The sequence below is a fragment of the Columba livia genome, chromosome 5 (assembly GCF_036013475.1).
Source record: "Columba livia isolate bColLiv1 breed racing homer chromosome 5, bColLiv1.pat.W.v2, whole genome shotgun sequence".
Taxonomy (NCBI): domain Eukaryota; kingdom Metazoa; phylum Chordata; class Aves; order Columbiformes; family Columbidae; genus Columba; species Columba livia.
In genome coordinates this window covers 11,657,101-11,927,340 of record NC_088606.1, presented here as the reverse complement: position 1 = coordinate 11,927,340, position 270,240 = coordinate 11,657,101, and the positions used below count along the sequence as shown (strand labels likewise).

The window sequence follows — 270,240 nt, the reverse complement described above, 5'->3', positions numbered from 1 at the left end:
TGGCTGTGATCTGCGTTGCTGCCTGTGGGGTGGGATAAATGGCTTTGGGACAGGGGGACACCAAGAGACATGCCCTTGGCCAAGTGGTGTTGTGGCAATTTGCTCTGCATTTTGCATGTGCTATTGTGGGTATAGAAGCTGGTTTGAAGAAGCCTTGAGTTGCTCCAGCTGCCTTGGACTGCAGCAGTTGGGCCACTTGCCCCTGGGCTGTGGTAACTCCTCATTCTGGAACACAAACTGGAACACAGGAGGTTCCACTTAAATTTGAAAAGAAACTTCTTCTCAGTGAGGGTAACAGACACTGGAACAGGCTGACCAGGGAGGTTGTGGAGTCTCCTGCTCTGGAGACATTCAAAACCCGCCTGGACACCTTCCTCTGTAACCTCATCTGGGTGTTCCTGCTCCAGCAGAAGGATTGGACTGGATGATTTTTTGAGGTCCCTTCCAATCCCTGGCATTCTGTGATTGGTTCTCCCAGTGCCAGACCCAGCACCTTGCTGGGGGTGCGGGGAGGATTGGGAAGAGCTCTCAGGGAGCACCTGCGTGGCCTCTCCGTGTTCCCAGGGATTCCTGCTGGGGTGGATTGGGGATTTTGTGTCGGTTTTTCCTTTTCCGCATGTAAGATGAAGTGGGTTCCTTATTGCTTATTCCTTCTTTCTTCCTTCAAGACTGGGTTGAAGGATTCTCTTTGTTTTAATTTCAGTAGCTACTGAATGTTGAGTTTCTCCAAACTGCAGAATGGCACATCCTGTAGATTTGTCTATTTTCATCATTAATAATTGAATTTCTTGTCCTGCTTTCTTGTAGGAAGGGTCCCTACTCCTGTCCTGTGCTCCTTCCTTGTGAAGGAGGATTAGATCTACTTCCTTGCCAAAAGAGATATAGCAGGAAATCTGGGACAGAGCTGGAAACTTCTGGAGCTTCTAAACAAGCATGTCCTCCTAAAGGTCCCAAATTTTGCTTGTTGAAACGTGCCTCTGATAACAGAACTGGCTCCCCCATGCTTTGGTGCCTTTTCAGTACTCTCGAAATGTACCTGTGTTGGGCAGGGGCAATCTCATTGAACCCATTTTCCATTCATTTGGGCCCTGTGTCCCACCTCTCTCGAAGTGACAGCTCAGGCCAGAACTGTCATCATTCACGAAAGCCAAAAATGTTATTTATTTCCTACAGTTTTTGGCCTTTCCAGTACAACTTCAGGGAGAGCTTTTCTGATGCCAAAAGTAGCTTTGTACCTCTGATCAGCAGCTTTTGCTTTTAATGTTCTCCCTTAAAACAAAATAAATAAATAAATAAATAAACTATTAAAAAAACAAAATACAACACCAAAGTCAGCTAATTGGATGTTCTGTTTAAGCTAATTCCCTTTTGCTGCATGGCTGGTTCTCTCCTCCTTGCATGGTCAAGTCTCACTGGTACAAATATTCTGAGAAGATAACTTTTAGGCTTAATCAAATTCTCCTTTGAAAGTATTTGTATAAAGATTCCAGGTTTGGCAATTAGTCACGGGGGGCCCTGGGTTCAGTGCCATGCTGTACTTAGGAAGTAAACAATACCCTATGTCTGTGCTCCATCGCAAGCAGCCTCTTGCTTTGACTTTCAATGAGTGACCCAGAACCACAGTGGGATTTAGCAGCAGAAAAAATAATTTAAGAGAATTATGCTATGCACACAAGGAAGATAAACTAGTCAAGTAATTTGTTACGAACAATGCTTTTAGCCCTAGGCATGGATGGATAACTTCTCTTCCTCCTGGTTTTATTTTTGTTCATTGTTAGCAATGAGTAGTGGGATCTGTGCAGGGCTCCAGATTTGCCATTCAGAATCCAGTGTCGAAAAAATAGATCCATAACGAATAACTGTGAACTGACTTGCATCTCCACTGCCCTCAAATGTGCGCTGCCTGCAGCCTCCATAATGTGAAATGCATTCGGTCCTCTTCTGCCAGCCTGTCTCTCAAGGAGCAGAGAAAATCTCTTACAATAAGAGGAGAATACACATATACCTATATATATATATATATATATATGTATATATATATATATATATATATATATATATATAAAAATTTACTTGTGACTCCCTGACTTCTGCTGGATTTCCCAAGATATTTTTGTATTAATGCTTTAAATTGCAAGTGCCACATGCGAGGATGCCCCTGCTTTTGGCATTAAATAAATAGCAGGGAGCCTAATCCTAGCCTTGTTAGGTGTTTTTCCATAGTCTGCAGTAAGACTTGGACAAGGTGGATGGTAAATAACTTTATAACGTTAGGGCAAATGCAGTTTTAAATGATTACCTGTCAGCTTCTCATTAGTGTCTGGGGCCAAGCAGAAACTTGACAAAGAAAGATGTGCCTTGCTAACAAAGGAACGTGTCAGCATGCTGGGAGAATCAGCAAGATTTTGGCAGTACTTTATCGACTTGAGAGAACATCCAGCACCTCAGAATTGCTTCCTTGTTGGTTGGTGAACCTGTTTTAAGGACTTGGATGAGGGAATTATTTTGCATTCAGGAAACTCTTTTCTTCTTGCTTTGCCTGCTGGAGACGGCTGTTTCCTGCATCAAACTGGTTAATCTCAAGAATTTCACTAGTAGCGCATGTTAACAATAGGGCAGCCCCTTCAGACCTGGATGTGGTCCAGTTTTATGTCCATCTGCCATGTTTTGCTTTTGCTCTGGTACAAAAAGAAAAATTAATCTGTAAAATGAAGCAAAGAGACTTCATATCATTTTTTTTGTTGCTGTTTTTGCATTTGAAGGTTGCCAAAAGGCAGTGGAGTCATCTCTGTTTTTCTTGTAAAGGTGTGCTTTTTTCATTTAGTAAGTCTGTCTTGTTTCTACAGCCTCTTGAGACAGAGAGGTCATGGTGCTGTATAAATGAAAGCTGAATAATTGAGATAGTTTTCAATCTTCTTACATTTTACTAAAAAGTTTAATGTTTACTTAATGCCATGAAAACACCCAGGAGAATACATCTTTGTTTAAAAATTCAGAACCTACTAAAGGCTTCAAACAACTGCTGGTCACTTGGGGGGACTCACAGCACTGCTGGGAGTCATTAACATGCTCACAGAGGGGGAGCAAAGCTGTAATTTCTGCTAATTTCTGCCAAAACTGCATTGACATTAGCTCACCTGTGAGCTCAGGGTAGAGAGCAGTAATGTCAGTGTGAAGGTGTTGATGTCTGCAGATGGGAAGCATTAGGATGTGTTCTTCCTATGAATAAGTCCTAGAATAATGCCTGGTTAGGGCTTGTATTGCCAACCTGGACCAACTTGGGAGGTAAAACCCTTAGTTAATATTGCACAGGAGCAATTGTATACATAAGGAAGAAGGTATTTTCTAATCATTGTGATACATGGCTACTAAAGGCCCCAGAATCTCATTTTTAGACAGTGCACTCCAATAAGGTGTTGTACAAGAAGTTTGTGGTAGGTGTTATCTAGTAGCAAAGGGTTATTTTTGCCTTATAAAAAACAAGCCCTGTGAAAATTCGATGCCGGTGGGAAGGGGGCTGACCTGAGGAGCTGTGTGTGGTTGTGAGTGTGACCTTATTGAAGGGACATTGCAGAGGGTAAGCTTATGTGTTTGAGTAGCAGACTGGAGGGTTGGGTCCTTGGTTGGATACAAGAAGCTTCTGGAGAGAGATGCCGATGAGGACTTGCTTTCTGAAGGCCAAAGTTCTCTGATGCTAGAAGGATATTGTCCCTGGTTGTTGGGCTTGCTCCTTGGCAATTACAGTATTTATAGCAGATTTTTCTGGAAACTCTTAACCAGGGATAATCGAAGTACAGAGGGAAGTTGGAGAGTATAAGAAGAATGTCTTGATATTATACACATCAAAAAGATTGCTGAGCTGTGGTCCAGCTGCAGAACAGTGTGGGCATCTGGAATTCAACAAAAGGCACCTTGAACCTATATTGGGAATAGTGGGAGCACCATTGCAGTCTGTGGGGTAGGTGGGGCTTGGAACCTCTGCCATGGTCCCACAACCAAGAGCGTTCCTGAGTAACGGATGAACAGTTTGGTTTGTTTTCCACATTGGGTCTGGCTGTACATCACAAGATCCATTTTTCATGACAGCCTTTTATAGCAGGTTGTTTTCCTAGAACAGCTGAAGCTTTGGAGAGCACTGTCCAAATTTCTTCAGTGTGCAACTATTCTGATTCTAAATAGGTTGTTTGTAGGAAGACCCCAAGGGCCACTTGCTTGGGTGACTCTAGCTCGGCTTGGTTTATTTTTCCTGTACTAATTATTCCTATGAGATTCACTTTGTGATTTCTGTTCAGCTGTTTAGGTGTCTCTGTTGTGAAGATAAAGTAGCATGTCGTTTAAGTAAATTAGTATGTGAAAACTGCGTGTCCTGAGGTGTTTGATTAATTCCTGCAGAAGCCTCTGGAAGCCATGTGTTTGTGTCTGGAGCTGGGCAGTGCGTACGTGCTGCTGTCTTAAATATTGCCTACAGCAGAAGCTTGGGAAGAATCTGTGGAGCCTACAGGAGGAAGGGGAATGGATATGTCCTGGTGTTTCTTTTTCTCCTATCCTCCTTGTAAGCAAAAAGATCTCTTGTGTGGGAAGCTTGGTGTAAGTCCAGATTGCTCCAGCCATGTGAAGGTACGGAAATCTACTGTTAGGAAATCCAGCTCTTGTCTGGCGGTGAAGCTGAGGCTGCAGAGGGGTGACGGCAGGAGGAACGAGGGGCCAGAGGGACACGGGGCAGGTCCTCAGGGAAGGAGGCACTGGGTGCAGGCTACACCGTGGGCACACGGAGCAGCTCGGATCCCTGAACCGACAGCATTTATTTCTGCAGGAGATGGTGAACAGGTGGATGCTTCAGCCAGGCTGTGTGGTAGGGCTAGAAATTAGCTCCTGATGAAGTCCTGGAAACGGCGCGGCAAAGGGAATTAATAATTAGCAGAGCTGAGTGACAGATGTGCCGCGTTCTTTATTGCTGTGAAACTTTGAGTTTGGTTGTCTTTCTACACAAACTGTTTCTTGACAGCCTGCTTTCAGTGCAGGAGTGCCAGGTGGCACCTCCAGCCGGCCCTTTGCCAGAGCTGGTAAAGCTCTGAGGAGGAGAGGACAGGGAAGGTGTTCCCAGTGACTCTGAAAAGTGATTAATCTTGCCAAATGACAACCTGAGCAATACCTAGTCCAAAGGACTGGGAGCTGCTTGAATAAATCATGAATCACAAATGATTCATTTGGGGGTTTTCTCTGAAGAGAAGTCTAGATGAGTATAATTTGAGGGGGAGGCACAAGCTGTGCTAGAAGGCACGATGGACCCATGTGTCCCATGAGAAATGATCAAGTGGGATGAATTCCTGTGGGTTTTGAAGGCCAGAAAGGCCCACGATCGTGTTTTGTGTGGCTTATCCCACCACTCAGACTTTAATAGCCCTAAACCATCTCACAACCTGCCTGATGATCTCTGCATTGAGACCCCATTTAGACCCTAAGGCTGGCCATACTTGCAGCTCTTATGTGGCTCCTCAGGGACTTCTCTAGGTTTTCTGGTGTCTCTGTGCCACACTCATGTCTCTCCAGGGATGGATATTAAACCCACAGCGGCATTCTGATCTACTGTGGTGATTTCCATGTGTTGGATGTCAGCTGATCTCCCTCCAGCTTTGCTTAGGGCAATAGGGACAGAGGGTCCCACAAAGCAAGTCCAAATGTGGTCAGGTCAGCAGGTGGGAGCAAGTGGTGCACGTGGGGCACATGTTCAGCATTTTGTACTGGAGAGAGATGGTTCCTCCGAGCCTGGCAGCATTGGTCCAACCTTCTGAGCCAAGTGGTGCTTTTTTCTTTGGGAGGTGACATCTCAAAGGACAAGCCACCTATGCAGGCAATTGTGGGAGCTTGCCCTAATGATCCCTTCCTCCCCTTCTCTCTCCCCCACACCTCAGCAGTTCCCATCAGGTATGGAATACCAATTTATTCATAATGACTTCTGCTTGATGTGGCTGTTTCAACGGCCTTTATCATATCTCTGTGCTTCCAGAACATCAGCTCTGTCACACCTGTAATTTATTCTTGAGCTGTAACATAGCTCTTGGAAAGATGCCCAGGTCTGACTTCAAGCAATAATGAATTTGCAAGGTCCCAAAGCAAGTAGATTCAATAGTAAGTTACCTTTGTTGCCTTAATTTGCCAAGCACTTTCCCCACCCCCCTCAATTTGGTGTATCTCATCGCATCTCCTCCTGCTAGGTTAAAGACTATTATCAGACACTTCTTCCCAATGTGGTACTTGTAGATGAAGAGTTGCCTATATCATAGTCTCATTTTGGATAAACTGAGTAGTATGAGTTTTCTGCTGTTCTCATGAAAAGGCAAAGTTTATAGAGCTGAAATAATTCCTGTTACCCTCCCAAAACCATGGTGTTTGGCACTGGTAACACCTAGAGGTGAATCTCCCTTACCATTTGTTTCCTGGCATAAATTGTCTGATAGGTACAATGTTAGATAGATTCCTGTTTTATGGTTTCACTGAAGATGCTCTGGAAGTCAGGGAGCCTGCTTAACCTGATCCCATTTACAAGGTTTCTCTCTTACAAAAGGCAATTTTCTCTCTTTGTGCCTGTCCTTGTGTGTTGGCCACAACTTGCATGGGAAATAAATGTATGCGTGTGGCGGTTTTGCCTGTTTGAGGAGCCTGGCAAGAGCCCATCTCCCAGCATGGCAGAGGATGCTGAGTGCAGAAAGTGATTAAATGTTTGTCTAGCAAGCAGAGAAGTGTGTTTGGCTGCCTGGAGGAACAGCAGGCTTGTGGGAATCGAGCTAAGCTCATTCATTTTCTGATACCTGAACTAAGCTAACTGAAAAAATGAAATACAAAATGAGAGCAATTCTGCAGCCTCTGCAACTCTGTCCCTAATTGGCAAAGTCCGGACATGAGGCCCCAGGTGTTAAAAGAAGTCCGTGAGAGAAAAAATAAAGTGTGTTTTCCTATCGAGGCCTGTGGGTCACCAGCACTTCGAGGCAAAATTGATCCGTGGGGCAGGGAGCTGGGATCAGGCTCCTCCGGGAAGGGCATGGGGATGGGGGAGGCTCCAATCCCCGTGTCCCTTCCTGAGGATGCTGGGGGGGACAGTGTGGCTGGGGTGCTGCCTCCATCCTGCAGCCAGGAGCTTCCCAGCTGTTCCCTATAACTAGAGGCTAAGGGGTTTGGTTTGCCTCCTTGCAGGGCTTGACCTTGTCGCCTCTCCACTGCCATGGGGAGTTGGTTTGCTGTCGGTGAGTGCGGCAGCACATCAAAGAGCCTCATCAATATGCCGAGCATGTCGGCTTCGCCGTTTGATTTGTGCTCCTCCTCCCCTGTTTATCTCTGGTACACACCTGTTGCAAGTTTGATCAAAAAAAAATAGTGGGGGGGGGTGTGTGTGTGGAGATGAGGTTCTCTGTGCCCAGGAAAAGGGAGTGAGAATCCCAGCAAATATTGAGCATGATGTGGGATTAATTAATAAGACCCCCCCGCCATGTAGATTTCCTGGGCAGGCAATGCCAGCTGCAGAAGAGAGTTTAGTGTCACCTTAAGGACAGTTGTCTGTGTAGTAACTGTAGTAACGGACTGCACAAACGTAAACATGTTGCTAAATTGCTTGTAAATCTTACCCTGACCATGGGAGGGTGTTGGGTTCCAGCTTAAGCCAAGTGCCATCGGCCCAAGTGGGGAAAAAGCAGCGGGATGCTCGTTTCCCATTGGGAGCAGATGATAGTTCTGGGATTAGTGTTCCTAAAGGTGGCTTTCTACCCAAAGGTGACAGCATTCAAATCTCTCCTCCTGGAGCAATTGCTTTGTACCCAAGTGGAGGAAAGCATCTCCAGCATAAGAAACAATGGAAAAGCTCTGGGATCTGTGGAAGAGGCTAAAGGAAGGATAAATGCAAGTACTGAAATTGCCTCCTGCTAACGCAGTGCCGGCAGTGCTTCAGCCAGTCAGTTAGGAGGAATGATTATGTAGATATTCGATTCTGACCAAGTGGGATTTATCGGAGTCCGTTTGCTGCTGTTCGTCAGCAACCGAGAAAAATTATGTTCTGCACCGGGAGAGGAATTTGCAAACCCTGGTACAAAATGAGTAATAAGAATAAATCAATGGGAGATGTACTGTGCTTATTCTGGGGATAGCGGAGCGAGCAGCACAGCATTTGCTTCAGTTGGTAGTCTTAGATAAAATGCTACATTTCATATGTATGCATTTACTGGTATTTATTTTTAGAAATACTCTTGGCTTTTGTAATCAGGCTTCATTCCAGTGTTGCAACAGTACTACTGTTGGGAAGAGAAATAGCAGTATGGATTCTGGGTTTCTTCTCGAGCACTGTCCCCATGTTTCTCCAGGTCTTGGTGGTAATTAGGGCCCAAAGACCTGCCTGATTCGCTGCAGTCTGGTTGGGCTGCTCAGGGGTGAGGTGTCTGCGTGCAGCGTTCCTCACCACGGCTGCTGCAGCAGTGTCAGGAGCCTCCTGCACACGCTTTTGAACCGCCCCTTTGGGAATGTGCCCCTCTCACCATGGGAGCCCCTGGACCTCTACTTTCTGCAGGGAAAGCTAGGAGCCACCTTTTTCCCAAGCCTGTCTCTTCACCTCCAGCATATTATTTCTCCCCTCAACTCCTCAAAGAAGCCCAGAAGTGTTGGACCCTCTTGCAGGCAGGTGCAACCAGCAGGTGCCCACGGAGGCACCGGGGGTTTTCTCAAAGTGGGACAATGTGTCTGAGTGCTGTATCACAAGCACCTTTATATTGGGTTGAAAAAGTTGAGTCTTCCACTTTTCTTCTCTGGGTACCGCTGTCGCAGGAGCTGCTGTTGGCCCACGGGTTGGTGTCACCCCACCACCCCTCCGCTTTGGTTGTCAGCAGTACAGAAAGAAGACTTAAATGCCATGGGGAAGATGCTCTTGCTTTTCCACGCTTGTTGGAGATGGATTAAAATGATTATTGCTGCTTTTTTTTTTTCCCCTCTAACAAAGAACTGTAATTAAATGTCCGTTTCCTTAATGTCTTCTATGGTAATTTGAGAAAACTTATTAAAGGCTCAATGACGGTTGCTGCTGCATAGCACTGCCTCCTCATGCCCAGCACCCCAAGCAAGGTCAGGGGTCTGCTGTGTGAGTTGCTGCACTAATATACAGCAAGATCTGACTCTTGCTTTAATGACCTAATTCTCTGTAGTTAGCTGGGATCTGTGAACCCCCAAAGGAGGCCGTTTTTTTTTCCCCAGAGATGTTCCCTGAAAATTAAGAACAAGAAGAACTCCATATTTCTCTGTGATTATTTTTAAAGAGGAAGGATAAACCATTGAAAATATTACATGTGCCTTTGCCAATCTGTGCTTGTAGCATGATGATGTGATGGGCCAAAAGAGAAGCAGCTTTGTTCGGTGACATAGTGTTGCTCAGTAGGAAAGTTCCTATATGAAAATCATCCCAAGTAAGGGCAGCAGCACAGAGATGAAGTGTCAACATGAAGCTTCAGCTGTGGAAAGGAAAATATATTACAGCTCTGAGAAGAAAATGAAAAGAAATCCAGCATGCTTTAACATGCATACTTTGCTAGGACTTCCACACCTCAGTCAGACTTCATCTCATTTAAAAAAATAGAAAATTGCAGTCAATTAAAAATGAAACTGTCCCATGGGTATGAGTTCAAGTGACTGGGCTGTTTTTTTTAATGTTTACTTCGTGCACTTACACTAATTGAAATGCTAGTTATATTGAATGAGTCTTTAAAAATGCCCTGGCCTCACCATATCCCAGCAAATGTCACGGGAAAAGGACATTTAATTATAGCCTGCTTCAGGGAAAAAAAAAATTAAATTAATACTAATGTCTGTTTGAAAAATATAATAAATGTTAGACTAGGTGAGGAAGCATGAACAATCATCTGCAGCTTTGCAGGATACTGTTTTTGCACATTCATGGAATATTAAAACCCATTAGCATCTGGAGTACTTTGCAGAGGAGTTTTAGCAGAAGTTGTAGCTATTCCCCTGCCCTGCTGGAGAGCCCTGGGTGGCTCAGCCCATGCTGTGAGCTCTGGGCGATGCTGCCCTGGGCTGGGTTAGCTGGAGCCTTCCTCCTGACGGAGCCCGGTTGGGTAAGCGGTGGGTTGGCTGCAGTGTGGTGTCCTCTGCGGGGAAGCTGGGCCTTGGTGGAGCTGCTGTGAAGGTGGGTGCTGGGCTGGGGGCCTGGGACAGCACTGGTGGGATGTAGGGGGATACAGGGGGTGTTAAACCAGTTGAGAGGTGAGGCTGCAGGTTACACGTGGCTCTCAGCCACCAGGGACACAAATTTTATTCCTTCAGCACTTGTGAAGGGAACAAACATACTGAAACAACCAATCCAGCCAACCTGTCAGCCTTTGGATAAGTTTATACAGGAGCTGATACGCAGCCAAGGTAGGAGGACTTTTACTGCCATTAGCAGATGTTGGTGGCTGCCACTCTAAAAATGAGCTCGGCTGTAAATCAGCTTTTCTACCTCTGCAGGATTATTTTTTCCTTTCTCTACTTTTCACTGCGCTAAGAACAGCATCAAATTCTTCTCCATCCCCCTCTCCCTCCTCCATTCAGTCCTGTGCCTCTGCCAAGGGCTAAAAATTCCCAGTTTCTGAATGTGAAGGTCAAGCTTGCAGCAAGCCCCAGAGGTTGCAGAACTCGGGATGCAGAGGAACCCCCGGTGACCCAGAGGTGGCTATAGCTCTGGCAGTGCTGATCCCACCAGACCAGTCGCTCGGTCACAGAGGTACAGCCAGAGCGCTGGGTGGAGATGTCCAGGTGTTGGTAACAGCTTCTTCACGCAGGCATGCATGTAGGTGGTAGTGGTGGTGGGGCAGTTGCCTGGCTGGGGTCATGACTTGGGTGCATCTCAGTGTGAGAGATAAATTAAGAAATATTCCTGCCAGCTGAACAACAGCATTGCCTGCTGGTGTCTGGCTGCAAACTCTCTTACTCTTCCCAACACTGCTCTGACTGGGTTACTCTGGGACACTGTGTTTCAGCCCCACTGTCTTAAAGGAGGTCTTGCAGACCATAAAAAGGCAACTCAACTGGACCTGGTCATGTTCGGCCCTGGTCTTCTCACTCCTCTGCATCCCGAGTGTCTCTGTGCTGACCCCACAGTCCCCTCCCCGGTGTGATGAGCCCAGTCCCAGCCAGACCTGCTCTGCAGCTTGGGGAGCTGGAGCTGCCATCTCTTCTTTCTCTGGATGAACCTCATGAAGGGTTTGTCATTTCTCTCCTAGGTCTGGTCTCCTCTAATAACCCATTCAGAGGCACTGGGAAGGTGGAATCACCCCCCAGCACCCAGAATAATATGTTATTATACATTTGTGTGATGGGCTGGGACTGTGAGCATCACTTCCCACGAGGTGGATAAGCTGGAGATCCCAGACAGAGCCAAATCGCTTTGGGCTCACAGGAGTTTCTTCACAATAATTTCATTTTTCCCTTGAACTGCTTAAATTCCTAACACTCAGGCTGTGGTTTGTTATCTGTTGTTTCCATAGTTGTTGTGCTATGACTGGCAGATGGAGTTTTAGACAGGAGACCACATGGTTACTGGTCTGTAATCTTTAATAATGCTATTTTTGGATTCTAAGGACAATGATCCAAAATCAATATATATTTTCCCAGCATAAGCAAGCCTGTGCCAGCCTTGGCCTGTGAATCTGTTTTCCTTCAGAATGTTCAGAAACATTAGCTTAGTAGTTTTTTTAAATTATTATTATTATTTTTTTCATTTGAATTTATGGGTATTCCTTTCTGCATTGCCTTCACCTACTACTGCAAACTGGAGTTTCATTTGGGGTTTTCTCCATTCTTTAGTTCTGCCTCTCTTTTTTTTCCTCTGCAAGTTCCTGTTCAATTATATGAATTTTCATTCAATAAGGAAAAATGAATCCCACTCTGGTTTAAGACGATGTTGACCAACCAGCTCATGTATAGGCATTAGTGTTGTAAAGCCTCCCTTCCTATCTGATGGAAAAAAATACCCACTCCTAAGATGTGACTCATCTCCTCCTAAGATAGATCTAAGCTAGATCTCTAAACTAGCTGAGATGACCTGTATCCCAGAGGTGCCCATTCTCCTCCCTTGACCCATGAGGGACTCTGGACAGGCAGTGCAGATGCAGGTTTCCATACTGGACATCCTGAAAGCTGGGGGAGATGAGCTCCAGTGTTGAAGCGCAAGATGTTTTCAGCCCTGGAATAGGAACTGGTTGCTTGAACCAGATATCTTCAATATTTTGTTTTCCTCTAACATCTAGCCTGCTTCTGTCTATGACAGAAATTACTTTCCTACTGCAATAGCAGAGTTCAACAATGAGCACAATTACATTTTCTTTTCAACCCTTTTCTTGAAACCCTATTTACATACTCACAGAAATGTTCAGTTTATAAGAGACCTTCATGCTCATGCTGATATTTCACTCACTGGGTGCCTCGGCTTCTTGAGAAATCCCCGTGAGCGGTTCTTCTCCTCATCTTTGTGCTGAGGCCATCTGCTCCTGCAGGGATGGACCTTTGGGGTTTCTTTCAAGGTATGTTCACATTATCACAGTATGTTAGGGATTGGAAGGGACCTCAGAAGATCATCTAGTCCAATCCCCCTGCCAGAGCAGGAACACCTAGATGAGGTCACACAGGAACATGTCCAGGTGGGTTTTGAATGTCTCCAGGGAAGGAGACTCCACAACCTCCCTGGGCAGCCTGTTCCAGTGTCTGTCACCCTCACTGAGAAGAAGTTTCTTCTCAAATTTAAGTGGAACCTCTTGTGTTCTGTGGGTCCTCACCATGTTCTTGTAAATTCAGCAGATTTGCTCACAGGACAAGCTGCCACAGAGGCCAGCGTGTACCTCCACATTGTATGGAAAACTCTTTGTGCCCCTTCTGCAAATTGGCTTTGCAAATCTTTTCTTGGGTCTTGCAATTCTGGCTCTGCATCTCTGGTCCCTGGGGCTGGGATTTGCTCATCCAGTCCGCTGTGGCTTTCTGGCCAGGGTTTGCAGTTGTGATCTACAGCAGCGGTGAATCCTTCCTGTGCTCTTTCAGCGGGCACTTTTCCATCTTTGTGTCTCTGACAGCCCTTACAATCTAGCCTTAAACTACACATTTCGCTGGGCTGTGGGTTTGATGTAAGCCTCCCATCTCAGACCTCAGAAACCTCTGTCTTTACATGAAAGTGATATCCCTCTTTTTTTTTTTTTTTTTTTTGAAAGACTGCAGTGTTCTTCTATTTTTCTAGTGTCGCCTAATAACCAGCTCTTCCCACTTAGCTGTAGACTATTGAGCAAGACTAATCTTTTTGACTGTGAAAAATTGTATTTGTTTTAGAGTCATGCTTTGCTTGTCTTCCTTTTGAACATGTCTTCATAAAAATAAAACCTTGCATGAGCCTTTTTTGATGGTATTTCTGGTGTTAGGCACCTTCCTGTCTCTTAATTTCCAAATTCTCGCAGGCAAGAGAAAAGTGTTATAATCAATTATTTAATTTCGTATCTCGTTTCTCCTTTACTCACCTGCCTGTTTTATCCACTTGATGCCCTGTGCTCTCAAAGCTCCGTGCGTCAGTGGGTAACTTTCCTGCGATAAAGGCAAGATTTTTTTTGAGGAAAAGTAGTGATTTCAGTAAGTCCTATTGCCTTGGTCTTGCCTAAGGCACTGAGCCTTGCAGCCATAATACATCAGTGATACAAATCCTGCTTGCCACATCTGATGTGGCTTTCTTGCGTCTGACCCCAAACTGCAGCACAGGGCTTACAAAGGCAATGCTGTGGCTGGAAAGAGATGAGCCTGTGGCACCTTCAGATATTTAGGTGCTTGAGAGGGCCAGGAGATTGCTCTTGACTCAGGAACCTCAGACCTGATTCTGCATTTCCAGAACTACAGGCACACTGTTGTTTTGAAAAGCCCCCTTTTATGGCAACCCCCTTCTTACCTGTCCTACTGAAAACAATATACTTGCAATACTGGTATATGGTTTACCTCCTAGATTATTTCTGTGAGCTGTCCTGATGGGAATGCAACGATTCAAGCCTGCAGCTGGATACTCTGGTATACAAAATCCTGAAATGACAAATTAAGCTCTCAGAAACAGGCAGAGTGTAATTCCAGAGCCGCTACAGAGCATTTTGTGTACACGCTGTTCCCCTGCCTGATCACCCATCATGGTTTATGATGCTTTTTCTTCCCCTCCCCTATTATGTGCAGTGAAAAAAATGGATTGTTCTGAGCATTTGAACAGACAGTTGCAGCCCTCCTAATCCACAGGAAAGAGATGCTGTAATATTTATTAGTCTGTCAATAAGGATGCCTGGAGAGGAAAAAAAGGAGGTCTGAAATACCAACAGGGAAAACAAACAAACATATATATATCTGATATATATTCCTCACAAACTAGCAAAGAGGAAGCAAACCAGTGTGTCCATGGGATGCTACAGTGAAAGTGCTATCACCTAAACCCTCACAAAAACTGCAAATCAACATTTTCTGAGCTGAGCCACTATAAAAGAGGCACCTCTGCATTCCATTTCTAAATTAATTTATGTAAAAGCAAAAAACCCCAACCAGCCCCAACCCACACATGCCAAAACCCTGACAAATATCCAGCCAGCTCCAGCTAGTGTTGCAGTTGCTAATTTTTCTGTAGAATGACTTGGTGCCAGACTGTTATCCTGATGCTTTTTACTTGGCTAGAAATGTCCTGCAGCTCCTTTCTTCCCCTCTCCCAGAGCAGGGAGGAGCACTTTCACCCCCTTCCATGATAATTGTTTCACATCCTGGAAATTCCAGCCACTCCAGCCAGTAAGTCAGCTCCACTGGGGGCTCAATTTAGATGCCTCAATGCAAATGCACATAGCACAGCAGGGCTGTGATCTTATTGGCGTTATGGAGATGTGGTGGGATGTCTCCTATGCCTGGAATGCTGGAATGGAAGGATACAGGCTCTTTAGGAAGGACAGGCAGGGGAGGCAAAGAGAGGGTGTTGTCCTTCATGTCAATGACCACCTGGAGTGCAGGGAGCTCTGCCTGGGGATGGATGAGAAGCTGTGGCTTCACTAAGGGCAAACTGTGCCTGACAAATTTGGTGGCCTTCTATGACAGGGTTACAGCATTTGTGGAAAAGGGAAGAGCCACTGACATCAGCTACCCGGACTTGTGCAAAGCATTTGACGCCGTCCCACACAACATCCTTGTCTCTAAATTTGAGATACATGGATTTGATGAATGGACCACTTGGTAGATAACGAGTTGACCACACTCAAACTGTTGCGGTCAATAGCTTGATGTTTAATTGGAGACCAGTGATGAGTGGCGCTCCTTGGGGGTTGGTGTTGGGACCGGCCCTGTTTAATGTCTTTATCAGTGACATGGATGAGTGCACCCTCAGCAAGTTTGCTGATGACACCAGGTTGTCTGGTACAGTTGACAACATGCTGGAGGGAAGGGATGCCACCCAGAGGGATCCTGACAGGCTTGAGAGGTAGACCCATGCAAACATCATGAAGTTCAACAAGGCCAAGTGCAGGGTCCTGCACATGGGGCAGGGCAATCCCAAGCATAGATACAGGCTGGGTAGAGAATGGATTGAGAGTAGCCCTGAGAAGGACTTGTGGGTGTTGGTTGATGAGAAGCTCAACATGACCTGCTAATGTGCACTTGCAGTCCAGAAGGCTGACCAGATCCTGGACTGCATCAAAAGGAGTGTGGCCAGCAGGTCAAGGGAAGTGATTCTCTCCCTCTGCTCCACTCTGGTGAGACACCATCTGGTGTACTGCATCCAGCTCCGGGACCTCCAACATAAGAAGGACATGCCACTGTTGGAGCAAGTCCAGAGGAGGCCACAGAGATGATCAGAGGGCTGGAGCACCTCTCGTGTGAACACAGGCTGAGACAGTTGGGGTTGTTTAGCCTGGAGAAGAGAAGGCTCCAGGGAGACCTTATAGCAGCCTTGTAGTACCTAAAGTGGACCTACAAGAAACCTGGAGAGGGAGTTTTTACAAGGGCATGTAGTGGTGGGACTGGGCTAACAGCTTTAAACTGAAAGAAGTAGATTGAGATTAGCTACAAGGAAGACATTCTTCCCCATGAGGGTGGTGGGGCACCACAGCCTGCTCAGAGAAGTTGTGGATGCCCCATCCCTGCAAGTGTTCAAGGCCAGGCTGGATGGGGCTTTGAGCAACTTGGTCTAGTGGAAGATGTCCATGTCCATGGCAGGGGGATTGGACTAGATTATATTTAGGGACCCTTCCAACCCAAACCATTCTATGAGAATGGAAGAGAAGATGGCAGGTAAGGGGAAAACAGTAAATCTTTGTGATGCAGGAGACAAGGTAACAGATGCACCAGTGGCCAAGCACTTCCTCTTGTTTGTTAGCAACAAATCTGAATTTGTTGGTGGCTGCATGTTGGATTAATGCTGAGTCTTATGCTGTGTTAGCAGCATGGATAATGTGAGGGGTTTCTGGCAAGGACTTAATGAAAGAAATTATTGCGGTAAACTGAATCTGAAGAGCTCACTGTTGCATGGTGAAATGCTGCGAATGAAGGATATAGGCACCTCCAATTGAATCACTGTGAATGCCATGTGATTTTGAGCAAGCACTGGGGGCAGAGCACATGGTGATGATGTGAGCAGAGATGCTGGCTTGGCAGGGGAGAACTGAGGGTGCAGACATAAGTGGGTACAGGGACACTCTGTGCCCATGTGCACCCACAAGCGACTCGGGGATTTGGCATTGAAGCTCAGGCACCCACAGTGCTCTGCTCCAGTGACCCAACAAAAGGCTGTCCTCTGCCACTGTGGGTGTCCGCTCCCAGTTTCCAAACCAAACCTCACCCAGAGAGCTCATACCCTCTGGGACTGGTGGAGAAAAAGCTGTGGAGAGAAATGGGTGTACAGAGATTAGGGACCAGTTTTGGTATGGGAGCTGATGTCCCTTCTCTGAAATAAAGCACAGCTTAGTTCAGTGCTGGGGCTGCAAATGTCAGAGGCTGAACCCACCTGGCTTTGGTGGGAACCAAGGTAGGATTCATGACCAAGGAGAGAGGAGGAAGAAAGCAGCAGAAAAAGGTAAAGCAGGAAGGAAAGTGATAAAAGGTGAAAAGACAGAACAGAGAGCAAAGCAAAAGAAAGAGCCTCTCTCCTGCCTCTCCTGTGGTCCCCCTGGTTCAGCCCTTTCCCCTGACTGTGGGGTCATGTTCTGTAGCTGGTCTTGTGCTGCAGATGGCAGGGTGGACATGGCTGTAGAACTGCCTTCTCTCAGTGGTGACAGCTGAGCACAATGAGTCACATGAGCAAACACAGCAGTTCAGAGTGGTAAAAAAGAAAATGAGAACATCACATGGGGCTTGGGGTTTTTATTTGGGGTCAAGCTGCAGCTCCAGCCTGGAGACCTTGGGCCTGGCAGGTGGCCGGTTCCTGGTGACAGCATGGTGCTTGAAAGAGCATCTCAGGCCATGGCAAGCACAGAGCTCTGTGTCTAACTCAGTAAATTGACCTATTACTTGGAATTTTAACATCCCAAGTTGTGATCCCCTAGGGCAGAAAACCCTCCACTGCTACTAACAGGACACTTGCCGGGGCAGGCAGGATCCAGCCAGCTGACCGGTGGCATTAGCCTCCACCCTGCTTGCTTGCCCTTTGTAAGGAAGCCCACGGGGGACTGTGCAGAACAACCCCAGCCAAGAGGCTTTCAGCTGTGACTTGAGATGCAGCCAGATGCACCGGCCACTGCTGCCAATGAGAGTGACTTCATGACCTGGATTGAGCAGTGCTCACTTCATGGGGGAGAGTGGTGCACAGTGGTCCACAGGTCCCAAGCACACCAGGGTTAGCAAGAGGCAGCCGGGTCTCTTGTTACGAGCTCCTGGACAGCTTGGCAGCCTGTGGGTGAGTCTTCTGCCAAGCAATGATCTACAGCTTATTGCAATGCATACGGTGCAGAGTGCTATTGGCTGGCTCTGGCCTTCACAGGGAGTGCAAAGTGGGTATTTTAAAGGAACTTCTCTCCTCGTTCATCCAGCACATCCTTTAAATAGAGGGAACGAGTGCACCTATTCTACCTAAAGAATCAGTAGAGTTCTATAGATACACCTATAGTAAGTGTACCTACTCTAGTGGAACGGGGTCTCAGACTTGTTTTATAAGAGGACAATGTCAGTTTTACACAGTTAATACAATTCTCTGCAAATAGCAAGTGTCACCACTGTATCTGCAGCTGCGCATCATCAGGTACTCTTTGTTATTTGGGTTCTCCAAACATCGCCTACAGTGGAAGAGAATGCAGGTAGCAGGCAGGAAAGGAAAATAAAATTCTTATTATCTGTGAGCCTGGAATGCATAATAGACATACTGGATTTTTCCCCCTCCTGTATCTTAGGTAAGCCGCTGTTTATTTTTGTGCAACTGTAGAATATCTTTAACTTCTAGAGTGCTCTTAACTTCTGCATGTGTAACAGAAGTTGTGATTTTAAGCGAGGCAGCCCGTTATTGAAATGCTCAAGCAGTGCTTGAGCTGGCTACATTTCATTTGGTTGTCTTTTGTTTCTCAGTTCTGGACCACCAGCCAACTGTGACCTGGGTTCCAGATAAGCAGCTAGAGACAACAAGCTGGTACAGGCAGCTTCCCCAGCCCTCATGCTGCAGCTCTCGGATCTGATGGTCCCAATAAATGCATCTAATAATTTCACACGTTAGGGCGCAGTGATCCAAGGAGCTCTGCTCTTTGGACAGGGCAGGAACCCCTGGCCTGCCATTACTGTCTAGAACCCTGGAAATTATTTCACACGTTTTTAACCTGGGTGGCTGTGCTGTGTGCAGTCCTGTATAACTCACAAGTAGGAATCAACCTGAGCAGCCTAATTCATAGGCATGATTAGCTGAGGTCGTTAAAGTTTCCTTGGGTTTGAAGCTACTATACAGTGAGCTTTTAGAGGGAAGTTTCAACTCTGCACTATCTAACCAGGCAATGCTCTGTTTTTTTCACACTGAGGTTGGGGTATGATTTTTGTTTTCTTTCATATAAACTTAATCTCCTCATTTTTAGTGATAGTAACTGGAAATAAAACCCGAGCATAACTAAAGGTGGCAGACCTGTTTTCCTCTGAGATTTGGGTAGTGATGGGAACTGGTGAGGGATGCAGATGCCAAGAAATGCAAGGGCGAGTTTGAGGAGGCCCTTGAGTGATGGGGCAGAGCTGGGAAGGGGCCTGGGTGGGAGAAGGTGGCAAAGGAGCGAAGCAACATTTCCTAGGAGGTCACTGTGAGATATTTAGAAAACAAAGAATGTATTGAAGCAGTTCCCAGGGTAAAAAGGAGGCAGGTAAAGCTGCCTGAGGACAGAAAAACAGCCATCCTACTCCCCTATTTTTGATGAAGGGAAACAATACGTGTGCTGAAGCCTTGCAGGCTGGAAGGCGGCGTGTTATGTTTAAGACCAGAGGTAACTTCATTAGAGCTGTTATATTTAGCCTGTCCTATAAAGACTCTTATTTCTGTGCAATATTACATAGAAACTGTTACTATGTACAACACACTAGAAAAATGTGGTTTCTGTCCCACAGAGCTCACAATCTGCCTCTGCAAATTAACTTTGCTGACAAAGGTTAAATGGCAAAAGGTAGAATATTTGAATATCTGAATTATCAAATACATGGATGGTGAACTCAGAGGGGTGAGCAGGTCTAGCTGAGAGACCGAGTCTCCTGTGCTGATGTGTTCATACTTCTGGGGTGGTGAAGGCTCCCATAGGCATCAAGGAGCAAAACTGGACCATGGGCCCTGTGAAAGATAGCAGTTTTACACAGAAAAGGAGGAGACCTGGACTGAGGGTGAAGGTCACGAGCTCTGCTCAAGCTTTGATGACAATTTCAGATGTAGACTGAGATTAAATCCCAGCCTGTCTGGATGTTACCAGTCATCAAACATGGGAAGAGGTTACCCAGAGAGGATATAGCATCTCCACTCATGGAGATATACAAAGCCAAGCTGCCCCTCACCCTGGGCAGCAAGTGGACAGTCTCCAGAGGTCCCTGCCACCCTCAGCCATCCTGATACCACAAATCACTCAGTCTCATTGTTCCTTTTGCTCCCTCCTCTTGCTTGGAGACACAATTAGTGCATTGTAACTCTGTTGTAGAGCTCAAGGAGGATGTCCTGAGCTCCTGAAACACCAAGGAGAGAAGCACCAGGTTGGCCCAGGGTGTGCTGAGAAGCCAGAGGGTTAATTGTGAGAAGCATGTGCCTTTGAAACTGGCACTGAAACTCATCTCTCACACTCTCTGCTCCCCAGGGAAGGCGTGCAGCTGCACTTCCCCTTGCACCCCAGCCCTGTGCCCTGGGGATGCCCCAGAGCCCGCTCCCACCAGCTTGGCCTGCACCCAGACCTCAGATCCTGTTTGCCTGAAGATGGTCCAAACATGTTGGAGGCACCCATGAGATGAGCTCCAGGCTCAGGCTGGGGCAGTCAGCCTTCAGTGACCTGTGCATCCTTGAGGAGGTGGAAGCACTGAAGCATCCATCCATGCATCCAAACAGGTGCAAAATGCATGCTCTGGGACAGAGGGAAGAGCCTTTTTCCCACCCCAGGGAAAACGTTTTTTGGGAGAAAACACAAGCTCTTTGGAGGCCTCCTGCAGGGAAGATGCTCTGGGGAAGGTCCATGTCCAGGGGTGAAGTAACCACTTTCTATCCACTAGTGCTTCTGGACCGTGATGTACCTCCAGGCTGTGTGCAGAAAGCAAGAGCTGGGTGACCACCTTCAGTGAGGGCTCAGTGGATGCTGTTGCACATCCCACCTTTCCGGTGAGAGGGCTGTGGGTGGGCTTGCTTTTAAAAAAGCAAGCAAGCATCACCTGGAGAAGTGCCAGACAGCTGCGAGCTGAAGCAGCACCCCAGTCTGCTCACTGGAGGAAGGCTGGGTGGGTTGGCAGTCTGCCTCACATCCCATTGGAGCCATGCAGGGGTCCCCCCAGCCTCTGTGCAGAGGGGATGCATGCTGCTCTAGTGTCTCTCAGGGGGGATTTTGGGAAGCCTTCAGCACTGATGGGGTTGAGGAGGGAGATGTGTGACTCGGAGACTGATTTCTGGGAACTGGGGCCTAAATAAAAGCTAGGTATAAGTTGCTCCCATTGCTTGTCTGAGACAGGAGCACACCGAAGGAGGCATCACTGCCGTCCGTTTTGGCAGCATATTGCTGCTCTGTCCGTGCAGTGAGTGGGGAGGAGCCATTCAAGGTGTCAAATAATAGCAAGGACCTAAGAAAAACTGCAGGGAAATTATTAACCTTGGCTATAAATACCCTGTTAAATTGCCATAAACTGCATGCAGTCATAGCTTAAGATGCTGCAAACAAATGGTCATTCATTCAACTACTGAGCAGGGCTCCTAGACCACAATTAACATTAAAAGGCTCTACCTCAAGAAGCCAGAGTTTTATCCTGCTGTTTTTCTATTCAGAGCAATATTACAAGACTGGAATGTACCTCAGCAACTTTTTAGCCTTTGCCCATAATAAAGAGCAGGTATTTTCACCCTGTGTAAGAAAGAGAAGCTGCCTGGTTGTGTGTCCCCACCAGAATCTGAACACTGGGGAGGGAAACTCCTCTGCTAGCAGCATACATATAAATGAATGCAATCTACTCCAGGTGAACCTGCGTTAGCAGGTGGGTTGGACTAGATGATCTCCAGAGGTCCCTTCCAACCCCAACCATTCTGTGATTCTGTGAAGTGGTTTTTGATTTCACTTGCTGAAAGGAAGAGGTTTGGAGAACTAGTTGCACTTTGTTTTCTGTCTGGCACATCTTTGTATTGTGACCCCTAATGAAGGGTAAGCCAGAGGAGGAAAGCCTGGTTAAGAGGGGCTCAGGGCTTTGTTCCTTGTGGAAGCAGAGCAGCAGCACATTAAGCTGTCACCACTGATATGCGTATGCAGCAGTGGGAGGTGTCAGGTATTTCTTAGCTGGTAACCTCAACTCTGGATGACTGATTTTGTTACCCCTCTCAAAAAAATCTGTCTTTTTTCAAGTCTTCCCTACAATCAGTCAGGTTTTGGTCATTGGTACCTGGAACATGCTACAGATCACTACAGTTCTCTGCTTGTTCTAGCTTAATACTCTGAGTTTTCTGCTTCCCTGCTGCAGACTGTGGTCACTTACTGATAATTAGAAGGTGAAGCATGGACATTAAACAGAAACCTCCACAGATTCAGTTTCCTACAGTATGTTTATCCAGTCTACAACTAGATCTGCACAATGAGTGGGATGCCCACTTGGCTTATTTTATACCAAGAAGCACCTTTTCTGAGAGGAACCTTCTTTGACTGACGTCCAGCAAGTATCCAAACGCACCCAGATTTGAGGAGGTCTTGATTTATGTGTATTGACATGTGGTTAGCTGGCAGCTTGGGGCTTTGTGCAGAGAAGCACCTCATCCTAAAAATGATTGCTTTAATTTCACTCTCATGCTAAAGGTAGAGGATATTAGAAACCGAAGTCTTAATGGCTTACGATAAAATATGGAATAGCAACTACCCATTACATTTGTTATTGTCTCTTTCTTCTGTAAATCAATGTAATTGGATTTCTCCTAACTTCTCCAGTATTGTATGCAGCCGTGTGCAATCACAGGGACATTGCACAAAGATGAATAAGCACAACGCTGTTTTAAACGAGCAAAGCACCCAGTAGCCTCTCCGTAAGATTTGTTTTGTAGCACAGTCACGTTCTCCTCAGCAGGCCTGGCTCTGTCCTAGGGGGAGGACGCCTTTTCCTGCAGTGTCTGGGACTTTCTGCAATATTTAGAAGCAGCACATGGACTTCCCACTGCCAGGATTGTCCCTGTCTCAGAAGTGGATAAGACCCTCTGCTGAAGATGGTTTTCAGTGTTAGTGAATTAATTCCCAACTGAAGCTTGTCTCTGCCTCAGTTTCCCCAGCTGTGTGACTTTGCCAGCTACCTGGCCTCTCACTAGACTTTATTAATTCTTTTTCTTTGCCCAGGATTCTTGGTTTTTTAATCTGAGAAAAATCTGGTGCTAAGGCCAGCTACACAGCTGGGACATCTACCTGCCCCCTTCCCCTTCTCTCCAGGACAGTGCCCGTGGGATAGCACTCACAGGGCTTCCCCCCCTTGCCTGTCAGAGAGCTTACCAGCAGGGTGGCTGCAAGCCCATTTTACAGAGGGGGAAACTGAGGCACAGAGCCAGATGTCTAGTACAGGATCATTGGCAGGCCAAGGTGGTGCTGGAAGAAGAGTCTGTGTTTCCTGAGCTGCAGGTCTGTGCTCTCACCTCTGTTGTGTCTCTCTTGGGTGCCTTTTACCCATGTTAGTGCCGGCCAGAGGCAGGGGAGGCGCAGAGGCTCCCGGTGAGTGCGGCTCCTCCGGGCTGCTGAAAGCCCTTGGTGCAGGACCAGGCTGCCTCGTCTGTCCCAGGGAGAAGCCAGGATTTGTGCTCTGCTGCAGGCATTTGTAATTGCCCAGAAGCTCCTGAGGGACCCCAGGAGAAAGCAAACAGTGTCTGGCATGCTGGGAATTCCCCAAGTGGTGTCCAAAGCTATGAGCTAAAATGCTGGTGTTTCACTTTCCTCACTGTCTTCACAGCAAGGCTGCTGGTCTTCGCCTGTCCCTCCTGCTCCTGCCAGCAGACAGCTCATTTCTTCCTATTGGGACAGTGAACATGTCCTTCAAATAACGGCAGCTAGAGACCGAACCAGCTTTCCATCCAGAGCTAGTCTTTACTAAGGTGCATGGCAAATCTGTTCGGATCTGGAGCACCGGTCCATGCTCCAGCACTGTGAACCTCTCAAACCAGCTCTGACATGGAGCCTGTAGCTGAGCTCCATCTTTAATCACAGCAGTGGCAAAGATGGGACATCTGCGCTTGGCAAACATGGCTGGAGACTGCAGGAACCTACCCCTGGCTGTAGGGTTAGCCTTGCAGGGCAGTCAGGGGCAGGAGAGGCAGCTATTGCACCTGGGACATGACAGCTAAAGCTCAGCTTTGCAGCGTCGCAACAGTGAATGCAGCCCTGAATTTCGCTGGGCTGCAGTTATGCTAGCTTTTTTTGGGGAGTTAACCATGCTCCTAGGGTATGCACAGTAAAAGTCCTGCATGCATAGCCAGCGACGCTGCTGCCTCCAGATGTCACTGAAACAGGCACATCCTCCAGCTGGGGTGGGTTACAGACAGTGCCTGTGGAGATGACTTCCCGGGGACCTGACCCTACCCGCTGCTGAAAGGCTTTTCTCACTTAGCACACACAGGGAGAGGGCACGAACTCTCCTCCTGGCTCGCTGTGAAGCAGGCTAGTATGCTTATCAGTCATTAACCTCCTCCCTCACCACCAAGAAACCCCCTAAAAATCCAAAACCACCATAAAAATGTGTTGGCAGAATAGGAGCGAGTCATGCAGTGATATTTGGAAAACACGATCCTGTTTTCAAAATAGATTAATGATGGGTTTGGTGCCGAGGAGTCTGCCCTCCCCAGCCTTCCCCTCCCCCCACCCCCAAAAAGCGTTACGGGCAGGTCTGCAGTCCAGCACTACAACTTCCTAAAAAATAAATAAAAGACTAGCTAATAATAACAGCGCCACTACTATTACTACTAATAGCGCGCTTCTGGCTGGCAGCGTCTGCTCTTTTATGAGCCTGCTGTGAATGAGAGGAGCTGGGGAACGGGGAGGTCACCAGCCCCATATACTGGGCTCCACCCTGGCAGGGGACTGGCGTTGCTTGATGGAAGCTTAATGGCGAGGTTAAACATCTGTCCCCTCGGATCCTGATGCAGTCCACACCACTCTGAGCTGGAGCTAATTTTGACAAATCCGAGGCTTTTGCCTCACATCTTGCTTGAGACCAGGCTGCATGGGCTGGAGGTGTGATGGGGTGCAGTAGGTGCTTGAGAGAGTCATGTTGGAAAAAGCCCCTTGGATATGCCTTCAGCAGCTTTTTCTCTACTAGGGCTAGTTTGGGGCAAGGGGAGCAGAGGAGAGGTTGGGTACATTTATCTGTCAGTAATTCAGTTTTGCAGGCGACCAGTGCCTGCACCCAGACCACTTTGCTGGGGGCTGCTCTGGTCAGTTACCCTGGTAAAACCCCACCAAGCACAACTCCAGCGCCTCCCCAGAATTTTTCTGGCTGCCCCCACAATGTTTTGCTCTGCGGCACAATCTGACTGGTCTGAGCACAACCGCTACTTGGAGGGATTGATGCTGTGTCTTGCCGTGAAGGATTTCAGCGGCGGTTCCTGGGGACGCAGGGCAGAGCAGGGCTGTCGGCGGCAGCGCGGGGCCAGGGGATTGCAGTCACATGCTGCTACTGCAGGGCTGGAGGAGAATTAGTAAAATTTGCTGCAGGATTCCCACACCCTTGCAGCAGAGACTGGCACTGCATCCCGGGGGCCTCTGATTCAGCTCTTTCTCTCCTTGGTCTCGAGTGCCAGCACTACGGTTTTATCAGATACTATGGACTATAAAGTGATTTTCCTAAAAGCCGCTATTCAGAGCAATTGCCCCCACCCAATGCTATTATTTAATGAAGTCAATATACAGCATTGTTACATGATATGTTGTTTGTAAGCTATAAGCTTTCAAGCTAGGAATTGGATCAACATTATTCAAAGCCTTTTCAATTTGCTGTGCCTGCCAACTTATATGTTGATTGTGGTATTTTGCCCAAACAGCATCAACTTGCTAAACTGTTGGAAGAAATCTATGTACATTAACAAGAAGGATTAGAGTCTGTCATCAGGATTTACCTGCTTGTCAGCAGAGATGTGGCTGCATGCACTCTGTTTTTCCTATCTGTTGCTCAGTTTGCTTGCATGCAAGAGTAGCTACGTCACAGCCTCCTTCAGGCACTGTCAGACTGCACCACACACCATTTGCTAAAATGGAAGCAAAGGTGGGAGCCTGCAGGGGCACTGGAAGTTGCATTTGGGCTGTGCCAAGTCTCTCTGAGCTCTCTGCTGCACCGAAGCATCATGATTGAAGCTGTAAAGCTCTCAGTGTTGCCCTTGCCCAGGGAAACCCACCTGGGCCACTGCAGCAAGGCTGGACTACGGCTGCTGCAGCTTCCCCTTTTTGAGCTCTTTTTTAAACCATAATTTTGCAGTTGCGTTAGCACAGAGTTGGGTATTGAACTTCTATTTTCAGAGGTGGAAGGTGGGAGGGCAAATGAGCTTTGCTTAATAACGCTATTGATGAAACGGTCCCAACTCACCCATGAAGTTCACTGCTCATCACACTGAATGGGCCGCAGCTTCGCTGCTGGCTGTTTGCTCCTTCCAGCAGTGCTCTGCAGACCGAGCGGCAGTGCTGCAGCTCTCATCACTGACACGGTGTCTTCTTTTGTACAAGATCATTCAAACCATTTTCCTTTGAAACAAAAGCTTTGTAGTTAGCAAGGAGATCTGAGGAGACGCTGTCAGGTTAGGGGCTCAATGAGGTGATGAGTGACTGAGTGAATGAATTGATTTGCAGCATATGGTCTGCACCTCCCACAGGCACTTCGGACTTCTTTATGCCAAACACTTTGGCTTTATCTGCGTGAGGACATAGCAATACAACCCTTCACTTATCAGGCAGACCCAAAACTGGGTGTGTGGAGACCTTTGTGGTGGGAGAAAGTGATGCTGAAGAAGGGGGACAGAGGAGACAGGTGCTATTACAGATGCAACGGCCTGTGCTTCTGTTTTGCCAGCTTTGTTCTGCTGGTCAGAGCAGTGGCTTTTTTACCCTTCTCTTGCCAAAAACTAGCTGTGCTGGCAAATGTCCCAGTGCTGATGCAGTCGTATCACTTGAAAAGGACTCTGCTGGCATTATTTGCTCTCTCTCCAGAGCCAGTCTGAGGTATTCCAGGCAAAGGACATTGCAATAAAGCTTCTGGGAGATGTGACCTGTAGCTGGGGAAGATGGGGTTGCTCAGGAGGGAAAAGATATCCTTTAAAAAATGTGAATCCATCACTTGTAATTTTATATGCATATTTGTTACAAAAAAAAAATCAGAACAAAAACAAACAAACAAACAAAAAAAACCCACCAGGCTTTTGGGGTGCTCCCCTGCATGCTTTTGGAACCTATACAGTTACTGAGAGAGCCAGATAAGCACAAGCAGGAGAAAGGGAGTAGTTTTATCCACATGACAACTGCTATGCCATAAAACCCAAAGGCTTGGTCAGAGAAGCTCCAGGAGGTCCCATGTTGGCTGCTTGAAGCCTGATTGTCTCCATCTGACCACCCCAGCCTTTGCAGAATGTTACTACTCCTGTAGCAGTCCATATCTTGGTTGTGAACAGTCCCCTCGCATTAGTGGTTCATCAGGGAAAAAAATAGTGATGGTTATGTGCCCATGTAGAGGTGTCCCATTCAAGGTGTGTGGCACAAACACATTTTGCTGTGCTGTGCTCTTGTTCAACACAAAGGAAGATTTCCCACAGTAAGAAGGTCCAGGTGGCACATGTCCTTCTGCTGTCCTGCCCTCAGTTCCTGCACAGGCCTGGGGAGCTGCAGGAAAGGAAGATGGGATGTGGGCTAAATGGTTACTATGAAAGTGAGTTTATGTGCTCACTCTGTGTGTGTGTATGTGTGTCCCTCTCCCCCGTCCTCCGATTTTGAACTTATTTGACCAAATGGGGCAAAATTTCAGGGACCTCAGAAGTATCAATCTCTTTTAGATCCATGAATATTTAGACAGGTAAGGACAGGTAAGGGGCAGCAACACATCTTTCCCTGGGTATCTCGGAAGAATCCAGCATCACCTTCAAGAAGTTGTTTGTAGAAAACAAAACATCATTTATTTTGCTATGTACAGTATTACTTGTTTCTTTGATTGATTGCACTTGTCTGTTGTACAGTATAAAGATCCCAGGTAGGGCTCCGTGATGCTGAGACTCAGGGTTTGTTTAAAGCAGGATGTCTCAATGACGTCTGTGTTGGACACATGGCATTGCACGTTGGAAGATGAGGGGTGAACGGTGCAACAGCTGCTCTTCAGATGTCCCTTATGGTAAGTCTTTCAAGAGAGCCCCTGGTGTAACCTGAAGATGCTGAGCAGCACTGATGGTTTGCAGCATGAACAATCAGAGGATAAAGATGATGTCCCTGGTAGCCATCAGGTTTGGTTTGGCTTCCTAGGCCAAAATCCAGTGCTGCCACTTTCAGTGAGACCCCTGCCTGGACCTGGACCTGCCGATTTGCTTGGTGAGTAAGTCTGTTGAGCAGAAACGTAACAACAACCTGGATGTACCTGGGAAAAGACACTAATGAAGTCAAATTTCAATGATGACAGGGTGGTAGAAGTGGGGGTGGTGTCAGACTGTAATTTCCTTCTTGTATTTCAGAAGGAGGTTGGGTGCAGGAGCTTGAGACATGGTTCATGCCAAGTTAGCGAGATACCTCAGGACCTCCATGAGCTGGCACAGTCCAGAGCATGCATACACTGCATGGGTGGAGCATAACCACATGTACCTGAGTGCTCTTCTGTAGGCTCTGAAGGTAAAACTTGTTTCTTTCCTTGCTTCAGGATACAGACAAAGGAGAGAGGGGCCAAGTCCGTGTCCTCTGGATCTTGTAGGAATCGCTTGTCAGATGAGCAATAGGTGAGGTACTCACATGGGAGCATCAGCTCTCAGCTCCTGGCAACAGAGAGAAGGGGAACCAAAGGGAAGGGCTCACCCTGAGGATGCTGGTAAGGGCAAAAGGGATGACTTCCTCTCTAGATGCTGAAATTACAGAAGAAAAAAAAATTCTTTCTACACAGCAGTTTTAAAGTAAGGAAAGAAAACCCCTCTGTTCGAAAAAAACAGATCCAGACACAAGCCCCAAGGTGGGAGTTACAATACAAATGGTTTTCCTTTAGTAACATTCATGGCAGAATTCACTTTACTCACAGCATACTGTACATTGGCACAAATGACATTTTAGACAGAAATAAGATTTGTAGTTTGAATGTCTTTTAAATTACTCCTTTGTTTTCATGCCAGGGGGTTTCTAATTTTTTATGTCAACTCCTGCAATCCCTAACAGAAGTAGAAAAAACCCAGCTCAATGGCAGAGGGAGGTGTATTTACCTTCATTAAATGAGAAAACCCCATTACATAAAGAACTTTCTGACCCCCGGTGCAAACTGTCAGCCTTTGCTAATGCAGAAAGTATCACAGTATGTTTGGGATTGGAAGGGACCTCAAAAGATCATCTAGTCCAATCCCCCTGCTGGAGCAGGAACGCCCAGGTGAGGTCGCACAGGAACATGTCCAGGTGGGTTTTGAATGTCTCCAGAGCAGGAGACTCCACAACCTCCCTGGGCAGCCTGTTCCAGTGTTCTGTCACATTCACTGAGAAGAAGCTTCTTCTCAAATTTAAGTGGAACCTCTTGTGTTCCAGCTTGATCCCATTACCCCTCATCCTATCATTGTTTGCCGCCGAGAAGTATGCCGACAACTTTAGTATCACACTGCTTTTACCCCAAATAATTCAGATGTTTCTATCTTTCTAGTGTGTTCACAGGGTAGATTTGAGGATATGCTCTGTATAATCGATTTTGCCGCTAATTTCATGTAAAATCAGCTATTTTGTTTCCGTTGTGGTTCTGGGTGGCTCTTTTCTAGAATAAGAAGGAATCTCAAAAGGAAAGGAAAAAATATAGCCAGAAAAGCATTCAGTGGAGAGAAAAAGGTCAGGTGTGGGATATGATATTGTCTTTTTTTTTCTAATAGTTTCCCAACATCAGGCTGAAAGTATCCCATGGAATTCACAAGCATCTTAAAATGAAAGGGGAAGAAAAACCCATCCCAAACAAACCAACAGCACAACATGATTTTCTTGCCTGTGTTCAGACTCTGGTCAGGTTCTAGAACTGCCTGTTTGCACTATTCGTGTTTATTATTTTCCCTGAAAGAAAACCAGCACAGAACAATGTTGGGATTTTTTCTTCCCTTTTGGGCTGGCTTTTGTGGTGAACACCGTGTTTCCTCTATAGCACATTTTTTCCGTTTGTTTTCATGTATTATACTTTCATAACTCCTACAAGAAAACCCCAAACTTTTGAAGGATAACTTTGAAAAAGCCTCACTTACTGTAACAGTATTTTTCATGGCACAAGTAATATGCACAGATCATCCACTGATGCAGTCATGTGGCTTGAAAGGTATTTGTTGTATTATCTCACTTAGATAATTATGTAGGCACTGGTGAACACCACTTCGAAATAGTCAATAAAGTAAGGTGAAAACCTGAACTGTCTTTGTTTTCACACATTTTGGAATGCCGATAGGAAACTCAATTAGCAACCCAAGGAGAAGTATTGTTTGTGTGCATTTAGCCCTAAAGAGTCCTCTCAGTCCAGCTCAATAGATCCCATAGAAGCAGTTATGAGACCAGATGTTTTCCTCATTCATGGCCAGCATATATTTCTGTACAGAAAAACAGTTGGGATTGATGTAGATACAAGACCACTTTGTGATCTGAGCTCTGATCTTACACCTGACACTGCTGTCCGTGTATGCTGCAGGGCTGCGGAACAGACACTCGAGGTGCGAGCTGTGAAGAAGCCACAAAGCCAAGCGGCACGACTGCTTGTACCCATTAGCCACCAGGAGAAAGACGAGTTCCTCATCCTACTGAAGTTGGTAGGAGTTTTCTCATCGACTTCGGTGTGTTTTACTCTGACTGTCTGGTTCTTTGGCTCCAAAACACACATTTTTATCTCCTGAGCAAAATGAGAGTTCCTGCAGCTGTTGCTAGTAATAAGTCTCTTCAAATCAGTCACTGGGGAGGAACTTCACTCATCTGTACACACAAAGCTGGTGTAATGCAGGAATGTCGAAAAGCGACTGTAGCCAGCACCTGCAGGCAGGCGCAAAAAGTCACTTTTCATCGACTTCAGAGTGGTAGTTCTGTTTTGACTTCCAAAGAGTTTTTCTTGCATGAGAACGGTGGGGTTTAGCCTGGAAAATGCTGGAGCCAGCTGAAGGAAAGTGCAATTATAGCTGCTGATTAGAGATGAGTGTCTGCTGGGATCCCCCTTCCTTCCCTTTCCAGCCCAGAGGACCAGAGGAGTTGCTTGGACTGGAAAGCAACCAGCATGTGGAGTGTGACATGGGCTTGAACTTCAAGTGTCTTTTAAAGGTGGTCAGTTGTAATACTTCATAGAGAGGTGCCACAAGATCTGTTTGTGGGGCTTTTTTCCTTGTTTGGTTGGTTGTTTGTTTTATTTTAAGGAAAAAAAGGTGAACTTTACTTTTCTTGGAACAATTGAGTGTGGTAGCTTTTTAAAGGAAATTAAAACCAGGACTTTTTTCTGCATTTTTGAATAATAAGTAAACTAGTGTTGCTGGCAGCGAGAGGGCTACTGCTGAGTCAAAAGATGGCAAAGGTTCCTGTGCTTGCCAGCAAACCTCCTCCAGGCTGAGTCTGCCTTGGCAAAAAGAGTTCCATATGGTCCTGTATGTATGTGTGTATATGTATTTTCTCGTGTGCGTATACCTATATGAAGACAGGAGTTTTTAAAAACTAAACTAAAATCAGGGAAATAAACTACCTATCAGATCCCAAAGGGCTCTGCTCATTTTAAAATATTCTTATTTTAAAATACCTACATAGTTTAAAAAGCTATTTTCCATGAGGCCAAGATTCAGAAGCATTGTCCCAATAAACTGTGAATTCATCAGGAATGTGGAGGATATGGAGGGCGAGGCTGAGTTATCAGAAATATCAGCAATAGGCTTCACGAGCATCACAGCAAATATCTGAAGAGTGAACTGAATTTTATGCTGAGTTCCTGTTCTGGTGAAGGGTTGGACCAGTACATCTTCACTGGTGCTATGATAGAAATCTGCCCCTCTGCCCATACTTTGAATGTGGGACAGAAAGAGCTCTATGAGCGCTTCTTGTCAATAGGGATAAATTCTGGTCTGAGAATAGAGATTTTTTCCTAGCACATGCTGTAGAAGGGATGGAGAGATAAGTCTACTAGCTTTGTGCACTTTGGCCCTCTTACACATACTTGATAATAGTTTGAGGATAGTATTAGGATCATCTGTTAGTCAGACTTCGAGTTAATTAACCAGCCAACCCGCTCACACTGGAAGGGGCTCACGTATGATTATGAGTCACCCACTTGGGTAACTGATATTTGTCTATTTTTAGGTAGACTATGAGGCACCCAGACACTACAGCAATGGGTTCCAGATCAGTACTTTAAATATAAGAAATATACTGGTGATTTGGACCTTGTGGATGAGAGGAGTGTCTACTTGCTCACAAACTCTCCCTTTGTAGATGATGAGGTCAGGCTCATCACATGAAGATAAATTCCTTATCCTAAGTATAGTTAAGGCTCATTCCTGAAATATACAGAAAGCATTATTTTGGGATGGATCTGTATGTGCTCTTGCAGCCCTTAATTGGCCCTAAGTGAAAAAGTTGATCTTATCCATGTAAGAGTATAAATATGTATGGTGCTACATTAGCAACTTCTAAATCTGTTTTGTGCCTTTGTCCTTTATTCTCGAAGCCTGGTGCTGCTGGGTCCATGGGAGCAAGCCGAGGCACAGAAGGAACGGTGGGATTTGGGAACAGCGGTGGGGGTCTTTGGGACTGTTGAAATAAGTTGCCTTTCTTTGCAGGTGATCACACTGTATAATCCCTTTAGTTAATGCATCAAACTCAGTTTCATACTGACTTAAGCTCCTGCCCTTTGCCATCCCAGAGCCACATTTTCCCTGCCACCTTAAACACATTCGTGGGCAGCTCAGACCCATTTGTTTTTGTGCCAGTGTTGACTTTGCGTCAGTAGCTTTTGCTATAAGGCATGTCCCAGTTTGTTCCATCAGGAGCAGAAGGAAAATATTTCTTGTCCATATAAGGGGAATTTGGAAACGGGAGGAGGGCTTTGTCTAACTGGGAGTCTTCCAGGGGTCAGGGCCCCCTCCTCAAGTGGAGTAAGTACTTTTCTTAGTTCCCCCTTCCTTTCCTCAATTTTTGACTCCTCCATGCTTTTTTCTTTCATACATTTCTCCCACCATCTTCCTGTTTTGTCTCCTGTGGCACCTGGTACATGCATTCCCTGTCACTTCTGTCTCCATTTTGCTCCCTTTCATCTCCACTCTCACTTTGATGCTCAGGCCTCCTGGAGACTGGCTCCTTCACCCATGGCGGTTTGGGTTCCCTTTCCAGCTCAGGTCAGGCTCCTTTGCCTCCCAGCCAGGCACTGCTCTATCAAGGGCCAGGCACAGCTTTTACAGTGGTGACTGAGAACTTCTATTGCTGGTAGCTCAGGTCAGTGTTCAACCCTTCAACAAGGGTGAGATATCACCCATTGTGGCTCTTCAACTCCGTCTGTGTGAAACCATGGTGCTTGGGGTCCTTGGCTCATCCCTTCTCACTTGTTTCTCTCTTCAGGGTCTCCCATGGTGCTGTCATGGTGCATCTCCCATGGGTGGCCTTGCAGAGGGACCAGTGTCCATGTGGCTTTCTAGCTCAACCATGAACCTTTGCTGTGAGTGGGCAATGAGGAGCCCCTGAGGTAAGGCAGCCACCTGGAGAGAAAGGCATTTCCATTGCTTGCTGTTTGCTTTTGGTTTTGCGGAAAACATGGGGTAGCGGGACATAATTGTCACTGATTCCCCTGTGGAAGTGACTTTGGACCATGGTGTTGATGGGAAGAGAGACAGCTTCAGTGAAATGCAGTCCTGGTAGCATTGCTGGGTGCCTTGAGCCTCACACATTTATCTGTGAATGTGAGATTTGGAGCGTTACTCAAACTGTGTAAGTAATAGTTTATTCATTCTTACTCTATGGCCTAATATACTGAAAAAAAATAAGCTGAGAATAAGGGATCTTTCTGGAAAAGTGTCATTTTAAAAATAATTACATTAGGCAAGGAGCTGACAATTTAGAATTCCCCTTTTTTGGATTTATGTCTTAGTATTATAATTTTAACATTGTTTTTGTTTAGTGTACTTTGTGTAAGCAGTCACTTAATTTGCAGTGACTTTATTTCATTATTACAAAGCTGATTTCCTTGTTTTCTGGTATTTGTTTTAGCATTGAAACTACCTAAGCACAGTCCTCCCTTCCGTTTCTAGATAGAAACCCCTGCATTTTCATTTTCCTGAAATGGGATCTTTCAAGATTTTTCCTTGAAATTGTTTTGCTGTATACATTTCATGTTTGGTCGCTTCTGCAATGAAATGTAATGAGCTTTCCTTATCGTAGTTTCAAGTGCGATAGTACTATAGCACAAGTCCTATGATTTTGGTAAAGGCAGCAAAATGGTTTTTACACGGAATCTTTCTACATTGTGATTACGATAGGATTTGGAAAACAATTTTCGGCGATTATGGTTAAAATAAAGAGGGATCCTTTGTGCGTGAGTTCAGACTCTGAGACAACTTCTCGCAGCAGTTTTACCCCAGTTGGTGCTTGGGGGAGTGACATTGAGGAGGTTTAGCACTGGGTGATCGGAAAGGGATTTTCTGCAAGCCATGGAGGCCTGGCAGAGGCAGCGTGGCGGGGAGGGTTTTTCTGTGTGCCTTCTGGCTCTTGGCTCAAGCCAATGGCACAGTTCTCATGCTATTACAAACACTCAATTAAATCACCAGTGTATTTAATAAACAATTTAAAAATATCCGACGTAGCAAAACAAACATGGAGATGACAGGATCAGTTTTGTTTTTAGAGGTGGCGGAGAACAGAACGTCCTTTTCTTGGAAATGCTACGTGTCCAGGAGGGAAGCTGCTCCTTTGCAGCGTGTGTCTCAGCTTCTCCAGACGTTGTTTACAAAATCTCAGGCAATACTGGACCATGGAAACATATGTGCCAATGTTTGAGGTAGCATGGGGTTCTCTAGCTCTCCTGGGGATATTCGTTCTATCACTTAAATCAAAATCACTCTTGCAATTCTTGCATATGAGGGCTAAAAAGATTTGGTAAGAACCTAGGAAATAAGTAATTTGGGCAGAGAAAAAGAAGCGCTTTTACTGACCCAGAAGCAGCTGTCTGGTTTGAAAATAGTGGCAAAAATCATACCTGGGCTTTGTCTTGAAAGCCGTTATTTCAGCTGATGACCAAGGAGGTAGCTCTCATGCATTCCACCTAGACAACTGCAGCTAAGGGCTGGGTTTGGTTGGCTGATGTGTGAGAAAGACAGACCAACCTCCCACTTTATGTCACAAGTTGTATTCCTGCTTGAGTAGTTTGAAAACATATTAATGGCCCCTTTTTAAATAAAGCAACAGATGGAACTTCACTTCAACATCCCAAATATCCCAAATACAACACAGTATTAAATAGTTTCTCCGAAGCAACCTTCTGAAGTTAAGCTGAAGATGAGTCTTCCTTTGTGTCAGTGTCCTAATACACCTGAAGTTCTCAGAATGTTGCCCGATTTTTGTTCTTTTTGGGTTGAAAGATGCATTTCCGAGCAGATTGGAGGTTTTAATGCAGGTTGCCCTGTTGCTCACATTTCACGCTCATCTATCAGGTCTTGAGGAGCCACCGTGCTCCTGTCAGTCCCCATTTGTTGGTGTGCTGGTAGAAAGGCTGGTGCAAGGTGAGAAGCTTACAACTGAGATCCTGAGGGTTCATTTAGCATGCAGACTGGATGCAGCAGCTCTGCAAAGCTGCCTTAGCTTGCACAGGTGTTATATCCCTAATGGGTGTTGCAGCAGCAGAGAAGTTACAGGATGCCTCACAGTGGTTTTGCTCCTTATTATTTCTGTGTCTGGCTCTATCAGGTCTCTTTGGGTACAGATTTTCTCTGCTGGAGTCATCCTCTCGGAAAGCTTTATGTTCCTCCCACCCTGGCTTAGCAACTAAATGTCTTGCAGTACAGGAGAGTCCTGAGGTTTTCACATTTATAGAGTAGGGCTGTTCCTCCTGAATGGACTAGATAAGCAGATGGATTAGATAACCTCTCAAGGGACCTTCAATCCCTTTCTTCTGTCATCACACTCCTCAAAGAGATCCTCCAAGTGCTGGGAATGGGACTAAGGGCTGCCTGAGGGGTCAGAAGCAAAGGGACTTGAAATGGGTATTTCCACAGAAGGGTAAAAAATGACCCTGAGGACTAAAATAGACTGGTGTCCTTCTGTGAGTGTTTGCAGTTAAACTCCCAGTAACGTGTTGGCTCTGGGACTTGGGGAGAATCTAGAGAGACCAGTACATTTTAACTTCTAGATAACACTCAGTTCTTGGGCTGTATACCTTAAAAAAATTACATTTAAAAAATCTATTAAGATTAGGTTCTACTTCAGTAATGGTTTATTTTTGTCAAGGACTACTAGTTTAATTCTTGGGTCGGTGTGCTCTTTGGATACCTGTGTTCCTTACTTTTAACAATCCTTCAGCTCTAGTTTCTCTTGAAGCAACACCTGGGTTATTAAAAAAAATAATGGTCCTAAACTGATCCAGCTTGTGAAAATTTACCAGGAGTGAGGGGAAATATCTGTTTAGCTCTGTTTCAGTTTTGTTGGCATAAATTTAAGATGTATAAAATGTCGTGGAGTTTAAGATGTCCATCCTTCAGGTGACTTCATGCTGGTGGGTCACTGCGTGATGTGAAAAGCCTGTAGGGCTTGATTTGCTCCTGTCGCTTCTCCCCACCAGACCCAGCAGCATCCGCTGTTGTCAGCTCCCTCAGCTGGACCCTGGTATGAACAGGACCCTCCTGCCAAACTGGGGAGGTGTTTTATCCCCCTTCCTTTATGGGGAAGTAAAGGGAGCAGCGGGAAGAGAAAAATAAAAATCAAAACTCTTCACTGGGGCCTGGACAAACAGTTGACTCTCCTATATCTCCAAGTTATTTTTGTTTAATAAAATGCAGCAGAGCGGCTTTCTCAGGAGACTGTCTTTATTTCACTCTGCACTTCAGGGTCAGTATTTTAAAAACTTCTTTTTTTCTCATGTTTGTACTTTCACAGCAAATATTTCTGCTGGCATGGCTGAGGTGGGACTGGCCCCATTCAAGTGCAGGGAGAAGAAAATTAACAGCCTGTCACACTGTGACAGAATGAACAAAATGACATAAATACAGGCACCAGGCACAGGCAGCGGGATCTTTCTTGGGTGCTGCTACAATCACTGTGCAGAGAGAGCACACAGGCAGTGAGGGGCAAATTTGTACAAGGGTAAGTGGAAAACTATGACCTTGAAAATCCCTCCTAAGCTAAAGCATGACCAAAAGAAGCACCTTGGCTTTCAAAATGAAAATTCACTGCATACCTGAAATTTGTGTGCGTGAGTGAAGGCACTCCAGCCTGAAAGCCAAAAGACTGTGCCCATGTGTCTTCCCACGGGGACAGCAGACAGAGGCGTCCAGCCCACCCTCAACATATCAGCAGACGTGCTCTCTTGCAAATCAAGGTGATGGGACCCCCTTGCTCTCCAACATCTTTCTGGTCCACCCTTCTGCTGGGCCAAAGCTCTGTTCCGGCGCAGCCACAGCAGCCTTGTGAGCAGCCCTGTGGCTCAGACCGTCTCCAGGGCTGGGAGAGATGGGGCTGATTTCTCTCCTGCCTTAGTGCCTGGGCCACTGTGCTGCAGGAGACAGAGGGGAGCTGAGCTGCAGAGGGACCGTCTGTCTGCCTGCCCTATTGCTGTGCGGGGCAGCTGGCAACAGGAGCCTGCTTTATTTCCTGGGGCCCTGCAACCCCTTCCTTGCTGTTTCTAGGGTAGGTGTTCGCTCGTGCACAGAGCACAGGGCTTCTCCCTCCACATATGGGGGAGAACAGTGGCTGGGGATGGCCATGGTGCCAGCCAGAGCAGTAACTCTGTGGAGTCCCTGGCTGAGCCCCTGCGAAAGTGGGAAGTGGGATATATGCAGTGTATACTCCTGCCCTGCACAGGGGCTCTGCCACAGCCCAGACTGGCACAAGGAGAGCTTGTCCCATGAGAGGTGACGGCTCTCTGGGAGCTCGCATGCTGCAGCTGATTAGAGTGTGACGGCTGAATCAGCTTGCCAGCAGCGCTGTGCCCACCCTCTCTTGCATCCCTACAGTGGAGCTCCTGAACTGCAGCACTTGTGATGGTCCGCTGCGCTAAACTAAATCAGGACTGATTTTGGTTTAATAAAGCAGGGTGAAAATGTGGAAATCAACACCTTTAAGGTACTTGGGGTTATACAGGGTTGAACCCAGTCCCTCACACAAGATTTTTTGTAAAACTAAAAGTAATGAAAGTATTAAAAATACATGGAATTGATCAGAGAAAAAGGCCTATTGTCACAGGCTCAGGGTTCTGTGGAGTTCATGTGGCAAACTAGAAGGTCATTAGTAAAGGATAAAATGATGAGTGAGTGGGTTTTCTGCCCTTTTGAGGTCTGCAGTGGACACTAGGTGAGGAGGACAGACCTCTGAGGAAGCTGTTACTATTGTAGCTGCCCTGCCCAGGCTCTTCTCAAATCCCAGAAATCACTAAGTTATAAGATGGGTATCTTCTACTTGATCTTGGAAAAATTATGTAATCAGGGAAACTGAAGGAAAGGATCAGGCAGAAATCTTCATTTCCACCCAGCTGGGCTTTCTACTTATTTTCTTTCTTCCCTCTCACTGTTTCCCCTTCTCTGTCTGCTCGTGCCCCCATTTCAAAGTCTGGATTAGGCAGCCAAGATTGCATTTTTGTGAGAGTACTGCGAGGGTGCTCAGAAAAGCTGAGCAGTGCCCTGAACAGCTGAATGCTGGTACAAATAATCTCGGAGGAAATGATGAGAGCGTGTGCTGTGCCCTTTCTTTCACAATGAGACAGAGAGGAACAGTCAGCACCACAACAGCCGCTGTGTTTTCTGTCTCCACGGCTCTTCCCTCTCGCTCTCCATTTGCGTGCTCTTGTCTTTTTTTTCCTCTGAAGGAACAAAAGAAAACAACATCTGCTCTGGTCCATTTAAAATAACCTTTTCCCTTCTTGCCGAAATGGACAGTAGTTGTCTCCTCCAGTGCCTTACAAGAGCCAGCTGAAGAGTGGCTTTCCCTGATAGCAGGTCATTCTGCAAGCAGGAAAAAAAATGAAGCCTGTTTCTCTGCAGATCTATGTTCCTATCAGGTAAAGGGCAGTATTGACTTTTAAGTTAATTATACTCAGATCTGCTGTTATCTCTGCATAAAGCATAAACGATATCGTGCTTTGCGGCTTCCACGTTCTTCAGCCACTCTGCCTCCCTCGCCTCCCCACAGCTGCTCCGCTGCCGTTAGCTGCCTGGCTTTCCTCCTCCTTTCCATCTTCCCTGCACGTTACAGCTGCTGTGTTTTTCTGCTGCTCCAGGTTTCTCTTGAGATCATCTTGTCATTTCCTCCTTCTTTCTAATCCATTCCTTCCCCTGATTGAACTGTTCTTCTCTTTGCAGGGCCGTGTGAGCTATCATTGTGGCTCTGAATAACAGGGAGGCTGTGGCCAAGCAGTAAAGGCTCCAAATATGTGAGCTGCTCCAGGGAAGTTGGGGTGACACCTGACCCTGCTCCCCCACAGCCAGTGATCTCTCAAAGTCTCTCACATCCCTGTTAACCACAACAGACCCTCCAGAACTAGCTGTGCTCCAGAGGTGGGACCCATCAATGGTCCTTCTCCACTGTTGACCACTAGCCATAATCCAGCTGGGGAATCTCTTTTTCCTGCTGTCCACCATTGCATTACAGGGACTACAGCTCTTTAATGCAGCTCAGGACAGCACAGGGTTCATTCCAGCACTTGGTATAGGGGTGGGACAGTAGTTGTCTTGCTGGTACCAGGGCCTATATGTCACAGAAAACGAAGGTGGAAGAATGGAGCTACAGCTACTCCTCCCTGGTACTCAATCGGCCCTTTGCACTGTGCACCGTACTTCCTCAGTAGCTGCTATCTCCTGTTATACATTTTTAATTGGTCAATTTTTCATCCTTATCCCCAGGTCGCACGTTCATGGCAGTCATTGTCAGCACCCCGTGTTCATTTCATGTAAAGCTATATTTAGACATTTCCCGGATGACATATCCCTAATGTACAATATCCTTTTACAGCTCATGTTAAGTCAGGCTTCAGACCTTTAAACTAGGATTTGTTTAGTCCTTGTCTGGACCATAAGCTGTGCTGCTCTGGAGCAGCTTGTCAGTCGCTCTGGTGTGACTGCAGTTACACAGTTACATGAAGTTTCTTTTTTTTTTTCATGATTTTTTTGGCATTGCGTTAGCCTGCCCACCTGCCCTCAGCATGCTCCGCGTCTGGCCAGGAGGGCTCCCATGTTTTGCCTTTACCACAATGGCACTGCAGTGGCTGTTGTGCACAGCGTGAGTTGGAGCATCGCATGTGCTCACCAGCACACAACACTGCCCTTTTCCCTTACAACATTGCCTGAGTATTTTAAGGCCAAGTGATATTCTAGAAATTGGGTAACAGTAGCAAAATCATCTGAGGTCAATTTGGGAAGGTCCAAACCATGGTTTCTGCTTTCTGGCCACTGTTTTTTATAAATTCCTTGAGGATTTAATTAACTCTGAAGAACTTTACTTTCTCTATTACATTCTGTTGCGATTGCCTAATGGGGGAAAGAAAATAGGGGAGAGAAATGTGCATTAAAAGCTGATCTCATAAGCCTTATTTCTATAGAAAATTAGGGTAAAAGCTAATGGGAAAGGGAATAAGGAGTGTTAAAAATAACAGCCTTACTCAATCCTTTGCATACCCAATGCTTTTAATATTTTCTCTGTCTTTCAGTACGTTAAAGAGGATACACAGGGCTGAGATGCCTCTGTCTGGAGCCTCAGACTTCATTTACCAAGCTGAAGTTGAGTTAGCACCTCAGAGGCTCTGGGGCTGTGTCTTGCATCAGAAACAACACAGCTTGTTATCATCCCTGAACTCTGCTCCTGTCAGTCGCCGTGCCAGGTGATGCTAGGTGACATGCAGAGGAAAACAGGATCTCTTACAGAATATGTGAAAAGGTAGGTTTGACATAAGATTAAATCAATAAGAGGAAGATGGATGAGTATTCATTGCCTGTATTTACCAAGGAAACTGTTTTAAAAGAAGGGGAAGTTTATCTTAGGACATTTGTTCACCTCCCTTTTGTTGTACAGCTGCTTGTCTGTCAGCTCTTTGGCTGCCACAGCTGGGAGTATGTGTTTCAAGGTGAACTGTTGCTTTTTTCAGTTTGCCTTAAAACGTTGATTGGAAAACCAAGGTAGTTCGGGATGTGATTGATGAGCAATGAGACAAGCACGCAGCAGGGACAGGCTGGACAGCTGGCATGACTTCAGTCACAGTCCAGAGCTGATCCTATCGTGTAAAGGGCAGGATTGGGTGGAAAGGAAAAGGGATGCTAAGAGAGAAAGGATGAATAAGGGAGAGAGAATTTCAAAGCCTGGGAGACAGGCTGTGATACGGTAGTCACCATAGTGATGATGAGGGAGAAAGACAGGAGACAGGGCAAAACCAAAGTCGGTCGATAGTAAAAACATTCAAGACTCCAAAGGCAGCCTGCTGGATCTGTGCATGCCTGGGGATCCTGAATATGGGGCAGGGACCAGCTGTCTTCTCTCTGCCTTTCTGCCAGTGTTGGTTTTATTTTGCTAAAATTTTGCTAAAGGTATCTTTGAAGTTATTCTTTGGACCATCACATAACAGTGACAAGAATGTTTCAGCTAAAGGATATTCTCTTTCGATACAAGTGATTCTTGGCTAAGCTGGACTAACTTTGTGGTAAGATTGATAAGGGAAAAAATTCCTATCGGTTATTGTAAAAATGATATTTGTACACTTCTTTTTGTGGCATCCTTCCTTTTACTAGTGCCTTTGAATTGTTAGTGCATTTATTTGCTGTGAAGGGAGGATTGCCCTACAGATGGGGTAATCAGAACACAGCTACACAGCAGGATCTGTATATCTGTGGCAGACCCCTTGGTCTCCCAGTGCATGAAGATGACAAGGTAACATCAAAAAAGGATCCACAAAAGCTGCTATGCTGAAATGCCAGTTACCAAAAGTAGTCCAAAGGAAGCACCAAAAAGAGGAGACATCCTTGGATATACACTACCACTTTAGAAGAGGCTGCAGGAATTTAAGATGATTGTCCTTTCAGATGTTTGAGTTCATTGTGTCTCTGCCTGAGGTTACCATTGTTCCAGCAGAACAGTTCACCTGAGTGCTCTTCACCTGCTCCAGTGCAATGTCTGACCAGTTAGTTCTCGCACTGAAGCCAATGAGTTCAGTCATGAGCAACTCTGCCAGCCTTGCTAAGGAAAAGAGCAACAGTTTTCAGCCCAGGAGTTGTAGCTGAAGGACAAGGAGCCAATTCCTTATGCTGCCACAGTTACATTTGCAAGAGCACATCTGACCAAAGCTTTAAATCCGTCCCTTCCCGTGACACAGACATCTTACTGCACACCACCAGGCAGTGCCTTTCTCCTTTCAAAATTGAGACTAGAGCTAGATGCCTGAAACTTTGCCTTATTGTGTTAGTCAGTTGTTGTTTTTGTTGTTTCTGTGTCAGCTGCCGGAGATGACACAAGAGGCAGGGGTTGGAGCACTTGACAAAGAGATCCATTCACCTCCCATCTATCAGCAGAGCACCCAGGCATAGCTGGAACTGTGCTGGAAGAGAAGACCCTGCAGACCTTTTGAAGCTTTTCTCTGCTGCCTGAAATAATTAGAGATTCTTTAGTGAGTAGAAAGGGGGAGAATAACTCTGTTTCAGATATAACAGCACCTGTCTCTGAGTCTCACCATCCCAGGCCATCCCTAAGAATTTAGCTAGTCATGCCTAGTCTTGTTCTGTCTTTGTCCCCTCAAAACTTTACTCCAGACAGCAGGGTTTCTCTGACCTGTGGGAAGAGAGACATACAAGTTTAAAGACAAAAATCAGTCTTATTCCAGTTATTACTGTAATACACCAAGGACATTAAAAATTGACACTGCTATATTAAATGTGTTATTGCTATCACTTTGAAGGCTTCAGGATATGCCATATTTACTCTGACCCTTTTACTTTCAAGTGTGTTTCTTCTTAATGCTTCACAGTAAAATCATCTGTGTGGGGGTTTTTTCTTTCTTTCTTCAGAAATTAGGTGAATTTTAGATTTCCAAACCTGTTCTCCTTGACCTTCAATGAAGAAAGGCCTTTCACTATGCTGTGAGAAATGTAGTGATTTTGTGATTTTTGCCTAGTTTTTTTTAAGGGTGTAGGATGGACTGAGTCTCTGGATTTACTAAACATTCAATAAGTATCCTCCCCAGATCGCTCCTCCCATTCCATTTGGGTTGTAGGAAAAAGTCTAGCCTTGCAGGAAAGAGGGTGTCAAGCCTAATTAGCCCCCTTCCTTTGATCTCTTAAGCAGGTTGGAGCACAAATTCAAGTTCTCGATTCTGGGACTCTGCAGTTCTAGACAGTTTTCAGGTTTCCTGGGCCCTCCTATAACTGTTTAAAAATGTGCACGTAGCGTGCAGTGTACTGCGTGATGTACTACAGAATTTGTGAACCTGAATTACAGACAAACACACTGACCCTTACTTCTGCATGTGCTTTTATGGTATTTCAATACTTTGTGTATATGGCCCTTGTAGCGTTCAACTGCATGGCAGTTTTCAATGACCTGCCTATGGGGCTTTGTTTGGCAACGGTTTCACAATGGTACCCTGGTGTATGACACAGGCCTAGAGGTGAAAGGGAAACTGTATAAGCAACAAGGAAGAGAAATAGGAATTAGCATGATTAAAAGATGGCTGGTCCTTGGTGCAAAGGCATGACAGTGTAGAAAGATAACAGTACTTGGTTGGAGAACCCAGAGATGGAGGTTACAGCGGGGCCATCAGAGAGGCAGGGATGAGATCCCTGAGCAACAGAGAGTGAAGTTCAAACAATGGGAGAAGTGAACAGAGTGAGAGGAAGCAGGGATGTAGAGGGAGGAAGACTGAGATGTAGAAAGGTCTGTTTTAGGGGAATGCCAATCGAGATGTGCGATACCCCCCGTCAGTGCATGGAAAAGCAACCAGGCTGCTGAGCCTCCCTGCTCTGCTGCCAATAAGCAGCAATGGAGCTGTGATCGCAGGAGAGATGCTCTCCCCTCCACAGTACACAGCATCGTAGTATTCTGAGCAGATACTTCTTTAGATCAAAGTGGTAGAAGTCTGTGGAGTGGATCTAAAGAGTCTCCTCGTTCTGAGCACAACGATATGAATGTTTCCAGATGACACATTAAAAAAAAAATAAGTCTTCGCTCTTCTTTCCCTCACCCCAAACTAGAAATCTACTTGTACAAGAGACAGTGAGGTTGAAGTTCAGGTGATTCAGAAATTCAGATGACTCAGAACAGTGACAGAATAGAAGACTGCATTATGATGCAGTCCTTAGTGGGATACTATTCTTTCCAAAGGAATTGAATTTCTTTGGTACACAAGATGGATAGAAGATCCATTAGTCATTTTGTTTTACCTGCAGTATTTAATGTGTGGTCCTCTACATATTTTATTGTGTGTTATTCGGGCTTGTTTAAAAAGCCATCTGTTTCCTCCTAAATAAGGACTGCCATATAATTGTTTTTCTCTGGTACATGCTTCTTTTCTGCCCTTTGAATTCCATCTGAGTGATTTTTTTTAAGAGGTAATCAGGATTTTAAAAGAGAGTTTGAGGGATAGGTGTTCTTGGATTTGAAGAGTTTGAGAGTTACTGTGCAAGACCTCTACCGCCTCACTTTTTGTGAACTACATAATAAGTCAAGTCCTAAAATTTTCCCAAGTGCTCATTACTGCTGTTCCTGAGGGCTTCACAAATACTTAATTCATCTTCATATAAGCCTGGTGAGGGTTTTAATTTTGCTCTGTTGTTTTGGGGAAAAGACCTGTCAACAGCAAGCTAGTAACACAATGCATAACACCATCTGGTTATAGCTAGATGACTGCTAGCATAACTCCTGGACCACTTTTCTTTTGTAGGCCATGTCTTTTTCCCTTCTCATGCAAGGTGTTTGAAGCAGAGCATGGTAAACTCTCTTTGCAATCTGGAATTCCTTACCAGCTGAGTGCGCAAATATCTCATTTTCACCTACTTTTTATAGGACTTGGTTTATGTAGTGTCAAGTCCCTCTTTAAGGTTAAACCGACAGAGCTCTGAAAGGCAGAAGTCTCTCCTACTGCACACTTCATATTTAAACTCCAACAGAGTGATCCATTACTCAGAGAGGTAGAGGATCCTGTGGAAAAAATTAGATCCCATCATTAAAGGTTTCAGAATTAATATTCAGAAGCATGGCAGAAGGGATATCAGTTACACTGGAGTTGCAGACACTGGCTTAATTTTAGTACTTCCTCAATTCCCCTGTCACATTGCTCTTACTAGATTTTGATATAAATGCTGGAACTGAAAATCAAATGGCAAATGCGCTTAGCAGAACTGATATCAATTCACTGCAAAATATATTACTTGTGACCAATAAAGGCAGATTATTTCACTGGATTTACTCTGGGTTTACCCTAGTGTAACCCAGAACAGACTGTGGTCCAGTGGGTATGGGAAAAGTGACACTTTAAAGAAACAAATCTCACCTATTTCAAGTTTTATTAGCTTCTGTTTCTGTTGTGGCTTCCAATTTTTATATTTGTTGTGTACTGGGGCTTGGCTGGATGAAAGCTTTAGTCTTCATTGTGTTACAGAGTTTTTGTAAAGAGTAGATGATGTTTTTAAAAAGACAAGAATAGACAATATGTGTAACTGTTGATAGTGAACTTACTCTTGGCTCAGTTTAGCCTTTAGTGTGACCAAGAATTTTATCCAAGAGCATAGTTTCTATACGGTATTGCCAAATTGAGTAATTTAAAAATAATTAGTCAGATCTTAAAAAAATATACTATGACATGGACAATGTTTAGGACTGAATATATGTTCAATTCATTGTACTTTGCTACCTGATTCCTGAGCTTTTGCAGTGTGCTCAGGTTATATTTTTAAGCTTTCTCGCTACAACTATGAAAGCAAGAAAATTACTGCCTTTTTGTTTAAATGAAAGAAAAATGAGACTTTCTCACATACAAGAGCTCATACATTGAGGAAAAAGCCTCAAATATCACTAAACTTATGATAAAAAGTGGTGAGAATTGGCAATTTGTAGCTCCTCAAAGGTGTCCAAGTTTTAGATATGCCCTTCTTACAAATAAAGAACTTCCTCAAGTATATAAAAGATGCAAAGCTATACTTCTGTGGCAATACCATTAGAAATAACTTCTCTTTCTCCAGGGAAAGACACAGGTTGCCACCTTCTCTCCACAACTAGTGAAACAGGGGGCCAAGCTAAAGAGAAAGAAGTTCTGATCTTAGCTGAGTTGACAAACTGTTACCACAGTATGGACTGGGATTGACTCCAGGAAAGTTAGTGCAAATACCACAGCTTTCCACTTCGGATCTAAGATCAGAATGTTTCCTGATACCTCTGTGAAACAGGGGGAGGGAGGGATGCTGGTTTGGGGGTTTTGTGACTATTATCTCGAGCAGCCCAGAAGAGGCTTGGGGCCTCCTTCTGCTCTGGATTGTGTTGGTTCAATTCTGCAGCAATTGCAAAAAGACAAATTAGCATACCTCAGATAAGACTGAGGTTAAAGAAGAATTTAGCTTTTTGCAACTTTTAGCTCAGTACAAAGACGACATGTTTTGTGCATTTTAAACCACATCTGTCTGCAACAGGGGAAAATTTAATTCAGGACATGGAAGCACTTTTCTCAATGGCTAAAGCAGACACTGGAGATTGACCTCATGGAAATGATACAGGATCAGATATGGGTTCTTATCTCTCTGGGATATAATCTACGAAGAATGAAAAAGTGAAGAACTCAGGAACTGCTGTGGTGTGACCTAGTGAATGGTGAAGTCTCATTTTCCCGTCTCCCTAGAGATCCTGAGAATTCAGCTATTCCATTTGAGAAAGGACATGTCAGCCCCTTGTTCTCAACCCCCGATATGACATTTGTCTGCTATTATTAAAGTGAGAGAGTTTCACTCAGGATATTCTAGGGCTTCTTTAGCTACATCTGCTAAAATTACAAGAGAGCCTGGGCCTGCCTGCAGTTTGCCAGCAGGTTCTGTTCCATTATTATCTGTTTTTATGAACCAATACTTGCTCATCTCTTTTTGCTTTGCAAAGAATCCTTGTTTTCCACACTGGCAGCAGATTACTACATGTGTCCTGTAAGGTGACCAGATGACTTCTCTGTACATCTGCCATTGCTCCAAGGGTTCTTTACAGAGTTGCAGCCTAAGCATCTCTCCTGAATTTCTAAGGAGCTGTTTTTTGTTGTTTTGTTTTTTTTTTTTTTTTTCTCATGAGGGCAGCTACCGCAAAGTGTTGTCACCCTCTGTCCACTTTTCTGCAGGAGGATGCCTGTGACTGATATACCATCCCATGGCTACAGGAGATGACCACTGCTGATAGCAGTAGCTTTCTCGTTTCTTGTAGAAAATCTTCAAGCCAGTTTTATCAGACACACTCCTTCCCAGTCATCTGGAGGCTCCAAAGAATTTTTTTAATACTTCTACAACAGACCTTTCAGCATTTGGAAGAGCAGGAGGGGCTTCTCTGGTGGACGTGGTTCTTGTGTAGGTTGGTGCCAACAGAACTTGTCTGTTGTCCCCTCAATATCAAAACAGCAGCCTCTACAGTGGAATAGTTGAAGACTATATCCAATAGTTGAAGATCCCATGTCCAACAGGTCTGTTTGGCTTCCTCTTGCTGCTTGGGCCTCAGCGTGAGTCAGCACCAGAAGTCTGAACAGTCCTGCATGAATAAGAAGCTCAAGGCAGTTACCCTGTCAGGGCACCTCTCTTCCAAATGCCATACATGAAAGACCCACAGCTTGTTACAACTATCTGGCAGCTGGCCACAGACCAGGAGGCCTCCTTCCTCCTCATCCCTACATCTCTCAGGTCCATTGGAAGCCTTATCCTGGACAGCCAACTTGCCTTTTTCCTTCTCGGCTTTTCTCCCCAGTCTATGTGCTCTTGAGTAATTACTCCTTTATGCTAATCATCATAGCTGTGTTCTTTCTAGCTCTCTTTAATTACTGTCTAGCTTATATATAACCCCCTCATACTGTAATCATAGAGATAGTAAAGATTATGCAAATGCTGATTAAGGTGTAATGTGGCTTGCAGAACATTCATCATAACTGGTGAGACGGGAGAAGAAAGGAAGCTTGATTCTTAGGGGCTAGGCTAAAGTTGTCCTGAGAGCGTTTATATTTTACATTTTTCTAGTTGAAAAGTGAACATATTCGATACTGAGAGTACTGAAACTCAGCAAGAAAAATATTTGAATAGAATCGTGCTTCCCTAGAGATAAATTTAAATTAGATACTTGTTCTTGAGTCTCACCTATGCAATATGTGAGGGTTGCTAAGACAGTTGTTTGCATCCTGAAACAGCCATTATCACCCTGATACCACTTGGAGCACTTTTTGTCACTTTCTTCATATGCAGAGGGCAGAGATCTCCCAAATCCTGTGATGAAAATTATAGGTAAAGTGGAATTATCCTAAATATGTCAGTGAATGTGCCGATCTTCTTTCCTCTCCTAACTCTGAAGTGGATAAGTAGAATCCAGCTAAGAGATATCTTCAGACAAACAGCTGGCTAATCATTTTTTCTCTAGAGTTACCACATTTTTATACATATTATCATGAGGCAGGATGAATGGTGCCTGGAAAACTGTAAATCTGAATTTTCATTTACTATATAAGGTGAGAAAATTGCCAAGAATAACAGGAAAAACTGTTGAGTAACAAGAGGCAGACCAACAAGGAATACAAGCTCTATAGTAAAAGCCAGAGAGACACAAGGATATTATACCTTCACATAGGTGTGCATATGTCTTGGATCCAACACTTGTGGATCCACTAGAGGGCTGGATATACCTTAGACAAAGGCCAGCAGGGAATTGTTAATCCCACGAAGCAAGTCCCAAAACTGTGTCTGTCAGAACTGGATCTGGAGTGGAACATCCCTCAGTAGGACAATAGTATCTCTGTCATAAACACATGGCAAAATCCATGGGATTTAACAAAGGGAATCGGGGTTAGCTGTGTCAGCTATAGCTCCCAAGGGAACAGTGTTGACAACAGCAGCGTTGTTTTCCTCTAGACTTCTAGAACAAGTGTTCTTTAGACGATGATTGCTCCTGACTGGATTGTCTCCAGGAATCTGCTGCCATTACTGTGTAGCAAACACAGAGGTTCCATCTCACGGTGATCTCCTTGGAAGGTCTGCCTGGGTCAAGCTGCCTGTGAAGTCAGGACAGAGTACTTCAGGGTTCAGAAATACATCTTTTGCAGGCAGTTTACTTATAACAAAAAACACCCAGAGGCTCAAAGAACCTTAAAGAATCCTCTGAAATCTCCCTTTAGAACCTGGTAGAGCAGTGTCAACAAAAGGGAGAGAAAAAAGCCTCACAGCTGGCACAACTGAAAATAAATCTGTTCTGCTACTCTGGTGGCACTGGAAGCAAGGTACATAGATAACCTGGAAGCCAGGAAAGTGATAAGACTTGACGACCACTTCCCAGTCACCTCAAATGCTCAAATTGTTCCTAAGCCTGATCTCACAGGTTGGTTTGTGTGCCCATGACTACATGCAGAAAAGGGGAAAGTAAAAATAGTTGTGTCACCCTGAAGAAACAGCTACTATTGATTACTGCAAAGAGCCAATAACAATTTCTACAATAATGAACAATTTTCAGCATTGAAAGTACATTTATCTGGTCTTTCTGCCAAAACTAGGTGAGAATTTTCCTCTGATATGATTAGATTCTGAGATTCTTGATAGAGAAAAGATCCTGAGGATATTTTCAGAGACAGAGATATTATCCAGAAAATGAGGGCATCTGGATAAATCAATACAGCTGTTATATATATTCATGTCAACCTTTTACTTTGCCAGGTGTTCAACAGAATCCTTGTGGTTGTTTGTTACAAACTAGTATAATAACTGATGTTCTATGTCTGGGGAAAACTTTTGGACCAAATCCTCATTCGCGATAAAGCTGCTTTATGCCACTCAAAAAGCACAAAGCAGCCTTTAAGATGCTTTTACTGGTTATATTCAGACTCAGCTGTCACAGGGGAATCTCCATATGGTGGAGAGCTGGTCTTGCTGAGTCTGCACTCTTCCCATCACAGCTCTGATTTTGGAGCCATGCTGAGAGACAGACGTACAGCTGAAGCATTGCTGTGCTCTAATAATTCCCTGCTGTGGAACTGTATCTTGTCTCTTTCTCCAGGTACAGCTTAGAGTTCATGTGAACCACTTTATGGGCCTCTTTGGAAATCCACTGACATGCACTCAAAAATTTCATTTGACTCTGAAGTCAGTTTGGCATGGGCACAATGGCAGTCTTGGTGGGAGGGGAGCCTGGGGACCTCAATATATTTTTAATAGTCTCAACGAGAGAGTAAGAAGGCCCTAAGATTACTGAGACACAGTTGCGACATGGCATATTAATATTTCTTGTCAATTGTGAAGCAGGATCTATAAGCTGACTTGGGAATTACAATTAGTTTGAATGAAAGGAAAAATGTCACATAGCATACTCATGAAAGCATGTATAACTAACTTCTGAAAGAGTTGGGGAATGTTTCACTTCAAATGCATGTCATTTAGAAAGTCATCACTTTCTAGGAATTTCAAGTAGAAAAACACGGCTTGGGCAGGGGAATTTTTTTTTCCTTAAGCAAATGGTCTATCACATCAGACATTATTGCTTAGTAGCTGACAAAATAAACCCCAGGGAATCTTTATCTCATGTATAGGATGCAGTAAATGAATGTGTATTTCCACAATCCAGGTCCTCTTGGGCTGTGCTTCAGCAATAAAAAGCAAAATGAATGTAATGATTTTATTGTTCTCTTAATAAGCATCTTCAACCCAAAGCATAGCATGAGGAAACTGCAAGTCAAGAAGCTTCCTCAGTGCCAGAAACGCAGAAAGTGGTTCCTACTAAGTCTTGCTCAAATACACAATAGGTATCGATTAGGAACATGACATAACCATCTTCTGCAGAAACTGTAGAGAGGGCACGCATGATGCACAGGAATTACAGCACTTAAAGTTAGCATTATGTACAGAACAAAGGCCAAACTACACCTGAAACAGTAGGGCTAATGCAGACATACTGTATCATAACTAATTACAAGCATTCAGCTGAATGACTGTTAATTGCAGTAAGTCAATTTACACAAGAAACAATGGTTTGCTGCCCTCTCCTCCTCTCAGGTTTACTTCCAGCATTAAAAATAACCTGTTGATGCTGCTTTTGGGGAGTGAGGACTGTCAATGATCCCTCTGTACAACTACACAATGGCTGTTTCGTGTAGGAGGTCTCACAGAACACCTTTCCTGCAGCCCTCACTCATCCAGGGTCACAAAATGCCTTTCAGTATCAGGTGATAAGCTTAAGAGCTTCAATAAAAGACCAAACATCTCAAGCACAGTATCACAGAAGACTATAACCAGTACCCCTGCAACAAGTATTTACCAAATAAATCTCCTAGAAGATTCTGAGAAAGTGGCGAGGGGTAGATGGAAGGCAAACCAGGACTTTGCCAGGCTCACCTGAGGTAAAAGGTTTCGTTGTGACCCAAATCTGGCAATCAATTCAACCGTACGCCTGTGAGAAAGATGTACCACAAACCACCTGACGAATTAATGTCACCAGTGTCCTTTCTACATCCTGTCTCTGACTAATCTCCAGTGCTTCAGAGACAGTTGAAAAAATGCTCAGCAGCCAAATTCAGGTGGGGTGGAGGACCAGAAGAAGCTGTGAAGCTTGGGAATGGTCAAAGTACAACGCCAAAGGTCAGCAGCTCAGTCCCCTTCAAATCCCCCTTGGACACACTGCAGTATCATGCCAAGATTTAAGATCATTCAGGTGCTTGTACTTAGAGTATTGATTGCTCCTGGAATGGTTAGAATGCTTTCCAGTCCGTGTCCTGATGACCAACTTAACAACCATATATTCTTGTGCTAGTATAATTCTGTAATTTAAATAGTTCTCCTTCCTTGATACTTACTGTTTGAATGTATTTACAGGGAATCATCACACGGTTTCAGCTTGCTTTGGGTAACCAAGGGAGCAATGCTTGCTCACTTGCACCTCCTGTTCAAGGGGATCTCTGCTCCCCGCTACCCCAGTATTCCTCTTCTGCACCTGTGGTGACCTGAGTCAATCTTTTCTGATCATAAGTCACCAGAACTGGACAACTTTCCAAACAAGGGTCCTGAGCTGTGCTGTGTAAAGCCATTTTAATACTTCCCTCTCTCTACTAAAAATACTCTGCTTCATGCATCATACACTCGCATAAGCCTTTTCCACAGCTATTCCCTCTGGCAGCTCTCAGCCATGGAGGAATTCACTCACATTGTAGGTCAGACAAGTAGGCCTAAGGTCACCAGCATCACCACCTTTCTTCTTCCACTCCAGTGTTCCAGACATGGTGTACCACTTCTAACCTTGGACAAATCTTTGCTTTGGCCACTGTGATTTCCTTTGTCAGCTCCTTTCAATAGTTTTGGCTAAAAATTATCTTTGGCTTCCTCTGTCCTGTCAACCTCACGAATTTCCTCTATTTCTCTAAGTTTGCTGTTCTGCTATCACAAGCCTTAGACGAAGACCTACATTTGTCCCTCTTGCACTTTAATGTAAACTGGATTAGCCCGCGATCACTCATTTTAAGATTAGTTTCAACATAAGGTCCTTGCTGCTTATTAATCCTAGGCCTAAAACATCTTCTTTCATGGACTCAGTCCCTGTTTGCTTGAGAAATGGAGTTTCTATGACACTTGAGAACATTTAAGCCCTATCATCTCCCAGTGGTATTTTCCAATCTGTATCTGAGAAATTATCGTTTCCCATAATCACATGATATTTGCTCTTCTATGTCTTCCCCATAGCTTCTAGAGGTGAGTATTCCTGTCCAAGTTTGTAATGGATTACCCCCCTTCTCTTGGTGGATTTTAAAAAAAATTATTTGTTCTTGTGTAATTTTGCAATGTAATGCCCTATTATTTTATTTCTTCAAACCACTTTACTAGAATATACAGTAACTCCATGGTCTTTGCCATTATTTCTGTCATCCTAAGTAGTTACCCCTGCAACAACTACGTTCTGAATACCACTGCTAAGCCGAGGTGTGCAGCATGTAACACCAGCATTGAGACACAAGGTTCCAGGGCTCGGTGAAAGCACATTGCTTATACCATGAAATTCCAAAACCAGTTAAAGACAAGGCTTTAGAGACATATCTTGCTGTAATAATTGTATCAGAAATCTTAAAAATCTTGTAGTCATGATATGAAAAAAGAAAAAACCACCAAATCACTTGAACAGCAGATATTGCATTAGATTAATGCTTTATCCCTTTGGCTACAGATATTTTTAAATGTGGAAAAGCTTCTGACATCTTTTAGATGGTATAAGAATTTGTTTTCTCTTTTGGGGGAATAATACATTAGTATAGCTGCTAGAGCTACAGGCACTGGAAACCTATTATGTTTTTCCTTCCTTTTCTTTTTTTTTCCTTTTTTTCTTTAAAGGCAAAACAAGAGGACATAAAAAGAGTGGCAAAGAAGGAAATTGCAGGTTTGTCTCTGATGGAAACTTATTTGCAGTGCTGCTGCTGGAGAAATCCAGGCTGGGTGCACAGTCCTATCAGCTGGTCCAGAGCTAAGCAATCTTGAACAAGCGATAGGAACATTTAAGACATTGGTCTTAGATTGTCTTTCTGATCGCAGGTTCAAGGCATCATCTCAAAAGGCGCAGTTGTCTTGACAGCTAAGCCAGCCTCTTACTGGGGACAGCAGCAAAAGGCGGGAGAGATAGAGAGGGGGGGAGAGAGAAAGCAGAGAAGTGGGATGAGGAAAAAAACAGCACACAAGGAGGGAATTAGCAGTGCGAGCCAAGCTTCGTATTTTTGGGGCTGGTGAGGACACAGCCCGAGCTAGAGATCTTCGGGTTTGCGGGGCAGGTTGGTGTGGGCGTTACAGAGATCCGGGGGATGAGGACCGAAGAGGGTCAGGATGGATTTCGGGACGTGAGGAGATGCTGTAAGCGGCAACTATGACGCAAAGCTTGTCCGTTCAGGATCACGCATCCAACTGTTCCTCCCTAGTGATCCCTCGATAAACAACGTCCAAAAAGGACGGTGACCTCATCCCACTGAAATTAGCCAAACACCACACATTTCTCCGTGTTCAGCTCCGCACATTCCTCACAGCTCCGGCTCTCCCGGCTTCCTGACCTACCAGCCCTACCGCTGCATCCGGAGCTTCGAAGCCCCCGGTGCGGCAATACCTCCCACAGACCCTGGCCCATGCCGCCGCCGGCTGGGACCCGCGGTCTGCGGCTGAACCCTCTTGGTCCCGGCTGAGCCCCCTTGGCTCCAGCTGAGCCCCCTTGGCTCCGGCTGAGCTCCCGCCGGCTCCGGCTGAGCCCCCTTGGCTCCGGCTGAGCCCCCTTGGCTCCGGCTGAGCTCCCGCCGGCTCCGGCTGAGCCCCCCCGGCTCCGGCTGAGCCCCCCGCGCCGCTTCTGCGCCAGAGCCGCCTCTCCTCCTCCCCTCCCGGCAGCCCGGTGGGTCGGCGGGGAGACGGCAAACCGCACAGCGGTGCCGGCCGGTCATCTGCCCTTATCGGGATATGCCGCGATACAAGCGGAGCCCGACGCAGGCATTCGTTTAACCTGGCCGCTCAGAGCGACAGGTTCTATCGGGTGCCAGCGTCGCCATCCTACCCCCGCTGCCGGGAGAGCCGCCTGACGGGGGAGGACGGGTCCCTCTCGCACCTCCAGGAAAGGGAACACACCCCCCGCTCCGCCGGCCGGTGACTCGGGGTTGCCACCTACGGTCGGCTGCTCCCCGCCTGCAGCCGGCCCGAGCCCGCCTGAAGCGATCGGCCCCTCCGGGGGGCGAGCGGCCCTGGCTTGCTGCTCTTTTCTGATCTTTTCCAGACTCTTCTCCCCCTCCCCCCTCCCCTTTTTTCCTAGTGACATTTTTTTTATTTTTAATAAAGGCTATTGTGTCCAACGCGACCCGTTGTGCGGGGTTGCTCGCACGTCCCTGGGGGCAGAGAGGGGAAACAGGCGGCTCTTCACCGCGCCGATCCTTCTCTCCCGGCGCCCCGCGTCCCGCCGCCATCCCCGGAGCCCTTCTCCCAGTGCCCCAACGGCCGGGCCGGTGCAGCAACGCCCGCCCTCAGGCCGAGCCCCCGCAGCGGCGGGGCGAGCCTCGGCACGGCTCCCGCAGCGCCAAAACCCGCCCCGAGCGGGACGCTCCGTCTCCCCACAGCCCACCCCGCGCTCTCTTCGCTGCTGGCGGAGGGCCGGCAAGCGCCGGGCGGGACGGGCTCCGTCTGCCCGGCGGGGAACGCGGGGCCCCTTCTCCTCGGGTTGTGCCCGAAGGTGTGGGGGGGTAACGGCGGCATCAGGTGCAGCCGGGACAGGCGGGCAGGGCAGGCCCGGCCCCCCGCTGCCGCCTGCGCGCTGAGCGGCTGGGCCGGGCCCGCCCCTCAGTGTGTGAGGAGGAGCCGGGAGAGCAGCGGGCTTCGCCGGGGATTTCCAGCCTGAGCGGGCGGGAGAGGAAGTGCGGGGCGGGGGGAGACGGTGCTGAGCGGCAGGGACTTTCCGTCGGGCTGGCGGTCGCCTTCGCCGGGCTCCAGCTGCCGCCCGCCGCCCCGCTCCTCTCACACGCTCGCAGGTAGGGCGCCGTGGGGCTTGGCGAGCCCCGGGGAGGGATGAGGTGCGGCGGCGAAGGTGGTTGGTGGGGGCGCGGGTGCTTCACCGCCGCCGTGGCGGCGGCTCCTGCCCAGGGCTCCAGCACCGACCGGGCTCGCCTGCCCGCACTTGGGCTCTCTAGCCAGAGGGACGGGGCCGGGCGGGCGGCGAGAGCCTGGGGGGTGCTCCGGCGGAGCCGGCGGGCGGCAAGGCGGCGGCGGGGCGCTGATACCAGGCATCTGCTACCAGGCAGGGGCCGAGCGCGCTTCACTCGCAGCCTGTTGCCGGGACCTTGGCAGCGGCTGGTGCCCGGGGATAGATCAGCCTCCGGCGGGGGCGGCGTGGACTCTGCCTGCCCGGACGCACTCGCACTCCAGGGCTCTGCAGGTGCCCCCTTTTCACTTACTTATTTCTGCCTCCCCTCTTCCCTTTCCCCCGTCCTCTCCACCCCGTGGTGTGTGTGTGCCTGTGTCGGGGAGGGACGGAGAGGCCAGGCGGGCCGGCAGGCCGGAGCGGAGCCGAGCCGTGCGGCAAGCGGGCGGCGCGGCGGCGCTTGCGGCGTTTTGATGTGTCGTTTGAATGCAGAAGCCTCGCTCCGCTCCTGGCTCCCTCCATATGCAGTGCTGGGGGCGGGCCGACGGCCTTTAAAGGGGCACTGCCGGCAGCCGCCGCGTCTGGCCGCCGAGCGCCGGGCCCCCCGCAGCCCTGCCCCTCCCGAGCTGCCCTCTGCGGCGGCGCCGCTGCCTGCGCCGGCGGCCGCTCGGCTGCCGTGCCATGGGCACCTCGGCGGTGGGGAAAATCCTCTGCTGCTGGCTCGGAGCTGGCCCTCATCGGTGCGGAAGGAGTTATATTTTTATAAAGTCTGTCCGCCTCCAACGGCCCTGCGCTATAAGGCTGTCTGCCTGGCGTGAGCGGAAAGAAAAGTGCTTTGTTTTCACGCCATTCATTTGATACAGCGTTTTGCAGTGCCGGGTTTTGATATATTAAATTAATTACTGTGTTGTAGGTTAGAAAAATTAACGAGTGTTTAAAAGTTTATACTGAGTCATTCCTCTGCAGATGAACCTATGACTGACTCATAATCTGAGAACTGCAGTGGCTTGTAAAATAGGAAGGTAAGGCATTTATGTCTTGATTTATTTGTATCTTCAAGTGTCTAAGATCTGAATTATCTATGGAAAAACAAGAGAAATGGTATTAATGCTAAGAGGTGTAATCTCATGTTCTGCCAATCTGAGCTTGTGTGTGACGTGAGAGGCTGTATGTGCACCTCTGTCTGGATCTTTGCCGCACGTTAGTATTTTTTTCATCTTTTTCTGTTTCTGTAGTAGTAAAATGTGGGAAGTTCCAGTGATACAATTTGAAATTTTCTGTCTCCTTGGGTCAGCGACTTCTCTAGCTTGTTGAGATCTAACCGAGCCTTGTAGATTGTAATTTGTGCGGTTTTTTCCTTCAGTAGGACTGTGTATTTTTCCTTGTAGGTTTGTCCTGTAGAATGCACGTAGCATTATTGTGCGCTAATCTGAACTTGCATTCATAGACTGTGTTTAGTGTATGTGTGAAGGCATATTAAAAATACTTAGCCGAGACAAATGAAATAGTATAATTTGAAATAGTTAGTGAAAATACTTACTTGAAATAGCTACCAACTTGTGTCGAAGCCTGGATTTAAAGGCTGCGCTTATTGTTAGAGTTGTAACTAAAGAGATCATAACATACGCTGCGTGTTGTCCTTTACAATGAGCCATTTGGCTAAAAGTGTCTATAAATGATAATCCATACATTGTGTATGGAGTAGCGTAGATGTAAATGTTGTTTATTGTTATTTATTGTTGTTATTAGGGACAGGGATTTTGTTTTAAGATGGGAAATACTTGAACATTTGGATGGAATCAGAGGTTTTCTTAAGGCTGGACTGGGAAACCCCTTGTCACAAAGCTTGAGAGCAGAAACATTGATGTATCATGAGTTTGGGCACTGCAAGTGGGCAGCACTATGAGGTTATAAAAGTTGCTTTCTTCCAACATGAAAACGGTAGGTGTTTTACTGAAATATGACTTGATGAGAAGCTTCCAATAATAGCTGGACATAGAAGGTAAAGTGCATTCAGTAGCAAATAAGATTAATTCTAGTCAAAAGAGGATGCTAAATGACTCAGTCTTTAGGCTTTCCTGAACTCCTCCTGCAATTAAATTTGATGATACCAGTTTTTAGAAGCTGTTCTAGTATGGATTCAGAGAATTTGACAATTGTATAAGCATATTTACTGTTGGTACATTGGAAAACTGTGTAAGATGGCAGTAGTTACCATCAGTGACAAAAATTCTTTTTGAAGTCTTACTAGTCCATGCTGCTACGGTTTGTCTTCTAAATTATATGAAGATATGATATTTTAGATCTTTACGTTGTTCTTGTCCATAATGAAAAGTTTAAGTGAGAGAAGAGGAACATGTTTTTTCAATACTGAAGTTCAGCTATTGTATTGGTAGATACGGCAATGTTGAAAATAAGAAAAACCAGAAATCTTAATTTTTAACTTTTGTTGTTAAACCACTGGAACATAAGTGCATTGATAAGTAGATGATCATAATTCTTATGTAGATGAAAAGGCAGTTTAAAAATAGAAATGACTTGAATCAACTCCAGTATCCTAAACTGGCTTTGTATGATTAGATATTGCAAGAATAACATGTTTTGATCTCTGGTATCTTAGATGATGCAATAACTGGATTTCATTAGTTTTTGTAATTATAATAGTGTTTCTTAATTGAAGGTGCTGAATCTTATGATGTCTGAAGACTACTCATTACACATTGGTTTCAGATGTCTGTGCTCTTGTGTACAGTTCCTTTAAAGAATTGCCAAGACTTTTTTTTGCCTGTGGGCGGGTACTTTCTGAATATGATGCTTGTATTTGAAACCTCCTGGCATTTTTGGCGTATGGCTCAGGAACACCAGAAGTGGTGGGAGATGGTGAAATTGGAGATTTCATGATGTGGTAAGGGTGAAGAAGCCAAAGGAGGGAGAGTTGTATATTTTTGTGCAACAGAATAAGGGTGTGATTGTAGCACAAAAGATAATGCTCTAGTCACTCTGAGATTTATCTTATACTTTTTAACCTGTGGTGAGCTAGAATCTAGAGCATTGAAGAGCTGGCAAAGGTTGCTGCAAACCCATACCTTCATAAATGGATAGTTTAAAATCAGTGTATGTGTTTGACAAATCATAAACACATTTCAATTTTATGTACCCTTTTTTAAGCTAGAAGGAGAAAGGACTAGAGGATTGGGAGGAAATGGGGGCAACTTGCAATGAAAGATCATTAGGTGTCTGCAAAGTAGGAAGAGGTGATCTCTTCTTCGGTACTAGTGGCAAATAAGAGAAGAGGAAATAAAGAAAAAAGCCCCTAGAAAATGAGTAAGGAAGGTATACAGTAGAAGATCTTAGAACTTACGGAGAAAATAAGGCAAAATGTTATTGGGAATAATTATGTGTGTGTGTATATATATATATTTACGTTGTCTTTTAGGGTGCTTTTCTTCTTGGAGATCTTTTCTACTGGAGCACTGAGAGCACGATACTGTTGCCACTGTGATTTCAATTGCTACTGACTGTTGGCTTTGTAACTAGGTTAACAAGGTGTCTCTAAAATTATATACCACAGCTGTAGGTCACTAATCCTCTCCACCCCCTAAAACATGTTAAGCCTTTGATTTCCATGCTGTTGTTCTTCCCTGCTGCTTTGCTCTGCATGTGTAAAATGTGATTTTTAGTAGAATTCTATGTTCTGCAGTTTATCTAGACAAGGGCAGCATGGCATGCGAAATCCCAATGTGTTTGTGGATGCAGAAGTTCAGTACAGGAGTTGCATGATGGCCTCCGTTCATGGCTCCCTCCTTGTACTGAAAATTGGGGTGTTGTGTACTTTGAATTTTTACAAATTGCAGATATTAGAACATCAGTGGGCCTGTCAGCAATACTTTAAATTCCAGCACTATTTTACATAGTGTCATTAAATGATCATTTATGAAATAGAGGTCTCTGATGTATAGAGGAAACATACTGTAGATTACTTAAAATGCTAAAAATTGCTAATAATTCTGAAGTATAGCTTAAATGCTCTGAAGTGAACATGTCCTTTCACATACAGTATGCATAGCAAATGCTTAAGTCTAAAACATTAGTGAAAGAAGTAATGAAACTTGTATTTTATGTGCTTTGATGACTGTGTGGAAGCTTATAATTAGAAATATTTAACATTTGGAGTAATATGGAACTTTTGTCTGACTTTGTGGTTTCTGCATTAACATGAAAAACATATTTTTGTAAATAAAGTAAGAAATGCCTACTCAAGACAAACTTGAAATGCCACAAGTCTTTACAGCTTTCTTGGGTGTCTAGCAAAAAGAGTTATTTTGATTTGGTCTGACTTGAAAAGCATGTTGCAGATGCTACTGTAAGATAAGAAGTGCCTTCCTGGCTGCCGATTCATTCCCGCAAGCTTTGACGTCTATCAAGAAACAGAAGATGGTCTATTGAAGATGCCTGCATAAAATCTAGGAGACCTGGAGCCCGCATTTCTCTTTTGTTGTTCCTGTAGCTGTATGTACTGTAAGTCATTCCGTTAGGGCCAAACGGACAAGGGGCTTTGATGTTGCAGTGCTGAGTGATGTGACATCGTGCCCAAGTCCCCAGGGCAGAAGGGGGATTCCAGTCCAAGTTTCTCACTTCCCTGGGGAGTATTCTCATCAGCGAGCCACAGGCCAGTCAAGAGTGGTGTCACTTCCTTCTCTTGAAACTGTTCTGCTATGCCAGGAATAATCAAAACCCGGTGTGTCTAAGAACCAGAGCAAGAGGAAGCATGATGTCTCAGTCAAGTGGTTGGGACAATCGCCGGGATGAGGAAAGACGGTCTGCTGATGCTTCTTCCACTGCTGTTTTGTTTATTGTTTTCTGGTGCGGTTGAACTTGATGTTGAGATGCTTGGAGAGGTGATCAGCCTTGTCAAGACAGACATTTCCTTAAGCATGGAAGATGTCTTTAAGATGCTGGGGAAGAAAAAGGTTCTGATCCTTGGCTTCCTCTTAGGTTAGGTAGTAGCTGACTGGGAGTTCTGAGAATAACTTTGATGCAGCTAGTGGCTTATGTGTCTCTGGCTTCTGGCTCTGTGGTGATGCTTTTCCTGGCCTGTAAAATGAGAATAGTGGCACTTTCCTACCATCTGAGGACCTCAAAAAGGATGAAGTGCTGAGACCCAGCAGGGCAGTACAAGTGTCATCTGTCGATAAATGAAATGAATTGCAGGTGCTGTGTAGAGGCATCCTGTTGTGTGTCCTCTGCAGGGCTGCACCGTTCTGCACCGTCAGCATCGTGGGACAGGAAGCTGTGTTTGTTTCACACTCTTCCATTGTTGCATGCAGCAAACATGCAGGGCTATGGGAAGCTGAGCGTACGTGGCAGAATTTGTCAGCGGTAGCTGTTCTGGTGCTTGTTCCCAACTTTTTGCTTCAGACATTCTAGAAAAGTAAACAAGTTTTTCATATTCTATGGAACCAGCTTACTCACACAATAAATGTGCTTAAAGTAACTTTCTAAGCCCAGCTCATAAACCAAATTTTGGCAATGTGAATGGATTTTGTTTTGTAAGCTTGTCCATGTACTTGATAGAGGGAGGTAATTAGAACAACGATTAGAGGTTTTTTTTAATGGAGATGTCTACTGTACCAGTTTGACTGCAGCTTCTCTCTGTCTTTCCAGAGAGGAACCTTCTGAGAGTAGGTAATCTTGGCATTAGGTCTTGAATTTGCATAGAAAGTATAGCCTTACAATTTTCATTGAACTTGTTTTAATCTCCTTTAAACCATCCCAAGTGACTCCTCTTTTGGCATTTTATGTTCTTCTACTAATGCAATGCTGTTGTCCATGCTGTGCTTCTCTTCTATCTTAAGTTGTTTGACCAAACAGTATAAATGCTCTTAATTTCTGAAGCTGGTTCCTCTGATTCTTAGAAGTGACTTGTTTTGAGCTGCTTTCAGTCAGATCTCTTGTCATTTTAGAGTTGTTAAGGGATGACTTTTATTGCAAGGTAGTTTCATCCTTGCACTTGAGCGAAGTGACTGTATTTTCCCCTTTGCTTGCATTTACATCACTTTTCTCTTGAAATACTTGTTTCCAGGCTTGCACTTACTTTCACACTTCTGTCTAATTTTTTTTTTTCTGCAAATCCACTTTTCTTTGACCTCTTTGTAGCTATCTGGTGCTTTGATTTCCTCTCACTCCACCTCCCGCTCCAGGCAAATTAACAGGCTCTCCTCTTCCAGGCCACTAAAGATGGTCCACAATGTACCCTACTGTTGTCTGAAGTGCGTGTCTTATATCTACCCTTGCTTTCTTATTTCTTCCTTTTCACTGTCACCTTTTCTGTTCAGCACAACATCCTTGAGAGAGGAGCATTGTGCTTTTGCCTGGGAATGTTTTTATTGCTGTGACTGTTGTGGTTGAGCCTGATTAGGATACCAGTCCTACATTCAATAGGTGCCAAAGGTGAAGCGCTTGTAGTTGTAAAATGACTTGTTCTCAAAATGCTACCATTTGGTTGATGGTTTGAATAGGAGGAAGTTGGACACCTAAATAAATGAAGGCTGCTGATTTGCATATGCACATCTCTAGCAGTTTTAGAACCTTTTGATGCAGTAGGGCTTTCATTACCTTCTAAAACTCAGCATTTTTGGTGGGGAAAAAATAAAGGATTCAGGCTAACTTCATTTGAAGTTAATAATGCATAGTATCACCTGAAGTAAGCAGTATCTGCTTCTTCTGTTTTCCATCAGGAGTTTAAATACATTTCTTTCTATAAACTCTGAGCATTCAGTTTTTCAGATTAGTAAATGTCTTAGTACTCACCCGTGGTGTCGAGATGTAGTGGAAATACCAATGGATCCTATGTTGTAGTTCAGCTGGAGGATATTGCTGTTGTGCTGCTTATACTGTTTGGCAGGGTATTTTTGTATCTGCGTTACAGCAAGGTATTTTGGCTTTTTTTGAGCACGTGCAGAAGAATGCTCTTGGCAATCTCTAGCAAGATGTTTTAAACCAAGTTTATTGTTATTTGTGTGTTAACTTCGTAAGCTATTTTTCGGTATCTGGGACCATACATTTCTCTTATTCCTCTTTCCTTCTTACAAATTCTTGAAAACTTCACTTTCATTTTGAAAAGGTTTATTTAGACATGCAACTTTCAGTATTATAGCCAGTAAGATTTTTGAGGGAGTTTTGGGGGATTTACTCGGTTGGTTGGTTGTGTGGGTTGTGGTGGTTCTTTTTGTTGTTGTTGTTTGCCTTTAAAAAAAAAAAAAATATGGCAAGCAAATAAGTATCTGCCCACTGCATTCTGTATATTTTTGCTGAGGAGATTCTCTCAAAATAAATAAGGAAGAAGCTTGGGATTGTTCTGTTTGTGTAAATAGAGCTGTTAATACATATAGTCAAAATATGATGCTGTAATTTTGCAGATTTTTTTACTAATACTTTTTTAAATATGACTACACATAAAAAAACAGTTATTCCAGAACTAGGGTGTCCATATGCTGAGTTAATCGGAAAAGTTCAAAGTAGCTGAACCCTTACTTGCAATGTTGTGATATATATAAGGAACAACGAGGACAAAATGCAGTGAGGAAAAAATACTCCTTATAGATCCTTTTTGTGTGCAAGTTCTGTCATGTTTGTTTGTGTGAGAAAATGTTAATGAGATAAACAGTGGAAGACGACAACAGTCATCATGCTACGTGCTTTATTGATGCTTATGATAATTTGCTACCTATCTCCCATACTATGTTTTGCAGCAGAAGTGCAACCTGAAGATGTCTTGGAATGCTTAACTTCATCTCAAGCAGGTGTAGGTAGTGACTTCTGTTGCTATGGTTCCTTACACTGTAGAGGTGCTGACATCTCTGGTTTGCTTTCAGAAGGAAAGTTTAAATATGCTTAAGGTCACTGTGTTTTTAAGCTGGCATTGCTGCTTCACAATTACTTTTTTTTAAGTATTTATAACTAAAATCTCCTGGTTAAACAAACATCTTGTTGTGCTTAATAAATTTGCATCTGAATGTAATGTTTGTGGAGGGGAAAAAAGACTGAATGTTGTCTATGGAGAAATGATTTGGCTTCTCAAGTAGCTAATCAGGTTTTTTTATAGAGTATTAAATGGGCCATGTGTTAAAGTATCAGTTGTTGACACGTCCAAAATAAAATGTTTGTCATGTTAAAGAACAGGAAAAATTGGTGAGCTCTCCATTAGATGGTGCTGCTGGGACTGAAATTATTATATACCTAAAGGAAGCAGGCTTCTGCCTAGAACTGTTTTTATGACTGTGGTTTTTATTTTTTTAAAGCACTTCTCTTTATTGAAATACTTTTTAAAGGCAGAGATACTTGCTCAGATTTTTTTTCCGGTTTTAAATTAATAGATAAGATACTAAAAAGTCTGTCTCCATGGGCAGGAGGTATGGAAGAAATAAATAATATGTTTTTTGCATGGGTGATGTAGATTTTAACAGCTGCCTCTCTTGTAGCTCTCATCTGGTTAAGTGTTAACTGTGTGTTACATTCATGCTCTACCGAAGTAGATGGGGATACTACAGTATTAAAGGAATTCAGTGTCAAGAAATACTTAATTTATAAAACCTAGAAATGAAGTAGGCTGACTATTGCAGCAGTAACACCCTCATTAATCTAGTATTTGGGTTCCTGTCTTCTTCTTGACCCCTGTCCACTAGCATTTATTTTTGAAGAGCAGTGTTTTAACTTAAACACTTAATGGTAATGTTCCTTTGCCTGAGCCCTGACCGACTAGTGATTTTAGAAGAACTTTGGGGAACAAAGATGATGCCTACACAAAGAGGCACCGAGCACCATCTTAAATACTGTAGGTCAGAGGTGTTAAACTTCTAAACACCCATGACTGGACATCTGACTCACAGCAATAGAGTTGAGATACATATTAAATAAAATATTGTGCCTTAGCAAGTGTGTTAAATAATCCTCGCTGTTAGAACTTCTTCAAAGATAGCAAGGCAAGGTTGTTGACGTCTTTGAATTCTCTCAGACTGCAGGCCTGTAAATAGAAAAAACCCCTCACTTTTAGAAATGATGTTGCTCAAGAGCGATAGAAGTTAGAAGTTAGTCAGGTTGGGTCCATGAAGCCACAGTCCTCTTCTCATTACAGGTAGAAGTATTGTTAATGTGATTTAAAGAATCAAGGTAATTGTGACCAGCTAGCAAAAAAAGCTTAGTAGCATTAAATAACATTGAGCAAGAAATGCAAGAGGCAAAATAATTCTTAAGAAACTAAGTGTTGGGTTTTTTTTCCCTTTTTTCTTTTGAAGTAGTTGAGCAAAAATCTACTTCTTGGTGTTAGAAAGTTTAAATAATTTCAGATCCAGCAGCTGGAAGCCTAGCTCAACAGACTTGGCCTGAGTTTAACAGCTGTTAAAGTCATGTGCAGCAGCCAGTGCTCTTCACATGTAATTTTTTGTTTAAAAAAAAAAATCAAATGGAGAAGTTTGCAAAAATCGTTGTTGACTTTCTAACGTTGGCCAGGGTTGAAATGTGTGGTTGGCAAGTGCCGGTAGTTCCCTGAAATCTGGCAGGTTGAAGTAATATGCAGAGGGATCATTCTGTCTGGTCTTAATGATCCATTTTGGAATAATACAAATAGGAAAAGTTATCAGTTATGTGATAACTGGAGAAATGAGCAAGCTGTGGTATGAGGGATCTTGACCATTAACGTTTTTATCAGTTTGCTTGTAATAACTTATAGCTTTCCAATAATAAACCTCAAAGGGACAATTAAAAGATAGCTGTTAGAGTGTCATCCAGCCAGACAACTTCACATCAGATATGAACTTGCTGTTCCTCAGTTGTGTGATTGGCTTGCTTGGTGAGGCTAAAACCAAAGGTGGAAATTAATCGGGCACGAAGTAAGTTGTGCTTGGTCACCTCAAATAGAAAGTCTTGATTCTAACAATGCATAGGATAGTGTACAGACAGAAAGGTGATAGTATCATGAGCTGTATTAGTAGATAACTACCTTGACTTCCAACTGGTTAGGATGCTGCCTTTGTGTTTACAGGCTAAGACTTGGCAATTAACAGGATTTGTCATTGTATGTTGCTGTGCTTAGACTCCAGGTCGAGAAATAGATATTGTTCCTACAGCCAAAATGGCATCAACAGCGTATTCCACAGGAATGTTGATCAGAGGGGGCATAGTAAGGACAGTCAGGGAAGAAGTGACAACGTATTGTAATGCATTAAGGATGTGTATGTTTATTTTTAGGTGAAGAAGGTGATGGGGGGACATCTAAAAAGGTCTAAAAGCAGTATTGTGGTGGACTCACCAAAAATGGCTGGTAAAACTTCTGTTTTAAAAAAATGCCAAATCAACAAATAATCAAACATAAGATTTGGCGTAAATGAAGGATTTTATTTGCACAGGTATCTTTTGAGAAAGGGTTATGGGACATGCTCTTCTGTGTAACAATTTATTGTGTGCAGGAAGGCTCTTGATAATAAATGTGGATGCTTGTCTTGATTTAATATTGACTAAGAGAGGAAGGAGCTGGTTAAGAAGATGGAAGGAAACAGCTTGTGAGAGATTGACTTGGACTGATAAAATTCAGTATTTCTAGGAAGTGAAGGAGGAAGAACAGTAAAATAGAGAACAACGAAATAAAGACAATAGTGGGAATTCAGAGAATGTGTAGTTAAGACACCATAGAAACGTGTTAGAGGCTAAGTGGAATTCACTGAAGTTATTTGCTTTTTAGGGAACAAGTGTGAATTACTAATTTTATTTTCTTTTCCACCGACATATGACAACGAGCAGCTTTGGCTACATCAGTACATTCCTAATGATCGGAAATCTGAGAAGAAATTGTATGAACTAAGTTGACAGTGTTTAAGATGTGTAAGAAAGAATGGCACAAGTGTTAACTCATTCGCATTTATTTGGGATAACTGAAGTTAAATGCAATTCAAGAGAATTTTTGTATTTGATCTTGTGTTTTCTGTGGTATGAGTGATATGAAACTGAGTAATAAAATTTATTTTCAAAAAAAATTAGGGTAAATATTTTGCTTATAAATATTTGCAAGATAACAGCAGTATGGTAAGGGCCATTAGAAATTTCTCAGAAGTATTTTATCACAGTTCTTTCTGTGTCCTGGTTTAAAGTCTGGGCAACTGAGGAGAAACAGTCTGGTTTAAAGGATATGGCTGTAAAGGTAGCATGCAATGGACTGCAAAAGTGAGCAGGAAGATGCAAGTAACTGTTGTCGTCTTGGGTAATATTGGCTAGGCATCTTTTTGGCTCCTGAGATACTTAAAATTTTCCAACAGTGACTTTAAGGACTGAATAATGAAGAACAATTTTAGTACCGGTTAGTAACCATTTAGTGCAAGTGGATACCAAACCAGGAACCCATGTAGGTATTCTGGAGAACAGAACTCTTGTTCAAAGTGAACAGGTCTTGATGGGGTCAGTGGCATTGGGTACCTCACTGCTTTTAAGTTTTCATGTGGTCTACATTTTTCTAGCATCCCAGGATGTAAGTTTAGTTTTTCTTGTTCTCCCGATTTCAAATACTGAATCCAATTCAAGATGTCATTGAGCTTAAAAGTACTTGGCCTACGGCCTCCTGTGTTATCTTAGATGAAATGCTGGATGTTAAGACTAAATGCAACGTGTCAGTCTTGATGCTGTTACCAATGCTGAAGTGAAATAATGTATTTCTCTCTTAGAGTAGATGTGGAGCTGCAGTGTGCTGGAACTCACTTTGTACCTTGGGTAGTGTTTAAACCACTAGTGAACATGAGTTTTATATTGTTTTATGTTGTGAAGTGAACTGTAAAAATCAAGTATAGTAAATTCTAAGGAAGAGGTGAGAAGGCCAAATAAAGATGTACCAGTATCTTAATGGCTGTGGTTAGTCACCAGCACTAAGGCATCAGAGCCTATTGCCAAGTATTACACACAATAAGTAGAAAGAGGAGTGTTTAGAGAGTGTTTCAATAATACATATTTGAATATGGCCTTATTCCCTGTTAGAGCTCCCTGAGCCCATATGATCACAGAATCATTTAGGTTGGAAAAGACCTTTAAGATCATAGAGTCCAACTGCTAATCCTGCCAAGTCCCACTAAACCGTGTCTCTAAGCATCACATCTACACTTTTTTAAAAGGGATGGTGCTCAGCCACTTCCCTGGGCAGCCTGTTCCAATGCCTGACAGCCCTTTTGGTGGAGAATTTTTTTTTCCTAATATCCAGTCTAAACTTCCCCTGGTGTAACTTGAGGCTGTTTGCTCTTGTCCTATCACTTGTTACTTGGGTAGTTGTAGACAGTGATAAGGTCTCCCCTCAGCCTCCTATTCTCCAGGCTAAACAGCCTCAGTTCCCTCAGCTGTTCCTCATCAGACTTGTGCTCCAGGTCCCTCACCAGCTTCGTTGCCTTCCTCTACACTCTCTCCAGTATTTCAATGTCCTTCTTATGATGAGGTAGAGTTTTGTATCTGGGCAGGATCAACCCCAGGTTCCAGTATAAGTCGGGGAAAGGGACCTGGGGGTCCTGGTGGACAGCAGGATGACCATGAGCCAGCACTGTGCCCTTGTGGCCAAGAAAGCCAATGGCATCCTGGGGTGTATTAGAAGGGGCGTGGTTAGGAGGTCGAGAGAGGTGCTCCTCCCCCTCTACTTTGCCCTGGTGAGACCACATCTGGAATATTGTGTCCAGTTCTGGGCCCCCCAGTTCCAGAAGGACAGGGAACTGCTGGAGAGAGTCCAGCATAGGGCAACAAAGATGATTAGGGAGTGGAGCACCTCCCTTATGAGGAAAGGCTGAGGGAGCTGGGTCTCTTTAGCTTGGAGGAGACTGAGGGGTGACCTCATTAATGTTCATAAATATATAAAGGGTGAGTGTCAGGAGGATGGAGCCAGGCTCTTCTTGGTGGCAGCCAATGATAGGACAAGGGGCAAGGGGTACAAAGTAGAACACAAGAGGTTCCACTTAAATATGAGAAGAAACTTCTCCACAGTGAGGGTAACAGAACACTGGAACAGGCTGCCCAGGGGGGTTGTGGAGTCTCCTTCTCTGGAGACATTCAAAACCCACCTGGACACATTCCCGTGTAGCCTTATCCAGGTGTTCCTGCTCCAGCAGGGGGATTGGACTGGATGATCTTTTGAGGTCCCTTTCAATCCCTAACATTCTGTGAAAACTGAACACAGGATTCAAGGTGGGGCCTCACCAGTGCCAAGTACAGCGGCACAATCACTTCTCTAGTCCTGCTGGCCACACTATTCCTGACACAAGCCAGGGTGCTGTTGGCCTTTTTGGCCACCTGGGCACACTGCTGACTCATGTTCACCTGGCTGTTGATCCAGACCCCCAGAGCCACTCTTCCCCGAGCCTGTAGCGCTGCCTGGGGTTGTTGTGACCCAAGTACACGACCCGGGACTTGACCTTGTTAAACCTCATATAGCTGGCCTTGGACCATTGATCCAGTGGGTATAGATTCTGTATGACCTTCCTCCTCTTGAGCAGATCAACATTCCCACCCACCTTGGAGTCATCTGCAGGCTTACTGGGAGTGTGCCCAATCCCCTTGTCCAGATTATTGATAAAGAGATTAAACTGAACTGTGCCCAATACTGAGCCCTGGGGAGCACCACTCATGACTGGCCACCAACTGGATTTAACTTCATTCACTACAACTCTTTGGGCCTGGCCATCCAGCCAATTTTTTACCCAGTGAAGCGTATGCCCATCCAAGCCATTAGTGGCCAGTTTCTTCAGGAGAATGCTTGGAAAGATGGTATCAAAGGCTTTACTAAAGTGTAGGCAGACAACATCCACAGCCTTTCCCTCATGATACTCTCCTGAAACTGCTGTTGGCACTTTGTTCTTCTGGTCTCTACTCGTTTTCCTGTAAGCAGAAATGTTTTTAAGAAACCTTTAATGTTTGCGTATGAGTGACTTCTGAGATGGTGTTTTCAAATGGACTGTGATTAAACCACTTTACATATCCTAATGTTCACTGAAAGAATAAAGAGGCAAGGATATAATGGCTGTAAATTAGTATAGAAGACTTCATCTTCCATTGTCCTGAGCTAATGCAGGATATTAGTCTGTTTTCAATAAGTAGGATGAGACTAAGTGGCGACTGTGTCATTCTTTCCACAGATACTCAGTGATCATTGCTCTTAGTGACAGTGTTACAGCTTTACCATGACTCTGACAGAACTAGTTAGACAGCCCAAATTAGCTAATTTTGGAAAAGCAGGCAGGATCATATTGATGTGAGGATGATGTCTTTTCAGGATGATGTTAACTGGTAAAACTGGCCTACTGCTGATACTGACCAGGGCAGAAATGCAGAGGGAAATAGAATATTACGCATTTTAAATTGGTAATACTATTGCCTGCAATTTGTTGCAATGTAATTGTTTCTGGTGGTTCCCGAAATACAGAAGGCTTCAGGGTTGTCTCTGGTTTGTACTGGGACTTGTGGATAGTTGAAATGGAAGCATGTGGTCGGAGAAGTCCATGTGTCAATAAAGAACTCTTAGAGTTCTTAAACGGTTATACGGGGGGCTTTATCTTATGCCCACAAGCAGAGCCATGTAGAAGGACAGAAGTCTCCATTACAGAAAAAAAGGAGTCTTTCAGGTGAGTAGTTTTGTGCTGTCTGCCTTCTTCCTCTCATTTTTTCCTTTCAATAGAGGTAAAAGGTCAGGGCCTGGACTACAGGCTGGAATGCAGCTGTTTGTTGCTGCTGCAAGGATTTCCTTTTTTGATCCATCCTTTGCCTATGGTCAAGTTTTTTTGGTGGTGGTTGGTGTTGGTTTGTTCATTATTTATTTAGTTATTTATTTTTAATTTGCATTGTGCGTTTTGTGTTTTGGATTACTATACCGAGGTCCTTCCCTGAACCACATGGAGATACATGGTTAGACAAGGACAACTGAAACTTAGATAGCATTATGTTCCTATCTGAATTAAGGAAATTGTTTTCATGACGTGACCCTGGCTTAAAACAGTAGCTTCGAGGTTTCTGATCTCTGTAGGGCCATCTTGAAAACCTGCAGATTAAGCTTGTGTGATTTCCAGATGTCTAACACTCTAAGAAGAGCTGTGCTTATTCTTGTGATTTGAATTGCAGCAATTGCCTTAGGTGGAAAACCTAAGGCAGACCACAAAACCAATATTGTTCTGGCTGTGGTTTTTTGATAAGGCATCCAGGTAGTGCAGCCTACCGGTGCATGTTGGGTGAGGACTGGTATTTGGTATGTGGATAAAGATGATGAAGCCCATGGGAGGACAGTGCTGTCAAGACTGATGGGAAAGCTGGCAGCCTGGTTGCAGGTGAGGAGTGTTTACCTGTCCCGGGGAGCTTAAGAAGTTGTGCTTTCTGTACAATCTGGTGGACACCTGTGAGTCCTGAGGATGGTTCCCACATATTGCTTTGGTCATTGCAACACAGGGATGTTGCTGGTTACTCAGGCGGTGCAACTGTATCACAGGTCTTGGTTTGTATGTTCTAGTGGTAGAATTTAGGCTTTCAAATGAATGAGTGCATCACCAGATAACACAAAGAAACATACTTTTAGTTTTCTGTTTTCCATGTGTGTTTTTTTCTGTTTCTTTCCTTTTCTTCCCACCACCCCCCCACCCCCGCTCCATCATTATCAAGTTAGTTCTGTTGTGCAGGGGAGGCAGCCCCCTTAACTAAGTTTCAGTTTAAAAAAAAAAGGCATATAATTATTGCAGTCAGAAGGCCTTTTTCATTCATTCTTCTGTTATCATCAACTAAGATAAGACTCACATAATCACAAATGTGGCTTTTGCTGTCAAATACATAAGTGAATTGTCTATGAGAAGAACAGTGAGATAGGATGTCTTAATGAACTGTGGGGTGCAAAGAACATTTCAGTAGGACAGAATGTTTATAAAGGATTTGCATCACCTAAAATAAAAAAAATAAGAACCACAGAAACAGTTGTTCATATATTGCATTATGTACCCTTAATACCAGAGACTGGCAAAAGATGATGAACTTGACCCTCTGAATTTGGACTTCTAAATTTTATTATATTTTTTTTTCCCCGAATGCTTTGTTAGCAAAGTTGTATTACACTGTCATGATAACAGAGTTCTGTAATTTAAAGTCTGTTTTAGAGCTTGAATCCTCATACTTGTGCATTTATGATCTACAACATTAGTTCAAAATATGTAGTCAATTTCCAGCTTTCAAAAAGCTGTGTAATTAAAATAGACTTACCTGTATCACTAAAAATATGTTTAAACCAGCAAATAAAATATAATCTGAACAACCTGTATTTTTAAATTTATCATTCTTATCAGAATAAGGGGAATAATATTTGACCTGTGGAATGTTTTGAATTTACTCTTTGATTTTAAATATAATCCTTAAGTTGTTATCAACCCTCTAAAAACTGAGGAAAGATTCCTTCATTCAAGCTACTTTACTTTCAGTGAACTGGATTTTATACTGTAGTTGTGTTGCTGCATATTTTCATTGCTAAAAGAAGGAAAGAACACCTTTCGGTTCTTTGCTGTCTCTCTTGTTAGCTTTTATTTCACTGTGAAGTGAAAATGGAAGAAATAAGATGGCATCGTGGTTTCTTGTAAATCCATTCCAACTGTTTCACTAGTACTATTTTTCTACAAGAATAAAATCAGTGGCTGAAAAAAACTACTTCAAGTGTCAGTATCACAGTTCAGAAATGGCGACAATGTGCTGGCCAATATGTTTTAATACCATCTGGTGGTAGTATTAAAACTACCTGTGTTTTCAATGCTCATATTTCCTTCGTTTTATATCGGAGTGTAAATCTTTCCTATGCTGAATAGGTTGAAGTACAGTAGCTGTGTTGTGAAATGGAGCATGCATCTCGGATAGTTTCTTTTCTTGGTTTTGGTTTAGGTTAACACAAGTATCTTTACATCTGCAGTTTCTGGAAATTTTAAAACACTATGAACCTCTGGCCAATAAAAATTTTCCCATTATGTGAAAGATTCTTGCAGATGAGCTTGACTCACTAAGCGGTGGCAGTGGTGACTTCCTACATGGAGTAAATAGACTTTTACAATGAATTTTCTAGTGAACTAATAAACCTCAGTGCAGCCTTTTGATTTGCTATAGTTTGCTATGGTTTTGTGCAACATTACCCTACTATTTATCTTTTCTGCCTTCAGGCCTATGAGAATTGTCTCTGTATATTAATAGGAGATGCTCGCAACTGACTTTACTTGTTTGTTTCCCAGCAGGAAAGCCTGAGTGCTTGGGCTTTAACTGAATCAAGACCAGCTCTCAGCAGTGGGAGACAATATATTAATCCATTGAAGCACAGACTGCAGTCTTGTGTGTCACTGTGGTTTGTGTTGTGGTTTTTTTTTTCATGTAAACAGGTAGGTAGCGTCAATTCTTCTGCTGCATGTATTTTTGTGATAGGTACATTTGGAAGCCTCATGACGGTTGTGTGAGTTGGGGTTTTTTGTTGGTGATTTTTTTTTTTTTTGGTAGAAGTAGTATTTGTATCATTGCATGAAACTGTAAAGTACCCTGTTCTCCTTTGTTTTCACATCTTCAAGTTGATGGTATTAATTTTACTAATATTCTTCAGTGCTTGGACTTGCTTCAGTTATGAATGAAGGCGTTACCTCAAAAGTCAAACAGGTTTCATTCTTATTTCTGTAAGAAAACACTCTTGTTCTGTGTCTGCTACGCAAACGAAATGGACTATTTAGCAAGTTCTTCTGCATTCCTTGCTTGATGGAATTAAGTTGCCTGATAGTGCATGGAGGCTTGTTTATTTATAAATTTTATTTTAGTATTATCAGTTCTGTTGTATTTACAAGGGAGGTAGGCAAATTATTATCTCCATTTCATTAAACATATGAAGGAGAGTTTGTTTTCAAATAACTTAAAAATATGATTAGCGCTGATAGGTGGTAGCCAGCTTCCTCAATCAGACACAGCCTAATTTGCAAAACTGCGTTATACCTTAGTTGCAAGAGGAGAAAACGTCCTGAATCTTTTAGAACAGTATATTAAATGTGTTTGAGGTTGTGCTTTCTTTCCTTGTTCCACTGTACTTTTTCTGGAATTTGAGAAGAAATTATGCTTCTGCAAAAAAGTTAGTCCTGTTTGCCTTCAGTTCAATCTGTAAGTTAGGAATGGGTAAAAAAAAAAAAGCAAAATGTGCTCCTAAACACAGGAAATTCCTCAATCCTTTGGGTGAGTGACAGGGGTTGTGTCTTTAGGGAGCAGCAGCAGGTGATGCTCTGGGACTGCTCTGTGGCCTATTCCCCAGAGCAGCTACAGATTTATGATATAGCTGGAAGGTAGAGAGGGTCCTTCTAAATTTGAGCGGAAAAGGGGTAAAAATAAGCTTTTTGCTACGAAGACACTATGCAATGTGTTAAGCATTATGACTAAGAACTTTTGTAAGTAATAGATTATGCAAAGTAATTATGCTGTTTATACACAGAAGTTCACGTTCTTGTCACAAAAAAATTCTTTTTATAAGTTCATGTAACAGTGGAAGAAGTAATTTCTAGGCTGTGATGCAGGTGGAGCACCTGAAGTGTGCAGGAGGAGGAAATAGACTGCTGGAATGATTGGAGACTGTCTTGGCCTTTTCTCTGTCTGTCTTGCCCTCCCACCAAGAACACATGGGACCTCGAACAATTTATGAAGCAGACTTGTTATCTTTCTGTAAGATCTTCTTTTTGGTCCTGTTCTAGTTTATTACTAGGTGTTTTTTTTCCCCTAAAAAATGCTGTGTGCATCCTTGATAGTGTGTGAGTCCCAGCCAGAGAGCAACTGGGCTGCATGTGGCTGTCTTCAAGTTATTCTCAGTGTCCTGAAGCAAAACAGGTTAAAAACTGTCACTAAGGTGCTAGTTTTAGACTAACTGCAGGAACTGAAAAGTATTTTAAGATCTCATTTTACCATTTATATTCTGGTTTTAGGGGAAAGGGATATTTTTGGTCCTCCTTCCCCCCAGCTTTACCAAAATATAATTGTTTCTGTGTTCCTTATTTCTAGTTGTTTTTCCACTTTGGGCAATTCTCAGCCTAAGACTGAAGTCCTGTTATACAAGGTAATACATATACAAGTATGTAAAGAGATGGGAACTTGGTAGGTGTCCAGGTAAGATCAGAGAAAGGAGGCATTATATCTCTTCCTCAGCAAAGGAGAACAGAAATGTACAGATGTGTTCTAAGTTATGCAGAAAGTCTCTGATAGCTCTTCTGATTTTTATTTTATTTTATTTTATTTTATTTTATTTTATTTTTTTCTATTTCAGAGCAAACAGGCCTTTCCCCTTTTCAAATCCATTTCCATGTTGTTTTTTAAATGTTGTATGTGATGTTTGGTCTACAAACCAGGGAAGAGATTTGGAACTGAGGATAACCTTTAGTGCTAAATAAGTTATTTTGAGTACAGACCAGCTTAAAATAAAAGTAACTAAAACTTTGTTTGGGAGCCCAAACTGGGTATATGTTGTGCATCACAGGAATTTCAATTTTAACTAAGCCATGTTAGAAAGGAAAAATAAATAATTGTAATACTGCTGTTTTAGTGCATGTGAAGTCAGTAACCCCTGTGAAGAGTAAGCAAAGGACTTGTTCACAGCTGTGAGAAATTAATCTTTCTGCAGTCTGTGGGTGGGGGAGCAGGTAGTAGATAGGTTCATTAGATCTGTGAGTCTATACCTATGTTGCTCATTACCTTTTCTTTAAAAGGCCAACGTAAACCTCAATGAAAGATGCCACTAAAACCAACCAACCTTTTCACTGCTGTGAACCAAAAGGATGCACCCACCTCCAAATACTCTCATTTCCTTTCTGCTCATCCCCACATATCATGCTCTGAATGCTGACTGTGGCCTCTTCTCCTGGGGGGCTGCAGCAGAAGGTGGGGAGGAGCTGCTGGGGGTTTCTGGACTTTCCATGGCATCGTCAGCATGTGTTCAGCCCTGTCTCATGTTCCAGTGAGCCCAAACCAGGAAAAAAATGGACAGGATCTCCCCCAAGGTGAACGTGGATCTCAAGGAATAATAGGTTGCTGATGGTAGGCAGCTGGGCTGCCGTGGGCTGAGAGATCTGGCCTTGAGCCTTGCTCTGCAGGATGCAGAGGGCAGGAGGTGATGAGCCTATTGTTGCTAATGAGCCAACACCTGGTGGGTTGTCACTGAGTGCTCAGGGTTCCTCCCTGTGCTCTGAAATGCAGCTGTGGAGAATGAAGAATAGGGGAGAGGGTGTGTGAGTGTGTGAAAAAGACAAACCCAAGGATAATTTAGACTTTTCATATCCAAAGAGGCAATGGGCATAAATTAAAAACCAAAACAAAAACCAACAAGCAAACAAAAAGCACACCCCCCCAAAAACTCTTAAAAAAACCCCAAACCAACCAAACAAACCCAACAAAAAGCCAAACCAAACCCCCCAAAAATGCAAAACTAAACCAAACCAACCAACCAACCACAAACCCCAAACCATAAAATTCTATCTGAACACAAGGGAAACTTTTGACTGTGGGGCTGTGGGGGTGCTCTAACACTATTACTTGCCCAGCGAGCGGTAGCAGAATCACTCTCTGTGCAGAGATTTGGAAGCCCATGGGATGCTGACCCTGTCTGAGCAGGGGGGTTGGACTAGGTGGTCTCCAAATGTCCCTTCCAACCTCAGCCCTTCTGTGAAAGCTTCTTTAATATTTGGCTGTATTCTTTAGCTGCTGTTGTGGAACACTTGGGGAATAATTACAAAAGCCCCTGCTGGGCGTTACTCTCACAAATGCCACTGCTGTGTAATCACTGCGGTTTTAATTGCGTAGGGAACGTGTCCAAGTGTTAAAATAGTTAATTGACTAAACTCCCTGATTTAAGCAGCAAAAGCAAAACCCCCCTGCACCACTGCAAACCCCCAGAAAATCCCCAAACACCCCAAACCTTAAAAAGACCTTTTTATGTCTTTAGTTTTTTAACCTCTTAAAATATTAGTGGTTATGAGAATGAAAAGTAGCTTTAATATAACTTACAAACAATGAAGTCACTCAATGTAAGAAACAACTTATAAGTTTAAAATATTATCTTTTTACCCCCAATTCCCTCTAGTTTTGTCAGAAAGTAAAATCCCAATGAAGGAGGAGAAAAGCGGGAGCATGGAGAAGGAGCAGCAGGGAGAATCCTAAGAGATCCCACCGAACTCCGCAGTTTGTTCCGTTCAGCCGACAACTGATAAGACATTAGATGATTTGAACAAACTTTTTTGCAACTGTGTTTCTTTCTGGGGCTGTTTCAATCCTCTGTGCATTTTGCACAGCCCTCAGAAGGACTGCAGTGCAGTATTTGGCAAGGAGGGCATTACTGGGAGGGAAGATCAAGCTCTGGTGGCGGCTCTTGCTGTGTTGTGCTGCTGAGATTTGCACTTCGGAGCGGGAGGCGATGAGCAGCTGCCTTCAGGTTTCCAATTCAGCCATCTGACTGCTTGCAAAAAAAAAAGGATGTGGATAAGTTTTTATTAAGTGTCCCCAGTGTGTGTGTGGCGTGTTAGACAGCCATTAAGTTTATTGGTGCAGTCGTTTGGTTATTTCTTGATATGAAACACTTGCAATTTCTGCCTGATGCTTTGTTTTTAATCCTCCGTGCTCAGACAGTGGAGAATAAGGTACGGTGCTTTTTTGTTGCCTAACATATAAAGGATAATATAAGTAATTTCTGCATGTTGTACCATGCAACAGTAACTGCATTCAGTTGGGAAGTAAAAGTTTTGATTACCTTTTTTATTGCTTGTAAGTCATTGAAATTCATTGTAACAAATTCCCTGAATTATCTGGTATATTAAAGTTGAAAAACAGTTATTAGTACTTCATATGTACTAAAATATTTTTTTTGAGTCAGTTTTCACTTTGTTTGTCCAATATAATACAGAATTGTTTTCAAGAACAGTGTTCTGGGAATGCTCCTCTTTTATGTTAATCTTCAGAGCTAAAAACCCGTTCTTTTCTATATCTTATCCATGTCTTCGGATTTTTTCTTTTTAAAGCCAGAAGTTTAAGGGTATGGCATTGTCATAATGCTGCTGTTCAGCTGTGGAGTTTATTTGTTCAGTAAGAATGAAGCCTTGGAGTCGCCTCAGTTCTCTGTGAATTGGAAGGAGTTGGTTGGTGTGTTTGGAGAGAAGGAAGAGGCTGGAAATGCAGAACTCCCTGCGCTAAGTTCAGCTTTAGAGCTAAGAATATGAATGGGCAGTGACCAGGGCAATCGTAATTGGTGTCGGAATTCAGGATAGGAGCTTAAAAGAGCTATAGAACTTAAATTTCTTGCTGAGTTACTCTATAAATGTTTAGTACAGAAATTTGTACTTCATTTGTGACATCTGTAAGAATTATGGGCTGATTTGCAATTTGTATACTGTCTTGGTTGGGAAAGTGTTGTGCAGTTGCAGATCTTTTTGTACGAGTAAGAGTTTATGCCCGCAGTTTTCTATAAATCTCGGCTCTGGACTATTCTTCCAGCTACTGTGTTTCTAGAATGAGCTGGCTAGGGTCTGTGTTTCTCTTGCCAGAGACTGCAACCACTTGCTAGCTTGTTACTTACTATGATTCTTGTCCAAAGTAGCATGGCTGCTACTTTGTTACTAGTAGTAGCTTTTGCTTTCCACCTCCTGAGGACCAAAGATGAATTGTGGCATGTGACAAACATTCAGAAAGCCCCCAAGAAAGACTCGTAGCTGTGAAAGTTTGTGGCATTTCTCCTGACTAGATAAATGTTCATAGAATGATAGAATAATTTCAGTTGGAAGAGACCCTCAAGATCATCGAGTCCAACTGTAACCTAACCTAACTCTAGCACTAAACCATGTCCCTAAGAACCTTGTCTAAATGCCTTTTAAACCCCTCCAGGGATGGTGACTCCACCACTTCCCTGGGCAGCCTGTTCCAGTGCCTGACAGCCCTTTCAGTGAAGAATTTTTCCTAATATCCAATCTGAACCTCCCCTGGCACAACCTGAGGCCATTTCCCTTTGTCCTATCACTTGCTACTTGTGAGAAGACACCAACACCCGCCATCCTACAACCTCCTTTCAGGTAGTTATCTTGCTCTGGTGTTACAAAGTCACTTACATTAGGCATGGTAATGGTAACAAGAGCCTTGCACATTTAATGGTTGCCATGCAATTCTGCGAGTGTTTGAGTTTTCATAACTAGCGGTGTGTAACTGCTGGGGTTGATCCGTCTTTGCAGTGTTCTGTGCGGGATGAGAGCTGGGAACGTGCTGCCGTGGTGGGCCCTGGGTGCTGGCCCACTTGGTGCCGTCTGGGACCGTCGCTGCTCTGGCACTGCCGAATAGCTGCTCAGGCCTGACACAGTTCCCTGGTGCTGGACTCTGGGGTAGGTGGATGCAAACGTCACTGACAAGAGTTGAGAAATTAATATTCTTGCAAAAAATATGGCTTGACTATATCCATTGTAAATGGTCAGGTGAGGCTACTGCAATGTGGCCACATAATGGTGTTCTTGAAGAGTAAATGAGAGACTCTGGGGCCTTCAGATGTAGTGGATGTGGTGGCTTGGGCATTGATGTAGCATTTGTTTGGTCGAAACTTTACTATCAACATTTAGGAGTGCACATAGATAATTAATGCAAATCTCTATCATTCTCTATGTTTTCAGACTATTTTCCTCTTTGTTTCTGTGCCTGTAAAATTTCCAGGATGAAACAGGCTTTGCCAAACCAGATTACTTTCTTCTAATGATGTGTTTGAATATTATCATAGGGTGGGGGTTTTTTTTGTTTGTTTTGTTTTTAAAGGAACACTCTGCAGAACAATTAGTTACTCTCCCAGAATTGGGCTGATGTTTCCAAATGGAATTTAACAGACTGTTACAAGAGAGTGGCACTGCTCTGAAGATTTTGTACAGTCTGTAATGACACATGATGTATCTGGATGGAAAAGTTTGTGTGTGTGTGAAGGCAGGAAAAATTAGCTGTGATTTTTACTTTGTGCATGGCCTTCTATAATATGGTTTTCTTGAGACAGTGGAGGAGAGGAAAACAATTATTTAAAAACTGTATGTGAGTATGTTACGTATAACATTCTTTATGCTATTTTAAAAATGTATCAGTAAAATTTAGTTTGATGCTTGCTTAGTTTCATTAGACTATCTTTACAGATGCTGAGAAGCCTGTTGTAGAGTTTTTGAATGAAGGTAACATAATTTAAACTTTTTTTTCTTTAAAGCAAAGAAGGAAAGCAGGCAGACTGTAGTAAAACTCCCCTTATTGGCAAGAGTAAAGAGAACCCTAACAGAACATTGAGAAAGCCTTTTCTCCTTTCTCTTCAAGCTGCTGATCAAATGAGATTCAAATAAAACAAATGAAATGTAAGCAAACTAAGAGTCTTCCAAATCTGGGAGAAGGGAGGGGTGTTAGTGTGTGAAGAAGTATATAGATCTGATTAAGAAAACTGTTGCATGAACTTTGGAAATGAAGAGCTTTCTTAAGCTAAGAATTCACCTTTTAATATTGTAGTCTCTTCCGGTGTCTTTCAAGGAAGGAGTGTATAATTTCCAGACTGATACAGTGTTTACCTGGTAGCAGATAGTGAAGAGGTGAGAAGAGGCAGTGAGTAAGAGCAAAGGTTGGGCTGGAAAGAAGACAAGGACTATCAAGGATTTCAACCTTCATGCTGCTCTGACAGCAGCTGTGATATTGATGAGCTATTTAAATGGAAAAGGGTCTTGTAACCTGTTCTTAAGGTGAACCTGTTGTAAAGAATAGATTCTAAGAAAATACATCTATTTTATGGAATCATGTTACTGCTTGTTTGGAGACTCATCTTTAGTCTTCTAATGCTTGTAACTTGACTTGAGGATTGATTGAAACTGTATTCACATCTGTGTCATATTCTTTGGTGACACTGTCACTACTTTGTGTGGCTGTGACACGGTGAAATTCTTTCTTGATGCTTTTGTTTTTTAATATAACTTTTTTGGCTGCTGGAAAAATCTCACGTTTGTCAAGCATGAAAATTCTGATAGTGTTAGATAAGCTTTGAAGGAGAAAGATTTATTTGGAATTACAGATTGATGTATTTTCTCTCATATGATTCTTTTGCCTTTTGTTTGAGTGCATGGCCAAACTGGGCTGTACTCAATCCAGACTTCACGAGCTTGCTAGTTAATGGTTAGGATACAACTTGCACTAATTGGCAAGGAGTCTGTCATTTTTTGTTTTAATTTTATTTTTCCTACTGAAGCAAGAGTATTTGTATAGAGAAGAACATTTTATCTGAGCAGTCTTTTTACTGCATTGAAGTAGGTGGTTCGGACTGATGGAATATTTATTACTTACCTGCCATCTCAAACTTTACTGGAAATCTCCTTTTTGCCTTGTTTTTGATTCAGCTTCTAGTGATACGCATAATATTTCTTCCTTACATCAAAAATGTAATACAGCTTTTTGTGAGGATGAGCATTTAGATGACTTTGATCTGAATGTGGAATGCTTGGTTTCGATTGCATTGTTGCTATGATGAAAAATAGACACCAAGAAAATATATTGTGAAAATGTGTGGTGTTGATTTTTGTTGTGCTTCAAGGTAAAACTCAAATGTGGTAATGGAAAGCCTGAGTGAAACTACTGGTCAAAACTTGGCACATGACAGCAAAAGGGGTCTGCATAAAGGATTGTATATGAGTACAAAAAGTTTGTATTAATAGAGATGAGCTCTTACTTGCATATTGTATTAAGCTTAGACCACTTTAAAAAATTATCTGGAAATGATTTAAAAATATCATTAAAGATTTAAAATTTTCATGTGGGAAGACAGAAAATTGGGCTTGTACACATTCAGCTGAACTTAAGATACTGTGGGTTTGCCTTAATTACAGCTGTTGTTGGCCCTCTGTCCTCTGTAAGAGTACGAATGAAATCCCTTACTTAGTGAGACACAGAAGCTCTTTGCGTTGATAATAAAATGTATCCTTGTTCCAAAATGGGATAACCTTCACTTATACTTATTTGCCGACAGCTATACGGATGGTAGCTGTGATTAGAAAAACTCTGGTGCAGCCAGTACCCAGGAGAATAAATTACTAAAACTATATAAAGAAAAAAGTACAGTGTGAGTTTACATATACCTGGTTTCATAATTCTTTTTTTCACTGGATAACTGCCTTGAAAAATGGATATTTTTTATTTTTTTTTTTTAAAGAAAGGTCAACCCAATTTTTGACACTGAATAATTAATGTACAGACCTCACTGATCTGAAATAACACTAGGAAATTTCTGCTCTTAGCCTCAAATTAATTGCTTCTAGGGTTAGCAGAGGAACAGAGGAAACAGGAATAATGCTTAACATGCTTTGGAGCTACCTTTTTGTTTTGTTTTCTTTTTTCTCCAGCTGTTGTATGTTGCTAGAAAACTTGGAGCTATGTCTGCTGAAGGCAAATACTCCAGGCTTGAAAGAAATTGTGACGGGATGTCTGTCTGTGCTGTAGGCTGTGTGGAGTAGAGGCAGTTTAATGATGGAAGAAAATCCCAGGAGCTGGATTGTGCCTGACTTCATCCATCTATGTTATGGCATTTTTGATGTATCTGAGGAGTTCATGCTATATTGTAGGAAGTGCATTTATTTATCTTCTTAATTGGATTCAATTTGACACTTTTTTGAAATCCTCTGAAGGCAACAGTACAAGAGCTTCCAGAACAATGTGAAGCAGTTAGAAGAAAGGATTCTTCACAGAAGGCTTTATAATTTTACCGTGGTATTTCTGCTTCTGTATAGAGACAAGGGTTCATTGCCCTCTCTAGCTGTTTGTCTGTAGTATTATACCTCATGTTTTCAGATCCTGAAATTGTTTCATATTGATCATAAAACATCAGGCTGCAGTTTAATTGCAAAGTATTATGGGAGGAAAAAAAAAGCTTATTTTTTTCAGACAAAGAAGAGTGGGCAGATGATTTCTTCTTATCCAGACTTCTAGGAGGATTTAGACTGGTGGCAAATCTCTACGAGAAGAAGAGTTTAAAAATAATACTTCCTACTTATGTAGAACACGTCAGGCTGGGGGTGCTATAAAGGTAAGCAATATTGTGTTTGTTTTATGGTTTAGAGGGAAACAAAGTGGTTAAGTCTTAAAATCATGTAGCCATTCAGTGGTGGAAAAAATTCCAAACTGCTGCTGTAATATTGGAAACTTCACTTCATTGCTTAGATAAAAGTTGTTTGCAAAAAGCAGGGAATCAGCAGTGCCTGTCCTCTGAACACTCATTAGTGATACAACATCCTTTAGACTCTAATCTTAGGACTTAAGCCCCTTGCTCTATCTCCAAGTGTCCTTTGCATACTTTTAAATCTGGAATTTGCTGCAGTTGGAAGTTGTTCTTTGCATTCTGCCTATCTAGACTCTACAATGCAAGCAGTCTTTTATCAGCATAAATTCTCCAAGGAATATCTGAGTATTCTCATTTAGTTTCTAGTGCAACACCTGGAGGCTTTCAGGTTTGAATTTTCAGAAGTAAAAATGCACATTTAAATGTCAGATTGCCATTAATACATTAAACAAAATTACTGTTCGGTATTTATTTGGTAGAGGTTAACACAATTTCATTAATATTAACTAGAGGAGCCCTCTGGCTTTACGCATACAGAAAGAATTTTCAACTAAAACTGGCAACTTCTTATTTCAAATCTGAAGACAAAAACCTTTCTAAGGCCTTGTAGATGGTGTGGACAGCACCAGTTTTTAACATACCTCTTCAGCAGCAGCAGTACTGTACCGTTTTACCAGAAGTTTCTTTGAAACATTTCTATTTCTGGTTTTAAACTTTTTTGGCTGTGTAACGGTGATAAACATTTGCTTTTGGGTAGTGATGTGAAATTTAATCAGAAGAATTTGTGTTCTTTTTTAATCTTCACATTAGGTATATTGTAGAAGGACAACATCCTCATTGATTATTTTTTTTCTTAAATTCTTCAAATCCAGTGCAAGAGAGAAACATTCAAAAGGAGCTTTTTTGTTGTTGTTGTCCTTAGTGTAGTATCTTGTCTGAACTGACACTGTAGAGGTGTCTTATTTTTAAGATGTCAACAATATCTATTGATCTGAAACCTCCAGCACAACGGTTAGTACAAACCTGCAGGCAGCACATACAAGACTTAAGGCTGACAAGGCAAAATAATAAAACAGTTTGATATATGGGAAAGTAACCACAATCTGAGAGAGAAACCAGGAAATTACATGCAGGTTCCACGCAAAAGAATCTTTTAATGTGACTTTGTAGCTGGAAGGACAAATACTGTCATACACCAGAAGGAATTTGTCTAATACAGACTTTGCCTTCAATGGTATATTCCCAGAGCCTACGTTTACTACAAGAGGAAGCAACAAGTTCCTTCATTCTTCCATTGCTGGGAAACATGTTTTATGAATCTAGATCTTAAGTTACAAAAACCCAGCTTCTTCCATGAACACCGTTATAATGGTAAAAAGTGCTTTAGATAGCAGTGAATATAAATTTCTGAATATTCTGACAAATCTGACTTAATGGTCTGTGACTTTTCCCAAACCATGTTTTTTGCTCTTGAAAACTCAATTTCTGTAATACTTTTTACTAGAGCTGTAGAAACTGGAATGCACTTTAGTATAACTAGAAATACTAGCACAAGTGATTTGGTGTTTTTTTTAAATTATTTTCCTGATTTTTTTCTTTTTTTTTTTCTTCAAGATTCTGTTTACAATGTGCTTCAATAGGTTTTTTCCCTTTTGCCAAACTCCAAGGTGTTGGTCATAGAAATACAATATAATATAAACAATATAAACCATGAAGTGTGTACAGTGTGAATACTGAAATCACTGGAGTTGAACCTGCTGTCACTTCATGAAGAAGTGGACAATGTTTTTATCTTCCCCAACATTCTAATAAATAATAAAATATAGACAAATGACGAGAGAGTTGTCCTTATGCCTTTTTTCTTTTTTTCTGCCTGAATAAGAAGCAACGATTTTAGACAAAGCTAAAGATGCCATTGAGAATGGTAGAAAAAAATCCCCTTAAGATTAATTGAGATCTGTGCATGAATGAATGTCTTCCAGGCAGTTTAATGTTAAATAAAATATTCTGATGATGTCACTTGCTTCTTTTATTTTCTAGAATTTGATTAGTATTTAGGGCAGGAATTCTCTCTTACCTGGGTGTATAGTATGCGGTGGTCAGCTGGATAAAGTGAAAGAGCAGGAGGTGTTCTATGTGGCTGAGTTAGGTTCTGTAGGAGACAGGATAGATATGAGTTTTGAGCTTTGGATGTAGGCATAGAAAACTTACTTTAAGAGTTAGAGTGGAAAGAATTTATTGTGGAAATGAGACACCATGATCTCAATTTTCTGCGACAGCCATTTCTAGAGTCATAGTACTTCATTTCCATACTGAATTCCAGAAGTGCAGAACCACACGTGAAGTTGCGTTCTGTTTCCTTTACCAGCTTCCTCCTCCTCTGCTGTGTTCAGAATACCCTGGGAGGACTATTTTGTTAAAGATGAGCTGCATTTTGAAATTAGATTAATATTTTTGGGATTCTTGAGAAGGCGTTTTTCCTGTAATTATTTATAATAAGTCTCTTGAAGTGCTTTGGGTTTATTTTTTTATTTGCTGGTCTGTGACACCTTTGCCTTCAGATACTTTCTTCTAATAATTGCAGAAGATGAGTTAAAGAATTGTGAGGCAGGTAGTACCTGCTTAGATTTGTATCTGCTTAGATTTCAAGGCTGGTTAAGAGTCAGCACAGATGCACTTTGCCACAAATTGGCAATGCAGAAAGTATTCTTCATGCACTAAAAGACTGACAATAACTTTAAAAGACGTTTTTTATTCCTACTTGATGTTTTCAAAGGTGAAGAGACTTAAGTTGATGTAATTTAAAAGCAAGTTGTTTCTGATAAATTATGCAGCAGACTTTTCTTGAAGGCACACCTGGGGAGGAAAAGGGGACTTTTTTAGGTCACTAGGGGATGAGACATCTTTTTCTAGGACTGTATAGTCTGACCAGAATGCTTTGGACATGTCTGACTTAACCTCTGTCAATCCTTGTTAGGATTGGTCATGGGTAGATCAAATTTACTGCTTCCTGGTCACAGCAGACACAAGTAGTGGAAATGTAGTGGAAAGCTTCTCTTTTGGGTGCATGTGATTTGACATTACCACTTGTAACTTGTGAACCAATGGAATATTAATCTTGCTGTAACACGAGAAGTGGAGGAAATCTGGTCTGATGGAAGTAGCTTTCCATAGAAACAGAGTATTCAGAATGCAAATATGAACTGGTTTTGCTAGTTCTCTCTTCAAAGCATACATAAAACAATTTTGTAAAGGGATAGTACCTTAAACTTGAAATATTATGATTATCACAACATTTCCAATAATATTTGATCTGAATATTTTTCTTCTGTGGTAGATAGAACTTTTCCTTTGTAAACAGAGCCAGGAGTTATAAAAAAATACAGTGTTGATCCCCTTGTCCACGTGGGGCTGGTGTTTGTATGTCAGTCATGGACTCCCCTCCACAGCAGGGGAAGAGATTTAAGTACACTTTGTCCTGTGATCATCTGATCGTCTTTTGATCTTTCCTATTGTTTAAATGCCTCTACTAAAAACCTCACATAGAAATAGGGATCCCAACTGGGGGTTAATTTCATAGGTGAAATGCGGTAACCTTGTATGTTTTCTCTCCTGCACCCATAGACAGGAACCCAAATTGTAATTCAAAATGCAGAAGAAAGTACAGAGGGCGAGCTTGGACAGGATCTCTCTTCTCTGTTGTCTTGTGACACAGGCTTTCAAAGCTTCAGAGGTCTTTTGATTTCTAAAAGAGGCTTTTGATTTCTTGCACTTCAAATGACTTTATACTGTGTTTTGGTAGCCTGTTGAGATCATGAAGTAATTATTGAGAGCTGTAGATAGCTAGTGTAAGTCAAAATACAAACACTTGGTTTTTACTACTGCCTCAGGCTGAATGTTAAAGCTGTTTTGCCAGCCCAAGTGTCATGATTCAAAAGAATGCTGTTAACTTTCAAAGAAGTAATAGTTGAACATAGTGTCACATAAAAATCAGCTTTCCTAAATTGCACTGAGTTGAATTTTTTTTTAATAGTTAAAACTGGATCACTTTTCAAGTTCTTCTTCTCATCAGTGCAGTATGTTAGACTGAAAGTTATTTCTATTCAACATACAATATTATTGGGTAGTTATTAAACGTGTCAGTCTCTGGGCTTTTGGATACTCCAGAAGAAATGGATACTATATTATTATTTATAAATATTCCTATTCTCTTAACACTGATGTAATTATTTTGCACATCTATCCAATACTTTATTTTCTGCTTAGAATCTAGAAATTTGTTTCATGCAGGAGGAAGTATATATGAGAATTGTTTTCATGAATGCATAATCTAGCAGGCTTGCTAAATTAAGTTGCCTGTACTGGGATGCTGGTTTGTTTAATCCTGTAAGACATTTCACGTGAATGTGTAGACTCTTTGCTGAAAGAAATAGAGCCAAGGAAAGTGACGGAAAGTTAAAAGTATAAAACAATGTAAAACTTGGCTCACTATTCATTTTCTGCTTTTCAGTGTATAGGAAATACACGTTTGTGATTATATGTGACATGCATGGTTGTTCTTTGGCAAGAATATTAAGATATCATTTCTGGTTATGCATCTGATTTTCTGGTTCAGATAGGAAAAGAAGGAACAGCCTGTACCATCCAAGCCAAAAACAGTTTGTTCAATAAATGTTACAGAAAAGAGACCTTAAAGATTATGATGAAATCTGGTTTAGTTGCTTGAGAACATAGCACTTCATGTACCGGAACAGGCCTTTTTTCTATGTGAGAATATCACGCCATGATTGCTATGATCAAAACTCTTTACAGAGGGTGTTAGACGCTGGAACAGGTTACTTGGAGAGGCTGTGGAATCGTCATGGTTGCAGGTTGTGAAAATTCAGCCTTGATCTAACTTTGAAGTTGGCCTTGCTCTGAACAGGAGGCTGGGCTGGAGAACCTCCAGGGGTGCCTTCCAATCTCTTTGTCTCGGGGGTACGGCATTAATAAGTGACTGTGTAGAACTTGCAAATGGCAGAAGCGTTTTGTGCAGAGGATACTCAATATCTTCTGTGTTTTCAAATGCTCTGTTCTACTTGCTTATATCTAAGTAGTTATATTTCCTATCTATCTTAATCTTTTTTGTGATGTGTATCTCAAGGTCTTCTTCACAGTTGGTTTGCATTAGCTTATACAAGGCAGGCGGGTGCTTATGGAACTGTAGGACAAAGTTTATAGTAGTTAAAATACACAATTTATTTTAAAACAAGGAAAAATAAGTTTTAAATATCAATGCTACTTTTCATACAGGAATTAGGCTTAGTATTTGAATGTTTTGCATAAAAGAAGATAAGGAGTGGTCTTGTCTTCTTACCTGTGTGAGGTTACATCTAGTGTTGGTGACCAGCAACCCGTCCTCCCATATCCCTCTCAAAATTTTCTCTTAAAGCATATGCACTGGTTAGCTGATCTGATATCTGCTGTATAGAAACAGAGAATAGTGCTTCAAGTATGACAAGTGCATGGAGGGAAATAAAATAAATCAGTAGTTCCCCTGTACAAACAAGAGGAGTGAAAGTGAGAAGACTTCTGACCTCACACAAGGCAAAATGGATGGATGGCCCTTGGCTTTCAAACCTGCCACTCCAGTGCTGCTTCAGCCACTGTCTAGGTGTTTTTGTGGAGTGTTTCAAGCTATTTACATTTTATTTATCAGTTGTTCTTCTGTGCGCCTGTCCAGACTCAACGGTGGGGCTTTTACCAGGATGCCAGGCTGAGGGCTGGCTGGATGCTGTGAGGAGGGCCCTCTTCAGTAAGACACTTCATGCTTAAGGGCTCCAGAGTCCAGATTCCTGTGGCAGCTTCCCTGCTCAGCTTTAATTTTTTTTGACATGTGTGCACTGAATAAATTGATAATATGTTATCACCATTATACTGCTTTCAGCTTGGGTTATTTTTTAACCAGTCATCACGGGATGACAGTATATGTTGTGTATTGTAATCACACTCAGAAGTAGCAGCAGAACCAAGTCAGAAGCCTTGTCTAAAGGATGCTGAAAGAAAGATGTATTTTTTTTTTTTTTTCAGTAAGTATGTGCTAGGAATTTATTAGAAGCTATAACATACTGAAATAAAAGAAAGGAAAAGTTCACATTGTATTAATAATTTAATTTTAAGATAAAGATTTCTGTGTGATAGCTTGAAGCAATAGTTCTTGCTGATAGAAAGCACATGGGCTAGGAAGACTGAAGAGCTGGAAACACCGCTCCAGGTACCTGGTTACTTGGCTCTCTCAGGGTATCCTGTAAAGTACTGAAGAAAATTCTGTGAAGAGTGAAACTGATGAAGTCTAGTTTCCTACTAATCTGTGCTCTACGTCCTTTTCTCACCCCTACTCCCCCATCCTCAATTAAAAAAAAAATATTAAAAAGACCTCCAGCCCACCCCCTGCCATTGTAATGTCAGAGGAGACTAAGACCACGAAGTTTGCCCAGACAAGAGAGAGTGGGTGGTCTTGGCTGGTGTGAGTTTAATTCTGTACGGACTGGCCAGGTGATAGAGCATGCTGAGGTGGTGATGATTGAGGTTGCACCTATACAGCCTCTTGCTCACTGGAAGACTACGTTAAGTTTCTCTTTCTGTTCCCCACGCAGCTGCTCATTTTCATGAAACCTGTCTGTCCAGTTGGTTCCCAAGTGTTTCTGAGAGGCTGGGAGAGGAGGCACAACAATCACAAGCCCTATCTCATTAAAGGCTAGAATTAAAAAATGTACCCCGTGCTACTGAAGAAATGACCTACTTATGATGAAACACTGAAGTTTGTGTGGATTTACACTTTTTAGATAAAAAATATATAAACTGTTTTTTGAAGAAAGTTTGAATCATCTCATTGGTCACTTTTCTGCTGTGATCCTCAGCTCCCTGCCCAGATTCAGGTTTCTTTTTCAGAGCTTCATGTAGATTTTGTGCATGCAGCGCTGTTCTGTTTGAGTAACTTCTGTTCTCTGTGCAAACTGCAACTTGATCAAAAAGCTTTTGTGTCCTAAGTAGTAACTACACTAGGTTGTGTCTTCTGTTACCTTTTTCTCTGGTAGCATTACAAAAACATTTATTTCAAATAACTTCTTGACCTTTTTGAATTTTAAAACTTTAGCAAAAGCTTATTTGCTTTGTATTATCAATATATTGAAATTGTCTTTGCGCAGACCTTGCTAGTTGCCAAATCCTGTGGTCCTTTTTGCAATCCATTTTTGGGGGGGTATTTTGGATTACATAAGAGTTATTTGTTTTTGTTTGGTTGGTTTTGTTTGGTTTTCTTTTTTTTTTTTAGATGCAAATTTATTTTGAATTTTTATAGAAACTTTATGGTATTTGTATATTGCAAATTGGCTTTGTTCCCAAAAAGCAAATGATTTCTAGGATGTTTGCTTTCTCTGTGGTGAAAACAGTATCCTTGTTTAAACATCCTTGCTTAAACAAGGAAAGAGCAAAATGCTTTTTGTTTGGGAACTCCCAAGCTTTCTAATTCTCAAAACATATTTTTCGGTAAATTCACTTTTGCTTCCAGTTTCTAACCCTCTGTACTGATGTTAATATGAGTTAAGTAACAACGAAATGCTTTAACCTTTATTACAGCATTAGCAGGCTGAGATATTACCTGAGGTCCAGCCTCAGATACTTGAGTACCGCTTGTGTTGAACAAGAGTAGTGACAAAAGTGAAGCTCAGTGAGACATGACAGACCTGGAGCAAAATGTGTCACCTGTATGATGACCAGAACAATCTCTGCTTCTTTCCCTCTGCAGAAGCAGGAATATAAGCATCTACAGGCTGCAGGAGAGGTGGCTAAAATTTGTAATCAACAGTGGACAGAACTAACTTTGGTGAACAGACCTGTTTGTGTGTGTTTGTCCTGAAAGGTGATCATCCAAGATTTAACAGTCTCAAAAGACGTCTAAAAATCGTATTATTTTATTGTGATTTTTTCTAGGAATGAGAAACCGAAGCTTAAGAAATATGGTAGTGAAGTAGGAGTTAAGATTTAGCTTGCTGAAGAAGAACCAGAGTGTTTGACTTGCTGGCAGCTGGCCGTGCTTTTGGGACCGCAGGCCCCAGCAGGACTAGCCCATCTTGGATGTTTTAGCCAGGCTCCTCTCCCTGCTTTCTGGAAGTGTGTTATCTTCACTGCTCTAAGTACGTAGGATCTTACCGAGGTGTGACTTCAAAATTGCATCTTGTTGGCAGTTTGAAACATGATTATGGGGCTATAATCCAAGTCCTGCTGTTAAAGGTTCCTGAAAAGGAAAAGGAGACCTTGCAGATGACACCTTGTAGTGGTATGTAAACCATAACAGAAAGCCGTTTGCAAAAGGGTGGCTGCTGAAATGTTTGTAATACCTGCACTTGTGTTCACCACTGATCTCATACACAGGTGTAAGAGCCTGTTACTCATGCATGAGGCTCTATGCCTACAGATTTGTGGGTGCAGTTTGATAGTCATAATGTCTCCCCACCCCTTTGTTAAATGCAGCCCTATCATTGTTTCAAGGAGATTTTGGTGTTCTTTTAAGCTCAGTTCTCTCTTGTGTTTTGTTGCGGTACTTCATGAATGGCTTCCTAGTTTTGCTGCATAAGAAACTCCTGGCATTTCAGAGTTTTGTGGAGGAGAATTCCTCACTAAGCTGGCTACTCTGGTGCTGCGCTTGTTTAGCTTTTCTGGTCTGATGTACTTCTTCATAAAACAGAAATATAAAAGCTGTGGCACACAATTTTATTTATCAGTGTGCTTTCTGGTAGTCTTCTGTGACAAGATAGCCAATATGTCAATTTGAAAAGTGGAGTCCTGTTGCGCCCTGTGCACTTTATTTGGGTATGCAATCTCTCGCCAGCTGACAGTCCCAGCCCCTGAGCAGTTTCATGTCTCTATGAAACTCTCACCTGCTGCTCATTTGGCATTCGGTACTCTTTTACAGTTAAATCTTGAATATTCTCCTTCTCACCCCTGCTTGCCTCTTTGTGACTAATTATTCAGTTTCCATGAAGAAATGGTGCTGTGGGAAGACTTCACATCTCTGATCATTAGCTTCTTTTTGTTTGGAAGAAACTTAAAGGGGAAACAGATGTTCAGTAGTTGCCTTGTATGACTTAGAAGCTCAGGAACTTTGTGCTCTTTTGACTTGCCAGTTCTCCTTTCAGAATATCTTTTAGTGCCTCTTCTCTGAATTTCTGATGTGGGTCAGAATCAGGCCATGCCCTGTTTTATTCTGGCTTTTTAAAGAAAATCACATGCCCCGTTTTCTTACCAGACAACATGCTTGGAATTTGGCTTGACTTCAAGAGCCAACAGAATAGCAGAGGACTTGATTATGATATTAAAAAATTGCAGTTGCAGAGGGAAAAGAGGCATTAGTATGTGTTATAAAATTCCTAAACTGCAGGATCCAAATGAAGCTTCTCCCACAGTTGCACACAGGGAGCAACTCCACAGACAACTAAATTTCACCAGTCTGGATCCTTATGGAGTTGCACTTTTTATCCTCTCTTGCTAAGATCTTTTTGTCTTAAAACTGCAATAAAGTGCCAGGTCCTGAGCTCATGCCCAGGTTCCCCTGTGCAGCCACAGATGTTCAGCAATGGCAGTTGTGTCTTGGGCAATCTCTAAAGCCGTACGCCTTTCGTCAGCTGTGTTCCTTTCTCACTCCTGGCACTTCTCTTAACCTCCTTATCTCTCAGACTCTTCTTCTCAGCATCACATCTAATTTCTTGTGTGCTGGTTACAGTCTCCTGAATTACCTCTTCAGTGTCATGATTTTATATATATATACATATATATATATGTATATATGTATATATATATAAAATAAATTTTGCTTGCTGCTGAAACTCTAGTTCAGGCTTTGCTTACTTTCCTAGTCTGAAATAATCTGAGTCTCCTCATTAATGAGAAGTGCAAGTTACTTTCAGTTCAGCCCTGATTTTTCTGTTTGTTTGTGTGTTTGTTTGTTTGTTTTTTAAGATATTATTCTACCAAAGCATCAGACTCTGCAGTCTTTAAAGAGTGCACAAGGAACAGGCAGACATAAATTCAAATTATGGGCCAGTATTTTTATTTCCTTTTCAGTTACCGTAGATATTTTGGAGGCGGGGGAGGGGGGCTGGGGGGTGGTTTTGAGTAAGACCAAATAATTGGATCTATGTACCAAGTTATGAGGATGGTTTCCTCGGGCTCTCTGTGTATTTGATGGAGATACAGAGAGGCTTTCCCTTGGGGCAGGGGGTCAATGAAGTGTGGATTTGTCTTTCAGCATCTCTACCCTTGCTCAGCTGGTGTTGGTAACAACATGAAATGGTATCAGCAGCGGGTTGCAATGATTTTGTCTTTTGTTTCTAGAAATAACAGTTGGCATCAGAAATGAAAGAAATTTCCTTGTCTGTTTAGTCTCCGTGGAGAATTCTATACCAAAGCTATAGATGCCAAAATGATCTACAAGATAATACATTTAATTACAAGTACTTGTTTTGGGCTCAGCAAGGGAAGACAATATCACAAAACCCGTGTACAAGAAGGTTTGCCTACTTGGGATGTGAGGCCTTTGACTCCATTTGTGGTATTGGTGGACATCCTTTTATAATTGAGAAATGAACTGAGCCTCACTTCTTCATTCTGCTGCTTAAAGCTGAACTATAACTGCAGCAGCTGAGGCAACTGTAGACCAGTGGAACACTTTTATATTTCCACAATCAGTTAGCATGGAGGGAGAATTCAAGTATGCCTTTCTCTTGTAAGTAGCAAGACATTTCTCTTATGCAAATAGCTGTTGTGTCCTCCCACTGTGCATTCTCCTTCATGTGCTGAGGTTTTTTAAGACCACTTAGGCTTATTTGACTACAAGACAAGCAAGGAAATGATTGAAAAAAGTTTTAAAATTTAACCTGGCATATTCTTCTTCTGTTGCTCTACTACTGCTTTGCATGCTGACTTAGAAGAATCATAGTCCAACATAATATGTACTATAATTCAGTCTTCAGCTGCGTTAATTATTTTCTCGTCTGCCTGTCAGTTGCACTTAGTCCTAGTGAATTATTCAAGTGGCCGTGTTATGTAGGCATTTCTCCTCTGTCAGTCAGACTTGTATCACCCATTCTTGTCATGTGGGGATGTATCCAAAAAGACTGGAAAGCATTTAGTAAGTCAAAACCTGTTGTTTTGTTCTAAACTAGACTTAAAGCAGCATGTCTTTTACTTTGCATAGCATAGAGAGGAAAAGTAGGCAGTGGACCTGTGTAGACTCCAGATATCATGTATAGGACACTGATGGTTGTGTGCTTTTTACAGTAGCATCTGAGTAGTGTCCTGCGGTACTGTACCAGTGCGCCTTCTCCACACCCCTTGCTGCTTCCTCCAGTGATATAACTTCAATATTACGGATGTTTTTCAGAAAGAGAGAGAAAATTATGGAAGAATGCAAGCTCTGTTTTTATTTGTTCCTAAGCCGAAGCCCATAATTAACTAACACTTTGCTTACAGGATTAGGTTTTTGTTGTTGACCTGCTTGGCCTTTGAAAAATGTATTTTACAGATATGCTACATGTAATATATCACACAGTTACGTATGTATTATGTTCACATAATGTGTGAACACACACACCTCTTAGTGCTTTCTTTTTTTTTTACATGGTCTCTCAGAGGTGCTCCATTTATTTCATTTAAATGGAAAAAGAGATTTAATTTCTCAGAGGTTTTCTTGTTTTTCCTTCACAGAAACTATCATAGAGCATGGACACCAGTAAGAAGACAGAACCACCTTTATCTGTAGAAATGGTACAACAAAGGGCCAATCCTGATCGCAGTCCTTCAGCATCGATTTATGTTCCAGAGCAAGGTGGCTACAAAGAGAAATTTGTGAATGCTGTAGAAGATAAGTATAAATGTGAAAAATGTCACCTCATCTTATGCAATCCTAAACAGACTGAATGTGGACACAGATTCTGTGAAACCTGCATGAATGCCTTGCTGAGGTATGTCTTTTGTTGTGATAGAACATGTTGATACCTTTAAATCTTGTGAACTGCTGAAAATAGTGTGGACACTTGTAGTTTTAGGAATACCTTAAGCTGCTTCTCTGGCTCAAAGCAGCCTTCTGCTTGTTGCTTACTTGTTTATTTGTTATCCATATGCTGTTCTACTCTGGGTCAGGATGAGATAACTAAGCTTTCCAACAATTCTGTTGGAAACAGCAACATTGTTAAAGTGGTTTAATCCCATGTAGTGACATTTTAAGTAAGAATTTAATTGCCTGTGGAGCCTAAATGGAGTGGCTGTTTCATGTGACTGCTCACATGGCTATTTTGGTGTAAAATACACTCAGTAAATCGTGGCTGTGCGAGGAAGTGACCCTGCAGAGGCAGCTTAGAGCGATAGTACCTCACCCAGCTGCGTACACAGTCTTGCAGTTGAGTGGTGAGACCCTTGGGTAAACGTAACTGCTTGTGGAGCTCCCTTTCCCATAACCCTTCCAGTTGTATGTCCTGGGGCTTTCTGTTGTGTGGCTCCAGCAGGGTCAGGAAGAACGGCTGGCTTCTCTATTACCGAGATGTTTGGGCCAGAGTGCAGAGTGGGCGAGTGAATGTTATAGACGTAAAATGAATGCTGACAGATCCAGTCTTTCCCAGTCTATGTGAGAATAAAAGTGCAATCGCTCAAGGAGTATCTAGCTATTAATAAATATCTGTGCATCAGCAGAAGTACATTTCTTTGCCTCTCAGCTTTGATGCATGGCTACTGATTGTGTTCAGCAGTGCAATTTCAAAACTTGGTCTAATGACTGGAGGCCGTTCTCCAAGCTTTAATCTCCTGGGGTAAATAAGCAGTCAATACTTCCACTTACTAGTGGGAAAGCAGAGGTACAGAAGAGACTGAGCTCACTGGATGTTGACACTGGACTAACAGAGGTTTTGACTTTGGAAGGTCTCGGTGATATGTTTTCTTTTTGTGACCATCCTGACTCCAGGCATTCCTTTATATTTCACTTGGAAATACTGTAATCTCAGGTAGATATAAATCAAGACTACATGCTGCACGGCAAAAGAGATTGGAGGATATTACACTATTCTGTCTCATGATAAAGAGTAATCTCTGTGCTGTGCAAATACAAGGGCTCATAGCTCACTAATCCACTCTTGTAGGTTACGTCCTACAGCATGTCAAATTTAAAACAACAGAAAACCACCCACCAACTCTTCTTTCAATACACGTTTTCAAGTGAAGTGTAGTTTATGTTTAAGAAATGCAGTTATTTTTTTCTGAATATATGTTTTTGGAAGACTCTTACATGGTTAGTAACAGTGACTGCAGAAAAGCAAACAGCTGCCATGCTTGTATGTGTGCAGATGGACAGAGCAGATCCTTAACAATCTAAGCAGTAACAATTCTGGTATTGCTGGAATCAGGGCAGTTTTTCTTCCCTGCTGTGAGACGTGCACATATGCTTATTATGATGCAGATAGAATACACGTAATTGTGCCTTTTTTGGCTTTCCAACCAGTCTGTTATTTAAAAGGACACATGGGTAAGACCATCTACCACACCGCTCTTTCATTTGAGTTATTTCACTGTGTTTAAGTGCCTGTTGCAAACAAATCCTTTATTAAAATTAAATTTATTATTCCTTCTTTTGAGAAATAAAAAGCGTGCCATAAAACTGGAAGCAAAATAAGTTTACATTGTTTCTGTAGTTAGCACAAAAATTTTTCATTCAGTGTTGAAATGCTGCTGCACACACACACTGATGACATACTAGCAGGTTCTGTTCCAGGGTTATTTGAGGACAAAGAATTGTTAGTCAGGGTAGATAACACAGTTAAGATGTCTGCTTAGTATGCAGCAGTAGTTTAAAAGAATGAGTGGGATGCCTGAGTGAATTCAGTATAAGCAAGGAAAGCATGACATTGTTTTAAACACTATATGCCCTCAAGTAGATTAGTTTCCTCTCTGTGAGTGTGGTGGTTTGTTTTTTTTACTTAAGGAAAATGTTACAGATATTGAAGTTGCAAGGTAAGATGCTCAGAAATATGATGAGGCACAGAATGGCCAGTTCAAGGAGCAGAAGCAAGTGAGATGGTTTGAAATAACCATACTGATTGTATAACATCATTGAACTTATTTAGCCCTTCACATTGATTTGCACTGCTGCTAGCAACCGTAACTTACATAGCCTGTCAATTAGTTGCTTTGCCAAAGAATTTACCTAGCTTTTACCTCCTGCTTTTCATCCATAGATCTCAGTGCTTTACAAGGAAGATCAGTATGATTATCCCTATTTTACATGGGGAAAAGGAACTCAAAAGGAATGAAGGTATTTACAACTACAACAGCTGGTCAGAGCCAAAAACGGCTGTAGGAACCCAGGTTTCATACACTCAGTTCAGTTCTGTTTCTATTCACAGGCTGTTCTGCTCTTCAACCTACCTGTTGTCTAAGAGATCACAAGTTTGGTAATTAGATTACCAAAACAGCTACAGGGCAATAGTTCAGGTAAAGGAGAGAGCAAGGGTTTGTAACAGATGCTCAAACCAGAATAGACTTGCAGGAGACAGATGTAAATACTTTTTTTACCCTAAGATGATGTATAATTGACTGTTAGAGAAAGTAAAGTTTAATTAGGTGGTGTTTGAAAAAGGACTGGATAACTAAATGGACAATATTTTGCCTATTTGCAAAGATAGACTGAGAAGCGGCGAAAATTGCGGATCAAGTGCAGACTGTGAAACAGGGAATGAATTTTACCACCTCGCAGAAGACCACTGCGCAGTTGGCTGGAGGCATTGGGGGGTCTTCTTTCCTTAGGAATGCCAGACTGTCCACTGAAAACTCAGTGTTCAGGTTTTTTGAAATAACATAATGTTGTTCATGGTAATGAACTGCATCCACTTTTAATGATTTTAAAATATATCGAATAATCATAATTAAGTGCCTCATACGTGGAAAGTTTTGTACTACAAAAGTTCAGATGAGTTAAAATATTTTTTCCTTTTTCTTTTCTCTCCAGTTCTTCTAGTCCAAAATGTACAGCCTGTCAAGAAAGCATAGTAAAAGACAAGGTATTGTTAACATTGTTTCTTACTCAAGAGTATTTGATTGTGTGGCATACGTAAGATGTATTATTGCTCCATGGTGATTATTTCATAAGCCTAATAAGCTACCCGAGGAAGATAGTTTTGTTACAAAACCTAAACCGTGTATTTTATATAAGAAGACAGCTCATTTGTAGTGAAAACAACATGTCAACTTCATCCCTAATGGTCCAGCCAGGTGTCACATCTTGTTTTCATAGCTGGGAGCTGCAGCAACACAGTGCAGTTGTCCTCCTATCAAGTGGGAGGATGATAAGAGATATTGCATCTCCTGTAGATGGAGAGATGTGACAGATCTAGGCAAACCTTACTCCTGAATTGGCTCCAAACCAGTGTCTACTGTTTTCACTAATCTGTTTTTACAGTGTGTTGTTATGTGAACCACACTGGAACCAGAACAATGTGGAGTTACAGTGTGACTGTAATAGAATCAGATTCTTTTTATATGGTTATTCCACCGATATCCTCTTCACTGTTTTTCACAGCAAAACTTCGTGTTGCCTTTGAAGGGTTGAGGGTAGAGAAGATTCTTTTTGACTTAGTGTACACAGTTTATGCAGTTTTTACATCAGATTTTCCAGTGTTTAGTAAATTATTTGTGTTAATAGTCTTTTCTCCCTAATATTTGTAATAGAAACCATTTCAAGAAAATGTTGGTGGGTGTGTTAATCACTCCTTAAATCAAAATAGTTCCCTGAACAGTGCAGAGCATGATTCAATTTTGACATCGATGAGCTCTCCAGGACCTCAGAGAAACAGTCATGATGTCTACTTTATTTGTCATTATAACTCTGACTTTCTAGCTCCCAATATACATAAATATGTGCATTTGTTATGAAATTTTAGATATATCTAAAACAGGAGAAGGACGGTGTATATTAAATATGTGTTAGACTTAACTGTGCAAGTGTGTGATTTTCATGAAGCTGGAGGCCTCTCTCTTCCCATAGAATGCCAGTGTCCAAAACTGCTGGAGGGCTTTTAGACGGTCTTTGGAAAACGGTTTAAAAATTGTCTTCTTACCTTGATTTCAGTCAGCAAAACTGTACCGAGTAACCCTGTGAATTACTTTGGAAAAAATATTATGGTACCAGCAAATTATTCAAATGAGATTTCTTGATTCATTAAACTTCTCATATGCATCTGAAAAGTAAAAAGAAATCGGTGACCTGTGTCAGATGAGATCAGATGAGAATGGCTGCAGCATTTCCTTCTTCACTGGTACTGGGGATAGATTCATAGTCACTGTGGACATACCTGAACATAATTCTTAAATGTTAGCATGTAGAACCGTTCTGTAATTACAGTATCCCTGTAGCATACACAGTATCACAGAACTCTTGTCAGAGAAGTAGTCACAGGTTGGGCTTGGTTCTTTAATATTTCTTAATGGTCACGAAAGCAATTGCAAAATAACTGGTCCCTTTGTTTTGGAATTCAAAATAGCAGTAATGGTCTTTAATCCTCATCCCCAGTTCCTGCCTTAGCAATGGGGCTTCCTGAGAGTGCAGCTACGTTGTTTCTTTGTCTTAAATGGGGTATCGCCCATAAAAGTTGAAAAATCCAAACCCTGAGCTCTCTAAATTCTTGTGGTTCTATTATAGACAAAAAATGGTGGAGAGGCTTATCAACAATAAAATGGAGAGATGGTTAAAGCCTGATTATCTGTGAAATAATAAACCTCCTCCAGTCTATGACCTTAGGACGTCTTTAATTATGTGTTACCACTGAAATGCAAGTAGGTGTTCCAGCTAACCAGTCTAGTCATCATGGGACTACCTTCCCTGAAATCCTTCCTCTCTGAACCACGGCGCTTTGACTCTTCTTTTTATCTTGTGGTTTTGTCCCTAATACACTAGTTTCCCAAACAATGCAGAGAGTTCGACCTTATGCATGCCTGTTACTGGCAAGCAAATAGCAAAAAATGTATTCCTTTCTTGTACCTGTGTCTTTATTGTATTTATAGCAAAAGTGAAACAGTAATAGAGCATCTGTCCAAATATTCTCTTTCACTGGGCTGCTTTGTAGTGGAGGAATCTCAGTGATGTGCACACTCAAGAATAATTGAATTGTAGGATTTTATTTCTGACACATAAAACTAGAATTAAATGACACTGCTGTAGCCAAATTGCATAGCTTCTATTTTGCTTGAACTTGGTTTTAAATTTCTAAAATGAAGTGATATTTTTTTTCAGGTATTTAAAGATAATTGTTGCAGGAGAGAACTGCTTGCCCTTCAAATATACTGCAGAAATGAAAACAAGGGCTGTAAAGAACAACTATCTTTGGGTCAGTTACTGGTAAGTAATCTAGCATAGTCATAAGCTTCATGTTGAGTTAAAGAATGAGAAGAAATCTTGCAAGTTGAGCCCCCAGTCCATTTCTTGACTTGCTCATGGTAGTGTTTAATGTTATTTATAAATGTTGGAATAGAGTTAAATGTTTTTAAAACTTGGCTTTTCAATGAGCCAGGAGGAATTATAGTCAAAAGTCTTATGACTGTGTAGGACCAAAGTTTAGAAATATAAATGCATGAAGCAAATGAGAAGTGGAGGGAGAAGTGAAATTCAGGAAAATCTTAATGTGTACTTTACAAACGTGAGAAATTTGAATTCCTTTTTGGTGTATTTTTGTTTACCAGTCTTAGTCCTGTCATGTAAGTGGTGGTTTATGCATGGAGTTAAACCTTTGGCTTCTCCAGACTTGCACCATATAGCTTGTAGCTTTGTGGCATGATGGCATAACATAGCAGTAATCCAGTAATTTAACAGTTGGAAGGGGTTGCTGCACAGCAGTCTGCAGTGAGATGTGTAGGTATTTAAACTTGCTTTGAGTGAGCAAGCTCAGGTTCTTAAACAACTTAAAGCAGCATCTACGTTTGTGGGGAATAATATACCTTGACAAAGAAGGCTCACCTTTTGTTTAAATATCCTGTGTGGAATTCTGGACTGTGATAGAATGCTTTTTAGTATAAAATTAGCTTGCATACATCTATAATACAGTGAAATCTGCTGCCTAGGTAAAGCGAATGTAAAGTCAGAAATGATTCCTGAGTATATTTGTTAGTGTTTGCTCTTGCAGAACTGAGTGCACAAAATAAATTTACTTACTTTGGTTCTGGAGTTTTTTAACATGGGATGGCTCAAGGGCTAAGAAGACATGCACAAAACTTAGTTGGCTTGACTGTTTTCTCTTTTTGATCTTTCAGATGCATTTGAAAACTGATTGTCAGTTTGAAGAACTCTCGTGTCCTCGTGCTGATTGCAAAGAAAAAATACTGAGAAAAGATTTGCCAGACCATGTAGAGAAGACCTGTAAATACCGAGAGACAACCTGTAAATACTGTAAAAGCCAAGTCCCAATGATTATGTTGCAGGTGCAGTATTTTCATACTTTAATGTGGAACAATAACTCTTGTGCTTCTGTGTAGCTGCCAGTAGAGCCTTGGCTTCTCAGCCAGAATTAGTAAGTCTAAAAAGAAAATAAGCTGACTTTCAAAACATTTTTTTGCTGCAGAAACATCAACTACTGCACTGACATTTTCTTTTTTCTGATGTTTAGATACTGCATTAAAACAAATTCACACCCACTGCAAAATATTGATACTAAAGTATTTTTTGCTATGCTTTTTATTTTGCTTAAATTGATATAATAAATGCAGCTACCGTCATAATGATTAAATGTGCAGGAAAAGCATAAGCATAGCAATTGACTGGGGAAACAGCATCTTTCTACATAATCCTTCTTGGGATCTGTTAATGAGAGGAAAGAAGGAAACTGTGTAAAAACACATTGTGTCTTGGCATAGCCAGCAATGGTACATGACAGGCCCAGACAGAGTTACTGCTGTTCTTCACATGTGAGTAGGTTGTCTGACAGGCAGCATGTTCTAAGTTAGAAACATAGACCAGAGGTTGAGAAAATCATATTTACTTTACATGTCAAATTGTAGCTTGACTGTATTTGCATTATTTCACACTGAACTCTGTTATGCCATATGTCTCTTGCTGTAATTTTCACATTTAAAAAAAATTCTGTTTACATGGTTTCCGTAGTCTGACAATCTTGGATTTTGGACCTTCTTAGTCTAGTAAGAGTGATGTGAGACTTCACCTGACACACAATACACAAGAACACAAGTGAAAAATAAGGTTTCAATGTTGAGAAACATTCTTTGCTCAGAGAAATCATTACAAAAAAGCAGAGGTAGAATCTCACCAAGTTCTGATTTGGATTTGGCTTTCAGTTGTCTGAGTGTGTACTTGCAAGGGCAAGTACTTTAATAATTGTGCATGACGTAGCGTAATGTGGCTGAAATGTGAAAATACACAGAGAAAATTAAGTTTGCACTGTATTTATCCTTGCACATTCTGATATGTAGGTGAAAATGGATTTAGTTAGATTATGGGTTCACTTCTCACAGAATTTTCTTTAGGCTGGGAATTGATGTGAGGCAAAGAGTGTCATTAAAAAATGTGTAATGTTGTAACAGATGAAATCAGTGAGTATTAAACATGTCATCTTGTACAAACTGGATTTCCATATCTAAGCAACATGCTCACATAATCCTTGTAGGCAGTTTCTTTTTATAGGAGAATGTAGTTAAATTTTTTTTGGGAGTCTGAAATACCCTTACATTTTGAGGAACAGAGAACAATGTTTTAATTTGAGAACAGCATCTTTTATCAGATGTTGATGAATTTAACGTTTATGAATCTTTGAACCTAGCGGTAGCTTTCAAGATACTCAGAAGGTGAGACAAATTTTAGTCTGTCAGATTTTTAATTCACAGCAAAACCTATTTTAGCCAGATGTGTTGGAAACAGGAATGGCGTATTCCTCTGACATACAGAAAACAGTGTTTGTAAATAAAGTAATTGTTCTCCAAATTCTTAAGTGGTGGAATTCTGAGTCGCTTTAAGAGGCAGTAGAATGGGCTTATTCAGAGAGCCAAAGAGGTTTGTTAAAATGTAGTTTTATGTTGAGATGTCACTGTTTGGATTGTATTAAAGTTGGTACTGCTGTTCACCTGCCCTTAAAAGTTCTAAACAAATCTGCATTTGTAAATCAGAACATTTCCAAGGAGTGTTACATGATTTTATATTGTTATTGGCTTATATGTTGCAGTACATAGAAAAAGGACAGTTTTGCTTCCATGCTGCTTTAAAGATACAGAAAGCTCCACAAGTAGAAGATTAGCAATTGACTGCTACTTTTATTTTCTTTTTTTGCCTAGATTTTTAAAATTTCAGTCATTATAGAAATAAAGATGGTTTTATTTGTTGTGGCCTGATACCTCATTGCACTTTGGTAATGAGAATCAGAAGCTTAATGAGACTGTAAGTTTGAATGACAGGCTCCTTTTGAATTCTCATTTGAGCCTTGTCACCCACAGCTTGAGTTCATCTTGAGCTTCTGTAGCCTAAAATTTTCTCTAATGTAATAATGAGTGAAGCAGGCCTCACTGACTTGAACTGAAAATGCAGATAGAGGGAGCGTACCGAGAAAAAAGGTATGCAAATGGAAACAAAAATAATTTTACCGGACTACGCGTATGGTTCAGGTCTTCGTAGAATCCCATGACCTGTGGGGTAGGAAATCCCCGTTGTTGGAGGCAGACTCTTCAGTTGACAATGTTAGTACACATTTTTTTTAGATTTCATTTTTCTTGCCTGTACTGTCACTAAGTCAGTTAACTTCTTAATTCCTTTTCTTTTGTTTAAACCATCTAAAAAGTTGCAGGCTTTTTTTGTCACAAAGCTACCTTTCCCATCCTGTAACTCCTGGCAGATAAAGATGGTGCATTGTTAAAACAGAAATTAATAGCCTGAGATGCTTCTGAATTATTGTCTTTTTCTGTGGATTATCCACAAAACTACTTGGAGGTGCTGCTTCTAGAGAGCTAATATGTGAGTGGTAGTAGTATGATATAGATGTGGAAGGAGAGCTTCAGTGTCTGGGCTTTTCACTGCCACCCCATCCCAGGCGGACCCTGCCAAGGCAGTCTGGACTCACTAGTCTGAAAGGCTGCCGAGCTGGCTGGGCCAGCCACTGGGGAAGACACGAGACATTGTCATCTTGCTCCCTTGTCACTGCTCTGGAACCAAAGTCGTTCCCAGTGTGGCGCTGGATTCACTGGGGAGCCATGTTAACATCCTTTCTTCCCCCAGTTGTGCCAGGTGCCCCGCATGTGGTGTTACCCGTGTTATATGCTGCCTTCGGCTTTGGGGTTTCTGTGCTCAGCTGTGTGAATTGAGCTGGTAGGCAGGGAGAGGATTTTGCCACTGGAATGGGATTACTCTGGTATATGCTGAAGTCATTGGAAAGACACCCTTTGATTTCAGTGAGTGAGCTCTGGGATGAGGAGTGGGGAGGAGGACTGGAGAGAAGGCTCACAAGAAGTTGTATGTTGCCTTTTTATCATGAACCAGGAGTCAGTGTCATAGCCTTTGCCAGACAGTTTGGGTAGGTTAGAGAAGAGAGTAAGTTAAAATTAGGGAATGAATGTCAGAAGGGAGTATTAGTTTTCTAGTTGATAAACCATTAAAGAGGTTTGTAGGGCAGTAGGCTCCCAAAGCTGTGTGGTAATGTGTGATGTCTCTCCTCAACGTGATTACAGATGTGTTCAGAATGAGGTGTCCCAGGTCCAGTTCTTGAGCCTGAGCAGAAATGGTTCTATGGGCCACTGCTTATCAGAATCATAGAACAGTTTGGATTGGAAGGGACCTTCAAAGCTTGTCTAGTCCAACCCCGCTGCCATGAGCAGGGACATCTTCACCCAGATCAGGTTGCTCAGAGCCCCATCCAGCCTGGCCTTGAATTGTCTTCAGGGATGGGGGCATCCACCACCTCTCTGGGCAACCTGGGCCAGTGTTTCACCACCCTCATTGTAAAAATTTTCTTCCTCATGTCCAGCCTGAATCTCCCCTCCTTGAGTTTAAAACCATTACCCCCTGTCCTATTGTAACAGGTTCTGCTAAAAGGTCTGTCCCCAAGCAGAGTACCACAGTCACCCTGAGAGGGAGAGACATTGTCAGTCTCTTGGCGTTGCTCCTGGTTGGGTGTTTGTGTCCTGGTGGGGAGGGGCTGAAGCTGGCTCCTCACCCTCACATTTTGGGAGGCTGTCCCAGCTCTATGACTCAGGAACACCTGAGGCTTCCTTGCTTTCTGTCACTGTGACTGTCTACACATGCTACACCAGGTGAACTAGTGCAAATAAGAAGGATGGCAGGATAGACTTGCTTTAGAACAGCATACCTGATTATCTGTTTTTAACAGCGAGGAGATATAAATGTTCAAATATTTGCAGGTTTATGACAGTTCTGGACGAAGGCCTTTCACATCTAAAAGCTTGCGTCTCCTTTACATCTTGATTTTGTTTCAGAAAAATAGACATCATTAGTGGGCAAAAAGAGCAGGCTGTTTGTCCTCCTTTTCTAACAGGCTTATATGTCTAGACCTTCATTTCATTTTCTTAAGTGCCAGAAATGAAACAGTTTGTTTCAAGTTGAATGGGACATGTCACTTGATATGAAACAAATTATTTTTTATTCCAGATTTTTCTTTTTGTTGAGAAAAGCTGAGAAGTTGTGTAAATTCAATTAGTTTGGGCCTGATTTTCTTCCTGCCCTATGGTGATGTGGTTTGATACCTGTACTGAAGTATCTGTCATCATGTGGGTTCAGATCAATATACCTGCCCAGCATCACGATAAAATTTCAACATCTTTTTGACCCTCGGGTGTACGACAGTGAGACTTGGCATCAGATGTTTGGGAATCAAAATTATAAGATTATTTGGAAGGACAATATCTGTACATAGGAAAGAGAGATTCTCTGAGAGTGGGCAATGTATTTCTGAAGAGCTTTTCCATGCGCTGTGTGCCTGTACTAAAAAGGACACCTGCAATGGTTCTGCTTGCTCTTAAAGATGCCCATTTTTAGAGTAATTCCTGGGGAAGAAAACTTGACTTTTATTATTGTTTCATTGCTCTAAGTAAAAAGAATAAAATGGGAAGAAAATATATCTTCTCTGTGTGGGAAAACACTGGAAAACCCTTATTTTTGCTTTGCAATATCAACACATCTCTCAAAAGCATAAACTGACGTTTGAGCAATTGCAGTTCTGTAACTCTGCACAATTGGGATAAACATTGAAAAAATCTTGTGTGTGTATGTTTTGGTTTTGTTTTTGTTTTTCTAAATAATTGTAGGATGGTTTCTTTGCAGGTAAGTCCATTCTTTAATTTCAGAGTAAGAGCTGATTTGTGGTTTGTTTGCTTTTTCCTCTGTAGAAACATGAAGATACAGACTGCCCGTGTGTCATGGTTTCCTGTCCTCATAAATGTAGTGTTAAAACACTGATGAGGAGCGAGGTAAGAAGTCATGCCCAGTGTTGTGCTGAAAAATTAAATGCTTTTTTTAGTAAGATCTCGCAAGAATTTTGCCAGAAGCCATTTCTTTATTAAAATGTGAGATCTAAAGAAAAGCTTTTTCTACCACACAGTTAAGTGTGATAACACTTGTATCTTTAATGATTTGCTGAAAAACTATCTAAAAACAATTAATTTCTTAGTTTTGTGTCATTCTTACACTTGGCTTGCCCAAGATTAGCGCATGTCTTTCCTGCTTTCATTTTTACTAGCGCTCCCCCTACCCTTCCCCCATTTGAAGCGTTTGTTGAGCACAATAGAGCAGCATCTTGAGGTAACTAACTTACATTAAAATAAAAAGAGAGGATTAAAATGTAGTGCACATTAGCAGGAGTCAATAAAGACTAGAAAAATCATATAAATGTGTAGAAACTTAAATTATAATTAAATCTGTTAAATTTGAGAAAAAATAACAACTGGTGCTTAAAGAATTAGTGTAAGATACAGGATAATAGGAGTACAACATTCCAACAGCCAAATGCAACAATGCATAAAAATTTCTCTTAATGTATAGAAGCTAGGAGTAATATATAGAGCAGATTAAAAGAAAACAATTAAAACCTGTTGTTTTTGAACAGATCCATGTTCTTGTGCACTGAAAGATATAAGTAGCGTCTGTCAAAGTCGATGTGTGTTATTTTTTCCTAAAAAAAGAATTTACTCACCAAGGATGGAAAGAGCCTATTTAAGTCTTCAGCACTCTGTAAGCCTCAGTTAAGGAAAGTGCAGTTTCTGAGGATAAGCTTTTCTCTTTTCACTGGTACTTATTGCCTGAGTTGGATTTGTCCTATTTCTCAGTTACACTTGTAAATTCTTAATTATGTTGTAGTGCACAAGGCAGATAAAGCATCTGCCCAGCACAGGGGCAGCCTTCTCCCCAAGGATAATGAAATATAAAATACATGATAGATACTGTAGCTATTAAGAGAAATTGAGCTGCTAAGAGAAGAGAAAATATGAGCCAGTTCCATCAGTGCGTGCTTCTGAGTTTAGATCCTGGTTCTGGAGCACTTAGACGTAATCTTAAATCTTGGCTTCAGCAGTTACTTTGAGAAGAGGTGTATCTTGAGTGCTAACAAGAATCGACCCGTTAAAGCCTGGGTCCTTGCACATCTAGTCAGAATTGGGTTCTGAAACCACTGGTAGAAACAGCACTTTAAACAGTCATCTTGCCCTGCATCATCTGTTGCTGTATGTTGCTTAATTTTTTTCTGATACTGTGAAAATGTATGTATTACTTAGCTGCATGGTTAGGGACAATGACTCTAATGCAGACAATAGGGAAATGCCTGCCTAACAGTTTGAGAAAATTCTGTAGCGTGAATATCATATTTCTATCTTACCTAGAATAAAAGGCAATTTTTGATGTTTAATTTGTAACTCTTTGGCAGACTTCTGGTTTTGAGAAGTTAAAAATGTGGCTTTCTTGTAAAACCTGTTATGCCACCTGTCTCTTATTTGGTCTGATTTTTTTTTCTGAACCACGTGTCTCTTGAAACTACACCGCGAATTTCTGCAGATAGTGTTTAGAACGTAATAGGCGTATATCAGAGCAGAACTGATTCAGCTCTTCTTTACGTGGAGGTGGATGAGCTGAGTCACGTGGGGCTTATGGGGTGGGAATTTCAAATGCGATTTTGAAGCCCAAAAGAGGGATGCCAGCTGAGGAGCTGGATTCCGGCTCCTTTCTGCTTTGTGGGAAATAAAAACTGCAGATCCCCTTTTTGAAGAGAGAGTGTTGTTGTGCTATCCTTTCCATAAATGGCTCTTTGCTCCAACTCTTAGGCAGTTTGCATCCAGCTGCTGCCCTCTGTGCTGCAATGGCTGCTGTCTGTATATATATGTATATGCTTCTGTGAATTGGTTTATTTTTAAATGAAAAGTGGTTTGTGCTCATAATAATCCAAGATACTGGAATAAATCTCAGTCTGTGAAAAATGCAGGCATTTTACTAATGAGTTTTAATTCTGTGTACTGCATTTTTTAAAGTTAATTAACTGTACCTATTCTAAAATTCTTTGTCTGTTTCATGCAGTACTTGTTTAGTCTTTTTTGTGTAATTTAACCGTTAAATTTGGGCCAGGGAATTGCATGTTATGTTTTGAAAAATTGGTTCTTCATGAAATTAGGATTAGAAAAAATGTACTTTACTACAGTGAAACTGATCTTAAGACTTGCTCAGAACACTGGTAAAAAATCACTTGTTGGAAAAAAATTAGTTGTTCACTGAAGTCAAATTAAATAATATAAATAATTGTAGATTGTGTTCTTTTTGTTTGCTTTTTTTTTAATTGGATTGCCTATTGAAACAGTCTTTAGTAGAAGTTTCACTGTATATTAAGTGTATCACACTGTATACTGTATTGGCATGTGCGTGTGGTTTACATATGTGTATATATAGTATTTGCACTTTAGGTCAGGCTGGAGAAAATATACACACATGTATTGTATGTTCTGCAAGTGGCACACGATACAAACCTGATAACCTGTGCCCTTTATGTTTTGAGCATTATCATGCAAACGTCTTGCCAAAACTCACATTTTTTTCCTATTGCAGTTGAATGCACATTTGTCAGAATGTATTAATGCCCCAAGTACCTGTAGTTTTAAGCGTTATGGCTGCACTTTTCAGGTCAGTATATAACAATTATACTTCCCAATTGATGAAAGTCTGCAAATAGAACCTAACTCTTTGACATAAAAGTTCTGGACTTCTCTAGTCTTGGTTAAGAAAACATCATCCAGTTGCATCAAGTGATTATGCAGCAGATGTTTGGTTTTGCATTTTAAAATAAGCAATATAAAAATCCCACACGTTCCTGCAGTGGTTTGGGAGTTCAGTTATTAGGTACATCTTGTTGAAATAGAAAGATGATACTTTTGAAGAACTTTTTAACTTAAAGAAAGAGGAAAGTTCCTTTTGTTCTCCAGAAAACAGGGTAGTAACTTTAGTTGTTTCTATAAAAGTATTTAATTTCTTGAGCTAAATATGTTTATATTTTCTCTCATTTGTGTGTCTTAATATTTTTATTAAGGTTAAGCATAGGTTACCGCACTTAAAACATGTATTTTTATGTGCATTCATATGTCTGCGTGCACATAGGTGTATAATCAAGGCATAGCATGAAATTTACTTTTGAAAAAAAGATTTAGATGTTAATCTTGGCAATTCCTGCAATATTTTACGAAATTAAACCCAGCCAAACCTCAGAGTGTAGTTTCAGTAGTGTTATTCCAGTCTCTTCCAATATTCTGCTTCCCTTACCATGTATCTTGGGGAATTTGGATGCTTATATAATGAAGAGATTAGTCAGGAAGTTTCAGAAACTGCTGACAGGAAAAAATGGAGTTTATCAGATAGTGTGATTCATTAGTTAGTCCGTGATAACTTAGAGACAAGAACTGTAAGCAGCAACACTTTTCAATAAACTCCTTCCTGCGGGTGTTTGCAGGTTCTTAAACAACGAGCATTTATCACTTAAAGTGTTAACAGTAATGCTCTTAGCGGTAGAACTGATCAATGCTATAACCCTGCCCACTGTTATGTCGTATGTATTGCCATTCATTTTATGTATGTATATGTGTGCATATATGTACATATATCCACATATATATTTTTAGTATTTTATATAGAGTACATACCTTGAGGATCATTGAAACCCTTGCAGTTGCTTTGCAGCGTATCTACCATCAGAGCTAATATACTCTGCATTGCAAAACACTTACTGAAGTAGGTGTAATGCAACACAATACAAATAAAGTAAGTAACGTGGTCTGCATCTTATGTACTCTGTATATGATCTATGTGTGTTCTGTAAACTTTTTATATAGTGGTTATTTGTAACAGCATTTATAGGTTGTGCAGAGGCAGCAAATCTGAATACCAGCAATCATGATAACAAGATGACAAATTAGGCGTTGTAATATCTCTCAGAGTGGTTTATAAAGCTGGTAGTTTCCAATGATGATAAATTGATCTTAAATATTTGTCTTTAATACTCAACAGAGGGAAAATTTAGTGCTTATGAAGCTGTTTGTGAAATACAACCAAAGTTTTAAATTATGGTTTGGGGAATTGGACGTTTTAGATTTTGTACGACTCAAGAGTTTTATTGTGCTTTGTTTACTGTAAAGCTACACAGAAGACTCTAAAATACAATTCATTTCGTAAATCTTGTTCATCTTTATTGCCTCTGATGTATCTGACACACTGGATGGAGATACATAGCAGTTGTATAAAACACTTGCTGTATTAAATGTATTCCTGACTTTTGTAAATTCCCAAGTAGATTTCCCTTCTCTCTACAGTTCTGCAACATGCATCCGTGAACCAAAATATGTAGTGTTGGTTCGATGTCTTGATATACTCTTTCTTTGTAGGTTTAAAAGAAGTGGAATTGGCTAAAATGTATAAATTCTTTGTTGTCACAGGGAACAAACCAACAAATTAAAGCACATGAAGCCAGCTCAGCAGTGCAGCATGTTAACTTATTGAAAGAGTGGAGCAATGCTCTAGAAAATAAGGTATATCTTCTACTCACTTCTAATTTTCATTGATTTCTTTAAATCATATAGAAGTACTGGAAGAAGCGCTTTTTTTGTCTGTTCAACAGCTGTTCAACAGTACAGCTAAAGCACTTGTAGGCTTCAAAAGCAGTCAAGCCATTTAGTATATCTGGTACCTTTGTTATAACAAAATGCTGTGAGAAACTTGGCTTCGCAACTCCATATACAATTTTCTTCATTGGTAACCTAATTAAAATATTTTCTTCACATAGATAAAAGGTCCAGTATTAAAGTTCCTCTCTGAGCTGCCTTCTTACAAAAGGGAGGGCTTGGAAAGCTATGGCAGATCTATGAGCTATATTTTTCCAGAGATAACATTATAAGAAGTACAATGTAATAAACTAGTTATTTACTTAATTTATTTTTGTTCTTGCTTCCCAAACTTAACGACCTGCAAAAATTAATTAAATTAAACATATGGTAATTCATTGGCATGATGATTTCTGCTTTAGTGCTAGACCAGAATGAAGTTCATGTTGCAGGGCTTCCTTGGGACGCCTGGTTTTAGATTGATTGGGATTCGGGAGATGCTGGAAATCATATCGGTATCAGCTACGATCTTGTGAATCGTTTGAATGAATTAACCATCTGTTCTGCAAATAAAACTTAAGGCTTTGATTTAAAAAGAGAAATTTTTTAAAAATCACTGTTTTCTTAAATACTTTTGATAAAATTGTACATAGCCATTAAAATGATGCTGCTGCTTTTGGAGGGTGTTGAAACAAATCCCAGAATTACTAAACTGTTCTACAGATGCAGGCAGAAGAATCAGGAGCTCCTTCAGATTTTTCTAGAATGAGCAAAATAAGAGCAACAACTCCAGTGTAAGCTTAGGGGCAGTTAAGATATTTGTGGCTTGTGACTTCTGTCACCTCTCAGCAGATCACTAGCTCGAGTTTAACAAACTCGGTCTAGAAAGCGAATTCCCTTCTGGGCCTACAGTGACTGCTCATGTGTGGCTTTCCAGCAGGTCCTGTGGCCGCAGGACGCAGAGTTTTAAAGCAGAATTAAGAGGAACAGCAAAATATGGTTTTTGTCCCCAGCAGATTTGTCCCTGGACTGCTTGGTTTTGAACTTGAAGCCCTATAAGGAAACCATGGAACCTAGGGGACGTCTAGTGTAGTTTTTTTAGATAGGATTTTTACTACCTGTGTAAGTTTGATTATCAATAACAATACTTAATTTTGGTTTTGCACTAGAATTTCTTGGTTAATGTAGGAACTATGTTATTTTTTTATTTTAACAGGTACAAGTTCATATCCTCACTTCTTTTTTTCATTAGGCTGACTGAGATTTACAATTTCTTTTACATCATAGGAAAAAAGCATGTTCCCTGTGACTTCCAGAATAGATCATGTTCTGCCTTTTGTCAGGGTCCTGAGAGGTGCTTTGTCTCTAAAAAATGCCCAGCAGTTCTGTGTTTATCTCCTATAGAGCTAAGACAATATACACTTTACTACTCTTTTATGTTCAGTTTTTGGTTTAACTTTCATTTAGGACTGCTTATCATTGCTTGTCCATTTTCTTTTCTTTTCACTTCCTGCTTTGTAGCCTTCTTCCTATTCATAATAAAGAGTTGAATCACTGGAAATCCCAAGGCCATGCCACGTTACCAGAATAGCTAACCGCATATCATATGTCAGTGACTTTATTCTAGGGAAGGGTAGCAAAATGATTTGTAACTTCACATTGTTCTCTTTCTTTGAAGAGCAAAGATAATTGATGCACTGAAGAGCAACGGTGTGAAGTTAACTTAGTTGTTGAATATCACAGAAATCTTGGCCCTGCAGAAGTCGCTAGAAATCTTCTCGTTGGCTTCTGTCAGGTCAAGATTTCATCAGAAACGCTCCCTGTGACATGGATGGAGGGGAAATGAGGTTTTTCTTCTCCCCATCACCACGTTCTTTAACAGTGCTGGTGGAGTGTGCACCCTGAAAGTCTCGGAGCTGCAAAGCTTGTGCCAAGTTATGGGTTTGGTATTTGAATGGTGCTGCTGGCAAAGAGTAGTAAGAGAAGGTCAGATGTAAAATTTTGAATCAAAACTTTGTGGGGTGAATTAAAATCCAGGGTTTTGTTCACTCTGTGATGGGACAGACTTGCAGACTGAGCTCCCACAGGTTTTGTGATGTTGGAAACAGTGACTTCAATGTAATTTTGTAGCTTCATCACATTTTTAAAGAAATCTGATATAAGCTCATTTTGCTTTTTTAATATGTGACTTAAATATGGGACCTGTCTATTTTAATGCAGTTCTTTGTGGCATGAGAGGGTCTCTTCCTTTCTATTTTAGTAAGCAATAAGAAGTAGTAGCTTAATTTGAAAAACTGTTGAATGTAAGAGCATGCATTATTCTAGCAATATTTCCAATATGACAAGGAAGTAAAGGAACTGATCGATGTAGTTTGTGAATAGATGCTGTGTTTTCTTTACCTTTTTTAACTCAAATTCCAGAGATTTATGCCACATGCAATTAGGAAACTATATTTAGTGTTCAAGATTTCTTATTCACAGATTACCTCTGAACTACTACAATTACGAACTTAGCAGTGACAGTTCTGTATGATTAAGGGCTGCAGGACATAATTCCATTTTTCTTGTCTTCTGTAGAACTGCGTGGAAAATCTCAGTACAAGATAGGCCCACGTATCCTAACTTGTACAAAAATGGAAAAGTGATGCTAGTGACACAGAGTGTAACTGCCTTGTGATTGGGAGGCCTGGGGAGGAAACAATGAGAAAATGGGAATGTAAAGATCACAATTAATTAAAGAACTCTGACTCATTAACGAAAAGGAGGATGCAAAGAATTAAAGTGGCTACCCGGTGGATCTGGAATCTGTGGGAGGCAGGGGTACTCGTTTAAATTTAAACTTGTTTTTGAAAATTTTCTCTATTACCTAGACATGTGTTCCCTCAGCCTCGAGATTGTTTCTCTCTCTGCACTGGCAAAATTAGCTTTGTCTCATTTCTCCTGAGCCTCTTCTGCCAGTTTTTCATATATAAAATGCAGAACTAATGTAGGTGTGTATATGCACACATTCTGTGTTGTATTGAAAAGCAGATAAGCACATATGTAATGGTATATTTTTGGGCTCCTCTGCAATGAATGTGCTGAATGCCTGTAGACTTTGGCAGGCCTGTGTCTAGTTTAGGCTAGTATAGAAATGGAAATTATTTACTGTTTTAAAGAGGCTGACTTCTTGAGTCTGGGAATGCAGTGACATGTAAATGATTCAACTATGTCTGATCAAAGGGCAGCTAAGGGGGTGGAATTCTACAGAGGTAGCCGTATCAGAGGTAAAAATACCTTCACCTGAAACCAGCATCTCTGTTGGGGGTGTTGGTGCAGATTTTTTGAGGGAGAACATGAGGCATCCAAGTAATTTGTCTTAATGTGGAATGTTTATCAAAAGATTTTTGTGGATCAGAAATGGTGCTGCTTCTAATCCATATGAAGATCTATCTGTGGAATTAGGGCATGTCCAAATGTTGTTTTGTGTCAAGTATTTGTTTTCTACGTTTTTGCCACTGAATAATCTTGCCTAGAGAAAAGTGAGGGGTTTGTTTTGTTTTTTTAAAAAGCAACCAACCAACACAAAGCAACCCCCTTCCTCGAACCACATTAATGAACAGAGCACAAAATAGTGTGATGGAGAACATTTGCTGTATTACTTTCATCTCCAAAGAGATATAATAAATGATATTCTTCCAACAAGGCTCATGTTTGAAAATCAGAATGAGTCACTAATGAATGAATTCATAAGATGTCAATATAGAGAGAGAATATAATCTGCAGCTCCTTAGTCTTTTCTACTTGTAGGCACCATTGGGTTTTCCTTCCAATGCATGGATCCCTTCTGCATTCACTCATTTCAGGAGTCTCCATCACCATCACATCCTGTGAAGCCAAGCCAATCCCATGCAGATGTTCTTCCTTAAACTTGCTCTAGATCAGTTTAGATGGGAGTAGGTGAGGAAGATGAACATTTCCCTTTCCTGAGCAGCTTTTCAGCTGCTTGACTTTCCTCTGCTGTCCTTTCTGCGCGGGGTTTGAGATCTTAGTGCTGATCTAGAGCTAAATAGGTTGTTTCTTCCAAACTCCAAGCAACTCCCAAGTCACTTAGTGGAAACCAGGGAACCAAGCCACTAAAATAACAAGCTGAATAAAGAGAAGATTACGCTTAGACACAAGTTCTTTTGCTGTTTGTATATCCCATCTGCACTTTCATTAGCCAAACTCGTACCAATACCACGCTGTGGAAGTGCAACAGTAGCTCTCAGAAGGTTGGGGTTTATTTATTTGTTTGCAAGATGTGGATAGGGATTTTACTAGGATCTCATCCCTTTCATATGTGTAAGATAGCTTAAAACTAATTAAGTTATAGGTATTTTTAATAAACTTTGGCAGGAGTAATTGTAGAATTTTTTCCAGGTGGCCTTGCTCCAGAATGAAAGTTTGGAAAAGAACAAGAGTATACAAACTTTACATAATCAGATTTGTAGCTTTGAAATAGAAATTGAAAGACAGAAGGAAATGCTGCGGAATAATGAATCTAAAATACTTCATTTACAGGTAAGAAATTTAGAATCTCCCCATTAAAGCAGAAATGGCAGTAGCTTCTGTTCTGTGCCTTTACACTTGTGAAGTGAGGTGTTCTAACTAAAAAGGGGGGGAGAAAGTTTACCTTATTATAAAGCTATTTTGTTTTTTTTTCACTTCCCTAAAGCACTGCAGTTGCCCAGCCTGTGTTAAAACAAAAACCCTGTTTAAAAAGGGAAAAGTTTGAAAACAAAATCACAGATCTTATCTCAAGAATAATCAATTATTTTTTTCTTCTCTGCAAAAAATTAACTGCTTAAGGAACTGCTGTCAAACTGGAGGGCAAGATTAGCACCTTCAAACTGTCATGTGTATGATGTATATTTCTTTTCTACTTGCTGGTATTTTTAAAAATATTAAGCATGGGTGAGATCAGTCTGGTGTGTAACTAATTCAAACATAGTACGTTGCATTTGAATGCACTTTTTAGATCCGTGTTTCTGTTATCCTTCTGAGGAATATGTATCTAATTATTCCTTTGCCAGTAGGTTTGAGTTTCCTTAGTCTGTGGTCTGATTCACCTGGCCACTCGCCAGTGTCGAACCAGAAATCCTCTGGATGCTCCAGCGTGGTGCGTAAGCCCAAGCTGGAATTCTTTGCTTTGGAGTCAGAGCTGACCTGGAAAGTGGATGCCAGGAATTTGTGTTAGCTTGCGTGATACTGGCCACAATTAGGGAACCCTCAGGACAGGTTTAGCAAGCTGTTGTGAAGGTGTTGTTTACACATTATGTAAGTATGTCTTCTGCTAGAATATCGCATACCTGCTTTAGCGACCAGCTTAAAGGGGTGTAGATAAAAACAGTTTTTTTCACTTCCTGTTCACTTCACATATTAAATTGCAAATGTGGATACTCAAGAAAGATAAAAGTATCCAAACTAGAGTATGGCTAAAATTCAAAGGGTAGGACATTCAAGAGCTCAGAGCCTTGAGACCCTCAATGTTGGTTTATAAGGAAACCTTTAAGTTTGGCAGCACCAACGTTTCTCCTTATAGTGCTTGTTTCTTTCCATGTTCTGCCCACATAGTAACCAGCTTAGCCTGCCTTAGTCATTATTATTTGGTCTGATGATAGTCTGGGATATGGCTGCATGCTTACAATATTGCATTCTGACACTGGGGAGCTAATCTTTGTATGTACTGATATTGCTGATTGAATCTACCGGGAGGTAAGTTAATTTGTAAGCCTGGGGTTTTTACACATGCTGTCTCAATAACCAGTGATGAGAGGGGAAATGGAAAAGACCTAGAGCAAAGTTTCTGATGATTGTCTTGAAAACAGATTGCAATATCTTTGATTTCCTCAAGCTGTAAGTGTTAGCAAAATCAATTTTCAAATGGTTTATGTTTAGAAAAAAAGAACAAAACAAAACAATGTGGTTGGCAGATTTCAACAGGTGGCTTTTTGGTGGTAATAAGTACTGGAGGATATGTTTTGCCTTTTAAATTATTTTTTTTTCCTCTCCTTTTTTGCTTCTACTTGCCAGCTACTTTAGTTTAGTTATTTTAAGTCAAACTGTGTTTTGCAGCTATTTTAACCCGATTCCTTCTGCTTACTGGAACCTCGTGGTTCACTCAAGTTGTTAAGGGCATCCTGGAAACACACCTCAACTTGGTTTTCCCTGGACAATATTATTACTCTTCTTCTGGTGCCTACTGGGCGTTGGAGGAATGAGTTACCTGTTGCGAGCTGTTCTTTTTCTGGGTTGCACTGGGCAGCCGTGGCTGTACAAGAGCCACAGATGTTTCCAGTGTAGAACTACCCAATTCGGGTCTGGCCAAGCGTTATTTGATTAGTCCCCTAAGTCCTATACATGGTAGTAATTTCTAGTACAGTTTCAATATTAGTTGTTGTGTAGCCGCCTTTGGCTTGAGAAGAGCTGTTTCTGGCATCGTCTGTGCTATGAGGGGTTTAGCACAGCTGCTGGAAATGCATCAAAGGTGTCTGGGAACTGTCAGGAACCTCAACCTTGAGGTGTTTTGATTCGGATTAATTGTCTATATGCTGGTCTCTAGGGAAAGTGTTTTTACCATGAGAGTATGTGATACTTTTTTGTCTGCTGTCTTGTGGAAAGGAACTTTTACATCCAGTATTCAGTCATTCTTAGGAGTATATGGAAGCATATGAGGAAGCCAAGTCTTAAACTGAGTGTGGACATGAGGTACTTAAAGACAAAAGAGACAATGACCTTGTGAATATAAAATGATTTGATTGGCAACACATTCCTTCAAAGGAGAAAGATATATGGTTTGTTTTTCTAGTCAAGTAGTGCATTTGATTCCTTTTCTAGTTTGTGCTTCAGCTTTTCAGTTTTGCTCTATCAGTTGCAATGGAAAGGTCCATTAGGAGCACCTGAAAGAGAGAGAACTGCAAATATAACTTTCTTCATTTCCTCATGATATTTTCTGAATTCTTTTAGTAATAACAATGCTAAAATTCTGGAAAGTGTTTATTAGAAATACCAAACAAAACCTAGATGAAAATTAGCATCAAGAAGAGCCCTCAATGATTTGCCAGGCATATAACTCTGGATTAATGATCTGGAGAGGTCAGTTGCTGGAATGAAAAGTGCAGGCAGAAAATTGATATCTACTTGAAAATTTATGAATACAGTGTGAGACATCTGTGTGCTTTCTAATGGAATAATTAGAGAGAGTGAAATTCTCCACTGCTGCATTAAATTCAGGTTTAGTACATCAGTGTCTCCCAGCACGAGGGAGGTTGACTCTCTGTAGGTTAAAAAGATAGAGATCCCACTGCTTTTTAAAGACAGGATACAAGTCTATTTTTGATTATTCTGTCTCTCTTGAATTCTCATGAAGAGGTACAGGAGATAAAACACTATATGTTTGCCAGCATGTAGTAGAAGCAGCTAAAACCCAGAATGGGTTGTACATGTACGAAGATAGAATGTTGCACACAGGTTGATGGAGAAAAGCTGGTCCCTAGTAACAACTTCTACTAAACTTCTCCCAAAAGAAGAATAACTTAAAATTCTTCTGCATCTTTACCACTTTCCCAATTCACTTAAACATGTATTTATTCTTTTGGTTTGATACTGTGTTGGTGCTAAGAGGTCCTGGTTGGAAATCAGAGCATCTCTGTGTGATACCCTGTACAAACCCACAGCCACGTTATTGTTCTTGCCTTGGAGAGTTCGTGTTTTGTGTGAGTAGAGGAAAAAGATCAGACTTGGTGCACCTTGAGTTTCCTTCTGCATGTTAACTGTGAACTAATGGCCAAATCTTTTGGCTCTGCTCTTACGACATTAATTCAGGCCATTTCATGGTGTGCTTCCTTCTATATGTATAGCTAACAGCCCTTCCCTATTTTATATTCCGATTAGCATCAGTCCAAGTGAGACTGTGGTTGTAGCTGATGATCAGTATGTCCAGGCAAGTTGCTTGATCTGTTTAATGGGACCGTGCCCCTGCATTTGTGATTCAGTACACAGCTTTCCTTCACAAAGTCATAATTTTGCAAGTGAGGTATATAAGCTTGTTTTAAAACACCAGCATATAAAAATAAATAGTTAATCTTGAAATATGTTAGATCACTTGGTGGTTTTGAGACGCATCAAAATAAAAGTCTCCTAGAATGTCATTTTGTTAGCTGGCTTATCGAATTGACAGCCTTCAATTAATTGTTACAGACTTTCAGTATATCTGAAACCATGTGATTAAAAGCAATTGCCTGAAAGGGGAAATGAAGGTCGAATGATACAGAGGGGTTTTCCCCATCAGTGGGGAAAATTGAATCCACATGGCTAACCAGAAGCCAAATGCAAAATAACTTTATTTTCTTGTTTTGTACTCAACTGCTACATTTTTTTTTAAGAAGTGAAAAAAATCATTTTTACGTGTATTGGCGCTATATGATGATAAATTATAAAGTTAGATTTGGAATTTAACTGTAGGTGGTAGCAAAAGTAGTTTCTTGTCTAAAATACTTATGTTACCATTTGAACTTCACAACTGATTATGGGGTTCTGGCTAAAATTCCTGCTAGTCCGATGTAGCTGCGATAACGTGAAGTGCTATCTGTATGTTTCTTGCATCAGATTTGAGGTAGGCTGGGAAAGATGTTTTTCTTTATATTTGTAATATACTGAGGTGCTTGCAATGTCCCTCTTTCAGAGAATACCAGCTTTTCTATATATTTTTTAGTGTTATATTATATGCCTTTCCAAAATCAGCTGGGTTTTTTTCTTTGTTTTCTTAAGAAGACTCAACCAGCAAGCACCTTCAGGACACATGGCTTATTCAATTTAGGAAGTAAGAGTAGGAATCTTAAAAGTGCTGAAGGGATCAGAAGTGGTAGTTTTGCTCACACTCTTGAGGGCTTCTGCAACGGGTATGGGCACATAATAACTTCAGCTTTGATTTTATGTGAGCTTGGAGCTTGTTAATGCCGCTGTATGTGCACATACATGTACCCCTGCTCCATGTGTGCAAGTTTATTGATGTTTTTCTGGAGGGGTAAGTTAATTTGCTGTTACCCCATGAAAAATGTGTGTGCATGAGCAGCCGCTTCATTCACACCATAGTAAGTTGTTGTGCCCATACTTGGTTGCTTAAGTACTCTGACACAAACCCCAACAAATATCAGCCCATAGTATCAATGTAGAGCCATTCAGAATATTGTTCTTGCATAAGAAAGGTTTGTTCTAAAAAAAAAATAATCAGATGAGCACACGAACAATTCCTTAATTAAAAAATCATGTTGATAATTCTCATAGTGCTCTAATATTAATACATATGCAGCACTAAATATTTTTTTTTAAGTGTTTTATAAATACTCAGGCTATTCCTCTAAAGTTTCAACGTTTGTTTTATTAAAATATTTGACGTAAGTGAAACTTGTTTATATTGGCAAAGTATCTTATTATTGAGATATAATCCTTGTTTAATTTGCATAAATCAATGTCTCTTTGTTATTTTAACTCATACCTTATTGTTTTATAAAGCGAGTGATAGACAGTCAAGCAGAGAAACTGAAAGAACTGGACAAAGAAATCCGTCCCTTCCGCCAGAACTGGGAGGAGGCTGACAGCATGAAGAGCAGCGTGGAGTCCCTCCAGAACAGGGTGACTGAGCTGGAAAGTGTTGATAAAACTTCAGGGCAAGGAGCTCGAAATACAAGTAAGTGTAAGCACGATGGGCTGAAGTACTCGACAGCACTGTCAAGAGAAGAATGATGTCCTTTGAATGGCACTCCATTGAGACTTTCGTGTGGAAGCATCAAGAATGCTGATTCTTCTGCTTTTTCAATAGGAAACTGTGTAGTCCCTTTGAAGATGTGGCATTGCTTCCATGCTGTTTCATGGGCTTGATTCTTCTGTTTTGTTTTCTTGACCCTTTCCTTGATTACACTGTTAGTTCATTATAAATACTGTCTCAATTGATCTTTGACAGCTAATAGTTTTCAGCAGCTTCTTTAAATAGTCTTGGTATATTGATAAGTCTTCTTTGATTACTCTTCTTCCCCATGAGCGGATCAACAGTGTCATTATCTACCTGAAACCACCCACCCTGATATCTGTTACAGAGGTATATTTGATCCAAAGAAAACAGTGAGACCTGTTTGGCAGTAAGGTTATTGTTGTGCTTGCTGAATAAGCTGAAAATGGGAGTTTAGCAAGAGGTAGTGTAGATCATATATAAGTGTTTAAATGATTGGGACAAAGAACTTAATATTTAAATAGAACTGTATAAAACAAATGTGCCTTATGAATTTAGCTGCTTCTCAGTAAGTATTTTATGATGCCCAATTTTGCCAGTGTGCAAAGACAAAGAGTAGCATTGTCCGGTGAGGGTAAGGGGACATAAAAACAGCTCTACTTCCAAGCTGCGTAAGTGGCCGTATAATGCAGAGCCAGGCTTGAATTTCCTGTTCTTTTATGCTGAACTTTAGACATAGTAACAACGCTACACTTCTGAGACAGGTAGTGTCTGAGAAGAATGTTTTGAGTGATCAGTGGTGCTTTGGAATTACAGGGGAATTATATAGGATGTGTGACCGCTTCCAAGGTCTTCACTGCTAATAGCAACCTATAGATAATGCTACCAAGTCTCAAAAAATTGAAACCTCTGTAGTTATATTGCTTAGTGACCAGTCAACATTTATGTTAGGTGATTTGAATATTGGACTTTTACTGCATGTGTGGTTAACATCCATGTTTATAAAAATCCTAGTAAACTAGATACTAGCTGGCAAACTCTTGGCTGTGGAAATTCCTTCAGGAATGCAGCTGGGTTCTTGGGGAAGAAGGTGTTTTCATATACAGTATCAGCCTCAGTGACCTAGTTTTACAGTCTTTAGAAAAAAAACAAAACCCTTTTCTCACCCTTATCCTTTCTGTTTTCTCACAGGCCTGCTAGAGACACAGCTGAGCAGACACGATCAGATGCTGAGTGTTCATGATATTCGGCTGGCTGACATGGACCTCCGATTCCAGGTTTTGGAAACTGCCAGTTACAACGGAGTATTAATTTGGAAAATCCGAGATTATAAACGTCGGAAGCAAGAGGCAGTCATGGGGAAGACTCTGTCCTTGTACAGCCAGCCCTTTTATACTGGATACTTTGGCTACAAGATGTGTGCCAGAGTTTACCTTAACGGAGACGGCATGGGAAAGGGGACACACTTGTCGCTGTTTTTTGTCATAATGCGTGGAGAATACGATGCATTGCTTCCTTGGCCGTTTAAACAGAAAGTGACTCTCATGCTAATGGATCAGGGACCGTCTCGTCGCCACTTAGGAGATGCTTTCAAGCCAGATCCAAACAGCAGCAGTTTCAAGAAGCCAACTGGAGAAATGAACATTGCATCTGGCTGCCCGGTCTTCGTGGCTCAAACTGTTCTAGAGAATGGAACGTATATTAAAGATGATACTATTTTTATTAAAGTCATAGTGGATACATCGGATCTACCAGACCCCTGACATACAATGGGGGAGGCCGATTAAACAGAAGACAACTCCGTTTGGGGGTTTTATATCAGTTTGTCTTCAATCAGAGGTCCTAAAGCTCACAGAACCACATTGTGGAACAGACGGAAGAGTTTGAAGGCATAACTGCATAGGGTCCAATTGCAAAAGTAGCAACACATTAAGAAATCATACCATGATATATTTTTTAATAGAACTAGCAACACTTAAGCTCTGAAGAATCACTTATCCCTCATGAGGATAATGATTATGGTCAGAGAGGATCTTTTTTTTTAACTTATTAATGATCTAGTCAATTGGAGGTGAAAAGACGTATACAGTATGTGCTGAATAAATTACTGACTTTTATTTCTTTAAGCTAGAATACAAAAACAAACAAAAAAAACTTCACACGTGGGCTAGCTGGAAATTGTCAGCATGTTAAAAGAAGAAATGATGAAGTAATGTTGCAATTATGATATTATTTGAAAAACTGAGGTGCAATCTTGTCTGAAATATAGTATATTGTCTTTTTAAGGCCTCATCTGGTCTCTGTTTTAATAATTACTTTGTCAGAAGATCTTGGAAAAGTATCCATGTCTTCTCAAAAGTATCTGAATCAAAATCATATTTTTATTTAAAGTTCTATTGTTACAGAAAACATTTTATTTTAAAACTGTTGATAGACTGATATTTCTTGGAAGAAAAATAGAAGATATCAAACACTGGTTATCACTTGTGATAGGAAAAAAAACTATTCAATTCTGTTATTTCTCTTTAGAAATGTAAACCTACAATATATGTCGTAGTTAATGACACTATTTCAAAATTAAGGAAAAATCACTCATGGATGCTGTGCATCATTATCAGATTTATAATTGTTTTCACCCTAAAATAGGGCATTTGTTGAACTTTGGAGTTCTAAACGGAATCCTGTACATTTTTTAAAGTTCTGCCCCATGCTTTCCAATCAAGCTATATATGTTGCACATTATGCTGCCAGCAGTATATAGTATTTTCAGTATTGGGGAGGAGGATTAGTGCTGAAAAAAGCCTGTATGTTTGTTCTGTACTAGCAGCCATTGCTTCTTAAGGACAACTCAGCAGTGTCTTAATGCAGTGATGGTGGCTTGCATGCATACATGTGCCTTAGATGTGCTGTGCTGCTTATAAACCATAGCTTTTTATTCAGATGAATTCTGATATCTGAAATGGTAGTTTAATTGGACTTCAGGCATAATGTTTAGCCTTGTCTTCAAAGCCCTTAGGTACCTTGCGATGTACGAAATAGAAGCCAAACCCCATTTCTTTGGCTTCTGGAGCTTCTATGACTTGGCCGTGGTGGAATCCATCTTATTCAGGTGACAAAACGTTATGCTGGGTGCTCCTGTGGAGCTTGCATTAGACAGTCTCCATGGCCACTGTGAAGGCAGGTGACATTTTTCCTCTAATGCCTGTGGTTGTAAGGGAGCATCGCTTGAAACGCGCCCGCCTGAGAACTCCGTGGGGCTGGGAATGTCTGCGCTCATGGCAGCTTTTCATAGCAGACAAGCATCCTACCAGGGAATGCACGGGCTTCTTTATATCTTACAACAGCCTGAACTGCAGTGGAAAGCGTTTGCTGGCACTGAAACATGCTGATTGCAGCCTGCCGTGTTCATCTGCTTCGATTTAATAGCCTGTGACAAGCGAGTCTAGAGACACAGCCTGACTGTGGTGCTCTTTAAACTCCAAGAACCGCTTAAGCAGAGCGGACTTGCACCACTGCGTTTCTTGCCTTCGTGGGCTTGAAAGAAAACGTTGCATCTCAGCCTTTCATGTCAGGTTGTATCAGTTTTTCTGCTTTTTGAGGCATCGTCACCATTTTTGTCCAAGGTGCGGTTGAATTCATGCCTTTGTATTTCAGCTTGTCTTTGCCGCTGTCTTTTTTGGCTGTGCCTTCACACACAGTGCCTGCAAGGAGTTATTTATGAATATACAATGCATGCTAAGTGGTCTTCATGGGTTTTCCAGGCACCTGCTACAATACTGCCTGCTGCTGACCGTCACCGCCGTCGGCAGCAACTTGTCTTCCTGTTCTTGCCTTCCATTCTCCTGGTACTGTACTCCCTTTATGGTACACAGCTGTCAACGGGTGCAAGCTCAACTATGGAGGCATGTGCTAGTGTTTAATTTTCTAGCACGGAAGGAGGATGTTCTGCACAAGAGATAAATATCTATAGATATACCCGCATCTATATCTCTAGATATCATTATATACGGCACTTGCAGTTTTATGCAGGCTGCGTAAGCAAACCCATCACTTAACGCTTTGGGGCGAAGGTTCGCTCGACTTGTGTCATTTTAATAATTGTGAATGTAGGCAGCTGAGCTTTTGTGTTTGTGCATCACAGAATTTTACTGAAAACAGGATTCCCAAGTGGAAATGTCCAAAGGACTCTCCTCCCATTGCTAATGCATGTCTTGTAAACTTAAATGAAACCGTTTGGCCATCTCAAAACAGTTTATATCCTGTTTCAATCTGGGACTTGGAGGAGATTTCTAGTGTAAGCAGGGCCCAGCATATTCTGCAGATTTGTGACTACAGTTTCCAACTCCTGTGACAGAATTGCGCTTCTAAATCCAGGCTCTCTAAAAGAGGAGGAAAAGAGAGTTTCCAGCCTTTGTGATTGAAAGAGGACTTTGAAACACGTGAAAAGTGTAAACTAATAGGGAAGTCTTCCTGAGTCTGCACACAGCCTAAACTAGTAGCTTTAAGAGATCTGAATATCTCCTCTTAGTGGGATATTGACTCAGAAACTTCGTAGAGAAGTTTAAATATGAACACTGCTAACTATATTAATGCCGATCACTGTAGCAGAAACATCAGTCACTGTTGTATTTCACAGATCTCTATGCTGCTTTCCACATCTCCCAAGTGCCAAAAGCACCAGCTGCCAGAATCTTCAGCTTCACTTGGGCAGCTTTTATAATGCAGTAATGTGCTATCGATATGAAAATATTTTTGCATAAATGCTTTTTATCACAGTTAATAAAACGGAGGCCTACTGCACTTATTTTTTAAAACTACATGAAGCTGCCAGAGAATTTCCAGTTTGCCAACCCTGCGTACTGTGAAATCCAGGATCTTGCTACACAAATGCAGACACCGCCTGCTGTGGGATACCTGAAGCCTTGACTGTAACACCCCTTTCTCCGCAGAACTCGTGGGCCATCTCTGTAGAGTTCTTACTGTGTACATAGAAATCGGTTTCCTCTGCTTTCCAGCAAGGAGTATGTAGCATTTTATGAAAACAGGGCCACTGTATATTCTCTAAATTGAAAGGAAAAGATACCTGGTGCTTTACTCAACACTTTAAATTATTTAACTTTTTCTCTCATCACTGAAATGCCCTTTGTCCTTTTTTCTCTATGTTCCTGACCCAGATATCCAAAGTTTTCTAGGGACTGTCTGTTTAAAGTGATTCATGGGGCAGCAGTCTGCCCCTGCATATCCTCTGGAACCCCGGCTAACTCCCGTGGTGTGCCGCTATTGCAAGGGGCTCCCAGAGTATCTGCATTACTTTGAACAGAGTTTCTTCAATGGAACCTTTTTTTCCTCTGCTTAGTAGTTCTGAGCAGCACACAGCTGAAGTCTCTTGCTGGTGTTCTTTCTTAACAATGATGCTCCAAGTTGTGTACAAGCCTCTTCTGTTTCCAGCTTTCTCTAGGGAGATTCCGGTGTGTGACCATATGGATGTTGCCCTTTTTGTACACTCTTCAGCACAGGGGTGAGTGCATCTGTTACCTAGAAAGTCTTGAATTCTAAACAGGATGAAACTATTTGGGTGTTTAAAGACCAACCTGCGATTATGATGCATGACCATATCTGCATTATGTCTCTGATCTAATTAAAGGGGTCTTATTTCAGTTACTGTCTACATGGTACACCTTCAACTGCTGACTTACAATATGCAATGTTGATTTCAGCCTTGTACTGTAAATGTTGTTCTTCACAAAGAGAATGTGCAATAGGAAAAAGATATGATGGGTGACATAATTTTGACGGGAAAAAATGTGGGTAACATGCTAGATTTCTTATAAATATGAAATACAGTTTATTTCCTTTTCCCATGGGTTTTCCTACTTGGAAAAGGAAAGCGGAAGATTTGTGCCTGTTTCTGTGCCTGGTGAATTTCTCAAATGCAAAGGTAAATAGAGATTTGTGTTTAGCTGTAATTTAAGTGTTGAACCCATGAATGTTAGGTTGTGATTGTATTGCTCTTGTTTCTCGACTTGCCACACTTATGGCTTGTTGAGATGGAGTTTGAAAGCTGCCACCTGTTTGTATCTGTATTCCATCACGTGGGATAGGCATTTCACCAACAATGCAGGGTTTCTGTTGTTGTTTTGTTTCCTTGTTTAAAACACTGGTGCTGTTTGGTCCAAGACAGAGAAACGTGTAGGGAGCGACAAGAAATGTTGCCTGCACCACAGAAGAGTGAAAAATGTGACTGCAGTATTGATGCCTTGATATGATTTTAACTATGCAAATATACAAATAGGTGAGGGGGAAAAATTCTAGGGTTGTGTACCTAATGGCTTAGTTTTTGCTCTGTAAATTGCTTGTGCGTGTGTAGGTACATACATATCCAGACATGCATGCACATATATATGCAAAGTCTTCTTTACATAGAAGTGATGAAACGAAACACTTTCCTCCAAGTTATACTTGATCAATTGGTGCAAATATAACTTGCTGCTGCTAAGGGAGGATCTGGGCTAAGGGCAGACTTTGGATTCACATCTTCCAGGTTTGAAGACCTGTATATAACAGTTTGTTTAGCCTTTCTGAAGACCTTGGAATCTCATCTAGGACACATGTCCTTCCTCATACTCTGCTAATTTGCTAATGTTTGAAACAAACATAGTGATGGGCAACTCGTTAATTGAAAATTCTTTAATTTGAGAACAAAAGAATAAAAAGCAGCTGGACCTATTCCTGGAATTCCTGTCCTGTTCAGTCAATACCTCTATGTTCTGGTTGACCTAGAAATCGTAGCTACTGCAATAAAAAGGATTGATTCGGGAATTCATTCTCTCTGAGAGCAGTTTTTAGTGCTATGTCCAGCGTAGGAAGCACTTTGCATCTGCAAACGTGTTCTTCTTATAGCAAGTGCTATTTGTCTTTTCTGGAAAAAGGAAATCAGGACAAGATGTGAAGTGACTTGCCCAGAGTCACAAAAGGAATCTTCTGGAGCCGGGACGGAATGAGAGGTACCAGTTCCCTAGTGTTACCTTCAAATCACTAGGTTTTATTCTTTTAATACATTTGTCTGTTGAAAGAACTGAAACGTTGACATACCTTAAAGACCCCCATCAGGACAGTAAGGGCTAAAATTAAACATACAAGCTGTCGTGATTTGGGGTTGTACGCCTGTGGTAGCCCAGGCTTTGCTCACTCCTTGGCGGTGCTTTGCGGAGTGGAAGGTCAGCACAATGTGTCGTGAATAATAGCAGCAAACATGTGTCCTGCTCTAGTTTTTTCACAATCACCCAACAAAATAAGTCTCATTTGATGCTCCAGACTCTTGACTGAGGAGGGAGAATATCATTTTAAAGTGAAGTGTTTCATCTTTGCTCTACCAGCCTGTAGCGTGACTGACCATTTCTTTCTTGTGGGGCTTTCTCCCTTTTTCTTTAAACCGAAATACAGAGGGCTTAATTGTTCTTTCCTGCCTCTTAATCCAGGCCTTTGCTTGAGAAGCACCAGGTAGGAAGGTTGTGGAAAACTTTGGACTGCTGATTCAGGGACATCCTCTTAAGATTTAGAAGAGTAGAGATATACAACATATAAGGGATTTGACTATTCCGATTTCTCTTCTAATTTATGGTCAAGACTGCAGCTTCTGTCTTCCATTTCATGATCTTAGTGTAGATACTAGGCTGTGTTTGTTTAGTTTTTTTCCCTCCCAAGTTAGGATTAGTTCCTTAGGGTTCAAATAAGTTCTAAATTTCACAGAGAAGCACCTGAACCAAAATCCTGGATCCAAACATCCCAGACGTGATGTGGAGTTCAAACCTGGATCCCGACTCTGTGGCTTACTAACCTACCCGTTTAGGGAAGGGTTTGTTGTCTCTACGTGGTGTCCGTGTTTTTGGTCCTTTGGAACTAAGCTTTTAATTTGGTTGCCAGTTCTGCAAGGACTTTTTAACTTCTTAGCAATGCCGGTGTTCACACGCTCCATTGCTGGCAGTGTGATGCGTAGTGATAAAATTTGACTCTGTCTAAGGGTTACTGAGATAAACCAGCATTATCATTCGTAAAGGTCATTTTCTTGCGTAGTGTTCTGAGCTTTGGATTTGAATATAGCTCACGTCTGAGAGGACACCTCTTCCAACTATGACCTGCGTCACTGGCAGAGAGTTGAATAATCTGTACTTGTGGAATGGGAAGGTACAAGCTTCCATTGTTGCAGATGCATCATGTGATCCACCTGTTTTATTTTTCTTATAGTTGTTGTTTGGTTTATAATTTTTTTTCAGTTTTATAGAAAACAAAAAACAACGGGGAAGTTCAGGATTTTTTCTACAAGGTATAAAACTCCAATGATTTAGTGGTGACTAAAAGAGCTGTGAAAAATATCCCATTAGGAGATGGTGGGCCAACTTAGGTCCATTTCTCATAGACAAGTAGGATAACCTTTAAGACGCATGGAACAACGTAATAATCGGGAAAACTAACGCTGACATTTGTTTCCAAGAAATTCTGTAAGAAATATCTATGGAAAAGACATCAGTGATCAAGAATAATGTATAAACTGACATGTTTGAAACTTGTGTATCCATTTATTTAATCTCATACTCTTCAGTGAACGGTACACTTGTGTTCAGTTTTATGATCAAAAACAAAGACCAAAGAAGGCCAACCTCATTTGATTGTGTATATTCTGCCTGTCTTAAGTATCAATAGCTGTAAGGATACAGTGCAAGTGATCTGGTAACCAGTGGTTCTCGTCCTTTTCTTTTAGGGGGAAAAACAACTTCAAAATGTATAATTTATTGCTCAGCAATAACCATGTTGTTAAAATAATAATAATTAAAAAAAAAAAAGGAATTAGCAACATGTCTTAATTTCCCAATAGCATTATTATATGTTGTATTTCAGTTTATTGTATATTGTGTTTTTGTATTTATTTGTGTTTGGAGGTCTTGCTATGTCTTTTTGTGTTTAAATGCTAATAAACAAGGACAGTGTGTAAGAGTGTAGAATGCAAAACTCTGAAATGCTAAACTGTGTTATTAAAGGAAAAAATAAATCTAAGTAGGAAATCATATTTTTTAAAAAAACCTGGTGTGTTGAATTTGAATGACGGCTGTTGACTGGCAAATGGCCACGGTGCATCCTCTCTCCTCTCTGAACCCACGGTGTGTCGGCTGTTCAGCGCTTTACGCTTCTGCGCCTCAGAGACCTTTATTGTGGCATTTCCCTTACTCTTCACAGGAAGTTTGCCATAATTTCTTTTCAGGGTCCTGTTTTCCATGGGATAACTCTGCTAAAATAAAGGCAATGGTGTTCACCCTAACATCAGTGTCAAGAGTGCTCATGCAAATAGAGTAGAAAATAATTGAAATGGCTTTTTCTGCATTTGTGGTACACCGCTTTCCCAAAAAGGGGTGGGAAAGGAGAGAGACAGTGTGGCTTGAGTGGCTGAAAATGGGGATATATATATATGTTTTTTCTTCTTCTCCGGTGCCATTAATAACTCTTCTCAACTCAGCAGTGGATTTCAGGTGTGTGTTTGAAATCATGGCACACTGCAATCTGTAAAAGCAGCGTGCCGTTTTGAAATGAGTGAAGCAATAATATTTCCACCACATTTCAGGTTCAGCCTGGTGATGAAATCCTGATCCCCTGGGGCGGTGTGTGAAGCACGCCACTTCTACCGAGCACTGTGCTGGTCTGTCTGTCCTGTTTCTTCTTCCCTCACGCCCCTTTCGTACTGAGATTCCCGTGTCACTGCAGGGCTAATTCTGGGTGTAGCAATGCGGGGATGTCCTGCCTGTGCTCGGAGGTGAGTCTGTGGTGTCTCAGCAGAAGCCATCACCACGCTGCTGGCAGCCGAACCCACCGTCTGCTGCAGGTTGTCTACAAGTGCTGGGTGGCCAAGTGTCTTGTTGACACAACGGGATCACCAGAGGAGAGGCAAATTCAGGAAGGTGGACACGGTGAGCGGGAGGGATGGCTGAGAAATGCCGTCCCTGCCACATGCAGGATGTGCTGAGGTGGCTGTTCCCTTCTGCTGCCAAGAGCAGTCGCTGGTAAGTGGCACCTGGTGCTCTGGCATCCACTGCCCTGCTCATCACACTTTCCACTGGTACTCCCACAGCCAGCGCTCGAGGCTGCTCCACCTAAAGCTCTTCATATCTCCCTGCTGTGGAGTGTGAAAAGACAGCCAAATTCCTTGTCTTCTTAATGAAGTCAGTTCCCATCAAGCAGAGCCCTCTAAAGGAAGAGCAGCTTTTGCTATCCACAGAGCTCCTCCTCCTTGCAAATATTTTTTGTTTGGTGCTGCTCAGACATGACACGTGTCATTACAGTGACACAGGGCAGGTGAAGAGGAAACAAATTGCTTTAAACATGAAGGCAAACACTGATTCTTTGCTCACCTCCCCACTCCTCCTCCCCCAGCAATGAATCATCATTGAAATGATTCGTGATGCTGTTCCTGGCAAGAAGGAGGCTTTATCTGTTTCTTCTTTGCGACAGGTCACAGAAGACACCTGGCAGCTTTGCAGCGTGCTTTGCCCCAGCGGGATGCTGTGCTGAGGATGGGGAGAGGGGGGAGAAGAGCTCCCAGGTTGGGAGAGGGTGTTGTGCAGGCACATGCATTTCTTGAGCCTTGACCTGCTGCTGGGACATTGTCTTGCAAGAATTGCAAGGGGATTTTTTTTTTAAATTTAATTTAATTTTATTTTTTTGGAAGTTTTATAGTGTTTCAAGCCTTGGATTTTCTTGCTACCTGGAAAGGAGAAGCGTTTTCAAAACCTGTGACTTCTTGGTCCTGTAGATGGATCTGTCTCCCGCTCCCTGGGATAGCCTGCTTTGGTGTGACCAAGCCCTGGAATTGTTTCAGGAAGGGTCAGATATGTGGTGGTCAAAACAAGTGTCGAAAGAGGTGATTTCCCCCATCCTTCCCCAAAGCCGGTTTTCCATGAGTCAGTTGTGCAGTTCCTTCCCACATGCCTGGCCCAAGCCCTGGGGGCTGTCACCACCAAGTAACGTGTCTGGCTTGTTCTTGTTGTTTGGCCAAAAGAGGTGATAGCCTGAGGGTCTTCCCCTGCCCCCTCTGCGAACATGGCACCTGGGAACGGTGAGCCCACCCAGCTCTTCGCTCCTTCGGGGTGACCTCTGGCACTGGTGAATGCTGGATCCCAAGGTGTCCTCTCATGTGTCCCATAGGCTCTGGAGAATGGGAAATGGCACAAGCCAGGAGCTGAATTCCCACTGTCTGGGCTGGCAAACACAGATGAGACCCTGAGGCCTGACTTGCACCCTATGGGCTGCAGGCTGGGTGAAGCCGTGTTTGGCCACAGCTTGTGGTACTGGTTGCAGCGGGTGGCAATGTGTGTTCTGGCAGCATCACTGTGCTGACTAGAGGCAGGAGCTGTTTGCAGACATTGCTATGGATGCTTGGTGGCTGCTGTGTGCCAAGACAGAAGCTCCCGCAGAGGAGATTGTTTGGATCAGCTCTGGTTGGTAGAAATGGCATTTGTTTCAGCGTACCCTGTGCCACCAGCCAGTGGGGAGGCAGGCGAGGTGTGAGCCTGCCCCTGGCCATTGCCCCTGTACCAGCTGTCCTGGGGATGGACAGTGAAGGCTGGTAAGTGGCATTCAGTCCTCCAAGGATAAGTAGAAATCTTATAAATGTAGCTCTGTAACTGCTTCTTATGGCTATCCCCAGCAGGAAGCCTTTGTTCTGCTTCGGACTACGAGGTAAGAAGTGAGTTGGAGCGCAGCTTCTAGATAGTTCTAAGATCAAATGAGATCCCCTCTGGTGACTTCTCCTGTCTTGCTGCTCCTAGGAGACCATGACTGTGTGGCTGCTGAAGGCCTGTAAGCACCAGGTGAATTCCTCTTGCTGAGCTGGTGCAAAGTTACAAAGAGAGTTTAACTCCATGGGTGGATGGAATATTTAGCTTTAGCCCCCAGCTGGCCCTGACGTGGGGCTGTGCCTCTCCTGGCAGTGCATACAGCTCCTCTGCCACGAGGGATCAGTTGTGGCAGCACAGATTGTGCTATTGCACCTGAGACTTCAACATTTCATTAAATAAAAGGAAATCCCAAGTGGGATCTTACTCTGCTCCCTCTGATGGCTGCCAGGGACTGCCTGCTTTGAGGACAGCTGTGACATGTAACAGTCAGAGGCACTGTCACCTGGCAGGGCGTTCCTCTCCACTTATTTAGGATTAGCTTCATGTCCAAACCTTGAGCAATGATGTGCCATGCCAAGGAGATGGGTAAATACCATGTGCCTGGGTGCAGCGTGGCCTGTCAGTGTGCCTGGGGGCAGCTTCAGCGCTGGGAGGGTTGGAGTCAGTGGGTTTTGTCATGCTCTGCCCTCTCTGTTTGAGGCCATGGGGCTGATTATGTTACAGAATAATTTTTCCATCCATGTGCTTAGTGACTCTCTGGGGACAGGGGGAGGAGGTGGGCAGGTGCCGGACTCTTCTCTTTAGTGCCCAATGACAGAAACCAAGGGGATGGCAGGAAGATGTGCCAGGAGAGGTTTAGGTTGGACATTCGGAAAAGGTTCTTCACCCAGAGGGTGCTGGAGCACCAGAGCTGGATCTCTTCTTGCCACTTAAAACAGTTGCAACCTGCAACAGCAGGGATGTCTCCTCCTGGTGAAACCCTCAGTCCTGGACCTTTGTGGCTGCAAAGGGAGCCCAGTCCTGAGCTCCCCAGGGAGGTGTCACAGCCCCAAGCCTGACAGTGTTCAAGAAGAGACTGGACAACACCCTCAGACACATGGTGTGAACTGTGGGGTTGTCATATGCAGGGACAGGAGCTGGACTCAATGATCCTCGTGGGTCCCTTCCAACTCAACACATTCTATGATTCTATATTGGAGACGATCACTCACCCCAGAGACTGGTGCTCACACTGAGGGGCTCAGCACTGGGCTCCCTTTGCAGCCACAAAGGGCCAGGACTGAGGGTTTCACCAAAAGGAGGCATCCCTGCTGTTGCAGGTTGCAACTGTTTTAAGTGGCAAGAAGAGATCCAGGGGCACAACAGAGAGATTCGGAGAGTTTGTGAATGTCCTTGATGGGCTTTAGGCAGTGGCTTTGCTGACTGGCTAAGGAGAACAGTGTTTCTGGCGTTGATACCGGTTTATAACTCAGTGCTGGGAAGGTCGAGCATCCACTGTGTTCTGTTTTCCCCCTCCGCAGCAGTGATGTGCTGGCCCTTCCCAGGGGCATCACCAGCAGCCAGCACTGTGGGATCAGGCTGGGGAGCAGAATGGGTAAAATGTGCTGATATCTGTGTTATGACAGCCGCTTTAATTTCTGGGCATTAATTTCTGCTTCCTTTCATCTTTGTTTCTCCCTGTGTCTGCCTGATCCAAGTCTTGCTCCCATGCAGCCGCCCATTGTGCTGCCTGTTCCCAGGGCACAGCGGCATCTTGGAGTGGTGGCAATGACAAAAGGTGGGTTGGAGAAGAGCGTGTTCAGCCCCTGGGAGAGACCTGGAGCAAGTGCCAGTTGTTCTGTCCCTCTGCTCCCAGCAGTAACACTGCAGCGAGCAGCCAGCCCCAGTAACGTGGGTTTTGCTGGGATTCCTGTAATTGTCCTGTCCTACCCTAATGCTGGAGTGGTGTAACCAGGACCTGTTCCTTCATGGACAGGATTTCACAGGCCCTTTGGTGAACACAAGGCAGATTGGGTGTTTTAGATTTTGTTGCTTGTCAGATGGATCCTGAGTCCCTTAATACCTAACAAATCTCAGCTTCATTGGGACTAGAGCTGCCAAGCAGCTGAAATCAGCAGTGCTGAAAGGCAGCAGCAGCTGTAGGGAATAAAAAGTAAAAAAAATAAGCATGTGCAGCATCTGTGAAACTCTGTGTTTCAGAGGCCATGGCATATCTTGCTGCACAGGACCCCATAAGCAGTTTCTCCCCTTCTGACCACCTCAGCACTGCTGTGGGATGCTGAAGCCAGACAGGTATGAACCCTGCCCCCTGTACACTGCAGCACTTTTTCCAAGGTGTTATTACTGAGTGTCAATGATATACTTTTTCTCTCCCTATTAAAATATAGAAGACTTCACTGCAGCCAGCATTCACCCCAAGAGTCCCCCTAGGAGAGATCTGAGAGTGGTAATGAGAGCGCGGGAGCCTTTCACCTCAAGGACATCTCTTGGCATCCCACTCCCTGTGCAGAAAGTGCTGACTGTGTTTTGGCTTATTCCCAGGCTGGGAGCTGCTGCTCTGAAGGTTTTTCTCTTGGCAATTCATGGGCCACGCTCATGGCACCCTTAGGGACAGGGCTGCAGGCAGGGACACCTCTGTCATTCTTCCCAGGGCACAGTGTATCGCCCAGGGCTGCGCTTCTCATTCCTGCGCTTGCAGCAAAGGTGGGAAATGACACCAAGTAGGTTAAGGCTTTTGGGAGACTGAAAGAAGATTTCCAAAGAGTAATGGATCTCTCGTCCACATTTCCCCCCTCCCAGGTCTGCCTTTTTGGAAGCTGTGAAATGGTGGGAGCATGAAGGGTGGGATGGAGGTAGCCTGTTCCCTTTCCTGCATTGCCAAATCCTCACTGATGTCAGATCTGAGCTTCTTGCGGTTTGTGACCCCTCCACTAATGTCCCTTCCAAGCACTTCTCCAGTTTTCTCCTGGGCCACTGTAAACCCCTGCATTCACAAATCTTCTGCCCTTGTCCTTCCCTGCTTGTACCAGTGTCAGCCAAAGGGTCCCTGCTGGAGGGGTGCTGAGTACCCCCAGCGTTCTCCATGGCATGGGCCTCTGTCACTGTCCTCATGCTGTCCCTTCCCAGGCTGTCATTGCTCTCATCCCATCCTTTTCTGTTCCTAACATGCCCTTGTAAAGACATGGGCGTGGACCTGCATGTAGCATCACTCCGCACTGGGGCAGAGGATGAGGTGGTGGGGTCCTTCCTCCTCCTCCTCCTCCTCCTCCTCCTCCTGCAGGCACGTATGCTGGTGCCACTGCCAGGTGCCTCCTTCAGCCCCCGGCAGGCTCAACAAAAGCAGCGTGGGGCTGCGCCAGCACCGCCGCAACGTGCGCCGGGTAATGAACGAATCAGCTGGTGGGCAAAGTACAATTACAAGTCGTCGCTGGGAAATTCTCTCTTCCAAGAGAGCTAATTACAAATACATTGAGACTATTATTAGTAATTACAAGGTAGCCAGCGTTCTGCAGGGGAAAGTGGTGTGGGACATGCACGTGGTGAGTTTGTGCTCATCCCCCTTTAGTGAGACCTGGATGGGTGGAGGGGGTATGGATGGTGAGGTCCGGTGAGCAGAACTTTGGGGCACCGCTGGTCTTGCCTCCTCGCCTTCTCGCTCAGTGGCTTTCCCAGTCTCCCACAGATACCGAGGAAGCGGTGGGGCTTGGGAAAAGAGCTGAGTAAAGCTCTGGTTCATGCCATGGGAAACCTGCCTCCTGTACCGATTTACTCCCTTCTCCCTACAGCCTCCTCTGGGCTGAGCCCATCACGTGCCCCCGAGGAGGGTCCAAGGTCCAGCCGGGCAGGGGCTGTGGAGGTGAGGGCTGGCAGCCTGCTGCAAAATGAAGCACCTGTTCTTTCTCCTGGGTGTCTTGCAGCTCCTTGGTGAGTATGCCCAGGGCCTGGCCACCATGGCAAGCAGGGGTGACCGCGGGATGACTTCCTCATTTGCACTTAGGGCAATCCTGCTTCAGAGCAGAGCTGCAGGCTCTTGGCACTTCAGGTGTATCTGTAACGTAAATACAAAAAGGCATTTCCAACAGGACAGAGAGAAGGTGGGGAAATGAGGCTCGATTAGAGTATTGTGCCTGCTGCACCTCTGCAGTTCTGGTTTTCCTGCTCTTTTTTGAAGCCAGCAGCTCTGCACTGCAGGACACATTCTCTGTTGAATATGCATGTCGCTTTGATGTTCAAGGACTGTGCTTCCCTGGAGACAAGGCTGATTAAACAACAAGCTGATATTTCTAGGGCTGTGGAGAGTGCAGGAATGCATCAGAGCAGCTACATGGGGGAAAAGGCTTTGCCACAGGAGATTAACCTCCGCGGCCCCAGAGCCCCTGGCCAGAGGAGATGCTGCTGGAGCTGGGGCGGCACCCCGAGCCAGCTGTGCGCTGTGGTGTGCCCTGAGCTCGCTTCACCCAGCACCTTGCGGCTGTGGGAATGTGATGGGTGTGTGCAATGTGGCCAGCTGAGCCTTTCTGCTGGATGGAGCTTTAATCTCTCTGTTCCCCAGCTTCTTAGGATGCGAGGGACACACATCAGCCTCAGCAGGGACAGAACAACTTGCAATTACCATCTGTGGGCTTTCTCCTGTCTTAAGCTCTTTTCAAATCCAAGCCAGCAAGGTGTTTGTGCCCACAACACTGGAAGCAGCGGCTCGAGTTCTGTTCTTATCACTGTTCCAGTCCTTTTGCTTCTCAGTGGGTTTTAAAGCGGATTTGAGGCAGGGAGGTGTTTGCTGAGCCTGAGGGCTCCTTTGGACAGCTGACAGCAGTGGCTGCAGCCTGATGCAGGGCTGGGGGAGCCCCTCTGCACCTTGCACCTGGGCTCCAGTGCCTGTTCCTACATTAGGACTTTCATTCTGGTTAAAAATACATCGTTTCCTCTTTGCCCTGACGTGGCTATGTACAGCAAATGGTCTCAGCAGAGCCTCTGGCAGAGCCAGACAGTGCAAATTACCCTCCAATGCGATCGTTGTGAGCTGATAAAAGACTCTGCAGAACCTGTTTAGCACAACCAGCCACGTCCCTCCCCATGATTCGGACTAGCAGGGCCCAGGCTTTCTGCAGTGGACCTCCCTTTATCAGCTGGAGTCATCCAGACCCTCTCCTTCCCCAGGCCAGGCTGGGGGGTTCTTGCACCTCCCCGCCCTCTCTTCATCTGACTTCCATTGCCCAAGCCCCACTCCACTGTCTGGTCCCCTCCACCACTGGTTTTCTATGTATTTTTTAGTTTTGTGGGGCTTTCCTCTAACAAAAATATTATCTATATTAAGAGCATGGTGTTGGTTTTGTTTGCTTGTTTGTTTGTTTTTCCTCTTTTCAGTCTCATAACTCACTCGCCTGAAACCATTTAATTGAGGCTGCTGGAGATTCATCTTCAGCTGAAGGTGCATCTCCCAGCCAAGCCTGGGAAATCTCAGGCCAGGAAATCTCTGCCACACTCATGCAAACAGAGCAGGTCAGAGTGGAAACCCACCTCTGCCATGGCCCGTCCTTGGCCAGTGCGCTCGTCCCTGCGGGGACCCATACACAGGACCACCACCATCCTGGCAAGCCACATGGGGACCTGTTTCTTCACCAGCCAGTGTGTCCATCTGCAGGACACTGCTGAATCCTGCCCCTCCAGTCCAGAAAACATGCCACGAGCCTGTGTTTTGTGTTACATGTCCCATAGCAGATGCCCGTTCTCCTCTGGCCCTGTCCTTGTGGTCCTGCCAACTCTGCCTGCCAACTCCATACCTACTGGAAACACCACATTTGAGGTGTCTCTGCACATTTGATTAGTCTGAGTGGCAGCAAAACCCACTGCAATGAATGGTCAGGTACCAGGTGCATGTTATTCTTGCTTATTGCCTGCAGGACTTTCCTGCTTCTCTCTGCCTTCCATGTATTTGTCCCTTATTCCCCTTCCAACCTGGGTGGGTAAAAAGCATAATCCAGCCAAAAAGATCCCTCATGCAGAAGAGGGCTGTGACTGCTCAACTGGGAACAGGCAGGGACTGCTCTTGGTTGGAAAATACCCAACTCTGGCCCGAAAAGGCCAAGCCATATCGTAGAGCATCCTGGAGAGGGTTTCCAGTACCTCCCACAGGTTGGGTTATACTGCTTTCTGTGTTCTTCTCAGCTGCCACTGCTGCCGTGTACAAGCAATGGATCCCCAACACCAGTTTCGAAACTGCCTCCAACTGGGATAAAGGCAGAGTCCCCTGTGCCAGTGATGTGGTTCATTTTGAGAAGAACAAGGTATTGGACATTTTTATTGCATTTTTATTTCACTTTTTGTAAAATGCCATCAGGCATTGGAAAAGCCCTTTACCTGCTGAGGGAAAGCTCACTTTTACTTTTGCTTTTCTTACAGGTCATCTCAGTCTTTGTCAGGTCTCCCCACGTGTTGACAGACATGGTAAGGCAGTGTGCAGTGGCTCCGGGAGGGCAGTGAGGGTAGGAACTGATGGGTGGCGTGTCCCCCTGTGCCCTTCTCCAGGGACTTTGACATTTTGCTCTGTGCTCTGGCCAAAATGAGGATGCCTCAGCTGGGGTGGGGGACAAGTGTCACAGCAGCTGCTCTCTGCACCATTGAGCCACAAAGCACATTTCTGGGATTTTTATCTTTTTTATTTTCATTGAGGGAGTGGGGGAGAGCATCCCAAAACCCACTTTCATTTGGAAGAAATTAATTCTTCCTCCCCAAAGGAAGGATAAAAGCCCCTCTATGGTACTGAGACCTTCACAGTGGTTTGCTGAGGAGCACCAGTCCCTCACGTTACTGACGTGAAGCAGGCTCCAGCCCCCAGGCAGAGGCTAAGTGAAGCTGACATCACAATATTTTGAAATGAAAACAAACCATTCTGGGAAATCCCAAAGTGTTGGTCAAGAAATTTTCTTTCAACAGTCATTGGGGTCTATATTTTTCTGGCTGTGGCAGGACAGGCACAATGCCCTACTGAAATGCGCGTGTAAGGCAAGATCATGGTGCGGGCGTCCCACCTCAGAGGGGTTTCTGAGCAAGCTGGTGTCCCCCAGAAAGAGGAGCCCTGCCAGGAGCTGACTGATAGGCAGCTATGAAAGAACAGGGTCTCGATCCCCACAGTTTGGAGCGTCAAATTTAATGGGGAGGAACTAAAGGGAAAAGGAAACCTGCTGCCCCAACATGCCTGTGCAGGGCAGGCCTCCGGTGAGCCCCATCCCAGCACTGAAATGGCACAAAATGGGCTGGGTCCTGCCTGTAAATCCTCCTCCTCTGGATGGGATGAGCTGGTGGCCAAGTTTTCTCTCTCAGTTTTAGGGCAGCTTTGCTTTTTTATCGGCCATTAGATCTGAACAAGCCCTTGAAATTTATGTGATGTAATTTGTTCAGACTGTCTATACCACTAATAGTTTTGATGCTTTAATAACACCATGTGCCACATTTAATCCCTCTACAAATATTTGGAGGAGTTACTTTATTTATATGGCATTTTAAATATGAATTTTAGAAGGAAAGAATGTACTGGGGAAATACGTACAAATATAATGTAATAAATGATGTGGAATTTACCTAGAGAAGAAAAGAGCAAAATATCACTCGAGTAGATTTTATTTTACTTACAGCTGGATGTATAATATTTCTAAAGTGCTTTCATCAGAGGCCTGCAAAGTGCATAATTGCAAAGCAGCGTCATTCATTATGGCATGAGCCTTTCACAACCAAGCTAAAGAGCTGGGCTTTGCGCAGCTAATTACACCTGTGGCTGTGCTGCTGTGCTGACCATCCTCCAGCTACTCGGGGGGACATTTTCCATTGTGGCTCAGTGACATGGCCAGGGTGCTGGCTCTCAACTCATCCCAGTCAGAAGATCCTGGTGGGAGCCCCCAGGGACCTTCTGCTGCCCCGGGGTTTCTCTGGGGCCCCGCTGCTGGCAAGCGGCCATGCGAGCTCCAGGGTTACAGTAAATATTATAATCCCAGCACCGTGCAGGAGGGAGGCTGGGGGGACCTAAGAATGAATGAATCATCATGGCAGCAGCTGTTCCCCTCTGGTCAAGGGTTTCCCCCACCGCTGCACCAAATTGCACCTCTTGTGAACAACCAAGCTCTTACCAGGCTATAACTCAAACCGCAGCTTGTACCTTCCTTCTGAGCACCACTGCCACAGCATTTGGGAATGAGCTGTCCCAGCAAGTTTCCTAGCGTGGTGGGTAATATTTCTAATTTCAGCTCAGCCACCTTCCTCCTGTGCGTTGCTGTGCTTTGTTGTCACCAGGTGATAAGGAAACTGCCAAGATTAGGGATGAAAAAGGAAAGAAACCCAGCACCTGGGCTGGTCTGCCACTTGTGGGAATGGCGTGAAATTTGGCAACTGGGGGGTTAGAAAATGAATTAGTTTTGAGGCTTTTTGCAGCGAGGCTGGGCTGCACCTGTTCGGCTGCCGACCGTGTCGCGCCAGAGCATTAATCACTTAAATCAGCAGGAATACATTAAGCTTTAGAGTCGCCATGGAGATGTTACACAGGCTTTGGCCACAAAAAAAAAAAGGAACGTGTTGCTTGCTGTAGTAACAGAAAAGGAAATTCATGGCTGGGTAGGGGGCTGGGGTCTCATTGCCTTTTCAGTGCCCTCTGTAGTGGGTGTAGAGGGGGATGCTCAGTGCTGGTACCCTGCTGGTGGAGGGGATGCATGAGACCTCCCGTCTGTATTCCCCAGCTGAGTGGAGAGAGACCTAGCGTGCAAAGGGGTCCTCGTGTGCCACTGTCAGCTCCCCATAGACATTTGTATTAAACAAGACACTTCTATTCAGTGTGCCCTCCAGCTTCCCTCCCCATCCATCCCATGAGGGCACCAGCTGAGTGCCGGGAGCTGCTTTCTCAGGAGGAGGCCGGGGCTGTTGGGGCAGGCAGCCCACCTCCCCTCTCAAAGGAAACACATTTATCATGCAGCTCAGAGGTTATTTGGTCTGAAGTTTGGAGTGGGTCCCTAATTCAGCCACACACTGAATCCAAATCCAGCTTAAGCGTAAGTGACTTTGAAGCACAAGTGTTGTGATTAGGTTGGATTTTCTATGGTGTTTAGCTGCCTAAAGATGCAGATCAGTATTTAGCCAGCTTTCAGAGGCACCTGGGGGTTAATCTGTGAAAAAGATGAAGGTGCTCATGGTGGCGGTGCATGACGTAGGTTCTTGAGGGCAAGGCGGGTTTTGGCTTTACTTGTCTTCCAGCTGGGGGAGAACACTTCTCCCTGAGGATTGGGACACTCTGGCTGTGGCTACGCTCCCAAAGGCAGCCAGGCCAGGGCACAGCTGTGGCTGCCAGCCCTTTGTTTGCCTTGATAGCACCAGCCCTGGCACGGTCTGTGCCGGAGCTGGCCAGCACCGCCGTACAGCCCAGGGATGGGTGATGCCACTTGCTATTTTTGGGATGGCAGGAGTCAGATTCAGCCACGTGGGCAGAGCAGCCTTGCTCAGCCCTCGCCGTGCCAGGGTCAGGGCACTGGCCTGGGGTTATTCGGCAGCGCCAATATCACCTTTCCAGCTCTGCCTCTTCACTGAACGTGGCGGCAGCTGCCTGCACCCCCTCCCTGCCTGCACCCCCTCCCTGCCCGCCTGGAGAGGGGCTGCAAATGCTGCGTGAGGGTCGGGGGCATGTGGGGCACTGCAGTCTGACCAGGGACATCTCACCCAGCCTTATATTTTTAGCTGCCTAATTGCGAGAGCAGAATGTACTCGGCTTTGCTGCAGGATGCTCCCTCTCACTCGGTTCCTGGCAGAGATTGATCTCGAAATGCCAATTGCTCTCCAGGGGCTCTGGTTCTAATGAATTGCCAGGGTTTGCGCTCGTCCCAGGCACTGGCACTCCCTCCCCCCCTGTTTCCCAAACAGCAGGGTGACGAGACATCCAGAAAATGGAATATTTTTCCTTCTGAGATGAAGGTAGAAATTTCACGGGAGTGAGTGTGTGCGTATGCATGTGCCAGCACTTCATTACAAGCCTGAATCCTGCAGGCTTTTCTCATGCAGCATTCCTGCTGACGGTTTGCCCTAGGAAAGGAGTGCAGAAAACAGCCTTTTGCAGTCACCTCCCTGGGTTTATTTGCTCCTTGCAGGCTAATTTCCAGCAAAAGGAGTTATTAAAGCCTATGATGAGCAGAGCAGCTTGCTGGCATCCCAGGCTGGGGCAGGTCTGGCTGGGCAGCCGCTCCATGCACCAGCTGTCATCCCTCAGTGCCAGGTACGGCTCCCCTGCCTGCACCTCCAGCCACTTTCTGGCTCCCCTTGAGCTTGTCTGTGGAGGGAAGTTTGTGAAAATGAGCTAATCTAACCTGAAATGGGTATGGGCAAATGGCTTTAAGCATCTGTGTGCCCTCTGCATCCATAACTCAAGTGTCTTGGTCTGGTTTACATTACTATGCTCCTGAGGTCCTGCTGATGTCCCCATGTCCCCTGGAACACCCTGCTTGGACTTGTTTAGCTTTGCATCTGGAGGTGTGCACTGTGGGCCTGCAGTGAAATTAATGACCTTTTCGGGCTTGTTGCTTTATTTTATCTCCTGATGGCTTTTATGGGGCTCTGTGGGGTGATCTGGGAGTGGGTGTGCCAGGCAGCACCTGCGCAGAAAGGCCAGGAGCTGCAGCTCCTTTGCAGGGGTGGGCAGGATTGTGGTGTTGCAGGAACCTGGTGTGTTGGGTCACCCCATGCCAGGGGATGTGGTGGCAAGGCCAGTTTGGGCAAGTGATGCAGGGAACCTGTGCCCTGAAATGCAACATAAAATGTGACGAGCAGACACAGCAGAGGAACCAGCTCCTGCATTAATGAGAGTGCGGACGCACTGCTACCAGAGGACCCTGCCTTCCAGGAGGGGGAGGCAGGGACGCAGGCAGGGGAGGGCAGCCAAGTGCCTCCTTAGCTTGCAGAGGATGACACTGAAATGATGACATCTCGCTGGCGTGCTGCTCCTTTGCCTGTGCCACCGCCTGCTCCGGGAGGCAAAAGCGGAGGGGCGAGTTATTGCTGGAAGCAGAGGAGGGCTGGTGGGCATCTTCTGCCCACCATGATGGGTTCTGTGGAGAGCAGCACTACCTTCTGTGCCACACTGCACCAACCTGCCTAAGCGTAGGCTTCACGGGGATAAAGATTGTGTTTCTTGCCTGGTTTTCTTGGGATGGTAAAGCCCCGTTCCTCAAAGGGGCATGTGCCTGGGCAGGGAGCTCTTTGGGCAGCAAGGTCCTAGTCCAGCAGCAAGTCACCCTCCTCAGCTGACCCAGAGGTGCCAGGGTGGTCCCAGGCCACCCTGCCTCACCAGCCTCTCTTTAAGGGGGTCTGCAATAGCTGTGCTGGGATCAGGGGCCATAGCAGAGATAGGCCAGATCTGGTGGTGAGCCCAGGGTAGTGTGTGTGTTTGGGGGAAGGACAGTGGCCCAAGGATGCTGGTGGGAGCTTCATCCAGGCAGGAAAGCGAACAAACAAACCCAAGAGAGACTTTGACGAGTGAGCCCCTGGCAACAGTCTAGCACTGTCAGAGAGATTCACCTGTGGATGGATCTGGCCCTGTGCCTTCCTGTGGCCTGCACCCAGCAGCTGGATCCTACCCAAGCACCTGCATACCTGGCTGTGCTCAGACCCCCCTGGCCCACATGGGTGTTGGGAAAACTCCCACCTGCAGGCAGCACAAAGAATTTTCCCTGAGCATGAATGCCTGTGGTGGGTTACAGCACTCCATGTTGAAGAAATAACACACTCACATCCTTATCCCAGCCATGTTTTGCGATGGGGTGCGACCAGCACTAGCTCCTGAGCTGCTCCCTGGCTGGGTGCTGGGTGAGGGAAGGTACCTGGGAGCCGTGTGCATCTCTGGGTACCAACCTGCTCACTGGTGCACCCATAGGTGCAGTGCTGCAGAGCCCAGCGTGCTCGTGCAGTCTTGGTGTTGGGTGATGGGGATGGTGGCACCATCTCACCTGAGCGAGGCATTCAGCTGTGTTGATGTTGAGAATTAAAACAAGGCTGGGGGAAGAGCTGGCTGCAATCAAGAGCATTGTTCACCTCGGTTCAGAGCAGAAGTGCTGCGTTGTTTCCTGTGCTGATGATGGTAACAGGCCAGTCACACTGCTGCTATCAGTTACCTCAGCCTGATGCTCATGAGTCCAGCAGACTCAGGATGTGTCCCGGAGGCTGGTTCAAAGCCACTCAGTACAAAAGCCACCTCTCAGGCCTTTGCTGTTTTTTTCTTTTGTATTTCAGAGGTTAGTTTCATTTTCATTTATACATTGGGGCAGTGGGATTTCTTCTCAGTGGTGCAAAGCTGTGGTTGCAAATGTGGTGACTCTGGGCTAAGAGCCACATGGGGTCTTTCCTCCTTTTTTTTTTTTTGCTGACTTTGATGAGAAAAATGATGACTGTGTTTCAGTTGTCATTACACACGATAACAATGATCGAGGAGATGTCATTTACCAGTAACAGGGATGGGAAATGACTAATGGGACTCTAAGCTGGCTGTATTAATGGTCCTGAAGTACATGTTGGCAGGAGCAAGGGAAAGCAGATGAAATGGCCAGCTTTTTGGCTCTGGTCCTTTGGTACATGTCATTTCTTGGTTCAAAATGTACTTGGAAAGTGGCCCAGCCTATATGCATTTTCTATACTAAGCTCTCAAATGCAGAAAGCCACTGCCCAACCAGAGTCTCCATTTGTCCTCTACAGTGGGCTGAGATGCTTAACTTATGTTAGGAAAAAAGAAAGGGCAAATTATTTACAAATGAAGCTCCACTGGACAACAGAGCCACTTCTGAAATGCTGCCCAGTGGCGTGCATCTTGGAGAGGGCTGGTGGCAGACGGGCAACGCATCCACCTTGGTAGGCAAGGAGATGTAGCTGCAGGGACCAGCCTCAGAGACTCCTGCTGTGAAGGTCCTTCTTGCATTTTGTCTTTGTGGAGATAAGCTGACTCCATTCCCTGGCTCACATCGTGTGGCCTTGCGTGTTAATTCCAGTGCTGGTGCTAATAGTGTTTGGGCAGTCCTAGAGTGTGAAGGGGTCAGTGGCTGGGACACCACATGCTGTGGGACTCTTATTGCCCTGCCACACTCAAACTCACATGGACAGCTTCCTCTGGGCTTGAGAAGTCCAGCCGGCCTGGAGTTTTGGCCTCGGTGGTGGAGTGGGATCTCCAGTGGTAGCTGCAGAAGCTGCTTCCTCTCCAGAAAGCCCAGAGGCCAGTGTCTCCAGAGCCCTGCACAGATGCTGCAGGTGTGAGGCAAGTCTAGCATGAGACATGTTGTTCTACCTCTCCCCATGGGCAGGATTGGTGCTGTGAACACTTGGTATGCGCTGCTGACCCTGCATTTGCTCCACACCCCATCCAGACCCTGCTCACCTGGGCCCTCCCAGGCACAGGAGGACGAGACTTTGGTTGGTCATTGGACCAGCATCTGTGCATCTGTATGTGCACATGCGTGTGCACCTCTAACCAACCAAGCCCACCCCATCCATGTTCTTGCCACACTGAACTCAGCCACGCTGTGTGAATCCTTACCAGGTTTTCCTTGCTTTCCTTTGTGCATAGTGTGTGCACAAAATGCTTTTGTGTTGTTCTCTAGAGCAGTGTGAGTGATGCAGCTTACAAATATAGGCACATATTTGCCTAAGTGCTCTAGGCACATGTTTGCCTAAGTGCCTTTTTTCTCCCCCTAGTTAATTTGTGAAGATCTGAATGAACAGCTCCCCTGGACAGGAAAGCTCATTGTGTCCTGCACGGTCCCTGCAGGGTGTCTGGGAAGCTGTGACCCACAGCTATATCCAAAGAATTCGGTAACTCTGTAGGGGAAGGAGCTCTCAGTCAGACAGGCATCAGAGCAGGGACTTCCCAACCCAGCGGTGTGGATCCAGCTCAACACTCACAAACGCCAACTCCTGCAGCCTGGGAAAGTTAATAGAGTCCAGCCAGTCATGGCCCAGCTGCATCACCCGTCCCTGTCACCAGCAGCTGATCTCTCATTTTAATTCCTCCCGCAAAGATCCCTGGAGCTACAGGCCCAAGTGGCCACATGTGACTGCTGAGAAGAGAAGTTTCACCCTGCGGTGGTGAAACGATCACTGCTTCCCATCCAAAACCCATCCTGAGCAGCTCAGGACCCCAGCAGCCATCTGGCCACACTCCCTGCTTGGCTCCATCAAGCACAGCAGGCTGCAGGGTGGCAACCTGCAAACCAGGCAAGAGGGGCTCCAGCCTGAGATAGACCAGCCAGTTTGGGACAGCAATACTGGTGATACCTGCCCTGGATACTGGTGGTAGCCATCTGCCCCAAAGTGTCCTACTTCCTTGGGACAAGTGTCCCAATTCTTGTGTGGGCTTACAGAAAACAAGCCAGGGCACTTCTGAAGTGAAACACCTTGTGAAAGCTGTTGGTGGCATAGACCTCATCCAGCTCAAAGCAGGCTAAGTCCTGAGCCTCAAAACGTCACTAGGCACAGCTTTTATATCTGCAGCTAAAGGGCATGTTGCCATTCTTATCCTGGCAGACCTTTCAGCCTCTTTCAGTGCTTTAGTATTGGAAAAATTTGCTTTAGTCAAGAGTAAGACAGATTCAGAGAATGATTGCACCGTTTCCAGTTAGGCACTGAACATGCTATGGTCTGATGGAGAGGTGTCTACAGGCAAAGGCTTCTTCCAGACCCATGGGGCAGATGGTGCCCACACCTCAGCTATTCACCTTATTATCGCCTCTTCTTCAGTCCAGCGTGTGGAAGTACAAGGTCTGAAGTGGGTAGTGCACAGCAGCACTGTGGAGCTCTTCTCGGTGGCAGCCACCCTCTGCTCTCTGCCCTGGCTTTTCATGATTCCTGAACTAAGAAGGGGAATAAGGCTATGGCCTTCAAAGCACGGCACCAAACTTCTAAACAGCTGCCTACAGCTTGGGGATGAGGAGCTTTTCACCATGTCCATCCCTCCAGCCAAGGTGGTACCTGTATGGGACAGTGCATCCTCAAGCAAGACTGCCCAAGGACAGAGAGCTATTGCAGCCACCCACAGCAGTCATTCACAAGATTTGCTTTCTCTAACCTAAATGCTTATTTAAAGACCAATTAAGTAGATGAAACCTTAAAATCTCATCTAACGTGCACAGGCCCCAGTGCATTGGCATAACACAGCCCTAGAAAGCTTCCAGATGCTGTCTGGAGAGCAATGCTAAAACCCTAGATAAGGTTAGAGGAGAAGGGAGCACTGAACATCACTTCTTGACATGTGAAAATACTGGGGCAAAAACCTGACTTTCCCCTTGGAAGTTTCTAAGTGGAAAATAAGATGAGATGGGCTGAATAACCCATGTGCTGTGAACGAGTCGCCTGACTCGGTTGTTTGCCAAGGCCAGTCCCAGAGTCGGCAGTGCTGGCTGGTGACCCAGGAGGCCACAGCTCCTGGCTGAAAGGACCCTGTGGTGAAGCTCCACTTGTTGAGGTGGGCAGAGGTCATCCTCATGCTCTGCAGCAGAAGCCTGGCCAGGCTGAAGCCAGACAAACATGTTGACACCAACTGCCTGCTGGTGATGTCCTAAGCAGTGGGTACAAGAAGAGGATATAGTTATGTTAAACTGCACCAAACACCACTGTTTGCTTTCCTTAGCTCCAGCGAGCATGAATCCACCAGCTGACACCTCCCTGAGCATCACTTGGACTCCTGAGTTGTTTTTCTTGGGGGCAAGCACAGCCCCTGGAGATGGGAACCCATTAAGCAAGGGGACCTCTGGGCCTTTGCAGAGTAAAGTTGGATTTTTCTTGTCATACCAATGTATAAAGCCATTTCTGAGCTGGTGGGAGTTTGTGTGCAAGAGAAGGAAGGAGCTGTTGAAAGAGCTTATTATGCTTTTTCCTTGTTCTTGCTTCCCTGAAGGCTTCATGCTTTTCTGTGTTACTGGAAGATAATGTCAAACTGTCTCTCCACATCACAGCGTCCCCATCTGTAAAAATGGGAGATGATACTTTCCCATTAACGTGGGGCACGGCGAGGGTAACACCTAATGACTGTAAAGTGCCTCAGATACAGCAAGTGTAATAGGCAGCCTAATAATTAGCACTGTTATTTGATTACAAGCCTGGGTGGCTGGCAGCGGGACCGCACAGTAACACTCTGAATCTCTTCATCTAGTACCTGCCCCTGAACGGAGAATACGTGCTGGCATCTGGCGCAGGATTTGCAGCTTTTGATGGCAGCTGGGATCCAGGCTGTGACTCAGGTATTTTGTGCACAGACCATTCACCCCATCAGCCCATGATTAATGATGTAAATTCAGCCCAAACGCTTCCACAAAGGTCTTTGCTGTCCCACCTCAGACCACAGTGAGTCACTCCTGTTTTAATACCTACTTTTCCTTTCTTGACCTCCCTAACACCAGATCTTTTTTTCCTGCTAGATCACCTGTCTTCTAAAAAAGTAATTAATAGCGGAGAAGCCTTTGAAGTAGTAGCATAGAGGCAAATATTGTTTGTATTTTACCCTGTCTATTAAGCATGTAGCCACATCAAAGCCCTCGTTTTATTTGCCATGGTATTTCTAAAGAAAACTGGTTAGGAATTACACACAGGTGAGCTGAACTGCAGCCAACCATTTTGGTGCAAGCTCATCCTTCCCTCCCCGCTCAGCCTCCAGCCCAGGTTTGCAGTGACTGGGGCAGTGGGTTTGTTTCATTGGTGCCTGTTATTAGTCTGAAAGCTATTTGCTAGGAGATGTATTTTGGGTATTTAAGAGCTACCTGATGCTTTCAGTGGCAAGCAACTTTTTAGTTTGGCTACAGGAAAGGAAAAGTCCAAGAGAAGCACATGTGCCTGTGCTCTGACTGACAAAAATACCAAACCAAACCAAAACAGAGATAAAGCCCAAACAGGTCTTTCCAGAGGAAGGACTGTAGCATCAGGCTACCTGGAACCACTCCAAAATCTCTCACTCTGGTTGTTTTTCTGCTTTGGGGCTGTCTGCCTCCCATCAGGGACACTCTGGCAGCTATGCTTTGCACTGGGCTTTTCCTGCTGCTCTCCTGAAATCAACAGTTGTTTCTGGGGCAACTTTCACAAATCGATTCTTTTAAAGCATGGTTTTAAAGCAAATGCAAATAGTTCAGTCGATAAATGTCTGCACACTAACTGAATCGGTAAGGATTTAACCCTTGGGGAAGGGTGAGAAGAAAGCAGGGCACTGCGTGATGGTACTGACTGTGACCAAAGGAAGATGGTTAATGGTTAAATAATTAATGGCTTACTGGTTTTGAGGTTACCTTCTGAGGGGAACAGGGCTGGTCATGTTTCCGCAGGCCTCCCAGGCTGCTTGAAAATGGATGTGAATTATCATACCCATTTTTGTCTTTTATTTTAGCTGTTACGCAGCATTTGGGCTCTGTGGCTGTTTTTCTCCCTAACCATAAGTGTCAGCTTTGAAGAAGGGGTGGGAAAATGTCCTGTGGGATCTGGGGCTGAGTGTCTTCAGCCAGGAGTGGGGTCTGGGCTGATTTGCAGAGACCCAGCCCTGAGCACCAGAAAGCTGTGCCAAGCGCCCACTGGGCTCCAGGGGGTGCCTGTAGCAGCCACTGGGAAGATGATGTCGTGGTCGGCCCTTCACTCCCTGCACACGGGGTGGCCTTCTCTGCTTTGGACAAAGCAGTGCCTGGTTGTATCAGCCCATATGCCTCCAGTGAGCCTGAAGATTTGGGTCTGGGTCACTCTCAACCTCTCCTGTTGCTTTCCCAGGTGTAACAGTGAGGTTTGTCAACGCCGAGGACCACGCGTGGTTTGACCCCACACTGTGGCAGGTTGTGTCTCCCGGCAGGGAGCTCGAGCCAAGCGGACGTATTTTTTCCGTGGATGAGGAACGTGTCCCATGCCACTATGATGATGTTATCTTCCAGCCCCAAACATCCTTCCGGGTAAACATCGACTCATCACAGCAAGTGATTCATCTCCGCAGTATCTCTCTCATGGGCCAGGTAATACAGGGATGCTGAGAAACGGTCGTGACACCTCCTTGCCACAGCCCCAGAGCACGTCAGGAGAGGAAGGACCAGCCGGGGATGGAGGAGCAGTGCTGCACAGGGGGATGGGGTGCTCCTACAGCCCTGCAGCTCCATGGGCCCCTGCTGCTGCGCATCGTCTCGATGATTTTTTTTCCTCTACTGCTTTGTTATCACCTCCCTCCCTGTGCTGTGGGAGCACAGGCCATCTCAGTATTCACATTAAAAAAAAGCCAATGTGCATGGGTCAAAAAGCTGGGAAACGGCATCTTTTTGAGCACCCAGGAGCTGCTCCTTTCCCAGACACATGTCTGCAACCACTTTGCTCAGGGACCCTCTAAGGACACCTTCCTCCCACCCCCAACCTTAACACAGCCCATGGCCTGGCCTCCCAGTTTTGCTTCTCTACTGGTCTTTAATTGATCTGAGGAATAATTATAGAAATGCTGGCAGCCTGCTGTGCTTCAGCCCGGGAATCAGGCACAAGACAAGCCCCTTCCCTCGCTGGTCAGAGGAATGAAAGATTGCAGGCACTGTAGCAGTAAACATACGCTCCTTCCAGGAGTGGGAGATGCAGCAGACATTTCATAAGTTATTGATTATTTCTATGACTGCACTGCCTGGGATCCACCATTTTGGGGCCAATCATTAGGTAACTAGGTTTTGACCTCAGCTGGTGACCAGGCAGATGCAGGTGAGTCTGGACAAGGCAAGACCCCGATGGAGCTCAGTGGGAGCGCACGCAGCCCTGGGGATGCAGAAGTGGGTGGTCCTGGGCGCTCGAAGTCGTGCCAGTCCCGATGATGCCCAGTGACCACCCCACAGCATTTTATCCCTCACAAATCCACCCCACCAGGAACTGCAGCTGGGGCAGAGGTTGCTGCTGAATGGTGAGATGGAAGGAGAAAATGCTTTTTTTTTGGTGATTATAGCATATTCCCTAAAACCTGACCTTATAGGTTACTTTGTGTAGCCAGCCCACTCCTTGCTCTCTGTGTGATATTTTCACCTCAGGGCATGAGAAATCCTGCTGTCCCAGTGCATGGAGAAGCCTCCCATGGAAGGCAGTGGATGAAAGATTTAACCATTGGCTTGGTAGGACAAGGCTGGTCAGTCCAGCTCAGTCTTTGCTAATGCTGAACCCACTGAAATGCTTCCCAGATTGAAGGAAAACACCACAGATCCAGTCCCTTCCTCCCAGACTTAAAAGCTGATAAACTGAATTCTGTGGTGCAGCTGAAACAGGAAAAACAAGAAGAAGAAAAGCCCAGACATCTCATGATTTATTTGTGGTCCTTTTTTTTTTGTTTTAAATCAGAAAGGGTTTTCCTGTTGGCCTCTTAGAAAAGCACAAATGATTGTAGTGGCAGAATTTTCTTGATGCACTCACCACCTGTGGTGAGGCTGCTTCATCTGGCCATCAGATGTGACATTGCGCATCCAGGTGTCACAGCTGGGTGCCTGGGGACAGCACTGGGACCTGGTTGGGGACACTCACCCGCTTTGCTGCTCTTTCCCACTCAGGAGTTCAGCAGCCCCGAGGCCTGGGCTGAGTACCTGAGGGGCCCCTCTGCCCCGCTGCAGTTTCATGGCAATGGCACCCTCCAGGTGACGGGCACCGGCTGTCCCGACAAGTCCGGCTGTGTCTGCGGGAACACCCTGGTGAGTCCTTCCATTATAACTTAAGGGGAGTGCCACTGCAACTTTGGGGGACAAGATGGAGCGAGGGACTGATGCTGCCCTGTTCTCCTTTAGGATGGCCACCGCATCTGCACAGCCCTGCTCAGGGCATCAGGCAGGCAGTGCCCAGCGCTGACATGCCAGAGCCCTTTGCAGCCCCTTGGCCACTGCTGTGGGGTCTGTGGTGAGTGGGGACATGTCCCTATTCCTCCTCCCTATTGCACCAGCCCCCTTCCCCTGGCTCTGCAGGGGAAAACTGGGTGTAGGGGTTGTTGCTGGTCTGAGTGCTCATGGGCTGAAGTTTTGCTGTGTCACTGCTCCCATGGGTCCCACCCACAGGTCCCATCTGCATCCCACTTGCCACCATCCCAGGGCATCTCTCTGAAACATCAGCCTGGACTTTGGGAGCCTGTTCTGACTTGTAGCCCTTCATCCCTGTCTCTGGTTTATCCTGTCAGGATGTCACATCTTGTCAAGCTAATAGGGCTCTGCTGAGTTTATGCAGCGGAAAACATTCAGAAGAAATGCACCTTTTCCACTGTAATGTCAGCTTTCCAACAGCGAGTTTGTTTCATTTCATTTAAAATAAAAGCATGCAGATTGACATCGTTCCCTCTGCTATGGGCACTTCTCCATTAATCTACCTAGAAGGTTGTTAAGGGGAATTTTTCATGGACAACTGGTACCCAGATAGTATATCTCACCAAATTCATTGAAATAGCACCATATTTTTCTCTCATGTGCTCTTAAAAACAGATCCTCTTAAAGATTTTAGGACAATTTAATATTTCAACAAATACTTACCTGCATCTTTCCCAAGGAAAATCTTTGACCCAATGACTGCAGTGCAATGGCACAGGGAGTGCAGGTGTCCCCTCCTCTTCATCCTCCTTCCAAAGCCAGGGCAGTGTTGCTGAGTCACAGCCTCACAGCCCCAAAACCAGGTACATGCAGAGCTTCCCAAGGGGGGATGCACAGGAGAAAGCTCTCCAGTGTAAGCCTCTCTCTGGAATATGGTGGAAACTAAAAAGCCTTTGACCAAACCCAGCCAGACCAGTTGCACAAAGGTACCAGAGGGACCTTTCATGGCAGTTGGAGCTGTGCTACCACAGCAGATCTCTGCCCAGGCTCAGTGATAATGTCTTGTCTGTTTTTGAGCTGCAGGAGCTACTGTTAGCCTGGATTTCACTCCTGATTTTGACTTGCAGAAGTATCGGGACAGATTGGTCCAAACCTTGCTGAACGAGGTATGTCAGCCTGACAGATCAGTGCGGGCTAATGAAACTGCAAACCACCAGCTGTGTCTGCTGGTGACTTGATGCTGGTGTGGCTATCTGGGGGAACATGTGGTCCCAGAGATGCAGGGGCTTCAGCTTCTCTTCCCAACAGCCTGCTGGGCTCACCCCCCATGTTTGGCCTCTTGGATGTGTCAACTTGCTGTGTGGGTTGGCGCAGTCTCCCTTGCTCCCTCCCCCAGCCATGGGCCACCTCTCACTGTGCAGCAGGAGCAACTTCTGGTGTGCACACGGGGAAGGATGCGGCATGGCTTGCTGGAAACTCTGGTCTAGAAAACATGGAAGGGTCAGCCAGGAGGTTAGGTGGAGATAACATGGGAGGTCACCCCTTGCAGTTAGGATCATACATACTTTCTGCAGCACATCCCACAGACTCTGGGAGATCATTCCCAATGCTCAACTGCTTTTTATTCCCCAGTGAGAAAGCACTGGGTGGGTTATCAGCACTGGTCAGCACTCAGATACATGCTCTACAAGGCATCATTCCACGCTGCTACTTGTCAGATGCAGCGTGACATCCTTCCTCCTGGCTGGGAGCTGCCAGGAGGTGGAGGCGTGCCCTGAGTTACCCTGGGAGGATCGATATCAGAGTATTGCTCTATTGATCCCGAGCTGAAAGCCTGCTGCTTGCCCTCCTTCCAGCTGCACGACTTAATACAGTATTTGATGGGTGTGCTGCAAGAAATTGCTTTCTCGGTGCACTTGCTTCTGTAGGGGGATGCTGAGTGCCGAGTGCTGGTCACAGCTTGGAAGGGAGGGAAGATATGAACCACTTATTTGGGAAACCAAACAGCACTGTGGTAACAGGGATGGCAGCCCTGTGATGGAACTCACATGAAGACTTATAGGTGGGCGTTACTGGTGCATCCGTCGTGGCTGTCTGTAGAGGTGACTGATTTGTGCCTATTGCTCTCATGGGCTTTGTGTGTTGCCTTGTGTTTTGAAAAGCCCAAGTACGCCGGTGTGCAGATGGCCATATCCAAGGTGCACAAAGCGCAGACCTTCCTGGGACTCATACCCCGAAGCTCCACTCCCCTCATCCAAATCGTGCTGATCGATGACAGGGAGGGAGCACAGACTGGTGCTGCTGCGGCGCAGCTGGCAGCAGATGTCATGGAGGACGTAGCACAGCACGGTAACACCGCCATCCTCCTCAGCGGGTCCCCTGTGGGTGCACCTAAAGCCACTGCTGTCCAGAGCTCTTTGTCCCCAGCCAGCAGCCCACATGACAGCCTCGTGTCCCTGCTCTTTTACCAGGGATTCACAGGGGAATTAAGTGGCAGCTTGATTGAGGCTCCCTGAGTTGAACACTCCTAAGGTCCTTGTCCTCATCAGTCTAGTCTGGCACAGCCCTAAGCCCTCCTAGCACACACACTCTGTGTTTCTGATGATTTTAGTAGTGAACTTTGCTTACCCAGAAATTTTATTGTTTTAATTATAGTAGTACCATGGTGTGAGCAGAGCAGAACTGCAGGATCAGAATTATCAAGGTTGGCAGGGAACTCTGGAGACGATCTTTCATACAGCCCCCCGAGAGCAGGTTGTCCAGGGCTGTGTCTAGTTGTGTTTTGAATCTCCTCAAGGATGGAGACTCCACAACACCTCCAGACAACCTGTCCCCACGACCGGTCACCTTTACAGTAAAACTTTTTTTTCTTATGTTTAAGTGGAATTTCCTCTATTTCAGTTTGTGCCCATTGCCTCCTGCCCTGGCAATGGGCACCACTGAGAGGAGCCTGGCTCAGCACTCCAGCTGTGTCTTGCCAGGGCAGAGCAGAGGGGAAGGGTCACCTCCCTTGACCTGCTGGCCACCCATCCTCCTCATGCAGCCCAGAATACTGTTGCCCTTCCATGCCATGTCTGGCCATGATTGGCTTGGTACCCACCAGGACCCCAAAGCCCCTCTCTGTAGAGCTGCTTTCCAACCAGAATGCTGTGTGTGGAGGTGGCTGTGCAAGCTGGGGGATGCTGATGAGCGTGCAGACCACAGACAAGGGACCCGGTGGTCTTTGTGTGGGTAGCAGACCCTCATAGGCTTGTTTCAATTGAGTCCAACCAGCTGTGTATCCCACCCCTGTCCCCAGGAAAAGGTGATCAACTAGGTGAGCAGTGCCAGACCCAGCTGCAGGCTCCCTTTGCCCTGTGTGTGAGTTGGGGTGATGTACGGGTGTGGGGATGTGTTGCTCTATCTGCTCCTCACCTTGTCTCTTCCTGTCCTTTCCCAGGTGAAGCACTTGGCATTTCAAATGGGAAAATGGAGGTGGCCACTGGCAGCACTTTCAGCGGACAAGTGGAGAGCCATGATTTGAGCAGGACCACAGCAGGGACTGTCTTTGGGCTGCTCTTCGGTCTCCTGTTGCTTGGAGGGATCCTCTTTCTCTACAAAAAGGGAAAGCTAAGGTATGGATGGGGTTTCTGCTGGCAGCATGCGGTCAGGCTTCTCCTGCTGAGGGGCAGCTGTCACCCCAAGCTGTCCTTCCAGCTAGCCTGGTGGCACAGGGACATGCAGTGCTGCCCAGAGCTCCCATGGTGGTGGGCATGGCCAGGCAGTCTGCTATACCCAACATTACTGGTTCATAGAATCACAGAATGGTTTGGGTTAGAAGGAACCTTTGAAGATCATCTAGTCCAACCGCCCTGCAAGGGGCAGGGACACCTTCCACTAGACCAGGTTGCTCAAACCCCCATCCAACCTGGCCTTGAACACTTTCAATGATGGGGCAGCCACAGCTTCTCTGGGCAGCCTGTTCCAGTGTGTCACGACCCTCATAGTGAAGAATTTCTTCCTTATACATAATGTCAATCTACTCCCCTTTAATTCAAAACTGTTACTCTTTTTCCTCCTGGCTTATTGGAGGTGAGGTCACAGCAAAACACTTTTATATTCTTGGACTGCTACTTCAGCCTCCTCTGTGGCCAGGAGGAGCTGCTTCTTGGCATGGTGCAGGGCTGCTGTAGCTCAGTTGGAGTTCTGCACAGCCTGGTCATGCTGCCCAGTGAAATCTTTTGTTCCTTGTAACCACTGGTTTGCAGCCCTGCCCAGGGACGGAGGACCGAAACTGCCAGCTGCTAAAGAGAAATGCATCAAAATAATTCAAAGCACTCATCCTGTAGCTTTGTAGCCATGAAAGGCCTGACAGCACACAGAAGAAAATGTAACTTCTGGTGCACTAGCTGTTCATGCTGTGCAGAGATCAGTGTGCAGGTCCCAGGGGAGGGATGTCAGGGGACACAGCACCTGACTGCAGGTGGGATCTGGTCAGAAATGTCCCTTCTCCATCGCCTTTTTCCCTCACAGCTCAGACATGGGCTCCAGCAGTGAATAGGGCATGGCGGCAGTGCCCACCTTTGCTCCTTGATCAGGCACCCACATTCATGTGGAAGGTTTTGCAGGGTTTATTGGTGGATGTCTTTGTGCGTGGGGCACTCCGCTGAGCTCATCTCACCTACCCGACTGCGGGCAAATGGGGTGGACCCTCACGGTTTATAACCAGTGAGAGGGAATTGCTTAAATTTGTCCATGCAAAGTTCACTGATATCTGCTGAGGTCCCCAGTGCTTGGGCTGGCTGTATCACAGGCTCACAGTCAGGTGGTTTCTCCCTTCCTGGTTTCTCTGTGGGGCTTATTTGCCATGCAGCAGTGGCCATGGCCAGGGACACTTGCCCTGCCACTCGGCACGTGCTGACATGACATTTCCTAGCAATAAACCCACGCCTTCATTTAATTTCTAAATAAAACTCCCAACCCATAATTGCTACCTAATGATTTATCTTCCACTGACACTTCTTTGGATGCCGGGCAGGCCTTTGAAACCAGCTCTGTCAGCAGCAGGAGGGAAGTTCGTGTAGCTACAGGAGACGGAGCTGAACCTGAGCCCAGGACATGTCCCCGGCTGACCCGCTCCTGCTGTGCGTCCCTGGGCAGCTCCAGGGCAGGTGTCCTTTTGGGAAGTGCTGCCGAGCATCTAGGAGGCATCCGACGCTGGCAGGGATGCTGCAAATTGGGCAGGAGGCTCTGGAAGCCTACAGAGTCTGTCTGCATGCAGCAGAGCCATCCTGCCACCAGCAAAACAGGGAATTCAGCTTATTTCCAGTGAAAAGGGACAGGCACAGACTCCCTGCAGATAATCATAGAATCATAGAATGGTTTAGGCTGGAAAGGACATTCAAAGGTCTATGTAGTCCAACCCCCCTGCAATGAACAGGGGCATCTTCAACCAGCTCAGGTTGCTCAGAGCCCCATCCAGCCTGGCCTTGAATGTTCTCAGGGATGGGGCATCTACCACCCCTCTGGGCAACCTGGGCCAGGGTTTTACCCACCTTAATTGAAAAAATTTCTTCCTCATGTCTGGCCTGAATCTCCCCTCTCTTAGTTTAAAACCGTTACCCCTTGTCCTATCACAACAGGCCCTGCTGAAAAATCTGTCCCCATCTTTCTTACAGGCCCCTTTTAAGTACTGAAAGGCTGTAATAAGGTCTCCATAGAGTCTTCTCTTTGCCAGGCTGAACAACCTCAACTCTCAGCCTGTCCTCACAGTAGAGCTCTTCCAGCCTTCTGATCTTTTTTGTCGCCTCCTCTGGCTGCTCTCCAACAGGTCCATGTCTGTCCTGTACCAAGGGCTCCAGAGCTGGATGAAGAACTCCAGCTCCTGCAATTATACTAGCGCAGCTCCTGCAGTTGCTTACGTGGAGCCTGTGCCACCGCTGTCACACTGACTATCAGTGGGCTCTCAGGACCTGTGGTGATATGTGTGGACCCACTGCTGAGCCTGCTGGCACCAGGGGATGATGCTCAGTGAATGGGAACCTTAGCATAGAAATAATGAAGAAAATAATAAAAGTCATGATGGTGATAGAGATGATAAAAGGATAACATGATAAAAGTAATGATAAAAGTAATTAGTCCTTGTTGAGATTGCAGTGGGAACAGGTGTGAGCTCTGTGGCAATTCATTTTAGGCCATGCGGGGGAGAGTGATGGCTCTGAAGCAAAATCTGTGCTGCCTCTGAGAAACTCTTCACTCCAGGCCTGTATCCCAGCCCTCCAGGTTTACTGGTTTCTGCTGGATAGGGCAGCTTTTTCCTGGGAAAGGGTAGAAACATCCCGTTTCAAAGAAAGCCCAAAACGTTGGCCCCATGTTTTCCCATCCAGCTCCTGAAGATGCAGTGTTTTAGCTTGGGCTGCTACTGGAATGGGTGGGATGTGGATGGATGATGCCCAGGTCTCTCCCCAGGCTGCTCACCCTGCACATCCCCCGGCCCTGGGACAGAGCGGAGGACCTAGCGTCCCCTGAGCCAGCTGGTGACAAAGGCTTCGACAACCCCATGTTCGACGTGGTGAGTCGCTACTGCTCGGGGACATGAGGTTGCTCGGGGATGTGGGCAGGAGGTGGCGGGGCCCCAGTCAGGGCCCTCTCCAGTGCTGTTGGAGGTGCAATGCACCCAGCAGGGCTCCTTCCTCCTTCTCCCAGGCCAGGAGGGGTTTGTCCGATGGTCCCATCTTCCCACAGCTCACCAGCTCCTCGACTGCCACAGGGACTCAGCTCTGGGTGGATTTTGCCAAGGGTTTTGCTTCACTTCCCCATCAGCTGCTTTTCCCTCCCTCACTGCTGCAGGAGCCACCAAGTGCTGACCCTGGAGAGGAGATGCCACAGGAGATGGCTCCCAAAGACTACCAGGTCTTCTACATCAACCCTCTGTACGATGCAAGCGAGACGGAGACCTGACTGCATGGCCTCGTGCCAGAGGCAGCCACCTCCCTGGGGACATCGCTGTCTTTCCGGCCCTCACAGTCCCTCTCATCACTCCTGGTAGGATCTAAATCGCAGTCAAGCAGATCCTACCTGAATAAAAGTGTCCACGTGGTGAAGGAAACCACAGCAAACCTTTGCTGTAAGAGTTCAGCTGCATAGGCATGGCCTCCCGGTGATGCTTCTGTTTTTTAAACTGCATTTTGTAGCTATCAGTCTTTTTTACACAGTTCAACATTGAGATTTGGGTCTCGCGTGACACCTGGGGATGCTGTGGTCTGAAACTCAGCAGTCTGTGCTTTAGCCAGCACCATGCTGGATATGCCCAGGGCACACAGCAGATTGAAAGATGGATCCCTGAATGTGATGAAAATTCAGTGCTCAAACACATTTCAAACTGCAGCCGGGACCCTTCAGGGTTTGGACCCATTAGCTGGGTTTAAAAGGAGATTATTTTGCCTTCCAGCAAGCGCGCTTGGTGCAGGGAGATCTCTGCTCAGGGTCCCCGGTTCCTCTTTCCGGGGACCTCACTCCTGTCCCCTGTGCACTGTCACAAGGTGCAGTCCTGAGCAAACAGCTCCGCATCCCCTCTGCTGAGCTGTCTGAGCTTTCTCCTCCCACCTGTGCCCATCTGACAGTTGTGAGACCCTCTTGGACCTACCTGAGGATTTATCATGTTATTCCCTGCAGTGAGAGAGCATTTCTTCTAGAGGCACAAGGGGAAAGAGTTTCAGTGCCAATGTGGGAGGTCCCTGGGGAGGGGATCAGGCAGGAACCCGATGGCTGGGGAGTCGCGCTGGTCCACTTCTAAGGAGAGTCGGGCAGTTGGCACCGAGGGGCCTCGTTAGCAGTGGCGTTTGCAGCCTGGCATGTGTCAAATATCCTCAGCTGCCTACAATGTCAGGCGGCACTTCATTACGGGAGCAGGTCTGATGGGTGAGGCTGAAATTATGGAGATGTATGCTAATTTATGCAAATTTACACTCTACTGGGTTTTCAGTAGGGCTTGTTGGCATATTCCATAAGGAAGCAGCTATTTTAAGTTTATTATGTTTTGTTCTAGTCTCTGGAAGACATAATCCCTTCTCAAAGGCCTGGGAATTCATCATTAGGTGCATCAGAGCCCTGACAAAGGGTGATGGGCCCTGCTGCGCCCTCCCCTCAGAGAGGCCTCCAGTAACGGGCAGGGCAAGCAGATAGGACGCAAAACATGAACGTGGCAGGGAACAAGACTATCTCCATGACCCTGGTTGCTGCCGCCGCTTTGCAAGCAGGGCAGAGCCAGGGCTGGCAGAAGGTCTGTGCTTGTGGGTTTCATCCACGCACATCTCTGCTGAGGGTGTCTCTCTGGCAGCGCTGGGATCAAAAGCAACTTTCCAGGGCAGGAGCATCTGCTGCAGCTGTCAGGTACTTGGTACCAAGTGAAGCAGCCACCAGCACCGTTGAAACGCAGAGGAAGCCATCAGCTGCTGCAGGTGGTGGCTGACACTGGCAAGTTGGGAATAACCACGTCCCACCATCCTGTGGTCCTGCTACAAGTGCATCTCTGTGGAGTGCAGTGACCTAGGGCTGGGCCCCCCAAACTTATCCCACAGCATACAGAGCACTCCAGTGATGCGAACCCAAGCAATAAACCCTGACTCCAAGCCCTCATATGGACCCTACAAGGCCGGACAACTCCCCACAGCCCAGGGGCCAGTGTGTACATGGTGCAGCAACATCTGTGATGTTCCCATGGTGCTGCGAGAGCAGCTGCAATGTCCGCTGGCCCCACAGAGCCGCTGGGCCTCGCTGCCAAGGGGGCGTTTGTATCTGTACGTGTGTTTTACTTGCTCCTTGTGTGAGCCTTTTGTGCTGTTTTTCCCTTTCAAATCAGTTCATTGCAAGTGACTGAGTCCCCTCTAGCTTACAAGCCTTTGGCTAAACATGACTGATTTTCCCCACTGATGCAGCACTGCATGCTGGAGGCTGTTGCACAGAGCAGCCCCTCACCCCAGCCCTGCCTTGTGCCAGGAGAGGGCTTGGGGCCATTCCCCCAGGAGCTGCTCATCCTGGAGCGAAACGTTTCCCTCCTGCTGCTGTTTATTGGGCCCCTCGCCCCAGGATCATGAGGCATCTTCGTGGCAGCATCTCCCACAATGTATGGAGAAGGTGAGAGGCAAGAGCACCCTGTGGCCATGTTCCGGGAGAGGTAACAACCTTGTGGCAAAAGGGACCAGCGTACAAGATGGTGTCAGGATGGCGTTTATCCCCTGCGAGCAGCCTTGCGACCCACTTGGGCATGCGGGGATGTCGGCATGGGCAGCAGGCAGGCGTGTGCCCATGAGATGGGATGGTCCCAGGGGACAGAGGGACACCGGGCACCCTGCGGCACAGCTCACCGCCCAGTAACACCTCCGTACTGCGGTGTATGGATTTACTGCTGGCGAGGCTTCGTTTTTAAAATGCATTAGCTGCTCGAGGTCACTTACAATGGAGGCTTTAATTAAAGTAGAGATCAATTTTTGTCAGCGTGCTAGCAGAGCACAGTCTGTACTTTTCCTTCAGGAGCCACATTCGCCTGCTCGTACAGAAAGCGTCACGAGGAGGGGGGAGCTCTGCAGAAATATGGCAGCGCCAGAGTCAGTTTGCGATGCCGGGGGCCAACAGCTGCTGGAAAGCAGCTGTATCCACAATCACTGCCCTGTGCACAAGTGCACGCAGACAGCCCGTGGTGCAGACAGGGTAACACCACGGGTTTAGGTGCGTAAAGGTCTCTCCTGGGATCCTGCCTAAGCAAGGAATTTAATTCACAGACACCTTTGGTAAGCAGTGCATTAGATGGGTGGTTTATGTCACTGAGGCTGTGTGCCGCTCGGCTGGGCACCTGATGGCTTTGTTTTGCTCTTGGTCCTGAGAGTCAGGGGTCCCTGCTGTGACAGACTAATGCAAAATGCATTAGTGTTAATAGCAAGATCTCAGGAGTCATTGTTTCCTGCAGTCTTAAAAGAAAAAGCAACTTGCACAGTATTAATGGACACAGACTCATATCATTGTTCCTTCCCTCCACGTGTTACAGCTGCTCACAGAAGTTGTGCAAATCCAGATTCAGACAGTGCAGCAGGCAGCAGTGCTCAAAATACCACAGAGCCTACAAACAGACTGGGACAGATGCTTTTTTTGTGGTTGTTTGCGGCAGGAGGCAGCAGCAGCGAAACGTGGGCTTTGTCAGGGGCTGGCCAAGGCGCTGCAGGGTGGCAGTGGCCATCTCCTCCACCAGCATGCAGGGCTCTGCACTGCTCTTCCTCACGGGACCGCAGAGCAGGGACTGCGTAAGAAACTGGAAAGCAGGCGATGCTGCAAAAAAATCCGAGTGCTTTATCTGTGAGGAACCAACCAGTAAAGCTGCATAAACGTGCGTAGTCAGGTGACAAAAAAAAGTGCTGCAGCTTATTGGGGAGCAGGGAAAATATTTGCTGCAAGGATGGGGAACTGGCTGATTCCTGAGTTCATGTTCCTCCTCTGGCTGGAGCGCAGCACTGCAGCTCCCGCTCGCTGAGCACGTCCTGCTGTTTTCTGCTCCTGTCCTCAGCTAACCCCGCCGGAACACAGGTCTGAGCATCGTTCACAACCGGGACATGCTCTGCCAACGTCTGGCTTTCCCTGGCACCCCGCGACAGACGTGCAGCTGATGTCCTCTCTTGTCATCAGCCCCTGCGCACAGAAATCCGTTCGAGGGGCACTGGGGTGGTGCTGGCTCTTCCCAAGCACTGTGCCTTCCCTCCTGCCGCCCTGGTCCTCACGGCCCCCTCCTGCGAACCAGAGCTCGCTGGCCCTGTGGTGCCGCTGGGAAAGGGCTGTAGTGGCTGCAGCTCTTGAGCTGTGAGGAGCACAAGGCTGCTGAGGAGGGGTGTAAAGGGAAATGGAGACGGGAGCCACGTTTACAGGGGCACAAGCAGACAAGGCATTCCAGACCTGCTGCAAGGGCTGAGCAGGTGAACGGTACTCTCATTCCTGCCTGCTGGAGCTGCTTCGTGCAGAGCAGGCGGGGTGCACACCTGAACATGAGATGCTCCAGTAACGCAGCATGCAAGAATACCATCTCTCTTTTTTTTCTTTTCCTTTTAAAATAGGCTGAACTCAGCAGCAAGAGAAAGTTTGTGGGTATGACGTGAAGCCTTTCACTGTTTCTTTGCTTAACTCTCCTAAGGGCACAGTTCAGTCCGCACAGTCACCTCTTCCCTCAAACGCTTCCCTGCTTCTCAGTGCTTTATTTAGATTACCACTGCCAGCCCTTACAATTTTTATGTGCTGCTTTCTCCTGAGGATGCCTAATTTGGCACTGTGGAGAACAGTGAGGGTGCCTGGACATCAAGCATTTCCACGCTGAGGTCCCCTCCCTGTGTTTTGGCTGGGTCAAGCACTTCCCCTGCAAACATGAAGCGAGTGCTTACCCCCCCTCCCAGCAGATCGCATCTATTTTGGAAGCTGTTTGCTCTCAGCACATCTGTGCTACAGCCAGAGGTGGTGGCAGATGGGTTTAGCTTTTGGGTAGCAAGTGACAACAGGATGCGTTTCAAAATCCACAGCCTTTGGGGTGAAGATGCGTGCTGCAAGTGATCGACATGGTCTGGTGAGCCGTACACCCATCACCCTGGCTTTGGGACATGGTGTAATGTCTGCGTGGGGTAGGCAGGCCAAATTATCCTCATTCCTTGCATAACTCAATTCCTCACTTGTGGTATCAGACTGGTAGCCTGCAGGGAAAAGAAAGTGCACTGTCAGAGGAACATGTCACTCTGAGTCTTGAATTTCTGCATTTCTGAAAGTTCTCCTGAGGGCTTAGGAAGATTCTTTAGGCAACCAGCATCAGAAGCCTTAAGGGAACAGAATATTTGCAAAGGGCTGTGGTGGAGGACTTGGGGAGGAATTCTGCTCGGCCAGACTTGAGGGGAAAAAAAAATAAAGAATAATGTATTCATACCGAGCAATTAATTTATTTTTCTAGAAATGTTCTCCTGCTTAAATTATAACCAAGCCCTGGCATTGCTGAGTGCTATGATTTAATACCCTCATAATTAAAGACTTTGTTGTCATCTGAAGTCCTCACTGTGCAGAGAAAAATCAGCTCAAGAGCAGTAGAAATGCTTTTTAAAAGTCAAATGCTGATTAGCATGAATACTTGTGAGAAGGCTTCCGGCACACAGCCCTCAAACCTCCCACCAGCCGTCACCCCCACCCCCCGGGCACCTTCCCAAGCTGACCCATCCCAGCCTGGTGGCCTTGCCCAGCAAGGTTTGGTTGAGCAAGAACAGCCAGGTCCAAAATATCCACCTGGGCCTGCCCCACTAAGAGAACCTGGAGTAAGAGGGGCGAGACAAACACAGGAGGGATCCAGGAGGAGCTGGGCACTCCGTCAGGCATGAGGGACACTTACCCAGGCCACACTAGTGAAGATGTTGGCTCTGTTAATAGCTACAGAGAGCTCTGTGGTGCTGAAACACTGAGCGTGAGAGGAGCTTTAAAAAATCCTCTATTAGGGGCTGCACCACTCACACGACAATCCTGGAGATGCTTCTAGGTGTTTCTTTGGGACCACTGCTCCGACAGCAAGTCAAAAGTCTTTATTGTTTCATCACACTTCAGACGCCTGAATAGATCCTGCAGCCTCCTCACTATGCTTCAGCCATAAGGAAACAGTCTGATACATAATTCAAAAACTAATTAATCGGGCCAGTGACTCGATGAAAAGACAACTCTAACACAAACCAAGGGCACAAAATATCAACATTGTATTCCCCAAAAGGCCTTCCATTGCTCCTGAACATGCATTTACGTGCAGAGACAGACACCTTTCTTTTGGCATTCAGGTACGGAGCTTCAAAGTATCTTTCAGTTTATGTAAAACACCCATGTGAACAAAGTGGATTTACCAGGAGACTAAAGCAAGTGTCAGGGGTATACTGTTTTCACATGTCAAGACAGACAACTATGAACTTTAAAACCTCCCTCTTCTGCTTTATTGACAGGTAAATTGTTCAAAAATGTTCTCACAATTCAATAATTACAAAGACTTAGACTTACATTAAAAAAGTAAAAACCAGAAACCCCCCAAAGCAGTAGTGTCCAGCTCTAACTGAGCCCCTTTATCAAGAATCTGAGAAAAAGAGCAAGTACTGTCGAACACTTAACGTAACAGGATTAAATGTTGACTAGAACACTCAGTTTAAACTAAAGATAAGTGCACGTCCTATACAGTGTTTCAGAAAAGAACATTAGCCACTGGTATATCATTAGCCCATTTAAACCAAATTTTAAATAAGTGACATCCAACTGTCATAAAATTGGCACAGAAGGCACACTAGTGTGACAATGACAAACTGGATATGCCAGCCACTGAATTAATTACAAGCTTTTAATGAAACATGGTCACAAATCTTTGATTACTAAATGTATAATACATGGAAGCATGAGATTAAATATACACGCAAAACATCACCACTGCACGTGGGCCATAGCAAAATATACAGGAGTGTGTTGTGCATTTTTCTACATGATCAATACTTGATTAATAATCATGGGGTCTTCATGCAGGTGAGGATACAATTAATGAGAAAAGCAGCACCCCCAGTTACACATCCTTCACGTTCCACTTTGGTAACCAGTAAAACAGATTGATGCTTTAGTGTGATATAGTCCCTTAGGTCAAGCAGACTTTGAGGGCAACACGTCCATGAGAAGGCTTGCTAGCTAAACAATGTAGTGTGTCCTTACACCAAAAACCCAGGAGAAACAACTTCTGAGAAGGAGATAGGCAGGAACCAGGAGTAAAATTCTTTTCACAGCAGTAATTACCAAGATTTTAAAAGCCCTGACTAATGACTGACTGATGAGGACTAAAAAGCAGGGTACGGGTAAAAGATAACCGGCAGTAGTCCTATGTACAAGACTAAAAAGTTGGTAGAAAGACAGAAATACAGTTATGTAGCTGTATATGTAATGGCTAAATGAATTAAAAGGCCACAAAACTATAACCAACTTTTATTTGACTTCCTGGTGATTCTATTGATGTTGGAAACAACCTACAGCTTCCTAGCATTCTCCTTAAGATTTAGGAAACAGTTATGGGAAAAAAGGGAAAAGTGTATTCATTTGAGGATGTAACTAGACCCGCTCACATTTCCTATTTAGAGGTCCAAATTGTGTCTAAAAGGATTTCCTGCTAATGAGACATTACATCATTCTATAGAAAAATAATATTCCCGATATTGTAGCAACATTATCAGTATCTGTATTTCTTTTTCAGCATAAGAATAAGACTATTTACTGGTGGCCTTAATTGCTCCTATGCAATAAAACTGTGTCACAGCTGTGCAGAAAGGAATCAACCGTAACTGAGCAGTGAACAATTCTGCATAAAAAGCTCAAACGCTATTTAGTAAAGAATTTTCTTCATTTCAATAGTTTGTATCTACAATCTGGATATATAATTATTCTTGTACAACACTAGAGATTCAGTGTCAGTCTTGGCACTAGCATCTGAGACAGCCTTGCCCTGCTCGAGCGCTCCGCAGAGCAGCGGATGACCGAAGCCTGAATGGTGCGAGTGGCAGCGTTACGCGTCACAGGTTGACTGGTCCAGTCCATCTAGTGTAAGCTGATTCCTATGAGGAGAGTTGGGACTCGGGGGACCACTTGGATTTGAGCTGTTGGATGGAGTAGAGTGTTTGGTGGAGTCTGAATCAGGCTGTTAACGAGAAACATTTTAAAAAAAAATTGCTTACTTAAAATCAATTCTTTACACTCAAAAGCTCTCAAAGGCACTCAAAAACCAGAGTGAGTAACACATATGAAGCAGTGTGTATTAGATTCATTTCATAGCTAAACATTCATGCAAATACTTCCAGTATCATCAATAGGCTGTGGTGCAGTCCTGAAGGTGAGCTGATGCAACAGGAATGATGGCAAAGTACGTGGAAATTGCTACATCTCAGGCTCCTCTCCCTTAGCTGCTGCAAAGCTTTCCTGATGGAATGCACCTATCTGTCCACTGTTGTTCTGGATTTACCAGCCTGCGTTTTTTAAGCAATTTTTATAGCTCGGGAGTAGATTTATCTGCCCATATAAACATGTAAACAATTACAGTCATAGCATCTTCAGTCTGATGAGAAGGAAGGAAACAGGCACATGAACTGTTTACAAAATAGCAACAGCTTCAAGCGTGTGAAGTGCCTGACAGAAGAGTGAAGGTTGCCAAGTATCAGGCTGGAGATCTGGAAACAGAATTTACTTACTGCAGACGCCCTACGTCAATATCTAGTAAAGACAGTCTATCCACAGTTATTTCCCCAGCGTTAGGTTGGCTGTTGGATATTTGCCTTGACAGACTGGTCTCGCTTCAACAGGATGGCTGGCAAGTTTCCCACTGATTTGGTGAGCTACTGCACACATTCCCAGCTAATGAAATATAGCACAGGAAAAACTGGTACCATCGCAGCAAGTTATTTTCAAGAAAGGGACTATGTATTTAGGAAACAGAACAGAAGGTAGCATCCTTCAAGAATGCTGTTCACACGGTTTTGCATGGCTCAAACAATAAGAAGATAACCTGTAACAAGATTATCCTAACAGGATCCAGTTCAGGCTGTGATAAAGCCAAAAGACATGGGAAAAATAGTATAAAGCCAAAAGGTGGTATTAAAGCCTCCTTTTTTAAGTTTCAAACTACTATTTTTTAAATTTTAGAAGCTACAAGAAATTGTAAGGTCTACCTAAAAAGAAAACATTGTAAAAACATTAGAATCCACCACTACTTGTGCCTACAAAGAGCAGTTATCATTAGAGCATGGAATATAATGGAGTTTGGGAAGGATGCGGCAGAATAACTAAGTCAACTGATATAGTCTGTCACCAGCACCTTTGAAAATCAAGACCATTTCAAAATCACCTGTGTTTAAAGAGCCCCATTTCCACATGCTTCCAATGGGTTATTCAAGGTGACAAAGGAAATCAGAGCATGGCTGTGATCAGAACACTGGACAAATACTTTGACTGAGGGTCTGTAGTTGGGTACCACAAAGCACTAATAAGATGCAAAGATCCTGATGCAGGAGTTTGCCTCCCAGCGACGATTCCTAACACCTTCCTTGCAGAGGCAGAGCTTGAGCAAAGCTTGGAAGAAGCTACACCCGTGACAAATAGAGGAAACAAAAGTCTTACATTTCCTCTCCTTAGATTCAGGGACAGCAGTTTAGTACAGCCAGGACATTTTCCATTTGGTGGCTACTGGCACATACCTTAACTCTTTCTAAAAGCAGTTCTAAGTATTTTAAATTATGATTCCTTCTCAAGTTACAAGACAAAAAGTCTTCCTTAAGGCAGCACAGAAAATTACTTAACTAGTTGTATCATTATGCTATTCTATGCTAATAGCCCAGAGAACATTTTTAGGATCTTTGAGGACATTACGCCAATTAGTCAAATTTCCCTTGTCTACAAAGCTTAATCCAAGACATAATACTTCTTAAAATATCACCATAAAAATATCTTTTCACAGCTTTGCTTTTGTGCTGGCATATCTAACTTGCAATCATATATTACAAGCCGGAGAAAACATTCGTGGAAGGAAACCTCTCCATAGAGAACACAGTGTTTACGAAGTATTTCCTCAGAAATTTAATTTATTGGAAAAACAATCTATAGCAACAGGATATAATAAGTCTCCATTTAATAAAAAAAAAGCTACTTTACCTCTTTGTCAAACTCCTGGTCAGGATCGGACATACTTCGGGAAGGCACGGCTCCTCCCGCATCACTGCCGCCTGCAGAGAACCAAGGAAAATAGGGAGGTTTACACCTCTTGTCAAAGCCCTAAATTATAGCTCAGAACTGACAAGCTTGCTTCCAGCCTTACTTGACGAGGGCCATGAAATATACGTTTTGTTTCTCTGCTGCTGTCGTGCGAGGTTAGCTGTAGATGGACACGGTTTTTCATCCTGTGCAGCAGGTAGGACACTCTGCAGTCGAAATGAAACACCTTTGTTAGCCAGCAACAAAAGCTATCCAACCAGGAGTTGTTACTCATGAAAACTTTACTGTGCTTTTGAAGATATTACAACCCAGTGTTGGTAGAAAAACTCTCAACTTACTTGACCACATCCACATATTTTCAGTAACAGACACAAACCCTGAGAAAGACAGAGAAAGAACTAAGCCCCACAGCAGCCACGGGAACCTGTCAGCCAGCAAACCCTCTCTCAAGGGGCAGGGACTGCACCAACAACTCTGCTTTCCTTCCTCCTCCTGCGGAAAGGACAAACTCATCACCCTCACCTAGGCTGGTGGAGAAGGACAAGAGAAAGCCTGCCTAGCAGCTGCAAAATGCAGGGTACAGAACACAAAAGTGTACCTTTGTGCCTTCCTCTCGTGGATTTACCACTAAAATAGCTCACAAAATGCTGTATTTGTTAAATGCAAAATAAAAATAAAATAATGATGCTACAAAGCACTGCAACTTACATGCATTTTAGTTACCTGCACAGCGTTAGTTTTTTTCCCCCTTGTTTTTGCTCTAGAATTGGCAAAGTGCCACAAGCACACCATTCCATCTCCTAACAGTTTGTAGCTACTCCTACCCTTGCTAGGGAGGTAGAGGAGGGGCAGGAAGAGGAAGAAAGCAGAGGGAAGCCTTGCAGTGAGGAATGGTCACTCTGGAGAAAGATTTCAGCAGAGTCAGGGCTCATGTCACAGACGTGCTCAAAGCCTGTTGGAGGTGATATCAGAGCAGAATGTTGAGAGGATGAAGGGGAAGGAAATTCGTTCTGTTATTTTAAGAAGACAAACAAGAAAAAGGAAGGAGGAGAGACTGATTATTTGGAAAACTACTAACAAGCTCCTGGCAGTGTTACCTATTTCTTTCAGTGTATCATTTATACGTCAGCTAGCAGTATTTCCTTGCACAGGATTTACAAGCATTGCACAATAGGAAGGTTCACCTTTCTCAAAATGATTAGAAGAAATTGCAGAGAGATAATACTTGAACCCTATACAGCTCAGCTTCACAGTTTTTCTGAGCAAGAACAAATACACATATAACCCCACCCTTTTAAATGTATTTTACCAGTGGGAGGTCCATGAGAACCTGCATTCCATCTCCTGGTCCCATATGAGCCACGTGGTTGAAATTCGTTGGGTTAGAAATCATCTTTGACCTTAGCTCAGGGTCTCTAAGCATTTCCCTAAAAGAGAGTGATTTTTGCTATTAGCATTCCCAGTCTTTGCAAGTCATCATGGATATTAAGTTACATGCCACAATTAAATTCTTACCGCCTCTGCTGTAATCGCTCTTCCTCGGGAACCTTAAATACAAATCTTCTTTTGCTCCTAGTTCGAAGCATTTGCTTCTTGCTATTGTCAGATGTTTCCGGGACACTGAGGGCAGCTCCTGCTGTAATATCACAACACAATTTCACATACATAGGTACACGTTGACCCAGACGCACCCAATACAAGTTTCATCTCATGCAAAGGTAACGTTGCTTAAAATTACCCAGTTAGCTTTGCGTCATTTTCCTGTTTCTCCCGTTGCTCAGTACTCACCTGCAAACTTGTTCTTGAAATATATTAGTCTTGGCGGCTCGCAGTTAAGAAGATTCAGCGTGCCGTCCGTGTTTAATGGTCTGATCTGTTTTGAGGAAGGAGGCAGAGAATTAACTGAAGCCTAGCGTACGCTGTGAAGAAACATCTCATTTGGAATAGCCCAATTAAGTTCTATATTCAAAGAAAATTACTTACCCTTCGCAGGCCGATGGTCTGGACCCATTCCATAGTGTTAACATCAAATACATCAACACCATACTCGCTATACACTGTTACGTATGAAGAATTGCAACCTGCATAGATTAAGAACAAACAGAAAACCCTAATGTGCTTTCAGTAGTCTGGAACTGACGTATATTTGAGCAAATTTCAATAGTTACAAATTTTCCACCATGTGCAAGATGCATTTTAAAACACTTCTTCCCAGCCCACTTTCAAACAGATATTCTTGTGATAATAGATTTGCTAATGACAACTGCCAGAATCATGGAAAGATTTAAATTTGACCCTTTCAGTATTTTTAAACTTCAAATTATGATTTCACGAAATTGCACAATGACATCAGAAGTTTTCAGATGCATACAGATTTGCTTCTTGGTGGGAATTGAGCAGCTAGCTTTTCTACAGATGCAGATTACTTCATTTCGGAAGCGGCAAACTAACTATACATCTGCTGTGTGAAGAGGAAAAGAGAGGGCCACCATCTGCGAGGTGGGTCATGAAGTCATGATGCGAATCTGTTCTCAATTTCCTTCCTCTTTTGCTAACAATTATCTAGCTTTAGATATTCATGTATGGGTTGCTTTCATCAGGTTAACAGGAAAATGTCACAAGGCTTAAAGCCCACAACTCGCCTTTCAGAAAAAGCATAAAAGGTATGAGCAGACAAGTTTATTTTAGGTCAAACGAAAAGCAGAGGTCCCTAGAGCTTCATATCAGCATGCTTCTGCTCATATAAAAACTGTGTCCTGGTGTAAAGAGCAGTTACTAGAAATTTATGGGATTTAATAGAGAAAAGACCTGCTTCAATAAACAAAAGGAAAATAACCCAGTAGGATACTAAACAAACCACAGAATCTTCTTAGAAGAACTGAAGTAACAGTTGTGGTGCTATTTTTTAAAAGTTGTTTCCAGAAAGCCTTGGACAGGTCTCAGAAATACATATCCCAAAAGTGACTTTTGGTCAAGTATTTATTATATGGGGTCATGGTTGACTTGGATGTCCACATCAAGGGAGGCCACTGAGCACCAGAGAGAAACACCAACTGCTTCTGCTTGGCCTCTCCCAGCATGAGGGGGCTCAATCCCCCCGAGAGTAATTCTCCATTGTATCCTACAACCTCTCCACAACATGGTCCTTCACCACAGCAGAAACTGCAACAGAGAGAGAACTATTTCCACTATGATGATCTCCTGATAGGACAGTTAAAAAAAAAAGCCACCATCCCCAGTGACAGCCACCAGGACTGAGGAGGGAGGAGAAGGCTAATGAAAAGAAAAGCAACGCAGTTTCCTTTGGTAACAGACAAAGTTGCTCTTTCTACAAAAACAGCTCTAGGCCAACGCCACTCAGAGCTGTACATACTAGAATGCTATAAAATAGTTTACATTAAGAACAGCTTCTAATAATAACAGACAAAACAATTAACTAGCATGCCTAGTTTGCTAAAATGCAAAATAACTGTAAAGCTGATAAAGGAAAAGGAAACATTAGCTTTAGCTAATGGCATTTTAAAGTAAATTCACAACCACAGTACTTCCTTGGGCCTTTGCTTTAGACTTCTGTACAGAACTAGGTCAGAGTAAAGCAAGCAAACAATTTCAGTTCAAGACAATTAAAACTAAACAAACCGCTGTTAGGGCCTGGCCTGATCAAACCGACTGCTAGATGCACTATTTAAACAAAAAGCTATTTCTTGCTTTCAATCATTCAAAACACTTTAATTGCTATTTGAGCTCCAAACAGAAATCCTGGTTTTATCAGGAACTTTATCATTGACTACGGAATACTGAAAAATGCTCCACATGTGCTTCCATTCTAACTAGCTGATAAAACAATGTGCCTGAAAAGAGCAGAGCAGTTCAGCTGAAAAATTACCTTCTACCTGCCTATGTTATTACTGGAAATTCTTCCCCTAAAAACAAAACCAATAAGAGAAAAATTGCAACCACTTCTGCCAAAAGCAGTATTTTTACCTCTTATTTTGCTACCTCTATGAACCTTTAGAGTTGCAGTAACATTTCAACTTCCTACTGTAATTTGAGTCCAGGACCCAGAAGATGCCCTACAAACTGGACATTTACACTCTCTAGGGGAGCAAAAATCTTTACAGAATTTCACAGACCAGCTGTCTTGCACTGTCCTGGACTACTCCAGGACTACTTTCCATAAAAATTATTTTCCATTCCATTACTTGTTCTTCTGTGTCCTGTAACAAGACAGAGCTTCTTTTCTTGCAGCATCCAGGATCTCAGCCCAGGAGATCGCCAAGTCCAAAACTACCACCAGGAAGAATTGTGTATGCTGTTAACTCATCAAAACTTAAACTGTAGATATTGAAAGACAAACTGAAGCAAAATAGAATACAATGCTGATTATTTTTTAGACAAGTAAAGCAGCAACAGGGATATGGCAACAGAAAAACATATACATACTACAGGCAACAGGAGTTGCAGGCCACATTAGTTCCTGCATGCGTGACCTTCGACCTTGCGAATCGACGTATACTCCCATATGGCTGAAGCAAAGCAGGTATTCCTCATTACTGAGCTCCACAGCACAAAGGGCGTCAAAAGACTGCTGTGAGAGGAAGATAAGCGAGGGGTCATTAGGATTTACCAGGCTTATAGATTGTCCATCTCCCTGGATGGTCAACAGAGAGAACCCAGACTGGTAGCCAACACAGAGCTTGTCCTTGAACACTGTCATCCACTGCACAGTTCCTGGAGCCTGAATTTCACTGACTTTTTTGTGGAAAGGTTTAGTTCTGTGAATTTCATAGCAAAAAACCTGTCGTTTGACAGCCACAAACAAACAAGTCGCAGAATTCTTCTTTAGTGTTCCAGTTGTAATCAATTGGCAGCCTTTAGTTTCTGCAAGCTTAATGTCAAAGTTTCCTTCCGACCCATCCAGAGAGGCCCAGGGGTAAAGGTGAACGTGGTGGTTCCGACCGCAGATGAGGATGATGATTTTCTCTTTGGGAGCAAGCTCTATCTGGTACACCTTCTTGCAGTCAGCAGCTCGGACTATCACTGCGAAGGAAACGAGAACTGCCATAAGTTACACAAGAAAACCATCGGGCCTGGAAACGTCGCAGCGCTAGACACCGATGTCTGAAAACAAATCTAAACACAGACATGTACCAGAGAGGAAAGAGCACTTACTACACATGTTCAGCGCTCCGTTATTAATTGTCAGAACAAATAATGAAACAAAGCATTCCTGTAACTCTCTCTGTGGATATGAAGTCTCGCTTCAGTGACACTTTGCAGGGAAAGGCTGCCTAACATCTGGGATAAATGGAGAAAAGAAATTCTATAATAATATCTCTACTATCTGTTCACTGCAAGATGGTGTATGTTCTGAAACTGGTCCCACCTTCAATAAAAACATCAGCATCTTCGGTAAATTATGGAAGAATATCAAATTAGCAGAACGCAAAGAGAAGGAAACACAGAGTATTTAATGCTGAGAACTGAGGATATAAAAGGCCGTACTGCTGGCAAATGTCTCAGCCAAATACAAAAGCAGTACATCAAGTGGATGTTAACCATCTATAGCGAAAAGCAAAAAATGCCGTGTGTGCTGGGGAAAGGGTAAGTAGGAATGGGCCTAAGCTGTAGGAAGAGAAGTTTCGGACAGGCACCAAGAAAAGCCTTCTCACAGTAAAGACTACTTAGGTTAGCTGTGGAAACTGGGGAGTCTTCATTGTTGAAAGGTTTTTTTAAAACTGGGTTAGACTGAGACAGTTAATGGGGTCAGGTATAACGTGTTCTGCTTTGGGGAACGTGGGTGTATTGGCACTTTCAAGAAAGCAGTGAGTATTTATTTCATGGGGTACAAACAGAAGAGACAAAGCTACTCCAAACTAGGAAACATAATATATCATATGCATAAGCCAATTATATAAAAATATCACTTTCATTTTTTGTTAGCAGAATGCATTCAAAAGATTTGTGAATGATAATAAAAAAAAGAAACATTAACTGGAAATTATATGCATTTTTTTCAGCAATAGTTGAGTAGCCTAGCCAAGTTAGCAAATCCTGTAAACCTATAAGAAATACTTCAGCTGTTTAGTGTTTTTGTGGCGTTTGTCCAGTCGCACAAAGAGACGATACGTCTGAAGAAATATCCTCTGGAAGAACCAGCTGTTGGAATTTTGCCACAAACAGATCCTTTTTCTTCCTTAGCTCCAGCCTACAGTTTAGTTTATTTGTCAAGAACTAAGTAACATTCTGACCAAAGACCTTTGGTATAAACAGCCAGCAGTTAATTAACACTGAATATTACAACTGCCATAAAATGAAAAAGACGGTATGATTTATAAAAATACTATTAACACACAAGAACTGGCCATAGAAAAATGTAAAACCTCTTTTAACTTAAAACCAAAATTGATAATTCATTTTCACATTTATGTATGATACAGTGATGCAGATAATTGTTCCTTTATGAAATGAACTTTTAAATTAAATGTATAATTTGCTTTTGTGCAAGAAGCTGTACTGGAATGTCTGGAATTACTTGCATCTAAAGTTATGTTTATATCTAAGTACTTAAAGAATAGTGACCACTGGAAGTTTACTCAAAGGAATGGAATTTATTACTGCTAAAAGGAATTTCAAATATCTGCTGTGTCCACGTATAAAGCAGTTTCTCCTGGAACTGGGCACTGGTTTATTCTATGGAAGAGGAAGCGATAACATTTAACTGCTTTATTTTACATTAAAATTGAAGTTTTAGCATGACTGCAATTCAAATTTAAAATAGCCACAAACTAAATTGCATTGAAAAAGGATATTAAAATTCTTCCTTCAAGTCTAAATTTACAGATTTTTTAAAAAAAATTGAATAACAATGACTAAAAAGAGGCAAAGGGACATTTCAAGAGTGCCCTGGTAATTTTTCCAAAGTAGGAAAAGGGTCCCAGGCACCACTGACCTCAATATCCTCAACTCCCAGATAGTCAAAGATATCAGAAGAACAGAAGCTCAGAGGTTATAAACCGAATAAAACATTAGGCATTTTGTTAGAAACAATCCTATCAGATGGGTAAGGCTGTTACCTCTTTTATCACAAAAAAGTATGGAATCAGTGTGTTGTCTAAACTTATTAGTGCCTTAGGAGTTATAAGAAAGTTATGAAAAGGCACGGATTTCATGAGCGTATGTTTGGCGCTTTTGAAGTCAGAGAGAAAGAAAAAACTAATACTTCCTACGGCAACCTGAAAGAGGATAAATAGTAGCAGATAATTGTATTTCAAATCTGCATTGCTTCTTAGAAATCGATTATTTAACTTCTAGAAATTCAGTTTAACTCAGCTAGTTGTTTCATTTTTTTGTTTGTTTGTTAAGAGTATCTTATCTTGGAAGAAGATGGCAAAATTAGCCAGACTTCTTATTTGCATTTCCATGGTTAAAACTGCATTTTGTATGGATTGACCCAAACCAACCCCCATGTTCATGTGCTAGTAATCCTTTCGGCCTCCACACTTTCCCTACCATACCGAGACACGTCTTCCATTGTTATTTGTATTTGTGCTCACTATAACAGGTCAAAAGGAAAGGCCTTAGTTGTGATGCCTAATAATTCAGTGATAGAAGAATTACTCCTGCCCTGCCCAGTGAATGCAGCACGCTTTGCTGTGGTACCTGGAGGATGCTCCTTGTGAATTTCTGGCAAGGACATGAGAAGTCTTCAGAAAGAACAGCCTAAACTGACCCCCGTTTTCCCAAAGCAGAGGGCAGAGTGGATTAAGAAGAGAAAGGAAAAAAGCAGGTTCAGGAGGAAGCATGGGGTCAAGGAAATAATGAAAAGGGGCAAGCAAGGCTTTTGCTTTGGCCACCATTGGTCTGAAACAATGAGGGTGATCATCAAATTTCTGGAAGAAACAGACAACGATACATGGTAGCTTTAATGGAAAGCCTATAAACTCTTGCGTTGCTTGTGCTGGCTGTCTAACTTGTAATTCATGGCAGTTTAAGTCCCTGATGGTGCAGTTTGGAGCAAGCCTGTTCCCATGTCAAGTTTTTCTCACTCAATTCAAGTGCTATTTAGTAAGTGCCTGATAATTCACTATGCATTAACTTCTGCTGTGTGTGCCGTGCATGCTCTGTGTGCTGAAGCATTTTGCTGCCTGCTGTGGGAACACAGTTAAGGTGCAAACGTTTCAGAATATGCCCAGTAACCCATCCCTTTAATTTCAGCCAGTCAACTGAATGTAGTGATAATGACCAAATTAGTGCCCGTATCTCACATTCACTTTTCCTTCTCATCAATTAACTGAGTGCTTAATACTTACTATACATGAAGGGCTGTTGTGTAACCTATATTATAACAGCAATAAAAGTTATGGAGCTCATTATTCTGTATGTAATTGCTGCATGCATTACGGTCTGACTCACCATCACGGGTCACCTCAATCACATACAGTCCTTCTTCTGAACCAATTGCTATTCTATCTCGATCTAAACCAAGAAGGAAAGAAAAGGTTATTAATTCTGCTATACTTAATCTTATCTTTAGAACAGACTGTTTGAACAACTAGAAAAATTTCTGGACAAACAGTGAATCAATTTTGATCAAGTTCACACAGTCTGTCAAAAGCATACTATATATCCTACTGCAAAAAAAACCTGTTAAACAACTAAACAGTATTATTTACTCTGAGTAGATGAAGAAATTTGAATATCAGTGCAAGAGTAGCATTCCCCACCCCCCCCGTTATTAAATTCCTGTGAAGGAATTTAGCTGAGGAATTTATTTCAAGGTGTCAGTGCTCTCATTACAGAAGCCTATCTAAAAGTTCCAGCAACTCTCACACACTTTAAAGCTAAAAAAAACATACCTACAATAGCAGCAGCTAAACTTGCTTTAATAAGAGGCAGTGTACTGTCATAGGCTTCTTGTGGAATATGCACAACCTGGTTTTTCAGTCTGTTTTTGTGCAGGATAGACTGCAGCCCTTCTAGGATTCCAACCCACTTTCTCTTCTCATTCTCATTTTCTGTCAGGATCAGTAGAGAACAAGACTTTGAAGGCAAACCTAAGAGAGAGGCTGTCACCTTTTAAAAGACAGAGAAAAATAAATTAGTAAGAGAATAAAAGTCCTTTGGGCAGTATTATATACTTCGCAAAACTGTGAAAGTAAAACTGTACTTTTTCATAACAATGTGATCATGTACCTGAGTGGTGTGCACGGAAGTAATATGGCCACAGTGCTTTGAAAAAACGCACAAGCCTCTGGTTTTGTCTAAAAATACTCAGTTTTCCTTAATCATTCTGAATCCTAAAATATGGGCAAGGAACACTACATTCCTTTCCTACAATAATTAATATATGCCAGCAAAGGGCTCCTTCCTGCTCTGAACTGGAATTTCAGTAGCATTCCATGATGTGCCCTGATCGCTCCCCCACCATCTTGTAATAACTTATTGAAAATCCCACACGTGCATTCCGAGTCAGATGCATTTAAACTCAATGGCATTGCTACAATCAGGTCTAGATTTTGATTCTGCTACTTAATTTTCAAAATATTTGTCCGGGGGGAAAAGCACATTTAAAGCTCTGGAGGAACATATTTTGAGACCTGCATTCTCCCGCTTCCCCAAGTTAAAAGAAAATTGCAATGGCTTCACTTAATTTTCAGGGAAATTGTCTCATAGATCTCAAAGTAGAACATATTCTGAATGGAAAAATGATCCAGGAACTTTCTGTTGGCCAAAGTATGCACTTAGTAGTTCTGAATATTAGTGCTGTGGTTTGTCTGGAGAGATTGTAAGAAACAAGAGATCATGGAATTTTGCTTTCAGCCACAAACAGGCCCCCAGCCAGTATCATCCCTCACAACAGACCCTTAGAATAACAACAGTTAAACAGAAAAAAGGAGCAAAGGTAGAAATGCGCAAAACTGAAGGCTATGATTATTCATACATGGAATAACACATCTTCAGCTTACGGTGCCTTGATAAGAAAATCACCATAAAGATGGATGATGTGGTTACACAACATACACTTCCTGAAAGAGTGAATTAAGCAAGAATATTCATCTTAAAGAAAAAAAAAACAACGACCAACCAAAACAAAACAACAGAACCAAAACCACACAACTGAAAGTAAGCTTTGAACAACAGGATGCCAAAGACAGACTCCAGAAGTAAGGCAAAAGTGAGGAGCAGTAGGAAAAGAATGAAATAGTTTGCAACTGTTCATAGCTCATTATTACTCTGCATCAAGCTCTGCTCTAAACTGTAACCAAGCATTCATATTTTAAAGATGGATGGATGCATAATGGATAATATTTCTATATTTGTAAACAAAACAAAACCAGACTTCAGCTATGGTTTTCTCTTTGAAGTACCACCATGTATTACTCCTCAGTCTTGTGAAGGTGGCATCTTACATGCAGTCAAATGCAGGAAAAAAAGAGAAGTTGGTTATCATTTACCTAGCATAATCCATCATACCAAAATCCAGCATTTTCTATGAAACTCAAGGCTTCTTAACTCAAACTGCGAGGCAGTGGAAGGACTCCACTACAGATACTCTCACACTATTATTAAAAATGTATTGATGGCAGCACTTAGACTGCAGTGTCTGGATGCCAGGACGGCCTGACACGCAGCTTTAAGGACTGGTTACCAAGGAGAGATGTTTGAGTTTGAGACACGTTCTTCCGCTTCTTGATTTCATGGGGGGAGGCGGGGTTAGAGCTGGGAATATTTTAGCGTCTGGCAGCATTCTGGTGTTGCTTTCTGTTGGTGGAAGATCCAAAACAAACGAAAATCTGTCTTTGGTGGGCCATCAATATCATTATGTGTTACATGAAATAATATACATGAAAGAAGGACCACATTTTTACACAGATGATGAAAAGTAAGAGCTTTATCTGTTGCGTAGAAGCCACTCTATGTCATTATGTCAGCAGGATGCAAATCTAGAATTAAATGAAATGTAGAAAATGGACTGTCTTGCATCAGATACCACTGATTTCCAGTTTCAGGAATTCCTTCCTTTGGAAGGACATAAAACTGAGAAAAGAGGTGGACTTTGTCAGCACCTTCTCTGGTCCCTGTCAGCAGGGTATCTAAGTAGATATACCCCACAGCAGACTTCTAGTTAATTTATCAAATCTCTTTAGCATCTGGATCAAAACGTGGAGCCACTTGGTCATGTGTATCCAAACAAGTATTCTTACATGGGGATATCTGACAGAAGCTTTTTTCTTAGGTACCTTTTCAGTTCAAAACTGCAGGCAGAGATTAGAGAAGCAAGTCAAGCAGGCTAAACTGTATGGATGCCGTGTTCGTAAATGAATCAACCACCATTCTACATAGCTCGTTTTCTCTCCTTGGAAGCCCTTTCCCATAGTATTCCACATTCACTCATTTGAGAAGAGAGCAGACAGATGGGAATAAACCAAAACATTTAGAAACAAGAGAAAAATGAAAGAAAAAGTAGTAGTAAACTAAAGGATGAAAATCCACTGCAGAAAACATATCCACAGAAAAAGCAGAAAAGCAAAGCCACAGCAGCATTCAAGCAGCCAAGACATTTCCTATATGTAGAACTCTGAAGGACCAAATGACTGGGATCACATGTGACTGTCAGCTCTTTGGCTTCTGTGTTCCACTGATTTGATTCTAAAAGACTGAGAATCAGGATGCTGAGAACAGTTTCTGTATTCAAATGCAAGGGATTATAGATATTGGCTACTAACGTACTCTTGAAATTTTAAAATTTCAAATTAAATATAATTCACATAACAACAGGAACTTCCTTGCTAGGTTTTAAAAACTAAATACAGCATTCAGATAGAACATATATCAAAGATAATATTAGAACTAAGCTAATTATTTTATCTTTTTTTTTTTTTCTTCTACTATACTTAAATACAAAGTTAAGGAAACTGAAACATCAGCTCTATGTTTTTATACAAGACAATACATGTAAAACTAGAATCGGTGAACACAACCCAGCTTCAGCCTACTCTGATGTTAGAGCATCAGTTACTAAGCAAGAGTCCTCCAAAGCCAAGAAAGAAAGAACAGGATCTGTTAACACCAATGGAAGGGGAGATGAAAATATACCGAATTACAATCAAGAAAATAAAAATAAGCCAAACTTTATACACAAGGAAGCAGCAAGATAAGGATAACTTTGTTCTTTACAGTTCAGTTGTAAGAAAAGTATTATATTGTTGTTCTACACATTTCAGTATGCCTTGTAAATTCTTATACTTCTGCATAAGTTAATAAACATGAAATATGGTTAACATATTTCACTACCAACACAAACTCTGATATTTAACTTGTATTTTCTCTAAGAGTAAATTGGCAGCCATACCCTGAATATACAAGGGATGTCTTTGCGAGTTGCATGTATTACATCCGACGCCAGGACAGAGCTCACACAAAAATCTTCATCTCTAGTAAGAAAGAGAGCAAGAGAATCACAGACAGGCACACACTAATGTTAATCAGCAAAATCTAACCCATATCACAACTGTTTCGATAGGCTGCAATCTCCTAACACTGCACAGAGGCCACAACTGCCATCACCGCTTTGTTATGCTCTAACCGTCCTTGACTCAAACAACTCACAAGCTTTAGTTATGTTTCTACAGCATCCAGTACGTGTAACTCAGTCCACCTGAAGCTAAGTGGGGTGGCTTTCTGTAGTTTTGGTTTACCGACCACGCCTATTCTACAATTAGCAGCAAGAATATTGCTCTTCCAGCCCAGCAGACACATTAGAAATGAATAATTCATACCTCAATGTGTAGCAAGAGAGGGGCCTTTGGAAAAAAAGAAAAATCACATAAAAAGCTCTTGGCAACATAATTATAGTCTGTGGGATTCAAATAAGGGTTTTCAAAACAGATAGATTTTATTCTCTATTACAGTAAAATAAACAGACATCAGAATAACTTTTGCATTTCAGAGTGCTCCACCCCAGAGAGCTTGTCTACACAAGCCTTTTGAAACTGAATTTGACCAAGTTGATCACCATAATTGCCAATTTTAGTGTAAAGATGCCATTAATGTCTGAAACTTGTCCATGCTAGAATTCATAGCTGTGGTGGTGAACTTCTATTAAAACACTGAAGAATCCTCAGAAGACAGACTCAAAGAGGCAGCTACAATAAGCAGACAAAGCACGGGACAGTTGGTATAATATCTGGCTGAGCTGCTCCAAGCAACGTACTGATGGGAACGTTGTTATCTGCAATACTCCCAATGCTTCTGCTCCCACTGCCAGCGTGTCAGAGAGAGCTGACACTGATGGTTCTCAGAAAATAAATGTGAGAACAGAGTACCAGTAATGGTGCAACCCCATGGTACTGCTGCCTGTAAAAAATATAAACCAACGTGCTTGTGAATGCAAGCTGTATGTTCAACAGAAACAGAAGGTGCTGTAACATCAAAAGGTATTATACTGTCGTGGTATTTCCATAAATCAAAATTTAAAAAAAACCCAACCTTTTTGGTTACTCAGATCAATATAAGTCTCAGATCTTTTGTAGACATTGTTTGGTGGTTCAAATGGTTCACCAAGAAAAAATGACTTCTGTGAAAGGGCAGGGTCAGAGCCACTTGCACTGTAAATTAGTCAGTGCTTTTCTACAGATTACTTCAGTTTTTCTACTGTTCCTGAAACTACTGGTTAGGGGATGATCTGTGACTCAATGTTCAGGTCAGAGTGCAGGGAGGCGAAAAACCAATCTACCAAAGTCTATTTGTTTTCCATGTGTGCGCATGGAATTCTAGGAAGGAGGATGCTAACACTGTAAATATTCGTGACTGTAGTATAAATGACTATAAAGTCACTAAAGTGACTTCTTGTTGAGCCAACTTGTTCAGCCTAAACTTAGCTGCAGTCTATACACAGAACACACAGGTCTTCTCAGAACAGAGCTCTCACGAGCTTCATGTTTCTTGCGTACTATAAATACATATTCCTGTTAGGAAAAAAATACAGAGGATTTCTACTCTGTCATAATAATACAAACCTGAGATCCAAGACTTGACTTGCAACAACTCCAGGCTGGGTGGATTTTCCTTCAGGCACATCATATAAGAACAGTTTACAGTCACAGACAACTGCGTAAGCCCTCTGCCACCCTTTCTTAACTCCTGTAGGCTTTGGGACCTGTGTAAAAATAACTGATTGCTTATTAAATGTAAGCACATGTAGTAGACACAGAAAGCCGAGACATTTAGAAAAGCATATACTCAGATCAATGGAATTAGAACACATTCTACTTGCCCTTCAAAAGGGAGTGAAAATGTCAAGTAATCAAGAAATAATTTTTCCCTTAAGTTCAACCATTCCCTGTTACAGTTTAATAAATATATTAGCTAGTATTAGGACAAACAACAGGGCTTGTATATTCCAGAAATGCCAAAATGGTAGGACAGTTCACCTTTTATATTATGCTTACATCAACAATGACAGAAATTCTTCCTTAAAGCATGCTTTTCCCCCCTTGCTGCTTATGAACATCGTAGCTACTAATCCACTAACCTTTAGCTCTTGCAGTAAAACCAACCGTTTCTCCCACATCTAAAGCAACGAAGGTTAAATAAGTTACATAGAAGGCACAAAAAGCCTTAAGGCTTTAGCACAATTTAGAAGATTTGTTTAAACATACTTAGAGGTTCTAAGCTGCAAGGCTGTAAGTGAGGTTTAGTATTCTTCTCTTGTCCAAGAACAAAAGACTATTACCTTGACATAACCTTTATAGGCGGTTCCTATTCCTCTTTGCACATCTACTCCGAGAGGCCTTTTGGCTTGCTCAGGGGGTATGGGGCAGACCTGAGGTGCACTATCCTTGCAGGAAACATGGCATGCAAATGAACACACTAAGTACAAAAGAGAAAATTCACAGTGAAATGCGTGTATGAGTCAATTGTAACAGGAGATCAACGTAGTCTGCCGTTATGCTCAGCAAATTAATCAATCACACCGAAACTGGCAGTCAAATATTGCAACAGACCACTACGCTAACGGAGCGAACACACCTAGGTATTGTATGAGACTCTTCTAAGTCTTTTTATTTTCTCTTTGAAGCCTATTACTTCCATGAAGGGATGGAACTGAGTCCACATTTCAAGGTAACTCATGAAAGAGCCCTCCAGGAGAAAGGAGTTGGACAGTATCATTGGTGTTAAGTAGCAACTAACCCCGTCACAGAAGAGAAAAAGTATTAATAAAGGAGGAATCTAGTCCCATAATTACAAAGGGTCAAAGCATTCCAGAAAATCTGGAAACTGCCTGCCTCTGCCAGGGCCACAGACTGGGCTACAAACCTCCTCGTCCCGAGGCCCGAGGGAGCAGCCAGCAGGAGAGCAGCCCAGAGCAGCCTGCCTGGCTCATTCGTCGAGCTGCAGGCTGCTCCCAGGAGGACAGGGGTACCAAAAAGTCATACATGCCAAGTGCTGTAGGTGCTCCCCAAGACCAGATAATAAATTCAGCTCTTTCAGGAAACATCATTATTATTTGGGACTGTGTGTATCAAGGCACATCAGTTGCAGAATGGGGAAAATCCACAGGATATCACCAGTTCCACAGGCCTCTGGAACTGCAGCTGTATTTTACCTACTCTTCATCATTACAAAGAGGAGAAATTGAGAAAAGCAAGTGATTAGGAGTAGAACATGGCAAAGGTTTGTTCTGCTGGAATCATCTCTATTCTTATGTCGATGTGACTCTATTTTTTTTCTGTAGCTATCAAGATCCGGAGTAGAAGAGGCAAACTGGAAAATTAATGATGCAGAGCTCAATCAAAATACATGAGAAAAAAAAAAGAGCAAAATTGATAGCTACACTAGGGGAAAAAGACCATTTCAAACTTGCAGGAAGAGACACAAACCTAGAGTTCAGAACTGTCAGCAGCAGGAAACAAAAGGCAGCCCCAGGGCAGGTGCTGGCAGAGCGATAGGTGCTCCTGGGGAAGAACTGTCACCAGGAGATCTGCCAGGAAAAAAGCCCTGAAGGGCAATTGAGGCAATCTGAAAATGATACTGAAGGTGTCAGCGGAGAGGGCGTCACTAGCTAGAACTAAGCTGGGCACAGAAATACAATAAGGTTATTTATACTGTAGTGTCTCCAACAGAGTTGTGGACTACTTCCCGAGTTCATGTGTCTAATCAAGACACAGGTAAGTTATGTGCAAAGAAAAATACCTCCATATAGTCAAACGAGGAATTCAATAGGGACACATGCATCAGAAAAAGCATTTAAAATAAAACGAAAGGACAGCGAGACAGGCTACAGGCTGAAAAAAACAAGCAAATGGTCCTCCCAACCTATATGATCAAGACTGAACAAAATAGGTAGACTTGGATCCATGTTACCAGAGCACTCCCAGACTCTTTCACAAAACAGAAACAGAAGAGTCCTGCCTTGCCTGCCTCCCCAACTCACACTATTAACAGCACTAATGGTAGCAGAATTAATCAGCAATATGAAAAGGAAACATGAGGGCTTATATTAATTCTTTGACTTTAGAACTCTGATGATGATGCAAAAGAAAGGGGAACCACTCCCTCTCCAAAGAAATGGTTGCCCTAAAATACATTAGTGTTTTGGGATGACTTTTTCAGGGACTTGCTGACAATATAAAAAGTTTAACTGACTCACCGTCACAGGCATAACCTTGTCGAACTAATCCCACCATAAGAGAGGTGCAATGACTACACTGAGTAGGGCTCGTGAATGACTTGATATTGAGCTGGTGGGCTTTAGGCTGAAAGATACATTCAGGACAAAAAATAACTTTTCACTTTCTGTACTTATGTAATGCAAACGTCTCCCTTCACCACCCTCCAAATATCAGAGTGTACGTTATGAAACCTGGGCTTCTTCCAAGTAAGTGCAGCTTGTAAATGGTGCTGCAAGACAACAGTAACAGTTTCATTTCCAACTGCATAAGAGGGTCAAACCTAAACTTATGACCAAGTATTTCTTGTTATCCCTTCTGACAAATCAAACCCCATCCACTTGCATTTGGAAACTTTTCATTAAAAACACAGACCTAACAAACAAACACGTGACAAACCCAAACAGGACAAGAACAAATATGGAGGGCTAATTTATAATATATGCTATTTTTTCCTTTGTTCTTTAGAATAAGGTTAGTACAGTCCCCCTACCTTTGGTACAGCTAGAGAAATGGATTGAATGGTGGGGGAAGGAGCAGCAGGCATCCTCTGAAGCCGAATTGGTTCCTGAATCACAAAAAACTGTAATTGAGCAAAATGAGGCTTCAAGAATTTGTTTCAAGATTGGGGTGGCAAAGCTTATTGTTTTCTTATTTTTTTTTAAATTATAAAAATTTTAATCATCATAAACATTGCCATTCTGATTTAATAGAAACAGATTGTGTTTTAAAGCACTCACAGGAAAGCCTGCACACTAACAAACAAGCAGCAATACAGAAAACATGTGAAGATGAGGAACATCAACATACACAGAGCCAGCGAAAAGGTTTCATTTGCAATTGTCTTTAAAGCAGGTGCAATTAACACTGACACATTGCAAATAAGCAACATTCAATCCTGCTTCTTCATAACAAATGCTGCAATATATCTTCGTCATGAACAAGACAGAGAGACTTTCTAGTGAATTATTCTTCAGGGTAAAATAAGGGCTCTCTTACTTCTTGTTGTTGCTCTGCTGTTACAACTGAAGTAGATGGTGAAACTTCGGACTTGGGACATTGTGTTTCCTGCTCACTAATAGAACTGGTCTGCAAAAGTGACAGCAAACATATTAGATTAGACAGGACAGATCTGACAAAGTGTTCTCACGTCAGCAAAATGGAAACAAAGCCCAGTGCTGATTCCAATATGTAGGACACATACATCTGACAACTCTCCACTCTGGAAAAGCTGAAAGTACTGAAATGCAACCCCCCCCTACAGTATGCACCATTAATGCTGTAACAGCCTCTTTCTCCCAGTGAAGTTGTGAGATTACTCCTGCATGCACATATGGAATGATGTTTGAGAAGCGTGGCAATCATCCACAAAACACCTTATTTCTCATGGTATTTCTCATGGCAAAATAGCTTATTTCTCCTTACTACACTAGGATTTTTCTAGCACACAGCAGCCAGCAATTCTGTCAGAAGAAAAATTCTTGAAGTAGTACTACACAATCTTTTAAAAAGTTGTTCAAAGATTTCTGGCCTTTGTCATTAAAAGAATCACGTCTACTTAATCACATTGTCTAATATTTCCTTAAAATTTAAGAGACGAGCATCCATTACAAGCCTTCTATTAACTTCACACTTAAATTAGCAACTACTAATCACCAGCACAAGGGGGAAGTATGCTACAATTCCAGAGCTAAAGAAGCTGGGTGTGGAAGCAGGACACTGCATTACTGTACTCTGCAGACATCATGAAAATCATGACTAACCAACAGCAGATTAGACTTCACAACAATGATGTAATTAGCACTAAAGGCAACAAGTAATGAATCATTCACTTCCCAGCCAGTTTAGACAGGAAGATGGCTCAAGCTCAGTTAGCTCACTAAATACATTCAGATATTTGTTATTTTTTTTTGTTTTGATTTGATTGGTAGGGATGGGCCATTTAAGATCAAATTGTGCATTATGTAACAAGAACTATTTAAAAACACTGTGTGTTTCAGCTTTAGCCATATAGATAATGAAAATATAAGCCTGTAAAGAGGTATTAAAACAAAACTAAACTAGCTCTATTTAGTGGATTAAGTTATAGAAAAGTTAAGGAAGCACAATATCTAGTTTTAGAAGGGCATTTTTACTATAACAGGTCACGACAAAATAAGGAGACAAAACTACTAGCAAAAACTTACTTCTTCCCAAAAGGCTAGCAGAGAAGATGTAGACGAAGAAGAAACAGAATCCTTTGTTGTAACGGATATGAGGGATAAAAATGATCACTTATCACCCACAGGAAAACTTCAGATAGAATATTAGTAGGCTAGCTAAATAAAATGTTTTATATGGCCAAATGACATTTATTCAAACTAAATTAACCCAGAGCAGATGACCTGGACTATCTTTAAAAGTGCACATGAAAAAAAATTGTTAATGGAAGTCATTAGGTACGAGATCAGCAATTTTAATGTAATTAATCAGAAAATGCCACCTGCATTTCCATAGTGACTACATATTTATTGCAGGACCTGTAGAATGGAATCTTGATTAGTTATGGGCTTGATATTCTACATGTCACTGTTTTAAGTATATCTGGTGCTTTTTAAAGCAATGTTGTAAAATATCAAGGTCGGTAGGCAGAAATTATTATTCAGATAGTAGCACATATCATGTTTCTTTCTCTTCTCTCCACCTCATCCATATTGCACATCTTGATGCTTCAGCAAGAAAGCCAGCATGGACATTTTGTGAGCAGGAACAGCACATATACCATGTATATGCAAATATCAGAGCATGTCCATAGGCTTCCTTGTTAGCAACAGTGACATTTTGGAAAATAAAAAATAGAGACTACACATTTCCAATATAAAATCTAACCAGACTGAGAGGTTTTAACCTGAGCCCCTTTAACGCAGCTCCATAAATGTAACAGATTATTCCTTCCAGTTCAAGCTCTTGATTTTATTCTAAACTGTCTATATGTTTTGGGAAAAAAAAAAAAAAAAAAGATGAAAAAAAGAAAAAAAAAACACAGAAAATCTTCAGGGACCAAGAGATCATGAAGTAAGGAAGTGTGATTCAATGTTGCATTTAATAGCTGCTTCCTCAGGGAATGCACAAACCTTTTCGAGTAAAACGCCCACTTGGAGCTGTGATTTGTATGACGAGTTTTCTAAGGATCAGAGGGTGTGTCATGATAAACTTATTACACCAAAATCTTGTGGGTCCTCTGATTCTCTTCCCAGTTCTTTCTACTCTAACCACTCCATTAAGATCTGGAGCCAACAATTTTACATATCTGTTTAAACACTCCTTGAACTGTGTGAATACTTTTCCTGGTATTAACCAGCATCTTCCAGCTGCAAAGCATTTAATCCCTTATTTGTAACAGGGTGTGCCACTTTCTCCAAATATCCCTGAATATATATTATTTAGCCAAATGTTTGAGATTAGCCTAAACAAAGAAGCTAAAACGGGAAATAATTCATGTGAACTTCTGGGAATATTTCCCAAAGGTGCCAGCTTCTCTACAAAATGCCAAGCAATCTGACATTGACTGGGCATTGAATTCTGTCTCATGCTAATTTGGCTAATGTGCCAGAGAGTGCCCGAATGCTACTTTTAAATAATAAAAATACAATTAAGTTATCACATTTTTATAGTTATTTCATGTAATAACTCACTCTGAAAGTCAGATCACGTGCAAGAGGAGAGGTGTTGAAATATTCAAAAATGGAATCTTGAAAGTCTGGAAGTTTGAGACCTAAAACCCAAAGCAGAACAGGCTTAGCTAAACGGCAACATTGCAGGTACCATTAGAAATACCTTAAAACACAATAACTTTAATTACCTGAATCTGTTCTGTATTTTTCTTCCAGTTTTTTCTTCAAACTTTCCATCTCTTCCAAAAGTTCCCTATTTTTTGCTTCCGATTCCTTTAATTTACTAAAATAACACAATATGATCAAAATGCAATCTGAAATATCTCAAAGGCAGGAATACCAATGCACAAGTTTGTTCATTTCTTGTCTTACATCTCAGAGTTTTTGAAAATGCCTTTTTATTTTCTTTCTTTTGAGGAGCGGTGGTGTTTTTTTAAAATAATTTTTTAAGGCTAATTAATTTTATTTTCCCCTGAATAGGCACCTCACTACTTGACTGGATGGTGAAAACTGTATTTGAGACTCCCGCTATCATTATAGATATCTGCCAAAGGAAATCATTCTAATAGTAGTTTGGCTTTTAATTCCCAAGAATTCCAGTTAGCCCAAGAAAAGGTATTGAATTTGCTTTGAATTTGCCTTTGCCCCCTGCCCCTGGCCAGGCACCCGAGATCTGTATCTTATCACCAAGCTACTCACAGCAGTGAAATGTTTCCCTGAAGAAATTTTTACAGTTCTCATTTGACTATGTAAGAAATGTGTAGCCTGTAGAACGGGATCTTTCTGGCAAAGTCCAACATCCCAGGCACAAGGGGCCATTTTAAGAAAAATGTTACTATTCTAATCAGTAGTTTAGAGCAGTACATTAAAACCCAAACAGAACCAAAGCCTTTTATTACCTTTCAAAAGAGATGTTTGCATCTTTAACTTTTCGTAGCTCTTCTTGAACCAGTTGTTTGGCACGAATTTCTGCATCAAGGGCAGACTGTAATTCCAGCCGAGCTGACATATCCAACTTCTGGCTGCGTCGCACTTTCCAAAGTGGATCCTGTTGCAGTAAGTTACTGAATATTAATACACTGTCTAAAGAGATTTCTTTTCTTGTTCAAAGACATAAATTATCTTTCACACTGGTTCAGAGAATGCTCTTTTAATTAGTTACGGACAGTATAGCTGCTGCACGGAAATCAGTTGACAGTCAGACTTTGTTACACAAAAATTAAGTAATGAGCTATTTTTACACAGGTTAAACCCCTAACACAATATGCTTGAAATGGAAATGCTGGATCACTGAGCATGGAAGTTGAATGGAGAGAACCCACTGAAAACGGCTCATTTTCAGTGTCCAAGCTAGAAAAGAATATAAAACTTGCACAGCGATGTACTGGTCTTTTCAAACATGAGAAAAAGGTAAATATTTCATGTAAAACATAGTAATTTACAACATATGGAGAGCGATAAAAATGTGAAAAAATGAAACAATCTGGGTCTTGAGATACCCAAGATACCTGTTTCCTAAACAATTCTTACACTGGCTAAGCAGCATACACTACACTTCAGCATACACAATGCAATTCTGCCCTACTACCCCCAAAAGTTAATTTCCCAAGCTTTTCCAGGCATTTTTCACTGTGGAGTACGTTTCTGATATTCCCTAATGGATACCTCTCGAGTCACACATGAACTGGCAAATAACAGTCATGAAAATGAGAGGCATTTTTTGATGTTAAAAAGCAATTGCCTTGGATCAGGTTCTGCTGAAGTTACAAACCCAGATATAACACAAAGAATAGACAGTGTTCTTTACTTCAGCAGTAGCTAAGAAGAAAATGCCAACTGCATTTGATCCCATCTTTCTTCCTATTAAACCTCTCAATATTATAATAGTCTCTTGATGATGTAGGCAAATGTTAGTTCATAGGAAATAATAACTTTCTCTTATTCTCTCCTATTCATAGGTTTGGAAGGGGTGAGTAACTTCTTATCTGAATAAACCAGCAGCACTGCCTGGCAGTGCTGGGGACATGAGGTTCCACATCTATCTGCAAATGGCTCTCCCTTCCCCTATGTAGGTATTTAGTACCTGTTAACGCAAAACAGTGGTTTTGTCTTTGAAACCATATTCCTTCATGAGAGCTCTTCTATTTGGCAGGTGTTTTTGGGAATTCATGTTACTGCTGTATAGGAAAATTATGGCATAAAGTTTCATTGTTCTGCATGTGAATAAAGCTTCATGCTCTCGGTGTGTCACTAGTTTGCAACAACATCAACCAGCTAATACTTGTTCATAAGAGAAAACTCTTTTACCTCACTGTAATGGCACTTAAGATTATTCACTTCCACCTAACATGGTGAGGTACATTTCTGTACTCCCCTTTAATAGTTTAAACTACTATTTCTTCTCCCCACTATACTGTTTAAAGCAGTTTGTGATGGCAGATATTAGTATGAAGCAACTGCTCCCCATGATTATAAAATTCTGATCAGATTATCTAGATGAATCTCACAAGCAACAGATAAAAACTAGAAAGCAGAGCAGAACATTTATTACAAAATAATTCAGATAGCTGAAACTGAAAATGTAACTCCGTGCACATCCCCAGGACAGGCTGAACACTTGCTATTTTCTTACCAGTGTTCGTGACCCCAGACTGGAACTTCTCAATGATTCCAGTTCTTCTGTCATCTTGGAAGCTAATGCTTGGAGATAGCCACGAGCATCCTTCTCGTCACTTACCCTGTTGCGCAATTACAAAAAGCTGTTACTCAACAGTTTCGTGGCTTATAGCACCAAATACTGTACCACCAAATAATCAGAGTGTCTGCACTGGATTTAGGGACATAACAGAAATGGACAGAGCAGGGAAAACTCTCCCAGCAATAGAAAGCTGCTTTAGGTTTTTCTTTTCTCTGATTCTCTTGATTGTGGCAGTTGCCAGGGAAACTGAAGTTTCCCTTCTGCCATCAGTGAGAGTTCTGTAGACATTCACTGTTATTGTATGGAACATGATCTGCATATTGCTTGCTCAATTTTTATAGGGGCTACCTTCAAGTCCTCCTTGTCTTGCATGCTGAAAATACTTGCACACAGCTTGCTAAAACAGCAAGTAACAGAGGAAAGAACTGACTGTGAATTAAGTGCAAGTGCTTATCTAGTACAGCTAGGGAGGTTCTATATGTTAATATGAACCTTCTAAATCATTACCATCTTCCCAAATGAATATATCAACATATTCCAAATAGGGTGATTTAATGACTGCTTTAGAGACTGAAGTAAGCTGACACCAAAACCCTCTCCTTTGTAGTTAATGTGTCTGACAATTTCACTTGGTGCTACTATTCAGAAATACTAGAAAGCAGAAGAAAACCAATTAACCAACAGTGAGAAGTACCATGCTGTTGTTGATCCCAGACACAGAGAAAGGGATTAGCTATACATTAAAAAAAAAAGCCAGTGAATATCTCAAAAGTTGAAAGTGGCCATCTGGATCTCCTAACAGCACGTACCACTGAATAATTTCTGCAATCTGAGCTTCCCAGTGAGCAACAGATTCCTTCTTTGCTGCTAGGTCCTGGAGCTCATCTTCCAGCTGTCTGTTCTGTGCTGTTAATTTGTCCACAAAAGAGCAGAGCTGAAACAAAAGATTAATTTCACTTGTGACTTATGTCAGTTTCAGGCTTTTTAGACATGTGTATGTCTACACATCTACAGAATCTGGACAAACAAGACCACCCTGGGCTATCTGGAAGTACTAACACAGACCAAAGAACTGGTAGGGGTTGTTTTTTTGTGGAACTGGGGACCAGCTCCTGAGCATAGAAGAACACATTGTCAGTTCAAATAAAACAATCCAAAACAAAGGAAAAGTAAGCGTAAAGGTCATCCAGAGGAATGGAGTTGAACTGTAAGCCATCAGGAAGACAGGAAGTCTTTGTAAATGCTTCCCTCTCTGTGCGGCGTTCATGAAGAGATCAGAAGGTGATGCCCTCTGAGTTGTGTGAATCAACCCCACAAAGAGCATTATTGAGATGCTGAAGTTACTATTTAGCCAGATCTGGCATTTGTATGGTGAAACGTACATTTGTTTTTTCAGATAATGCCTGAACATTCACAGATCTGTTCTGATCAATGAGCAGACTACTGCAACATCAGTAACAAAGTCAGAATTATACTTGTACATAGATATATATATATTTCACAAAATAATTACCCTCTCATTTTCTGTTGTTAGCTTTTTGTTATCTTCCAAGAGCATAGATCTTTCACGCTCATATTTCTCTTTCATTGTTCCTACTGCTTCCTCCATTTCACTGTGCCTAAGGAGAAGGACAAGAAATAGAATGACATTGTAACATTGCTGAACCTGTAGACTGGGATTTTCAAAAAGGAATAAACAGAGTTAAGGTGATGTACCACCCTTCACAGATACCTATGCAACACAACACACACAAAAAATCAATCCATACTTGAAGAATCATGCCCAAAAGCTTACCTCTCTCGCTTTGTTTTCTCTAATTTGTCCTTTAATATCATGATCTCTTTCTGCAGTGCAAGCTGGTGGCTCTCTGAATCATGTACTTCCTTTTTCACATTTTTTACTTCCAAAACGTGTGATGCTTCTCGTCGGACCAGCTCCTCTTCATAAAACAAGATTTTCTTTTCCAGCTCAGACTTAATTTTGGAAAGCTCCTGCTGATGCTCTAGTGTGGCACCTGCTGCCCGGCCTCCCTGCTTCAGCTGCAGAAGAAGAGAAACCATCAGGAAAAGACGATGATCTTTATATTTGGGGAACATTATTTAAACTTGGAATTGTCAAACTGGTGGCACTTTGGAAAAAAATTTATCTGGGCACTGTGAGATTTAAAAAGTGCCTGCCTCCACGTATTAAGCCCTGTGACTCCTCTCATTATATGACTCTAATAAGGTGTTCAAATAGGTTGCAGAGATAATAAATTTGGATCATATTGGTTTAGTATCTGCTTAGAATTCATAAACTGGGGATTTACAACATGTTAGTGTCCAATGAGATATTAAAGCTCTTCAAGAAAAAAAATCTGAACAGGTTAGTTCAGGCTTCTAGTAATCCTGTAGTTTCTAGCCTCTCGTAGGTATCAACAGTTGAGTAAGAAAAACTACTGCAGCTCCTGTGTCATGAGTAAAAAATTGCCAAAAAAAATGTAACCTTTAGAGCTTCCAGTTCATTTTCCAGTTGCTTGGAGAAGACCTCACTGTGCTCACGAAGCTTGCGTTCTTTTGATGCTTCTGCTACAACTTCTTCAAGTTGGGCTTCCAGCTGCAACAAGAGTAATTGTAAGACATTTCAACACAAGACAGTGCTATCTGTATTATTCATTTCCTTTCCTCCATAGAGAGGAGCAGCAAGGTTTTCCTTATTTCTGTTTTACATTACACCACTATAACAACTATTTCAGAATGTTATAATTGCTTTGCTTTCATTGATTCAGGCATCCATGTCACACAATATAACAATTACTATATGAATTTTTGTACTTATATGAACTATAACATGTGTATGTAGGGATGGCTGCACAGCTTTTATTAATGCTAAGAGAAGGAAATGGCACTAGGAAGTTATTGCAGCTGTGCAAGAACAAAGTCTGTCTGCCACATTTACAGGTCAGCTCCATGCCTCAGTATCTACTTAGGCAGCTTAAAACTCCCAACCTTTGAGCCAAATTATTGCAAAGTACTCCAAATATGAACACTGAACACTTTCACCTCGCAATTATAGAACAAAATAAGCTTGATCATTCATTTATTGAATTCAAAAAGCTTATCAGAAAGACACTTTAGTGGCAAGTAAAGCAACTGTTGTAATTCAAGCAGTAGTGGCACAATTTTAAAACCTGACAGGAAGAGTAAGATTTGTTTTTCTGTATTCAAATGCAACTAGCAAAGTTGTTTTTCAAAGGAACGTGTTTAGAATTGTTGGCCAAGATAATGAACTTATAGACTATGTTCTGAATAGAAGATTGATACAGCTGTTAGGAAAGGGAGAACAGAGGCATTTGTAAGAACAAAGACCGGATGATTAGAAAGCCCTGCTTGGAAATATTTAACTGAATAAGGAACAACACTTGAATGACAGCTGCACCCTGCTCTGGAGATGAGGTGACACAGCCCTGCGCATCAAATACGGTGCACAGACACCTTTGCCTTTCCCAGTTAACTACTACTTCTTATTCATGGATAAAAAATCTCAGAAACTTCATCTCTTACTACGTTTTCATTGACTACTCTTCAATCTGGTTTAAGTTTTCTAGCAACGTTTATAAGGCTCTTGAATTTCTCTTCTACACCTCACCCACAGAACACATAAAATTTGATGACTTTTCAGTGATTAAAATACTCCAGGTTAACCACAACAGCTGTTTCTTATGCCCTCTTCTGGTTATCCACTTCATCTTATGTAATTCTATAAGTTGCCTAGAATACTAATTGGAAATTAACTTGCTTAAAGATATTACAGATTTTCTCTACAATTACTAAGTAGAGAGGAATGAAACCACCTATTTAGTCTGTATCATTATTCCTCCCTCCAGCTGAAGAAAAAAATTCAGTTGAAAAAAAAAAGAAGTCAGAATACTCCAACCTTAAGACACGTAAGACATTAAGCTTTCTAGGTTACAAGCTGACTTTTGAGTCAGAGTCTACAAGAATTAAAACACAAGAACTGGGCATATAGCAAGAATAACTTCCTCCAGATTAAAATCAGCCTGAGTACAAACATTAAAAAAAAGACTTGGTTTGTTTTCTGATATATCAGTAAAACATTTAGAAACAAAATCCAAGATCTATTTTGTGATCTGTAGGCAAAGCTATACGGAAGATGTACGAGGGTAATTTCTTATACATGGTACATGGGCAAAGTGAACTATCATTAACAGTCCCAATTTTTCAATACAGTCACACATGAGATACTGGATAAGCAGCAGCTAAAACGTGTTATTGTTAGCTATTTTATCAAGCTACCTCTTTTCTGATCTTCTCCGATTTACGGATGTCCTGCCGCATTGCATCAATTTTCTGCATGCTCATTTCCACCTCTTCTTCTTTGTCGCGAAGTTGCCGGGACAGCTTCTGCTTTTGGGCCCGCAGGTCTCCCATCCTCTCGCTGAGCTCAGAGAACTCCTGCACCGCCAGCTTCCTCTGCTGGTGGGCATCCCGCAGTTCTTTGGATTGTGTCTTTAATCTCTCTGAGGCTTCTACAAGTTGCTGGTTAAAATGAAAAATACAATAATAAAAAAAAAGGCAATTGGAATTCCATATATCCTTTGCAAGAAGAAAGAAGTGGACCTACATAAGCATGACCTGAAAGCTCAACCACCTCACAGAACTTTGAAATATTATTGCTAATACTTAATTTACAGCAAATGGTGTTGGGTTTTTTTTGCTTGTTTGTTTGTTTTCTGGGTAAGCTCCAAGAGTGCCTTTACTGTTTCAGGAGTCTTTCTTATAAATCTGACTACACAAGGCCACCTCATGGCTAAATAGCTTAATTTCAGGTTACCATTATGTACCTCCACAATAGTAATCATTTTTAAAGGCATGTTTTAGCAGATAGCATATTCAGCGGAGACATCAAATACATTGCACCAGCACTGAGACACTGCAGCAAATCTTGTGAAATTCTTCAGAAAACTGAGGAAGATTCCTTACAACAAACTATGAAGCTCCAATACTTTAATTTGAAGTATAAAAGCTGCTTCCTTTACAGCAAGTAGTCAACAAAGATTAATAAGATGAAAACACAAATCGAATGTTCTACATAAAATCATTTGAGAGTAGGAAATGAAATAAGAACAAACAAGAAAAAGAGCAGAACTAGTCAACAGAATAAATGCGTACTGGCCAAAGGGCTTCTAAACAATTCTGCCGTTAGTAGGAATGTTGCGGGAGCATTCATTAACCTTCCCAAAGACACGTGTTCAAACAGGAGGAACAGATTTACCTTCTCTGCTACTTATATGCTCTGGTAAATAACCCTTACCAGAAGAGACAGAAGAGAAACTGCTAAATTCTAGTGGACAAAAACCCAAGAGATCTTGGCCCATGGGTTACTTTTGGGTCCATCCAAATGCCACGTAAACAATTTTTCCAAAACTAGCTGTCTGTATTCAGATATCAAAATATTTTTTGATATTACTGGAAGTTGTATGTAATATATGCATCCCCCTATTTACTTTACTGCAAAATATTTTGATGACTCTAACTAAGATACTGTTACATTTTAGGAAGCAAACAAAGATGTAATTTACACAGTGGTAAATAAACTCATCAATTACATAAAAGTCATCCTCAGCCTTAAGCAATAATTAACCTTTCGGTATTACAAAGAGTAAGTGGGCTCAAGCTGGAGCAGTGATGTAGCTCTATTAACTAATTATATCTCTCTATATATAAAGATATATATATTTTTTAATATATATATATATATATATATATCTGCTTTTTGGTATCTACAGGACTGATGACTAGCCATAGGTCTGTGTATATTGAAACAGCTGAGAATTGTTAAACTAAAACCATCCATCTAGTGGATAAATAAGATACCTATTGACTTGCAAAACAGAAAGCGTGCTATTTCATAAAACTACTGTATCACTAATGAAATCAACAGGTTCACTAACATCTCAGTATAGTTTTAAAAAGCAGCATTTAAACCACTAAAATTTGCAACAAAACTGTTCTGTAATTACTTTACATGACCTTTTTTAAGTGTATCTATCTTTGGATCAATACCTTGTGGAGGTCCTCCTTTTCTTGACGCAGTACTCTGCACTGTTTTTCCAGTCCTTTCAACTTGTGTATAGAGTCTTCATGTTCTTGCCGAAAAGCCACTGCATCTGCAAGCTGTCCTTCCAGTTTACTTATATCTGTAGATTAATATATATTTAAGGTAACTGGTCCCAAATTTGCAGCAATAAAGCAAGTAACATTACTCAAGCAAACTGGCATCACTTTGCTTGGAAAATCAACATTTTTCATGTTTTTACCATTTTAGACTGTTTAAGGTCATTTTGGGGCATTTACATCTCCAAATAAATTCAATTTTCTTAGTCTATTAAAGTAATCCTCCCAAAGACTATGATGACTTTAGGTGAAAAAGCCGTAGCACAGGGCTTTGCTTTGTTTTGGAGGAATGCAACCGCTAGCCCTTGAAAGCACTGAAATAAACCTGAGTTGTTCTGATTCCAGTTCTAGCAACTGGTCTCCTATTTAGTTTTCATTATATGACAAGCAAGGCTACACAGTCATAAGTGTGTCCAGCAAGATAGGAAAGGACTATTTATTTCCTACAGTAGGTAGGAACTAACAATCTGAGAAGGAAATACCATCTTGCACAAGGCGGGCTGGAGACACAACTGCCTGTATTCCTGGCAGTATGTTCTCCTGGTAGTTCTCTCTTTACTCTCTAAGAAACTTAAACAAATTTGATTTGAAATTATCACCTTTAAGTACAACAAACTAACAACCTTTATATATTTCTGCTCAGTCTTAGAGCTGGTAAGAAAATGAACTACCATTCTCCACGTGGTTTTACTTAAGACTGCCTTTAAACAAATCAATATGAAATTGCACAGGCAACAACTGCCACCCTCAAGTTCCACTGATTTCTGTGGCAGAACAGGATATTGGACCTATGTATTCAGCGATCCCAAACACTGCCGTAATGATTAAAGTATTATTCTTTTTCTCACTTCAGCGCAAACCTCTTTCCATCCTATACAAACCAACAGTGCTTCTTTTTAAACCAGACCATACTGCTAGTTTTTGTAATTAACAGGACACCATTGGCTGAAGAGCTAAATAGATCTGAACCATTTGCACAAGCAGCACCTTAATCTAGCTATTTTGACTCAAACCTAATTCCAGAATACACAAGAAGGATAATTTATTGTAGGAGAACTGAGCTGATTTTTGCAATGCATGCCCCTACAAAAAGCGTATGTTGCCAATACGCATGAAAAGAAAGTCAGCATCAGCAACTCAGCATCTGAACTCACTTATGACATACTACAGGCGCCTAAAAACCTCAGCCAAGTCATTAGGATTCAAAACTACCATTTTGTTAATCACTGATTCTCACCTAAAAATTAGATTCTAACAGGAGGTTTGTATGGATAAACTAGTATTTGTCAAGCAACAGATTTTCAGTGATATGGATGAGTCAGTCTTCTCTCAGGACAGATGCCAGTATTTGTTTTTCTGCAAAGCTCAGTGCTTCCTAATTAATGCATCATGAGACAGAAACACAAAGGGAGCTGGAGCTCAGAAATATTTAAATGCAAACTATTATTATACATTCCCCACCTATCCCCTTATGTTACTGAAGAGCAACCCATTTTCTCTTCACACTGTCTCTTACACCTGCCTCTAAGTAAAACCCCTGCAAAACAATACTCACCCCAAAAAGGAGGAGTAAGAGAACAGGATCTTCTGAGATTTTTAGGGATACAAACATCACAAAATATTTAATTCAACCCATCCACATAATTTATTGTACTCAAGACTCCCCATGCTAGCATATGCTATCAGGCCAACCAAGTGGAAGAAAAATTTAAGTGTTCATCTGGAGAAAATAAAATGCCTCTTAATATTAAATGAGACTTTAAATAACCCTTTGTTTTTTTCAGCACCTCAAGAACATTAATTTTACTTATTATTGAAACACAGTACATAATGTTACTATCAGTAGCAAAATAAATTGCATTACTCTAATTACCATGCCAGAGGCTTACCTGTTAATTTGTTCTTCAACCGTTCAATTTCTTCATTTAATTTTTTAATCTCCTTATCACGGCTTGTATTTACTGAAACACACACTGGACCCTGGAGGTTCTGCATTGTCTGTGTAGATTCTTAAAACAGGAAAAGAAAGGAAAAGGTTTACAATAAAATACATTGCAATTCTTCTGAATGAGCAGAACTAAGAATCCAAAGAAATATAAACCACTAACCTTGCAGCTTTCTGTTCAAATCCTGCTTTTCCTGCTCTAATTTCCGTATTTTCTTTTCATAGCCTTCTATTTGTGAAGTGTTCTTTAAGTCACGCTGTACATCCATATCTTTGGTTACAGTGTCAGACTGCATCGCACTCTTTAAAGTGCCTCTATCAGATAAAGAGCTGAAAACAAATACATAAGTTAGAACACTTTAATAAATATTCGCAGCAGTCTATAGCACTGACATGCTGGGATTTCAGCAAATATACACCTTAAATTTAAAAGAACAATTAGTGCAGTAATCGTTACTGGTGAGACAACTGTCAGGGTAGATAAAAGTTATTATTCCCTAGCTACTGTGTATGTGGCTGTAGAATTAAGATACCTGCATTCAGGACTTTTCTCATGCAGACGTATACTCACTTTGCAAACTGTTTAAATGATTGAAAAAGTTTATTCTCTTGTGCCAAAGGTTACTACAACCTGGCAGTGAAATAAGCAGGTAAGTGTAACTGCACTGAGAGAGCTGAGAAACAAACCCAAAAGGAGAGTTTAAAGTGTGACAAAGATGGATTTAAGTTAAGCCACATGATTCACCTGAAAAGGATGAGACGTGTGTACTGTTTCTTTCTGAAACAGTATTGCATGGGGTAACAAACCCCAAAGGGAAATTAATGGAATAACAAACAGTGCTGAAAAACCTTAAGATCAGAGACAAGTATATGTTTGAGGGATCTCTGAAGTCAGGTGGAAGCCATTTCAAACAAGTGCAAAGTGAGGCACTTTGACCATGCTCAGAACCATCTATGTTAATTTAACCTACCTGCAGGAGTTTGGAGCAATGAGCTAATCCTGGCAGACATGCAATACGGGTAAGACTTGCCCTCAGCCTCTCAATACAGGAACAGCAACTTTATACCCCATTGGAAGCAGCACATGTAGTCCCTTAAACTTCATTCATTTCAAATAGAAATATTAAAACCAAAAGCATCTCATCTTGGTAAGCATGATCAAAATATGTTCAGACACTTGGGGAAAAAAAAGGATACATGTTTATCCACAGGTATACCTACGGATATCAACCTTTCTACATGTTTACAAAAACGAGATTTTCCTAGAATTAGCTGCATTTGGGAAATAAGTTTAATGAACGACATATCCTTTGCTTACCTATCAGTCGTGTATGTAAACCCAACGAATGGTAAATGCAATCCAGAAAAGCCTGAATGAGAACTTGGTGGCAACACTTCCTGCATGAAAACAACACGCATGAAAACCCGAAAGAGAACCCACACAGAGCTGAAGACATTTGATTTAGCCTCAACAGTAAAAGAAAGACAGCTAACAGACGGGCTTCCCTCAGCGCATAACAACTGACAACTGGCAGTTGTGCTCCATTGTAGAGCCTGCCATTGTCCCTGGATGAACTTCATTTCAGATTAGGTCACATAATGTAATGACCTGAATCTAGGAGCCTCTTGAACCAGCACTTGAAAGGGCAGCATTTCAAAGCACAATGCAAACAATAAAAGAAAACTCGAAATTTCAAGCTCCTAATTAAGAGTGAGCTGGCACCAAAATGCACGCTGTTAGTTTTAGTATACTAGTTACGGTTAGATACATAATAAAAAAAACATGCCAAAAGCTCTTCATTTCCTGCAATACAAGCTGATGAACAAATTACCACAGAAGCCCTCTGCTCCTCCTGACCTGAGTTTGTAAACTACTACACAACAGAATTGGGAGGAGGGGAACACCTGTGTCCACACTCCAAAAACCAACCTCCTGGTTCCCAAGTGAGTGGAGAAGGAGCAGGGTGAGCTCTCTCCCCTGGACAGCTGGGACTGCAAGCTGCATGGAGAATATATATGTATTTCTGAAGATACTTTTTTTTTTTCCCCATTTTTGAAAGTGAATAAATCCCAATACTGGCTTCTTGTAAAGGTAAACTAAAAGAGCAACTAAGGGTTTTTTTCCCCACCTAAATATGTTTTCACTTTGACTGACAGTGTAAGAGTAGTCCATTTTAGCAAGTGCTACCATTTAGAAAAGTAGATCATGATTTCCGATAACCCAAAATGCCAAAGAGATGAAAAACTTGAATTTTTCACATTTGAAATGACTTATTTTTCATCTATTTCATTATTTATTTTGAAATAAGTTCTCAGTACTACCTTATAGTGCGGCAAGTTTGCATACTTGCATTAATAATAATTAAAAATAAAGACTCACTGGATTTCTTAATACATCATCATCTACATCAAAGTTTGAGGTGTCAGAAGGACTGCTAACTTCTGGAATGTAAGGTGCTTCTAGGTTTCGGATGTTATCCCAATTAAGTCCTTCAAAAAATGCATGAGACTTAAAATCCTCTATTCCATTCTGTCCCAGTCTACGCTCCCTACTGCAGATAAGTCGCTGAATAAGATCTTTTGCTTCTTCAGATACATCTGTAACGTGGGATGGAAACTGAAACCGTTCCTAGAAAATAAAACAAATACAGAAATTTTTAGAGAAGGAATCAATTCCATAACTTTCAACAGTAGTTTCAAAAAGAATGTGCTAAGTTACACCAATAAAACTGGAAATCCATAGTCAAACATTGTTCTAGTTCCAGCGAGCAGTGGCAGAGCACAATGCAATACATTCAGTGATAGACTTTTTGTCTGGAAATTGACTTCTAAGACAAGTAATCATTTCTCAATTTTTTAAATACAGATCTGTTTGAAACTAACTTCAATTACAGTAACTCTATTAGGAAAAGCAAATTTTTTTTTAAAAGACATAGAGGAATTTTGACACACTACAATATATTAAATATCATATAATAAAAGCAGACTCTCACTGGTATTCTTAGTCACAGATCCACTGATAGCCTGAAGATGTACTCCTTGAGAATTTATCAGTTTCAACTCTTAAAAACCCACAATGGTAGTAAATTCTTTACAAAAAGTTATATTTAATGATGTATTTTCCTAATTTATAGTTTAAATAGCTCTTTTTCCTACCAAAATATAATCTACATTTAGCAAAGATTTATAATATCACAAACGAACAGAAGATCTAAAAATTGTACTTATCACTAAACACTGTACTTATCACTAAACATCTGAAATTACTCTAGATAAAGATCAGGAAAAGTTTTCTGTATTTTAGCTTGCTAGTACTACTACTGTATATTTAAGGTTTTTTTTTCCAATAAAGGACAATAGCATATACCTATCTTTTTATAATACAACTTTTAAAGTTTAATAAAATAAAATAAGATCACTAGGGACCAGATCAGCATAACTGAAATTAAACTTTAAAACTTCAATTGAAAAACATAAAATCATATTGATTTTGTGTCCAAATGAGATTCAAATATTAATTCTGCAGGACAAAAGCTTCAAATTTCCTCCCAAGTAGCTGAAGATGCAGGTAGCCAGAGTTTCAACTGGTTACATTTGCAACCAGTTAGTTTATTGAAGAAATTTAAGCAAGAGAGAGATTATATTCATCACAGCAAGGGTGTTAGCTCTGGCGATGATTTCACGTCATATCCATCACTGCATCCCTGTGAGAGCACAGCACTGAACGCACCAGTAAACTGTGCTCATCACAACACACTCTGTGCAACAGCTTCTGGATACCTGAGTATGCACACAAACACATCCTCCTGATACAGCTCTTCAAAGGACACCATAAACTGGTTTATTGTCACTAATGTTTGAAATGCATTCGGAAGCTCCAACTCTTCTCTAGCACTTTGACCCTGGACATATCCCCAACTTCATGTTCTTCATGCAGGTCAAGTTCATGTTTTTCTACCACTTCCACTCCAGGCAACTCCCTCTGACCCCATGTACTTCATGCAGCTCATGCCTACACTGGTTGACTTGCCTGTTCCCTTTTTTGTACTGTTATCAGTGTGACAGAAATGTGCACAGCTGTGTAAATAATGCATTGGTTCATTTCTCCTGCACAGGCCAGAGGAAACTTTCAATGGGCCTAACATGAGAGTTGGTTTTCATTTTGATTTCATGATGACTGCTTAGATTTTCCAACAAGAACTACATCAGCATTTAGAGAAAAATTTCAATTTGACAAAGAATTCAATTTCTGCAGTTCAGAGAAGCAAACGTTCCTAAAACCTGAACCAACAAAATGTAAACACGATGATTCTAAACCATCATGAAAAAGCAAAGAACTACCATCACTTCAATATCTTTAAGTGGCAAGTTTCTCTGTAAACATAATCTCAGTGAATACATAAAGATTTAATACAGCTCTCACTTCATGATTCATAATCTTCCCATAGGTTTCCACTAATGATTCGGCATAAAAGGGTGTTTCGCCGTACAGCATTTCATACATGCAGACACCCAGTGACCACCAGTCACACTCAGGCCCGTATTTTCCCATTCCATCTTCCATCGCTTGCAGTATCTCAGGGGAGATGTAGTCAGGTGTACCCACTGCTACTGATGACTGTACCTTAAAAATAAAGCAAAAACAATCTTGTAAGTGTTTGGATTCTCTCAGTACCCTGCTCACTCACACATGAGTATTTCTGACAAATAGAGACACCAGGACATGATTATTGGAAGGGACTTATAAAATCACAGCAACAAAATAAGGAAAGTATTAAGAAAGTAACAACCACTGCAAAGATTAAGTTTCCGTCTACTTCTGCATAAAATCATTCGATACATTTTACCCTGAACACAGTGGGAATCCAAAATAATCACCGTTATTGTCAACGCAGAAAGACTAGAGGACAATATATTTTGCCTTTCTGTCTGTTTATACCTTAAAATTGTAATTGGCTGCCAGAAAATGAAATGAAAAATTAATAAGTAGGGAGTTCAAGTCCTATGCCAAGTTTAATTTAAAGATCACAAAACAAGGTCCTCCTGTAAGCAGTATCCTATATTTATTATGTCAGAAATTGGTTTGATGCTCACTGCACGATGTGCAACTGGATGCAATACCTGGGTAAGGTGGGGAACTGCTCTGTGCCCAAGTGTTAGGGAAGCTCTGACCACCAGGGCAGCGGCAGAGCAGCTCTAATCTCTGGGAATATGTTCTCATGTTTCACGGAGTTATAATGGCTCTTTCCAACCTGTTTTGCATTTTAGTGTGGTAAATCCTTGGCAGGCATTTTATGACTACAGGATGTCACCAACAACTGGGTTTGTGCCAAAATCGGTTGCATGTCATACCTTGGCAGGACTGGCACCCCTGGAAACAGCCTAAACTAGACAAAACAAACAAAAACATCACAGGTGATTTAGCTTTTAGGGGTGTATCCAATCTGGTGCACAAGACAGCCAATTACCATGATATTGCTGTTTCATTTGTAAAAAGCATATTAAAAAACCTGCTTACTCATTACAGAATCATAGAATCATTCAGGTTGGAAAGGACCTTTAAGATCATCGAGTCCAACCATTAACCTAACACTGCCAAGTCCACCTCTAAACCACATCCCTAAGTGCCGCATCTAAACGCCTTCTAAACCCCTCCAGGGATGGTGACTCCAGCACTTCCCTGGGCAGCCTGTTCCAATGCCTGACAACCCTTTTGACGAAGAAGCTCCCTAATGTCCAGTCTAAAACTCCTCTGGTTCAACTTAAGGCCATTTCCTCCTTTCAGGTAGTTGCAGAGAGCGATAAGGTCTCCCCTCAGCCTGCTCCAGGCTAAACAGCCCCAGCTCCCTCAGCCGCTCCTCCTTGTGCACTCAGTCCCCTCATGCAGATCACTGATAAAGATATTAAACAGAACTGGCCCCAGTACTGAGCCCTTGGGGAACACCACTTGTGACCAGTTGCCAACTGGATTTGACTCCATTCATCTGGCCATCTAGCCAGTTTTTTACCCAGGAAAGCTAATGCCTGTCCAAGCCATGAGCTGCCAGTTTCTCCAGGACAATGCTGTAGGAAATGGTGTCGAAGGCTTTACTAAACTCTGGGTACATAATATCCACAACCTTTCCCCCATCCACTAAGGGGGTCACCTTGTCATAGAAGGACATCAGGTTGGTCAAGCAGGACCTGCCTTTCATAAACCCATGTTGACCGGGCCTGTTCACATGGTTTTCTTGTATGTGCTGTGTGATGTCTCTCAGGATGTTCTGCTCCATAACATTCCCAGCACTGAGGTCAGACTGACAGAGCTTTAGTTCCCCGGATCCTCCTTCTGGCCCTTCTTCTAGATGGGCATCACATTTGCCAACCTCGGGTCAACTGGGACTTCCCCAGTTGACCAGGATTGCTGATACATGATGGAAAGTGGCTTGGTGAGCAACTCTGTCAAGTCCCTAAATACCCTTGGGTAAATCCTATCCAGTCCCACAGACCTGGGGAAAAGTCTCACCCTTTTCCCCATCCTTTATCACTATGTTTCCCACTGCATCCAATGAAGGATGGAGATTCTCTTTAGCCTTCCTTTCGTTGCTCATGTATTTATAGAAACATTTTTAACTGTCTCTTATGGCAGTAGTCAGATTAATTTCTAGATGGACTTAGTTATGTCCTCATTTTGGATGACATGCTGCAAGCCTGCCATGGCTTCTAGGTTCCTGTTCACCTGTGATTCCAATGTATAAATAATATCAAATTCCTCTCCTTTTTTAACAAAGGGTCTTTGGACAGTTCATAAAAATCTCATGAGAACTCAAATGGCCAGTAGGAGAAAAGGTGAAAGACAGAAAAACGTAGCAAAGGATAACTTTAAAAGGTAGCAGCCTTTAAAACGAGGAAATGAAGGGGTCAATTTTTTTTTTTTAAAGTACACTGAGTTATACTCTTCCCTCAATTTTTAGCATGTCAATAAGCTTACAATCTATCAACTGCCTGATGCACATTGACAATGTCTGACAGCTTTAAGAGCAGCAACTCACTTAAAAGGTCCCACTACCAATGACCCAATTAAATTTTACTTCATACATACTGTGCCATCTTCACTCATTTTCAGACAGGATCCAAAGTCTGCCAGTCGTATGTGGCCATTCATGTCCAAAAGAACATTATCAGGCTTTATGTCCCTGTTACAAGAGAAAGAGGTGAACAGGTTATATGTATAGTATTAGCTGTGCTTGCCAGGACTGACCTTGCATCAGAATAACAATTTTATGTTGGATACCCACTGATGCAAACTCTTCTTATTGCACTACTTACGACCCTTTCCTCCTGCCCAACTTAAAACTTTACCTGCAACACTGAAGCCCTAGATTACATCAGATTTTCAAGCTCATTGAAGTTGAGCTCTGAATGGCCAAATAACCAAGCAGAACAATTATAGTGAGTCACACTGACTGTAAAAGGCAGTTTAGCTCATCAACATACTTTAAAAATTACATGTATCACAATATATTTTTTTGAGACAAGAAAACTATAAGACAAAAGTCAATAATTTAATCTCATCGTTTTTGTCAAGACTTACAGCTAACTTTTAACTTCTTATCTAGGAAGCTTTTTTTACTGCTTCTCTCAATTTTGTCCAGCATTTCTGTTGGCCAGTATTTTTCATTTGCTATTCAAGACTTCCTACACGCTACTGCACAGGACATTTGCTGCTATGGATATCTAAAGACCTTTGCATCCCATGTACCTGCAGCAGTTCCTCTACACACCACTGAATTCCCCCAGCTCTGGGATCAGGGCAATACCATTTCAACATGATCTGTAACATTAGAAAGTCTTCAGTATCAAACTGTGTCCTTCCTATTCTTACGTATAAAACAATACACAGCATGCTAAGCTACTAAATGACATGGAACTGAGATTCCCATTTCATTCTAGCTCATTACTTGATATTCTTTTTGATATCAGGAAGGTAGCCAAATAGGATTTACTAAAGAGCATGTTAATTGAATCTAGTCCACCAATTAACCACATTTTATTTCACTACTTCGTACTCAAAGTCACACAAAGTACCAGTAAAAGGTCAATCATCCAGACAACTTAATATGACAGTCCTGATACATACTATGCTGTTACATACTTTTTTTTAATTAATAGTGTCAAAATATCCCAAATGGTTTTAAGAGCACCCAGTCAATATGTTGGGAAGGTTGTGAGAAAGGAAGACAGACAAGCAAGTGCAGAGAGCAAAACCAACTCGGTTATGCACCAATTTTGCAGGCTAAAAAGGAGAACATCCATGTCTTCCAAGGTAACGTATACCAGTCACCTTCCCTTTGGGCCAGCTCCCCACACGCTAGCATATCATCACACCATTTTAAAATAGTATCAGTTATCTGAGCTAGCAAAAAATATAACCAAACCAATGTGTTGATTTTTTATATCGTATTTATTCAAATAATACTATCTATTAATAATAAATAAAACCACGTGTGTTTTACTTTAAACCCACCAGTCTTATTGCACCATAAAATCCTGTATTTCTTTTAAAATGCCACTACATGTGCTGAAAAACTTAAAAATTGTACAATAGCTTCAGTTTAATTTTTAAGTAAGAGATTAGCATTACTAGGAACAAGGGAAAAAATATGCTCTAATAAACCTTGCTACATAGATGTAGAAGATGATAATGTCTGATTGTTAAGGTGCTGAATTCCACAGTTTCACATTTGAGGAGAATTAGGAGAAACCACAACAGGTTTAACAAAGGGTCCTCATATGTGCACAAATCCTGCCAATCTGATAAACTTTTCAAACACAAGATTGAATTAACACTTTTTAACCAAAGGCTAATGCTTTGAAATTAATTACTGACATCTCACTATTACTGCTGCTCATCAGCAGTATTAAGACATAACTAATCTATGCCTGTCAACATAAATTAAATGCATACTTACTTGTCACAATACAGAAAAATAAGTGCTAACCCAGAAAATTAGACAATCGCACTATGCTTTCCCAATAAACTCATGAGTAATTTTCTATTGTATAACTTATTCCATACATTTCCATTCCAGATATTGTCAACATTCCTTTACAGTCCCATAACCACAAGTCAAGCTCAGGAGGTGCAGAGGACTATTGAAGCTTGTGTACAACCATACATCAGGTTTTTTTGTTTCCTCTTTAAAGAATGCTGCTCACAGCACCATTCGAAGCAGGAGCCAATCTCGCCCAACACATCTCTGCTTTTCTGCTTCGCATGCAGATCTCGCTTGCCTAAGGTAACGCTGCTTCTGCGCAGAAAAGCTTAAAGCCTCATCCCCGAGCCCCGCCGCATCCTATCTACAGCTAACAGGTCATATAAGCCTTTAAGGGGTCCTTGAAATCCTCTCCAGAGCAATCGTGCTTCATCCTAATCCATTCCAGTTGCCGAGCAGTAATTTCTTGGGCATTCATACATCTCCTATTCAAAGCCCACATTCTGGCCTCAGAGCCATTCATTGCCACAACTGACGTTCATTCAGTCCCATGCAAAGATGTGGCTGCTCAGTTCATCAGGCCACCTTCCTCAGAAACAGACGCAATGGTGTCTCTGGTGAACTTCTCTAGGCCCACAACTTTTATAAATCCCCACATATTGTCCACATTTTCCCACTGCAGTATTACAGAGTTCATGTATCTTTTCTCTCTTTCATTTTTGAAACAGGGATCGAAGTCCAAACAGAAGAGTTCAAAGTGTTATAGTCTGAGAATTCCCTGTGTCTTTGAAATGTTAATTGTAAATAAAAATCACCTCACCTAGTGGTTTTCACCCATAAATTTCATAATAGAGACAGTAAAACTCTCCTTATTTTACAGACTAAAATATAAACATGTGAAGAGGCAAATGGATCTGGCCAAGATGTACCTGCCAGGTCACATACAATGCTAGGATGAAGTACACTTCCGAGTCGGGACTTTCAATGACCTATCATGAACCTACTCATATGGCCATAAGCAGTCTTCAGTTAACTGAAAAACCTCACTACTCTCACACTCCATATTTTCTAACTTCTCTGTTTACTGAAGTGAAGCTATAAAGCCAGCACATAAAGAGACAACTGCAAAGGTTTCCAGAATTAGCATAATTTTGCTTTCTCATTAACATATCACAGTTGTTAAATCTGAAAAAAGAAAGAGGACAGAAATTCTCACTTGGTCAACCCTCTTGCAACAACGAAACAAAATATTTATCAAATGCGTCCCTTGCACTACGCACAGCTCCTCTAAAACAGTTCTCCAAGAGGAAGCCAAAAAAGAAGCAAAAAAGGTGTACTCCACCTTCCTGACTTTTTTCCTCTGACAGAGAATGAGGAATATTATATATTCTTAACTACTACAGAACACAACCTAAGTTAACGCGATGGTAGGCATGGATCCAGGATGTATATTCTGTGTGCAGAAACAATTAGACTGGCACATGCCCACTCATGACAAAAAACATTCGAGAATGACCTCAGGTAAATAGATGCACTGATGTTATCATGGGCTTACTGTGCATAAATTTTGCAGGATGTCTAAACATTTCCAGAGAAGCCAAACTGCCTCAAACTTCTCAGTTGGATTGGACCAAGGCAGATAAATATTCTTAAAGTGAACTGAGAATAAGTCAAGAAGTCTGATTAAAAATAAAAGCTATAGTAAAAGGTTAGTCAGATAAATGTCATTGCTTCTAATATCAATCCACCAAAACTTGATTTTAAAATATAATACTTTATACAGCTATTATACAGTATATAGTAAAGAAGCACCCACAGTAGTTTGCCTGTGTATACATAGCAATAACTTTAGGATTAACTTCATATAACTATACATGTATTTTTTGCCAAGTGAGACGGTATTTTACCTGTGCACATAATGCAGCTCATGTATGGAATGTATAGCAAGCACCATTTCACCAATGTAGAACCTAGCCATATCTTCAGGAAGCTTGTCTTCAAACTTACTGAGAAGTGTCAGTAAGTCACCACCGACATAGTAGTCCATCACTAGATACTGAAAAGGGAGAAATAAAGCAGTCAAGTACTGAGAGACAGCTGGTAAGAAAGAAAAAGTTCATCAGTTAATCCCTGAAAAAAACCCCTTCCACTAATTTTTTTCTGTGCCTGGGGAAAGCAGTAAAAATTGGTAATCTTTTGCATTACATTTATTTGCTTATTTAGTGCAAAAAGATATCGCATTCCTTTAATAATCACAGTAAGGATAACCACTGCATTCAGTTATTACTATTAAAAAAATCCAACAAGATACAGCAGCAAACAACAAATAAATTATTGTGAGTTTATTTCTGTCTTAACTACAGTGCAGCTTAGTTTAAAATATGCGTTTCATTACTACTTTTAGTTTTGGTACCATTTCAATACTCCTAGTGGTTCCAACAGCAGGACTTGTCACATCAAGCACTTCAAATACTCAATCCTGGCACATGCCACATCAGGGCTGCATAATGTTGCTGGCAGGAGCCTGATGACACTGTGCATTAGGGATGCCCATGACAAGCCAAAAGCACTGGTCAGGGGCACCACAGTGGGGAATTTGAAAAGCAAACATCCATGTTCTTTTGAATATATTTCAATGAAAAAGTAAAGAGCCTCCTAGGCAAATCAGCCACTATCCTGTCCATGGAAAGGCCCAACACATAGGGCAACATGAAAGAAAAGGACTCAGACTTGCTATTTGTTTCTCCTATCACAACACAATTATGTTTTAGTTATTTCCTAGCAGTATCCACCTAAATCCAGACCATCACCTCAAGTATAATTACTTTACCTAGAACCACCAGTCTTGAGCCATTTTGTTCAATGATTCCCAAGATGACTTGAGATGTGGTTTTAGGAATAACTTTGTTTATTCTGAAATTAACTTTTCAAAGCAGTTATTTTATTTTCCTCCTCAAGTTAAAGCAACCTACAATCCACTGTTCCTGCCACAGACTCGTCTTCTACACGGTAAGCAAACTAAAAATCAGAACCCAAAGGAACATAAAGTACAACACTAACCATTTCCACACTATCTTTTGGCTTAAAAGAGCAACTCCGAAAGGCATAGGTTTTGATATTTTTCTCCACCTTATTCAAATTATAGCTTAATCTGATAGGCAAATTTTGTCACTTATGTTGAAATCAATCAGTCTGGATTGCACAACCCATCAAGGAGCTTTAAACATGTTGGAACACTGTATGCATGCAACAATTATGTTCGAAAACAAAATGCTACAGGCAAGAACCAGCAATCTTTTAAAAGGGATGTTGCATTAAATAATTTTTTCTCAAATTCAAGGCTAAGAAAGCTTATAGAGCTTTCTGTGGGAGCTGAAATATCCTGCCTGTCCAAGAGACAAGGCACTGCGCTTCCCTTGGCTCCCACAGTGTTCATAGCTCAGCAAGAACTCAGCTGACCCATGAAATGAAGCACTTGGATGAGAGGAAGATGGTGAGACCTCTTCTGTAAGAAAGTCAAATTTTATTCATCTTCCAATTCACAACAATCTTCTTGCCAGGAGGCACTTCTCCCTTCACATGGGGTTAAAGGCTGTTCTGATGCTGAAATCTAGAGGTATTGCATTTCTTCCAGGGAAGTGGCTACACCAAACGGGTGGAGAGTAGTGGGAAATCAAAGAAAAAAAAAAACCATCAAAATACTCTCATGAATACTCAGAATGAGACTGGGAAAGAAAATTTTCTGGTAAATCACAAAAAAACTCAACAGATTGAACCTGGAAGAGATTAAGAACTTCCAGGTCCCATACACATTTCTAATATTCGTGGACTATGCTCCACCTACACCATATCTGCTTCAGCAATATCACCAAAGGCTTACTTAACCCTTCGAGACTCAAATTGTCTCTACAAAAACTTTCTAAGAACCAGAAGAAAGCCATGCTAGCATTTCTGTGTAATGTCATTTAAGAGTCAGCTGGTTAGGAAACACTACCACATGGTGTATTTGCCTCTAAAACATTATAAAACTACAGGAGCAGAAACAGAAAATGAACTCCAGAACATACACATTTTGTGGAATTTTGTGTTTTGTGCTTATATTTAAGTTCTGCATCATCACATGCTGTACTAATATTAAATAGAGGGACTAAGCCCCCAACTACTTCCAGACTCTTCAAGGGCAGCTACTACTTTTCTACCTTAACATCTTACCTTCTCTTTATTTGTCTCATTCTGAACCCTTTCTCATGCAGCCAGAGGAGATTGGCAAAGCCCCACGGGTTCTCTCTCTGCTTCAGGGTTATCTTATGTTGATTTGCATTTAAGAATCACTAACTATAATGCACAAACATCACTGGGAGTAGCTACCAGAACCTGGAGCTTTCACTTTCAAAGGACTGATGTTCACTCCAGGTGGGAGAACCAAGCTCTGTTGCCTGTTCTTTTTTTGTTCTCAGCTTTGCATTCCATTCTACAAGGACCAAGGATCAACAGCACAGCTAAAAAGTAAACCAAACCTGCCCAGGTTGTGTAACATTGCAGAACTCTCCCAAGATGTGGGAAAACACGGCTATAAACTTCTTCAAGCTGAGCAGAAAACAGAACAGAGATAATTTAGGGAGCCACTATGATGTTATGGAAGAGAACCTCCTGTCCAGATTTCTGGAATGAAGTAACTTTCTGATGTGTTTCATCCTGTGCAATCTGTTGTAGGTGAACCTGCTTTAGCAGGTGGGTTGGACTAGACGATCTCCAGAGGTCACTTCCAACCCCAGTCATGCTGTGATTCTGTGATCTTTGCTTCATGCACCATTTCCAATGGAGTGACGGAGATGCAGATCTACTCCATCTGTGAGCACCAGACATTTACACAAGGTGCATGCTGAGTAACAAACCAAATTGGAAGGCAGCATCTCCGCACATGCAGAACCAGACCTGAGGCAAGCGGGGAATCTGCTGACTTTGGCTGCCAGGCAAAGTTGTTGCTTTCTTGGATACTGGATCTTAAATTAGATGCTAGATGTCTAAATTCTGCTGGCAAGTGAAACTTCAACATCTCATGTCTTTGGCAACTTGGGGAAAAGAAATGTATTATAGTGCTATAGCTTGCTTGGAACAGATTTGTATGAAATGGTACTAACAACACTAGATCCCTCTCTGTAGTGTCCTTACTACTGCCTGCTATCTTGCCCAGCTGACCATTTGTTCTTAGGTAGCTCCTTTTTTAGAAGCTACTTGGAAATATCACATTATAGGATGCCTTAGGTTACTTTTATTCATGTCTGAAAGCTGTTTGGTTCTGCGGGAATTTGAAATTATGAGCTATCTTCACAAGGCAGTGCCAGAGGCAACTAAACTTTCAGAGTTTGAAATCTGGATTTATCACAAAGCATTCAATAGAAATAGCCTGTAAATTAGGGTCCAGGAGCCAACTACTTATTTGCTCACAATGTGCTTGTTACTCTGAAAATACTTTTAACATGACAGTCAAAATAATCTGTTTCATTTCAGCACCTGTAAAAAAGTTTGAGTATTTTCTGCCTCTTTCATAACGTTAGTTTCTGAGCTCATTGGCAGCCTTTTATCAATACATTTTTTTCTTATTTATAATTGTGACTTGCTACTGTGGTACTATTTAAGAAGTATTAAGAAGGTGAAAACTTTGACATTATAACCATGTCAGGTGCTACAGAAATAGCAGGTTTGCAAACCCGGCCTTAAGCAGCCACATGGAAGTTGTGTGGTTCAGATATTTCAGTATGTTGAGGCTTTACTGCCTTTGCTCCTGACCAGCACTCTCCTGACTTCTGTGACTAAAGTAAATGTAGCCTATATGTTACAGTTCTAGCAACCCATCATCAAAAAATGTAATAGGAGTAACGACTTCCTTTATAAACGGTTGCTAGAGTCTCTCAAAGTAGTTAGATGACCAATCTGCTGATCTAAAAACATATTTTATTTAAATGTTTTTAAGAAATAGGCTATTTTTCCTGATGCTTATAAAATATCATTTTTTAAAATAAAATGTTCAATTACTTTTGTCATTTTTAAACAAAATCTTGCTTCAAAAGATATTCTGAAAGTTTAAAATAAAATGTAAATATTTCTTATTTTCACAGAGTTAACACCTCCCAAATTATTTAATTGCAATGTTATCCAAAACATTAAATTTAGGTGTGATATATTTTATACTAGGGCAGATAAGTTAATTTAAGGTGCTTAACTATATACACTATAGTACTACACAACTTTCTCAGTCTCCTAGAGTACGGGCAGTCCTGTGAAGTTTTTCTTCAAGGAAAAAAACAAGAGTGTTGTAACACTGCTGCAAGGCATGAGATGGACTGTTTTATTGCATTAATATCCTTATATGTACCAAAAATGAAGTTCTTCCATAACCTAGAGCTTTTATTTGCTGACGAATCAAACATACCAAATAGTTCTCATCTTGAAAGGCATAGTGCAACGTAGTGATCCACTGACAATCTCCATTCACCAAGACATTCCTCTCTTCTCGGAAGCAAGCTGTCTAAAGGAAGAGAGGGGGGAAAAGCCATTGTCAACATCAACAAGTAGTTTTCACAGGATGCATATATATGGATGCTTTATGGGATTTAAAATTACGGAACAGAGGTCTCTATTCATTGGAACTCAGTCAGCACAAGTGACGAGCGAGGGAATCTCTGCAGGCTTGTAGTCAGGCATTCAGTCACTCTAATCCTGACTGAGACCTTAAAAAAAGAAAAACCAAAACAACAAAAAAAAAGCTACCAGCACACAACACACACCTCTCAAAACACTAAACAGTCCACAAACCCATTCAAGCAACTTTGAATCTTTGTTCTGTAATGTATTTTTGAAAGCCAGAAAAATTACAACTTGTGACTGCAATCTGTAGCAGAAAGATAATGGCTCTAGGAAAGTAAGTCTGGATCTTCTGAAAAAGACCTTTGTTAAACCAGAGTTTCATGTACACTTTCCTTACATTACAGTTCCAGATACTGCCAACACACTGTAAGAAATAAGCAGATTTTATTGTTACTGTCTTATCTTTATTCTGTATAGTACATTTTCATTTTCAGTAATCTTTCCTCTACTTCAAATAGCACACCGCAACATTTCAGAGAAACAAGCTCTGTGTAAGAGGTCTTCTCAGCATCTTTACATAAAAACAACTTTCGTAAACTTCAAACTAGTCCTCCTTAATAAAAATATATTAACATTTTTATTGGATCAGAACCATCAAGTTGCAGACCTTGGGACTCTTCCACTACTCTCAATTCAAAGAGCCATTATTAGGATTTTAGGAAGCCGCAGATTCAAGTGTTTGCGTTCTAGATAATAACTGTTTGTTTGTTGGGGTTTTTTTTCCATTACCCCTCGTCCAGATGTTTTAGAAAATGTACTATGGAAGGAACATGCCTGGGAAGCCCCAACCTTACCATGTACTAATTGCACCTTATAAAGGTATCTCAACCATTTTTTCCCCTAAGGAAGCAAAAGTCAATCTACATTTCTACTGAAGACAACCATACTGTGGCCACGTTGTAAAGTTAGTAATTATTGGTGCAAAGAGATGTAAATTGTAATTAAATGTTAACTGAGAGTGGCTTAACGGTTTATGAATGTAAGGCCGAAGTATCACTCTACAAAAAGTTTGGCAGCAACAGCAGCTCCAAGTAATCCTACCCCCTGCCCGCAGCACCAGAGCACAGCACTTCTCCGCTCTTCTGGCACCGGGACGTGAGGAGGCTGCCAACACACCAAGCTAGTTTGTTTATTTTCAAAGACATCAGCTCCATGATCCAGTTCACTGTGCAACCTCAAATAGTGAGGGAATGTTACAAGCACTTCAAAACCAGTAATGCTGCTGAACACTTTGCATCATGAATGCAATGTTTAAAACTCTCGTCCTCTGCTTAGCCAGCTCAAAGGGCCTTGAGATGTGTTTTGGAAACACATGACAGGCGACCTCATTGGCCAGTCAGGACTCATTTGAAACTGTCAACAGTAAAACACTAATGACTATGTGTTTTGCTGTCAGAACAATGAATACAAATGGTCCACCTTATCAGCATAAATGGTGTGCCTATTTTTGTTTGCAACCCATATACGGATGTCAGTTGATATTCACTAATTTTTCCTGTACTTTAGTGGCTTCCGACCATATGTTTTTTTTCCTGCAGCCAGGACACAAATAAGCAGTATTTAGATAACTTTTTGTTATGTTTAGTAGTCACATAAAACAGACAGAAACCACTATAACAAGTGCTTCTCAGACCACTCATACAGTGGATAATAAAACACCTGAACTCTGCTTTTCATGGGAACTGCCCACTTCAGAGGCTACTATATTCTTAGAAGCTTCATTTTAAAAACTAACTAGTTTTACCACAGTCAGGAAATTTTAACACCCAGATGTTTTATGAACTTGATATGCAGGTTATAAATTCTTGCTTATCCAGAAAAACCAAATCAAGCGAGCAAACCGAACAGGAAAAGACAAAGGACAAAGGGGAGAAGACAGTTCCTTTACCGCCCTTTGCAGACGGGGAAAATCAGTGGAAAGAGAACTTCGCTGAACTGTTACTTGTCCTAAGTGTGTACTGGGAAAACTATTGCTCATTATACATCTTACTCGGTGGATAACCCCTCAGGCAGGCGAGAAGTGGATGAGGGTTAAGAGGAGTTAGTCGCATAATTTGAAGATAATTTGTAAACACCTGTCTTCTCAGGACACCTCTACATGTAAAAGTTTCAGCTATTTAGGTAGGCCATTTAATTAAGTCACTTGAAAAATGAATGAAGTAAGCCAGCATGGCTGTATTTCCATTAGAGTATGGGAGGCCCCCGCAAGCATTTGGGTTTAAAACAATTCCACACTGACCAACAAATTAACCTAACTGAAATCTGTGTATAAAGGATGCTAAATTTCCCCCGTACAGGGGAAGGTTTAACGCAGAACCGCTGATGCAGCATGGCCTAGAGTGTGAACTTTCGTGACAGCTCGAAGAACAGCAGAGTGGCCATGGCTGCTGCCGCTTGTCAAGAGCAGGGACGGATGGAAGGAGAGTGGCTAAATCAGGGAGAAGCAGGGGCGAAGAGGGGCTTAAAGAGGCAGGAGATGTATTCACAGGAAAAGAGCTGGCACTGACTCACTGCAAGGAAGGGAGGGACTAGGAAGGACAGACTGAGGGGAGGAGGTGTCAGGAAGGGGACAGCGGAATGGGACAGGAAAGGTCAGCAGGCTCAGCCCTCAGCGAGCAGCCAGCCTTTGCCCCACATCACCACAGCTGCAAGTGCGGATGCACTGCATGTTATTTTACCCTGAAATCTATTGCTAAATACCTGCTGACTTGTGTAATACTACACTTGTCATAAGATTTTCCTCTACCGTGCAAGAGTAGGTATCCCAAGAATGTCTTACTTCCCATAGCACATTCTTTGTAGGTCTGTCCTTAATCTGTGAAGTAACCATTCACATTTACATAATCTGTTGTGACAATGTACATCTCCTTTCATCAAAAATACCCTTCTTAAACAGATTTACCTTCTTAACACACTTTGTTTCACAATCTGAATCTGTGATTCCAAAATATTTAGTTATAGATTCAACAGTTATATAAATCCTGTTACAAACTGTAGGATGCAAAGCTCCTTAATGTATGCCTTCTGAATGCAGTCACGTTTTTGTATACAGCTGTGAATGTCACAGTAGCACCAATCTCAGCTTTCATGTAGACTTCAGCTTGCCTTTATTGTAAACAAAAATCTGGCCAATAAATTCAGGGTAAGAACTAGGGCAGACTGTCTGGTAAGCGAACACACAGTAATACTGAGAACAACAGATGCCTGGAAGGGACTGTCAGACTTGATTGCATTAAAACAGCTTAAGAAAAAAAAAAAAAAGGAAAAAAAAAAGAATGAAGCTCCTATGGTCATCAAATAATTCTTCCTAATCTGGAACACCTTCAATGTAATTTTCCTAATGCAATTTAAAAAATTCTTTGTGTTAAAGAACCATATTACTTACCTCTGCCCTTTTAAGCATTTCCCATTTATTTAGAATTTTCATGGCATAAATGCGCTCTGTACACTTCATTTTAACAACCGCAACCTGAAATAATAAGATATCTTTATTTAACAAAAGTACGGTCAAAGAAATACAATATTTAAATACAATAATTTAAATACAATATTTAAGTAGCTTAATATTCACAAAAAAGCACAGTCAGAAAAATACAATTTCCAAACAGCCTAACGTTCACAAATGAATAAAAGAAGATACTAAGGAGTCATCAGCGATCAGCTCACACATTGATAGGTTGAGTCTTTGCTCCTTCTATATTCCTCCTACATTACTATGTGCACAACACGCCATGTGTGGTCAAGTACTCATGATCAAGTACACGGGGATGATATAGGAGGAGTATGAAGCCTTTCATATGAAGATGCATAGTAAAGCTGCATTGTTTGCCAAGAACAAGAGATGCTTGTCCCCGGTGCATTCAGCCAATGAGGCAACATTTAAAAGGGCAGCCTGAGAAAACAAGAAAGACTGCCGTAAATAGAAATACGCTACATTTGACTAATTTGTTTTCACATTTCAGGGTTCAGAAACTTGAAAGATATTTGCAAATGAACATGCTTTTGTGTACTGTATGCAGGTAGTTAAAAAGAAGAAAAACTAGTATGCATGTACTTATTCATTGTTTTGCTTGAAGCATTTTACTATGCATCCTGTGCATTAGACTTGCTTAGACTGGTCTTTTATGAACAGTAGCTGTGCACATAGCTGGACAGTGGAAAAAAACCCAAAAGAATACAAAAACTTCAAGGCTTAGGAATGCAAAGACTTTATTTTGACCGAGACTTGTATTCTCCAAGACCAAAACTAATTCTTCTTGTAGTAAAGCAATAATTTCCACAAAATTCTTCCAGTTGGCAAAATAAAAGCAGGCATTACAACTAAGACAGCAACATTTTCACAGGACTATACATGGACTCCTTGAATATCTCTGCTGCTTCTCAGCTTGTCTCAATTTCAGAAGTAAAAAACCAACCAGCTTTCATTGCTTCCAACAGAGCTCTGCATAGCAGTGAGAAAAATAACAGGAATCATATCAGCTCATCTCTTCTATTGCTTTAAAACTCTTATCTATAAGGGATTTGGGAGCTACAGCCGCTCTAAGAAGACATGGACTAGAAAACAAGGTTGGAATAGTGTGTCAAGCAGAGGAACACTATACAAAATCAGAAGTCTTGAGGAGTGAAGAAGGAAATACAAAACCTCCCTGCACCTCGCCAGTAAAGAAGCTCCAGGTAAGGGACAGGGGGATGACTGCTCCTCCAGCAACACAAAAAAATGGATATTCACATTTAGATGGACACCTTACTTTGCAGATGCACATCTAAGCCTTCCACCCTTTGGCACGGGCAGCTCCACCAGGTCACGTAAGGGATGAGAGACACCTGGTACACACCTGCACGCAGGGTCATGTAACAGAAACGTGTCTTAAGGAAAGGATGAGCAGGCACCCATCAGTGGAAAGACAAAGGAATCCGGCCTTAAATGCAGCTGGGAAAGACACAGCCCCAAGAAGCTTCTGCCCACAATGTAGAATATCCACAGCTACATTACATCCCAGTGTCTCCTGGCCTACAAACACCTACACAGACACTGCTTGTGCTGTGGGGGAAGGATGGGTAAGACGAGAAAGTCTGAACCAAATACACGAGGTTGCTTGGCAGATGCAAAACTGTTCAACACTGACCTTCAGTAACGGCTTAAAAGGCTTAGCCTTGCTCCCAGCCTCATCGCGGCCTTGCAGCTAAAAGCCATTGTAACAACCTCTCTCTGTACACTTAATGGAATCATTACCCTGATACAGCCGAAGGCACACTCTAAGTCAAACGGCACATTAAAAGCTTGGAGGAACTGCAAGATGTTGACATTACCTGCTACACATTTTAAACTCTGTTCCATACAGAACACGATGACTCAGGAAATACCACCATTTCAGTGAAGGGACAGACCAGAACTGAGGACAATTACCTGCTGCAGATGAACAAAAGCTTTGGGGCAGAAGCAATTTGCAAGCGCAACTCTGCGAGCCCTGAAGAAGCAACACTCGAGTCTCCTTACACTGCAACACTAGAACTGCTCAGCCATTTAAGTACAAATATAGTGCACAAACCAGAACCCAGATGAGCATCTACTGCACTTTATCCAAGGCCATTGCTGTCTGAAAGCACTGCAGGATGGCCAAAGTTTGAAGCTTGCTGAACCACTGAGGAATGACAAGAGTGTGGCACTGCAGAGGACATGCACAGCTGAGGGCTGTGCAAATGTTAGAACATAGTAGTAAATGAGAACAGGCCTGGAAAAAGAAAAAAGGAAGCCAGATCTGTAGGACCTATTTAGCAATTCCCCAGTTGCTGCCTATATTGGTGCTATTTATTTTCAACTGAAAGGACTGCTTGAAAGAGCCCAATTTAAACTTTCTGGAGGAAGATAATTGTCTTCTGTGGAAGAAAGAGCAGAATTAATAAAAGGAGAGTTGACTCATATTTTCACATTAAGTGGTTATTTAGTTATGGCACCAGTAAACACACTGCTGCTTTAGTTGTAAGGGCAACGGTGGGACAGCTTCTTGTGCCAGCAGAAAAATGAATGCAAGCATACAGCAATATAGGTAATTCCCCAAGAATTTTATCTCTGAAAATGAACCTGAAAGGTACAGAAGATGCCTCACAGAAGTAACAGGATTTTGACCTGACTAGACCTGACTCCTCAAGCAGCTCTAATCCTTACGATTATTTTTAAGGAAACAAAGAAGGAGAAATGCAAAACCCAAACTTCATCGACATCTGAACTGAAACAGGGAAGCACAAACTAAATTATGCCTTGATAAACTCAGTACTATTATAAACAAGAATATTGGTGCAATAATGCAGAGAATTGTGCACCCTTTGTTCCATAAAACACCTCAGTGTTTCCTTGCGTTAGCTTTCCTTCACGTTCTTCATCAGGTGGCAGTATTTCTAAGTTTACATTTGTCACGTAATGCTTTGGCTGCTTCTGAGATGCTGTGGTGTAGTTGTTGTTTCTTGCTTTTGTATTAATTCCTCTTCCTCTGGCATACCTCAAATTCAATTGCAATAACCACACTGATGACCACTTTGCAAGATGAAACAGAAACTCTCCTATTGCAGTTGTGCTAACCACGCAAGATGCCAGGTTTTAAATATGACGGCTCCTATACTACATACCAGTCCACCACGTCTACTAACATAAGAAAAAATAGCTGGTGTTCACAGGTATTTCAAAGGATGCAGATTTGTCAACTGCTGTAGATGTCTACTTTAAGAACAAAAGCACTGCTTTTATTTTCAAAGTTTAAAAGTAAAAGATCAGGATTTAATTTTGATGCTCACTCTTCATTTCCAAAGCTATTACAACTTACACTGTAATGAAAGTTAAAAAAAAGCATGTTAAGGATAATAAAAGGAAAAAAGACACAAGCAGAGGTATAAAACAGTTTCTGAAAAAGAAAATTTAATAACCTAAAATATAGCAGGCCTGGAAGAGATAACAACTCTGACAGGCACACAAAACCACAAATGTTGCATACAAAATGAACAGAGAACAACTCTTTGACAGTTCTCATTATACACAAATTGAAAAGCATCAAACAAAATAAAAAGGTAGTAAGATTAAGGAAGTCTTATTGTCGCACCACAGTTTTGAAACTCAGCTGCAGGCTGCTGTGAACACCTAAATATTCAGAAAGTATTTGAGTACATGCTTAATACCTGAGTAACACAGATAGAAATCTCAGCGACTACTGACCACTGGTTACAGGTGTGGTCAGGGGGTGAACCCTCAGCCAATGGCAGCTGGGAGGCTTCAGCTTTGCTCTGTCCTTGCATTATTTTCCTGTACCTTTCCAGGTGTGGCCAGAGGGATGGGATGTGGGCTAACTAATCCACACACCTTTGACCCAGAACAACTACCTTTGATACCTGTGTCAAATTAGTGAAATCAAAACTTAGCCAACTTGTATCTCATTACGCTAGGTCGGAATGGAGAATCAGGGGTTCCAAATACTCAGGAATCACAGAGTGGTTTGTTAGAGAGATTTAGGTGATTCTGTTTTACCAAGTCTTAAAACACTGACAAGGAAAACTCCAGATTCAGGGGCTCCTCCACCACCGCACCCCCTTACAGGGAATCCTGTATGGGTCTAAGCTGTCACCAGCTGATTTGATTACTGTCACTGTGACTCGTCATACTCAAGAGTCACAGGAACAGGGACACTGCAATAAAGTATGTTGCCTCAAGGACCTCTGAAAGCCTAATGAATCCTGGTGCCTACACTTCAGTCAACTTTAGACATATTTACGTCAAAAAAAATGTATGATGACTGGGGCTAAAGCATAAGCGAGAGCCAAGTGTGGTAACTACACGCCACAACACCCTAACTATCATATTTTTATTACTTCTGCCATCCATTTCAAAGCTCTGTTTCACTTGTACTGCAATAAAATTAAAAAGAGAACCAATATTTGTAGACTTTGGCAAGAGCTAGTATTTTGCTTCTTGAATTGTTTTGTAGAAGTATTTTGCTGCATTTTGATCTTCAAGACCCGCTCAATATTGTCACGGCTGCAATGTCCAAAGCCATTTGAGGCCAAGTTCTGCCTTTCCTCATGCCCTGATAAAACCTACACGGTGGGAGTCTGAGTCAAATCAGCCTCTGCAAACACAACAGAACTTCCCACCACTGTACTCTGCCCTTCGAGTGACATGACCAGCATTAATAAGCAGCATCAGATTACAAATTTTCTTTAATGTAAATGGTAAGTGTGCTGTAAGAAAGTGCAGAAATCATTTAAATCCAAGACTGGATTTCCAGAAAACAATTATGATAGTTAAAAAAAAGACTTCTTGGAAACCATGCTGGCATTAATTTCAAAGCAAAGATTAAAAAAGCTAACTAGAATGCTACTCATGCTTACAGCATGTTAAACTTCCAGGTAAAACTTATCCTCAAGGACTGGACTTTCAGGAACAAAGTGAAACTCAAATGCAAAGAGTTCTCAGCTGAAAAGAAGAGGAACACAGACACAGAGGCGATAATCCTCATGCAATCAGCTCGTTACGGCAGGTAGATAAGAAAAAGACAAACAGGACTCTGGAATTCATAGGGAGATACACACCACTAGGGATGGGTAAACATTACTGCCTTGTAGAAACAGACTGGAAACCCCCCCACAGCCACACCTCAGAGAAATAAACTTTATCTGAAGCAGGTGTGAAGGAGGACTATTGAGACCATCAAGGAACTAAAGAGCCTCTCATACTATCCTGGGAACAAAAAAGGCTTTACTTGTTCAAAGAAAAAAAGAAAGTCAAAAAGTGGATATGATCACCACCTACACATAAAATCGGAAGGAAGGACATCAGTAATAAGGATGATAAATTATAAGATATCTGCTTAGGCTAATGGACAATAACATTACATGGATAAAAGAGTGTAAAATTACCATGGCAGGAATTTGGAATGACTTTAGACATTTGAGCAGAGATTTTAGACAAGCTTTTCGACAGGGAGAAGAGACAACATGTTATTTCAGATGTAAACAATTTACCCGTAATGTCTTATTACCAGATTCATAATCAAATATTGCAGCCATTTCCCTCAGTTAAAGCTTGTATATATGCCATTTTTACTCTACTATTTCTGTCTCATGCTATTGATACCTGGGACACTAGCTACTGAAAAACAACTGCAGGAACTGCCTTATCCTCCTGATACTCTTGGATGTGAAAAATCTTTGAAATATAGCTCATCAGTTAACGGTTTTAATACTGCATCTTTGAGGAAAAACTGGTCTGGACTGCTCTATCAGGATTTTAAGCCTATTTTACATTTAAAATGAGCAACCAGAGTGTCTTTTGGTAGGGTTCATACGCCACGGTGCACATTTTCAAAGAAAAATCTTTTTTTTCTTGAACACACGGTATTGATCTCCATGTTGTGTAAATAAGAAAGCACTTACAAGTGCCAGCCAGAAAGGTTCTGCAAAAGAAGAATAAAGGCGCCAAATAACACCCAAGCTCTTCCTCAGCAGTCGGGGGGTGGCAGAGACAAGTGGCTGGTCTGGCAGCAGCACCACAATGAACTGTGTCTCTCCAGCCCCTTCCAACCTGCTTGTCACCATAGTAACTTGGTGCTGCCATACAAACAGAGAGTGGGGAGGACTGAGATAGCAACCAGCTCTTTTGAAGCATTTTCAAAACAAAGCAGCTTCTTTCTTTGTCCATTTCCACAGCAGAAAATAACCTGCTTTGATTTTTTTTGGTGAAGAGCACAGTGTAGAAAAGCAAAGCTAATACGTCTTCTGCATCGTATTCTGAATGCTTTGATTCTTTGAATAGCTCAATGAAAATGTCATATGTTTTGTGCAATACTTACACATTCTGTTAACATACAACTTAGGAAGGTACAGTCTCTGCTGGGTACCTAATACCATTCACCAAAGCTGCTGAATAGGTGAAACAGCCTTAATTGCAGTCTGTAGGCTCACTGTGCCCCAGGTTCATTTCTCTAAGTATATAAAAACATTAAACTCGGTACTCTACAGCTGCGATTACAGGGTGGAAAAGGCGCAGACACCTCTGCATGTCACTGCCAAGGACAACTGTCTGCAGGAAGCTTAGGTTTTGCATATTCACTCTGGGTCTCACTTCACCCCTAGCCAGTATATTCCTCATCAGGAACCACATAATTTATCAGAAACCTGTGCTACACAGGGGATCAGCCCTGTTGTCTCAACCAGTATTTATTTTCTTCTCAAAACACATTTTTACGTCTTTTGATTCCAGCTAAGATTCTGACTAAGCAACCTGAGTTGAGGTGACGTACTATTTCTAAACACTACACAGATCAAGTCCGTACACAACAAGTGTTTATATGAAAAGTTACTTTTAATCCATCCAGAGCAGTAATGCTTAGGTGGGGCACATTAAGAGTTTTAGTTATTTCTGTGCTAAGCAAGACCAAGCAGTTCCACCCTTCCGCTGGAACCACAGTGAGTGTTGCTCATTCGAGAAATCCTTGCTAAGAAACAAGGGAAGGAAAACAATTGTTCAGCCTCATGCTGCCAAATTTCCAAGAGGTGTCAGCCACGTCATACAATCAGGTTCTCAAACAAGGTACATCTTGACACGGCTCTTCCTTCAACAACTGCTCTTCATTGAAACGTGCTGATCTACAGCAGCGTGCCTAAACGGTCCTTTACACAAAATGAGGAAAAGTGATCTTAAAGACTTACAAGTGCATTACCAAGAGGTCAGATGAAGCTTGCAAAGCAACAAGTGCAAATATATAGAGCCAGACAGTCCCCACAGAGAGGATGCTCATGCTGTCCCTCTCAGCACACTGCAGCAATAGTGCTCCCAGCTCCCCCGGTGTGCAGGGGCAAACACCGAGAACCCGGCAGGCGCTGCTTGGGCTGGCCTAAGTCTCTCAGGTAATCACAATCCCACCAAGCACAGGTTCTCAGGACATTATTTCATTTCAAATAATGGTCCAGGGTGTTTCTAGACAGAAGGAGTGGTCAGGCACATGCAAACTTCAAGCCACAGGTGGGACTGGGTGTTTTTGGTTTGGTGTGGTTTTTTTAAAGGTCTAAAAGCTGGAGTTTTCCATTCTGTACTCATATTCTTTAAATCTTCTTCTAAAGAAAGTGTATTATCACTAGTTATCCAAAACTTCACCCTAGAAAACATTCTTGTCTACAAAGACAGACTTCTACATTAGTTTTATTAATAGAAACCAGAATTAAGATTACAGAAACCCATTTTAGTTCTGATTTTATTTCAGGAGGCTTTTTAATTATTAGTTTTATTCCTCATGGAGGTTGCACCTCTGCACATGAGCTATCTGCCTATATGACCCACAAAAAAGAAAGACTGAAAGTAACCGAACTACTTAGGAGAAGTATTCCACCCAGCTAGGAATGCACCCAGGTGAATACAACACCCTGGGAGATGGGGAAGAACCACAAGCAGTTCTTACAGCTAATTTATATGCTATTCTAGCTGTCATGCACTCAAAGAACATGTCAACATTTTCTGCATGACTATGAAACTTCTGAAAAAATTAAATTATATTCTCAAGCCAGTGACTCCAGGAGTCAGAGCCTTAAATATTGCTGTAAAGGATATTCAGACGTTCAGTTTAACCTGCATGCAAAGCAGCTGGCTTAGTTTATGAGAAAAAGGAGAACCGCATGTTTTGGCAGGTGGCTGGAGAAGAAATCTCCAGGTTCTGAGCTGGGCTATTTCTGTCTTACCATAATAATGTGAACTTTACAGGTTTTTTTTTCTCTTGCTTTCTCAAATCTCCCATGCTATAAGAACTTTCACTTAGGTGGTTTTGGATTACCAGTTGGGTTTTGTTTTCATATGACTTGAAAACTTGTAAAGAACCAGGCTGAGTTCTGCCAGTTTGAAAAGGAGAAAGGAAGAAAATGCTTTGACAAGCCAGTAAAGATATGTGCTGGTGGTTATATCAATCTACCTTAAATCAGAAACTGATTTTGCAGTTGTGTTCACAAGGACAAGCCCACATGTGGTCTCAGTCCTCTCTCTGGTCAAAGACCATGTTTCCTCGGTTTACATGTTGTGTGGCAAAAATTGGCCACTGATCCTGACTCATAGCTAATATCATGCCTTTATTTTATCTTTCTTCAAAGCTACTGATTTATGAAAACTTTCTTTGGTAAGACTAAAGCCCCTGGCATTCTCCAAAAAGTCCAAAGTAGCTGAACTGAGAAGAATGGAAAGTAGTTTTCATTCTTTTTGAAGTCTGGCTTGTTTAGCTGTTTAGCGTTTAATTCAAACTACTTAATTCTAACATGAACATGTTTAGTTTAATTCTGATTAATTTCTTTATGCGGTCTAACAAATATTTTACAGGTATTTCAAAAATTTATTCCTAGCAGATAGTTATGGGGCTTTTTGTTTGCTTTTTTGTTAAACAAGAACTAATAACCACTAGAATTCCATCACCTAATTTCTAACATAGTTCCTACGTATGTATGAACGTACCATGGAAAAATTACTTACAGCTCCTCTATTCAGTTTTCTGAAGTGCTTTATCCAAGTCACTCTCCAGAAACTTGATTTTATTTTCTTATTATGAAATTTCAACCCTTATGTAATTACTATTTTATAATGCCAGTAATATTTGGCAGCGTAATATACACAAGGGTCAGAGGATTCATTCATAAGCAAAACGCATGACATATTCTCTGGCAAGTGGGATTAAAATATTATGAACTTAAAATCAATGATTTCTGCAAAATTTAAACTGATCAAAACATTTCAAGCTGCTACAACTATAAACCAAAACTTCTATAATTAAAAGAACAAAACTGTGATATTGAGAGATAACTAACACCACTGACTTTGTGAGTACTCAAAGCTCTAACAGAAGGATGAAATTAAGATACTTCCTCATTTTACTTTTGTGAAATTTCATTTCCACTGGAGAGGATGAGATGTAAAAATTGCTTTGGTTAAGTCTGATGCTTTTTCAAATGAAAGAATATGAAAGACATTGTATAAAAGATACAAGTTTTGGATGGAAACTCTTATTAATAGTGTTTGGAGTGCCTGAATCAACACTTTAAGACTCTTGATCCAAAGCTAAGAAATATCATCCTAGATGCCCTAGCAAGTATAAACTGAAGACTCTTGAAGTTCATATAAATACTTCATCTGCTGTCTGATTTCCAGTTGGTCAATTCCTTAAGTGGAGAAGAGCATCTTTTTGAAAAAGAACAGAGCAAGAACTATGGAAAACAGCCTGCCCTTAAAGTTATGCTGTGTGAAGGCATTCCCAACACTGACTCCATCTGCTATAAAGGGTTCCCTTGACCTGAAACCATTTTTGATAGCTATAGCATCCACCAGTCTAGTTCTGAAAAGATCCAGAAACCACCTCTAATCCCACCAAAAGACAAACTGCCAAAACACTAATCCAAAATTCTTTAGGTATCAGCGGTCACAGCCACCACAGCAAGTAATTTGGCACAGCAAGACCAGAACAACAGAAGAAAGGAGCCTGTGCTGAGCCTTCCCATCTATACTGTGTGCACTTCAGGAATTGTGCTTCACACTGTATCTCGTCTGGTCAAGTCAAACCCAGTGATTCTAATGTATTGTTTGGGGCCAGAAGCACATTTGGTACACACCTGGAACAGAGGTTCTGGTTCAGTTTCCTCCATAAGAAATCCAGCTCATGTGCATCAAAATGGTTCTGCAGTAAGTGGGGGAACTCTCTTCAAAATGAACCTCTCTGCTCAGACCTCTTTTTGAGACTGAATTTGTAGCTTTCAGCCCTTCCTTAGACTTATCATTTTATTTCCCATTTCTGCTTTTTCCTGACAAACTCTATGCAGTATCTTTTCTAAAAGCCCTGTTCAAATAATACACATCAGCTAAAAACACTCAAGTGAAATAAGCAACTGATCCGCATGCAGTGTTTCCACTACCCTGAGATAACACTTCCTTTTTTGTAACAAATGTTGCAACTCAAGTTCAATATCCACTAGATAGTGAACTTTTGTCTTACAGGTCAAGATTTTACCACTTATCTGGACATTTTACTTAAAATGCTCAAGTACCTTCAGCAGATATGCTCACAATGATTTCACATGAGCTACATGTTACTTCATCACATCATTAGATGATGGCACAGATGAAGAGATGTTCTTGAAACACTTATTTTTGTCTCAGGTATCCACTTTCCTCAAAAGACGTCTTGGAAGTAGCTTAAAATGACATGCATATGAAGCTATTACTTCATCCACCACCACACGCATATGCACACAGAAACCTCGTTGCTTTCTGAACCTGGGTCGAGTAGGTTCCCGGCATTTTTCTAGCTTTGTTTCTGGTCTGCCTACGGTATCTCTGTCCCACAATCAAACCCTATGTGGAAGAGTCCAGGGCACACGCCATGCTTGGAAGGAAAGCCCTGCACGGCACACAGTTCTGCTCTGGGGAGACAAGAAGAGATGAAGATAAGGACGCCCAGCCTTAGCCACGGGCAACAGCAGCTGTAACCAAGTGATAATGAGTTGAAGTGAGCCACTAATGGCTTTCACTACATTTTACTTTACTGCGGCACAACTTAAAAGAAGCTTCCTGAAAGAAATGTAAGGGATTTTTAATTTTAAAAATTCTCTTGTTAATAACTTCTTTTGCTGGCAGCTATGGCTTTAGTCACATGTACTTAAATGCTGGAAGGGCTTTGTCTAAGGTTTTCCAGAAGTCTCAGGTATGCTGTGCGTACTGGAGGGGACATGTTCATGAATGCTTTTGCCAGTGGAAAACCCTATCAGACTTCTATGACTGATGAGACTTTCATCAAGCACGTTAAGAAGCAAAGCTTCAGTCCAGGGTCCTGGGACTAGCAAGTCCTCAAAACACAAGGCGTTCCTATCATCCCAGCATGATTCAACTTGCTGTCCGAAAAACAGATCCAGCAGCCTTTGATCTTCAAAGATGACAGAGAAGAGCCTTTGAGGCAGCCAAATGCGTCTTTTTGCATTACCAGATTGCTACAGAGAAGAGCAGATGGGTGGAGCAGCCTCTGCGTTCCTGCCATAGAAGCAGCCCAGTTCTGTGTTAAATTACAGCAGCACAGAAGAGTACATATGGCAAGTGGGAGAAGAGATCCCAAATTCAGCTGTGCAGCTGTTAGGTGGGACCACCCTGCCCATATGCACACCAAGGAGACACTTGTTTTGCTACACTGAAGTCAGAAGGAGCCAGTCACAGAAACAGCAGAACCGGACACTAAATTCCCTGCTCCAAAGGGACCTTTCACTAGTAGCACCTTGCTACATCCCACATTTTGAAGTATTTTAATACATCTGTGCGAATCTATTCTCTTTAGGACTAGTACGGGTCAACTGCAGCAAAAAATCAGATGCACAAGCAATGAAAGTTACATTACTACAACAAAGTAAAATCTCTTACCTCACCAAATGCACCTCTTCCAATCACTTTTATAATTTCAAAGTCATCTCGATGGAGTTGCATTTCCTTTACCAATTTTGTAAATGGTTTTGCTGTTTAAGAAAAAAAAAAAAAAAAAGAAAATTCAATTACGAAGAGAAATATTGCAAGCCAAAAATAATCCATAAACCAGAGGTACTCATTGCATACCCAGTGCAATAGGAGTTTTTCAACTACTATTAGACCTATAGAAGGAAAAAAAAAATAATTACACTACTTAATTAACACTTAGAATTTTTTTTAAAGTTCAGTCCTATGATTGGTACTGCCTTGATGCCAGTGAGTAAAGAGCAAAGTTGTCTTTCAGAAGGATTCCCCCCCGGCTTCTTTAGGGTTTTGTGAATCAGTGAAGGACCGAGTGGAGGGGAGGGAGCTGATTCATCACTGGTAAACTCTGGAGAAAATCTGCCCTATCCTTCAGCCATCAGAATAATTCTCTTCTTAAGCAGAGTTCAGCTTTACTTTTTATTATTTCATCTAGTACGAGCTAAACCTTTAACAACTTGCTCTCAAGAAAGCTGTCTCTACTCAAAAGCAATGAAACCATTTCCTACGAGATCCGTGGCTAATTTAAGATTTTTACTTTGAACTATCTTTGCTGTGAAGCAACATTTACCAGATCTGAACTAGACCAAGTATTGAAGGGCTGCAGCCTAAAAGATGCCCAGCAACTAACCAACCTCCACCTACTTTGTTCTCGCAGTCCCACTGGACTCAAGACATTTTTCAAAATATCTGATTGATGAGTTCCACTGTACCTGCAGATCACATAAATTTTCTCCTCTCTCGTTCCCATTCAGAATAATGTCTTTATTTCCAGCATATCATAAGATGAAGATCACTGTTTAGATACATTTGTTACAATTCAGTGCTCTGATTATGAAGGTCAAATCAATCAGGAAACACAGTGGCGCAAGCTGTACTGCACAAGATCAAGTATGGTGTCTGCGAAGATGCTTATGCCTCCAAGCACACAAAAAATTGCTCTTCTCCACCTAATCACAAACATTATTATACTAAAATTTCTGAAGTTTTTGAACAGTTTTAATTTTTTCCATTTGTAACTGAATAAAACATCACAGAACTATTCGTTGTAAATCAGCCCACACTCCCCCTTTTACCTCATCTTATATTATGATTAAGCTAATGAGGTATAAGCCAGACAGAATTCTTACAAGCGGGGTCACTGCCTTAGCGATGTATTTCAGATACTAACACAAACAAACCCAACCTCACAGACACACAGAAGATACAGAAATCTGAACTAGAGATTACAGACTGCAGTAGGAATTCTAACCAAGAAAGCCTGAAAACCTCTCAGCAAAAAAAATCATTTAACAGGTAATAAAAAGAAGAAATAGCTGTACTGGACAATAGCCATGCGGCTTCTTTGTACTTAGCAGAGGTGTTACTGAAGAGGTTTCCTCCACAAGTAACACCTCTGCCAATGAATGTTTCCTGTCTATCCAAAGGATGAAATTTAAGAATGAGACCCTACTAGATTTTCTGCTTGATTCTGTCTTTCAGCTGGGCAGAAATGCCCACCATAGTGTCCCCCACCACGAGGCCATTGAGATCATCATCCCCCCAAAAACCCAAATTGTTTCTAACAAACTTACCCAGCAACACCAACTCGTATGATTTACGAGACCTACACCAGTCCAATCAGACACGTATACAACTAAATACCACTGCCAACAGCCGTCATACACACTGGTTATTTTGCAAGCTTCTCCTGCCTCCTTCCCTTCAAACCAGGACAGACTGAGAAAACACAACTATAGGTAAGAAATGAATGTAAAAGTTCTGTTATCGAGTTACGGATCACTACTACAGAATGCAGGTCATTAGATTAATTTTGCCAAACACCAGATTTTATTATTATAATTCAAGGAGAGGGTCAATGAAACCTAGTCATCTTACTTCTGGCAGATACCACTAACCCAAGTATAAGACCTTTTTCTTTTTCTTAAGAAATAACCAATTTTATCAATAATGCTACTTAGTAAACAGAATACCAAAATTGGCTTAAGTATTTATAAAAAACCCTGCTGCTGTTAAGTTGATCCCAAGCAACTTCCAAAGCAGAAAGACACAAATCCATGTGAGTTTAAGCCATCTTGTATGTATGTTAAAAAAAAATCCCTTATTTCTAACATTTTTCTTGTTTTGTAAACTGGTGACAAAATATTTTATTATTTTGCCTACAGTTCTCCTTGCTTTGAAGTATATCAAACTTCACCTCACTAAAACTGGGATTCGGTTTAGAAATGCATTAAGTTGTATTAAAGCAAGTGAATTCAATGAGCTTTATATTTTAAAAGACAATAAATATAACATATCAAGCAGAGCATGCACTTAGCTTTGAATAAACAGAAGGACATTAATGCTGCCTTTCTTGGAACTGTGTCCTTCAGAAAGGAAGAATCAGCAGACCTCATTACCACCACTTCAATTCAACAACTGCAAGAATCCTAGGTTGGTCCTGCTCCTTCCATTTCAATTGGTCAACTGAAGTACTACATACTAAAATGAATTGGTTTAATACATGTAAATGAAAAAAGTATTACCTCCTAAAAAGAAGTTACTTTTTAATTATTGTTGGCTTTTAGCATTCAGCAGGTGTTGGTGTTTGGAAAACCCACAACTTGAGTGCTTTGTCTCTTGGAAAGCTCAGCACCAAACATGAAAAAGTGAACGTACAGAAAAAACACTTAAATTAGATAGGACTTCCCCAAAATAGAAAAATTCAGGTCTTTGTCAAGACATCTAAGATTCATTAAAAGTAAATAAAATTTGAGGATAAAACCTAATATCCACAGAAGCTCATCATCACAGAGACTATCACAGAGACTACGCAGCAGATCACTGCACAGGGGAAGCAAGAAACCAATAATTTGTTTAAGCTGACACTTAATGTATCACCATTTTAGAGTAGAACCCTGTTCGCACCACGTTGTAACCTGCTGTTTCTAAGTACTGGATTGCACAATTTTTACCTCTTAGTAAGTTAAATCAAAAAATATTTCCAATTTGCTTTCCTGCTCCCCCAGGAGCCGCTTGTCCCTCAACCCTCCGACATCCAGATCAGCAGCACGCACACAACTGGCAAAACTGAGAGAGCAGAAACTTGCACCAGAAATCATCAGGGAACTGTGTTTGCTGTGCTTGCCAGAACAATGCCAAGTGATATACCCACCACTATATACTGGTAAAAAGCTCCAGTTTCTTGTTTCACATATCACTCTTTTATAAATAGGGAACTCAAAGCAAACTTCTCTCCAGATACTGGAAAGAATAATTACACTTTACCAATTAGTTTTGATCCTAATATTAAAAGCAGAACTTATGATTTGGAGTTGAGTTAATACTCAATGAAAGCATTTCATCCTGGCAAACAGAAGCATTAGCTGTACTGGGGGTTTTGTTGGCAGAGGTTACTGAATTTTGTTATATATACTGTTGTCAGGGTAACATTAGCTGAGAGTAATTGCGAGAGTTTGTTTATTCATGACTGTGAGGCAGTAATCAGAATTTGGGATAGGCGTTGTATGTGCAATACATTCGTATGCATCACTGCCTTTCCTCTCAAGCTGATTTTGCATTATTGTACTCAGACTTGTTTGGAAGAAGGGTGTATTCCATAAGGCCACACAATAAAAAAAAAAACAAACACAAAAACACAAAACTCCCCACAAAATCAAGAAATGTATGCTCTCAGGAATATAATATAAAACAGTAACAGTCAACGTTTTGATCAATATTCATAAGGAAAAATAAATGCCAGCATTTATTTCTTCACCAAAACAGGGTATGTATGAAAGCCATAATTCTCCACCCACAAACTAATTCTATTCCAATCATATTCTCCTCTTCCCCTGATAGATGGGACGGGTATATTTTGTTTGCGCAAAAAGAAAACATCAATTTGAATAATTTGAAAACGTAATTTGAAGCCTAGTCATAGGTAAATAGGTTTATGATTTAGGTTTGCGAGCTGGTGCATCTACACTGCAGCCAATTTATATTATGCCAGCTGATGAAAGATATTTGCAGACTGTTTCAGAATGACTAAAAGCAGCAGGAAACGCCAGCAGAGAGGATCTGACACAGCAGGTTGGGGACCCTGCGCTGCCACCCCAGGAGTGGGTGCGTGTGGCCTCTGCCGAGGCCGGAAGCACACGGCAAATTCCCTGTCATTCCTGAGAGCAGGTCAGGGAAGGATGGCACTATTGTCAACATCACCCTCCACAGAAATAACAGGACAACTTTTCCCAAGCCAGAATGTGGTTAAAAATGAGAAAAGTTGAGGTACGTTTTGGATTTTAACCTTCTGTTCAGATTCTGAACCATTCCATTTACGTCAATAATTTACTCTCTGGAATCACAAAAGCTGGCACCTTTATTTGGACCACCTTTGGACAAAAGACCACCCGCTGGGTTTACGATAACTACTGCTTCAGTGGTGGAGTTACTCAATGGCTCTAATTTGAGGACTCCTGTGTATTTTGTTAGCCAGTGCAAGTTTCCAGAAATTCAGAGTCACTGAGTCATGCTGCCAAACATTCAAGAACATCTGATGTTTTGAATCATTGGCAGTTTCAAGTTTTAAATAAATGTGAGGACTGGAAGAAAATAATATACAGACTTAGAGGTCTCTTTCAACAATTCAGGTTGAAAGGGACCTTGGTAGGTCCCTAGTCCGACCTCCTGCTCAAATCACAGTCACTATTGATTGCAGACCAGGCTACTCAGGGTTTTTCCTGGTCAAGCCTCAAAAACTTCCAAGGCCTCTCTGGACAACCTCTTCATATCCTGGACTGCCCTGCACCAGGCAGTTTCAGAGTTGATAACTGATACTGTAAGTGATTTGGGCTTTAAGCCATTATATACCATGACGATAACTTTCAGGTAGGTCTACCCAGAAGGTATGTCCAAACTGTCTGGTCATACAGAAATTCATCTGCCACCACATTCTCTTTATCTACTCATCCTCTTTATAAAACATTGTGGTAGGAAACTATGTGAATTGCAAAATATTCATGTCAGGGAAACAACAAAATGACGCAGATAATTGTCTGTGGAGCCATACTCCCAGCAGGCAGATCCAATATTTTATTTAAGATGTTTTCTTTGGAGGAAGAACATGAAAGAGCAGTGAGTTTTACCATTTCCCTCAACCATCCCTCTTCACTTACATTCTAGAAATCAAGTAACTTGTTTGCCCTTTGTGCACCCTTTTCAAAGAAACAGCATTCCTGTGATATTGCTGCTAAAACAGCAGGCTGACAGGTTTAACAAGTTAGTGCTTGTATACATGTCTTGGGAGATACCCACACCCAGGTAGCCCCAACCTACTTACTAGGGTGATAAATACCTGTTACAACCCACACTTGAGGTTTAAAGAAGGACAATCCTCTTGCTACCTGATTGTGAAATTTTCCCTGTATTTTAGAAAAGTAAATTTTTGTTATTTTTTCCATCCTTTGTTGACTCTGCTCTTAATATTTCCAGTTATAGATCTTTGCCTCCCTTTTCCTCTGCTGGCCTGTTTCCTCTCACTGCCCACCCCTGTGACTGGCTTTCTTCAGTCTGGTTTCCTACGGAAATAAGGTACATGTGATCATACTCCTTGGCAGTCAGAGTTCATTCCTCCTACCCAGTATATTAATATTTTGATCCCAGTGAAGGCCCTTTAACAAATTTCACTGAAGATGTCCAAAGATACCGAGTTGCTACAGGTTTTATAACACGCACACAGAAGCATGCACTTGATTTGCCCTGTCTGCCTCTTGCTCAATGATCTGATTTTTCATTATTCATCAACATCCATTAGACAAATAGATGCAGTGGTGCAAGACTGGTAACCATTACAATGATACAAGCTCCACTGGGCTAAAAACCTGAGAAGCACAACCTGGTTATGTCTTGCAAAGCGCTCACAGCCTTTGCAGAACAGCCTCTTGACACAGGACGCTGCTTCACACACTGTCAGAGTCCCCTTTGTCCCCCGAGCAAGGCCGGCAAGCTTCAGAGCACCTGGTTGTCAGTACTTCCCAATTTTAAGATGTTCTCTTCCAACAGTATTTATCTGAACTCAAATGCCAGTAGCAACAGGCATATATACTAATACAACCTCAAAAATGTCTGAACCTTCTTGAGGCTGATTGCCAGCATTTTTCAAGAGAATAAGTTTTAACTATTATTAAATTAAATATTGTATTGTGATACTTAATCTGGTATGCAAATATTTAAAAAAAAAAACCTCAAACTTTTTTTTTAAGTAGCACTCAAAGATAACCGTTTGCAACCATGATTACGGATTTTGCTTCATTTTATGAAAGCCTTCTGACATGTGTAGAGTACCCGACCACTTTCAGTCAGATACCTCACTGGCACTTAACAGAACCATGAGCTTGGACAAGATTTAGATAATTACATGCAAAATCCTCAAAGGTTTGAAAGGATAAATCCATCATTACTTTTAGGCGCAAACCAAGACTGAGTGCTTATGGCTTCTGCATTTTGTTCCACCAGCGGCTTTATCAGCTACAGATGAACTGATCCTGGCACTTACAATTTGTATACTAGTTTGCGATAACTGCACGAAAAATTTGTCACCATGCTAAAGGGTAATGGCATTGGGAAATGTTTTGAAGAAAAATATCAAGCAGTAGTTCTGGTGTTGATCCTATCAGCATTGGTAAATTTGCCAGCAGGGGAGCAAGGCATTTACTTTGAAATATCACCCTTGTTCACTGTTATTCAGTAAGCACACTTTTGGTGTGGCAAGCCCAGAAAGCAAGTACCACATAGAAGGACTGGATTTGCTGCAATATGCTACCATTTGCCAGCTTGCTGACGAATGTTACCACAAGCACTTAATAGCTGGCTATCTGCCTGACTAGCCCATTCACTGCTTTTCATGCTTACAATGAAACGACACCAAAGATAATACTCAGTATTGGCACAGACAAGTACAGAGGAACACACAGATGATTCTGAGTAGTCCAAGTGACAAAACATGTTGCCAAAACTCCTGTAAAAGCCACTGTACTTCTCTTTGAGAACTAGATGGCAACATGGTTCTAGTGGGAGAGATAAAATGTTGGCTTATATATCTGAAAACAACCACCAAATTACTATTTGCTGTACTCATATATATATATATATGCGACAGTAGCTTACCTATGGAAAAGTAATGGTCAGGTAAAATAAAACCCACACACTAATCAGACCTAAAGGTAATGGCATCTGCTAATGCTACGAGGGATGCAAGTACAAGGCAGAAGAAGCTTACAACTGAGATCTAGCAGAGAAGGGAGCTCACTGCCCAACTTCTCATCTTCATGTTGTGTTACTGTTAGGGAATGAGCCGTAACTTGGGAAAATACAACTTGGTCTCTAAAACCAATTAATGCAGAGTTTTTGGTTTGGTGGGTTTGTATGTTTGTTTTAATTATTTGGGGGGGTGGGGGGAGGAATGTGTATGTGTTTTTTTCTGTTTTATGGTGGGTTTTTTTGGTTGTGGTGTTTTGTTTTGGTGATTGTTTGTCCTTTTGTTTGTTTGTTTTTTTAATGTATTGAGGTTGACCTTGGAAGATGGAACTGTTAGTACTAAGACTGAAAACATGACTCTGAAGAGCATTTAGTTTGGAAAACCCAGAAGTGACTTCCCATCCACACAAGCTTGGCAGCTTCACAATATATAACATTTTAGTGTACAGCTATCATGACACAGACGTTTTCAAACAGCATGACACATTCTGAACACGAAAACCTGCACCTTTATGAGTACTAATCAGGGCATTTCAAAAAACACTCAGCAGTTTGAGATTAAGTACTAGTCCAACTCTCATGGGAGAATTAAGAAAGCTCCTAGAGAAACTGTGTTCCTGAGTGTAGTTTGTAGCCCAGTTGTCATACCTCTTTCCAACTTGTCACACTTGTTCAGGAGAGGGAAAGCTGCCAAGCCTCTCCAACGTTTCCCTAAGATTCTTCGCTCTTTCAGCAGACGATGCACCCCCATGGACTCCCTAGTGGTCTATCAGCCTCTTCAGCAATAGAGACTTCACCAACGAATATATTCTGCAGAAGTCAAATAACATACCAAATCTTGCTTCTACTTCAATTACCTCCAGTTTTCAAAGGTGGTACTTTCTTTCTTAAGCCTTGCTAAAAGAAAATGCAAAGAAAAGATTACTGTTCCACAATAAAGACGTTTCTGCTTTTGAGTAACTGTCGATACACAATGGCTTCTTAAGCTTCATCTTCAGTTCTTTTATTTTCTTCAAGAAGATCATACCCAGCCCAGAAGACACATGCACAATAAGCCATGTACAGGCTCTTTGAATTACAGGTTTTCCCCGGGACTGTCTGACATCCCAGCCATTTGGGACAACCGACAGTGGAACTACAAGAGCACGTTAATCCAGGAAATACATCCTGCTGCCGAAAGAGTTCCTCCTTGTTCCTTCCCACCACACTTTGAAGAGAAGCTGCCAAATTCATGTAACCAATTGACACGATAAATGCTTTCTGATCACCTGCAAAACGAGGGGATATTTTTCAGGTTTTAGATCCTTCTGCATGACAAGAGGGAGACAGAAGTTTACATGATACATTGTTTAGAAGCAGAGTGCTTAGCTTATATTTAACTAATAACTAACAGATGTATTGTAAGTAAGAAGCTAAACAATTATACCTAACATCATCATTTATTTCTTAGTATAGATATACTATATGTAAAAATTTTCAAAAATTGTAATGCATATGTAATAATTATGTGAATATAAGCAAAGCAAGAGCATCCAATCATTGGAGCACTTATGGAGGACGATCCCCAGTGTTCCCCAGCGCTGATAAAATAAAGAATGCCGCTTAACAGTATCACTGACTCTGCTGTTAAGCTTATTTCTTCCTTTCAACTGCACTCTATTCTCTGTATCATCATCAGCGTTGACGTGGTATGTCAAACCAGGAAATATTGCCAGGCGAAAGCAAACGTGTCTGTCCCATCCCTTCCCATCGAACCACTCGCCCAGTGTGACTCACAGACAGCTGTGACACTGGAGCCCAAGGCAGGCAGCAGGACCAGGGTGGAGAAGGGCAAAATGGCCTGTTTTGGAATTGATGTGGATCTGCCTCAGAGTGCAGTGAGCGTGGAAGTGCCACGCAAGAGTCTGTTTCTAATCAACCTACAGCACATTAGGACAGGATCTTCCAAGATACACGTCAAATCATTGTAAGAAATGCATGACAAGAAACACCGTAGAATACAATCTCTGTTTAATGTCATCTTATTGGCACCCAAATTTTTCTGTACTCCTAACTCCAGGGCCACATTTTGCATGTATTGGAGAGACCACTTAAACCACAGCAAATGGAGATCACATATTGAAGCACGTCAGTAATGGAAAAATTGTTTCATTTTTCTACATGAATTAGCATGTTCCAAACAGGAGAATTTCAATGATTCAATTTCTTTCATTCCATAACAAAGTTGTAAATATTGCTAAAATCCACTTATTCTACTGCATGATGAATAATCTAAAAAGCAGATTTGTTTTCATAGAACAGTTTGAGAATTATTACTTCTTAGAAAAACTCTTCAATATTGAAACTATCTGAAAAATAAGTGGCAAACTAGAGATTAAGAAAACCTCAAATTTGACCTCACTCAAATTTCATGAACATAGGCGTGAATCTGAATTTCATCAGACCCAGCATATCTTGCACACCTTGCTAGGAAATAAAATAATTCCAATCTGATGACCATACTGTGCTGATATAAGCTTACAGACATTTACATTAATTAAGAAGCTACAACTTACAGCAATGTACGAGGAAAGTTCTGGTTTTCTAACTGCACGCCTTATTTCATCTTAAAAGTAAAACCTAGCAAGACGAGCAGCATAACCATTTTATCAATTATTTACAGTAAACACACATCTTTTGTTTTCTCCAGATATATGAAGGTGTTCTCTCAAGTTACTAAAAACTTAATACATGCATTATGTAACAGAACAATTCATATTTTACATTGGTGCTATATTTACCACATGCCACCCCCTTTATTTCAAAGGTTAGGGGTTTCTATTAATAACAAAGCACCTACACAAATGCACTTAGAGTGGTAGGAGAGAAATCCACATTGTGAGGTAACCCTTTTCTCTGTTTACAAATTCAGAGTGAAGATGTGGTTGAGTGACACAACTGGGGCGGATCGCTGGGACCAGAGGGGCAGTTTGACAGAACTGCTCCCTTCCTTCAATCACCTGTAACAAATCCAGCTGGTCTCACCTCACGGATTCAATTCTGCTCGTTAAACCATCAAAAACTAACCAACCAAGATACATAATGAAACTACCATCCTGTAGTTTATCAAACCGAATCATCGGCACTGAAGGGTCAGAAATGGCTGATAAACCAGCGCTAGCAAGCAGGGTAAGGGAGTGCAGCTCTTGTTCAGCAGTCGTCATCTTCAGTAGCGCAGCCCGAGGTGGGACGAGCTGCCCATGCAAAGGCCATCACAGCATCCCGGTTGCTGCAGAGGTTCCTGCCATAGTGCTGATGTCCAGGCAGCTGCCAGGTGAGCTGGGCAAAGGAAACAAGCCAAACAACGTCCGTTTTTTCCTGATACTTCAGTTCTCAGCCATCTACATCTGTTCATCTACATTGTGAATTGGGAAGTGTAAGACCAAGGTCTTACACATCAGCTTACAGTGCTACTGAACTGCATCCAATTTCAATTATTTTTTTATTGATGGCTCAAGGCTGCAAGACTATGCATATAAATACCTTGAGCTGTTTTTCAACATCAAGAGTTCAGATAGCAGCAACTCCTTTAAGCACAGGTGTGGCACGTTCTTTTGTTCACTCCACTTCCTTTTAAATGGCAGTGGGCAGGAGGACATTTTCTCAGACATTACCCACCCTGTTTCAGAACTTCCTTAGAGCTCCAGATCTATTAAAAGGTCAATGAAAGTCAGATTTTTGCTGTAGGAAAAGGCCACAAAGACATGCAACAAGCAATTACTGTAACCAGGCACTAGAATGTTTGGAGTAACTCGAAGTTACTCGGAAGCAGTGAAGAGGGGAATTGTCTTTATATTTGTGGAGAACCCTAATAAGTCTAAGACTTGCTACATATTATAGCGGCAGGCTCAGAGAGGCTTCTTTATTATTATGCAAACTTTCACTTCTTCAGCTCCCTCTTTAGACCAGGAACTCCAGAGCCAAAGCCACTGTGCCTTGCTCTGCTCCTTCCAGTGCCCCTGGCTGGGAGCGAGGAAAGGGAAGATCATTTACAGCAACACTATTTTCACCAACCCAGAGTGCTGAAAGTAATTCCAAACACAATACAGGGCAAGTGGGGCATAAGGGGCATGTGCAGCCATCTGTAGCAGAAAAATCCCTGGTTTCAGGGCTATTCAGAGGGCAAGTGCATCTCCAGAGGGCAGGATGCTTCCCAACACTTACTTGCTCAAAAAGGATCTGAGTAGAAAGGGAAAAGAAAGAGAAATACAACTCTTAGCCTTCAAAGGTGTGATGAAAACTTCATCCAGATAAAGCAAGTTGCTTCTAATTTCACTATGCAACTTTTCCTCAATGTCTGACACTGACTCAAGCACATTTCCAAATCTGTCTCTCATTATTCCAAGGCTTTCCAAATAAATAAATTTAAATTGAAAAGGGAAAGTCTAGATTGTGCAGGACAAGGTGAAAAGGGTGGGGGGGAAATGGGTGGAATCTACTGGAAGCCTATGAGGAGATCTTAAATCTCACCTTAGATGTAGATTTCTAGTCCACTGTGGTACATGGATCACCAGCAGTACAGACAATTTTTTTCTAAAGTTCTCATGGCTCAAAAAAGCCCCAAATTGTTCTTATTAAGAAGTAAACTAAGAAGTCTGGAGAACTCCATTCTAGAATATTGTCCTTAAATCACCTGTTGCTAAATAGCAAGAACTAATTATTCTGAAGTTTCAAACTGACCAAGATCATAACACCTGCTACTAAATAAGTATAAAAATCAACCTAAAGCTTGCTTGGAAGCAGGGGATTTTTTGAATACAAATTAAATAGCCCTGAAGAAAACATTCTGGATAAATGATGATTTGGAATATTAGACACAATAGTTTATACACGTTCAAATTTTCAGTTCGTTTAAATCACACAGCCATCCTTAGGGAAGTCAAATGCTGGAATATCCAACCGATTTAGAGCACAACTAAAGAGCTGTAACATCACATGTATATGTAAAGCATATGGAACAAGAATCTAAAAATGGAAGAACATCATGCCTTTTCCTAGAGACATTTCAAAGTTGCCAAGCATTATAAATTCAGCTTTCCCTGGTACAGTCAGAATGGAGCTCTTCCTTCTTGTATCCCCCTCATTTTGTATTTTTGTCACCCTTTCCTATCCAACTTTTTGCTAATTTATGTAGAGTATACTGAATAAGCACTTTCACCTTATCTCAATATTTTGTGTATCAAAAAACCCCACATTTTTGTTTTGGTTTTGTATTTTTAGCCCATTTTTTCTTATAATCTTTACCATGCTAACTTTCAGAAATTCTTAATCGAGTTTCTGGTTTGTTATTTTAGACAGCAAGCTCTGAACAGACAGTCAGCCCACACACCACACTGTTAAATGGACATGCTTCTGTGCTTTCCTGGGGGCTCCCGGAAGCCTCTATCCTCCACAGCACCATTCCAAACCAGAACGTACCTCCCGTTACTGCGCACCCCAGTGTGACCAGCAGCAGCCCAAGCTCCCCAGGTTCTAGCTTCTCCCTCCTTCTTGCATATGTTTGAAGCCAGCAGGAAAGAAAAATCTGTTTGCGGTCCTCAGTTGATACCAAAATTACTACTATTAAAATATGAAAATCATTTCAATCATCACGCCCACAGTTGTAAATACCACACCTTTACACCTCGCCCCTCAGATTTTCAAGGTAGGCAAGTGGGGATCCTCCCAACAACATATTTATATCAGATGCAGAACAGAGAGAATCTTCCACTTCTAGGCTTAACATTTTAACAAAACTTTTCAGCTCTCTTTACTTGAATTTAAGAGTAAAATTATCCACACACCACCTTTGTTTAATAAGCATTATATTCATAATCCTTTCACCCTAAGATTTATTTCCACACATTTAAGTAAAGAACTCCTTTTCCTTCCTCATATGTAGACCATCTAGACAGGTGTTTTGGTTTGGAAAGAGAAAATCAAATACCAGCACATCCAGAACAAGCTTGTAGTAGGCTGGCAATCTCAAATCTTCATCTATACCTCAGGCTCCATTCTGTTGGCTTCCAACCTCTTCCTTTCCTCATACTTGGAAATAACCAAAGGTTTGGATGCTCCAGTGCAACACGCAGGTAAGCACCTGCAAGCCAGTACAGATGCTGTTGGAAAACCTTACCAGCACAAATGTGCTTTCAGAATTCTGCCCTTCCAGAGTAGGAACCAACAAAAATGCATTAACTTCCACAAATCATCTGACGCAGTACATGGCCTCTGAGGAGACCACAAGCAGAACAAGGAATTTCTGCCAATTTTCAAAATACTTTAGGCTGTTGCAATGTAACTGCAAACTAGTATAGACACTGAAGTCGACGATTTACAGAGAAAGGTCAAATGACTGCCCCTCTACTTCCTTATACAACATTTTAGCTATACGCCATTTGTCTCTCCTCTTTTTCCACACAGAATTTAGTGTTTTCCTTTACTAATTTATCTCCAGTGTCATCTAAGTGAACCTTGGCTAGTTTGCCTATTCAGTGATTGGTTTAGCTCTTAAGTAATATTTTCCATTTGCACTTACTTCAAAAAACCAGTCAGTCCCAAAACACGGTCTTTTAAAGACTGTCAAACTTTTCATCTTTGGCACTGTAGTTCAGATGCACTGGTTCCATTTTTGATGCTAGAATTGTGGAGCTGAGGCTACGCAATCCTTTTGTTCCATGAACTTCTTTGGAATTTTCTAATGGAAAGAAATCTGGAAGAGATGTCATCTCCTCTTTTTCATCTCTAAAGATTCTCAGTATTTATGCCACTTATGGCTTTTTTCCTTTTTTTTTTATTAACCTACAGGAAAAGGTGCTCAGGACTGCTTGTTTAGTAACACATCATTCTATCTTTGGATTGCCACTGTGAATCCAGCAAGGACATGGATTTTTAAATCTCTCAGTAGTTTCATGGCCTTTTAAGTAACATGCAGGCTTCAATCTGGTTCAACACAAACCTGTGCCAATGGACAGAGACACCATGAAGCACTCGGGGGAAGGAAGTATGGTCTTATAAAGCCTGCATTTTTATTGTACAGGTCTTCCATAAGGGAGTTGAAGGTCCTGAAGACTGTTCTTCTGGGAACCATCCTAATGCTTATACCCTAACAGACAGGCAATTTCACTTCTATCATTATTTCTTGAAGCTTAACTCTTGTTTCCTGTATAATTTGAATTCTAAAACAAAATTCATAGCATCACTCTAAAAAAATCTAACTCCACAAAATCTTTGCAAAAAAAGTATCAGGAACAGCTATGTGTTGAACTACTCACTGTATGATTTCCATGAGCAGCAAGTGTCACTTTGTCATGATTTCTATTACAGTGTTCACACTGTACCAGTAGCTACTCTTACACAGGAACAAAAATGTACTAAATTATTTTAAGATATCTTACAATACTTGAGTAGTTTGTGCAGTTGCTGGCCCTGTCTCTTCAGTTTTATTTTAAAGGAAGTAAAAAGAACGTTTACAACTGTATTGCATGAAATCAAAACTTAAGTTTGCCTTTTCAGAAGAACCATTCTATATGAAATGCATTTTCAAATAACTAAGTCAATTTGGAGCCTCATCTGTCCTACATGAACATATTTTAACACATCAACCCCCTGAAAAGTCTAGTAAGAATCTTTCAGTTATCACTTGTGAACATTTTTTTCTTCAAGTATAATCAGTTCTATCTCTCCTTCAAAATCTTACTTAAAAAACATTTTGGTACACAGGCTCAACTTAGGGTTTTCTTTAAAGTACAGGCTACCCGGTACTTCCAGAAGTGATAAAGATGTCTGGCCTGACCACTGTTTGTAGTGTATTGATCAATATTTAGGACTTTAAGTGATGCTTTTTCCAGTCCTTTCTAATTGGTGTACCTGCTTATTTTTTTTATTCCAATATTGCAAATTTTAATTCAAATACTATGACTCCTCAACAATCTATTTCTGGGCAAGTGTTAAAAGATTACAAGTAGACAGTGTTGATTTCCTCTTCCATGAATTGTTATGCACAGATAAACTTATTTCCTTGCCAATTAATCTTTTTGTTTTTTTGAACACAGAAGTGCTAGCTAACAGTCTCCACCTAAGTCCCCAGAAAACGTAGAGGACAGGTTCTTAAGTGTTATATGGGACATGAGGGGGGAGGGAGAGATGAGGGTGAGGAGATTGAAGTAAGAAGTAGGTCTTGCCCATGCTTCTCTCCTGCAGAAAGATAATCCATTATCTTCTACCAGCTGTCACCCATTTCACAGTCCCCATACAGCTCTGACGGTAAATTACGGGAGCACATTTTCCAGTAAAGTCTCTGTATTATTTATTCTGTAGCTATCAAGCATATACTTGAAGTAAGAGGTATTATTACCAATGCGCACAATGACATATTACAGCCATTGACGCAAAAGATCATCGCAGCAATGTGTGCACAAGCTTGAATCGCTGTTCTGAAGACATTGCTGCAAAGTGCCTTCTCTAAATACAAATAGGAAATAAGAAGTAAAGTCTGAACGATGAAATCAAAGAGGAAATCACACACATGAGAGGAAGGGGATGATATTTCTCAGTAGTTTTAGGCAGCAAGACTCAATCCAAAGAAAGAAGTTATTACCATTACTTCACTCTCTGTTTTTCCCCCAAGGTAGTTGCACAGTGCGCAGGTACCTCCCAAGAGGGAAGCAATACACCGAAACTAGAACACAGCGTGAACAACCTCCATACCCCAAACACAAACAAAGCTGAGGCCTCACAACCACAGCATCTGAAACAACTGTGCAACACTTTGAACAGTTTATTCTGAAAAATCAACGTTATGAATTCCCTACATACAGACAGTCTTTGCCCCAGAAGGGCAATGGACCATCACATGATATAGTTCTGTCAATGAATATCTTCATGACATAGCTGACGGTGTATGTGCTCTGACAAGGATGTCTACCAGACTTCCAGGCATTCAGGAATCATGAGAATTCTGAAAAATCTTATTTCCTCAGGAGTTTGCTGCAAGCAGCGTACTCAAAAACACAGATATAAATTCTTCGTATGGAAAGTCAAGGCTCACTTAGGATATCATATTAACAATTACAACACACCACTAACAAGGGGATCAGTTCTTGGTTTTTTGTCCCATTCGTATATTGTTACCCTTATTATTGATAGCACTTCCTATGCTATTTTCCATATATCAATATGATTTTGAAACACTGCATTTGTTGTAGGTTTCGGTTTGCTAAGTGCACTACTATCAAGAAAGAATATCAGCACTAAAACCATGTTGCAAGTCCAACTTCATGTAAGTCATACGAGCTCTTATTTTACAAATGAAACAAAAATCGACAGTATCTCCCATTAGATCTTTACAACCATGAGGAAGATTTGTTTCACTCTGTTGTTAGCAACTGCTTAGTCAGGTTCCTTATATCGTTACATATAAGGACATTAGGAAGCCTACAAGTTAGAGATCCCTTTGTGACATGAGAACATCTCTAGCAGAACAGCTAAACCTGTATTTTTCATAAGGGATGATTCAGGCTCACAGTCATGCAGGGATTGCAGGCTCTTCTGACAGCTCCATGGAACTAAAGCTTTAAAATACTTCAACTGCTGTCAAGGTTAACAACTAGACATAAGGAAACCACACTTGGGAAAGAGCACTAGACATAAAACATAGGTTCAAAGTTCTTGAAACCTGTTCTGGCAATTCTCATCCAGGAACAAGGAAACTGGTGCTTTTATTAAATACATGGCAGAAGAACATGAACAAAATTTAGTTTCCCATCATTTACAAGCCTAAAATTTACTTAAAGGCTTGTCAATACTTACATTCAGACTATGTGGTAAAATGCCAACTAATCAGTATAAACACCTGAGATGAGCAAAAAACAATAAAATTACACAAGTTATGTCAACTACTTCATCTACAACAAGAAGATTCTATTTCACATCTTTTCATTCTGAGAAGTAGGAAGAACAACTTTTCTATTAAAAGAATTGTGATGTTAAATAAATTGCTAACATAAAAAAAAAATAATCACAGAATAATTTTAGTTTAGAAGGGATCTCTGTAGATCAGAGTCCAACCTCAAAGCTGAGATAACATCAAAGTTCAATCAGGTCACTCGAGGCCTTTCCCAGGTGAGGTTTATCTCCTGGGATGGAGAGACTGTCAGCTCTCTGGGTGTCTCTTCCAGTGCCTGGCCACCCTTAGTAGGAATACTTTTTGCCCTTACACAGTCAGAATGCTCCGTGCCTGTGTCCATTGCCTCTCCATGGCAGTGCACCTGAGAAGCATCTGCCTCTGTGTTCTCCCTAACCCAGTATCTGGCAGTTGAGGATCATGACCAGGCTCCCCTCCTCCCTGCTCACCAACCCCAGGTATCTCTGGCTTGTCTTGCACAGCATGTGCTGCAGGCCCCCAACCACACCACTGCTCCTCTGCGGGACTCACTTCAGTTTCTCAGTGTTTTTTCTGTACTGGAAGACCGAGAACTCCAGAAATGGCCTCACAAGTGCTGTGAAGAGCAGAATAACCACTTCCCTCAACCTGCTGGCTATTTTCTTGTTGATGCAGTCCAGTACACAGGCAGCCTCTGTTTCTACAATGATGTACTATGGACTTTTTCAACTAATTGTTTACCAGGATCCCCAAATCTTTTTCTGCAAGACTGCTGTCTAGCTGGCCATTCCCCAACTTACGTAACTCCACAGTGCAAGGCTTTGCACTTGTCATGCTGAACTTCATGAGGCTTTATGGTGTGAAGAAAAAATAATGCTGGTATGGAAAAGGTAAAGTACAGAATGCAATCTTTGCTATCCCCGCCCTCAAAAAGTGGCTGAAACAGTAAACAGTAAATCTTTACAATGGTTAATACTACCGGTAAGAACAGGAAGTTTATAACCAGATTACCTGTAGCTCCGATTCTGTCAAAATCAACCAGGGCACTTCTGCTCCTGGCTTGAGCCGCTCAAATACATGCACACCTTTAACACTGAGGATAATCACTGCAAAGCCCTTTCCTCTGAGCACTAAAAGCTGCTCCGTCACTGAAATGTTTTAAAATTAAATCTGCCCTCCTCCTCCTTTTCAAAGTGTCAGGTCTTTTGCCTTTGCATTTCACATCAGGTAGTCACCTTCAGGATGCACAAGCATTGGTAACTTCTAGCCACAGCCATAGACATGACTGGGTTTTGACTCCCTGGGTCATTCCTGACCAGCCCAGCCCTGCTGGTACAGCACTATATCCAATGCAGTAAATCCTGCTGGTCTGCAATAACACACACAGAGCGATAACCACAGCTCAGTTTCCTTAATAACCAGTAAATACTTCTAGGGGTAAGATAAAGACAGTCTGCGGGCCAGATACTCCCTCTAGTTAGGTATCTCCACTGTATGTTTTCCTCTATTGTTTTATCTGGAGTACCAGGCCACAGTTTAAAAACAGCTGTTTGATATTGTCGTTGTTCCCAACATAAATAATAACTGTTGAGGAGACCAAAGGCTGAACTTACTAGCAATGGAAATATACAGTTACATAAGAGAGTAAGTTACAACAAACTTAATTCTTCTATGCAGCAACACCATGCTACAGGACTACAGCATTTTGTTACAACTAGTTAAAGCTGGTCTGGAAGAAAAATGTTTGTGCTTCTTCCCTGTGATACAACAGACGAATTCATCTGCAACTTCTCAGAAAGCCTGCTCTGAAAGATGAAGTGTCATGCGTTTCAGAAAAATACCATATTACCCATAAAAGGCAGAAAGATTAAATACCACAGACTCCAGCTTTCAATCTGCATTTATAGCTCAACATCTAGAAGTTACTAGTTACCAGTTATTCCATTAGGACCTTTATATCACTTTTAGCCATTTGTACATTTAAAAATTTTTTCTCCCAGCCTCCAGCAATAAGTCATATAGTATGAGGTTCTGAATCACAAAAAATGTAGCTTCCTTTTTATCAGGCAAGTAACTTGAGAGGGTTGCAGGGCAAAAAAGGCATCCTAAAAGGAACCACTGATAGCGAGTGCTCAGTGAGATCTCACCCTTGCCTTAAGGAACACGCAAACTAAAAAGAAAGCACGGACTGATATTACGTTGCAGTTTCACTCAGACACAGCACAAATGATCACAGACTAGATAACAAAAACACAACTCCTTAATTTAAAATTTTCAGTACAAACTTATTACTCAAGTATACATAGCCACAGAAAAAAATAAATGAACTTGCTACTCTTCTTAAGACCCACAGCCCAAGAACAGTCGGGGCTGCAGAACAAAGTCTGCAGAGCACACACACACACTAGGCATCATCTCTCAGCACTAGGAATGGACAAGGAGCTAAATTTGAAGACTAAACATGCATCTTAAAAAGCAAACCTTTGGGAACATATTTCAAAATGGTAATAGGATCTTCACGCCTAAAGTCACTCTCCTGCTGTTTCTACTCTGCCTTAATTACAGTAAAATAAAAGACACTGGGAACATTCCAGCTTTCAGTATTGATAATCCAAGTCACGCGGGCAGCAATAAAGCTGGCAGTGGACAGAAAAAAAAACTCTGTGAAGAAGCCAGCTTTTGAGGAAGGATGTGCAAAATTAAGGTTGTAGAAGTCATGCTGCAACAGCAGCAGAATTTCAAAGGCATACAGACAATGGGGATGACCCCTGTCATGAGGGAGTGACAGGTACACGTGGATCTCTGCTTCCAGAGATCCAGGAGGGGAATCAGAGACAGAGTGGGATGAAGGTTTCAGATGCCCCAGAAGTATTACCATGCATTTACTAGAAACATCATCCTTCCTCAGGTCACAGAATAGTTTGGGTTCGAAGGGACCTTCAAAGGTCATCTAGTCCAACCCCTGCAATGAGCAGGGACATCTTCACCCAGATCAGGTTGCTCAGAGCCCCGTCCAGCCTGGCCTTGAATGTCTCCAGGGATGGGGCATCCACCACCTCTCTGGGCAACCTGGGTCAGGGTCTCGGCACCCTCACTGTAAAAAAATTTCTTCCTAATGTCTGGCCTGCATCTCCCCTCCTTTAGTTTAAAACCATCACCCCCTTTCCTATGGCAACAGGCCCTGCTAAAAAGTCTGTCCCCTTCTTTCTTACAGGCTCCTTTTAAGTACTGAAAGGCCACAATAAGGTGTCCCTGGAGTTTTCTATTCTTCAGGCTGAACAACCCCAACTCTCTCAGCATGTCCTTATAGGAGGGGTGTTCCAGCCCTCTCATCATTTCTGTGGCCTCCTCCGGCCCCTCTCCAACAGGTCTCTGTCTTTCCTGTGCTGAGGCTCCAAAGCTGGACGCAGAACTCCAGGTGGGGTTTCACCAGAGCAGAGGGGCAGTATCACCTCCTTCAATGGCACTGCACTTATGCAAATTAAGAACTATACCTTAGCCTTAATTAACACACACCTGATTAATAAACAAAGCTCAGACTCCTTTATAGAGGTCTCAGATTGGGCATGCAGAGCTACTAGTGACACTTGAAGCTCTGGGCTGTGGTTAAGTAATAACAGGTTTCAGCATTAAGACCCTGATGACATGAATGACAGAAATTAAGATCTCAGGCACTTCAGGGTGCCTAAGGCCTCAGCTGGCCATGATGGATGCACGCACTTAATCTGAATGCACTCTAAGTATATCTACAGACGTGATTACTGAGGTCTATGCAAAATCAGGGCTTAAGAAAACAGTGTGTAGTTTCCTACTGAAGAAAGCTACATTCATTATAGCGAACAAAGATCCTTATAAATGAAAGCTTGCACTCTGGCAATCTGCATACACTGATGAGAAAAATTGAGTGGAATATTTTAGCATAGGAGACAGCTAAAATGAACAGATCACACTGAACTACAGACCAAATGTACTTAGAAATTCTTAGACCTGGAAAAGCTTTTAAAATTAAATCCCTTTTCTTAAAAAATAAAAAAATACTAGAGCTTCAGTGTGATATATTAGTGCACATGATACAAGTTCTTTGGTAACTACATCAAGAATATATTGGAATTCTCAAGCGTACCATAGGAAAGGCTTAGAAAATGAATCTCAACTCTGTTTAAAGCATTATCAAAGGCAAAAATACAGTAAAAAGCTTTAACAAGGCCTTCTATTTTTCTAAACAGATTTGCCTGTGGTCCATCATCCTATTAATCTTTTCAGACATGGGTAATTAAAAAGATGAACCTATAAATTTTTTTCCTAATCCTAGGCACTATATTCTGTTAACAGCTCAGATAAATTTGTGATTGTTTAGGTAAGCATTGTAATTCTTGCTTTGTAATACCCATCTAAAAACAGCTTACTTGAATTGCCTCAAATTACAAGCAAGGGAAAAAATGTAAGTTTCATAAATGTGAAGAAACTGTAGTAGTTTAACATTCCCAACTAATCTCAGCTACAGATCCACATTTCTAAAACCCCAAACATTAATATATAACCATAAAGTAAAAGCAACTTGCTATAAAAAAAGCTAATGAAACAAGTCTCTTCAGTTCTGACTCACACAGTTAAAATCACTTGTTTCTAGTAGGTGTAGAAAAAACTGACTCACTCCCACATGTGAATTATTTGCAAAAAAAGGTTAGTTCAACTTCATTTGATAAAAAAAGCGCATTGCACTGAATCTGCTGACTAAACCAAGCCATTTGCACTGATACTGTATAACTGTGTCAACCACAGAAGTTTTATGGAGTAAAATAAGGTGTGTGTTTGTTTTTTTTTTTCCAAAATATTACATCTTAATATTATGTAAGAAAAAGCAACATGAAAATAATTTAGATTTCTAAGTGAAATAAGTCAGAAAAAATGGTAGATTTATGAATAGTTATGAAACCTTCCTTCTGTATTCTATACCTTATCATGTACTGTGAGAAACTACTAGATGCACACTTTTTTCCTATATGAATGCAAATATATCAATGACTTATTTACCCCTTTCTGAGTTTTCATACATTAAAAAAATTAAAATACAAATTATAGGTCCCAGCCTTTAACATACCACATAAATCCTCAAGCCCTCAGTGAAGACTGTTTATTAGTAACTTCATCCACAGAGGAAAAGCAATACCGACTTCCTTCTACAGGACAACAGACCAGCTTCACCCCGGACAGCTGTCATTTTCATACCACACGCCAATGTATCTCCCATCCTCCAGACCACATTACCTTCCCACTGTCAAAACACGACTGCAGCATTCAGCGAAAATGTTTCATAGCATGAAGTTTTACAGAAAAAGTCAAAAGATACTGCCTCATCCTAAAAATAACAGATTAGAACAGATGTACTATAAAGGGTCCACCATACACACAGCAGCAAGCTTTGGACTGCACACCTGCAGACCACCAGCCCTGACTACGATGCTATAATATCAAAGCTAACATGGCAGTGTGGGCTACTCCAACATTAATTAATCCTAATATATATATTTTTCAAAAGAACAAAACCAGTTTATGTGACAGCAGGGAATTCTGGGGACCAGAATCCAGCAGCCATGCTTGCACACTTCTGCCAGATGACCGAAGACTTCATTAGCAAGGGCAACCCAAGCTACAGTGCCCCATCTCTGATCACAGGAAAGCCTTCAGAGAGCAGGTCTCCAGCTGCATCCACACTGCACCATGCACAAAGAAACCATGGCCACCACCAGCATTTCCAGAACTTCTGCAAGGCACCTGTGGCTTCACCCTGCCCCACCCTCCTGCCAGTAGCTCTAGTATAAGGGATTGTAACAGGCTTTGGTGGATAGAGGACGACAGCAGAGGAACTCAGGACAGAAGCTGAAACTCAGTTCTCTTGTTTGGCTATCTTCATTACCCAACCACGCTCACTTTGCACACGTGCCCAAAAGGCTTATCACTCACTGCATAGAGGACATTATACAAACCAGCAGACCTCGAGGTCCCTTTTGGGCTTTCTGCATGTACTTCTGCAAGAAGGGAGAGGAGTACCAAAGGGAAAGAAGGGAAGAACATAAGCCCTCAAGTAAAGAGATATGACATGTTATCAAGGGACAGTTTTTCCTGGTGTAACCCAAAAAGGTCAAAGAAAAGATCCTCATAAGCAAGCCTTAAAGCCTAACAACTCTACGGTCATCTCAAAAATACTTAATGACAGTTTCTGTTTCCTATCCAAGCAGCACTCCCAGCCACACATCATGCCCCCATCCTTACGTAGCACTTACTCTAGTATATCAGTCTGAGGACTAGGTCTACCCTGCAGCTAGCTTCAACAATGCTCTAATGCAGGTTGGTAAGATCTCTCCTCAAGTTCACATCCACACTTCTGAATACAACTGCTTTCAGGCCATGAGAACAGGCTCTACACTCTTCTGACAGAGAGGCCATTCTTCAGGGTTCTCACTTCCCTCATTAGATATTTGTATGTGGAAGGTTAAGGTGCTTCTTTAAGTAGAACTGGAAGGAGGAGAAAGCAGGTCTGGGAGTATACTCACAAAGTTCACATAGCTCCCCCCCAACCCCAACAGCAAGATGCAAAACTTGAAGTACCAGTCTTTACAGCACCTCAAATTTGTGAATCACTGCACCAGCACAACAGCGACCTTTCTGGTGAACTGTCTGCCCATATTTCCATCTATGGTCCATCCTCAAGTGTAACAGATACATACCCAAAAGCAAGCAGCTTGAGGCTAGAGAGGTTGCTTTGAGTTCTCTGCATGCATATTTTCCCCTCCTCTAGCTCACAGTGAGAACGTATTGCTCTTACTACAACAGCATCCAGTGCCTGTTATGCCAGACCATCTTCAAGGGCTTGGTAGCAGCTTCCCAGCCAGTCTATTTGTGTTAATCTTTCTTTGTGCAATCTTTCTTCTCCCCACAGCTTCACTCCCCACTTAAAGCTCTTCTCAAGACAAAAACCACCAACACCCAAACCAAAAACCCACCACCCAAAAGCAGAACACCAGTCCAGCTGAGCAGCAAACCTTGCACAAATAATGCAGAAGATAAGCCAACACTCTGATGGCTCATAACTCATCAGGAGAAACAGTCCACAGAAGTACCCCCTGCACCTGCTTCAAAGAAAAAAGCACTGCATTTCACATCAGTCTAAACTACTCTGACATGAGTTTTGAAGTGTTCCCACAGCAAGGACTAGCCAATACACAGTCCAGGAGTGAGACAACACTGAATGAACTATGTGGGGACATGTGCCATCTTGCCCTCTGTAGCATGCCAGCAGTACTAAACAGGGTCAGAGGAAACAAAGGCTGAAGCGAGAGAGTCTACGCAGCACCAAAAGCACTTTGAATACAAATAAAAGCAATTCCTGTTAGTCTTTTCTCTAAACATACTTGCCTACTGGCTGCACACTATGCCAAGCAGCTGTTCAAAAATGGAGCAGCCGGTTACGTGAGTCCCTGCTGACTTTAAGTAAGGGGCAGTGAGCACCAGCCACAGCCAAATGAGGTAACTCCTGAAAAACAAGGTGATGTCAGATGAGCGCAAATGCAGTGCCAGCCAGCAAGGTGCCCTGCAAGCAGCCATACTAGCACAGGATTAGGAACAACTCAGATCTCTCACTACGACAAAACAAGGGGCTCTGCTCTGTAAAGAGGAACACGCTGTACCTGAGAGCCAAAGGACAGGTGATGCACGGACACCTGAGCTGCAGCAATGCTGTTTCAGTGCTCCTGTACTTGTCTCCTCATCACATGAAACAAAAGACAGCACACATTTTTTGCAGGAAGAGTCTCTTAAGACTCTGCAGTGCACAGACAATATCACCCAACACTACCCAAGCACTGGTGAACACCATGGTCCACTGTTTCAATCCAAGCAGCTGCCTCTGTGCATGCTGATAGCTTTAGGTGGTCTTCACTAGTGGCCTGGGTCAGCTTTACCAAAGAAAGGACCTTCACAGACTTCTGGGGCCATACAGACTGTTTTACAGGCTTTCTCAGGACTGTCCAGTTCCAACATCTCCCAAGATGCCAGATAGTTGCTCTCCTGACAGCCCTAGTGTGCTGGAAGGACTAGGAGAGATGGTCACGCAATTTGACCTCAAAGGCATAAGGGCTGCAGCATCCCAGTTTCCCTGACGACTTTCAGGGAGGAATGACCAAGTATAACTGAAATAAATGGGACTCCTCACTCTTAGGATCCCTCTCTATTTCTCACTCTAGGGGCACCATACGTAGGAACAGCTTAAAAGACACTAAGAACAGAGTTGGGAAATTCTCTCTGAATGTGTAGAGATGGATCTGCAACCTAACAGACTTGGATTAAATTCCCACTAAGAATACTGAGCATAATTTCAAAATCTAACATATAAACAACACAGTGGTAACCAATTAGGCGAGACCTTATTCAACAGGAGTTATAAACAAAACAAAATAGAAGAAAAGGACTTTTGAACTCTTTGCTTGCAGCTCAGCTAGCTCTTCTCCAAAGACACATGGCGTAAAGATAAGTGTATTATACTTTCAGTGTAGGCAAAATATATAGCCTATGAAAGCTCCATTCACCATGGGAAAGATACAATTGCCAAGGTTAAAATGGCAGATTCTTACAACATTTCTAATGCGATGGAAGCCACAAGCCGCCCCAAGGCGAAGGGCCACACCCTACGCTCTTCTATGGTTAGCAAATAGGAAGATGATTTTGAAGAAATAAGCCTGTGGCAGGACTGCCAGGAAGCAGCAGTGGGATTCATTGGGCAGAAGTGATGAGATTCACCATCTGGGGCTCGCCAACCTCTGCAGGTGAGCCGAGAGGCTTCTACAGATGTCAAACAGCAAGAAGTCTCATGGGACAAACATGGGACTTAATTTCCTGGACTCCTCACTTCGCCCCTCCCACAATCAGCCGCTCCAGAATACAAGTGCTGCTATCAGAGAGCAGAGATATCCACATCCAGCAGCTACACCGCACATCTCCTCTGCACCCACAGCCAGGAATAAACTGCATCAACTACCTAGCCCAAACCCTGTCTTCTCTTGGCAATTAAGAATGCAAGCAAGTCCATTAGCCACACTGAGTCATTTTAAGGGAATTTTACATGTGTGATACCTCACACACAGTTTTAAATCCAAAATAGTAAAGAAACGCTTGTTACATAGCTCAGCTTAATTTAACCTTAATACCTAGGCAGCTTATTTCCATTGTCAGTGATAAGTCTTCATTTTGTCAAAAAGGAATTCCTTCTGTTTCCAGTTGATAAAGTGATCTTCAAAGTATATCCCAGATATTTAACTATGCTCTCAGGCTGCTACAGACACACAACAGCACACGAAACTTGTGCACATCAATCCAGAATACCTTCTAACAGAGAACCAGGCTGTAATTAAGACTGCATATCATGACATGAGGAAGATCAGTGTGTTTGGCATGATATTTTCCTGATTAGCTAGAGGCAGAAACAAGTTCCTTGTCAGTGAAAACACACTGTGAGGGCATTAGGACACAGACAAAAGGTGTCCCGTTGTTGGCATTTATTTGTTTTTAACAGCTTGAAGGAAAAGGAAGAACACAGTGTATCAACTGTAATAGGTTTTAACGGTATTCCTTGTTGATGGAAGACAAATATATAGCAGTCCAGACTTAGGCCCATCCCCTTACCATCAAGAGCTTGGATTATAAACTTTTATCCCTTCTCTGCAGCACCAGATGGTAGCTCACATACATTTCAATTATTTATTGAATAGGCACTTTGTTATACTAGGGTAATCCCACACTGTAGTAAGAACTACACACTGTTTTTATTGCAAGCTATACTTTTCATCAAGTCAGTAACCTTTTCACATTCAGTGAAAACAATAAATAGAATTAAAACAAGTGATTTTATATACAATTGGATAATCGGCCTCTCCATCACACAGAAAATGACAACAGAGGGATCAATCAGTAAGACACAACCACCATCAGTGCTACAGAAAAAGTGTATCATTCTCTGGCCTGCCCCAAATCATTTCCTTTAGTGCTCGAAGTACCATCATAGTCCAGTCTATCACATTTAACAGTTTGTAAGTGCACACTCGTTCAAGCCATCAGCTTGAAAACAAGAGTATAAAACCAGATTGCACTTTGCAGAAGACATACAAAGCTCCCACCACAAAACAAATAATCAATATTCCCCAGGCTGCAGCCTCGCGGGGCAGATGTGATAAAGTGGTTAATTATTCAGTTGGCAATCGCATTACTGACGTCAACAGAAGAGTCCAGGAAGTGAATCCTCTTAGTTTGTTAGTGTAGGACAAAGAGTGGTGGTCCCCACAGAAATTAAGGAGAAACAGCTGTCCCTACATGTTGGTGCTCTGGTCTGTAGGACTAAAGACACACATTTGCATCTACTGAAGTAAGTCGGCCCCTCCCCCTCCCTTAGGAAATCCTTTGTTTTGCTTTTTTTTTAAAGAGGGCTCTTTAAAAGCCTAATTAACTGTACATGCATGGAACAGCTGATAAACGGGACAATATACTCGTGAGCAATGACCTCGCCTCCCTTCCCCTCCAATTCTTATTCCATGGAGAAGTTAAGTCACCTCCATCACACATTATTATTCATAACTTACTCAGCTGAATAAACCAGTCAGCCACCATGGCCATTTTAACATAAATTCATTTAAGCATGCAGCAGAGAAGGATCTCTAGTACCCGCATACCTGTAGTCGGTAATCTTAACTAAAGAACACTGGATAGAAAACTTTTATCCTAAGAGTTATCACAAGTATCCACGTTTTCTTTTGTCAGCACACTCCAGACTATTGGAGGTTTCTCATTATCAGGCTGCTTAACAGTAGGAAACCATTAAACAAAGCTGCTGTAAAGGCTGCCTGGGATTGCTCTGTCCTTCGGGGGCATGCCCAAATTAAAAAGGCTGCACGATGAACGGGAACTGTTGTTCCTTCAAGACACACGCCCTCTCTAACAGCAACAAACCCGGCATAAGATCAGCGTTTCAAAGCCTGAGCCTGCTGCTCTCCCCCAGGTAGGAAACCCCCCAAGGAGCGCTGGATTAGCCTGACATTTCGGGTTAAGCCGAGCAGGGTTTCAGGCCAAGGACACTCCGGTGCTGCTCATGCCAAGCGGTTCGCTCGGGGCCGAGCGGCGCTCGGAGCAGCCCCGCAGGGGTCAAGGCCCGGCTGGCGGCGGGTGTTTCCCCTGGGAGGCTCCGCATCCAGGGGCGGCGTCTCCCCACCCCGCCCGGCTGCAGCCGGGAGCAGCGGCGGCGAGCGCACTCCTGGGGCCGGGCCGCCTTCCCGGCCGGGGACCCCACACACAACCCCCCCACAGGCCGGGCCACGTCCGTCCCCTCATGGCCCCAGCCGGCCCCCGGCCTCCCCATCCCCGCGGCCCGCCCCCGTCCTCCCACCCGGGCTCACCCCACTCGAGGAAGTCAGACACGTATCGGTCGCGGCGGAGCGGCGAGTCGCGGCTGCACTCGGTGTAGACGCCGACCAGGAGGTCGAGCAGGGTCTCCACGCTCAGCACGCTGTCGTGCCGCTGCGGCCCGTCCAGCACCAGCTGCTCCAGCCGCTTCAGCCGCACCTTGGCCGACATGGTGCCGCGGCGGCGGGCGCAGGGCAGGGCCGGGGCCGCTCAGGAGGCGGCGAAGCCGGCGGACGGCGGTGCGAAAAGGCCCGGGGCGCCGCGCTCAACCGCGTCGCACCGCCCGCTCCCCGAGCCGCCTCACGGCCGCGCCGGGGCCGAGCGGCTCCTTCCACGGGCTCCGCCTCAGACCCGGACGGTCCATGGGCCGGACCCGGCCACTCCTCCCGCTACGGCCTCCCCCGGCGGCGGGGCAGCGCTGCTCCCGTTCCTGCTCCTCCTCCCTCAGCAGCGGCGGCCCCGGCGAGCGCGGCCCGGCGAGTCCCAGCGGCGGCCCCGCCGGCACCCGGACACGCCCACCACGCAGCGTCCGCGCGCTCCGACGTGGGCAGGGCCGCGCGAAGCGGTGCAGGAAGATTGGGCCGAGCGGCGCGCTGTAGCGGGGGGAGAAGGGGGGTGCGCCTGGCCGCTCCCTGCAGGGCTTCGGCAGATTCGCCGCCGAGGGTGCGAGGGGTGGAGGCGGCTGGAGCTGTGCGTTCCCCGCCGCACTTTCGTCTCCTGGCCTGGGCTTTCCAAGGGGCTTTTGGGGGCGAAGGCCCCTCCGTACCGATCAGGCGGGGCCTGCGGTGTTCTGGAGGCCGCGCAGCTCGCCCCGAGGCCCCAGGCTGTGCCAGGCCGTGGCTTCCCTTGAAGGACGGGGTGAGAGGAGACCGAGGGGTGACCTCGTTCACATTTATAAATATGTAAAGGTTGAGTGTCAGGAGGATGGAGCCAGGCTCTTCTGGGTGACAACCGGTGATAGGACAAGGGGCAATGGGTATAAACTGGAACACAGGAGGTTCCAGTTAAACGTGAGAAGAAACTTCTTCACAGTGAGGGTGACAGAACACTGGAACAGGCGGCCCAGGGGCGTTGTGGAGTCTCCTTCTCTGGAGACATTCAAAACCCACCTGGACGCCTTCCTATGTAACCTGATCGAGGTGTTCCTGCTCCGGCAGGGGGATTGGACTGGATGATCTTTTGAGGTCCCTTCCAATCCTTGACATTCTGTGACCCTGGAGCCACCATCCCCACAGGCCACCATGAACACTGCCCACCCAGAGCTGATGTCGGGCTCAGGAGGAGAATCAGGCATGCTGGAGTGCGGCCTTCGTTTTCCCTGCCTCAGCCACGGTTCCCTGCCCTGCGGCCGCACTTGCCTCCGTGCAGCCTCCAGCCACAGGCCTGGGGCTGGCAGGTGAGCAAGGCCTCGCAGCAGGACATGGCATTGGGAAGCTGTGGCTTTCTGTGCCTTTCAGAACCAGGGAGGTGATTGTCCCGCTCTGCTCTGCACTGGTGCAGCCTCACCTGGGGCACTGCGTGCAGTTCTGGGCGCCACAGGATAAAAAAGATTTAAGCTCCTAGAGAGTGTCCAGAAGAGGCTATGAAGTTGATGAAGGGTTTGGAGAGGAAGCTGTATGAGGAGCAGCTAAAGTTACTTGGTTTATTCAGCTGGGAGGAGACTGAGACCTCATCATGGTCTGCAGCTTCCTCACAAGGGGAGGAGGAGGAGCAGGTGCTGATCTCTTCTCTTTAGTGACCAATGACAGAACCCGAGGGAATGGCAGGAAAATGTACCGGGGGGGGGGGGGTTAGGTTGGACATGAGGAAAAGGTTCTTTACCCAGAGGATGCGGGAGCACTGGAACAGGCTCCCCAGGGAGGTGTCATTGCCCCAAGCCTGACAGTGTTCGAGAAGAGACTGGACAATGTCCTCAGACACATTGTGTGAACTGTGGGGTTGTCATATGCAGGGACAGGAGTTGGACTCTATTCTTGTGGATCCCTTCCAACTCAGTACATTCTATGATTCTATGAAACCTACCTGTTGATAGGGCTTTATTTCAAAGTAGCAGCATCTAGCCTGGGCACAAGAGCCCTGCATGTTAACAGCTGCTGTCCACACTCCCTTGAAGGAGAAGGGAGTTTGGTGTAAGGCACTCAAGCTTTCTGCACTGCTTTTTTTCTGCTTTGCAACTTATTCTGAGAACTGTTCTCAATGGAGGCTGCAGCACCTTAAGGCAAGATGCTGAGTAGCTTGAGATGGGAGTTTACATCTCTAGGAATGCAGCCAGTCAGGTCCTGATGCAAAGCTGAACTGGGAAGGATGCCTTTTCCTTGCTTATCTCCCCTGGCAAGTAGATGGAGTGCTGTGTGCTTTCTGAGAATCACCATACCAGAAAGAGGCAGCTGAGTTCTCCTTCTGTCAGGGCTGGGAAACCCCCTGCCTCCAGGAGCTGGAGCTAGACAGGGGTTTGCACTGCGGTAGCTGCAGTTGCCAGGGGTCCTTCAAGGTCAGACATGACGTTGGTTGTCGTTGGAAGACCTGAATGTTCTCAGCTGTCACCTTCAGTGCCAATGGCTAGGCCAAACCCAACCAGTGCTGCATACAGGGGGCTGCCCTTTCCGAGGGTCAGGGGCATCAGCAGACAGAGCTAGATGGAGTATTGTATAGTGGAAAGTATTGCTGCCACGTGACAGAGAGGTCCAGCAGATGATTACAGAAATACTTATTTCTAGGAGCCCTTTCCCCTCGGGCATGTCTGATATACATATATCTCTTTGACACCAAGTACATTATATCTGAGAGCTATTCAGGTCATAATAATACTGCACTGTTCTTTGGGACCTACTGCCTGGATCAAGAAGGTACAGGCATGTTGGGGCATGTTAATAGTAAAAAGTGCAATTTGAAAATAGATCCCATGAATCATACTTCTATATGGAGAACCTATAATTTTAAAACAAAGAAAAAACACAGGGACTAAAATAGTTTTTTTTCGTTTTCCTAAATGACTTCTATTTCTTTGTACTTCCTTCTGCAAATATCCACTTGAAAAAATATTTCACAGCATATCTAGAAGTTTTCATTGTTCTCTCTTGATGTTCCTCCCTGGCTACAGTTGTTTCACCTGACTTTGAAATATTTAATATCATAGATACATTAATTTGCAGGATCCTTAGCATTTTAACAATTCCAGTTGTATTTCTGGTGCATTGCCGTATTTCAAAGGAGAGTTAAACATTTTCGGCTTGTTACCACTTTGGAGGCTCATTTTTGGGCATTTGATCAGAGTAATGGCTTGGGAGAACAGAGTTCTAAAGATCTTGTTACAATATCTGTCTTTCCCTCTCTTATCTGTTCTTGCAGATGGTGATTATCACAACCTCCTTCAGCAAGAAGAGATTATAAAGGAAACTGTAGCTAGGTGAAGAAATAGCCATTTTCTGCCTACCAGTTGCTCTAATGTTTCCAGTGTCTGTCGGGCTGTTTCACATTAGTAGAATTCAGGGATTTCAAGAGCTGTTCCTGACTTCCACGAGTCATAGGGAAGGATCAGGTCCTGTGCTGGGAAGACAACAGATGGGTGACAGATGATATTGTAGCTTGCTTTAACAACTACAGAAGGTTTAGTGTATCAGACCAGCACATGCAGGATTATTTATGAGTGATACTGTAGGTATTCCAGGATTAGTTGAAAGATTTCAAAACATATTGTGAAGAGTTTAAAAGCCTTGTGTATTGTAAACAATGCTGGGTTTTCACAGCAAAGGTTGCAGTTACAAGGAACCTACCTTGCTGAAAAGTGACATTCTGTATAGTTACTAAAAAATGTGTGTAAGCCTGAAAATATGGCTGAAGGCATTCTGCTTCTGTTACTCATCTGTGCCAATTCCATATACTAAAAATAAATGTGATCTGGCTAAAATGAATTAAATGATCCATCTTACCAGTTCCTTTTTCCTGTGGTATATTTCAGTGGAAAAATACTGCGCCGCCTTCTAGGGTTGATCTGATTTTTAAAATTCTCTCTTTTTTGTGACAAAAAATTTAAGTGAATGGGTTCTCACATATATTTTCTAGAATCATTGTAGACGCACAGAACTGAAGGCATGAAGTGCATATGGCTACTGAAGTGGGTTTTTTTGTTCAGATCAAATCAACTTAGAGTGTGTTTTTGGGGTTTTTTTTGTTTTGTATTTTTTTTTGGCTGTACTCCAAGTAACTTAGTAACTAGTAGAGGGAGAAATGCTGTTACAGAGTTTTGATGGCAACAGGAAATAGCTGTGTCACTGCTTTACGACTTCAGGAAAATCCACCCACAGATCATTTTGGAATTGAGAAGAATGAAGAAATATAAGAAGTATGGACAGAAATTGCAAATATAGCTCATTAACAATGAAAATGAAGACCCTCATTAAAAAAAAAAAAAAAAGTGAAGAAGACAGATAATTCTAGAAAAAGAAAACAAAGCATCAAGTTGCAATCTTTTGTTTGCTTTTTGTTTTGTTTTTACATTAATAGGCAAAGGGGTGACTCTGAACAGCTAGAAAACCTATCTAGAAGATCTAAATATGTTCTACTCATTAAGGAAATTAGATGGAATTCCTGACTGAGGGAGAAGTTGGCTGATGTGGAGGAATGGAGGAGTTTTCTAAGGATTCAGAATGCAAAATATAATTAAATTGAAATTGGAAAAAGCTCCTAGTAATCAATTCCAAAGGTAGAATATAAGAAAGAGTTAAACATGCCTAAAAGCAACACAACTGGTTTATATCTTCTTGTTATCATAGACTTTACTTCCTGGAATTATTTTATAGGAAACTGTCGCCTTTCCAGCTCTGTTTGTGTTTGGCAATATTCTAAAAAATCCATCCTTGCCAAAAGCAGTGTAAATCTACAGCTGTCATCCATACTGGGAGCCAAAAATAGTGTCTCGGTGAGGACTGGTTTTGATGACACTGCATCACGTAAGCCTGAGCATTGAACCAGCAGCAGCTAAGTCACCACTGCTGTGGTGTTAGCTGTGGTGAGAAGTACAAAGAGAATTTCTCAAAGAAAACAAAGTCTCTGCTCTTTTGTTAGGGCGATGGGTGCTGGAACTCTGCTTCACCTTCCAGGGAGCTCTGTCTGCTCCAGCTCAGTGCTAAGGCACCGGCTGAGCAAGGGGGTTTCACAAACACTCTTGTCTTTGCACATGGCCACGAGGGAAGTGGGAGGAAAGAAAGAAGGCCTGAACATTTCCAATGTTCACTAAAATGCTTTCTCATAACTATAATAATAATAAAAAAGAAGCAGTGAAGCCATTTGGTAGGCCACCTTTTGTTAATTGCATGCTGCTCTTCCATGTATTTGTTGTCTCTGCTTCTGTTTTACTCTCGTAAATATGTAGGTTTTAGTGGTGATATAACTCAACATTTTGAACTGAAGCTGAGGCAAACTGGGATATGAAAGCTTTTCTTCTTGGTACCTGCTTTCTTAAAGAGGAGAAAAAAAACCAAACCACTAAAAAAGTGAAAAATCATTAGGTATGTTAGTAGAGACTGTTGGGGATAATATTACTTGATTTCGGGAGCAGAGTGCCAGCACAGACAAAGAAACCACACTAATCCCTCTCTGCCAGGCTGGATGCAGCAGGTTACCAAACACATTGTTTTTTTCCTCAGTATTTCTTCTTACTGGCCTGGTTTTCTTTCTCATTAGTTTATGCCTATTTAAAGTTTACCTGCGAGAAGAGAACTTGCCTCCCTGCTGCTGTTTCAGGAAACCATCAGTCATATTGATCAGTATGTTTCCTGATTACAGGCAGTTTCATACAAGAAGCCTGAAATGAATCACATCAAATTAACAGGCTTCCCATCCCATTCACACTTTGAGAGCAGCATTAACTGAAGTGGGCAGCTGCTTTCATCAAAATCATTATGAGGCTGCTTATGTTGTTTTGTTTCCCTGCCCCCCAAATTTGTCTGAAAATGACTGAAGTGTAGGGAACTGGGGGTTTAGATGAAGTCATTGTCGTGGACATCTGGAACAGAATGTCGTCACATTTAGGCAACACAACAGCTCATTTTTGTTTCAGTTCTGATTTCAAGTCCACGATATCCCAAGGAAAGGTTTGGCTCAATGATCCAGTATGTTTAGGCACATGATAATATTTAAAGAGGGATGAAACAAAAAAATAAAAACCCACTCAGACTCATGCTACTTTGGGGATCTTCAAAGGAGGTGGAAGCAGCAGTACAAAGGGATTAAAAACCCCAAATACTTGTCGACAATTATGACATCTTGCAGGTAGCAGTACCATGTCTTGCTCTCTGTACAGCTTCCATTTTGTCATTTAATAGTGTTGTGTTACTGCAGCTTCACATCTGCCAGACTCAGTCAGATCAATTTTTGTATAAAGTGTGAAAAGCATCGTATTTCTGGAGGCAATATTTTGTGCCTGAGTTGATGCTAAACTGAGATTATCCAATATTGTTTTGTGGGCTTTTTTTTGGCTAGATACTCTGGCACTCTCGTTCAGCCAAGCTGACAGTAATACTGTTTGTTGCAGAGAATGAGTTTTAGGTGATATGTGCAAAAAATAGATAGGAAATGTGTTTCTTTTTCTTAGCTAATCTGTAAAGATTAGTTCTCGTGGGTTGCTGAGAGCAGCAGTGTTTTTCATATTGCATTTTAAATTAATACTGCATTTTATTAATTTTTTTTATGTCTTCGGAGGAATGACTGGAGATGAAAAATAAAACTTCTCCAGTCTTCTCTTATGAAACTTTAAAAATCTGTCACTGACTCTAATAGGAGTGTTCCCATGGAGATAAGCACAACTAAGTCTACCTACAAGGAAAAGAACTAGTCTGCTTTGAATGAAATATTTTTGCATTTTAAGTAATGTTACTTTAATATACACTTCATTCTTCTATGATAAAGTGCTCTTTGATTTTCAGAAACTGTATAATCAAAAGAAAAAGTAAGTTCTATTGTATTCTCTTCTCTGGTTCCTTCTCCACAATGGACAATCCCTAGAAAATAATTATGCAGTGATGAGAAGTTGAAATCAGAAAATATTCCAACCTATTTCTAAGATACAGGCAGAGCATAAATAGCATTCAGGGAAAACACAGTTGTACACTGCACTAAAAGCAGCAGGAGATCTTATGCAGAAAACACTTTTACTTCTTCAGTAATGATGACCTGGCAAATCATCCTCAGCTGATAGTTCTTTACTATAAATTTCTGAGCACTGTTAGAAAGGCAGAGGTGGGACCAAAATGGCTTGAATTTATTCACAGTATCTTAGGACAGTGAAAAAATAATTGTACCAACTTCAGCATCAAATATCCTGAAAGGCTGCTCCTGATAATTCTCACTTTTCTGCTCAATAAAACCTCTTCCCAAAGCAAAGCGATTTTTCTGGCAATGTGCAAAAAAGACATTTTGCTTCTATTCATTTACTCTGAACAAAGATTTCACCCAAGCTTCAGGCTGATCTTGGCTGCATCACTACCCATCCAGAGGCACTCAGTCTGGATTTACACAAATGCTATTCTCTTCAGCTTCTGCCTTACCCCATCCCAGCTGAGCCCTCCGTCTCACACATTACAGCAGCAATTACCCAGATTTGTAACAAAATTGACAGCAATTCAGAAGAGAACCAAACGTCACTACATTGCTGGCAAACACAAATGCTACCTGTGCCTGACTCCCCTTCTTCCAGCCACCTCCTGTCCCCCATCCCATAGGAAATATTTGATCCCCCCTTCCCACCTCCTTGCAGGGGGCTGGCTCCCTGCCATCCCCCATGCTAACCCGCTTCTCTTCAGGTGAGCTACTCTTCCTCCAGTAGCAGATGCTGCAGGAGTGAGTGATGGCACCCAATGGGACTCTTCAAGGGTCTGTGGATATCGTGCTGTGTGCAGGAATCAAGGGGGATGGCAGACAAAAAGCCTGGGAGGACCCTGAAGAGCTGGACATGCACTGGCTAATTTGGCGTGGGGGGCTGAAGAGTGGCTGGCAATGCTCCTGGGAGTGCATTCACCCCTCCTCAGAGAGGGTAGAAGCAAGCCTTGCTCTCCAGCTTCAGCAAAGGAGAAGGAGAGGACAACTGCTGCCCAGGTCTCCAGCTGGCTGTGTAGTCACCAGCCCTTATCCACTCCTGGCAATAAAAAGCTTTCTACAATCCCCACTCTTTTATTTTGTTTTCCTTTTAGCTCTGTATAGTTGTCTCCATACAATGATGAAATGATCCACACATGTCAGAGCAACCTGAAGTTCTGAAAATTGAATCTGTGCTGAGCTGCTTCAGTTGGGATTTCATCTTCACAGACAAGACCAAATGCAGTGTTACAGTCTCCATGGTTTGGGTGTGGGTACAATTCCTACTAACACAGAGGCAGAGACTGCTCCTGCTATTGTGAGTAACAGTGTCAAACATACATTTTATGGCACCACACACGTCTTATCAAAGCCCTATTTTCAGTGACAAAAGGTTGGGCAATGATTATGCCTTTTTGCCAAGAGTCCGTAGTCCGAGACAAGGAGGTCCTCCAACCAGCAAGTGCCATGGGAAGAGCAGCAAGGAGGGATTCCCCAAGCAGCCCAGGGTTCAGAGAGCTGCTTCCCCTCCATGAGATACAAAGGCAGATGCATAGTGTAAGAGGAGGCAGCTCCTGTGATTATCACTTATTCTGAGTCCTTTAGCTGTGATGGTGAAACAGAGACAGTTCCGAGTGCAAAAACACTCAGCCACAGGCTGAGTGCTCAGGGTGAACAGCACAGAAGAGCTTGAAGTCATGATTGCTCTTTCCAAGAGGATTAATGATTAAATGGATACTGCTTCTGTTCCTGATGTTAAGCAGGAGGGGACTAGGTCCTCAGCTACAATAAATTGTCATGGCTTCATTGGAGTCAATAGCAAATTGCAGAGAATGGCAATGTCAATAACTAAACTCCCTGGGGCTTATCTTCAGATGGCAGAAGGGGTCATAACTTTGTTGAAATCTACTGGTGTCCAGCTGACCCTGGGGTTTCGCTAATGATTATGCTGGGAGTGGTACAAGACCTATATTTGATTTTGTGGTGGTCCACGAACTGGATGCATTATTTCAAAGGTTTCATCATTACTGCAATTAATTGGTGCCTGTCCTGGGCAAGGCTGTCTCTTTCAATCATTAAAATGCTGCTTGCCAATCTATGATCTGCCCTGCAGATGTGAAAATCTGCACTGACATAATATATGTAAAGCAGAAGGAGTTTGACTATTTCGGATTTCACTTAGGTATGTAGCCTATGGTTGCCTCAGGTAACATCGAGGTACTACTTAATCATGATAACATGATTAAGATGCAAATCCGCATGCCTAATTTAAATACATTATTTTCTCTGAACCAGCCAGCTGGGTGTAGTTTTCTACTTCTAAGAGTAAATGCAAAGTACTTGCAGCAGGCTTTAGCTCAGGCAGAATCTCAGGGACAGTTTCCAAATGTAATCACTCATTGTCATAGTAGAAAGTTGAGGTCACCTTTTAAAAAGTACTGGGAGTCCAGGAGTTACACATGATCCTCACTGCTTATATTATAGAATCACAGATCACAGAATGGTTGGGGTTGGAAGGGGCCTCTTATGGTCACTTAATCCAGCCCTCCTGCTCAGGCAGGGGCACCTAGAGCCAGTTGCCCAGGATTGTCAGTCATACATCCAGGGGTGACAGACTATCTCCAGGGATGGAGACTCCACAACTTCCCTGGGCAACCTGTGCCAGTCCTTGATCATACTCACAGTAAAAAAGTGTTTCCTGATGTTCAGGAGGAATCTTCTGTCTTTCAGCTTGTGCCCATTGCTTCTTATCTTGTCACTGGGCACCACTGAAAAGAGTCTGGCTCTGTACTCTGTGCATCTTCCCTTCAGGTATTTATATACATTGATAAGAACCCCCCTGAGTCTTGTCTTCTCCAGGCTGAACCATCCCAGCTCTCTCAGCCTTTCCTCATATGAGAGGTGTTCCAGTCCCTTAATCAGCTCACTGGCTCTTCATTGGCTTCTCTCCACTCTGTCCATTTATTGTGGGGAGCCCAGAAATGGACACTAGGGTCCAGGTGTGGCCTCACCAGTGTTGAGTAAAGGGGAAGAATCACCTTGGTCTTCTAGCAACAGTCCTAATACAGCTCAGATACCTTTAGTCTTCTTTGTCCCAAGGGCACATTGCTGACTCATGTATCTGTCATCTTTTCTGGGGTAAACAGGCTTTATGCAGGAGTGGAGAGGATATCACCCCTGGAGCTGAGCCTCACACTTAGAGAACCAGCTGAAACACTGTTCAGTGGGGCTGATATAGCCTCTTCTCTGAACATAACAAAGAGGGCACTAAGCTAACCAATGGATCTACCTTGTCAGGTTCTCACTAGTCATGCCTACCCATCATCTTGCCCCAAAACTATC

The 270,240-nt window shown here is 42.5% G+C and overlaps 3 protein-coding genes and 3 long non-coding RNA genes across 34 annotated transcripts; 4 read left to right on the top strand and 2 right to left on the bottom strand.

The window, feature by feature from the left end:
• The first annotated feature begins 27,917 nt into the window (after window positions 1-27,917).
• LOC135579533 (uncharacterized) lies at window positions 27,918-36,682 on the top strand. Its single transcript, XR_010472745.1, has 3 exons — window positions 27,918-28,014; window positions 28,531-28,606; window positions 30,517-36,682. It is a non-coding gene; the product is annotated as an uncharacterized LOC135579533 (long non-coding RNA).
• Window positions 36,683-36,773: 91 nt separating this feature from the next.
• Window positions 36,774-55,271, top strand: LOC110361404 (uncharacterized). Its single transcript, XR_010472744.1, has 3 exons — window positions 36,774-39,045; window positions 40,690-40,916; window positions 42,464-55,271. It is a non-coding gene; the product is annotated as an uncharacterized LOC110361404 (long non-coding RNA).
• Window positions 55,272-55,506: 235 nt separating this feature from the next.
• TRAF3 (TNF receptor associated factor 3) lies at window positions 55,507-130,115 on the top strand. 12 transcript variants are annotated; one of them, XM_065063429.1, is made up of 14 exons: window positions 55,507-55,689; window positions 55,956-56,093; window positions 56,766-56,821; window positions 82,740-82,881; window positions 94,657-94,913; window positions 97,943-97,994; window positions 100,223-100,327; window positions 101,236-101,403; window positions 106,321-106,401; window positions 109,016-109,090; window positions 110,890-110,982; window positions 115,456-115,596; window positions 120,589-120,763; window positions 121,994-130,115. In XM_065063429.1, the coding sequence occupies exons 5-14, from the start codon at window positions 94,672-94,674 to the stop codon at window positions 122,563-122,565; spliced, it is 1,704 nt and encodes a 567-aa protein (XP_064919501.1). In that variant the 5' UTR covers window positions 55,507-55,689; window positions 55,956-56,093; window positions 56,766-56,821; window positions 82,740-82,881; window positions 94,657-94,671; the 3' UTR covers window positions 122,566-130,115. The 12 variants fall into 12 exon arrangements, with proteins under 12 accessions (XP_064919501.1, XP_064919507.1, XP_064919502.1 ...); XM_065063435.1 differs by lacking the exon at window positions 55,956-56,093; XM_065063428.1 differs by lacking the exon at window positions 82,740-82,881 and having other exon boundaries at window positions 55,508-55,689.
• A 5,767-nt stretch (window positions 130,116-135,882) lies between these two features.
• On the top strand, window positions 135,883-159,333 carry AMN (amnion associated transmembrane protein). 3 transcript variants are annotated; one of them, XM_021292342.2, is made up of 13 exons: window positions 135,883-136,004; window positions 136,251-136,389; window positions 138,631-138,749; window positions 138,865-138,909; window positions 148,619-148,706; window positions 150,211-150,386; window positions 151,995-152,132; window positions 152,226-152,334; window positions 153,315-153,397; window positions 154,394-154,580; window positions 155,671-155,845; window positions 158,667-158,781; window positions 159,060-159,333. In XM_021292342.2, exons 2-13 carry the CDS (start codon window positions 136,347-136,349, stop codon window positions 159,168-159,170), a joined length of 1,389 nt encoding a protein of 462 aa, XP_021148017.2. In that variant the 5' UTR covers window positions 135,883-136,004; window positions 136,251-136,346; the 3' UTR covers window positions 159,171-159,333. The 3 variants fall into 3 exon arrangements, with proteins under 3 accessions (XP_021148017.2, XP_005506141.2, XP_021148014.2); XM_005506084.3 differs by having other exon boundaries at window positions 150,211-150,446; window positions 158,679-158,781; window positions 159,060-159,332; XM_021292339.2 differs by having other exon boundaries at window positions 150,211-150,446; window positions 159,060-159,332.
• Window positions 159,334-165,167: 5,834 nt separating this feature from the next.
• Window positions 165,168-260,285, bottom strand: CDC42BPB (CDC42 binding protein kinase beta). 16 transcript variants are annotated; one of them, XM_065063412.1, is made up of 39 exons: window positions 259,821-260,285; window positions 231,165-231,256; window positions 219,138-219,221; window positions 215,538-215,633; window positions 211,012-211,160; window positions 207,211-207,304; window positions 204,553-204,753; window positions 202,510-202,758; window positions 201,448-201,527; window positions 200,293-200,459; window positions 200,074-200,193; window positions 198,074-198,207; window positions 196,304-196,546; window positions 194,493-194,603; window positions 193,803-194,047; window positions 193,521-193,626; window positions 192,817-192,941; window positions 191,942-192,047; window positions 190,209-190,357; window positions 189,498-189,592; window positions 189,331-189,410; window positions 187,843-187,893; window positions 186,656-186,745; window positions 186,150-186,239; window positions 185,638-185,743; window positions 183,721-183,857; window positions 183,005-183,144; window positions 181,339-181,420; window positions 177,842-178,058; window positions 177,399-177,461; window positions 173,427-174,023; window positions 170,967-171,064; window positions 170,772-170,856; window positions 170,499-170,616; window positions 170,293-170,410; window positions 169,322-169,360; window positions 169,087-169,189; window positions 168,924-168,994; window positions 165,168-166,920 (listed from the first exon to the last, which is right to left on the bottom strand). In XM_065063412.1, the coding sequence occupies exons 1-39, from the start codon at window positions 259,996-259,998 to the stop codon at window positions 166,789-166,791; spliced, it is 5,241 nt and encodes a 1,746-aa protein (XP_064919484.1). In that variant the 5' UTR covers window positions 259,999-260,285; the 3' UTR covers window positions 165,168-166,788. The 16 variants fall into 16 exon arrangements, with proteins under 16 accessions (XP_064919484.1, XP_064919483.1, XP_064919485.1 ...); XM_065063411.1 differs by having other exon boundaries at window positions 170,499-170,619; window positions 259,821-260,284; XM_065063413.1 differs by having other exon boundaries at window positions 170,499-170,619; window positions 186,150-186,224; window positions 259,821-260,283.
• LOC135579532 (uncharacterized) lies at window positions 240,475-259,797 on the bottom strand. The gene is made up of 2 exons (XR_010472743.1): window positions 243,939-259,797; window positions 240,475-241,799 (listed from the first exon to the last, which is right to left on the bottom strand). It is a non-coding gene; the product is annotated as an uncharacterized LOC135579532 (long non-coding RNA).
• Window positions 260,286-270,240: the final 9,955 nt, after the last annotated feature.

Excerpts from the sequence above, each read along its gene's own strand:
- TRAF3 (XM_065063435.1), top strand. The coding sequence starts at position 94,672 with ATGGACACCAGTAAGAAGACAGAACCACCTTTATCTGTAGAAATGGTA. Across the intron at positions 106,402-109,015 it reads AAACACTGATGAGGAGCGAG|TTGAATGCACATTTGTCAGA; the intron begins GTAAGAAGTCAT and ends TTCCTATTGCAG. Across the intron at positions 110,983-115,455 it reads GCAATGCTCTAGAAAATAAG|GTGGCCTTGCTCCAGAATGA; the intron begins GTATATCTTCTA and ends AATTTTTTCCAG.
- AMN (XM_021292339.2), top strand. The coding sequence starts at position 136,347 with ATGAAGCACCTGTTCTTTCTCCTGGGTGTCTTGCAGCTCCTTG. Across the intron at positions 148,707-150,210 it reads GGATCCAGGCTGTGACTCAG|GTGTAACAGTGAGGTTTGTC; the intron begins GTATTTTGTGCA and ends TTGCTTTCCCAG. Across the intron at positions 152,335-153,314 it reads CCACTGCTGTGGGGTCTGTG|GAGCTACTGTTAGCCTGGAT; the intron begins GTGAGTGGGGAC and ends TTTGAGCTGCAG.
- CDC42BPB (XM_065063411.1), bottom strand. The coding sequence starts at position 259,998 with ATGTCGGCCAAGGTGCGGCTGAAGCGGCTGGAGCAGCTGGTGCTGGAC. Across the intron at positions 200,460-201,447 it reads TTTACATACACGACTGATAG|CTCTTTATCTGATAGAGGCA; the intron begins GTAAGCAAAGGA and ends ATTTGTTTTCAG. Across the intron at positions 196,547-198,073 it reads AAAAGGAGGACCTCCACAAG|CAACTTGTAGAAGCCTCAGA; the intron begins GTATTGATCCAA and ends CATTTTAACCAG.